Here is a 269,795-nt window from a genome sequence, read left to right on the forward strand (position 1 = left end):
CGCGTGCTCAAAATGCTGTTTGTTTCTCACCGAGACGAAGATGTAATTTAGAGCGTTAATCTGCTTTTCCTGCCTGTAATAATGCCCGTGTTAATAATTCATGGATTAATCAACACGTGTGAATGTGGAAGAGAGAAACGAGAGAAACGGAGCTCCAGTTTGTCAAGCAAAGACAACACTTTGAGTGAGAAAAATAGAAAAAAAAGATTGAGACATCCCAATCCGTTTGTGACACGATTTCATTTTATGTTACATAAGTAAAGGAAAAAGTACATTAGCAGACAACACAAAACCACATTTCCACCAAACAAAGAGAAACGGCAGCTTCAGGAACATCTAGACAATGCAAAGACTGTGAAATCTCTTTACATGTCCCACAGAACAGGGTGAAATGTCCCTTTCTTTAATGGCTTTCATAACAGTCCCAGCGCTCGTGACGGGGGGGGGGGGGGGGGGGGGGGGGGGGGGGGGCAGAGTGTAAATAAAGGCATGGAGTTGCTCAAGAAATCTTTAAAAACCAAAATATCAGGCATGGAAATGGGCTCGTGAAAAATACTCGCCCGCTTTTTTGACCAAATTATTGTTTGTGAAGGGAAAAAAAGAGAATAATCCTGCAACAGTCGCTATACACTTAAGCTGACAAAATACGACCCATTTACAAAAAAAAACACCAAATAGTTTCTGAAATCGCCAACAAAGAACACTGTGCTTTTCCGGAATGTTCCTGAATTACTCCTCCGATGAAGAAAGAACGTCATTTAGTTATCTAACAAAGACACATCAACACAAGCAAAAAAGCTTGACCTATTTATGAGGATTTATTTGTTTTTTTTAAATATATATATTTGTTTTTGTAATTGAATTAAATGGGGCAGAGTGAACGCGATTTCGTGTCTTCCTCTCCGCGGTTCTTCGGAAATCGGTAAAGTGCAATCGTGCTTATTTCCATGTATGCTGCCAACAAGCTAATAGCAACCAAATAGACATGCTAATTCTTGGCTCGTAGCGAACACATTCCCCCGGAGATGTGGCACGCTGCACATTCATTAACAAAATCCTCCAAAAATATACACATCTGAAGTAAAGGGTTTAATTCCGAAAGCACTTCATTTCGGATCCAAACGCATCAGCCCCGCGTCTCCAAATTAGCATTTCTTAAGCAGTACAGAAACATTTATTAAACGCTTTTATGGAAATTATAGCTGCTGAAAATGATGCACACCAACAAACACTTGCAACGTCTGCTTCCAAACACACTACAGTGAGATTTAGTAAATGTTTACATACTGCTAATAACTGCTAAATAATAAATAGGAGGTTAAAGAGTTACCATTGCATCCTCTTGAAATGTACTTTTCGTCCCCACAAACATGTTTTTGCGAGCAGAGCGTACCTTCCAGCATGAGTAATCACTTGGTGAAAGTATGCATCAGTTGTTTTTTTTGGATTTTTTTTCCAAAAGAACAGGCATCCCGATTGTTTCATAATCAGCCTCTCCACACTGGCACTGCGTGGGCCTGGCTCTGACCCGACAGTTCTGATCTGATCCACAAAATCAACTCAAAATTAACCGCCCTGCTGCTGTGTGAAAGAAACAAACGGATGCAGGTTTGCTGGGAGTGAATCTGGGATGAATCCCTCCAGGCCCTTTTTGCAAAACTGTCGAGGTAAGTGAGCTTTGAATGCAACGTTTGTGCTCCTGCGCACGACAGTTGAGTTATGGCGGGTAGATCCTAATGGCAGACAAAGGGTGGGACCTCAAAACAAAGCACAAGGTGTAGCCCTAATCTTCATATCTTCCTTCTGCTTTGTACACAGAGCCTCCGGTAAGCAGGATGAGACATTTTTTTGTGTGTGTGTGTTCCTGTTTGTCGATCTCGCGCAGCAACGATAACCTGCTCTGGGATTACAACGTCCCAGCTTGTATTTAAGACTCCCGCTGAGCTCACTTTGCGTGCGCTCTTTTCTGCTATTAAGAGGATTTGTTTCTTAATTGTAGACCTGCGCCCCAGCTCCTTCTCTTCCCGGCTCCCGTTGTTTCTCTTTATTCCCTGTAGTGAGCCACAAGAATCAGTTTGGGTTTGGGGCTGACAGCGGCGGGAGCTTGGGAGGCGCCGCTGTCTCGGTTCGTCACCGATGGGACCACGTGGTTGGTTCCATGTGAGGACTCGTGGGCGGAGTTGGGCGTGGGCACGACGGAGGATGGAGCCGGGGCCGAAACGTGGCGCTCCTTCTCCTGGCGGACGGTGCGGAGGGTCTTGGTCACCCGAGAAAATGTCTTTAAGCTGGAGACTTGTTCGGGGGTGGAGCAGCTGAAGAACGCCATGAAACACCTGTAAAACTGCACAAACACACCGAATTACTGTCATTATAGCAGTGTGGTAACAGCAGCAGCTAGAAATCTACAAAAAGTTACATTTCTATACAACTAAACTGCATTTTCAATTACATTTTGAAAGAAATGAACCCAAATTCCACATTAGGAGGTTGGAGGATTGGTCCAGAGCAAAACTTTCACCCTGGAAACTGAACTTAAGTTTCATTTTTACACCATTTTACAGCATATTTAACCCTTACAAGGCCATGTTTCTGGAGAAGTACATATACTAAAACATATACTAAAACCACCTAATCCATAAAAATATCGATCAAGTCTTGCGAGGTTGCATTGTCGTAGACGTTCGCCATAGTGAATTTCGGCCGTGTTATTACGGTACGCGGCCCGATAAAAGCTTCGTAATTGCGGCTCTGTTATAACGGCTCATATGGCTTTATCATTTGAAATAAGCAAATTTGGGGCCAATGTTTGTATCTTACCATTGGTCGACTTAAACATACGGGTGTGTGCATATTTTATGTTAATTAGCGAGCTGAGAATGTTCGGTTTCGGCTGTGTGTACGAGTAAGCGTGAACCGAGTCCCGGCTTTTTAAGGGTTAAGCTTCTCCTTCATTTTCCGGGTTGCCAAGGTAATAAGTTTGCCCTACTCTTTAAAAGAAATAGAACTTCGAGGAACCTTTTGGGGTTCCTTTTGTATTTTCTTTGAGGAAAACCTGCAGCCGAGATTACCCCCCCATAAAAACCTCGAAAAGGTTCTTGAAGAATTGTTTTGTGAGGTTTGAGGTTCCAATTTAACTCTTTATTACCACTATTATTGTTTGCAGTATTACTATAGTGGAACTGTTTACCTCCAATTGTATGAAAAGTTTTTTCCCCTCTTACACTAAGACAAATATGACGAACAAATACATCAGCAAAAAGTCAGAAAAGATTCCAAATTGCACCAAATGTATAAAACCAGGCTCTAAAACTCGGGTTATTATCTACTACATTGTTCAGCAGAGCTTCATCATGTACTGCTAAAATACACGTAACCTCAGGTAACTGTTTGGAGATGTCAGGCGTTCCTTACTGAACCTCTTTCAGAAACCAGAGCTCTGCAGACACTTTGGGGCAGTCTCAAAAATATGTGGAAGAATAGGAAGTGTTGCCTGCTCTTGCTCATGTTGGGGTTTTCGTTGGCCCTTTTGCCATTGAGTCATTCTAGAGAGTTTGTACCGGCAGGTTTGTTGCATCAGGAGTCACAAATGATGTTTTAAAATGCACGTATTGTTCATCACACTGAAAGGAGACTCTCCGGTCCAAGCCAGCCTTTCAACCAATCAGCATTTCACCAATGAACGGCATCATTGCTGAACCGTGAGGCCTGCTTTTAAAAGGACTGCATCCAAACGTATCTCCGTTTCCCATAATCCTTCACTCTGCACGCACAAAGAGGTACCAGAACCATAAATCCACCTTTAAATGCTTGTTGGTTGAACAGTAAATGGATAGTAGTTGACAAGCAGAGACACAAAGACGAGTCAATTAAAACTGTCTTCCTAAAAGGTATTCTTGCAGCAATAATAAACATATAGTGGCAGAAGAAGTACAGTAATTGTAGAAAAATATTCAAAAGCCTTAGTAGGAGCTGTATTCTGAGAGTGGTTAATTAAACAGTAATAAATGTAAAAAATACATCTTTTGAACCCCTCTGCAGTCTTTCCATTTGTAAACAACAGGACTGAAACTTTGAGCAACAAGTCTGAAAAAACCATCGGATTGTTTTGGCAAAAAATATTAGAAATGCTCCAGCAGCACACATGTTCAAACAACCCAGGACGTGTTGATAAAAAGGATTTCTTATAAACGGAGATGGAAAGCACACGTAGTATCATTTTCTTCTACTTTATACTTCTACTGCACCACATTTCAGAGGCGAATATTGCACTTTTAACTAAAGTTATTAAGGCCGGTTTCACTCAATATTAACAAAATATGATCTATAAATATATTATGAAGTCATATAACAGACAGATTAAATTTTACAGATCCCAGAAGGGAAATTCACAAATTATCCAGCCGATAAACTACATAAAAAGCTAAATGACCTTTAACAACAGCATTACTTTAATCCAGTCATATGTAGTACTTTATTCTGAACTTAAATGCATGATTTTTTACGTGTAACAGGCCAATTCTGCAGTTTAGTACTGGTACTTTTACTTTTTTGAATACTTCTACCACCTCTGTTTATAGAGTAGGTTCACTATTACAGAGATAGTGATGATAGTAGTAGTAGAAATGGAACATTTGGTGGATGAAGTAGCAGAAACTGCAAGAGTAAATGTGTTGTAATAGCAGAAAATATTGTCTGGAGCAACATAACAGTGCATGCAGTACAGTTAGGAGGACTTCTGTTGTTGAAAATAAAGCACAGCTGGACTCAAACAGCTTTGGATCCGGTTTTCTTGAGGTCTTTCCGGCGTCCAGCAGGCTTCCCCTGGATAAACGTAGTGTACTTAGTATACTCTCCAGTTCCACACGTATACTTAAAGTCTACTACATTTCCCCAGGGAGCCGCGGATCAAACAGGAGTGCTGCGTAAAACACAACACCTCTCCACGTCTTATTACATCATCAAAGTGCGCAGCCTCCTTCCTCCAGCGTGTTCCCACCCTTTGAGGAGCAGAATAAGACATCCACCGACTGATATGACAAACGAGAACAGTTTGTGGCGCTTTATAACGGAGACACTTCAGCAGCCAATTCATCTAATATGAGCCAATTAATTTCTGTCACCCGGAGGAAATTATGCAGCTTTCAAAATTAGCTCTCCGTCTTAAATCTTCTAGCGTCTCAAATCCCAGTTTATTAATCTACTGGAGTGCTGCGCCTGAGGGGAAGGAGGAGGAAGGAAAAAAAAATAGAGAAAGAGAAAAAAGAAAGAAGATGCTGGTTTGAAAGCGAAACCCCGGAGGAAACAAAGAGGGCAGATGTGCAAAGTGGGGGTGAGAAGTGAGAAGGAGAAAATGGAGAGGAAGAGCAGGAAGAGGAGGACGAGCTGACATCAGGAAGGATTAGAGCCGAGATCAGATTGAGATCTTCAGACGGAGCAGCGACCAAATCCTCACCTGCCACCACAAACCAAACACTAAATGTGTTGGTCGGGTTTCAGGATTGTTGATGGTTTTGTCTTAAGTCACAACATAACTGGGCCTGAGTTACTGTCTGCAGGCATTCCTTTTTTGTTGATGTTGTTGATATATGCAGTGGATTAACTTCACAAATAAAATCCAGGCTGGTCAGTCAAACAGGTCACACGGTACACTGTAACATAAAGAAATAAAATCTATCGAAAAAAGTCTGGGAGTAAAGGTGCAAGAAAAAAATCAGCAAACAAGCAGAACATTAAGAAAAAACAAACAAATAAATACATTTCTGTTTGTAGACTCAACAAAAATATAAACGCAACACTTTTGTTTTTGCTCCCATTTTTTATGAGATGAACTCAAAGATCTAAAACTTTTTCCACATACACAATATCACCATTTCTCTCCAATATTGCTCACAAATCTGTCTAAATCTGTGACAGTGAGCACTTCTCCTTTGCTGAGATAATCATCCCACCTCACAGGTGTTCCATATCAAGATGCTGATTAGACGCCATGATTAGTGCACAGGTGTGCCTGAGACTGCCCACAATAAAAGGACACTCTGAAAGGTGTAGTTCTGTTTTATTGGGGGCCTCATGCAGTGCAACACATCTCCTTCGCATAGAGTTGATCAGGTTGTCGATTGTGGCCTGTGGAACGTTTGTCCACTCCTCTTCAATGGCTGTGCAAAGTTGCTGGATATTGGTGGGAACTGGTACTGGTTAAGTTTTTCCAGTATATCAAGATCATAATCTCTCTTTAGCCTAAAATTGAAGTCCTCTGGATGCCTAAAAAGTAAGAAATAAATCTAGAAATGATGCTCTATTAGCTACAGTTGCATATTGTCTATTATATAGAGAAAAGTAATGCAAAAACTTCCTTTGTATGAATTTGCTTAGAATATTTTAGCAGTTTATGACATAAATGTGATTCTAAGTAAAACAATCAAAATATCCCAAAAGAAAGTTTTTATGCTCAACTGTGTTTGTCATTTTTTTCTATATTGCTAAAGATTCTGTATCTTCCCAATAACGCATGCTTCTCCTCTGACAGACAGACGAAAATATTGAGATCAACAACAGAATGCGTTGATGTAAACCGTCAGGATGAGGGAACAGCATCGCTCCACTCTTGTTGCATGTCTCACTTCTCTACTGCAGCTGATAAAAAGACTTCGGGGTGCTGGATGAATCCCAGAAGACAAACTCCTTCACGAGGAAACAAAAGTGACATTTCAGCTGTGAAGAAGCAACAAAATGCTGCAGAGGTTAAAGAGCTGGTTTATGATCAGAGATTAAGTTAAACCTGGGAGGATTACTCGATAAAAAGTGAATATCTTTTAAAGTCAGTGCTTTTAGATTTTGACCTTTTTTCAGATGTTCTCAGGCAGCGTGGTGAAATCTCATAAAAAAAACTGCTGGCTCCTAAATGAGAAAACAATGTTCTGCCACACAAATTTGTGCAAACCTTATACATTATTCACTCATTTTTGCTGCTTCACAATGAACATTTTTACATCTTTAGGCCTCTAAAAAGGAATTATTACACTACCCTTCAAAAGTTTGGGGTCATCCAGACAATTCCATGTTTTCCATGTAAACTCACACTTTTATCCATGTGCTAACATAACTGCACAAGGGTTTTCTAATCATCAGTGAGTCTTTCAACACCATTAGCTAACACAATGTAGCATTAGAACACAGGAGTGATGGTTGCTGGAAATGTTCCTCTGCACCCCTATGGAGATATTCCATTAAAAATCAGCTGTTTCCAGCTCGAACAGTCATTTACCACATTAATAATGACTTGCAAGGTAAAAAAAACATCATTAACAGCATGGTTTTGCAAATATAAAGGGAAACCTAAAAGCAATTTTAAAGCAAAAATAATGTAAAAGGTTAAAATTATTTATTGAACATGAAATCAAAACATCCAGACTAATTTAGAAATTGCTAGCATTTTACATAATGGGTTTTTATTTTACCTTTTTGACCTCCGTGTTTGTATAATCCTGCCTACAGCCCTAAGTTTAACTAAGTCATTTTATTAGTTATGCAAGCAGCATTCAGACCATTTCCTTCAATAAACATACATGTGGGGTGAACTGAGGACGCTCTTTATTCGATTAGTGAGTTGAAAAATCCATATTCTGTGTGAATGACTTGTTTTTTAGTTTCCAAATTCAGTTACGGCGCAGCATAGATGATGCAAATTGCAGCTGATGTACATAATCAGAAGGTCTGCTGATGTTTGGTGCAAACGTAAATTAAGAACACAACGTCCAGTTGAAATTGCACTTACATTTCTTTACTCAAGTACAGTAAGCATTAAAATACTCGTCATGCAGAATGACATACTGTATCTTCTTAACTAAACAACAACCAACAACAACAGCACAACCATGGCTAGACGTCAAGAAAACAAACAAAAAAAAGGCTTTTGTGCAGTACGACGCAGATGAAATGCCATAAAATATGAAAATGATTGATTGCGTTGATTATTTAATGTATGAAAAGTAAATAAACAAATCTTGAAATTAAAAAAAAAAAATCATGGCTACTTACATTTTTACACCCTTTACAATTTAGGTATTTTTTACAAATAAAATAAAAAACATATCAACTCTTGAAACATATTTCACCATGCTGAATTTACCTTCCAAACAACTTGCTCCTCTTTTTACAGTTTTTGAGCCACGCCGTTTCAGAAATATTTTATTTTCCTCTCAAACTCTACCGTCACCTTCACTACACTGCCTGCAATTCAACCGAAAACTCAAATTGCTGTTGAATTGTTTATCTTTTCTTTAAAAGAATTTGGTGCGAAAAGTTTCTTTGTGGCGACTTATTAGATGTGACGTATAAAATAAAGTAATTTTGAAGGATTATTACGATTTTAAGCTAAATCTGGTCAGAGTTAATCTTTCTGTTTTTACAATTTCTTAATCTAATAAAAGGTGGAATTGCTATTTTTTTTAGTTTTTTTTTTAGTTTTTTGTTAAGGGTGACATCCTTTTTAACCTTTAGATGCATAAGTGGGTCAAAAATGACCCGGTGAGGTTGTTTTCTTGCAACATTTTTATAATTAAAAGTTTTTTTAGATTCCTGCTATTTGTCAACAACACATTTTCAATATCGAAACATGTCAATTTTTAAGTCACCTTTTATACTTTTAAAGAAACTGCAATAGTTGCATTACTACCCCAAGCTATTTATCACTGATAAAATCATACAAGAGGTGATGAACAAGCTTTGAGGGACAGAGAGCAGCTGGAGGAAAAGAATGGAAAAATGACATTCTTCTGTTACTGTTCTGTGTAATTCTTTTCTTTTTCAATCATCAAAATCTGTTAAATAAATACACTCCAAACATGAAATCATTCTTGTGTGGACAAAAAATGTATACAAACAATACCACAAATGATTATTCTTAACCAAAATGACATAAAAACACATTTTTGACCCACTTATGGAAGAGTGTAGGGTTCCATCACTTGTGCTTCTAAGGATTAAACTCTTTCTGGGGTTTTGGTTGTCCACAGAGTGAACAGCGTGTTGCAGTAACATCAAACCAACATTATACTAATCAGACAGCGGAAATAGAAAATAAGGGCCTACTTCAGATAAAGACCCCCAGCCACCGTTTGAGGAAACACGGCGGTCGACACGACCAATTGGAAATCTATAAGCAGTGAATAAATAGATTCCCAGACTGACATCGGGAATGACACCTTGTGCAGAAACATGCCAGCGGCCGGTGCAAGGCTGCAATCTGTTGGCTGACAGCCGAGGTCCGGGGCGTGAATCTGCGCAGCGCTTGAAGTCTTCAACTCGCCTCAACACACTGCTGCCATAGTTATGGGCTGGGAGGAACTGAAGACTGAAAGCGCCACACAGTGCGGCCTCCTGAGCGTTTCTACCTGCAGCCACCGGAAAGTTCACGTTAGCGGCGTAATCATCCCGCAGGAGCGAGAAAAAGAAGCAAACTTTACTCCGCCGTCACAACAAGTCGGCCATCAAAGGAAGTTAAATGTCTCACAAGCTCAGAAGTGACAACCTGGAAACGCTGAGCGACAGACGGAGGTGGCGGCAGATAAAAAGAGACACGGGCAGATAAAAGAGTGTTGTGGAGGGGGGAAGAAAGGTCACCGCCGCAGTGTGTCGCTCACTGATAGTAACATGTTAATCAGAATCAAAGCGGCGCTACCTTTTGGAGATTAAAAAGAACTTTTGTGCTTACACCTCCTCCCTGTCGCCTTCCCCTCCCGCCTTTCATCCCCACGTCTCGCATTCATTTCCAACTTCGGCCAGATTTCTTTCACTGCCGGTTCCTTCCAAATTCCTATTTGCATCCCGTCTTTACCTTCTTTCATCAGACGTTCTTCCTTGCTTTCAGTTTTCTTCGCTCCTTTTAAAGTCCATCTTCTGGCTGTTACTTTGCATCCAAACCCTCCCACGAGCTCCACTGCCTATTTGCATGTTTTGTCTTTCTTTTTTCTTTCTTTTCACCCCTTTCATGGTCTTCGCCTGCTTCTTTTAACCGTTCAGGCTTGATTTTGCCTTCTTATTTTCATTCCTGGGCTGCAGGATAATCTTTTCTTTTTTTGATTTTGCACCCTTCTTATCGGTAAATATCAACAACTTGCACCTTTACTGTGAATATCGGCAATATCAACACCTTATTTCTTCAACCAGCATGATTTGCACATTTATTACATGCTCTTTTCTTTCTATCCATTTATTCATCCTCTAAATGTAAGTTCTGTTAGTTAAACAAGAAAAGCCAGACTTGGACCATGTCAGGTTCTAATTCCCGGCAACCAAGATCAAAAACTCAGCAGGACAACTGAAGATGCAAAAATGTAGCCAGGTCTCATGAATCTTGAGTTCTGCAGGATCAACCTGCACTGGTCAACAGTCCATTCTGCTGCTGATGGCATAAAGCTGCATGCATCCCTTTACAGACACAGTTCACCATCTTCTAATGGCTACTTCCAACTGGATTATGTCCCAAAGCAAAAGCCACAATGGTTTCATGAATAATGCGAGCTCAGTGGCCTTCTCAGTCGCCTCATTTGATTCCAGTAACACCTTTCGATGCGGTAGATCGGGAAACTCGCAGCATGAATTACTATTTGATGTCAACACAGAGCAGAAGATCAAAGCAATGTTTCCTACATTTCAGGGAATTGAGGCCGTTTGAGAGCAAAGAGGAGCTCACTACTGGTTTGGTGTTCGTGGTGAAGTGCTCTATGAATGCATTTTCTCCTGATGTGAATCACCGTATGATTTCCTTGAGCTCCAGGGAACAGTTAATAGTAGAAACAATCATGACTGATACTAGCTGGTGGTGAGACGCTGGGGAGAAAAACGGAAGAAAGAGTTTTGTATTGTTAAGGAAATTGCGTGTCTAATGTAATTTAATTTACTTATTTGTGCCGGAACAAAACAAACCAAGATGTGTTCATGAATCGTGACTCTTTTGTTAGTGTTGAGTTGTCTTTTTCTGTTTGATCCCTCTGAACCCAGGCAGTTTCTGGATGTTTTTAACTCCCTTTGGGTTTACTTTTCATTGCAATACAAAATCCTGCACCTCTGTGGAAACAGCCCAACCATGGATTGTGCAGTATAACTAAATTCTAATGCCATAAATCATAAAAATAGAATAAAAAGTCAGTTGTGATTGTTTGATATTTAGTTTACAGAAAGCGGGGAAAAAAAAGAGAAGAGAACCAACATGTAAAATGTTTTTCCAAGTGGCCACAGGTGTTACGATCACTAGAAACAAAAGTAGTAACTCTACACACTGTGGATATTTTACTGCTCACGTTTCATTTGTTTCCATACTTTTCTCCTCTCTGCTTTGTCAACACCGCCTGCAGTTCAGCCTAGTTCCACAGAAAAGTCTGTGAATTTTTGTCATGTTACCGTTAACCGTGGGAGAGTCAGTCATGGCTCCAAAGTTGTGTCAAGGAGAGCAAAATTTTGTGTTTTCTACAGAATTTGGCCAGAGGAAAGAGTTGATTGCTGGAGGATATTTAAACACAACTTACTCACAACCCTGACTGGAAATACAGAGAACCTAAACATGTTTTTTGTGCAGTATATCACAAGCTATTACTAATTATCTTCCATAGTTATTTCCGATCTGTTCTGTATAAACACTGCCTGCAGTTCAGCCCAGTTCAACTGAAAAGTCACAGAATTTTTTGTCACATGACTGCTGGTTGTAGCAGACTCTCTCAAAGCATCACAGTTGCACAAATTTTTGTCTTTTAGAAAATCTGGTTAAGGCAAAGAGTTGATTTTGTCAAATTTTTTGAATGAGACCTATAGAATAAAGCGATTTGAATGAAATATCATAATTTTGAGTTTAGATTTGGTTTATTTTTCCTGATGGGACCACGATATGCTAAAAATTCATTAAAACACTGAATATTAAGCTCCAGATGCAACACCACCTGACAAAAATTTGATGATTTTTTTCAGTTTGTACACTTTCTAGCTCTGATGATTTTGTTGTTTTTTTTTGTTCATTTTATAAAGATGACATGTATTTCAAACCCGCTATGGTTCTGAGGGTCAAAGAGCGACAACAGGAGCTGATAATCAGAATGCTGATAATATGAGGAGGGGAAAACTGAGCAGGTACAGCATGAAAAGGTCCTGCGTGTCAAAATGTCAACAGCAGTGTGACGCCGTCCTCCCTGCGCTGCTCATATTTGTTTTCAGTTATTATTCTAATCTACTAATGACTCCTTTAATGGTTTATTGATGGTGAAATGCTGCACAAAGCACTTTGAAGTTTGATCTGCTGTCAATTACGAGCAGCAGCAGCCACATTACTTTGCCTTTTCTTAATCATTACTTTTTTTCCAGCGCAGTGTCCTTGAATGTCAGTGATGTGTATCGCAGCTGCACGGGGGGCGGCGGAGCGCTGACGACTTTGACACCATCATAATAATAATGTCACAGCTCCGTCTTTTATCTGTGCGTCTGTGTGCGCCCTCCCCTGGGAGTCGGGTCTTTTGTCTAAATAAAGACGAGCAGATAATTAGACACAGAACGCGTGATTTCTGATTTACACCGAGTTTAATTAAATTTTTTTCCTCTTTAACCCAAAAACCTTCTACTTAACTTTAACGCCTCCCCATTGAGCATTTCCAAACACTACGCAGATGTAAAGGTTTGAGGTTTAGTTGTAGTTAGTTCCTCCTCTGAGTATCTTAAACTGATTTCTCCAGTTTTTCTTGTGTTTCTGTTGCCTGTCTGTTTATACAACCTAAAATTCTGCGTGTAGAGCTCATATTTTTGTACTTTAAACCAACTTCTTGTCTCTTAAATTTACCCATCTGAACTGAAACACAATAAATAATTCCTTTTCAACATATTGTAATGAAGCCTTAAGCAAATTAATCAACAGTATTTGTCATTAATTGTAAAATCCTGTATTACAAAGACATATTTTTTATTACTTGTAATAGATTGCTTATAATTACTTTGTCAGGAACCCGTGGGATCACATTTGAGCTTATTTTTAAACATAAATAGCCATCTGATAGATCTATATAATACTGTAGACCTCAGAAATAGACACCAAATTTCCACACTTGTTCACGTCACTACTCAACAAGTTTTCCTTGTAACACGAGGTTAATCTTGTGAATTAGTATATTTTACACCGAGTTTGGCCATTTTGGTGCCTTAACTGAACCCAACAGTGTTTTGAAATGCTAAATAAGGTGGTTACTGTGAAGCATCACCCCCCAAATAGCCTGAAAGTATGACAACAAATAACAGTTTCTGGCCTGGGAAATGCAGGCATGTAATAGCATTTCATCCAATTTGAGACCAATATCATATCATCCATCCTTTATTGAATTCATCCAAGCATGCCTGTAGAGACACTGGATTCCATTCAGCACATGAACGAGACCATCTTCATCTGTAATTCTGGTTTTGGACTGTGGCGATAGCCAAAGACACAAGAATAGTATATTGTATTGAATGTAGTGAGGATGTGTGATTCACCTGACCTCCATGCCCGATCAGCCCATCTGCATTCCAGCCAGTAAAATGGTTGTTTTTTTTTCGTGCGTTGGGAGAGCCGGCCCTGGGACGTCCCCATATCAGCCAGCCTCTAAGACAATATGGCGGCAAGTCAGTGACGGCTGGTAAAAGGTGTTGGACTTCCCCACGCAAATCGGAACGAATTGGCCCCGTTTGGTGACTACCGACCGTCGGCGCAAGCCGGACTTTGCCCTGAAGGACGTCAGCTGCAGCACGAGCACCTCCGCCGCTCATGTAAGACGGCACGGTCCTGTGAGTCTGGTTTATTTCCCTTTACCCTTGTTTGTGGCTCATCCTCCGTTCCTGAACCGAACGGCAGCGCTTTCCTTTATTTGAACAAGTGCAGATCTATGTCTGCCTGTCTCTTCAACCAACCCCAAAATAGAAGGCCCAGTTTTTACCTCAATAGTCAGAGACCACAGGTAAATAGAGTAGGTGACATGCAAAGTTCTATTAATGTATTCTTGCCCAAACAAATGTTGCATTGTTCCTTTGCTATCATGGAACAAAATCTGTAGTCCTGACAACATCCTCTGAATGTTGAGTCTTATTTACGTTTCATCTTATAGGATCATTATTTGAAGTACAAAATTCTTTGAACATTCGATGAACGCTTTAAAGATCAGTACAACTTGTAGGCAATGTTAGCTGATGTGGGGATGCTTCCTGCTAACTGGGATGGTCTTGTGGTCCAAACTTGCTAAGGTAGGATACACTGCAGAACTGATGATACTATAAAAAGATGATGTCCAGAACTGTTTAAGACCAAGATTTTTCTTGTAGGAATAGGATGCAGATGATTTATTACTACATCTGTGACAAGTCTATTGTATAATATGGGCAGAAGGCGTTACTTCGTCCAACATACATTCAGATTCTTGTCAAATGCTCCAAAGAACAAAGCACAAATTAAAGGAAAGGGAACAACTGGGCTGCAAGGTGAGGACAGGAGGGTTTGAAACTGATTGAATGTATCTCACACAAGACATATCACAACTGAATCGTCTGTGCATGTTGTTAGCTTTTCACCGACACTAAATCAGAATGCCCACCTGATGTCCCCTGTGATGTTCCGCTGCTTTTCTTTGACCACTCCAGTCCCACTGTAACATCATTTATTTCTGTAGCGGTACAACTAAAATGCACTATTGCACCCTACACAGGTCTGATGTTGGAACATAAACCTTGGTACTAAATTAAATATTTCGACCTTACACAACAGCTAAGGCAGAAAATATAATAGTTCAAAAATCAACACAAATCATATATTCTTAAATAGTCCAGTCCGGGTTTTCTTTAACCTCTTTTACTGCAGTCCAACCCATTCAACATAAATAATCCACTCCGGGTTTTCCAACCAATCCAACAGAAAATCCAAACAAGGAAGCGGGTTTCGGCTGTTCTTTCAGTTCCAACAAAACGAAAAAGTAAACAAGTACTCCAAAGGAAAGCGCTGCCGTTCGGTTCAGGAATGGAGGATGAGCCACAAACAAGGGTAAAGGGAAATAAGCCAGACTCACAGGACCGTGCCGTCTTACATGAGCGGCGGAGGTGCTCGTGCTGCAGCTGACGTCCTTCAGGGCAAAGTCCGGCTTGCGCCGACGGTCGGTAGTCACCAAACGGGGCCAATTCGTTCCGATTTGCGTGGGGAAGTCCAACACCTTTTACCAGCCGTCACTGACTTGCCGCCATATTGTCTTAGAGGCTGGCTGATATGGGGACGTCCCAGGGCCGGCTCTCCCAACGCACGAAAAAAAAACAACCATTTTACTGACTGGAATGCAGATGGGCTGATCGGGCATGGAGGTCAGGTGAATCACACATCCTCACTACATTCAATACAATATACTATTCTTGTGTCTTTGGCTATCGCCACAGGACCAATGGCGTATGGAATTAAGGTTAATCAGCGACTTCTGATTTCATTAACTGCTGGAAATGTTTTCCAATCGGCAACACTCAAGATAGAAGTTTGACAAGAAATTGTTTAGCCTTGTTGTGCTCATTTGAAACCACTAATAAGTCTCCATTCTACAGCAGACAGGAAACAATTCAAAGACCAGTTTCTTAGTGGAAGCTTCAAAGAGGAACTTTGTGAAAATACGAATGACAATGGACTTGACAACAGTCAAACAAATAAGATTATGCAGATAAAAACAAACAGATAACCTTGAAAAAAGCAGTAATTTATGCCATATTTCCAAGCAAAATGATAAAATGTTTGGCTGTCAGAGTGGATAGAGGCACGATTATGAGAAGGACTTTTGGTAAAATTTGGTCCAGATCAGCAGGATTTTACCGTTTTCTCATTGACAGCACACCTTGCTTTTAGTTTCCATGTTTGTGCTTTTGCAGCGTTCTCAATTTGAGCTTTTAAAAAAGTTTTTAGGAACTACTACCAGGGTTTGTTAACATTTTATTTTTTAATCTATTGTGAAAACCCTGCTTTGGGAGCTTGCTAATGACGCAAAAAGCTGCAGAACTGAGTTTATTCCAACGAGAATCACTGTTCAGTTCTACTTTACAGGACATGAAAGCAGCCCCGAGCCTTCGATAAACAAACACTCTGCACATGTTCTGATAAACCAGGTGTTACTGACGAGCGCAGAGCTGCAGAGAAGCTCGGAGAAGGTCAGTCTCCTGTGCTAGACACGTTCCCAGTCTCATGCCGCTACCTTCAGCGATAATTAACTGTTTCTGAATCCACATGCATGAATCCTCGTGATGTTTTTCAAATATACAGTACAGTTCTTTCCTGTTTATTGCTAAGTGGTGGCACACGCACTGTTTTCACTTTTATGCTGTTCAGCTGAACACAATGTACAAAGTGGCTCCTCTAATTACTGTCAGGAGGTTGCCATCATGTTTTCTGGTCAAGTATGCAACATGTCTGCCGTTGACCGTCATACGTACAAAAGCGCATGCAAGTCTGCGGTTTTCTGTTTGATTCTGCGGATTCTGAGAGTTTGACCTCGACTTTAATGACAATGAAAGACTCAAGTAGATATTAATTAGATATGCATAATTAAATGATTTTGATCAAATATCACAATGGTAAGTTCAGATTTGGTTAATTTTCCTGAAGAAACATCACATGATGCATTCAGGGACTGCCAAAAAGTTGAAAATCCAACAATTTTTTCGTTTTTTACAGTTTCTGGATCCGATATATGACATAACAGAACAGTAATGCTAGAAGCTGCATCGCGGACAAACCTTCCTTCTTCTTCTTCATCACTTTACTGAAACCTGTCATTATTTGAGTCCTTACTACCAGCTACTTTTCGACTGGTAAAGCCTTTAGCAATGACTAAATGTCTTATTAAGCAACATCTGTGGCAGCATTTAGAAAGCATTTAAGAGTGTAAACAAAGGCGTAAACTTCAGCATCACCATGTTCAATACATGAATATGTTGTTTGTTTTCAGTTAGCTCACCCTGGAGCTATAAAGGCATCATATATTTGGATTTCTGGAGAAGACAAATTGCCTAGTTCAGTTACAATACCCGTCCAAAAAAAAAAGTCGAACACTAATATTTCATTGGACCACCTTTAGCTCTGAGAACGGCATGCATTCACCGTGGCATCGCTTCAATAAGCTTCTGCAGTGTCACAGCATTTATTTCTGTCCAAAGTCGCATTCATTTTCTACCAACATCTTGTATTGATGATGGGAGAGTCAGACTGCTGCACAAAGTCTTCTTCAGAACATCCCGAAGATTCTCAGTGGGGCTGAGGTCTGGACTCTGTGGAGGCTGATCCATGTGTGAAAATGACGTCTCATGCTCCCTGATCCACTCATTCTAAATGTGAGCCCCATGAATCCAGGCATCGTCATCTTAGAACATGTCCATGAACATCAGGGAAGAAACCTCCACTGATGTAAAGACCTGCTCATTCAGTGTCTTCAGGTAATCAGCTGATCTCATTCTTGGGAACATAACGTTGTTGAACCTGACCAACCCCAGATCATAACCCTAACCCCCACAGGCTGGTAGACACTAGACATGATGAGTTCATCACTTCATCTGCCTCTCTTCTTACCCTGATGCCTCCATCACTTTGGAACAGGGTAAATCTGGACTCATCAGACCACATGACCTTCCATTGATCCAGAGTCCAATCTTTACGCTACCGAGAAACCTGAAGCCTTTTTTTCTGATTAGCCTCAATAATCAGTGGTTTTCTTAGAGCTACAGCTGTTTAGTCCCAATCCTTTGTGTTCCCTTGCATTGTGTGTGTGGAATTGCTCTTAGTTTCACTATTAATCACAGTTGTAAGTTCTAGTATTGATTTCCTACGATCATCTAAGAGTTTGTTCAGACTAGATTTGTTCCTCAAAGATGATGGATCACCACTATCCTTCAGGTTTTAATAATGCATTGAACAGTTCTTGACCTGATTTTAGTAGTTTCAGAAATCTCTGTAGTTGTTTGCTTGATGCAGGTCAATAATTTGACCCTTCTGAAACAGATTAGCATCCTTTCCATGATGACAGGATATGTCTTCCAACATGGTTGTTTAAGAAATGAGAAGCTCCTCACTGCATCAGCTAGGGTTAAATAAGTTGTTGCAGCTGAAACGTATTCATCACTGTTGTAATTATCCAATGGAAGGCTCTTAACCTTTCGCTTAGCTAAATCTAAGTGACGACTTTGTCTTTGAACAGGCAGTATATAATAATGAGTAGAAAGTAAGATCAATATAAGAACCAGTTTATGTAACGCAACCCACTTCTGTTTAGTTATGCATAATTAGACACCACACACTGTATGATTAAATCTCCCAGCTGTCAACACTAACAGGTCCAGACTTTGACGAGCTAAGCTGGAATGTTCGGTTGTCTGCAGCGTAATTAGATAACAAGCACCATATGAGAGACTACAACGGGTTTATATTAACATACAAAGACGCTGCTTCACCCAAAGCGGGCAGAAGACACGCAGCGACGGCCAGCACTCACCTGCTTGTTCATGAATATATAGATAAAAGGGTTGATGACGGTGGAGAACTTGGCCAGCAGCGACGGCGTGATGCTCGCCTCCGGGGTCAAAAGGTCGCGAGGGCCGAAGGTGGAGAGCAAAGCCGCCACGCCGTACGGCAACCAGCAGACCAGGTAGCACAGCACCATGGTGACGACCATCACCAGCACCCGGTGCTCTCTGCGACGGCTCACCACCGAGCTCACGCTGCGAACCTGAGAGGAGGAAAAACTTCCAGTGAGTTGAAGCGAAAACAACCAGCTTGAACAACTTTTACCAGAAATTATGACTTTATGGCTATTTCTCATTATGTTCCCTCGAAGTGTTTGACTTTTCCCCAACTGTAGCTTTAATCTTGCTACTGGATCAAAGCGTTTTTAATAATTAACAATGATAATAAACAGCAGCTGTAAATCCAGACATTTAAATGGTTCAAAGATCAATTTATATAAAAAAACAAAAGGCCTCTTTGTCTCTCCTGCACCAACAAGCAGAGTAGTTATTAGTGAAACTATATTACCGATATTTACACCCAGACCTGAGACCCGTGACAGTAAAATGAGACCCTGTCCAACCCGATTAGACTGAGAAGAGTTTGAGTTGAGACCTGTTGAGACCTCTAACCCGAATCTGATGGAGAGCGCAGGCAGGGGGTTTGCACTGCTGGAAACAAGCTTACACAACTCAGCCTCTCCGTGCGGAGAATCAGCATCAAAACCATCCTGAAAAGGTTGATGCTGCCAGACTTATTTTGCGCTTCTCTGGCCTCATTTGATCTCACCCGACACTCCTCTGGCCTCAAACGGAAGCTCAGACGCCTAAAAATGGACAAAACGTCACAAAAATGCACCCATTGCTTAATTAACTTCATGCTGCCGGGCTTGATATCAAAACTGGCATCGAAGATAAGCAAAGACAGTCTCTTCTCCTTCAGTTAATTTCATCTCTGCTTCCAAACCGATAAACAACAACACATGGATGTCACATGTTTTTGAAAGCTCTGAATTTACAGACAAACCAAACAAACTGCAGGAGCAGTGGTGTCAAGAGGTAATTGGGAGGTTTGCTGAGGGGATGAAACAAATTCTATTTCGGTCCAGCCACATGTTAGCATCCTGGTATTCCACTTGTTCTTCAATTTTACCGACTAGCGGGGGGTAAGCCTAAGTTCAGACACTGAGAGCAGCTTTCAGGCATGAAACCACCACCTGTTTGAATCCCTGCTGCTGCTTCTTGTTACTGACATGATCCCTGCTCCAGTCCCTCTTTCTCCTTCCTTCTCCCTCTTGTCTTGATCTGCCCGTCTTCCTCTCTTTCTCCCTCGCTTATCCGTCTTCTCTCACTCATCCTCTCTCTCCCCTTCATTGCTCCTCTCATCTTTTCTATCTCTCCTGCCATTTCCTGTGTGCAGTCGGTTGATTGCAGTGATTGGAGACAGCTGCGGGGATCGGCTCGCCTGCCTGTAATCGCCTCAGTCAATGAAAGTTGAGTTCAGTCATCCACTTGTCATCCAGACCATGGTGGACCTTGGTGGACCTGCATCAGCGACACGCTTGCCATTTCCTACCCTGTCCTGCCTGCTGTTGGTCCCGCTCCACCATTGGAACGTTCTCGCCGGACTCCGGATTGCCCCGAGCCTGCCCCTATAGTTTTTTTTTTTTACTTTTTTTGCCTTTGTTATATTGGACGGTGGGCAGAGAGACAGGAAATCTGGGTAGAAGAGTAGGGGAATGGGATGCAGCAAATGGCCATTAGCTGGATTCCAACCTATGACGGCTGCATGGGTGCTGTTTTTTGGTCTTTTGTAATTTTACCTGTTTTCTGTACGAAGTCTGGTTAGCCTCCTTCCACCTCCATCAATTATTACATCGACGAACTAAAGCGTTCTGTCAGAAATTCTAACTCAGAGAAATACGTCTTGGGGATGTAATGTCATGGTGACAGCTGCTCATTTGTCATTCTGACAGGTTGCCAAAGAGTCAGAAGGCAGAACGAGAAGAACAAAAATCCCCAAACTCAATCGGTAACAACTATAAAGCTAAACTTAATCACACAATGAATAATAGAAACCAGGGAGGATTCTGAAATACAACAAAGCCTCCTTATCACCACTCCAGAGTAAAATATGAAGAATTCAGCAGAAAAAAAAAAATCACATTTTTACTTTTGACTAATCAAAAATGAGAGTAAATAAGAGATTTATAACACTGAGATGGTGACACTGATGAACCCGATCTATAAAGTTTTAACTCCACTAAATGTGATGCAACAGAAATGAAACACAGCAAGCGGCTCGTCACTGAATATGCCAGGCTTCACAACCTACGAAAAAGGAAGAAGGCTGCATTTTGATTCTCTATACTTTCCTAAACACTTTTCTTTGACTTCAATGAAAAATGCCAAGAGGTCAAGGACGGATGTGAAGGAGGACAGAAAAGACGTCTACAGTGCTAATAGAATCTGACTGCACTCACACAAAGCTTTACAACTATGTAAAGGAGGATGCTGCTGATACTCATATGAAGTGTGACACTCCTTTTCTTTGTGTATCCCATGCAAAGGGATATAAGGGAAGCAACCGGTTCTTATCATAGCTGCCACTGAGATTCTTCCGCATCCATTTAGGAACATTCCAAGGATTCAAGGTTCTTTATTGTCACACCAGCACACGTATTCCCATGAGATGGCACAAAATTATGGTAGTAAGCAATAGAAGTCGATAAAGAATGTCTGAGTTTCTTAAAAGAAGGGCTCACAGCGGTCTCAGAACCAAGGTCTATTTTAGAGAGGACTGTGAGGTCCCATACAGAACAACAGCCTTCGAATAAAAAGGCCAGTAAGATGTGGAGCAGAATTCCACTCTACATAAGGGAGTGTCCCACGTTACCAACCTTCAAAACTCACCTTAAACAAAGTGAACCATGGACCCATAACCTCTTTGTCTACTTTTTGTAATGAGCTTTAATTAACCACGCCCGACGGGTATGTCGGCGGGGTTATTGCATTCGGTGCGGTATCTGGCTGGGTAAGTATGTGGCTATGTCCGGTCCGATATCTCTGCAACCGCTGAAGTCAGGATAATCAAACTTGGCACTGATGATCAGTTTAAGGTCCCCTGCTCAGTTGTGGAGTTACAGGTCAGCAGATCAAGTAGGGAGGGAGATACGTACGATGATCAAAATTGATACATATTGCATCAGTTGTATAGGGAGGACAGGGTTTTCGCCAGCAGAGGGCGTGGTTCTGCCCTCTACTGAGGACTCATCTAGTTGTGATCTGTTCCTGTGTTTCACTGTTACGTTTTCTATCTGTACTATACTAATTACTGGTATAGTAAATAAAGAGAAACATATTTTTGACTGAAGGGCAACTTTTATTCATTTAGTTTCACTTCTGGTAGTGTTTATTGTTAGACTAAATGAACCAAAACAAACATGTGGTGACCTTACGGGGGAACAGATGAAAAGTTTAGAGGTGATTATAGAGCCCATAAAAAAATTCACATCCCTTGGACGTTTTCAACTATTATTGCTTTTCAACATTGAATTCTCCTTAAAAATTCCTTCAGAGGAATCATAGGTGTCTTGGTGGCCATCCTTAAGAGTCTCTGTTGACAGGATGACCTGCTCCAGACAGATTTGTTCCATTTTCCTTCCATTGCTTAATGCTGGAATTAACTGCCCTCTCAGGGATATTCAGTGACTTGGAAATGTTCTTGTATCCATCCCCTGATTTGTGTTTTTCAACGTCTTTTTCGTGGCACTGCTTGGAGTTTTATTTGGTTGTCATGGTGTAGTAGTGATTCACCTTCCAGATACAGGTGTCTTTAAACTACAATCACTTGAGTCTCATTTGCTGCAATCAGATGATCTCCATTCCGCTAACTATGTGACTTCTAGCACCAATTTTCTGCACTTGTGTTAAATTAGGTGAGTCATTTTCAAGGGGGCGAATCCTGATGCAATCACTTATTGTATATTTCTAATTAACAGGCATTACTTTGTAGAAATCTGGTTTAACTTTGACATGGAATCACGTTTTCTGTAAATTATTTTTAAAAAGGCCAATTAAACTGATCACGATCCAATGCTTAACAGCAAAAAAAGAACAAAACTTCAAAGAGGCGTGAATTCTTCTTAAAGCAATTATATTTAACCGTTTTAGTTAGATGTTTATCAGAGTATTTTACATTCTACAGAGCATTGGTTCACATAAAATGATGTTTTTTCAGGGGCGGTGAATACATATGCAGTCATTTTTTAAATATTTTAAATTATCTGGTTTTACTTTGCAGAAATCTGGTTCCATTTTGACACAAGAGTCTTTTTTTTTGTAAATTATTGTAGAAAAAAACCCAAATCTAATTGAAAAGCGATAAAAAAAGTAATAAAAGGACAAAAACTTTGAAGGTAGGGCGAACACTTTTTATAGGCACTAACTCCCATGGAAGATTCATTTTGTGGTATCATATCTGCTATGAAATCTCAAGGAACACAGGGAGAGTAAAAATAGCCGCACACAAGCCTTAGACATCGGAATATCCTTGAAAGCAACTGCAAGGAGCAAAGCTGTCTCTGTTTCTTTATTATGATGAGATATTACTTTAACAGACAATAAAGAAAAGTTTTAAAGGCTTTGAAAATTACTTTTCTAAGCAGTACAACATAAATTAAAACCTGGAAAGTTAAGTATTTATAGCATGCATTGTTAATGTACTTATAAGGAGAGTCAATTTTATAGTATTTGCAGAGCAGCCAAAAAGTCTTGACATTAATTTATCAGTGTGACTGTCTTTAAAAAGCACAGAGGAGCCACAGAGAGCATTGTTACCATCATGTGTCAATCTTTGAACAATTATTTGCCAAAATAAATCACTGCGTCCGTGCTACACTGAACAAACCGTAGCCTCTCAATCCAGGTGACAGCTGCTGTGTCAGCTGAATGTCGAGGATGTTTAAAGAGTGTTCTGGGCCTCTTACTGCAGCATGTGCAGGAGAAACTGTAGTATGTTACGACATGTGACAGTGTGAGGTCAGTAATGGAGCAAACGCAGATCAAGGACATGATCCATCATGGTGCAGAGCCGCCAAACCTCAGAGATGCTGCACATGTGACCTCCAGGGTACAAAGAATATTGTAAATTAGAGAAAAAGCTACAATCTGTTGCACCAATGGCACATTTTCAATTCAATCCTCCTGTGCATTCGTCCTAAACAAAACTAATTAGGCTGGCAGGCCATGCATCATCGGTAAGACCTGAATTGGTGGGAAAGTTTGCGATCAGGTTGTCCATTATACTGAAGGACGAATGCAACTAAATTTGTACAAATGTGTGCATAATAGAAGTCTGAGAGTGCGTGCTGAATCTTAAGTCCGCACCTGAGCAGAGGGAGGAAACAAGTTGTTGAGGTGCAGGAGGGCAAATTCATACACCTGTTCGTTTTCCTTTTCTCATTCCACAAAGACACATGGCTGAGCTCACCTGAGAGATGACGGGATGGGAAAACAGTAACAGTCAGCAGTAACCAAGATTGGTGTAAATCACAGAGAGAGGACTGGAGGTCCCAGGATGACGCAAGGTGTGAGTCGCAAAAGGCGGCGAGATTGCCAGAAAAGTAACAGTTCTCAGTTGTAGCCGCATCCAAACCCCAAATGAATGATGTGTCCTGATGTGACTGTTCAGCCCACATGTTGGAGCGGTGTGCATGAAAGTGGCTTTACAAGGATCTGAAAAGCAATCAGCTTGTACTAATGAGCAATTTTCTGCGACTGTTTTGGTTGTTTCACTTAAAAGTTTTCCGATTTTCTTCCTTCTGTGCTTGTTGTCACTGGTTTAAAGGGGGATTTTCAATCAGGATGTCACAATATTTTGATTACAGATGAGCTTATGGTGACAGTAGTGCAGCAGTGACCTTATTCAGAGAGCGTGTGAAATGAAATAGCTAAAAAATAAAGCCTTGGAACAGGTTTTTTTCAACCCCAGTCTCACACGAAAATGTGCAACAGCTATGTTGCTTCACAGAAAAGCACTTTATTTTCTCAAAAGTTGTAAAATTGTGAGATGATGTTGCTGTTGTTGTGGTAGATCTTGTCGTCCAACAACTGGAGCCTTGTGGCAAGTGTTTGCTAGCAAAAGAAGACTAACACAGAACAAGAAAAGGAGTTTTAAGCATATGTGATGCGTTATAGGGCTGTACAGACAGTGGAAAAATGGGCAACAGAGTGCAAGAGTGCAAATTTCAGGATCCATGATGGACTCACTGCAGATGTCTGCAGATGTAGAACATTTTTCTACCTGTACAGCCCTTTATTGTGTGAAACATTTACAATCCAGAATTGAACCTGAGCTCCCTTTTTCTTTTTTGTTTCGTGAGCGATTACTCCTTTGCTGCACTGTAACTTTCCCTGACAGAAGCGCCAGAGAAGAATTCAAACAAGCCATGATCTTTTCCTAAATCTAGCCAAGTAGTTTTGTACTGTGAACCAAAGGAAACAGATTGCAAAAGACCGAAAACAGCGACATAAAACACAACAAAGTACAAAAATCATTCAAAAAGAATGGGTAATTGGCCTCAAAGTTCTGCTATTAATGCTTAAAGCACTCCTCCAACCGCCTCATGTGGACTTTATGGCTGTTTTTTGTGCAAAGCAAAAAACAAAACTCACAAATGACTTACAGTGAAACTTGCAAGTCGCATTATATGATCAAAAAAAATTAGGGTTTCACACAATTTTACAGTCTTTATTGTGAAACTAAAGCTTGTTGCATTCTGCACCCACGGAGTTGTTTCACATTTTGGTATTTATTCAATATTTATGTGTTTTGTTTGCCTATGAAGCGTTATGTCACATAAGCCGGGGATGTTTATGGTCTAAACGTCACAACTCAACTTGAATGAGTCAAGGAGCTGCAGCTGGTTCAGACGTAAATAACAGCAGGACAGAGGAGCAAACGCTGTGGAAGCTGTCAGATTTCAGCAGTTAAGATTTTAAAGATGTAAATATTGCTTTAGAGGAGAACACAGGTGAGTTTTATGCATTTGACTGTTCTTCACCAGTCAAAGCTTTATGGGAGAGTGACAAAGAGAATGCTGCTGCAGGAAAAAAGCTCACATCAAACAAGTTCATCAGAAGGCATGGAGGAGACTTTGGAGTCTACTGGAAGATTATTTGGTCCGATGAAGCCGGAATTTAATGCTTTGGCCACCACATCATTACAAACACACTATTCCCACTGTCAAGCATGGTGGGGGCAGCATCATGATTTAAAGCACGATGGTGGCAGCATCATGATTCAAAGCATGGTGGTGGCAGCATCATGATTTAAAGCATGGTGGTGGCAGCATCATGATTTAAAGCATGGTGGTGGCAGCATCATGATTCAAAGCACGGTGGTGGCAGCATCATTGTGTGAAGCACGGTGGTGGCAGCATCATTGTGAGAAGCACGGTGGTGGCAGCATCATGATTTAAAGCACGGTGGTGGCAGCATCATGATTTAAAGCACGGTGGTGGCAGCATCATGATTTAAAGCACGGTGGTGGCAGCATCATTGTGTGAAGCACGGTGGTGGCAGCATCATGATTCAAAGCATGGTGGTGGCAGCATCATGATTCAAAGCATGGTGGTGGCAGCATCATTGTGTGAAGCACGGTGGTGGCAGCATCATGATTTAAAGCACGGTGGTGGCGGCATCATCATGATTTAAAGCACGGTGGTGGCAGCATCATTGTGTGAAGCACGGTGGTGGCAGCATCATGATTTAAAGCACGGTGGTGGCGGCATCATGATTTAAAGCATGGTGGTGGCAGCATCATGATTTAAAGCACGGTGGTGGCAGCATCATTGTGTGAAGCACGGTGGTGGCAGCATCATGATTTAAAGCATGGTGGTGGCAGCATCATGATTTAAAGCATGGTGGTGGCAGCATCATGATTTAAAGCATGGTGGTGGCAGCATCATGATTTAAAGAATGGTGGTGGCAGCATCATGATTTAAAGAATGGTGGTGGCAGCATCATGATTTAAAGCACGGTGGTGGCAGCATCATGATTTAAAGAATGGTGGTGGCAGCATCATGACGTGAAGCATGGTGGTACATACAGCCAAAGAAAGACAAAAACGCTTTAAAGCCAACCAAATAAATGTTCTTTCCTGGCTGAATCAGAGCCTGGATTTCAATCCAAGTGTAAATTTGTGGTTGGACAAGACAAAAAAAGATCACTTGCGGTCCTCCAGCAACCTGACAGAACTTAAGTTTTGTAAGAGGGTGAATGCAATCGCTAATTTTACATTTATATTTAGAATTGTTACCATTACTTTGTAGAAACCTGTTTTCACTTTGATATGAAAGTTTTTTTTGGTAAATTCTCGCCAAAACAACCAAAATTTATTGACAATTAAGTAGTGTTGAAAAGTAATTAAAGGGGGAAACTTTTAAATGGGGGTAAGTACTTTGGATATGCGCCTCACAAACAAAACAGCTAAATATTTAATAAAAAGTGAAGTGTTTGAGTAAATATACTGAGGTACCTTCCACAAAAAGGAGCCAGTTGTTTCCAAAATTAATACAAAGCTTTACTGACATGAGTGGTAAATCTGTCACCATCATTGTTTTTGTCATTTTTGAAGCGTTACGTACGTTAAATCACCATAGAAAAGCTATTTTAGATCAAATTCAAATGCACAATGATGTGCATTTTCCCTCAAATAATTCAAATAAAGTGCTACAAGGTTTGTAAGGAAAATAAAACCGATTATAAACAGAGAATAGAATCAAATAAAGCTCACACCGAGAGGAAATACTGCGAAGGGCTGATACACGCTCATGAGATTTAATCACATTCCCCAAAACTCTGCGAATGACTTCATGTTTGTGTTTGCCCTGCGAGTGCGAAAAACGCATGCTGTGTAAGCAACGGATTATCTTCCCCTCAGGTAACCTTCCACCTCGGCAGCCGCGAGACGACACCAAACACATGCACATTCACACACCAGCAGAGCAAAATTAAACACACCCCACGCCTGATGCCAGTCGTCATCACCTTGAGCAGTTTCCTCTTGTCTTTCTCCACATGAAGTTAGACTTTTGTTGTGGTTAATTAGCAAATTTGCCAGAGATCTTCACAGAACATTAGATTGTGAAGTCATCGCATCATAACAAAGCTGTATAAATGATTAGGATCACTATCAGTCCATTAACTAAAGCAGCTATCTGTACAATTTTTGTTTTCTCAGTCCGGCAACATGTTTGTTTTATTAAATCACTTATCGTTTGGTAATTTAGATGATAGTTTAATAACTCAAAGTGGATCGCCAGCAGGTACGAATTAAAGATTTGCAAGTTGCAAAACTAATAGATGAGACAAAGACTGTTATCTCGACGCCTTCGGGGCTCACTCACAAAAATTGGACTTTATTAATCGACAAAATTACAAGTAGGCTCTCTCAATCTCTCCTCGGTGTCATTATGTGGTACCAAAACTGCACGCTGTTTTAATTTGTTTATTTTGTTCAGCAGATCTATGTAATGTGGCCAAAAGAAATTACAAAAGTGTGCTTGGATGGGTTTGATGAGACCATTCTGCTCAAATAAAACAAAAACAATGATTGCAGCTATTTTATTCCTCAATAACAGAGAATATAAGTGATCCAACAGCGCACAAAATAGTTTCTTAAATCCTGAATTAGTGGAATATTTTGTCCACCTGGGGGCAGTGCAACAAGTGTAAACACAGCATCATTTAAATCCTTTATACAACCACTGTAGCTAATTAGCTAGCACTGAAGCTGTGTCTGCTCTGGATGAATAGAACTCTTTGTCAACACTAACACAAATTTGCTCTCAACTGGCATTTTTTCCCCTTGATTTGTACAGTAAATAGAAATTTATACATTATAGAAAATATTGCTCAAACAAGCATGCTAAGCCCGAGTCAAATACCAGCCAGACTGTTTTGCTGGCTGTGAAACAAAAATGGTGGTGAGGTGGTGCAGCAATACTAGCTTAAATTGTGCTAGTGCTAACCAAGGTTAAGAAACAACAACAGGTATATATCTGCCAGTGTTGCTACTGTTTATTACATAAAGCAGCTGTGGGCATTCTTAAATGTAGACCTCAGTGCTTCTCAACACTTTGGATTTTACAAAAATCTGCATTTTATGAATTGCTGAGTTCTATAAAATGATGTTTGCATGTGGATAAGAGGCCCAAATAGAAGAGCGTATTAGTGTGGAGAATTCCCAGCTGTGCAGCAGGCCCTGAGGGAAATCTGTAGCTTCTGAGCTGCTAAATGCTTAGCTATGTTCACCAGCAGAAAATTGTCCAATGCCGATTCGTTAAACTCTGAGAAGACAACAATTACCATTTTTTCTGTCCTGTCAATGTTCTCGTCAAGTAGCAATGTTCTCCTCTCAAACTTTGCCAACCTTAATGCAAAATATACCACATAACCCATCATGACAAGCCTTCCACTGTTGCATTTCATGGAGTTAACTTCCTGGAGTTCAACATGGTTGAACTATTGGGTTCCACAACGCAATGGAAACAAAAATACTCTACCAATTCCTGGTCAATTCCTGTAAACATCGACGCCGTCATGTGCCTGCCACAAGTTCCTGGACGGGAAAGTCACCTCTTGTCAACTGATGGTGCTGGGCAAATTGCTTCCTTTCTATGCAAAGACTTCCTCTCTACCAGGAAACAGCAAAACCTGAAAAAGATTCAGCTGACAGTTCTCTACTAGAACAATGCAATTATAGGGGATATCTTGTTACAAACACTGAATTTCCAGCTTATCAAGGTCATCCAGCTAAAATGTTGGACAATAAATGCTACTTCCATGAAGGTTATATTGCTTCTGTCGATTCTTCTTGTATATTTATTAAAGACCTTACACCAGATTTAATTTGAATCTGTGTTTAAGTGAACAAAATGTGAGAACTCATTTCCTGAATTCTACATCTAGTGGTTTTAGTAACTTCTCCACCTTCATTGTAGAGATTTCAGGAAACAAAACATCGTATGTCAAAGCAAAAACTGCACTTTTCCTTCAGCTTTCACCCCAAAAAACAGCAGATTTTACAGGAATAGTGCTCAGTCTGAACAGAAATTAGCCATCTGGAGTAGACGTTCGATAACAGCATCTGTTCTGACGTTTAATTTCTGTGTTCTTTAAATCCAATACACTTGAGTGTTCAGGATAAATGCTAAAAGACAAAACTCAGCTGTCAGATTACTGAGACTTGATGATAAAGTTCATCTTAATGTCTCCTAAACTGGGTTTGAAGGTGAAGCTGTAAGAAACTGCAGCTCTGTCGTCACCTGGAGTCTCCACCGGCATCCTGGAGAAGTAAACCCCAGATTTAATTTCAATCTGGTGTAAAGTAGATTTTAAATTAAACTGAGACCCTTTGGACCGACAGCAACAAGAGACTCTTCCTCCACGCCCTCAACTATCATCTGAACCTCGTCGTCTTCCTCCTTTCGACCAATCTTCTTACATCTGATCCACCCTCGCCTTAGTGAATGAATTAACCGGATGCCACCAGATGCCAACAATGACAAACTCTGCAACTGGTGCGCTCTCTCTCTCGCACATGCTCATACAAAACACGTAAATGCCGAGAAGTGTGAAGTTCATCTGCTGCTTACACGACACATAGTGGGCGCAAACTGTAGGCTTCTTGATCGATGATTTCATCTTATTTGTGAGGATTTTAATGCACGATTGACGGACTAATTGGTCTGGTGCAACATCCAAGGCTGCAACCCCAATTATCCAGGTCCAAATACATCAACTACAGTTAGCAGAATCAGGAACCTGCAACATTTTCCGTCCGAGATGGTGCAATTGCTCCACCATTTCTGCCGCCAACAAGCCTCAATCTAGTGGCTTGATCGAGCACTACAGCAAATCTACAATAGGTTTTCTCACAGCTACATCATTTGTATGTATTCCCTAAGAAAAACTTGTATACCAAGCCAATTACTGAACAACTGGTGATTTGTAGGCATCGAATTGTCAGTGAACAAAGTCCAGCAAGGTAGTACCTGAAAGTGTTTCTCAAGATCTTCAAAAAGACTGAACTTGTCTTTATTTCAGAACATATCACACTCATAAATGTGGCTAGATGTCAATGTTGTCTAGTTGTCAAAGAACTTAATTAACATTCTTGGTTTCCTGGATTCCAGCTAATAAGTTACTAATATAGGTTTTCAGTCAGGAATCGTCTTAAATTAATGAGTCAGCTGCAAATATAAGTGTGAATACGTGACTGAAAATGTGTATAAAAATGTAATTTTAAAAAAAAAAATCTAATCAAGATATCAGGCAGAGAGATTTTCTACAACCTTCCAACCCAAAAGCTGTTTCATTACTGGTACTGAACTCATCTTTAAAAGATCTTTAGGTCTTTTCTCAATACTTCATTGTCAAGTTATTTCCTGAGGAACTGAGAATAAAACCAAACAAGTCTTAAAGAAAATGTTTCTGTTGAAAGTATGCATTTCTGCAAAGGATCAAGAGCCTTTGGTGTCGACCCCATCAAGCTCTGAAGTACATTCAAAAACTGAGGGATGAAACTGAAAAGCTGCCAGCCTGACAAACTAGAAAAATCACAGCCGTCACTCTTCCATCACCGACCTCTTTCTCAACTAACCTTTCTCTGTTCACTTCTCCTCTCTACACCTACGAGGATCCATCAACCACCTGCCATCGCTGACGGGAAGCAGAAAGCTGAGACACTTCTCACTACATCTGGTTCTGTTTTCTTCAGTTTAATTAATTCTGGTGGCGTCATCGGCAAAAAAAAAAAACTGCAGCATCCCTTTCTTCCTCTGTCCCAACTCCCCCACTCCTCCTCTTCCCGGTGTTCTAAGGCATTTAGCGACAACAGATGTGAATTCAACTGCTCCAAATGAGGAAACGCAGCCATCTCACATCGGTCTAAAACGTCCAATTAAGGCTGTGAGTGAAAAGAGTATCCCATCCCTGCTGAGGGCGGATTGTAAGTCGGTTTCAGGGGCCTGGCATGGTTACTGATTGGAAGTTATTTTGTTCATAGCTAGAGGAAACAACTGTTGTGTTTCCGAGAAAACACAATCCACCACCTGCGGTCGAACCTGCTGTAGAAGAGCCGTGTTATCGTGAATATGTTTGCGTGTTCTTTGGGTTCTCTTTCTCGCTTTCCCAACAGATGTTTTCCTTGAGGTGATTTCTATTTTGGGGATTCTCTCACATGATGCTTAAACATGAAAATGGCAACTATTCATAACTAAATAAGACATAAAGAAACATCCGCTGGTGATCGGGAAAGAATTTAAAAGGCTATAATGCTAACAGTGTTTACATGACCACAGTGACAACGCTAAAAATCTGGTGTTTTACAGATATGAATTGGTTTTTAGATGAAAGTAGTACACTATTTAATGTTTTTGCAACCATAAAAGGTGCATTAGTCAGATGATAACAGCATTTCATGTAACCTTCTTCACTGTAAAAGATAACTGAAGGGATCAATTCACACCACTCAATTAAATTTAACGCATGGTTATACAATTAATTTGCAGATTTTGAGGTTGCAAACATTATTTTGATGGGTTGTGTTGACATAATAATGTTAGTATTTGCATTAACTCAATATTGTGTGTAATTTAAACTCAACTTTTTCTGAAATTGACTTGAATGCAATAGGCGGAACATGCACTACAAAGGACATTTAAAGTTTTATTTCTTTTCCAAATAAGTGACACTAAAGCAGTTAATCTGGGATTATTTTCAGTTGTGATATGACCAATAATGGACTCGTGTACAAACTTTAGCTACGCCTGCTAATACAGTTTGTGGAATACGCTGTACTACTGCGTGCAGCTAATGCTATTCAGTCATATTTAGTGGTGAAATGTGCACATCCTACTCTTCTTCTTGGTATACTCATGGGCAACACTGATAAGGTTTGAATTTACAAACCTGTCTAGTTACAGAGGGATGATTATTTGTGTCATGGAGAGGAAAACTTGACTTTTTTTCATATTTAAGTAACCATCAACAACCAAGATTGTACTTAAGTGTTCTTAACTGACTTATTGTATTGACTAGTCTTTTGGTTCCATTAGATCTCAATGGAAATGGACTATAATCAAGTGTAGAATGCTTTAAAATTCCTGACTGACAAAATTTGGTTTAAGTGACAAATCATTGACAGGAAATCAAGAATGCCTTTGATTCTAGAGGAAAATGTAGTTCCCTTAAATCAATATAGTTTATCGGTTGAACCCAAACTGTTATTTTTTCCTGTTGAGCCGAACCATCGTGTTCAAACCTTGCAGTACAAAGGGGAAATTTTAACCAATCATCTGTTTCCACACATTTGTTCATTTACACTTTAATCGAGACCCCAAGGCTCCAAAAGTCAACTTCAAAAAAGTTCCATGTTCTCGGAGGCATGGCAGAAAGCCGGAGGAGCACGGCACGTGAACCAGCAAATGATGTGGCAAATTAAATTCTTGTGCAAACGGCATCAACACAACAACACCCAGGACTCATACAGATGAACAGCGTGGTTCGCAGCCACGAATCAATTAAACCCTCCCACACAGTTAGTGTGAAGACATATGACGCACCACCAAACACTGAAGCGAGCCTAATTCTTAGACACACTCTGTCTTCAACAGATGAGCATTAAAGTAATAATTTATCAACAGAACAACGATAAAAACAAGGAGTCATTCACAGGCACACAAACAACGCAGGTGAACAGCAGGGATTTTGGAAATCCTGTTCATGGCACGTTGGTTTTTCACATTTATTAAATATTTCCCCGGATCAGTAACGCCTTTTGTAACTTTTATCATCCAACATGTGTTTAATGTAATTTGAAACCCTTGAAGAAACATTGTTTTGCTTAAAAATTGTTAGGTATTGAACCTCAAGCAAGACCATTATCATGTCCTTGACATTTCCTGTTTCTCTCCAAGAGTCTGAATGAGCGTCCAAATCAGATTGACTGAACTCTTTCTGCAGCAGCTGCTTTCTTCCATTTAATGCTTCATAACTTCTCAGGTAGACATCACAGAGACAATTCTCTCACCTTGAAGAAGATACTTAAACTTTAAAGCATTAATTACTTATTTATTGGTCTCTTTGAGAATGGAGGACAGTGAATACGCTGTTTTCTTTGAAAATAATACATTTTTTGTAGAGGTAATCATACAACTCTATAAATTTCACATTTTCTCACCCACACATCTTATTGGAAAGTCTACTAAATATCTGGTTGATGTATAGATGTCAAGTTACTTTCTCTACAGCCTGCTCTTCCTAACTTGAAAAGGAAGCTTTGTTTTAAAGGTACGGGGTCATGCAGGAATTCACTCAGGCCAGGCAGTCTTTTTCCATTTTTTTCTTCTTTTTATTAGAATTAAAAAGGTTTCATTTCATGTAGTTATGGCTGCATATCGGCCGCTCAGGTGAAAAACCTTAAGAAACACAAAGTACATGTGTACACAACAAGCCAACAGAATAAAACATGCAAATAACATAACATTTCACCGTGTTAAATGCACTAATTTCATTTTAAATGAAGACAATCATCTTGGCAAAAATATTATAAATCCTACCATCCAAACACACGACTTCCACACAGTAATCAATTAACATTTAAATTTACATCTGCGCATAAACTCCGTCAATCTGACTCAATCCATCCACTGCACATAACAAGAACTACGGGACAAAATCACAAATCCTTTCATTCATTCAAAGACAGACGCCGCGCGCCACACAAACATTTAAGACCTTGATAGACACATGGTGCGCTCCAAGTACAAAACACTAGTGGCACCAGTAAGCCTCTAATTTCACATATTTGTAGCTTAAAAACTGCTAAACAGTTTTGAGAGCAGCGTTTGTCTCACACAGATCTCGGTTTGGCTTAATCAGCAACTTATTTTACATATAAAGTCACAGCAGGCGCCCATACACCAGGCCTGAGCAGTAAACTTAACTGCTGTACAGCTGTAGTGCTTCAGGGTTTGCAAGATCTTAAAAGCAACTGAACGTCACATATTGCTTGGAAACAATGTATTGCCATTGAAACAGAAATCTGGATTTGTGGTAGCTTGACAAATTTCCAAACGTTTATCAAAAGAAAAAGAGAGCAGATGTTTGACGAAAAACACAAACAACCGTACAAACATGGAATGAACCACAACAGCAGTGAGTAGCCAGATGCTGCCACTCACACAATAAACTTCCAAGCAAACTTTGTCACGACATCAGCCCCCTGCTGGGTCCCAATGTGACCACATGCCCCTTAAATTTTATACAGTTTTACCTATCGAGGGCTATTTTCCAGATAAAAAATTCTCGTATTTGCTGGCTGTTTTGCTAACTATACATCATCTACTTAATTCTCATAAACTGGCTGTGTTGTCTGTTTCAAATCTCACCAGTACAGAATGGCAGCACCTATTTCCAACATGTTTTGGCTTCACTTATGGGAAATGGATGCTGTTCATCGCATTACAGAATCTAAATTATAAGCCAGTTTAGAATTGCTTGTTGGAGCCCAATCAATGCCACCTGTTATTGAAGATTTATGTAATATTTCAGAATTTGCATCAGGGATGTCTTGATCAAGTTCTTTGTCTTTATCTTCAATCCCATTCGATTCATTTAATATTTAGGGTCTGCCAATACCATTTTCCTACATAATACACACTAAGTATTGTAGATTAGCCGTAGTACTTACTTAATGCCTTTCACAGTTTATTGCTGTATCAACCAGAGATGAGGGCAGTTCCCCGTCAGCAAGGAGCGAGTGCTCTGGGAGTTTAGCTAGTAAAGGGGCACCATGACAAAGAATTTTCCAAGGCTTAACTTCTAACCAGCGCATGCATATGAAGTAAAGTCATGTTCAATTAGATCCCAGTGGCCTGCAACCTGTGTCTGTGGTTTTGCCAGCAATATCAGAATAAGATTCACAAAAAGTGTGCTGAAAACATGTGACCAATATGTCAAATATTTACTGATATTTCTGTGCATTTTGAGGAAATTATCTAAATTGACAACATGCGTGACAGCAAAAATAAAAAGGTGTTGGATGTATGTTCCCGCTAATGTCAGTCAGTTAAAAATTGCCTTGATCGGGCTCAGGACATCCCATATTCTCATCTGTGCCCCTAATTTTGCCACATAGATCTCTATTTTCTCCATTTTCAGTCACAAACCCGTTACTAAAAAATTAAAAGGCCTTTACAGTGCACAGTTTAAAGTTTTCCTGTTGAAAATCAGCCGACGAGCTTAGCAGTGTCAGTATCGGCAACAGTTACAAAGGATTAATATAAGCCAAATGGTATCAAAGACAAAATTCTGCATGCAAGAAAACCCTTGAATCACTTGAACGTGCCACATTAGAACAAATCTGCCGGTACAAGTGGTTTTTGCATGAGGCCTATTGAGTCTAAAAATACCATAATTGACTTTCAATACTTACTGAAGAGCCCCCACACTGCCAGAGACAATATGAATGCATGCTCTCTGTGTCATCACAGTTCCGGTCCTCCACACACACTGAGCTATATGAAGAGTTTTTTTTGTCTCCTGTGATTAGCTGACAGTGGGTGCGAAGGTCTGCAGCCTTGAGGCTTAATGAAGCGCCTCAGCAGTGTATAATGAAGACAGTTGTCTGTAATCCTGTCATTAACACCAGCCTGCAGACTCAACGTCTGTGCTGCTCTCTGCTCCCCTTCACAACTACTATTTTCAGCTTCCGAACTCGACTCTTTAAAAATCTCTCAGCTGCCACTTGAAACTGCTTCACTGTAACTTCAGACTAATAAATGATTATTTCAGCCACATGTGTATATTGCACCTGGCAGAACCCAGCATTGAGAAACAGAACTGAGAGATAAATGATCAACCAACTAATTTAGAAGGAAAAATCATTTGATAACCAACTGTTTGATCATCAGATTATCTGTAGATAATCAGCAGTTTTTTGTGCAAAAATCGAAAAACAAGCTATGAATTGCAGAAACTTTGTAGCCCTGATTGTAATTTTGATGATTTTGTGCTTTTTTCCATGGTTTCTGCTCACTTTTACTCTTTTCTGCACCTAAAGATGCAAGCAAACACTTCAATGACACTGCAGTCTGGAGAGAAGAGCAAAATAAAGATTAGTTCTGAACCAAAACATGCATTATTTCTGAGCAAACATCTTGAAATGAGATACACATCTTCAGGTCTCGCCCCAAACTTTCACCCTCGATCATCTCTGCTCGTATCGCGCAAAGCAGGCATTAAAGTTTAAAGAGGAAAGCCTGAGCTTCAGCGAGCACAGATCTCACTTTCACGTTGTTCGGAAAACACGATGGGAGCAGATACAAACACCTCACTGGTTCAGCAGCGGTATCAGGGCGCAAATTATGGATTATAATCATCCACAATTCAGGTCATGCCTTCACATCTCCCCTGTCCGCTGCTATTCGTGCGTCAAGGTGTAAATTACGCCTCTGCAAACACAGCGAGGCATCAGAAATATCTCACAGCGGCTGTTTGGCCAAAGCATGCCCGACACTCAGTCAGAGATGGTGTAACACTGGAGACAAGAGAAGAAATTGATGTTGGCAGCTGTAATACGCGACGTTGTTGAGATGTCAAACCTGATTGGAGATTGAAATTTCCCAGCTTTCAAGCTCAGCTCTTTGAAACATTTGAACCCGTACTCCTTGCGCTCTTGTCAGCTCCGCAGCCTCATGCTGAACACGCAAACTGGACAGAGACTTTTGATACAGTCAAGGATCGGTCACAGATAAGTGAGCACACTGCTGCCCTGCATTTCAATCACATATAGATCAACTTTTTTATCCTGCCGTGTTATCTCAAATCTATCTTGGAGTGATTTTACTGGCTCATTTCCAGACAGCTGGAGCACCCAGGCGTAAATTAACCGTGACGTCACCCGTTGGTTTCAACGCCGAGAAAATGAAGCCTGGATTTTGCTACTTCCTGGTCGCCGTTTTGGATTTTTTGGAGCCAGTGACGTAAAAAGCGTCATCAAACAGACTGGACCGGAGAGCAACTAGGGGCAGGATTGGCTGAGGACTCTTATCCCGCCCACGTTTTATCGCAGAGGCTTCTGTTGCTGTCAATCAAGTATAGCCACGCCCCCTGGCTCCGCCAACTTTAACGATTTATTTAAAATTCAGTATTGATTTATTTTAAGATCGGCCACCTGATCTCTCATTTTGACCATGAAAACTAACGGGAAAAAAATCCGGAGCTGTAGAAAATCAGTCTATCAAATTTTATTTTTTCCAAAAATGAGTTGGGGTCTATGGAGAAAAAGCTTTTTGGAGCCAACCCTAGCGGACGGTGTGATATTGCAAATTTTTGACACTTCCGGGTTGGCTTCAATTCTGGAGCCAGATGCTACGTCCATCTTTATATACAGTCTATGGGAGCACCCAAAAAAAAAAAAAAAGAGATTCACAACTCATCACAGACTCAGCATGTGTGTTTTCCTAAAGGCCGATTTTCTCACTTTGGAACAAACTCCCTCATTTAACATCTAGATTTTTGCAGGATCCCACCTGTCTGATGGCGTGCAGCAGCTTGCCGTAGGAGTACAGGATGACGCCGAACGGCAGCACCAGGCAGAAGGTGAACAGACAGACGATGTAGGAGACATTGTTCGCCGTCTGGGTCTTCCAGTCGACTGAGCAGGTGGTGCCGGGACCCTCGGGCCCGTATCTGCTCCAGCCCAGCAGCGGAGGCACAGTCCAGGCCACGGAGTAGAGCCAGGAGAAGCAGATGCCTCCCAGCGCCGAGCCGTAATCTCCGCCGTTGGCCACAGTGGGAGTCATCATGGTGGAGTAACGCTCGTAGGACAGAACAGCCAGAGAAATCAGGGAGACGATACCTGAGGGAGGAGAGGGGGTCAGTGGGTGTGGAGCAAAATGCAGGAATGTGGCAAGACCCGAGAGAGCGGATCAAGATATCAGCAGAAATCTTATCAACACTTATGCTTGTGGAGCAGATTTTCTCCAAACTGGAGCATCTTGTGTTCCGTTTCCCTCCCAGATAATCACTGAGATACAAAGCAAAGTCGATTTTACGCTGGCTTTGATCATCTTAATGGCTTAATTTTTTTGCATCTTTAGGGCATAACAGAGAAAAAGTGACAAGTTCATCAGCTGACATGTTCTGCAGATAAGACGTGACGACGACAGTGAGCGCAGCAGCTCCACGGACTAATTACCAAACATGCATTTATGGAGTCATGCGAGTAAAGTTGAGACATTTTCAACTCCTGCAGATGTGTGTTTGCAGCTTATCAACCAAAACTCTTCTGTTTTCCTCTGTATTCACTCACTTTCCTTTTTAATTGTAGTCTTTCCTCTAACTACAGTTTGGACATCTAATCGTGTTCCTTTCAATTATGCAGTGTAATTTTATGATTTTGTTGTTATTTTCATCACGTTGTTCCAAACCAGGCTGCAGCTAGACCTATTTTCATCATTGATTAACCTGTTCATTATTTTTCCTATTTTCTATTACTGGAAAACAATTTTTAAAAGCTCATCGCACTTTCTTAGGCGCCAAAAGATCTCTATAAATGATTTGTTTTGTCTGAACAACTCTCCAAAATCCAAAGAGAATCCATTTGCTACCTCGTAAGAAAAGGAGAAGCAGCAAATTCATTGATCATTTTACTATATAAAACGGCTTCAAAAGTTAATTATCTACTGCTTCTTATTATTATCATTATTATTGTCTGCTGCCAGTCAGTTCTTAGTAAATTAACTGATCGATTAGCCAACTAATTAAGTGGCTCCTATGAATTCTGAAGCAAAACAAATCAGGAATTCTTTGTTTCTTCTGGTTTATTTTCAGTCAAACTTTGTTCAAAAGCAAAGCGAGCAAGTCCAACCATTCTCTTAGATCAGTTATCATTAAAAACAGCAAACAGTGAAACAGTCACAGATTCAGACAGGAGCGCCGCTGCGTGAACTCTCTCCCTCCGTGTTAACTGCTAATTGAGGAACGTACAACACTACAGTAAACAGTTGCTGAAGCGACCTCAGTCTTAAATCAGAGCTAATCAGCACATGCAGACTAAAGTGCTGGTGCAGAGGCACTTTACCTCCATTACGCCGAGTCTACCAGGGACAGAGACTTTGATTACAGACAATCACGGCACCTCCGTGCATAATGGAGCTCTCTGATTGGCGGAAACCGTGCCATGTTTGGTGTGGACAGAAGGCTGGGGCCGTGGGCGCTCGATGTGTCGAGAGGAACAGCAAAGAGTGAGAGTCTTGAGAATAATGGAAATGATTTTATGCTTATGTGTCTGTGCAAGCTGGATATTAGTGTGAAAACTGTGTGTGCGCGTGTGACAACATCCAGCTGCTGGTTGTGAGTACAGCTGCAGCTGCTCTGCCTGGCCGTGAAGGTGAAGCTGTTGCTGGATATGTGGTGATTTTTTCGGACCTCGGCTGCAGCTGCGGTGCTGTGGTTTTATTCAGCTGTTACTATTTGAACCTGCAGCGCTTCTTTGTCCAATATGTTACCAACACGCCACAGGAGTTCAGGAATACGACGCTCGGCCTGACCGAACATCACTGCGCATGCAAACTCAGCATGGAGGGAACTAAACAACTAATAAAAAGTGAAGCATGACAGACAGAATCACAATCGCGCCGATACCTACGTAATCCAATGTCTGCAGTCATTTTCACAACTACAATCTGCTACTCTAGTTATCTTTTGAACCACTTTGGCGCAGACCTGTGCCTGACAGACCCAGCTGAGGGTTCAATTACCCGATTTAAGAATATGCTATACAGTATAACATAGATCATTGGAAGGGAATGCAAAATGACTAAAAAGAGAAAAAAAATGAGTGAGAAAAAAAATCTTCAGAGGATAAGACAAACATTTGCACTTTGTTCTGTAGGATATCTCAGGCATCACCAGATATTTCATTTATTAGTTTCCCTGTGTTTATTTTCCCAAAATACATCTTTGTTATTTCTAGTTTATGAGTATTCTTATTATTACTTTTGACTATTTTTTATTTATTGTGTAAATCAGTATCTACTTTTTTGCTGGTTATTTGCTTGAAGAAGCCATAGATGTCCTTATTTTAAAGCTGTTGGATATACGATCACCTTATAAAGCTGGCAAACTATTGCATAGTTACACATTTAGCAGAGTTTTGTTTCCAACACTGCCTCTACTTTTATCTCCTGATGGAAATATCTGACTTTTCAGCTCCTTTATATGAGGTGTGATCAGAAAGTTCCGAGTCCTTTTAAAAGCAAAAATCATCCCCGATTTAAATTTGGTGGCCATCTCCTTCGAAGGGGTTTCCTTGTGCATTGATTCACTGCTCCCAGTGCTCCTGCCACACTTGGAAAAGTCCTCATGCAGCATCTGTAAAATGTGCTGGATCTCCTCCACTTTGTCAAAAAACTGACTCTTCAATTTGAATTTCATTTTGGGGAAAAGGAAGAAATCTGAGGGAACCAAATCAGATGAGAATCAGGTGAGGAGTTGTGTTTGTGCGACCAAAACCCTCTTCAGCGTGTTCTGAGCGAGTGCATCATCATGAAGCACCTGATGTAGTCACACTGCAGTTCACGTCTGCAGTGTTGTTGGATGCGATAGAAACTGGCATTTGAAATCTGACCCTGGGGGACGAATTCAGTTTACAACTCTGTGAAAATCAAAGAAAGTGACGATAATGCTCTCTGTGGGCCCCTGACATGACTTCATTTGATCTTGGAGACTGTAGCCTGCCGTTGGGTCTCTGGGGTGTAATCGTAGAGGCAACTCAGTCATAATCCTCAACATGAAGTTTGACTCATAGTGGGAGATCCTCACAGACTTTGACACAGTGTTGCTTCTGCAGTTCCATAGTTAAAATCTCACATGCGGACCTGTTGCTCAGACGTTTTGATCACATCTCGTTTCCACTAGAAAGAAGCTAACTTTGACTACCTTCAATCTGGTGCTGGCAGGTAGTTAATAGAGGACTTTTTGTGTTGAAAACAGCTTTTGTTTTGATAAAAGCACCAGATGTGGGTCAGAAAACCAAAGCAAAAAGGGCTAAAAGAGGCAAAAAAGCATCTTCAACAATAACTCCCCCGCACCAATCGATGTTTGTCATTTTGAACACAGTTATAGTTTGATCCGTTTCTAAAATGAAAAACATCGATTGGTGCAGCTGTAATGTTTTGATCATAAGAATCTTCTTGAAAACTCTTTGTCCCCTGCCAGATTATCATAGACGTGGAAAAGAAAACCAAAAGGTGACAAAACAATTCTAAAATCGTGTGTCAATAAAGCCTAAAAATAACATGACGAGGGCCTCTGCAGCCTCCTACAGTGGATTCTTTTAATAGAAATGGTAAATGGTCTGTATTTATATAGCGCTTTACTATACCTGCAAGGTACCCAAAGCGCTTTACATGATACGTCACATTCACCCATTCACACACACATTCACACACTGATGGCGGAAGCTGCCATGCAAGGCGCTAACCACGACCCCATCAGGAGCAATTCGGGGTTAGGTGTCTTGCTCAGGGACACCTCGAACACGACGGGGCGAGGATCGAACCGGCAACCCTTCGGTTGCAAGACGGCCACTCTACCCACTGAGCCATGCCGCCCCAAATGGTCTGCTGCCTCTGCAAACTGGGCAACCTCTAACAGCGACCAGTTTTCCATTCATTTACTGTAATGATTGCAGTCTGTACTCTGAGCCTGGTGGGAATATCAGTCCCCAATGTCGGCTTTGATTCAAACATGGCCCACTTTGATTCTCCAGCATGCATTTTAATGGGTTTTTCACCTGAGGCCTGATTCTTCTTCACACAACTCCAGGGTGGTGCGGAATAGATTTACGGCAAAATGAATGACCTAATGTCCCAGGTCTGAGTCAACACAGGAACTAATCATCTTTCATTGTCTCTCACTTTTCCATGCTTTTTACCTCCACCTATTTTTCTTCTCTTTTTCCTTTGTCTCTCTCTTACGACTTTTTTGTTGTTGCTGCCTCTGCGTTTCCCTCCTGCTGTGTCTCTTTGCATGCGTCTCCCTTTGTTAGTTCAGCCTCTTTCATTTCTTGCTTCAGATTCCGGCGCTGAAGGGAAAGCTAAAGCCCAATCGCTGCCCTCTCAGCTCAACCTCCATCACTGTGCTTACGTGCACTTACTGTAAGCAACTGGGAACCTAATTCCTCCAGTGTCATGTAAATGACAAACCTGGTTTCTGAAATCAGGTTAGGGGATTAGCGAAACCTGATTTCTGGATTTTCTTGGAGGAGAATCTGGGACGTGTCATTAGAATAATCAACCTTGTGATTGACTTTTCATTTGCGTGCGTGTCATGAACTAAAAATGGAAAGCATCATTGGTACAGCAGTATGATGAGATGTTTTTTTAACTTCTGATTAACATGCTAATTATTTTTCTCATTTTGTTAATGAAATACCCTGAATTTTATAATTATTTTCTGCAGCCTAATGGAAAATTCATCATTCCAAAATTTTAATAAAACCCCAAAATAACACAGATAAGCAGCAAATGTTCACTTTGAAGTACAAACATGAACATTTTTGCTTCAAAATTAGTTTCCAATTGGAGAATTTAGTTGAGTAATTGTTTCAATGATCACAGAAAACTGTTCAAGTCAAAAATGATTTTCCTCCCGGAAGGTAAAACTTTGCACTGAAGTACATGGATGCCAGAAAAAGCAATACTTTAGTGGTAATTCAATGCTGAAATACTGAAAATGTGGCAGTCTGTGTTTTTCCTCCTGTACCATGTAGGTACAGAAGGTACTGGAGATGTCAGACAGGAACAATATCCTGTAGAATAATGGTACTGTTCAGCGCAGAGACTTGTGAAGAGTTGTGCATGTGTTAGTCTGACTCACTGGATGTCACCAAATTTGGACATTATCATACCATTCGAAAGGCGATATCAGAACATATAATTCCCACACGTCATTCCCAGTTAGTAAGAACATCCTCTTACTCATATCCTGCAATTTTGCACATACAAAGAATGAAAAAAGTGTACATCTGGAGGCTGGATTGGATGGCAGAGGTGTAAATCAACAGACTTTTACCCACGAAACATGAGTATGACTGCCGTCTCAGAGCAAGTTTATGCATTAGTTTTGTTTAAAGTCTAGTTTTGCTTTCACTTGATGGCTTTAACATGACATTTGGTTACGTATAGGCGCCAAAAACTACTTGGTTGGGTCCAGAAAAGGATCAGGTTCGGGTTAAACGCCATGCCACTACCATGTTACAAAGCTCTGTGTTGTCCAGCACAATTGCAAGAAGTCGTCAATGTTATTAGGGGTTGCTTACTGTTTCATCAATAAGCTGAACAGATAACAGTTCTAGACTGGCTGATATGTATGGGACCGTGCTGATAACGGTCCATTTTAATGGCCTGATAACATCCGAATTCAGTGCCGGACATAAAATGTTGGTTTAAGCCTGCTGCTGGCCACATATTTCATTCTCTTCCACTTCTGCTATCTGCATGCTACTGTTTTTAAAACCCCTTTCACTGCGGGAAATAACAACCTTCAGTACTGAATCAGATTTTATTGCAGTTTGAGGACCTGAACAGCTTGTGAAAGCACTTTGGAAAAGCCCAGACTCCAGCTCACAGCACTTGTTGATCTGTTTTCTAACACATCCGTCCTCACAGTGGATTTACCCATTAACTCTGGCAGCAGCTTGTGCTTTGGCCGGTGTTCTGATTTGATCCACTTCACACGAGCTTCTGTTATCAGTCTGATAAACTTCTACAAGAGCAATATACAGCTACAAACTTATCTGTGGCTTTAATGAGTCCAATGATGCCTCTATGGAATCAATTGCTGGATTATGTTTGTCTTTACAGTATGTGTCTGTTGCTAGTGTGGAAAGCAGTGACCAAAGCAAAGTGAAGAATCTCGAATATAAAAAATGTTTTGACTTATTTCACACTTTTTTGTTTACTACATGATTCCATATGAGTTCATTCATAGTTTTGATGCCTTCAATGAGACTCTACAGTCATGAAAATAAAGGAAAAACATTAAATGAGAACCTGGGTCCAAACTTTTGACTGATACTATACATGTAAGGGTTTCCTGCTTCTCTTTATTCTCATTGTGTGTCCATCATGCCAGTTTAAAGAGCACACAAATGTCCAATAAACTTACAGCTAACGTTTGTCTTTACCGTGCCCATTAATAAATGTCTCCCTCCATAAATTATCCATCCACTACACTGTTGGAGCGTTTACAGAGAAGCAGGCCAAGAAAGAGAGAATGTGAGAAACACAGGGAATATGAAAATCTGTCCTCTGTGACTTCATGAAGATGATTTTGCCCCAGCGATCGTGATCTGATGAGGCTTGATTACAAGCTTGCTAACTGTCCCTGACTGCATGCTACAGTAGCTCTCATGTTGTCTGGGTAATTGCAGTGGGATGAACAGTGTCTCATTAGTGAATTAACAGACAACAAGATTCCACATCAGCTCTTGTAGGCGGAGGGCAAAACAAGGGGTTTCAGTTCTATTTTCACTTTGACCCCGCCAAAATAAATAGATTACTCGCTGTCTAATCTTCCTGAAAGGGATACAGTGTCCAGTTTGATGTAAATGTCTGGTAACGTATTGATAAATGACAGATTAAAGTAGTCAATTACATGAACTTCTATTACTTGATTAGGTTTATGTACGCTTCTTTGGTTTTTACAGTTGGAATCACTGCTTATCCGGGGCTTTGCATGAATATAATTTCGAACCAACAGACTGAACAATAGATATCCAGCTTTTCTTTGAGCCCTTAAGCATCGACTGAACTCTGAGAAGCCACTTCCATGCATAGAAATGACTCTGCTGCACCAATGTAATGCACTTAACATATAGAAATGACATCTAAATGTCCATTCTGATGATGCAACAAAAATCTTCTCTTCAAGCTGCAATTTATGCCACTTAAAACACAGTCTAGGTTGATGTCTCACTCCACTTCAAGTTGCAGGGATCAAATCTGACAGCATTTTATTAATAATACCTCACTCAATATGAATAGAAGTGATTTCACTCTATAGGATATTTCGGTGCTGCAGATCTCCTCCTTCTTCCGTGATGTGATCAGTTCTACCCAAACTGTCATCAATCCCTCACTACTCATAAATCTTTGATGCCAGGTTGCCCATCTCCCCACTCCAGTAGCTTCACGGCACCAATGACTTCTCCAGCTCTGAAGTGGAGAATCTCTAAAGCATCTATTTCAGGTCTTATTCAACAGTTTGTCTTTAATCTCGTTGGTTATTGTTTGTTTATAGCTCCTGATCGTGCACCACAGAGGAAGGTTGTGCAAAATTAATAATGCACGTTCTCTGGCTATGAAGAAACTGCAAATTAGATTTTTGCGCGTCTCATTAAACAAGAAAACCAGGATGCTGTTGGAAAACTGTTGGCCCAGCCAGTAGCTGCAAAGTGGTGGAATTGAATTTGGTTTCTTCAGTTTAATGATAAAATGATGAGAAAACGGAATCAAGGTAGAAACTGTCAACTGCAGGTCCAGACTGCAAAGAGGAAACACCGAATTCAAGAGTGATAACTCCTTAAAAGAAGTGCAGACTCCGCAGAGAAAACAACAGATTCAAGAGCAACATCTTAAAGCACTTTATCTCAAGTTCAGACTCCAAAGAAGACGCACTTGATTAAAAAAAAAAAAACGAAAAAAAACAAAAAAGAAGATATTCTTTTACTGCAGGTGCAGACTGGAAAACAAAGAACTAATTTAGGAGCAAAATGTTCCTACACCTTACAACAAGTTCAGTTCCTAAACAGAAAACAACTGATTTAAGAGAAATATCTCAATGCCAGTCCAGACTTCAAACAGGAACAGCTGCTTTAAGAGCAACAACAACATGGTATCTTAGCGTAATTGAAGCCCAGACGACTCAGGAAAGAACAGATTTAAGAGCCAAAAAAAACCATGACTGCATGTTCTCGCAATTCAAGACTCCTCAGAGAAAACAACTGATTTGAGAAAAAAACACCTCAAAGCACCTCAAGTCTAGAGTCCAGGGTTAGCAACAGCTGCATTCACCTGCATTTTTACATTTACGAAACACCAGTCTCCTCAAAAAAACAAAAAAACCCAGCAGATATAAGAGCAAGAACACCTTACGGCATGTTCCCGCAAATCCAGACTCCAAAGAGGAAAGATCAGATTTAGGAGCAACATCTCAAAGCACCTTGCTCCATGTGCACACTCCGAAAATAAAATCAGATTCGATCTGAATACACCTTACTTTAGTGTAGCTCTTAAACAGACAACTGATTTAAGAACAGCACCTCAGTTCACCATGTTGCAAATCCAGACTCCAGAGACGAAACAACAGATTTTAAGAGCAATAGCAACATACTACCTTACAGTAATGAAGTGCAGATTCCTCAAGAAAGAACAGATTTAAGAGCAACAACACCTGTGTGCATGTTCCTGCAATTCCAGAGTCCAAAGAGGAAATAGCAGATTTAAGAACAGCACCTCAATGCACCGTATTGCAAATCCAGACTCCAGAGACAAAACAACAGATTCAAGAGCAACAACAACATAGTACTTTACAGTAATTAAACTCCAGAGTTTCAAAAAATAACAGCAGATTTAATAGCAACAACACCTTATTGTATGTTCCTGCTTGTGTAGACTCTAGGGAGAAAACAAGAACAAGAACTCTGCTGAACCTTACAGTAATTCAGCTTTAGATTGTTCAAGAAATAACAGCAGATTTAAGAGCATTAACACCTTTGTGCATGTCCCTGCAATTCCAGACTCCAAAGAGAAAACTTCAGATTTAAGAACAACACCTCAATGCAAATTACTGCAAGTCCAGACTCCAGAGAGAAAACAACAGATTTAAGAGCAACAATCTCCTGCACCTTAAAGTAATTCAACTCTATAACGGCATATTTATGGGCAACAACAGCTTACTGCATGCTCCTAAGAGAAGCAACAGGTTGCTGTAGTTGGAGATTCCAAAGAGAGAGGAAAAAACACATTTAAGGGCAAAACTACCCAACTGAACTTTACTGCAAGTCCAAATTTCACAGTCATAATGAAAGATTGAATAGCAGCGACTCTCAGTACACTGTAAGTCAAGTCCAGACTCCTGAGAGGAAACACCTGATTTAAGAACTAAGATAACTTCACTGCAAGTCCAGACTCAAAAATAAAAGACGATTGATTAAAGAGCTACGCTTTAGCTGCCAAAAAAGCCAAACTCCAAAGTGGAAAGAAAGGCGATTCAATCACACCGACTTCAAACTCAACTGATTTAAGAGAAACACTCAAGTCCAGACTCCACAGAGATAAAACAAAGGATGTATAGTGATTTGGTGAGTACAGGTTAGAGAGAGGTCTGTGCTGAAGTCCATCAGCGGATTGATTGTTCACTTAAAACTGAGAGTCCCTCTAGGGAAAAACGAGAACATCGAAATTCAGAATGAAAAACGCTGACTGCAGCACGATCACCCCCAATCATCATCTCTCTGCGCTGCGTCTCATCGCTCCAGTGGTTAGAAAATTAGGATGCTTTGGTTTGTGAGCAGAGGGGCGACATCAATCAACCCCGGGCAGTTATTAGAGTGATTGTCCTTTCACTGAAAGGTCACAGGTTTGAGCCCGGCAACGGTGGAGAGCTCTGTCAACAGTCCTGTGTGCACGAATCTGAGCAGGAGACTCGAAGTCTGCAGAGTCTGACAGGGGCAGATTTATTATGTAATACGATCAGAAATGCTTTTTCCATGTTTTATGTTTATTTTAGTGTCTTTGTCCCAAACACTGATGCCCCTGAGACTGAGCAGATCATGTATTTTATTTCCATTTAAAGGGAATTCTGACTTTATGAGCACAGAGGAGCAGATTTCAACTTCAAAACTTAACAGGATTGAAGAAAAAAGGGAAATTAAGTCGATAATTGAATGAGTTTAAAGGATTTTAATGATGTTGAGTTGCATGTTGCTCACTGCTGCAGGTAAGAAATGCAGATTTTCTCTATTCCCTTGCAAGCTGCTACCAAAAAAAGGAAGGATTTTGTTCAAAAAGAGGAAGAAATGTGAATTTTGGAGCCTTGGATAAATGAGCATTAAGCGTCAGAGTGGCCAAACTGCAAAAAAAAATAATAATAAAAAAATCACAATATTGGAACACTTTCTGGAGAGCAACTTGCAGCAAAAGTAGTACCAAAAATCAATAATTCACCCTGATTTCAGTTTTTGAATGAGAAATGAGGAGGGAGAATGAGATTGGATTCAGGTGTTCTCATGCCAAAACATAATGAAGGCAGCTGCTTACCCAAACACGCGTTAACGAAGCCATACCACACGCACCCAGCGCGTCCGATCAGCCAGCGCCCCTGGGTGCTGGCCGCGAAGCTGAACGGGGTGCCCAGCACGCTGACCAGCAGGTCGCTGGCCGAGATGCTCACCAGAAGGAGGTTCATGGGCGTGCGCAGAGCCCGGTACCGGCAGAACAGCGTGATCACCAGGAAGTTACTGAGGAACCCGATGGCACCGATGAAGCCGAGGCACACCGCCACCACCAGGTGCCCCGTCGGGCTCAGGGAGAGAACCGGAGGCGGGAGAGAACCGGAAACCTCCTCGTACGCGTCCGTCGCCGCGGTGCCGCCGGCTGCTCCCCCGGGACAGTGCGCACAGCTCAGGCTCACGTTGGAAATGATCATGCCGGGCTGTTTGGATCTGTCGGAAGTTTGCACCGCGGGACGGAACCATCCGGTCTCGGTGCTTTTCTCACTCGGTCAACTCATCTGGAGAAGCGGAGGCGCACGGAGGAATCTCGTTCCGCGACTTGCGCGCATGTGGCACCTCAAAGCAAGAAATTTGTAAGCTCTCCAGTCCGAGACTTGGCGAATGAATGAGGACTCGGGCAGCAAATGCCGGTGTCCTGTTAGATCCGCCCCTCCGCCGTGCGCTCCGGAGAGAGGTGCGTTCCTTTCTGTTTGCGCGGCCACCGCTCAGCGATAAGTGCGCCTGAGCTTTTATCACCCGCAGCGCCTTTAAAACGCGCCGGGGGGCAAAAAAACTCAACAGCAGGCGGTGGGGTGGCGTGTGTGCGTAATAGTCTGAAAGCGCCGTCAGACCTTCACCACGAGGCTACCTGCATCAAAACAACAGTCAGACTACAGAATTCATGGAAACAGACTGAAACACTGTGAGGCAGGTGCTGCTTCAGAGCCACACACCTTCCAACTGTACATGTGTTGAAATAAGAGAAAATCACTGATTTCTCGTGTCAGGAGGAGATAAGGATCCTGGGGATCAGTGGAGTAGCATCCAGAGGGGGAAGGATGCTTCCATGTGAAACAGTCTGATCTGTAAGCTGAGCAGATGTAAAGATAGAACTGTATGGACTTATGGGGTCAGAAGCTAATTAAGTGATAAATCACTAGAATTGATGGTACATTGTGGAGCTTCCAGCCTGCTTTCTGTTGCTTGAGGCTCTTTTTTTCTGCTGCTGCTCTTATTTCATCAGCACAAGTCTTCCTCTCAGTGTTTGACAGGAACACAAAGGCACATTTCATCATGTCAAAGGGAGTTCTTGGAGGCTTTTTATGTGTGTGTGGGGGGGGGAGAAAAGTGTGGTGTATTAACATTTTTGCTCTACATCTCATGGCCGCCTCGACTCCTCAGCGTGGAAGCATTCCTTTCAGCTCCATTCTGACAACATTTCATGACATAAATGTGAATCTCCCAGTCTTACAAAATCCTAAAAGTGCTCTCCTGGATCCAGATCTGGTGACTTGGACGCCATTGAGCTCTTCTCTGGTTGGAAGCAGCCATTAGTCGATGGTGAACTGCGGTCATGACTGGATGCACATTGGCACCAACAATCCTCACAAGGCTGTGGCATCCAAACCATGATCGATCGGGGGCCTAAAGTGTGCCAAGAAGACACCATCACACCCCCCCTAAGAAGCAGCCTGGACTGTTGACACAGGACAGCCTGGGTTCGTGGCTCCTTGCTGCTAAAATCCCACAACCATCTGCGTGCCCCCAGACCAGGCTACTCGTCTGGTTTGGGTGAGTCTGTGTCCACTGCGACCTACGGTTTTATGTTCTCGGCTGACAGGAGGGGTCTGAGCTGTTTATTTTCTGCTCGGCATTGAAGAAAAAAAGAGTTATCTGAGGTAACCTTTGTGTCAAATCCAGTCAGTCCCTTCTAACATCTCTCAGCAACAAGGCGTTTCCATGTGACTGGACGTTTATCTGCAGCATCCTGAGGAAAAATTAAACACAGCTGAAGTTCAGTAAGATTCAGACGATACCATCTGGCGCCAACGGTCATTCTGATGTCTGATTGTGAGCAGAAGTGAAGCACCTGACTTGCATCTGCAGGATTTTTTGGACGGCACATGATTGGTTAAATGCATAATTGTATGAAGTCGGTGCTGCTAATAAAGTGGATGAGGATGAGCAGTTGAAACAAGGAGGAAAAAAATACCAGTGAAATCAGTCATTTGTGGTCAATTTCACATTAAATTTAGAATCTAGACGTGATTCAAGCAGCACTTTAGCCCTCGTGTTGTCCTGCAGGTCAAAATAGTCCAGTTTTAAAATTTGAAAATGTGGAAAAAATACATATATTTTTACAGTTTTTACTTCTGATTTCCACATTTTCAACATTTATGGGAAATGTTTTAACATTTTTTTGGTGGAAAAACAGAAATGTTTTTAAAAATGTTTCTTTATAAACATTAAAAAAAAATCAATCAAAATCCAGTGAAAATCGCTGAATTTTGATTGATATTTTTTCTGAATGTTCTTAAAGAAAATATTAGAAGTTTTAATGATATATATGGAATCGCTTTAGATATTTTTAGGATTTTGTGGGGGAAAAATTTTGTTCATTTTTTGAAAATATTTACAATTTTTATTTTCGAATTTTTTATTTCTTGCCAATTTTTTAAAATAAAACTTTTAAGAGAAACTTTGAAGGAATTATTGGAATTTTAATCCTGAAGATTTTGCAAATTTTTTAGAAATTTCGGGATTTTTTTTTTTCCTGAACTTTTGGATTTTTTTCCACACGAGGGAACAGTATTTTTTACTGCCTGTAAATGAAGACAACATGAGGGTGAAACTTACAAATGAGCCGCAGATGCACCAGGGTGACCCATTTCCCCATCTGCACATGCTAACTGCACCTAGTCAGTGGTGCCGATTCAATTCAATGCACTTTTTTTGTGAAAATTAACCGAATATTTCCTCACAGTCATCTGAAAATCATTTGTTCAGGCCTTGTGTTCATGGGAAGCAAAAAGTGGCTCATTCTCGGTATCTCCACTCAATTTTTTTTCTTTTCCACCACAGATGCAAAAGCAAGAGGCATGAGGAGAGGGGATTTAAGGACACGGGTATTTAACAAAATAAAACGCTCTGACCTCGGAGCTGTTGTTTCAAAGCGATGTCAATTAAATATGACATTTGGCACAGCTGCATCATCCTTCCACTGTTTTCTTCCAACCGATCACTGAGCAATATCTCTGTCAGATGAGCAGAGAGCAGCGTTCATGACAGCTTACAGTCTGTATTTATGTCAAATTCAATTCACAGCAGGGTTTTTCCATCTCAGGTCATCGGCGGAACTCTGCTCAACTATCTCAACCTGAAAATCAGAAGTTAAGGATGCTTTATTGGTATCTGAGAATTTTTTTTGCTTCATGTATCTAATACTTTCCAAGATTTTCTTATTCGCACATTGAAATTTGAGGCTGTGTGGATGACAAATCCCTGAAATTTTCACAGTGATTCCTCATCATTTCTTTGGTTCAGAATGCTTTTCAGATCAAACTTCTGTTCTTGTTTTAGTGACACAACTTTATGGCAGCTCAACAGAAACGATTTCTTTAAGTTTTTCTGAGTGAGAATTTAATATTTTTTAAATATTCTACATGTTTTAATTTGTATTCTTGTGCCATGCAGCTACAAATGCTTCAGATAACATCACTAGTGGACGAAATTTTTTGCCAACTGTGTTTAAAAATGGGATTTTTTTTATGACAGTTTCGATTTTTTTTTTTCACATTCCAACTCCCCGATAATCAGAGTAGTTGTTCAGTGTTGATTTATTCTTACATCAGTGGCATAATGACAAATAAGAGAGAAAAATGATGACATTTCAGGCTTCTTTGACTGTTCATCATCATGTTCATCTTAACAGTTTCAATTTGTGAAAAAAAAGGTGCTGAAAGTGACAGTTTTCAAAAGAGCTCACAAATCAAAATAACATCTCACACATATCTTTACAAATATCCATATTTTATGCATCAAAAAATGTTGGTAAATCAGAAATAGTCCAGCAGCGATTGTTCGCACATTTTAGTTATTCTTTTTAGATTTAAGTATAAGAGGCGAGAGACAAATAAGTCACTTCAGCGTGTTATTTTCTTTTTTGTTTTGACCCTCTGTCTGGACTAAATTAGCTTTATTTTGGTTCAAAAACAGGCTGCAGAGGTTCTCCGTCTAAAAAAAAAAAGCCCAACTCTGGTCAGCACTCATCTACATACTGTTTGAATTTTACTACCAGCTATAAATGTTGTATATTTAATGTCAGAGCCGTACATCATAACAGTAAACTATGAATCAGTTTCAATGTTAGCTTCTACTTTGTGTGTATCATTCAGCTTATCATGCATGTATCAAACTGTGTGTTAAATGTCACTTTCTCCCTCCCTCTTCCTCTACCTCCCTCTTCCTCACCACCTTAACCTCTTCTGTCCCTCTCAACCTGCCGGCCAGCAGCAGATGGGTCCCTCCACATAAAGAGCCGGGTTCTACTCGAGGTTTCTGCCCGTTAAAAGGGTGTTTTTCTTGCCACTGTCGCCTTAGGGCTTGCTCTGAGGGTTTCAGGCATACGGGTTCTGTAAAGCGTCTTGAGACAATTTGAACTGTAATTGGCGCTGTATAAATAACATTGAATTAAATAGATGACTGAAAAATCAATCTAGAAGCTCGCTCGTGTTAAAGAGCATCCAGTGTTGAAACTTGTCGAAAAACATCCAAAAAAGCAAACAGCTTCCATGCAATGCTCCTTTTTCTCCACGATAGCGAAAACAACATGATGGCAGGGGATGTATTGAACTCATCAAGTGAGGATACTGAGCTGAATTATTTGCGCAAACACTTTTTAGGAAGCATTAACACAAGTCTTTTATGCTTTTAAATAAAGGACCGATAATGTCATTTTCTGCCGAGAGCTCTGGGATGAAACGATGAGGACTCTGCACACTTATTATGCAGGAAATGCACGTTTTTTTCCCTGATCCCGCGCTCTCTCACGCCCGAGTCTGTTTCGCTCTACCTTTGATTTTGAATGTAACCTTGCCAACAGGTGCACTCCGGTGGGAAATTAATTATTAATTAAACAAAATGAGTTAATTTAATGAAATTTGCCTCATAAAAGATGTAGCAGCGCTCATGAAAATCTTAAATGTAGGACACGTTCCCCAACACGTCTGTCTCCCGAGAGGCACCGCTGTCAGGAATGTGTAATTTTCTTAATCTTTGGTGGTTTAATACCTATAGCTGTGCAATCAGGGGTTTCTTTACGGCTCCGCATTAATATTAATGCAATTTTTAATGCATTTATAATCACAGGTTTTCCTACTTTTCTCCATCATGACAAGTCAAATTAGAATGACTTGAAAAATGAATAAAATAATATAAAGTTTGAGTGTGACATAAATATTTCACACTTTTCTGAAGTTTGGGACAATTTATTAACCGTCAAAAAACCGGAGAACTTATTGTACTATTTCACAATATGACCAATATTAAGGAACTTAAGCATAGCACACTGTAAAAAAACAAAAAAGAATATATTTGTAACAATTTTTAATCGTAATCATTTGAACAATTTTATTTTACAGATTTTAAAATATATATATTATATATATATATATATATATATATATATTACTGTAAAAAAGGGCAAAAATTGTAAATAATAAAACTATGCATTTTTATAAACTTCAATTCATTCTTTTACAATGTTTGACTGTAAAACTATGCAAAAGTTATTGCATTTAAATCAGCCAAAAATATATTTATTTTACAGATATTTGTTATTTGAAGAACAATTATGTATATTTTTGGTTGAAAATGATAAGAATAATAAAAACAATAACATTTTAGAATAAGAATAATACTTCAACCTCATGTTTCTGTATTTTCTTTTAGAAATTGTCTTTTTTTAAAGTGTTCGACTGTAAAATAACTTAATTTTTACAGAAATGAAATTCAGAGGTAATTTTTATTTTATAGATGTTTTCTTTAATTTTAAATGTTTTTTATTTGTTATTTTTAATGGTTTACATTATAGTATACCACAGTTTTAATGTATTTTTTCTGACATCCTTGCTTCCAGAATATTACAGCTTTATTATTTTTCACAGAATTTATTTACTATTTTTACAGTGCAAGGTCAAAACCCTACAACATTCTATCACATTATATCAGAGGGGGAGCTCCAGTGATTCCCTGTGAGCAGTGATTGGCAACAGTGGGAGGCAAAAAGACTCTGTTGAAACCTCCAAGAGAACCAGACTCTGGGAGGGTGAGGGCCAAGTGGAGAAAGAAAAGATGAGATAAGCGGTGAGACACAACAAAACAAGATTACAATAGAAACTAAGCTGGCTGGTGGAGCCAAATAATCGCAGATCAGAAACTCTGGAGCCAGAGATACCTGCAGAGAGAAGCAGGATGAGAGAGAAAACTCGAGGTAATAACAAACATTAGAAAGAGAGGAGAGGAGCTCAGTGCATCATGGGAAATCAGCCAGCGGTCCGGACATATAGCAGCATAACTAAGTGATGGTTCTGGGTCACCTGAGCAGACGATACTATGACAAAAAGTAAAGTATAAAGCTGATCTTTGGGTTCAGCAGGCAGACACCTTCAATACTTCAAACTGGAAGCTGATTTCACAGTAGAAGAGCCTGATAGCTGAAGATCTGCCTCCTGTTCTGCTTTCCGAAACTCAAGGAGCCACAAGTAAGTCTCCACTCTGGGATAATGTGGTAATACGAGGTATTTAAGACACACTGGAGCTCGGTCATTAAAGCCGTGCGTCCACTGAAGCGTTTTCCGTCAGCTGAAAACACCAGGCGCTCCTCTGAAGACGCCCAGCTGGGAGCACTTGAGAGCGCTTTGAAAGAGATGTTCTTCCAAGCATTATTTTTCATAGTCCGGCGGATATGATCGGTGCAGATGTGGATAATCACAGAGCAGCAGAAGTACCGTCTGCTTTGTTGTTCTTCAGCACCTGTAGAAGTAGAGTGGGATGTAAGGCCAGTGGGGAGTTTGTTCCATCCTTCATGCACTGCATTTGGATGGCTGGATAAAAAGTTACACTGATGAACGTTTTACCCAAAGCTGAGCATTTTTAAACTCTCAGTGACTGCAGTCAGTGCAGAGTAGATGCTCAGTTCTTCGTCATGCTGCCGGTACATTGACCGTGATCCAGTGAAAATGCTGGTGGCCTTAGGAAAAAACACTTTGGTAAGCACACCTCTTACCAGCTTTGTATTTGAGGAGAAGGATTTTAAATGCTATTCTGGATTTTGACATGATTTTACATTTACAAAATATGGGACGACATGATCCGTTTTGCTAATTTCCATTCTTGCTGCAGCGTTTTGGATCAAATTAAGGCTTTTCAGAGAGCAGCCTAGAACTATTGTTCCTTCTGTACATGAACTTCAGCAACACTAAGACCAGATGTGAAAGATGTGCTATCTATCTATCTATCTATCTATCTATCATCCATCCATCATTTCTGACCAAAAATGTTTAAGACTGATTCTTTAGGAGAAATACTTTAAAAAACACATTTAATTTCTGTGCAAAAGGCTTGTAGTTGTGTACATTTGTGTTTGTTTGTGTGATGAAATCAGTCAGCATGAGGTTTGTTGACATTCAAAGGAAATCATCAAAGCTTCAACCTGCAAGTGAGAATCAAAGGAATCACGGCATACCAATGAAACCTTTTCCACCTCCCAACCTCATGTTTTAGAAAACCGTTTGATTTACTAACAAACTGAACTGGTGCTGAAAACAGAGTACCCGACACTAGACAAGTAACGTGACGTGGATGTTCAAGTAAAGTAAAAGAAGGGGGAAAAAATGGGTGGAAATGGTAACCGAAAGGGGTCTTTGTCCTTGAGGTGCATTGACAGTTTGACAGATTAGATAACAGACTGATTAAAGGATCAATGAAGGTGCCAAGTGGTTAGTTGATCAATTGCCCGATTGTCTAACTACTCAGAATGGTTCAGGCAGCATTTAAAAATAGCAACAAATGGTTAAAGGGGGATTGAGACCATCTACAAAGACCGTAGACCTCTATAAAAAGAATTTAGATTGTCTTTAAAATACTCATGTACACAAGGGGAAGTAAAAGGATGTTTTTATTGGTATCTGGATTAAACTTGAGTAAAATGCGGAAGAACTTTCTTTTATTTCAAGCATAAATCAAATTACATGAATTCCTTTTGTGTGTAGTTTAGTAAAAGACACTATGGATGAAAGTTTAAAGAAAGTTACCGATACCATCTCTTCTGAAAATATCAAAGCTGCTCTGTGCAGATTCTGGCCTCTATCAGCGCTACCGAGCAACTTTACACATCCATCCATGCATGCATATGATAGCAGTCCTGCTAATGGCTATCACAGTAATACACTAAAACTAAGACGTCAGAGGCTGGAGGTGCCCACAACAACTCTAAGTCAGTGACCGATTTATCTACATAAAATCTGATTTATCTACCCATTCTACAAAGGAAATACCCACCTGACAAGCTCATCTACTCATGCAGCAAGCCAAGTAATTCCCAAACCAACCGTCAGGACACAGAACTGACTCAATGACATCAGCCTCGGACTGCTAATCACCAGCTGAGGGATGGTAGTGAAGACAGTTCTACATTCAGTGAGCTGTGGGGTGGCCACGTCAACAATGTACAAAGTCTGAATCTATTGATATTTCCATGAGATGTCGCATCTCATTTTCGTTACCAAACATGATTATACAACAAACACTATAGATCGCCAACCTGACCACACCTATTGAAGGAAAAATCACTTAAAGAGACCCAGAATACAACAGTTCCATCACTCTGAAGCCGTTTGATTTCCAATTGTTTTGGAACCCCGATGAGCTAAAAATCGAAAGAACACTCAAATTAAATGCATGTGCAGGTTTAGTTAAGATGAGAAAATAATGAGAAACTGAAGAGGAGCTGAAGCAGCGAAAAAGAAGCGATAGACCTTTGAGACAGAGGAAGATTATTCCAATCAGAAGCAGCTTCTGGAATAATCAGGGATAGTGCAGATGTCTGAGTGGATTTGAAGATCATGGGACCAGAAACTATTTTAAGGGGAAAGAACAGAAAAAAATTTGCACATCTAAAAATCAACTGAAGCCATTGCAACCGCCTTCTGGATTTAGGATGTGACAAATTAAGCGATTCATGTAAGACACAGTGGTGAGTTCTGTCTGGATATCTCAGGTGAATACAACATTAAGTTGTTTAAGAGGAGGTCTGAGAAACAAATGTCCAAATGAGGCTGGGAACTTTTAAAGTACCCTCCACCTTTGATACCTACATATACATTACTGCAGACCACATTCATGGCCCCAGACAATGCACCCTACAAACTCCAGATACTCCTCAACAGCATGCACGACCTCATCATCAATCTGAAAATGGCGATTATGCAAATGAGATTTCAGTTTAAGAAACAGATCAAAGTCAAATGGTGCAGGTCGTGTGAGTAAGAACTTCATGCAGAAGCAACAGCTAAAGTCACATCTGGCTGCTTCTGCCACCAACAATGGCAGCCAACTCCAAGCCTTGAAGCTTTGAAGTTTTGTAGACAGCCAGGATTCAAATTGAACAGTTAAGCCCCAAAATGAGAGACCAAGAACTTTATTGAAGTACCTTCTCATGTTGATGGACATGCAATTAGTTCTTCTTCAAGGCCTCAAGTCCAAACAGAGTGTGTGTTGGTGAGCAACAGTGATCCTAAAAGTACGACCTGCACCCTCAGTACAGACGAATAACCGCCTGGAAGAACCCTATTTTTGAAATTATAGCTGATTAGGTGCACCTCCTCATTATGTGGAAGATCAGACCCAGATCATAACCTATACATGAATACTGTTAGAACTTAAATCTGTTAGTAAATCCTCCTGAATCCACCACACTATGCATCAACCACCAGCATAAAAAAGCAGATTTTGTTGATGCATCGCTACAAATTGCCAATTAAGGGACAATATAATTTTTAATGCATGAAATTCAGGTTAGAATGGATAATATTTTGATGACATGAAACATTTGTGTGACCATTAATGTGATTTTTTACACCTTGTTAGTCAGTGTCCCCAAAAACAGAGTAAATACGTGTATACTGTTTTCTTCAAAAATTCTATTTGTGGAAGAGGATTTCATGTTTGATTTGCGATCTTCCACTGGCTTCAAACACAGATGAAGCAAGCAAATCTTTTTAGCCATTATCACTCATGCAAGTCTAAAGCCAGACATGGACTCGGCCTGTTTTACAGGATCATGAAGTTGCCCCAAAGTGCATGAAATCAAATGCAAACAGATGGAAATGGAGGGTAAACCATGTCTGCAGTTGCTGGAGGCACACTCGTGGCATTTCTAGGTCAAGTGGGCACACGGAAGTGCTGCGAATACATTAAATCTGATCTTCTGAATCACTTAACAAATACTACTTCAACATGCAAGCAGCTCTGACAGGTGAAGGTTAAGAGATTTAGTGAAAACTTTCCTGACAAATTTACATTAACGTCGAGTGAATGGCATTTATTCCATTATCTGCGCTGCACAAAATGGGAGGGAGAGCGAGCATTACGGTTTTATTTAGCCATTTAGCGAGGAATATATTAATGCGACCGGTTAATGTCCTGATTAATTTCCAGCAGCACATGGATGTTTTGCCGATAGAGCTCATTAACGGTTTCATTAAGGAGTATTGACTGGAGTTGGGAACGGAGACTGCCAGGATGCAGGAGGGTAATAAGCAGCGATTGTGGAGTGAATAGAGGTGAACTAGGCAACGCATGAAGCAACCCACCGTTAATTAGTGTCTATTGTAAAAGCCTGAAGTAAAAACATTGAAGAGGAGGTTTTGTTGGGGATGTAATCGGCCAGTCGGGTTTCTACGGCTATTTGAGAAAACATTCGCTTGAAGGAAGTTAAAGAGGCGAGAGAAAGCTGCTGTTCCTGGATAGAAAAGAGAGAGAGAAATGTGGGAGTCAGGCTTTGTTTTCATTGTTTGCTATCTGGCGTTGGAGCTGCTTTACTCCATTTAAAGGCGATGGGACTCACAAAGAGGCAGCATGAGAAAACAATGTGTTAATTCTCAAATCAAAGCAAGAATATCCAAGTTTTTTTGCATTAATAATATATAAGCGGTTTTTATGTGGACAAATGAACTCAGATTTAAAGCAGCTTTGATGTTCTAGGCATTAAGAGATGCACATAAATATGCATGGGAGATGTTTAATGGCCGACAGCGGGAAGAAAAAAAACAAAAAGATAGAAATTACATCTAAATAAGCCACATATAAGACCCAATTAAACTCTCAAAGCTGTGCTGCAGATGTTGAAATTCCACCATCTGCTTTTTCGTCAGTGTTTGCGGCGGCTGATCACCTCGGCCTGCGGCGAGATGTCGTCTTAACACCATCAACGTGAGTGGCAGGTGTCGAGGCAGGAAGGCGGGATTAACAGCGTTTCCTGCCTCAAGGCTAGAAGGTTCCTTTGATCAATTAAGAGGACAAGGACGGGAAATACGGTCGGCTATATCCAGTCTTTCCACTTTTTTCCTCCTCCTTTGTTCATTTTTTCTTACGCAAAGGTGATTACAGGGAGATTTGGGCCCGTCTCCTGGCACACAATTAAGATTTTCTGTAAGGTCGTTGACTGTAAAAACACGGTTTTATCAATTAATTTATGTCAGAAAGATTCACGGCTTCGGTTGAGCTTTTGCTTTTCTTACACTGTGTTACAAAGAACTGTAAAACAGAGCTTGGGTTCTTAAAAAAATACAGTATAATAACAGAAATTAACCATTTTGTAAAAATATAGTTAATTTACATCATAAAATGCATTTAATAGCCTTAATTTTACAGGAGATTGTGTGTATTTTGTTTTTTTATTGCTTGATGAAATATATTTATATATGTCAAACTACAAAATAAGCTATGATATAAAATAACAGACATGTAAATAAAAGCATTTTGACAGATAAGCGATGTTTACAAATGTTATTTAGTGATGTGATATACTCAACCTCTAATTTACAAAACAAACAAATAAATAATATTTAAGTAAGCCAAACCTTCTTTGTTAATGTCACCAATTGTATCTAATTTCAAAATATATATTTGCAGTATTAAGCTTTACTCGAGCATATTTTTATATTTGTTAAATATAAATTTATGTTCACAGTCGTTTCATGTCAAAAAGATTTATTTTAGTCTCTAAAAAAGTTGGATTTTTATGGTTATTCAGTTGTAAATTTGAATGTTTTGTTAACATTATACTAAATTCACAGGACACTTCTGTAGTTTGATTGATTTATGTTTACGAAGGTCGAAGATCACCAAGGTTGAAAAGAGTTGGGTCTACGACTACCACCCAGAGACCAAACAGCAGTTTAAAAGACCAAAGAAGGTGCATCAGGTCAGGATCTTTGCGCTCTGTGAATTCATCCCTGCTGTTCACTGCTAATTTCAACTTCTACTGCAGCATATTTAGGTGTCAGAGGGAGAACATTCAGCACAAATGAGCTGAGCGGCAGCACGGTAACGTTTGACGGCTCCATCATGACGACACGGACGCTCACGGCGAGCGCAGGTTTCTTGGCTGCACCGACACAATCGTCACTTTCCAGCTGCCCCGCTCAGCAGATTTGGCTCCCTGCAACTTCTTCCTCTTCTTCAAAATGCAATACAGGTTCGAGGGGTTACCGTTTTAACACAGTGGAGGAGATCCAGCGTGTGTCGCAGATGGTGCTCGATGCACTTACAGAACAAGATTTCCAGCGAGCGCTTCCAAGCTTGGCAGGTGTGCAGGGAGTTGTGTACAGCTGCACAAGGTGACTGCTTAGAACGGGACAGCAGCCAAATTTGAATCAAGCGTGGATTCCGCTCTTCTCTATGACAGTCACTTTATGTTAAAGACGAGCACCTGAAACCCCCAGAAGCTGCAACGAAAGCTGTCATTTCCACTGTTCAGAATGGTCCACTGACATTATTATCTTGATCAATCGACAAAAAATAGAAGCTTATGCTCCAAGTCCAGCCTTCCATCTACATCTATGCTAACAATCTCCACGATGAGAGCTAATGTTTTAAAATTTGCAGCGAAACTTTGACAAAATGTCTCATAACGATGCAAATGAGGCGGACGAAAAATCCCAATAAATATAACCTTGCAAGATACAATCATAGTCCACGAGTTTCATCTCAGCCACAACAAACTGGTGGCAACAGAGGTATAGGCTGCTGTGACTGGCAAATGAAAAATTACATCTGCATTCTAATGCAATTTAATGCTTGAAAACACACACAGGAAGTTGTATTTTTCTGAAACCCTCATCAACCCATTCTTTTCATGTTGAACTCTTATCTAATTTTCATGCACCGATTTGTTGATTTTTCAGATTTCACCACCAAATTAGTTGTTTCGTCCCATCTAAAGAGGTCTACATCAATACAGCGGTATGTTTATATGCTTTAATTAGCTTTCAATTGATGCATGTTTTAAAGCATTCAGGATATCATGTATTTATGCTCTTGCTTTTACCCGCTTTCTCCCAATATTCTCGTCTCCAGTGCACGTAGATGTCGTCCGCTGCTTTTTATGATCAGGATTTTTGTTAGATCATGATGCCAAGTCATCTGAAAGTCCCAGAAGACAGGCATCATTTTCAGTTTGTGGCTAAACAAACAAATGGGAGGCCGTTCCTTTGGGTTTTTACAGCGTCGCCTCACATGCCGCTTTAAGGCGCTGTCACACTCTAGCATATAGAGCCAGCGTATGAGGAACGTATGGACTTTTTGGGGATACGCTGACATACGCTGAAACACACTAGGGGTACGCTGGAATACGTTTCGACTACGCCGGGGTACATCCGTGTACGCTGATGGCCAAAACATTTTTTGAACATGCACAAAAAATTTTCAGCGTATGCCGACGTATGAATTTTACGCTCCTCATACGCTGAACACGCTAGAGGTATGCTGAAGGTACGTTACTCATGCGTCGAGTACGCTTCTCATATGTTGAAATTGAGTGGGTCAGGAAACCTAGCGTTAAAGGCCCTGTCACACTCTAGCGTATAGAGCCAGCGTATGAGGAACGTATCGAATATTTCGAAAAAATTGTTTATACGCACAACTTTTCAACGTATGGGGTCGATTTTCGGTTAATAACCATTAGAGTAACCTGAGCCTAGCGTACCGTCAGCATATGAGTAGCGTACACATAGCGTATGTCAGCGTATGTGAATGTATGTGATGTGATGTGTGTAACAATAGGAACTATTGTTTAGTTCCGTGTTGATACACGGACTTGTTTTTGTGCGACACCGCCCGAGTTAGCAGACCGAGCTGAATGTATGTACCTTACACGCCGAAGTTTTATTAAAGTCTATAACCTGGTTGGATTGAAACAGTACTGTGTCTGCTTCTTGAGAAGATAGAACAGACTATAACAATGTGTATTTGAGTTGGACGTATACCGACGTATGAGTAACGTACCTTCAGCGTACCTCTAGCGTGTTCAGCGTATGAGGAACGTGCATGTTCAAAAAACGTTTTGGCTGTCAGCGTACACGGACGTACCCCGGCGTAGTCGAAACATATTCCAGCGTACCCCTAGCGTGTTTCAGCGTATGTCAGCGTATTCCCAAAAAGTCCATACGTTCTCCATACGCTGGCTCTATACGCTACAGTGTGACAGAGATGGAGGTTGCTGTGCTGCAACATCACCAAGATTTGTTACAGTTGGCAGTAGAGTATGCTAGACACAGAAGAAGGCGGCGTAGAATGAGACGTTAGGCTGACGTTCCGCATACGTTTCTCATACGTCGGAGGTACGCTGATATACTTTACTCATATGTCGGTATACGTCCAACTCAAATACACATCACATCACATACGCTACTCATACACCAACGGTACGCGAGGCTCACGTTACTCTAATGGTCATTAACCGAAAATCGACCGCATACGCTGAAAAGTCGTGCGTATAAACAATTTTTTGAAAAATTTGATACGTTCCTCAGACGCTGGCTCTATACACTAGAGTGTGACAGGGCCCTAAAACAGCGAGTGACCAAAGACTTTTCATCAAGATCAAAAAGAAATGCTGTTGGCGTTCCACGTGGAAGATTTTTATTTTTTTCCTGCTGTCAACCAACTGATTGAACAGGAGAGCAAAGAAAAGGCAACGAAGGGGGATTAAAAAGAGCAGCAATGCACGAAGGTGAGCTACATATCCGTCAATCAGGGGTTTTTAATTTAATTCTCATTGAAGAAGATGAGGGAGCTGTTTGCTTGTGCCCTCCCGTCCTTTCTTCCTTTCTTTCCTCCGTCCTCCTCAGGTTCTTTCCTTCGCTCTGCCAGGGGATTCATTTGGCTGTGAATGAGTGAGCGGCCGAGTTGGGAAAAGCATCAGTATCCATTTATCCACATCATTACCCTCATCCAGACACACACTGTTCGCTCGCTAATCTCGTGTCCACAAGACGACACTCTGACCTCCGGGAAGTGCTGCCATGTGATTACAGGAGAGCAGAGGACGAGGCAGACCGAGACACAGAGCGTGGTTGCCGGGGGAACTCACTCAGACTTTTAGGAAAGACAGTGTATCCTTGAAATGAGTCATTAAAGACATGTCGAATTTACTTTTCTCTCCGTTATTGTATAAATGAGTACTGACCGCTGAAGGTATTGAATTATGGCCCAACTTTTAATGAGTAACATGCTGCTTAGATCTCCACAACACAAATGAAGCTGAATTTATAACCAACCGTGTCGCTTTATTTCCCTCCTCAGGAACAGAACTATTGATGTGTTGATTGACGGCGAGAGGCAACAAGCAGTTTGGCACGAGTCTCGGTCAAACAGTGGGCAGGACACCAGCATCCCACCGGGCTTTTCGGTGTTTCTCTGTGCTTCTGTGACAGCTCAAATGTAGGAAGAGATTAGTCATTGCTTACTTTCCTCTGTGTTCCTTGAGTCAGTCGCACCAAATGCTCACTTCTGTAGAACGTGTTCAACTTTTTCCAGCACAAATCTGCAGGCTCTTCATCTCACATCCAATTAAATTTTAGTAAAGGTTAACGTCCAGGTCAGAAATTAATAAGAGCCCGGGGCGCTTTTTTTTGCCCCAGGCCCCGAAATTAATAATGAGTCTGGGATGCGCTTTTCTTTTTTCTCCAATTTCACCCTGTTCTCAGCTTTTGAGGACTCGTCACATATTAAAGCGTAAATGTGACTTCTGTTTCCCTGTGGGCCGAGAGAGAGGCAATTCGGTGGGAGTTTATGAGCAGGTGGAAGTCCGTTTTGGATCGAAGCATGCTGGGATTGCATTGCAAACAAAGGTAAAACTACAGAAATAAACTTTATTTCAAATCAGCTTTTTTGTCCGGGGAATTCACGTTTTTTTTTTCCTCTTCTATACGTTCTTTGCTTTGCAGTCCGCTCAGCAGGTGAATTGTGCTTCCTTCCTTTCACTCACTTTGTGGAATAAGCAGGAATTAGAGCAGAATGGACTCAAGGCTATAGAGCGACCAGCGGCTTGATACCGCATGGTGTCAAAAGCCACAAGGTTAATTTTTCTATTCATTATTGTCCATCGCACACAACAGCATCATACTTACAACCCACTGCTGCACTCTTGTCAACACCTGTAGACCCTATATGTCGGCTTTGGTGCTGACATTTGCATAATAATTGAGCATTTAGACGGTGAATGCACTGCAGTGGTACACCTCCACATATCAATTACTAGCCCTGCTCCAACATATCATACAATACACCAGACAATATATCCCATTTGCAGACAGATCTGGTTATAAAACACCCGACATCTAAGTCAGTCCAGTCTTCCTGAAATCCCTCAATGGCAAATTTCTTTCCTGAAAAAGAAATGTTTTTTAGCCACCACTAATTCAATTAAATTTTATCTACGCTACCATAGTTTGGGATCACTTAGAAATGTCCTTATTTTTTGAAAGAAAAGCATTTTTTTCCAATGACGATAACGTTAAATTAATCAGAAATCCAGTGTAGACATTGTTAATGTGGAAAATGACTATTTTTGCTGAAATTTCTAGTGGAATATCTCCATAGGGGTACAGAGGAACATTTCCAGCAACCATCACTCCTGTGTTCTAATGCTACATTGTGTTAGCTAATGGTGTTGAAAGGCTCATTGATGATTAGAAAACCGTTGTGCAGTTATGTTAGCACATCAATAAAAGTAAGTTTTCATGGACAACATGAAACCGTGTGGGTGACCCCAAACCTTTGAACGGTAGTGTAAGTTCTGAAATTTGATCATGGCTTTGTTGTAAATATGTCGTCATGTAACTTCTAAAAGCCATTTTTAAGAGTTTCAGAGTTGTAAAATCTGCCTTTATTGGGAGTTAATGGATTGGATTAGATTTATATAGCGCTTCTCTAGGCACTCAAAGCGCTTCACAATGGATCCATTATTCATTCACTCACACATTCTCACTCTGGTGGTGGTAAGCTATATTTGTAGCCACAGCTGCCCGGGGGCAGACTGACGGAAGCGTGGCTGCCAATCCGCGTCTACGGCCCCTCCGACCACCACCAACATTCACACACATTCATACACCAGTGTGAGAGCAGCACTGGAGGCAAGGTGGGTAAAGTGTCTTGCCCAAGGACACAACAGCACATGACTAGGACAGAGCGGGAATCGAACCGCCGACTCTTCAATCATTGGACGACCCGCTCTACCACCTGATCCACAGCCGCCCCGAGTTCTTCAGGTTTAGCAACCCCTCAAATTTTGAGGTTTAATAAATGAGTTGGATTGTTTGCTTTTCCAAAGGCCAATAAAATGAACCATTCTGTAACCACAGACACTTGCAAAAATGAATTAAAGTGTGAGTTTTCATGGAAAACATGAAATTGCCTGGGTGACCCCAAACTTTTGGATGGTAACGTACCAATTCACAACACGTCGTCTCATAGCACTTCACATAGTAAGGTAAAGAGCTTACAACATTTTAAACAGTAAAATCCAACAAATCCAAAGTTTCCCTTGAGCAAGAACTTGGCAACAGTGAGAAGAAACCAAAGCCTCTCTTTTTTAAGGAAGGGCAAATTAAAAACCTCGACAGAACCAGGCTAAGGGAGGGCAGCCATCAGCCTCGACCAGTCGGGGTGAGGGTGGGGACAGTTTATCTAGCTAACGTAAGCATCTTACAGGTGATCCGCTTTAAGACAACTATTCTGACTCACCTTATGTAGACTGTGGGTAAAAACCTGTCATTTTGCTGCACACTTCCCATGGCATTCTCCTCCCTCATTTTTCATCCTTTTCAAACTCGCCTTTGCTGCTGGAAACATCCACCGCTGAGCATCAATGTCAGGACTTAACAAGGCTTATTTTTAGCTTGTCTGGGTATCAAATCTGATTTATGTACAGTCGCAGGACCAAAACAACATCTCACTGGACTCTGTTTACTCTGGCAGCAACATATGACACAAATTTACTGATCCGTTCCACTTCATCCAAGCCTGTGTCATATTGGTTGAAAAAAATCCTGCCATTTTACAAATAACTAATCATCTGTGATTTGAGTCACAACAATATTGAATCCGGTGTTCTCTTCCAGAGCAACAGTGTAGGCTGGCTTCGCCTCAGGGGCACAGATTATCAAATTCTGCTTGTCTTCTTTCATCAGGAAAACACAGAGCCAACGAACAGATGGGTGAAAAATTAAAGGGAAACCCTGAATGGTATTTGCTGCAATATTTGGGTCCACTTGTCCCCTTAGAACGGAGGGTCAATGCACATCAATACAAAGTTGTCAGTAGCCAGTAGTCCCCTCCTGGATGACAATGTCTCCATCCACAGGGCACCAGGGGTCACTGAATGGTTTGATGTGGATGAAAATAACATGAATCATATTCTATGGCCTCTGCAGGCACCAGATCTCACCCCAGCTAAACACTTTGTGGGACAATTTGAACCAACATGTTAGACGGCGCTCTCCACAAACATCATCAAAACACTAAATGACTTTGTGAAAAATGGGTTTGATCGCCTGTAAAATTTCAGAGACTTGAAGCAGCAATAGCAAAGTTCAGTGTAGCTGTTCTGGTGGCACCCAACACTTTACTAGGACTATGTTGATTTGTCATTAAATGTGTCACCTGTCTGTATGCCTTTTACTGTTTATTGTGGTAAATAACCGTTTTAATGACAGTGTTTCAAACGTTACACCAAAATAATTCGTCTCCGAACACTATTTGGGGCACCGTTACTGCATGCTGGGCTTAGTGTTGCTCAAGACAACTGTGATTGTTTTTAAAAAAAAGTGAAAAACAAGCTAAGGTGTTTTTTTCTCCTGTATAAGAAAGATAGTGAACTGCTGTGCAACCATGTTTCAGTGCTGTGCAGATAGGTCTGGCTATGTAAGCGTATAAGGTAATCGGCATCGCAGCTGTACAACAATCAATGAGCATCCAGCACTGGAACAAAGAAGACTCACTGATACATAAATCAGCCTCACATATATGTGCATTCTGCAATACATGAATGTCCTCATGAGAATATACAGACACAACTTTTTCTTTTCTGGAGCTTTATGCGAAAGTTTCTTAACCCTGTAAGACCCAAATATAGAAAATAAATGAGCAAAAAAAAATATAAATAAACAAACAAATTATATATAAATATATAAAACCAAATATAGAGGAAAATGAGCAAAAAAAAGAAAACATCTAAAAAATAAAAACATCTAAATGTTTTATAAAACATTAATAATATATAAAATAATAATAAGGAAAAATATATTTACCCAAATATAGAAGGAAATGAGCAAAGAATCAAATATATATACAAATCAAATATAGAAAAAAGTTCCACAAATTATATATATATATATATATACATATATATATATATATATATAATAGAAAACAAAACTGATGTTGTATTTCTGCAACAATGGCCTTTACATTGCACTTCAGTTTACCGCTGGCGGTACACCTACTAATTTGCATAGGAATTTCAAGAATGTCCGAAGGCTGCAAACGCGATTATACAAACACTATACGCCGATGGAAAGCTTAGATTCTCATGAATCCGCCGGTATAAACCACTTTCAGATGTGATTACCACAGCAGGTGAGAAAAACACATTTGTCCAACAAAACACGAATATCCATCCATCCGTTCTCTGTACACGGCTTCAACGCACACAGCGCGACTCACATTTCCGGGTTCATTATTACACACAGATGAAAATATTCCACAAAAAACGGCCATAATTCAACCTTTTACATCCAGACGACACAGGCCAGTAAACTATTTTGTCCAAAACATGTACTGAAGTCGTATAAAATCCACGAATAGGTCGTTTTCAAGGAAATGCACCTCGCGATGCGCGTCCAATATTCCCTGTATTTCTCGTCATATTTTTTATTTACAAATAGAATATTAGCGATTTTTTGTACTGAAAATGGCTGGAATTGATTGCAGCTTAAAGGGTTAATGTGGCATCTGAGTATGTCGGACGTAAAACCATAGGTGGACTATTGTGTGGGTCAAAATACCACTGGAGGTTAGCTTATTAAAATCAGGGTCACCAACTTTAAAAAATTCAAGGGTTTTGCTGCAGGTGGTGACACATTCATCAGCAAGGTGATGCGCTGGGAGTGCACTACAAGTAAACGAACAAAATTAAATGCAAAATAAACACAGTAAACCTTGAATCACATCTCCACAAATCAGCAGGTGAACTCCCACTTGAGCCACTCCAGGAACCAGAGGCCAACACCAGCCTGCAGCACTGAAAACAACTACAACTAAGAAAATAACACAAAGCAAATGGCAATCAGCACTTTGCCTAAGGATTGGACACGGTTTAAATCCCTACATTGCCCTACCAGTTACAAAAAATAGTGATCAAAACACAGAGTCTGCTTGGCTTACCAGAGAAATAAGCAGTCAGGATGGGCCACAGGAGCCAGAATGAAAGAACAGATGCAGGTTGCAGAGAACACAGCAGGTAACAGGTAAACAGACCATGATTGACAGGACAATCTAGCAGGAAGCTAATGAACAAACTTTAACCACATGTGAGAGTGGGTCAGCTGACTGGGATTAGATGGGAAGTCTGGGGGCTCCTAGTGGCCGGATGGAGAATGGCAAGTAAGAATTCACATGGAAGTAATAAACAGAGACGTGAAGTGTGGCAGTCAAAGTGACCAAAGTGCATTTAGTAGTAAAAAAGAACATGTGTAACTGATGTACATCGGCAGCCTCTATTCCACTGTCGATTTTACCTAAAGAGGAATAGCAGTAAACTGGGAGAGTTTGCATTAATTAAGTGGTTGGAGAGACAAAAGTTTGCATTAATTTCTATTAATTGAAAATCAAGATTACTAATTAACGCACACAAACAACCACTGCATTTTGGAATTACTCCTGTGCCACCTTTCATTCAACACATATTAAGATCAACCCACATGTCCTTTGATTTACAGCATGCTTACATTGATTTTCTTCAGGTTATTAACTGAAACCACTAAAAAGATTTTCGATGCACCTCATGTTAAATGCAAGAATACTTCCTGAAACATCAGCCCACACAGCTCCAGACGTTAACTAAGATCACTGCCGGTGCAGAGGGCAAAAACTCCAGCTTTAAATGAGATTTCCCACTTGACCTTTCTTGCATATTACTTACTGGAGGATCATTATTATTAAAGGCATTCCCTTTCCCTATCAGTGTGTTTAAGCTGTGGACGAGCAATACTGGCAGCCCCTTCCTCATCACGGACTGGTTTCACAGGGATCCTCATGTGGGTAAGCAAGCAGAGAGGAGAAAGAATCAGATAAAGCTTTAACAGGGGATAAATAAAGCCTGAGACATCCCTGAGGATGCGGAGTAGGCAGGCAATTTCACTCTCCTCTTCCACCTGAAGGAAAGAACAGAACCCAGCAAAGAGCTTCAGCCAGATGCTCGCGCTGCCAATCAATAACAGCAGTCCCAGCATTACTACTCTTTATACCTCCACCACTGCACTCTGAAGTTATTGAAGCAGGAAGTGGTGTCAGGAGACAAACTTCCGTAAGTGAAAGGTCACCGGTGTGACCTCAGCCAGGCCCAAAGTGTTTAAGCTTCACCTGAAGTCAACAAGGCATGTTTTCAGTCCTTGAAACCGAAGTAAAATGCATCTTCTCTGCAGGAGCAAACAGTAGCGATCAATCTGTGGCCACAACAAAGAATAACAATGGTTTTAAAACTGGCTGAGGAAGCTGGACTCAAATGCAGATGAGGAGACAAAGGTAGCGCGGTAAAGCAATGTGGAGATAGATAAGAGCAGCAAAGCTAAAGGGCTAACTTCAAAAGGCAGGCAGCATCAGAGCAGGCTGGAAAAACATGAAGAAGTCTGGAAGGCTGAAGCCACACAGGCGTACTGACTGCCCATGTGCCAGACAAGCGGTGCACACATTTCTCATTTCTGTCATGATGTTTGCACTGCATTCAACATCCTTGGCTCTGTGTCTCTTCAGCAGTTTCACATGCTGTGTTCTTCTTTTGACTTGCACAATGAACAAAGCAAACCTTCTTCTTGCAGTTAGCTTTCAGGTTTGCTTGTGGGGAACTAGTTCGTAAGCGCATAACCCAGATTGTAATATGTGCAGAAGCGTGCAGATCTGAGTTTAAGCCTGCAACAGTCTGGAGACGTGAATGTAGAAACCAAGTATAGATCGTAGTTAACCACGCCTGACGAACGTCAGCGGGGTTACTGCATTTGGTGCGGTATCTGGCTGGGTAAGTATGTATGTATGTATGTATGTATGTATGTATGTATGTATGTATGTATGTGGCTATGTCCATTCCAATATCTCTGCAAGTACTGAAGTCAGGATAATCAAACTTGGCACTGAAGATCAGTCTAAGGTCCCCTGCTCAGTTGTGGAGTTACAGGTCAGCAGATCAAGTAGGAAGGGAGATACGTACGATGATCAAAATTGATACATATTGCATCATTTGTATAGGGAGGACAGGGTTTTCGCCAGTAGAGGGCGTGGTTCTGCCCTCTACCGAGGGCTCGTCTAGTTTGTTTCTGTGACTGAAAACTGAATCTATTTGAATTTTAGGCGGCTTCTCATACAAATATATCACCTTTGTCTCTGGAAGAGACATTAAAGCTGCTGTCCGGAGTTTGAATCGCAGCGTCTCCCAAAACACTGTTGGTCCCACCCTCCCTCCCTCTGATTTCGCCCCTTTATTTGTGCACGCGCGCAGTACATGAGAGAAGTGCCCGGAGTGCTGCAGCATCTTGCCTGTTTTGCTGTTTTCCCCTCTTCAGCATTTAGTACATTTAGTAAATAATAAAGGAATTATGTTAGAATGCTGTATTGAGTCTAACTTGTCCTAATACCAAAATAACATGAATCTGCTAGGACGAACGAGTAAAGTTTCAATATGTGATTACACTCGTGTATCCCTCTCGATGACGTTGTTTATCAAACTTAGTGCATTTACGCGTGTATATGTGTTACATTGTTTATTTATTTCTATCTAGAGTTCAGAATTGCATGACTCCTCTGACAAAGAGTATGTCCCAGACGCCCCAACATCTTCCTCCAGAGGTCGGGCATCTAAACGAAGCCGTCAGGCGGGCTATGGAGGCCGTGGTTGGGGAGCGACGCAAGCACCCCGAGCCAAAAAACGTCCTGCAGTCTCTTGGCCTGACAAGCCGTGGGATTGGTAACTTTTCTGGAAGTTGCTGATCCCTGATGCTCTCTCCTCCACAAGCAAAACAAATGTGCGCGCGGTTGCGTAGTGCGTAGCTCGCCCACCTCTGCATGGGCTTGCTTGCTGTGCGCGTAACCGTTGATTGACAGCATGACAAAGCTGAAGCTCGAACTTGATTGGTCGGCAGCAACCGGCGCTTTTTGGAATAACATGGGGGTCTATGAGAGGAAGGCGGAGCTCAGGAATAAATTTTCATATCGCGTTATACTAACTTTATATTATAGTATCGAACTAGACTAACACATTTAAGCTTTGTTAAAAAATGATACATAAATTGAAAACAAACGGAAACTCCGGACAGCAGCTTTAAACAATAATGAAATGGAGTTATTGTGTTAGATTATTGACAGCCCTTCTACATTTTAATGACATAAAAGGGCATGTCACATATGCCAACTTAAGCTGATGGCTCTGCGCCACAGAACTGTGGCTTTGGCTGACTCCAAATGGGGAAAGAGCTGCACTCTTTACGCTTAAAAGCTGAAGTTTAAAGCAACAGTATCTTCACCACCTGCTGCTGTTGGACTATTAACGGCACCAAGCATGGCCAAATGAAGAACAGCTCAGCAAGCATTGCTGTTTTTATGTCCAGTTAGACCATAGTCAGGCATGTTATTTTAAGTCTACAACATCTTGGGCAACCCTGTAGCTCAGCAGGTTGAACAGGCGATCCATAAACAGAGGCTGTAGTCCCCAATCATGGTCATGGGTTTGAGTCCAACCCATGGCTATTCCCTGCATGTCTTCCCCACACAAGGCACAAAGACCCAAAACAAAATAGTACAATATACAACATCTGATTGAGAATTTATTTGATTGTGAGATGATGCCTGGTATTACATGGCATCCAATTTCTTTAACATATAAAACACGCACATGGTATTTAAACATGCTTACATGTAAATTATATCCTTGCTTCCTGTCTTAGCTCCTGTCTGGACTGTCATAGTGACAAACTGTGTAATGGCTAGTTTGGGTTAGCACACAGGCATGATCTCTACTCTGATCCTCATTTGGGTTTTTGCTCATTCATGCTAGATTTTTAAGAATCATTTCCTTTATTTTACACTTTTTAATTTGCAAAAGGGTATGCTTTTGTAGAAGTAAAATGATAAACTCTTGATTAGCATTGAAGGAGGTTTGGAGTAGAGTAGCTGCTCCTTTGCCTTTAGGTGTTTTCCAGCCAATTGGGAGGAGATTCCAGGGTTGACCCAAAACTCAATGGAAGGTTTCACTTTTTCTTCTGGTCTGGAGACACCCTGAGATTCTTCAAGAGTAACCAGAAAAAGCTGCTGGTTAGAAGATGTGCTTGACATGCAGCCAACTCAACCGCAACCCCAGATAAGCAAGATGGAAATGGAGAAAAATGCTTACAAAAGGATAATATTTAAAAAACCAGGCAACCAAGCTCCACTTTTCTACAACATCCAGGAAGGACATTCAGGCCACATCCACAACTTTAATTTCAAAACTGATTTTCAGTCCCAACAAGACCCCCTTTACTGGACGATGGAACAACAGTCAATGTAAAAATGTCTGCTGGGAGCCTTTTTGTTCCCTGCATCTAACAATTAGCAGTGAACAGTTTTACAGGCAAGTGATTGGTCAGGTGGTGCTTAGACAAAACAAACTCATCTGCAGCATCTACAAGTAAGGTCAGAAACCTTCGAACAAAAGTTTAGATTTGAAGCATAAATGGCAAAAACACTCAACATGAGAAGCAGACAGTAAAGTGAAAACCACTCTGGGCCCAATTCCATTAGCGACTAGAGTGGAAAGATGGGCAAAATAAATCATATTTGGATTATTTTGACAGATATTGTGATTGGTGTATATTGGGATATATAATATTTGCTTTCTAATACATTTTTACTGAAACAAATCTAAAAAAATGTATTTTTTCTGCAGTTTGTGCCCAACAAGCATGTTTCCTCACATCTGCAGAATATGATTTCCGGTCTGAGGCATCTCTGTAGCACCACAATCCTTCATTTCTAATGGTATATTGTGACACACTTTACCTTTATCAAAAAAAATGCAGCTCCTGCAATTTGTTCAGCTGCTGTTATCTACCCTTAACAAGTCCACGTTGGAAACCGGCTCTCTCCACAGCTTCCTCGATGTCAGATTAAGGAAAAGCTGAGTAAAAACCATTTATGTAACCTTCTGAAACGACTTCTCATGACAACAGGCTTTTATCTGCCCTTTTGAGTTTTTGGCCGTTTAGATCTTTTGACTTCCTAAGTGGTCGGACGGCGTGTCATACAAAACAGCACTTAGCCTGAGCTTGAAATCCTCTCAGCCTTTAACTGATATCACCTGTGTGATCAGCATGAGTGGCTCTAATGCTGTATGAGGAATGGGGGAGCACTTTGTGAAATCACCTGTTGCCTCGACTGATGCGTTTTCTGCATCCTGTAAAGTGCAAAGCTTACATGTCAGAGGTGGTTTGATAAAACTGAGCCCAAAATTGCTGCATTGTCACCAGAATATAAATGATGTTAGAGAGTTTAATAGAAAGATAACTACAGTAGATGCTACTCGTGGTACTTTTTGCTACGTAAACTTGCTTTTTGAAGACTTAAAGCTTCCTTTTTGATTCCTATTTTAGCAATAGCAACTCATAGTTCCCTCAGGCAAAAATTTCTTAATAAGGTTTTAAAAGCCTAACTGATTCCTCCTTTTTTTCTGTCTAGTATGGTGTGCCACAGAGATTAGTTTTGGGATCTATTTCGTTTCCATTATACGTGCTTCCACCTGAACAGATTATTGTCAAACATATTCTATGCTGACGATACACAGATTTATCCATCTATTTGATCCTCTCAGCCTGATATGCCTAGATATCTAACTAACACTAACACTGGATGTCAAATAGTTTTTCTTGTTTTGTTTCACAGTGCTTGGCTAAATATATTCTAACATCAGGTCTTTCATATTATGTCAGCCCTGTAATAAATAAAAAAACAACAAACTTGGCAATCATGTTTTCACTATCTGAGAAATATGTCTAGAGTACATTCTGTTTTAATTTTTAAAGACACTGGGACCATTAAACATGCTTTTACCTCTTTGCTTTATACCTGCCTAAATATAAAAAATCTGTGGATTATTATCAGATAGTTCAGTCTTAAAAAAAACAAGAAAAGCAAACACATCATTCGTTTTGTACCAACTCCCAGAGTGTTTAAGGATATCTATCCTTAAACACTCCACGAATAGGAGTGTTTCTTGAAGATTTGCTGATGACCATTGAAGCCCTTTGTGGCTTTTGTGGCTTCTGTCCTACTTCTATTTTGTCTGTTCTTTGGGCCTGGACAATCTGCCCGAGGAGATCAAGTCGGCCGAGTCAAAAAACTCTTTCAAGTCTTTTCTGCTTTTATTGGAGAGCTCTTCCTGATTTTATTTGAGTTTTATTCCCTTTGAACTGTCTTATTTTATTCAATAATGTTCCTGCCTTTTTAACAGTGTGTTCTTTTTATAAACTATGCTTTGCTTTTAAATTCTGTTTGTCCTATTTTGTTGCCTTGTGAAGGACTTTTGAACTTGGATTTTGCTCAGTAAAGAACAAACTATCATGGTGATGACAATATCTGGTAGCATTACACACAAAAGGAGAAACTTCAAAAATAGTCTTCGATATTCTCAGACATGCAGACCTTACAGGGTTGGAAAATAACAGCTCATTTCACAGTACAGGGTATTATTAAGATTACTGTGCCAGAGGGAGCAGTCAGCGAGCAAAACAGCACTTCATGTGATCTCATGGGGAAACAGACGTAAACTAAATGGAGAGTGTGCTGCAAAAACTTGCTATAGCACTAATAATGCATTGCTGTGAGAGAAAAAATATTGGAAAGACGAGGTCAGCGCAGTTTGTGTCTTCTAATGTGCAAACTAGAGGTGAGATTTTAACAGTCGGTTTTAATATCGGTAGCTATTCTCAGCAGCAAAGGTGGATCTTGGAAATATGAAACACATTTGATGTTACTGGGGCGGCGCCGATGAGTTTGCAAGCAGTTCAAGAAGGTTTCACACTGAATCCGTAAACTCCTCCCATTACCAAATAATCCGGACCAAACATCGGTTCAGATCAAGATCCAGGACAGATTTCTCCTCGGATGAAAAGTGGAAAAGGGATAAATTCTCGTAGTCTCAGCCCAGCTTAACAGAAACTGTGCAGAAAACACCCGGAAGCACTTGTAGATTTCACAGTGGGACATCCTGAAGCCTTCCTTCAAGGTCAGACATGCAAAGAAGACAACGAGATTGCGCTTCAGCTTATAGCCTGCAGGAGGAAAACATTTGCCAGATTGTCTTCAGGCAGGTCTTAGAAGTACAGGGACAAAAAGGTCCTAATAGAAAGCGCACATAAAACACAGAAATGCAGCTGAAGGAAAGAATGATGACTTTTTGTTGTTCCCTAAAAGCCAAATGTGTCAGCTTTTTGCGCTCTATGTGCCATGAGGCAGGAGTGGTATTTTATTGCTGTCATTAAATCCACACACAGTTGTACACTACGACAAGCATGTCCGTTTGAAGTGGTGCATTCGTGAGCACTCCAGAGCAATTTTTGCTTTGCTTTGTTTATTGGGAGAACCCTTTTACCTTCTTCTTGCACCTCCTGCCTCCAGCCTCCTCTCCGTCCTTTTACCTCTCCGCGGGGAGAACACATTTTCCTCTTGGTTTGACACAATCGATTTCAACCCAGTTCAAGGATGAGTCATTTTCACTCTTTCTCTCTCTCTCTCTACCTCTGTCTGCCTCTCCCTCCGTCTCTTTGTTTCTCTGTATATACTTATATAATTATCCAATTACATCCTTCCCTCAATCAATCCAATCACATCAAATTAAATCAGATTCCCGTACTCCGTGCTTCTCCAGAGAACACAGTCGGGGTTTGGCACAGCAGAAAAGGAGACGTCCATGTGGCAAATTTAAATGACAGGGTTGAAGCTGTTAACATCGTGTCGCTAATAACACTGAGTGAAGCGGGGCAGGTGGCAGAAAAGGAGGAGAAAGTCTTTGTCAGGTTAGGAGATAAACACACTGCGCCTCCAACTATTTGTCTCTGTTTTTCTAACACTGATATAACAACATCTTCTGTTTTGAAATCCTTCCTCCCCCAAAATGCGTCTCGGAGGGATTTATGACTCCCTCGATCCTTCGACCTCAGCTTGTGCTCTTCTAGACAAATCAATAGTGTTTAATATTTGTTATGCTGCAAACAAAAGTGGCCCTTTTCCCGCCCACCCCTGTGACCAGACACCATCATCACCCTGTGTGCACTTGAAGATCTGCTGCAAACATTTAAACCGTGCTTCTTTTCAAGTCTGAAACTCAACAGTCGATGATGGTGGACTTAAAGGTTTCACAGTGGAAAAAAGACGCTGTTGAAGTTTTTGCATTTTGAAGTTGATACTGAGATGGTACCGCAGCGAAAAGCTAAAACATCAGAAGGCATGACAATCCAGCCACCAATCCACCTTCACATGTCACACTACTGCTTATAAAAGGTTAGATCCTTGTGGTGATAAGTGCAGCAGAACTTTAGTGCACATTTTAATGTCCCAACTTTTATTCTTATCTCATCTCATCTCTATGTTCTCTTCTCTTCTTTTATCTTATCTTGTCTTATTGTCTTGTCTCATCTCATCTCATCTCATTGTCTTGTCTTATCTTGTCTTCTCTTGTCAAATCGTATTGTCTTGTTTTATCTTGCCTAATCTGATCTTATCTTGTCTTATTTTCTTGTCTCGTGTCATCTTATCTTATTGTCTTGTCTTACCTTATCTAATCCTATCTTGTCTTATCTTATCTTTAAAAGACAAAGTCAAGTTAAGAACGTATTATTGCCTTTAATTGCTTTGTCAAACTCTGATGGTGGAAAAAGTTTTCTGTCACAACATCAATCACTCATTTGACTTATATTTGAAGCGATGATGTGATTAAGAACATCTAGATGTTATCTTTCTCAGTCACTTGAGAAGTGACTAGCTCTCAGCCAAGAGAAGATGTCGTGAGGTGTCATCTAACTGTCATCAGGCGTTTCGACCCTGAACTCCAGTTTCTGAGCCCTCCTCGTAACAAGTCTTTGGGTGAGATGCTCCGTCAAGTTCGAAAAGTTGGCTCCCTTGGTTGGTGTAAAGAGGAGTAAAAGGGGAACTATTGAAAAAAGCAAGAAGAAAACAACCCGTATGTTTCTAATACACCGACGCTGTGACAGTTTGAACATTCCTGTTGGGTTTCTCCTGCATTCGTCTTCTCCAGCAGCCTCCCTGTGAGCATACTCAGACTGTCGTGCTGGAGCTCAAAGTAAGTGTTGCATTACATTTGATATGAGTTGTGCTACCACACATTTCGTCAAGATGAACACAGGCGAATGAAAGTTTGATCAGGTGGTATTGATTCCTCAGATTCTTTGCTTTCATCGTCAACAATCTGTAAACTGCAGACGAACACCAAATCCTGGAACAAGCAGCTCCAGGCTGCCCATCAGCAAGAGGCTCATTCGGAGACATTTCCGTGGCTGTTTTTGGATGTAATACGTATATTTTTCTTTTTCTTTTCAAACCAGACTGTCTGGCAGCTTTATTGACACACGGGTCCGTTTAAAATTATTTATTAGGACTGAGAAGGTGAATACAAATTGCCTCTTGCTGTTTTTTTTTAGCTCCTGTCATGTTTTTTCTCACTGTGAGCTCAATTTTCACTGTAATATTAAATTCTGCACCTCTATGGAAACAGCACAACCATGACTAGACGTAGAGAGAGCTTAAAAATAGATTTTGAGCAGTATGGTACATTTAGATTGCCGTGAATTATTGGTAAAAAAAAAAAAGAAAAATAAATATGCTTTTTTTACTCTTTTATTTAGAAATAAAATTTTAAAAATGGAAGAAAAAAAATGGAATCAACATGTAGATTTTTTCAAGTGTCCCAGGTATTACTAATACTGGAAAACATGGTGACTGTACATACTCTAGATATTTAACTATTTAAATGTATAATCTGTATCCATACTTGTCTCATACCAACTGTGTAAACACTGCCTGCAGTTCAACCCAGTAAATTCACAGAATTTTTGTCCCATGACCGTTGATCGCAGCTGAGTCACTCACAGTGCTACAGTTGCATCAAGGAGTGCAGAATTATTCATTTTTTAAAGAATATGGTTAGTTTGAAAGGTTTATTTTTTGCAAATTTTTAAATGAGACACTCTTTGATGAAATGTCACAATTTTAACCTGCGTTTTGTTTTGATTTTCCGACAGAGCAGGTGGATAGTTCAAGGGCACAAAAAGAAATCATACGATTTTTAACTTTACACTTTTTCCTTCTCACAGATTCTGCCTGTGATAAATTATGCAATTTTGGCGGTTTTTGTTTCTTGAGAGATAGCAAGCCTTCCAAACCTGCTGGAAAGTTCCGCGGTTCAGCGGATAAAGAAGCTTCTGTGTTGAAGTCTGTTTTCCCAGCGATGGAGAAAACAAAAGCACCTTTCTGCCCCACAGAGTTTATCTCATCCTCTGATTTTGGGTATCATTTGATGGTGTGTGTACCCTTTGATGTGGTCTGGCTCCCAAAAATGTGCAATTATTCAAGCTTCTAATTGAGAGAGTGTGCAGTTTGCATCTGGCTCGCTCTCCCTCTTGATGTTGACCCTCTCAAGTGCACTCATTAGAGCCCTAGTCAGGCATGGTTGCCAGATTGTGTTTGGTCAGCTTTGGCAGGAGCACAAATAGACCGGCAGTGCTGTTTGTCTCCAAGTTGTCTGCCCTCTAAGTCACGGTTCAAAAACAACAACAACAAACAGCCCAAAAAACAATGCGAGGAGGACACAGTGCCGGTTCTCATCTGCACTGTTAAAGCTTGTGATTTTACATCAAACACACTTTATTTTCCCTTCCGGTGAATGAAATTTTGTTTTCGGCTTAGATGTGCAGCTGCATTTTACGACATTCACACAGTCATGACATTCGTATTAGAGCCAAACAGTTTCATACGCAAAGAAACAAAAGAGTTGTTGTGGCGTTGTGTCTAAACTGCGAAAAGCAGAAACGTCGCGGCAGATGGGAATAGTTCAAATTCTGGATAAAACATGTGAGATGGGGTCGGCATAATGCCTCGGTTTGTCTCGTCCTCCAACTCTAGCACTTGTGCGATTGATTGGATTAGACCCATGAGCAAATAACAGATGGCAGAGAGAGGGAGCAGGATGTCAGCTCAGATTTTCACATGCGAACAGATGAACAATGGATTAAACAAAGCAATCAAAATGTACTTTATTGATGTATCTTTTGCTTCTTGACTGTTTCAGGCGTATTATATGTGAGTATCCAGGGCAGAGGGGTTCAAACCCAGAATCGACCTGCTGTGAAGTAACCGGATTAACCGCTGGTGACAATCTAGAGAGGTGTAAATTGAGGTTAAAGTGGTCTCCTAATGGAACTGCTGAGTTAGTTTTTTCACAACATGCCTCGTGTTGGTGGAGGTTTCACGCTGAAAATGGATCCGGCTAATAGGACTCATAACGTGGCTGACTTTCTCGGGTCTCCTTAAAAACCCCAAACTGACCAAGATGTGGGCTCCACCATAGGTAACATCCATGCTAACAGGTTTCTGTTTTGCTACGTTTATACCTGCTACAGTGTTTTAGGACGCCTTCAAGTTCTGGAAACGCTGCTCACTCTGAAAACTCTACGTTTGAGTCTGCTGTTCGTGAGTGGTTAGCAGATCATTACTTTCAGTGGAATGCTCAAAAAACTGAAACGTTGATTATTGCCCCCGATGACACACGACAAAAGAGTGAGAATGCAAAAATCAACTAGTGATATATTCTGAACCACACTGTCACAATAATACAAAACAAAACACATATAATATTTATTTTATCATGAAATACTTGGCCACAAATCCATGCTTTAAAACCTTCAAGGAAATCGAAGACTGTCACGCAGAAATTGTTGTGAAAATCAGATGTTTTGACACGAAATGACCCTAAAGAGGCGGTGATATGATCAGCATCCTGAAGATCAGATTGAGAAAGAAAGGCAGAGAAACATAACAACTGTGGAGACAGATGATTTGAGCGGAACGATCGATCAGACTGAGCTGGACTGAGTCTGTTCCGCTCTGAGCTGAGTGGTCTGGATGGTAAATTTTAATTTATTTCAACAGAGAGAACGGCAGGATCTGTCCACAATCTTTCTCTCAAAGAGATATTGTGTCTGTATTTATGTAATTAAGAGTGGCAGCTCATACAGTACAGCAGTGAACACAAAACTCTTTCATTGGTTTGATCTGAATCAATTCCTCATGAGAGGCGGCGGTCTCTATTTTTGACCTGACTCGACTTAACATTGTTAAACGCAGTAGTCAGCTGGACCTAAAAATACCTTTTGTTTCTCTAAAAAGGAGTAATAATGAATAGAAATGAAATCATATGTTATGCAATATGTAAAAATGTAATTCTTATATCTCCAGTTGTTCTCATAAACACTTTATAATCCTCTAAACTGCAAAACCCTACAGCAGGAGTTAAAAACGTGCTGCCTTTTTAAGTTACTAAGACTTTTAAATTCAACAAAATTACACTATTTATCAGAACAACTGCATTTTGAAACTTCCTGACAGCTGTTGGATGCATCATGTGTGACAATTCTGTTGCTAAAATCAGTCAAATCAAGCTTAAAAATACTAATATTTCATTAAAATCTATTTGTTTTGCACATCTTATTTAAAATCCTGCAAAAACGTAAGTTCTTTGCACCAGACCCAGACCCAACTCTGAGACTTTTCAGGTGAACTGCAGACAGTGTTTACACCGAGCAGAAGGACATGTGAGATTGAAAATGAAATGAAATGTAATTAATCCTTAAAATACATACAACAAAGCTCAGAAATAGTACAAAGAAAAACAAGTTGTCAGCGACTTGTCGGCTTATCGGGACTTATCTGTTAGAAATTATACAACGACTGAGCAGTCTTGGCGGATTACCGCCCTGTCTGAGTGCTTTTCTGGTGTATTTTAGCATTAGTCTGTTGTTAGTTATGATGCTGTAACGTGATAGTTTTCCTTGCAGGGTCAATAAAGTCAACCTATCCATCTATCTATCTTTCTGTTCCATCTATCAAACCAAGGACAGTCAGCCCTTCACAATTCAAATAAGCCACAGTGAAAAAGCACACAGTGACATTTTAAATTATGCACTGATTTGGTTCAAATGACAGTATTTTAGATGTGTACACCAACTTTAAGTATTTCTTCAATGACTGTATTTAAGTGGGAGGCAGGTCCAGCTGTAACTGCATGTTGAAATCTATGAAACTGATGTAAAAAACAGTAACTTTAACCTTGATAGCAGCCCATCTTTTGGCCATGAGCCATAGTCGCTCACAAAAATGTGCAGGAAGGATGTTTAAGTGCAGACAGAGAGGTTGAATAATGGAAAGCTGTCATTTCTCTTCTGTAATTTCACCCTTTTTTGTCTCACCACTGAAAGCCTGTTAGCTAATAGGCACCTGTGTGCATGCAATCAGAGGTCGAAAAATACGAGCTGTCAGGTGCAGCAGGAGCAGAGACGTCATTCACAATAAATGATTCTCCTCTTGTTCGGTTTTTCTGTCTTTCTCGCGCACCAGCAGATCATTTTAGTCCAATGTATTCTTTAGAAATGAAAAGCTGAAAGGTAATTTCCCCTATGTGCTCTCCAACGGCTGAGGAAATGAGTGCATCTTCTCTGAAAGACTTTTCAATAATGTAAAGGTCTTTTGCATCACTCAAGGTCACATCTGAAGCAATCACAGCGCCGAGGAGAGAGGAAGCCGTTCAGCGGCGGCTTCGGCTGATGTAAAGACTCAATTTTTTTGTGTCATGAGTGTTTGTGCCAGGCGTAAACTAACCGTGACGTCACCCGTTGGTTTCAACGCCGAGAAAATGAAGCCCGGATTTTGCTACTTCCTGGTCGCCATTTTGGATTTTTTGGAGCCAGTGACGTAAAAAGCGTCATCAAACAGACTGGACCGGAGAGCAACTAGGGGCAGGACCAGTCAATGGGACTGTCAATCAAGTATAGCCACGCCCCCTGGCTCCGCCAACTTTAACGATTTATTTAAAATTCAGTATTGATTTATTTTAAGATCGGCCACCTGATCTCTCATTTTGACCATGAAAACTAACGGGAAAAAAATCCTGAGCTGTAGAACATCAGTCTATCAAATTTTATTTTTTCCAAAAATGAATTGGGGTCTATGGAGCAAAAGCTTTTTGGAGCCAACCCTAGCGGACGGTGTGATATTGCAAGTTTTTGACACTTTCGGGTGGGCTTCATTTTTGGAGCCAGATGCTACGTCCAGCTTTATATACAGTCTATGGTTTGTGCAGAGCCTCAGCAGACTGGGGCAGTAGGGGGAGTTATCAGTGGGTCAACTGTCCAGTTAGTCAGTTCATACGATCGACTGGCGAATCGACCCGCCATCCTTTTGATCCCTGTGTCAGGTGGAGCAGAGGCAGGTGAGTCCCGAGCGATCGATCTCCAGGTTCGGCCTCCAGCTGGCTGTCGATCGCAGCGAGAGCGTGTTGTTGAGCCGAGCGCCAGAAGGGCCTTGGGAAATCAATGCACACTCCACCGTCAACACAGAGATTCTTCTAGATACACTTCATGTTTCTGCGCCGACCAGCTTCTAGATGTTTGAAAAGTAATTACAGTTTCATTTAGAAACAAGTCAAACCGTTGTGAATTGCATGCTGAGGATTTTCAGCTTTCAGGAGAGAAAATAAATTGCGTCGACCGGCCGAGTGAATTCACTGTTCTACTAATCGATGCTTTGCTTAGTTGCTCTCACCTCTGACACTTAAATTTAGGATACGGTTTCGGAAAAGAACATCAGTCGAGCTAACGGTCAAAATTCTGGCTGGACAGAGGTCATGAGGGTGATCGTTGATTTCGCCGGCTGCTGCTTGCATGTTTTATCAGTCTGGGTAGTAAAGCATGAACCGTTTTCCTGTCAAGTAACAAAAACAAAACAAAGCTATAGGCCCATTTTTCCGATGTCCAAATAACACTGAAAATTAAATGTAACAAAGCGGAAAGCTTTTTCTGACTTGTTTTGTTCCCTGGTTTAATTTCCATTTTCCTTTGCAAAGTGAAGAACATAAATCAATTAAAGGGTGAACTGAGTTTGACATTAACTCCTCAAAATAGAGGAAATGCATGAGAACTTTATTGTGAAGAGACTGCAGCTTCAGATTGAGCTAATTTTATTGTGTTTGTGTGATGTAATGATGTTATTTTAGTTGAGGGGCTTTGAGTTCTGTTGCCATATCCCCAAACAAAGCAGAACATATGCTGTCATTCACAGCTGCTGCTTTTTACATGAGGTTTGTGCAAAATAAGCCAGTTGAGCTTTACAGTATTTGATTTTGACTGTGAGTAATCTGCTATAAAATGAGAGGAAAAAAAACAGAGTTTCTGGTGTGTCCGGTCACAGCAGCTATTTTCACATGAATGAGCAGATAGAAGAAGGTGTTGCTTATCACATTAGTTACCGAAATAGAATGGTCCTTCATTAACATCATTAGTAACCCCTCTGGACACCGATTATTTCATGCCAAAATGGCTGAAGTGAAAAAAGGTCTTTTCCTACCGAGCGAAACTGTATCTGTAGCGACTGGCGCTAAATAAATATCCTTGGGAAGATAAAAGAAACGAGAAATTTACTGCAAAAGGCTGAATTTAACCTTAACAGGACACCGACGAGTTGAAATAGCTACAGAAAAGTTCTGGTCTGTTTTCTCTTTGCCAATAATTACAGACACATAGAGTCTTCTTCCTGAAGGGGGCGTGGCCTGCAACGGCTCAACTTCATTTATAGTTCCATACATTCATTTAAAACAGGGCTAAAACCATCTTTGCAGCATTGTGAGCTGAAAAAATCAAAGTTAAGTAACTTCTGGGGACATGTGAGACCTTAAAGCCATAATAAATATATATATTTAATGTGTTAAAGTTAGCCCGTCTTTTCCGGGTAATTAGACATTAACCAGCCTCCAGTGGCAAACTTGCCTTAGCTACAATGACCTTTTGTTGTGAATAAACAGCATTCAAACTTGTGTTAAATGACAAAAACTGACATTATTTTCCATCTAAACACACCTTGAGGCTTCAAACAAAACTGAATACCAGTATGGCCAGAAAATAAACTGGAAAGACAGATTACAACCTTTGTTAAGGCCACACAACCTTCTAAATATGCTATAATCAAATTATAATATTCATTCTATTTATTCATGTATTTGAATCAGTAAAAAAAGTGAAAATCGTAGCTTGTTTTTTGTTGCACAAACTGGCCAATACAGTAAGAGTTGTTCACATTAAGACCTAATTTTACTAAAATACACACAAATGCCTATGCTCACACATTAAAACTACACAAACACTCATTAAATGCAGCGATTTTTTTTTTTAGTGACATGAAGCAGGAATGTGGTGACACCTCGTGGCTATAAGAGCTGGCTTCCTAAATGAATCTTTGTGTGTGTTCGAGACACAAAAAGCAGACGTATGTGTGCGTGTGTGTACATCTCATGCATCATCAGTGAAAGTGACAGAGTGCTTACTGCTGTAGCGGGGAAGTGCAGCCGTGAGTGTCCGGTACCGTCCAGGGATCACACCGAGCAATCAGAACACAATGCGCCGCGGCTGCAATCAATTTAAGGGGCGAGCGAGCATGAGATGACTGGGCGACAGAGCGAGGGAGTGGGCGGGTGTGTCGCTCCCATAATGGAAAGGTCACAGGTTCGATCTCCGAGGAAGCAGAGACAAGACTTCCATTAGAGACAGCAGTCCTGATGATGTTCGGAGCGGAGTGAACTCTGGGGCTCACTTCTTGTTGGAAATGTTAAATGCCTCGCTTGTGATTGCGATATTTTGTTGACAACTCCAAACTGAACTCCTCCGATCATTATTAAAGACTTAAACGCTCACACTATAGCGCAGTTGATGATAAAAAAAGCGTCTTTGTCAAAGTAAGTGAAGCAAAAATGATTAATTTTCAAAATAAAAGCATGAATTTGTTTAGTTTAAGAGTAAAAATCACTGTGCATTATTAAAATCTTATTATTTTACCATATTATGTCATATTTAACTGCAGTGTATGTCTTCTCGTCTTTCTTGCATTTTTTTTCGAGTTTAAAAAGATCCCCTTTACCACAATGTAATCTCAGAGGTATTTTCCACACACATACTTTGGAATATACTTTTTTCATTTCTTTCAAAACTGTAAAAACTCACGTCAGGCTTGAAAAACAAGTAGCTGCTTTTCACACCCCTGATAATATGTGAAGATGCCATTAGAAGTAGACTAACAGAGTATGCTTTTCATTTACTTTAACCCATTACTGTCACCTTTTGACCTTCAACATCAGTGTCCTGTCCATATTAGCTCATTTACAAACACTTTCAAGATTAAAGATTAAAAGATTTATAATGAAATTCTGTCGGCCATCTCTTACAGTAGCTGCATGAGTCGTAGTGGACATTAGGTGTGTCCAGCTAATAAAATAAACAGAGAAAAATACCGGTGGTTCTGAAAAGAGCATTTTAATTTATTATAAAACAACAAAGGCCATATTTGCATTTCACATTTTGAAGCTACTCTAAAACGCATAATGCAGTCAGCGTCACAAAAAAAACAATTTACGCATAAGAGCTTACAGCTGAGCGTAAGCGATGCCTCACACACACACACAAATATAACAGCTTTAAATTTATTCACTCACCTGCCACCATGAGAAATTTAGCTTCTTAATCTTACTGTCTAAACCTTTATTTTGGAAAAGAAACAACTTGGGACTGAGGGTCCGTCAAAAGCTAAAGTTTCCACAACAATCCACGATTTGTTATTGATCTTGCTTTCTGTGTATTTGCTGATGATTTCCTACAATACGTCACATCCGAGATCAATATCTGCACCACCAAGAGCTTCAGCAGAAGGCAACTGGACATTCTTTTGGTTTTTGAAGGTGTTTCACTGCCAACCAAGAGGCTTCCTCTGTTCTTGGTGCATATTATCACCACCAGCTCACAACCAGAGCCACTAGGATTACAGCAGAACCATAAAAAGTCCACTTCTACGGATTCTTTTCGTGTTACATTGACCTGGATGACCGAGAATCCACACAGACATCGATAATTGCACACACACGCTATAAAGTCGGACGTCAGCCGCCCACCTGCAGCGCTAAGCTTGCACACACACAGCAGCAGCCTGCCTAATCAACTGAATGACAGGAAAGCTCTTCAGCATGGGTCCGTGATTATCATACAGCAGTTTCATATGAAGAAATACTAACCAAGAGCTGCATTAAATATCTAATTTGCAGGTTTAACTAATACCCTGTATTCATGAGGAGATGCCGGATGTCTTTATGCAACTGAAGGAAATTATACTAAAGACCTCAATCCATCAATCTCTCAAGACGTCCCGCTGTTATAAAGCCTCGTTTAAAGGTAACCTGTGGAGATTGTGAGCTCGAATGGCCCCGCGGAGTCGTGTGTCTGTGATTCACCGTCCAACAGGTGGTTTAAATGTGCCAGGAAGGAAGAAGACAGCCTGCTAGTGGATTCAGGTTGTGCTGACATGTACATGGTGATGTTTTAACCCCTGACGCCCGAATTTATTTACAATTAAATAAAAAACGTTTTTGTGTGTTTTTGCTTTCCAGCTGATATGAAAATAAATGGAGATGGCCAATTTATCTATTAGGCATAGAACACAGACATATAATAATTAGGTCCCACTCCGACTGGTCCTACCAGAAACCAGTGCTTGCTAAAGGTTCCGAGGTGCGTATTGAATATGCACAAACCGGCATTGGGGGAATGGAGCTCGGCTGCAGTCTGATGAAAGTGGTATGACGCAAATTCGTGACAATGGGCGTCAAGGGGTTAAAATGGAAGATTATTTGATACATTTTGGCCTTTTGTCCAAATTTTAGGTTGCTGAAAATAGACTTTTAGGTAAAAAGGGGAGGTATTCTGAAAAGTGTTTGTCTTTACATTGGTTAGATGCTAATTTTGTGCAATGGCTGATGTGGACAAAAATACTGCCAGTGCAAACCTTTATAAGGAGTATTATTTTTCATATTTACTCATAAATGCACATCAGCTTTTGCACGAGACTGAGGAAAAAATGCATCAGAATCAGTTCATCACACATGGTTTCCCTCATTTCTCTGTTTGTTTGTGGTCTTCATGAACTTTTTTTAGCCTTTTTCCATGATTCTATTGGCCAATATTGGCATTTTCCCGTGGATGGAGAGGTTTTCATTTCATTCATTTTTATCAATAAATACACCCACTTTAAAAAAAAAAAAAAACTATCTGCTTACATGTGGACCAGATTCTTACACTTTCGAATGTTTGCAAAAAAAAAAAACTCCACAGGGAACCTTTAAAACACAAATGATACATTAATAATATCTGATATGCCATCAATCAGATCAGTATTACTTTCACTTCACTACCTAGATAAATCTTCTGACCAGCAGTTAGCACGTGTGTCGACACGCTCAGTAAACTGTTATATATACAACATTATCTGTACATTTTCACAATAAGTACAACTGTATGTTAGCTGGCACTTCCCTGATTTATATCACTTCATTAACAGCAACAAAAGGCATGGGCATTTACAGTTTGGACGCATTTACAGTTTGAACATGCACGTGTTCACAACAAAGTCGGTAAACGTCTGCAGCAGCGACCAGCGGAATTCATCTAATGACATAAAATAAAAAACATAAATAGCAACTGTTCAAGTAAATACTGTGACTCATCCAGCAAGCTGCTCTGTTAGCCAATAATGAGCATGCATGCGTGTGACACAGGTTGTAGCAGTTATTCACAGTACAGGAAGTGAGGCACGTATACTGCCTGATGTTCCTCCATTCATTAAAAAGCGTCGTCGAAGCGATGAGTCATTCGGGTGACGCAAGAAGCCGATCAGTAGCTAACCGGCCGCTCACTGCGTCCTCCTGCTGTCACTTCCTGTTGATGCAGAAAGACAACGGTGCAAGTTTTTATTCCACCCAGCTAAACCCAGCCCCTTTTAGCTTTGCTTCGATTCTTTTTAGCTTTTTGTTTTTGTCTTTCTGTTTGTTTTTAGCCAAAAGCTCAGAAAAATATTAGCATTTAAAAGGACCTAAGCTGATATTTTTGTCAGGGGTTGGTGGAGACCAAAACAAAGCTAAAAGGTGGCGGAATATTTTACTTACATTCATGTTCTCTAGCATAATAGTTATAATGGCTTTCGAAGTAACCAAAAAATCAGCTTTTGTAATAGATATGTTCATTTTTATGAGGCATTTTCTAAAAAATCCTATAACAAAAAGCTGTATTTAAGTGCATATAAGAGCCAGGAGGTGATGTGATTAGCTTAGCTTAGCTTAGCATAAAGACTGGAAGCAGAGACAAACATCTAGCTAGGTTTTCTTCAAAGGTATAAGCCTACCAGCATCTCTAAAGCTCACTAATAAACAAGGCAGTCAGCTGCAGAGGTTTGGAAACAGTCAAACAGACTGTTTCCTTTGTGTCAAGTCTTCATGCTAAGCTAAGCTAAGCTAACCGCTTCATGGCTATAGCAAAATATTAGGACCCAGAGTTGGTATTGGCATCAACTTTTGTGAGAGAAAACCCAGCAAACTAAAAGAATTTTAGAACATTAGAAACTTAGATTAAACAAAAAATAAAAAAGGAACATGGAAGGATAGAGAATGCCAAGATAAGTGCACAACAACAGAATTAAAGCTGCTTCCAAAATCGATCTCTCAGCCACACCGGAGATGACGAGACAAACTGAAGACAGGAACTTACTTCAGGGATTATTTTGGCTTAACTGTTGCGTTAAAGATCCATTCGTCTTGTGACAACTAGCACTGACAAAGGAATCTAAGGGGAAAACTGATAGATTTGGTAACTGCTGCAACATAGTGGTCCAGAATTACCCTCTTTTTGTCGTCTTTCCTTTTGTTTCTCCTGTGTTTTTGCAGTTTATCACTGATTACCTCTTGAGATGCGGTCCGTACGTGTCCAGCATGAGCGTGCTGGCCTGTTCCAGGTTCCACTGGCAGCGCTGCAGAAGCTCCTCACACTCTGCTCTTGAACGCAGCCCCAACCGAAACAGCTGCTCCACCTACGATGCAGATGGTGAGAGGAGGACTTTAGGTATGCATTGTGGTTCAGTGCGCCTTGTGGTGTCGCACGTTCCTGCTGTCCTGACGACCATTTTTGCGCATTTTCACTCTGTTTCGGCGTTCTCCGTCACTTCAGGTAACACTTTATCACTCACACTGCAATTGGACTGAGGCTCTTTTCTATTCTGACTGTAATAATTAGAATTGTCTGTTTGTCTTGTGTTTGCATTGGTTAGCAGCAGATCGAAACTTCACAGCTTTGTCTTTCCACCAGTTTATTCAATAACATTAAGTTTGTGGTTATATGTACTGTATATGGGTTAAAAGAGCAGTCTGCAATTCTTCAAAAAGTGTTGTGTGGTTTAGTCTGAGCCATACACTGGATTTTCTTTCAGTGGACGCAACAATATTGTAGGAAAAAAAACTGGTGTTAACATCTACAAACTTGTGACTTGGTTATTTCAGCCTTCTCTGTCTCATTTATCCACTTTCTGTAGACCAGTGGGTACTTCCTGTGTGGCAAATCTGAATAAATGAGTAAATATGCAGACAAATGATTGTACTTTCAAATGGTTTATGGCCTGTGGGATGCTCCAGCTGTGACTTCGCAGAGCGGCCTGACACTCGTCCATGGTGACACCGTGCACTGCTCCTTGGACCTGCAAAGTTAAAAGAAGCATGTCTGAACCCATGGACTGTTTGCATGTTAAACAATGACGACAGGGAGAAAAGTCTACCAAGTACGCGATGTGCTCAGCATTCACACAGTGGGCTCATGCCATCAACATTTCTGACAGATGAGTCATGATTTGTTAGCATCAGAACAAAAAGTCTATTCTAAGTATTTTTGTGCATAGAAGGAGAATAACCAAGAAGCCTGTTTCCATTTTTATTTTTAAACTTGCTCAGTCACTTGCACAATGAGTCAAACTGCACAAGATTTCAAATTAGCCAGAAGTATTTTAAGTTTTCATAGTCACACACATTTTATAATGAAATCAATACAGGGATGGGATCAGCAAGTTCTGATTCCAGCGGAAAGTTTTTGCCGGGGGTGGGGCCTTGGTGGCGCAGCGACTTCCAATCGCTGGGCCATTTACAATCGTCGTTAACAAGCTATCGTTAACGTCGTTACCATCTCGCGGGAGTATCAGCGACATTAAAGTGTTCAAACTTGAAATGAAATCCGCGGATCCGCGGAAAATTCCCATCCCTGTCAATAACACAGTTAAGGATTTTCTTGATTAATTCTCCATTAATGTTACAACAACCCTCAATCCAGACAGTGGAAAAGCAAGTAATAAAAGTCTGACTAGCTTTCAAATCGGCTTCTTTGTGCACACACAGTTCTGCCAATTAAAAGTTTTGTTGAAAAAAAGAATGTAGATTTAATAAGAGGCCAGTCAGCAGCTTTTAAATGTTATTGAGAAATTACAGTCTCTAATTTGTCTGCCTGCAGCATATAACGACATTCTGAATACGCAGGAAAGGAGGAAAATGCAGCATCTCTTTCTGCCCTGCCTCACCTGTGTGACGCTCTGCTCCTGTTGCATGCTGGGAGTTGCAGCTCCTCCATTGTTGTTGTTGTAGGAGGTGTTTGGTTTGACTCCACCGGGGTGCTGCTGCTGCATCATGGGCTTCACTGCTGCCATGTTGGCTGCTCCGTATCTGATTAAAAAAAACAAAATACAACAAACAAATAATTATACTGAACAGATGATGACGACGATGTGATGTGACTGAAAGCTGCACCTCACACTGAATAAAAACTATGACATTATAACAAGTTGCATTTACACACATTTCTTATCCATATACTATAATTTTATGTATCTCTATTAACTGACAGGATCAGAAGCTCAAAAACAGCCACTAAATCCACCTTAAAGTGAATCTGTTTAGTCAACTGTTATTTTAAATATCAAAAATAACCTCTGAAACCCAATTGAAAAGTTGAAAAGAAGCCGCAAAGCTTTACAAATTACTTTAAAAATGGCTATTTAAGACAGTAGTTAAGGTCTATTACTGATTTTAATTTAGACTCAGATGATATTAATGCTCAAGTTTAATTTCACAGTTCATGCAAACTCTCCAAAACAGTAAGTCAAACTCTGATTTTGCATCATAGCTACAAAAGAAGACTTTAAATTTTTATATAGTTATGATTTTGTTTCTTCTGATTTGTTTTATTACAGTGTTTCATTCAGGTGCATTTAATAATTTGCCGTCGATGGTATAAAGATGAGAAAAAACTAAATGTATTATCCATGCAGACTGAAAAGAAACACCGAAAATATCTCAGAGGCAACGCCAGACTGTCACAAAACCAACAAAACAACGGCGGTGGATTAAATGTGTGTGTACAGCACGCCACTTCACAAGGAGACGAATCCGGGCCGTCAGTCAAATAGCACTTTCTCACTCTGTATTGAGCGAAGCCTGCTGCTCTGCGGGTGTTACATGAGCTTTTGTAGTGAAACTGCCAGAATACGTCAGGATCTTTTAGTGTTTCTAGTATTTCAGGAGCAGCAAGCTGGCAAAACTGTCTCACTGAAAAACATGCAGGATTTTCACAGGGAGTCAGCACGCTGTCGGCACAACAGCGCTGCCACATTTTTACTGGAAATGTTATGGAATTATAGAATAGAGAAATATTTTAGGACTCGCTTTGGCCCAAGAAATCCAGTTCTGGCCTTTAAGGCAAGGTCAGGCTTTAAAGTAAGATGTGAAGGAAAATTCTTGGGTTTTTCAACCTGGATTTTATTCTTGTAATTGTGGATATTTTAACTAATAGGGCGTGCTATCTTTGTACTCGTCATTTCTACTGTAGAGATTTGGGAAATGCGACACCAGGAAGGCTCCAAAACGTTTTATGAATAGGCTTAAAGTTTACAAATAAGTCTGTGTCTAAATTACCCCCTAGATTAGTCACTTTTGCTAATTCAATTGGAGTTTGTGTGTTCCTGGCTAACGAAGCTGTGTGTTTGGTTTAGTTTGTTTGATTGTCCAACCAGAAAACTACCTATTCTTTTGTAATATCTAGATATTATTTTTTCTTTCACATAGTGTAGAATCCTATTTGCCACAGATGTAACAGATACAGCAGGGACACCAAGGGCAACGCTAGCATAGCATAGTAACCAGAAAAGCCAAAACTGAAAAGAAAAGTACCAAAGTTTTCTCCAAAGTCAAACAGTAAAAGTATTAAAAACTTATGCCAGAGAACAGGCTCACAATTTGGAAAAGTTACTTATTCTGTTCTGCCAAAAATGAGATGAGACTCTTGGAAAAACTCTCACGCTACCACCAGTACCTTGTTAGCATAGCTTAGAGCAAAAGCCTGGGAATGGCAAACAGCTAACCTAGCTGTGTTTAAATGTAGAAAATCCACCGAGAAACTATATCTTTCTCATGTGTACAACTACTTCTATCCAGCACTAGAATCTTCTTCAGTAGACGTAAGGGCTAAGCTAAGCTAAGCTAACAGGCTGCTGGAAGTAGGTCAAAATTTACTGTGCAGAGAGGAAAGAATTTTCTGAATTTCAAACTGTAGTTTTAAAAAATAAGTCTGGCAATTTTCTATATTTTTCTTATCCAAAATCCAGTGATTCACCTAAAAAGCATTGGCTATATGTACAATGTTTGATATATCCTCTTCCTCTGTGACATATAACTCTAATTTTTTGCAAAAACTATTAAAACACAGCAGCAAGTCACCCTGCTGCAGCAGTTCATGTTTCCTTTTTTTTAATTAAAAAAAAGTACTGGAGTTTATTTAGAACTGTTTAGTTTATTTACTTGTTGGTAAATAAAGACAATACAAATACAACCAGCTGGACTGAAGTTCTTTGAGAAATTTACATTTTCTTACACAGTCCAATCAATACAAGCAGTCGGACAATTAAGAAGAAAGTTTTTGCCAGTTTGGATCTTACAGGTATCATGCTCTGGAAACGGTGAAACTCTTCACATTTTTTAGGCTGCGGAGATTTTTCTATGTGAATATTGTTTGTGAGTAAGATACATGTTACCCAGTATAGCAGTGTGGAAGTTAATGCTCCAAACTGCAGAAGAATAAGCTAAATTAGACTTTGGGCACAGAAATAATACTTGTTAGTTTGATCAGTTCATGGTTGCTTTTGCTACTTTGTGTTATACATACAATAACCAAAGGTAAACTTTAAGTTAAATCCTTCAGTGAATAGAGATTGTTGAATCACTGACAGAAACTATAAAATGTTTGTTTTATACGTTGATAGAGTGTGTTTGATATGAGAGACTCACCTCTCCAGAAAAGCTGGCCTCTCTGGCAGGGGGGCGGGAGCAGAGCTTTGAGGGCTGTCAATCAAGGAGGAGAGGCCACGCCCCTCACGAAATGCCAAAGGATCCAGTAAGGAGCTGGAGGAGTAGGAGGAGCCTGGAGGTGCCAGCCGTGAAGAATAGGAAGCAGCTTGAGGCGGGGATGATGAAGAGGACAGGGAGCTGGAAGACAGGAGGGGACCCAGGAGTCCGGACGCCCGACGTGGGGAGACAGAGATGGGAGGAGGGGGCAGGACCACGGGTGAGGAGGAGAGCGGTGGCACTAGTGGGAGGGGAGAGGAGGAGCGGGAGCCCGGCTGAGAGAAGGCGTGGTCTCTGGGTGGGATCTGAGGAGGCGTGTCGTCCTCGTCGCCCAGTGAAATGGAGCTGGACCGGGCCTGTGGGTTGATGGTGCGGGTGGAGATGTTGTGTTTGGAGGGACGCAGGGGAGGGACGGGGCTGCGAGGGGGCAACACCGGCCGGTCCTCGAAAGAGGAGGTGAAGGAGGAGATGGAGGACGGGGAGGGGGGAGGCAGGCAGATCTGACGGTGGGGGCCCAAAGGAGCCAGAGGCATCGGGAGAGGGGAGGAGGGGAGCGAGCGGCCTGTTGCCATGGGAACCTGCAGCTTCACCATCACCTACGTCAGCGGAGAAATGTTAGCACAGAATGAAATATGTGTTGTGTTAATTATTCAACAGCAAAAACAAAAATCAATCTGGACAGAAGAAAACATGCCCACCAGCTATGAAATACAAGCCTAAGTATCTGTGAGCGCCGCTTTTTCCTACCTCTCTCTGCAGCTCCTGGAACAGGTCGGCTGATTGAGACTCGCTCCTGCCCGACATGCCGGTGCCAGGGGTCGCAGAGGCCTCTTCGGCGAACCCTTTGTTGATCGATCGCACCTCCTGGTCCTCAGACTGGTCCTCGAGGTCTGTAGTAACTTCGTCGTAAGCTGGCTGAGGAAGGGGCCAGTCCAGGATGGAGGGAGTGTCCTGAGGAGGAGGACGAATTATTCATCAGGAACAGTTTTAGAGATGATAGAAGATATGAAGAACAACCCGTCATGTAGGATCAAAACAGGAATGAAAATAATTTATGTGCTCATGCTGTGATGCCATGATGTTTTTAGTGTCTGTCCAGCAGAGAAATGATCACAGAAAGCTACAAAAAAGTCCAAAAATAGTCACATTTTAGACACTGGAAACACATTTTTGAGCCATTTCGGTTTAAAATAATTGTTTTCACAACTGAATAATCAATTAAGTGATTTAAATGATTGATCAATTATTTAATTATTACACATTAATTGACTTAAATATTTCATCTCAACTGTAATTACAAACCAAAACTATTGTTTTCAGGTTCTTTAGAGTAGTTTGTTCTAGTTTTGTGTAAAGTAACAGTGCTAGTCTGCTGTGGTTCTGCTGTATTATGTTCTACCAGATGCTCCATGCTTTTCTCATATTTATCATTCAATAATAAATATTAATAGTGTGTTTTGTCATTTTCCTTATTTTCTGTGAGCCTCTGCTTCGGCTGTTGTGCTTTAAGGAAACGCTGATTTGTTTTCATTTACAATAAAGAAACAAAACTGCCATATGAATACATGCATGAACAAGTTTCATGTTAATCTTTAGAATATTACCAATCCTACTTTAATAGTTTGCATGCTTCACAATAAACGTAGTTCCTTGAACAAAAATTGTAAGTCCTTCTGCAACAGATTGTTGAAGCTAATCTGTCTTTTGACGCTCAGTTGAAGACTGTTATCCAGTCATGCTTCTTACAGTGAAAACAAATCACATCATTCCTGTCTGCCACTGACATGCATAGGACTATATGTGCATTCCTATTTTTTCTGCAACACACCTTTGACCAGCATCGGTCAGAGCTCCCTTCACCACCTGGTTTAAAATGCTGCTGTCTGAATCTTAACTGATGATCACATAACCCCGGTACTTTCCAATTTACACTGGCTACCTGTAAAGCTCTGTATTGATTTTAAAATTCTATTAGTCACCTTTAAAGCGTTACATGGCCTTGCTCCAAATTACATTAAAGGCCTTTTAACTGCTTATGGCCCAGAGTGCTCTCTTAGATTGGTAAAAGGAGCTTGGCCGGTAACCAGGCTTTTACCCGTGGAGTAAATAAACTATTGAAGAGTGTTTCAAATGAGATCTGATGGGCCAGGCAGCATCTTTAGTGTCTTTTAAATCTCTCTTTAAAACATGCTTTTACTGAAGGCCCTTTGTGAATTTGTGATATATGGCTGTGTTTTATGATCCTGTTTTGTTTCCTTTCTGTTTTATGGCCTGTTGTTTTTTTGGATCTTTGGTTGGTGATCTCTGTTCTGATGCTCTCTGGCTAATTTTATGATCCTTGTTTTATTTTATTGATGTTTTTAGTCTTTCATTTTATTTTTTGATTTCTCTTAAACACCCCATAACTTTGTTAGGAACAATGCTGCCTAATAAAGTTCATTATTATCACGGTTATTACAATGATTAAAGGCTAAATCAATTCATCCTCAGAGGTCCATGAATGTCTAAACTCAAGGATGGACATCTGTTATTTAGAACAGAGCATTGTGACACCACGCCCAAGTTTTAAAGCTTCTACCCACAGCTTGATCGGGATGATCGAAGACAGACAGAAGCTCCAGGGTGGAATCACTGTGAAACCCCACAGAAGCCCACTAAAGCATGAATGCCTACATGATCAATCAATGACCACCAATCATCCATCATAGGCCACCTGTCTCGGGTGCATCCAAGAGGAAAAAGGTTATTTATGACATTTCCAGGCCAAAGGCTGAACCACTGTCTTTGGAGACTGTTTGAGAGTAGTGGCGCAGATTTATTTCATGCTCTTTCTACACCTTTTGCATTGCGGCCATCCAATTTCTCTCATGTCTTTAAAACCTATAAACTGCCGCACAATCCCTTTTTCGGGGCAAAATTAAAACATCAGGAGCTTAAATCTTTAGATCACCTGGGGAAATGTGAATATAGCGTAAATCATCTCTCCTATGGTTGCTGGGTAGTTTAACTGGGGGGGTTGGAAAAACAAATCGCTCTTCCTCTAAACGTCAGCTCAACAGACTGCTGAACAAAATTAAAAACCGGTTGTCCTTCATAAATTCTCCTCCCAGCCCAAAGATGTACTCAGTGAGCTTCAACACTTAATTAAAACACAAATTTCAAGCACTATGAACGGTGGAACAAGCAAGCTAATTTGCTAGCATGTTTGTGAGCTCTTACTGCTAATTTATTTTAGACAGATCACACTGACTGTAAGGTTGACAGTGTTGACAATTTTTGTATTGCAAGGGATACATTTAAAAAGGAATATATTTGTAAAAATGATGAATTTTCTGTCATTTTACGACAATAGCATTTAGCTGAACCCTTTGCATTAATTACAGTTAACTGCTAAGTAGGTGATCTTAGCTTAGTTAATGCTATAAAGCTATTTACCCGGATGGTATCTGTAAATAAAAATGTAATTGTTAAACATGTATACTAGGGATGTGCGCGACTAGTCGTTTAATCGTTTAACCGCCTACTCATTTATTAAACGTTTAGTATTTTACTAGTCGATAGCTCGAGCTATCGCGCGATTTCGGAACGAGATTTGCTTTCTAGTGTCCTGAGCTTTGGATACAGACCACAACAAATAGCGATCGCCAGGTAATGTGGAGGTTTTCGTTCACTTCTCATCTCTAGTATGTTGTGGGACACTCGTTGAGACTATCCGAGCCGGTCAGTGTGGGTTAAAAAGCACGTTAAGGCCGACTTTGACGCGGGGGGGCAAGTTGCCCCATACTTTTTGCTAGCTGAGCTGCTAGCTGAGCTGCCTGCCTGGCTAAATACTGGAGCTATGTTGAAAATTCATTTCTCCATCACTCACATGTATGAAATGACATGAAAACAGACCCCGGTTGAAAAAAAACGAAGTTCCCCTTTAAAGGTCTATAAAAAGAAAAAAAAATCGACAGAGAGCACTTCAGGCTCCGACTAGTCAACAGAATAGAATAGAATAGAATCATATGACGTGAGAGAAGTCAGAGAAATCCTATTCTTGTTGCTCACAACGGGTTCACTATAATATACTAACAGGACAAAACTATTCATTATTGGGCATGAACTAAAATTCTAGCAACCAATCCAATACTTGTTAATAAGTTTTTACTTTAAAAGCACAAATGCAAATTTCACCACAGCACAAAGGAAAAAATCAGAAACAAAATGATTGAGATGTATCCTTTCGGAATTTATGAGATTGAATGCTGCCTATCAACACCTGATATTTGCTGATATTTACTGATATTTTGAGGAGGCCCTTTTAGGTCAGGTTGATCTAACATCTACAGTAGTGTATTGCTTCCACACCAGTAAGAGAAATCGAATCAGTATCACGTCATCGCTTGGAAATTTGTCAAAGACATTTTCAAGTCATTATGACCTATCCAGTGATAACAAGGAAGTTTTCTTAAACATGCAACATTTCACATCACAACATGTTAACACATTCTGATGTAGTGTGAAATTCATGTTAGAATGAGGAAACAGTGTGTGAAGAATGGATAAACTGATATGACATATGGTATGTTATCAAGTAGGGATAATGTGATAAGTCTACATACACAGAGAAGGATATTAAAATGGACAGGGCTCTAAGGAAGAAAGAATGAGTCTGGTCCCCTGGAGATTGTTGTCATCGATCAGCAGGAGGGGTAGTTCAGTCTCCATCTATACGTGACTTATCGGAATATCATTCATTGTGTTTATTAACAGCAGAATCAATGTCTCAATCTCTGAAGCCAAGAACGAAGTACAACTAACCTAATGTGTAAATGATCAGTTTTATCCCATTATAGTGAATTGAAAGTTGTATAACAAGACACTTAGTATTGTCATAACAAGCAAGAAAAGTTTCTTGTTTTGACTTAAAAGTTTGTATGTTATGTCAATGTGAAAGCATCTCGCTCTGACATGAAAACCATCTAAACTTTCCACGTTATATCATGAAATTGATACGTTTTTCTTTTCATGCTGTGTCATTCGTGTGTTTTTGCCATTAAAGGGTGGATCGTGTGTCTGAACCAGCCACAGTGCTACCTTCAGCGTGTCCTCATCCGGCTGCCGTGTCTCGGTGAGCGGTGACGGCGTGGTCGAGCTGAAGCTGTCATCGGTGAAATCGATGAGCGACACTTCGCTTTTGGCCGAGCGCACGCCGGACCCCTCCCACGGTCGCAGCTTCAGACCCAGGGACACTCCCAGCCTCTTCAGCCCCGACGAAGCGCTGGTGTCGTCCTCGTCGTCGTAGTCGTCCATCACCGAGTCGTAGAACGGCTCTGGACACACGCAAACATCAGAGTCAGGGCAGAGCAGCGGCAGCGTTGAGTTTGAAGGTCAGATTTTGGAGCACAAACAACACAAAGAGCAAGGACGAAAACTCACTCTTGAGCAGAACGGCAGGCTGGGGTGGACGAGGAGGAGGCTGCTCTGATAAAAGACAGATTTAGACCTTTAGACTGTGAACGATGAGGTCACTTTTCCACATGATCAAATAGAAGCAGAAAAATAGTGTCAGAAAAACAAAGAAAAGTGTCATTGGATGGATGGATTTACTTTTTGCACGGTTGGGGAGTTTGGTTGGTCTTGCAACACCTGAATCCATTCCAAGGACATCAGGAGGGTCCATGGGGTTTCCCAAATACAGACTGCAAAAAGATAGAAATTCACTGATACTGCCAAAAAAAAAAACATTTGATTTTGTGCACACTCTGCTACTGTAACAAATGTTTGTGAAAAATGTCCTGCAGCCACTGTGGAAAGTTCTAGATGTGAGTTTCTTCTAAAAAGCAGAACATCTGTTGAAGTACATGTGGTTTACTGCTGCCCTCCAGTGGAGAGCTACAGTTCATACAGAGGTGCATGACAACACGGTTCCAGCTAAAAGACACAGGATTTACTGGAACATCCAGGTGTTGTCAGTTTCTACCAGATGTTTTAGACTATCATTCTCACATTTGGATCTCCAAATCCTGCTTGTGACCCTGCTTAGTTTTAGAGATACTGGAACTATTAAACATATTTTTCAGGCTGTCCAAGAATGGCTGCCTGCATGACTTAACATTTTACTGATACTTTATGTTGGCCTGAAGCTACAATAAAGACCAGCTATTTTTTGTGTGTCCTCGTACGCCCTGAGATCCTCAGACTAAAGACAAGAGGCGATTATATCTCTAATGGAGAATAAGATTCAGCTTTTACTAGCGTCCTGGCCAAGAGAGACAGCAGCACAAGTGTAGAGTATGCAAAACTACAGAAGTGTACCTCACAAGTCACCACTGTCATTGATCATTCAGTGGCAATGGGAATCAGTCACGACATGTACATCCAAATGTGTCTCAGTCACATAAAGTCACTCTGAATTTGTTCAGTGAGATGAGCGCTTTAAGATTCAGGCAACTCAGTAATTACTCTGTAAACACAAAGCAGGGAAAAGTCCTGGGAGCAAAACAACAGCTATTAGTACTTTTTAAATGGATATAGTAGATCTGTAGATATGAAGGAAGCAGATCAAGAACATACCGATAACGAAGTCTCTGGCTGGACAAATGTTCTCTAAAAATATATGTTTATCATTTTACATTTCCTGCTTTTAGCTGGCTTCCATACCGTGATTCTTCTGTTTCTGATTGTACTGCGTTCCTATTTTATTTTACAAACTGTAGTGTTCAAGAGACGTCTTATTGTTAAAGGACTTTGAAATCTCGTGTGGTTAATTACTAACACAAAGACAGTGGTTAGGGCACTGATGATCTGTAAAAAGGGATAGAGACACCACACGCATACAAATGTCCTGAAAACAGAGTTTCTGGTTTGATTCCTGGTTAGTGGGAGTTCATGCTGCATGTTATTCCCTTATTCTCTTTCTCCACATTCCCCCTCTCTGTCTCCATTGTTATTATAGAAACAAAATGCCCCAAAAAGCCTTTCAAAGAAATAAATAAATCAGAGGAGTTCACAGGATTCAGATTTTTCACTGAAATTGAGCATTTTTCTTAAAAATATTAGATTGTTCCTCATTTCAGATCTTCAAACAAAACTACTTTAAAGGGACTTTGGCTGAAAACCTCATGCGTACAACCAAAGAGCCTGTTACCAGCAGATAGCTTCAATTTAAGAGACTTTTCAGGGAAATCAAAGCTAAAAAAAAAAAAAGTGTATTTGTGGAATGTTTATAATCATGTGCTTCTTTTAAACTACTTATGAGGTCAGCTGAGTTTATGAACACAGCATTTGGAATTTACAGAAAAATGACAGGAAAAACTGCATTTTCCTCCCTCAAGAAGCAGAATACATTCAGCCCTTGAACATAAACCTAAAAACAAAACCCTCTGTTTGCTTTATTTCACATTGTATGATATTAGGAGGGAGTATGAACCTGTCTATGCGGTCTGCGTGTCCCCAGCTCCTGTGAGGGTCTGTGTCTCCATGTCCAGTGTGGATAAAGGAGTGTTTTAGCGGTCGGCTGATGTCGTGGGCGGACAGACCGGCGACCGACGTCACCACATGACGAGGAAACTGGCCGACACGCAGCGTCCGCCGGTTCTGACCTCGCCACCAGTAGTGCTCTGCCCTAAAGGTGCACAAACACAGAACAAAACAGGTATGAAAACAAAACAATAGGTAGTAAATCCCTACAGCAGTTTGTACTTCACTAGCAGATAACACAACAACAAAATGTTCACTTCTCGGTTTGTATTTGGGGTTTAGATGCACTTACAGACACAGACTAAACAAGGAGAGCAACAGGACAGTAATTACAGGAATTTTCCACAATGCAGAGAATTCAGTTACAACAAAACATGCGTTTGTTGTCCTGTGGGAATCACATAAGCATGACTTTCTAACCCAGTAATTAGGTTTAAACACTGGTTTCTGTACCAGAGAGAGCCTGAAACAATGACTTACAGGGCTGCTGAGGCGTGTACTGGCTAACAAACACACTGACCTTCCCTCTATGATGGTGATGACATCGTTCATTTTAATCTGGAGCTTGTCTTCCTCCTCAAAGTCCTGCAGGGCTCTCATGTCTGTGGGCATAGTCTGCAGAATGCACAGTAATACAATACAAGGAGCATATTCCAAACACACTTTCTGTTCCTCTGAAATGCTTGTTTTTTAATATCCAACAGGGGAAACGCATTAAATAACAGCTATCATTCCTATTTCCTCACATGTTGTATGTGTAGGTGTTTCTGCTGGTATGAATGGACATCAGATCTACACTAAAACAAAGTCTGATTATTATTGCAAGGGTTTTTTTTTAGGATCTTTTTTCTACTGCATGGGGGAAATTGGTTTTATAGACTGATCCGAGCAAAATCTTTTGGATGCTTTAAATTTCACATATTTCATAGTTTATCAAACTGATTCAGTGCAGATTTATTGCATGTTTCACCTGCTTGCTGATGCCGTGTTGATATTAATTGGGCAGCATTCTGTTCAGACTTGTTCTGCAGTCAAAGGGCCACAGAAATGTTACTATGCCTTCAAAGTAAAACTCCTGCTGCGACTTACAGATAAGTGATGTGGGTGATTGGTCAGACATAGGATTAACATTAATTTGCGGTCAGATTAATTGAAAGGGGTAACTGTGTGTCAGGGGCTACAGACATGCATTAACCAGAGTCTTGGAATTAAAACTGTTTACAGGTAATTGATTTTTTTAATGTAATTATAGGACTAGGTTGAATCCACGTCTGGCAAATTAGCAGCGAATGTAATTTTCGATAACAACGATGTATTTGTTTCTACTTGCTTTTCCAATATTGTCTTATGGGCCAGTTTAAACACAGTGTGACAAATTGCTTTTGGAGCTACGACAAAACAGAGAATTGTGGTGTCTCATTTCTTCTGAAATACCATAAGCTTGTCATCTGCAGAAATCAACTCTTTGTCATTAGCTAAACCAGAAACAACACGCTAACTGCAGCAAATTCTAAATTGCTGAAACATTTGCTGAAGTATTCTGGGAAACTGAGCTTTTCAAGCTGCAACTGAAAACAAGCCATTGGAAGAGTTGATGTTTTTCACCTGAGTTTTTTTTAAAAGAATTCTGGTTATATTTTGATCATGCTAACACTTTATTCACTACCTCTGTTGTAGAGATTCAGACATTAAGTCATGTTACAAAGTGTTTATTAGGGAAACCTTCCAATAGCTTTCCAGATAAACTTTGAGGTATATACGTCACTTCAAATGCCCCTCTGAGTGTGACCAAAAGTAGACAAAGAAGTTAGCCCTCTACTTTAGCCATTTTAGCTCATTAGCTACTATTTCTTGGTTATTATTTATGTAAAACTGACTTTATTTGGAATGATTTATTAGGCCTATGCTAAACAAAACTGGTGACGGTAAAATTAGCAGAAATGGCCACACTTAGTAGCAAAAACTCTTTTCTAAAATACCAGTGTCTTGCAAATATAAGCATATGTCTACATGAATGTAATCAGATTATGTTAACTTTGAAAGTAACTGTAGTCCACTGACACCAACATGACAATCACATATATGCTGCCCATGTCTTCTGGAGCAGCTGTATGAACCCCTATCATGGACTAATATTGGTGAGATTTGTGAGGGAACTACAGGCCTTGGTTCACTTTAGATTTAGTAAAAACTAGTGTGCTACCTCTAGCAGGAAGTCTCTGAGGGCGATGAAGGTCGGTCTGTCTTCAGGTTTGGGGCTCCAGCACTGCAGCATGACGTTGTAAATGTCCTGAGGACAGTCGTCTGGTTTGCACAGCCTCTCAGCCTCCACGTCCACCTTGTGGAGGATCTGCCCACACATTCATACAATTAACTGATACATTTGTTTCTATATGATGCTGTGTTAAGTACCTTACATGCAACAATAGGTTTTCATTCCTCCCTAAAGTTTAGTGGTAAAGTTAACAATTAAAAAAAGCACCTGGCTCCCATTTAAGCCCATCCACGGCTCCTGTCCGTGGGTGAACATCTCCCATAGAGTGACCCCAAACATCCAGGTGTCAGAGGCATGGGAGAAAGTACGAGACTTGAGAGACTCTGGGGCACACCTGAAGAGACAAAAGGACAAAGACAGAGATTCAGAGAACACTGGAGGAGAAAAACAGAAGGAACATTTTAAAATAACAGTCACCAAAACACAACATCATTTCACGCTCTCCCCACCATGGGAAAGGGATTTTGTGGCCCTCCTCCATGATGTACTGGTCGGTGTGTGTAGGCAGCGCCCTCATCAGGCCAAAGTCTCCGATCTTCACTGTTTCATTGGTGGACAGCAGAACGTTGCGGGCGGCCAGATCCCTGTGGAGGAAGCGCTTCTGCTCCAGGTAGGCCATCCCACACGCCACCTGCACAGAAACAGGACGGATGCAGTAGAGCTCATGTAAAGAAAGTGGTGGTTCTTGATTGAAAGGAAATGCTGCAAATCCTCCCAAGCAACACACCTTTCACTGTTAGTGTGGCAGCTGTTCATGGCATAAATCTGCACAAAAAAACGCTCTAATGCACAGACATTAAACAGGCAGCGCTGGTGTTTTCTTCACCAGCAGAAAATTGAAGAAGGAAACCAACCACAGATCTCTGGGAACTGGATTAAGGATGTAATAAACCTAAACAAAACCACAGGAACTTGTGGGTTTAAACTGCAAATTCCTCTCGTGTGTCTTTTCCTGTCGGCGTTGACTGACCTGCACGGCGTAGTTACACAGCGAGGAGATGAGGATGTGACCCTGACGCTTTCTGAGACGATCCAGCAGGGAGCCCAGAGGAGCCAGCTCAGCCACCTGCATTCAAACACAAGAAGAAAAAAGCAAAGTTTTGAGCTTTGTGTAGTGATTTGTGAGCTGTAAATGAAATGTTTGCCTGACTATTGTGTGAATTTTAGACAACACTAATAACTGTCTTTCCAGTTAGCATCTTTTAGGCCGTGTTTTGACTACTGCAGCTCTAAAGACATTGGCAGAGCATATGAACTTGTTGTTATTTTGTTTCATTTACTTGTTCCATGGCAGAAAAACACAAGCCATGAGAAAGATGAGAAAAGCTTTGGAAGACTCACTTCAAACACTCTGAAAACATCAGCCAGCTTAGCAACAATTTCCAACATTTGGAATGTGCAATTTTGCTCGAATCAATTCTGATGTAAAGAAAAGAATATCGTCTCATAATTGGACTAGTGTAGCACTAAAGTCGATAAAGTGTGAGTGTAGATTACCATCTTCATGGGCTGTGTGAGGACGATACCATACAGGCGGATGAGGTTCTGGTGGCTCAGTGAATGCATGGCGTTCACCTCTCTGATGAAATCGTCCAGACCGTCTGAGTCCAGCACACCCGCCTTCAGACACTTTATTGCCACTGACAGCTAGAGAGACAGAAAAGCAGGTATCAGCTTAACAACCAACAGCATAAACTATCCCTCAGAGTACAAATGGGACCGTTTGTAATTCAAGAAACTATTTCACTCCCAAAAAACAGGATGTTATGCTTTCATGCTATCCTCTGCTGCTTTCCTTCTTCTCACCACTCTGCCGTTGGGTCCGGTCCACTCTCCTCGCCGCACCACCCCGAATGTTCCGTCTCCGAGCCGCTCAAACAGCTGCAGCTCCGACTCTCTGATCAGGCAGGTGAGGGAAGCCGCCGACTCGCTGCTGGCTGGGACCGTGCCGGACGATGCGCCTTGGGGAAGGGGCTGCTGGGGGTCGCTGTCTGGCCGTTTCACTGGAAACACCTGCAGGATCAGAGGCAGAAATCATTTTTCCTCATTATGCCCATTAATAGATCTGGTTGAATTAATGTGGAAATCTACAAAAAACATCGGTACAAGGCAGAATTCTTAAAGACAGTCGTGTGGATGTTAAAATGTAAAGACAGACACAAAACATTTGACATAAGATTAAATAAGATCAAATTTAAATCAAACCACAGTAATACAAACTGAAAACACCCCACAGTTAATTTCACACTTAATAATTTGAGCTGTTTCTGCAACAAGCCCTGGTGTCTGTATCATACAAATACAGATCTCAAAATTATTGGCAACTTTAAAACAACAAATATGTGAAATCAGAAGTTTATCATGGCTACTGTTGTTTTGTAAATAATAAGAGCATCTTCCAAAACAAGTTTTATGTTCTTTACAGCCGAGTGCATCGTGTGGACATTAAAAGACATTAACCTGGAATTCAGTTCACTTGTGAGCAAGAAATGAGAGACCCAACAATGTAAGATTTACTATTCAGATTTCAGCAGCAAAACACAAACAAAAAGAGTGTGAGATAACCTTTACCTCAGAAAATAGTGTTTTCAATGTAAGAGAGCATTTCAGTTAGACAAACACAGTATGGAAGTAATGAGTGCTGATAATTAGAACAGTGCAAGAGTATTCTGTAGTTTATGCCACTTTTGAAGTTAAATATCAATGAGCAACCTTTAAATTATTCAGTAAAAAGTGCATCAATTAACTAGAGCGAGGCTTATATTGTGACAGGCTTTTAAACACAAAAACCCTATGAATCTTCCTGTGTGTTACTCTGAATAAGAGCGATATCAACACATTGCAGAGAACTCTGCAGGGCTGCAGATGCATGAAAATGTAGTTTTCTTTTCAAATACAACTACAACATTACATACTTGACTGAAAACGAGGTGCATACTTTAAATAATACATAGATGTCTGAATAAGACACCAGCCAAGGTATGAAATAGGTGTCATTTAAGCAGTAATGTCGGATTGTGTGACGGGCTCTTCTTGCAGAACCCTGTGTGTTGTGTAAAATATCTGCAGGACAGGAGCGGTACTGCACCTTGCTCATCCAGGACTTGCGTTTATAAAGAGCTCTTCTCCTCTTGACTGCCTCCCAAAGCCTCCTCTGACCTGAAGCAAAACAAATAAACACTGAAAAGCGTGCACAATCACATTTCAGTGAATCCACTTGCAAAAACTTACAAAAGGCGAAAATAAAAATGACTTTCTCCATTTATATTTACATATTTCCAAAAGCATCCCGCAAGACTCCGAAACAAAGAAATTCTGAGACTACAAATACGTACCGGGGCGTCCCATGCCGATCTTCTCCAGGTCTTCATTCTTGACGTAGTCGAAGTGGGAGAGTCGCGTGACGTTGAGTTCGTCACGGATGCGCAGGAAATACTGCTGCAGCTGCACATCTGTCAGCAGCTCCAGCAGCCACTCCGTGCCCTCCTCACACTGCATCTGGACACAAGCATTAACGTATGAGCACGTCAGGAGGCTTTCACTGGCTAATTACTGAGGTCCAGATCTTTACAGCATACAGTTCTAACCCACTTTTGAGTATGCAGTGCGCTTGAATTGTTCAGTTATTGAGTGGGATGTTAATGGACACCGTTAATGGACACACTGTAATGTGCGGTGAAAATGGAGGAGCTACTCTGAGCTACAAAAAAGACAAAAATATCGATTAAAGTGTGAGTGGCTCCTGCATTAACTCCCATTGTAAAAGTCCTGGAAAAACATTTTTACTTAGCTTTGCATCTAAAGTCAAATTCAGCACCTTGCAGAATAAGTTCAGGGCTGAGATTATCAAGTATTCTCCAATAATTGACTGGTTCATTGGTCATCAAATGCTGAAAAAAATTAATTAGGTCCAACTTTAATATCTTCACATTTCTGGAACCAAATAACTGGGAGCAATTTTGCTTTAAAAAATTACTTGAAAGATGACTAAAATAAAATTTCTACCCACTGACTGACCAGGTTTGCATCATTTCATGGTGAATAAATGATAATTTCCTGTAAAATACCAGCCCAAATGGTCCATTATACAGCAAGTACTTCAGTCATAGTGTAAAGGACAGAACTGGGATGCATTAGCTTGTTTTGTTTTTTTGCCTGAATTCAGTGGTACTCTTCAAGGGGAAGTTCACTCACTGATCTCGAAGCTGCAGCCACCAATGGGTTAGCTTAGCGTAGCATAAAGACTGGACACAGTGGGAAACAGCTAGCCCTGGACTGTCTGAACAAAAACTAGTCGTTTCCTCCTCTCTGCAATCTCGATGCTAAGCTAGATTAACCAGCTGCTAGCTACAAAGCGGTCTCAGTATTTTGAGCTTAACTCTCAGCAAAATAATTAATGTAAATCTTTAGTTTCAAAATGACATATCATCTTCATTATGCTGCAGAATTTTTGTGCATCAGCAAACAAAAAAGTGCCCAGAAATTCACATGATTTAAAACTGTATTATATTAATGTGGATTTATATTTGTGCCTTAATACTCACAGAGAATATTTAAGAAGTAATCTTCTGCCTTTTAAGGTTTCTGTTCCTTTCTGTTGCTAAGAATATTTGAGAAGTTTCAAAAATCTATTAGAATTACATTGGCTAATGCTCCAACATGATACCTCTGTTTTAGTTTTTTATTAATTTTTTTTTTTATTTGCACATGAGACAAAGACTTGTAGCGAGGGGAACATTTTACAACTGAAAAAATAATATTAATTCAAACAAACATTTTCTCTACTGCAACTGCTCTTTACTTGTCAGTTGCCTTATATGCCGATGACAGTCTGATTTATTCGCCACATTAGGTGTGGCTTTCCCACTACAAGCAGAGGACTGAACTGTAAAATGGTGCTGAAACCATGTGTCGTCAGAGCACTGAGGTATTCTGCAGACAATGAAACATCAATTATGAAAACCTTCCAATTATTTGACTAATACATTGAACAAAAATGCATGAAAAACAGTGATTTTTTAAGGTTTATATCACTGTAAATGTAACCAATATGAATGTTGCAGTGCAGTTATTCTGTCTTTATACACTGTAGAGACTAAAGCAGCAGTTTCAACCACTTTCAGGACCCAAACATGGATTTGCAAGTTAATTTTCCATTAGATCATCATCATCATCAGATTTGCCTTTAATTAACCGATTCACATGTAGAGCATTTCAAATGATTCAGTTAGTGTTTGGTTGAACCTGCAACGGGTGGCACTGGTTTATAAAAATCACATTACACAATGAATGATCATGCAATTACACACACTTGCAGCCTCTCTCTCTCTCTCGCTCTCACACACACACACATACAGGTATAATGTCAGAAACACACTCCTGCAGCATCCTTCATCCCACCATCAGACACCACACGAGACATGATCTCACACACATAACCGCACAATTGCGATCAGAGCAGAAGAAACGTCGCACAACTTCACACTTTACCATTTGTCCCCCGACACTCCTGTCTCTCTCTTCTTCGTCCTCCCCCTCCCCCTCTCCTCTGGCGTAGGGGAGTCGCTGGTACATATAGCTCTCCCCCATACTGTAACGGCTCCTCTCGTCCCTTTTTTGTCTGTTGCCTCTCCTGTTTCTGCGCTATTCAGGGGGAGAGGCGCTCGCTCGGCTCGCCGTGCTCCGAGTCTAGCTTGCTAATCTCCTCTCAGCTCCATGACCTTCTCTGCTCGATCGATGAGCGCATGCACACACACACACGAACCGCGGGAGGCATTTGACGCCGCTCTCTCCTGCCGTATCACCTAAAGCTATCTATAAACTCTCTCCGTCTTCCCTCCCACCGCTCATTTCTCTCCCTGCTGACTCACGGCTTCCTGCAGCGTCGGACACCTCCATGCTTCCCCTTCCCTCTCAGGCTTTTCCTCCTACCCTCTCCATCCTCCTCCTGGCTCGGCGGCCGAGCCCACTGTCTGATGTTAAATAATTCAGCAGCAGGATGAGAGGGAGATCTTGGAGGAAGGGAGGGAGGGGAGAGAATGTAGGAGCAAATAGGTGGACAGATGGATGGGTGAATGGATGGATGGCATCTGATAGATGTGGACATGCAGATGGCGAAGCAGCCAAGCTCAGCCCAAACAAGCAGAACATTTCTGAAGGATGGGAGCATGATGCTGTAGATGTCAGGGCGGTTTTTCAGGAAATTAATGGATTCGAGCATCAAAGCAGCATTATTGATAGGAAATGAATTAATCAAGCCATCTTTTAAGCCAAATTGTAAAATATTTGCTACTTCCAGCTTCTGAGATTTTAGAATTTGTTGATTTCTCTATTTTGATATCTCTGTAAAAGGAATATCTTTCTGTTAAAGACATGAAAATTAGCCTAACCGCGCTAGACAACCCACAGCGACGAATTTAATTCTCTGCCAGGGTGGGTCTAGTTACCCTCCATAAGGCTCGAGGCTGGATTCTCCTAAAACTGGCCAGACGAATCACCATGAAGTGTAGAGTCAGAAGGCGGCGTAACTAAGTGACGACAAAGGCGCGACGATTCTGACAGAAACAACCGGCGCACAATAAACAGTTATCTTTCGACTCAGCTTTGGCCACAGCCCTTAAAGATTTGAAGCTAAAATTCAACTTGAAAGATAAACAAAGGACGGCACTGAAGTGTTTCATTGAGAAGAAAGACGTATTTGGACTTATGCCGACGGGATATGGCAAATCCTTAATATACCAGTTGGCTCCGCTGGTTGGGAAGCTAATGGGACTGAGCCACAATCCGGCGCTCCAGGAACTCCGTCAGCCTATTCGTTGCGCTGATTGGTTGTATACCTACCCAATTGCTGCAGAGTGATTTGAAAGACAACCTTTTAGCCCGCCTCCCTCCCTGTCGAGCGGCCCTAGACCCTTGTGCCTTCAGAACATGGGTCTAGCGCGGCTAGGCTACATGAAAATAGCTCTGAGAACCATTTTACCAGTTTATGATCATTCCAGCCTTTTTTTTTTTAGCCATCTTTGCATTGTGGTTCTCGGGGTGGTGATCATGTTCACTGTCTAAATCCAGACTCTCTCAACAACAATCAAGGGTGTTTTGGTTTTTTAACAGCTACGTAACATACATAAATAATCATGATACAGAACCATTAGACTGAATAGTATCATTAAATGGTACGATCGAAGGCTTGCCTATTTTCACCACCGGTGGCCAAGGCAAAAATGATAAAACTGGTTGACTCAAGATCTTGGCATTCCTAAATCCTGGCCATGAAGACGTTGAACACACAGTTCTACTAGTAGAGACAAATACGGATGTGGCCTTTAATGGAAGGGTGAGATATGACTGATTTCTTTCCCATTATTCTGATCTCAAAGGTCTAAAAGCTTAACGTGATAGATATTCACAGCTAAAGGGTTTTGTGGCCTTCTACTCTGACTCATCCCCCCCCCCCCCTCCCCCTCCACAATCCCTCCTGGCTTTAGTGCTCAAGTGCAAAATGGTCATAAGACAGATTTGTTAGATATGAGAAGTTTGTCGGGGAGCAAATTCCAGATGAAATAGGGTCTATAAACGTCATCAGTCTGTTCTGTTTAAGCCTATTCATCTTCATTGGTACAAAGCGGAGGTCTACGACACATGACTTCTCAACTATCAGATGTGTATGAAATTATGTAGCTTCTGGAATTTTATCTCAGCATTTACTGGAAAATTTGACGTGCAGAACAAAATTAAGAGTTTATCTGACTAGACATATAGCTGATGTGGTATCTATTTTACTTGTTTCTTATCAGAAGGTTGATAAGTTTGTCTATTTTGTTTATTTTCTATACAAGTTTTGATATGATATGTGTTGTGCACTGCAATCTTTGTTCATTAATAAAATATATTGATAAAAAAAAGCTCTCCGTAGCACTGCAGTGTACTTGCTGCTCTAGATTCAGCTGCAGATTGAGAAGGAGAATGACGACAATGACGAGAGTAAGAAACTGGACCGTTACCATTAGCAACATGTGACAGCACAGACAGGCTAACTGGTGCATGAACTGCAGCGTCAGTGCATGTAGCGCATGATCCTTTGTGTGTGTGTGTGTGTGTGTGCCACTGCGGCCTAAATGAGAACAAAATCAGAGCTTTCATCTTGTGCAGCATGTGTTTTATCGAGGCCGATGCACTAAAAATAGTGTTGCTAAATTTAGCTTCCATTCACTGGCATGCAGAGTAAAGTGGTGTGAAAGAAGCTGCTTCACTTTCATCTCAGCATCAGATACCTGAGATTTCGTCAACAGATGTGGAAGAACACTTATTCTGAATCTCGTTCGCTCTGATCTGCTCTGCCCTGAGCGCTGGCTGAATGAATTTACAGCTGAATCAGAGGGAACATCCAACAGAATGGGAAGGTGAGCGGCAAAGGAAGAATTTGTCAGATATCACCCCCACAGTGTCATAGTTTAACAATTATTACGTACATTCAGTACAATGTTCCCTCAAACAATACGCTGAGGGAAAATATGCTGCTCAAAAAGAAGCTGATTTGGCTCTTATTTTGATAGGAAAACAATCATTTCCTTCTGCAATCCATTCATTCATTGCCAAATTCAATGAATCTAAAACTCTTTCATTAATGACTTCTGTAGCTCAGTCAGTTCCTCAGTTTAAAAGGCTTTCAGACAACCACCTGTACAGACAAGCATTTATATAACTTTTATTCCTACTCTGACGCTTGGTTGTTGCACTGTTTTTATTGTTTTTTAATGATGTTTTATGTCTGATCGGTTACACTAAAATAATAATATAAGGATTTATTTTTATCATTCATGAACAATTGTGCTCCCAGTTTTTACAGTACATATTTTAATGTTATAATGTGGATGTGAGGCAGCAGGACTCGCGACAATCAGCTGCAAATTAGCGACCTGAAGGCAGCAAACCATAAATGTGTCAGTCAGGGATCACCGTTTATTCTCAGAATAACCTGACCTGCCACAGTCAACACTCAAACACACCACAGGGGATTATGTAGGGTTAAAGTTCCACACATCAACTGATTGTTGTTCAAAGAGCTAAAGGCTGTCTTTTTTTTACATTAATAGTATTATCAAATTAACTGTAATGCATGTTGAAGACAACCGCTAGTCTCCTTTTCATGCAGGAGGTCATTTAAGTTACTACTTCTCAAAAAAAAAAAGATCACATTGAACAACTCTCAGCTCTTTTTCACATTATGTCTTCTTATTTCAATCACTTGTACCTGCAGGAAGCCGTCAATTTTGCTGTTTTGAAGAGACGATGTAAACCAGCGGGCCATAACATTAATACAGTACTGTTGATTCTTTGCAGCACATCTAAGTCCTGGAAGTACTGAGTTGGAGCTGCTGCAGATCAGACTCGTATGCATGTATGTATGCACATGCAGAGGTCAGTTCTTACCCTGCAGAGGTCAGATCAGCTGCAGCCAAGAGCCACTGAGGTCACCTGGACGCAGCCATGGATGGACGGACTTCACATCTACACACATTCACACAAAGAGAGTCAGAATCATTTCCAACTTTTTAACAAGAGCATAAAGTTCCATCTGTTGCTGTAAGGAGGGCAGATGAATAACTCATAGCTGTGACGGCAGGCCAAGCCTGGAACATATTGTCAGCACGGGGAGGCTCAGACAGACCTGCTGCCTCGTCGCTTAGAAAGAACCCAAGTTAAGTCGATAAGAACGAATTCCATCTTCAGGGACTTTAGTCTAAATTCTGAAAATTCTCTGAGCTCAAAGAAAAAGAGAATTAGTGAGAGAGAATTCATGTCCTTATTTTAAGTCTGTCAAAAAAATGACCCTACTTCTCAATAATCATTTTCTTCGTGACTTTTTGCTCTCGATCACCAGTTTCAAGTCTCTTTCAATCCAGAATGATGTTCATTTTGTGAACTACAGTCCCCATTTAGAGCACAATAGAAGTAATAGTGTAGCAGTTAAAACTCATTTTGGGGAAAAGTCACCAAAATGTTTAAGCAACGTTTTTCTTTGTCTGAGCAAACACTGAAACTGCAGTTCTGACGACTCTTGTGATTCATTTACATAGTGAGCTGGTCTTGTTTGTTTGCAATAACTTTAGCATAAACTATAAAAAAAAATAACAATTTTATATGTAATTTAAAAAAAAACAAATTACTGCTATTTTAGAGATTTCCATTCTTTTGAAAACATTAAGGTAATATTTAGCGAAATCACAGAAAAGAAGCATTAGTTCACAACAAATATCAAAACAAATAATGTTCACATTAAAAATCTGTATTTTTTTTACAAATATGTATTTTGTTCTTTTAAGATATTTTGACCTTGACATTTGTGTAAATAATTCAAAAAAATTCAAAAGAAAAATTACGTGTACAAAGAAGTGAAGAACGGTACATAAATTTAGAATTATAAAAATTATTAATTTACATATTAACTGCAAAATAGGAAAACAAACAGGGCAAAACTTTACATAATGTCCACAACAATAAACTGCATTGCAATTTGTTCATGTGGCTGTGAAATTACAGCTTTCTGTACTTGAAACAGCTAAAAATAAAATTACATTACAAATGTTTGATGGTATTTTCCCCATTCTATTAACGTGACAGAATTCCACTGTTTTTAGCATCCTTCATAGTCAGCTTTATTGTCAATTCTTCAATACATACATGACATACAAAGGATCGAAATGACCTTACTCTCTCCTCATGCAACAGTAGACATTTAAAAAAACACTGCACGCCACAGATTCGGAAATAAATAATAAAACATAAATTTAGAAATATAAGATTTAAACAGGCAAGTGAATTAAGAACTCGAAAGCAAAAGTCAGGGAAACTAACAACAAAGGGAGCAAACCTACAACTAAGCAACAACTGATATCTAAGAAAAGCAGAACTGACTGAAATGTAAACATGTCCATGAGATAAAAGTCGCAGACATAATCCTTGCCGCCAGATTTCTACTATTTTATTACGGATTTTTGATATTTGTTCCTCATGGATTCCTTTTTTTTTTTTTTTTGCCAGATTTCCTGCATTGCAGTACAGACACACAGCTGGATAAATGCACGAGTAAACAGGCGTGCAGGTGTTCCTAATAAAGTGTCTGTGGGTTAACAGAAGTCCTACACTTTTCCATCATGCACCTTGATAGCGTAACCTTACTATAAAAATGTGGTCGTTTGTCAGTAGCCATGACAGGACTGTTTACTAATTAGTGGCATGTAAATATGGAGGGGCAGCTCTTCATTACTGCTTCAAGTCTACAGCTTCGTTTAATTCTGAAATAAGAGGATTTTGTAATGTGTTGGTGATAAAAGCTGAACGGAAATGAAGTCAAATATGTCAAAACCGGCAGGTGTCGGTAAACAGAGATGATTATAGAGCAGATTTAATTGATCTTCAGAGTCGGTGTAAAGCTGCTTAGCCCCCCCCCATCATGTTAGCCGGACACCTGCCCGTGTCTCCCACGACCACTTTTAACTTTCCCTCCGTTATTTAGCTTCTTTTGTGATTTAAAGTGCTGTTTCTTTTTGGCGCAACACGTCGCATATGCAACACACAGAGTGACCAAACAAACTGACCGACCTGGAGGAGACGGGCTCTGCGGGGGTAACGGTCGCTCGTCCCTCCAGTCGGTCCGTCCTCCGATCAGCCGCCGCCACCTCCCCTCCCGCCGCTCTCTGCCGTCGGCAGCCCCGGTGGGAAGCCCCTCTGCTTTCAGTCGTGAGTCGGTTAAATCACCACCGGATCCGTTATCCCCGTCTCTGTGCTCCGGTAAACTCCCAAATGTGCGTGCCGGGATTTCTGAGCGTCACGGTGCGTAATGCTGCTGACGTAGTCGTCAAAATAAAAGCGCCGCATGTTGTGGAGATGCGGGCCTTCAAAATAAAAGCCCGTACCATTGTTAATTTTTAGTAGCATTGAAGTCGAATTACTGGTATGCAGAAATCAAGAGGTGGCTTACAGTTATGCTTATGTAACATTTTTGCAGTACAAAATTAGCATCCGTGTTGTTTTATAACAATGCACACATGCCCCCTATTTATTTATTTTACTGGTAGCATTATTCATGGGAAGGATTGGCAATCAAACTAAAATAAATAAAAATACACACAATACACATTATGATCTTCAGCTAAGGACATGAACCTTTTCCTCAGCTGATATTTTTTTAAGCTTTTATTTGCTCCTTCACTGAAAGAATCACTGTTCTGTTTAGCTTGGATTTGCAAAAGTTCTATTTGACATTTTTCGACAACCACACTTAGGTTTTTGGTCCTGAGACTGTTCTGAAATATTGGATTTAGTGCAGGAGGTGAGTGAGGGCAGTCTGTGTGCAAAGATACAATCCACCCAGTGGAGAGAAGTGCTGGCAAACGTGGGAATACTGGCACAATTCTGCTACCTGTTCAAGCGACAGAGATAGAAGCTCACAGGTGAATCGCTTTCTCACATCCTCTGATATCCAGTACAATTTTCACAAAGGGAGGATAAAAGCACTCGATTTTGACCTCGAAGTTTGCTGTAATGCATCACAAAAAGACAAGAGCGATGAAAAATACCCAAACACTCCATGTGCGCTAACCTGGCAATAGCCAGATTAATAATTGTGTAGTACTTGATAGTACTCCACAATATCTTTTGTTTCTTGAGAGATTTGTGAACTCACAAATATCACGAGAAATCAACTTGCTGGCAAGGTTACATGTGCGCCTCTTCCAATTAGTGTTTGCTTTGATAAAAACTACGAGCAGAGACGTGCTGGATGCTAAGCCAAAGGTTTAATACAGTTTTCTGCTGAACATTGAAATCACAAACAGAATCTCATAACTTCTGAAGAGTAGAATTCATATTGAACAGGTTTTTCAAAGCAACACAGTGAATAGAAATGCATTTCCTGGCAACCCCATTTCTAGTGTAGGATTCAGAGAAATTTCTTGCGACATGATGAACAAAAATAAACATAATTTGGAATCGTAACACAAGCTGAACCGATACGAGCAAACATAATCTGAATTATCTAAATGAAACATTGCTAGCTATTGAGTAACATGTTCTTGCTACCAATTACAACTGAAGCCGCAAAAATCTTTATCTTTCAATATCAATTATTGAGATTTCTACTGAATTTTTAACTTTGGATTCTCTTCCACACATTTGATAACACAATTCTGGGAAAAACACCAACTTTTCTGGGAGGAAATAGACAAAATATCACCAAATGAAGCTGATTTAAATGTGAAACATTTATAATATGGTCCGAGTCTGAACTACACTTCGGTAACATGCAGTGGGGAAGGAATGCATGCAAAGGGTTGAGGCTTGTGGGGTGAATTCACGTGTCGTACAGCATGTGTGGCGTTTATATAGTCAGTAACACACAGAGAAGTATGGAAATGAAGCAGACAGCCCAGGTTTGGTGCTAACTACATTGAATTCAGTGCATTTAAAGATCCTTCAGCGTGTGTGTTCACTCATTTGAGCTGCATTCAGACCGGATTTAAAGTCACTGACCTACAAGGAGAATTCGAGGTATCGAGGTGAATGAATTTGTCGCTGGCTGTCATGAATTCAGTGCATTGAAACATCCTTCAGTGTGTCTGAGTGGATTTAAAGCCACAGAGAGCTGGAGGTATCAAGAAGACGCTGAGATCAGTGCATTTAAATTTCCTTCAGTAAGTTGATCAGATGTAAACAAAGCTGAAATCTACTGCCACATGGATTTATCTGAGGGTGGTGGTCAGTGATTTTAAATCCTGTAATCATAGCAGCAGTCTCCTCCTGTTGGTCAGTAACTGGTCCTGTAAACTAAATCCAGTCTGAAGGTGCGTCTGTGTTTTTTAAGCTGACTTTTTCCCCCCTCTCGCTGTAAGAGCTGCTTGTTCTTCTGCCAATTTGTTGAAAATCAGCTCAGTGCGAAGCCAAAAAGTCTTCAATAATCTCATGGAAACGAATAAATCGCTAAAAAATAAACAGGAACTCGCTGTAGCGGCTCATCCGGTGGGCTGCTCTAAGGTAGATAACACTTAAAGACAGTGGAGTGGGTAGAGAGGGCGACATTTAGGAAAAAACGAACTTATGAAGCTTGAAATCAAAAGCAGCAACAGTTGAAACATCAGCATATACTTTGGCTACGTGGCCATTAAAAGTATGCTGAATTAGCCATTAGCATGTCCTGATTATATTGTACTCACAAATGTAAAGGCAGCAATCACTGGAGTCATTTTAGAATGCAGAAAATGTTTAAAAGTGATCATTCTCAGGCAACCTCTGACATTTTTCTAAGCTGATTTATGGCGGGTTATTCATGATGGCCACAATGTCATAACAAAGTGAAAAGGATCTCAATTCACTCATGGTCAAATCAGGACATTTTTGGTTGTTACCGACCTCATACTGTGATTCCTGATGATTAAAATGCTGCCTGAATTGATTTCTGTAATTTCAATCTTGTCTAGATGAGGTTTATTAGATTAGATTATGGTATAGATCACACACACAGAAAAAATTAAAGAAACTGGATCTGGAAACACTGTGGAGGTCTAGAGGACTCTGCCTACACACACACACACACACACACACACACATAATCCAAAAATATAACAAATAAATTCGTCAAGTATAAAACTCTGGGAAACACTGTTCCCGATAAGTTGTTCCACCTTGCAAGTGAAATATGAGAGACACTGCTCTCGATAAATACACATGTACAAAAAACACACACAATGGTAGGCAAAAATCTACCGTCACTGTTCATTATGGAAGGCACTGCTCCCGATAATGGGTTTTTAATTATGGAAGGCACTGCTCCCGATAACATAGTATAAACTTCTCCAAAGTAGACTGTGCAACAGAAATGGCTTTCTTGCAAGTTATGCAACCAATCAGCCGAGTTTACTGGGCCACAAAGGGGGGGATTAGTGATATTATATTATTAAATTCTGCATGGTTTTTTTATGCTTTTTAAATGCTTTTAATTTAGCATTCACCTTGTCATCAAAAGCAGAAATAAAATTCAGTAATTTATCTCCTGGCTTGTTATAAATAAACTCAATTTTCTGCAGCAATCGGAGGAGTTTCAGTGTTTTTGTTTCCGGCAAATCAGTTGAAACACTGACTGACTATACCGGGCTTTGCAAAAGTTCTGTTACACGGTTTCATGATCTTTAGAGACGTTTACATGTCGGAGTGAAAAATTCCATGAAATAAACTGAAAGTTCTACCTTATAGGCAGGTGTCCTTAATACAAATTTGTTCTCTGGTGAAGTTGTATCAAGATGGAAGTCAAAAGAGTTGAGATATCTGCTCTCCTTCATGCTGGCCACAACAAGTGTGACAGAGCCAAGCAGCTGAACATCAGCCGGATGACCGTCCACAGAGTCGCGGAGAGGCTCAAGAATGGTGAAGATCTTTCAGTGATCTATCAAGAATGGTGAAGACCTGAAAGATCTTCACCATTCTTTAGCCTCTCCGCAACTCTGTGGACGGTCATCCGGCTGATGTTCAGCACAAAGGAGAGCAGATATCTCAACTCTTTTCACTTCCATCTTGACACAACTTCACCGGAGAAAAAAATTGTATTAAGGACACCTGCCTATAAGGTAGAACTTTCAGTTTATTTAATGGAATTTTTCACTCCGACATGTAAACGTCTCTAAAGATCATGAAACCGAGTGTAACAGAACTTTTGCAAATTAAGTTTTCATCCCTTTATTTCTGCCTTTTGATGTCAAAGTTTCAATACAGCCCCACACAAAAGGAAGAAATAAAGGCCAGGAGGTCACAAATCTAACTTTATCTGAGGCTCCATTTTGTCAGCAACAGTTGAGGAGTCTTTCCGTAGCAGATGCTGCCGCCGTAGGTTTCGACGGTATAACCGTCATAATTATGGAAGGCACTGCTTCCGATAACGTCGTATAAAAAGACAAACTATAACTTTATAGTGGGCACTGCCACTGATAAAAAAAACTGAAGTATAAATAAGGTTTCTCAGTGCTTCGATGGCAGCGGGTCGCAGCAGCAAAGGCTTCGCCTGCTTCGAGGTGTAGCAGTAGGAGAAGAAAAGGCGGATTTGTCGGTAGCGTTTTAAACCTTCAAGTATTTGACGCTTTTGTTTCACAGTTATTAATGTTAAATTTCAATACTTTATCTCCTCCTTGATCTTTAAGAGCAGCAGCGTTCCCCCCTGACAGCTGAATGTATTTAAAGGATGGGACCTCTGACTGACAGCTTGTGCTTAAGTGCTGATGTTGGAGCTCTACACTTTACCTCAGATTCATTTTCAAACACTCACACTCTCACACACACACCATCGCACCACTCCCACGCTCACATCGCTGCTTTAGATTTGGTTGTCCAGGTCCCAGATGTTTCCCACCATGGCGTTGGCACATCCCTGCAGGTTCCAGGTGGCCAAGGCCAGCTGGGTGTGGAGCTCCGTCACGTTGGCGGTCTCGGCGATGGACGCCAAAGTGTGGGGACCTCGGCCGAACAGGAGGTGACGGAAGGGAGTCTTAACGGGCGACACGTATGGAGAGAGGAGGGTGTGCTCAATCTGAAATACAAAGACAAAAACATGTTTTAAGCCTCGCGTCGTCCTGCGGGTCAAAATCGACCCGTTTTAAAGTTTGAAAATGTGGGGAAAAATATATATTTTCACAGTGAAACTTCTGATGTCCACATTTTTCCACATTTTAGGGAAATCTTTGAACATTTTTTGGTGGAGAAAAAAAATGTTAAAAATGTTTCTTAAGAACATTCACAAAAAAATCAACCAAAATCCAGCGAATTTCGCTGGATTTTGGTTGATTTTTTTGTGAATGTTTTTAAGAAAATATTCAAAGTTTTACTGATATATATATGTAATCATTTTAGATATTTTTAGGATTTTTGGGGAAGATTTTTACTAATTTTTTGAAAATATTTACAAGACTTTTCTTGCCAAATTTTGGGGATTTTTTTTTTGCTGAATTTGTGGCGTTTTTTTCAGACAAGGAAGCAATATTTTTTGGTGCCCGTAAATGAGGACATCAGGAGGGTTAAACACCGCCACAGGGATGCGCTGCTATAAAACCTGATTTTAAGAGGTGAACGTAATGAAGCAAAGCTGAAAACTCGTGTGACTGCACAGCACAGGTGCAGCAGTATGTTTGTTACCCTCATGATCCTGCTGTTGAGGATCCGACAGGCCTCGTCGTCGCTTAAGTCAGTGTTCTTAATGGCGTTTGCGATGCTGTCGGCAGCTCGCACGAAGGACCCTCGTGCGCTGAACAGCCATGTGGCACTCACATCCTTCTACAAAACAAAAGACAGAAAAACCATCAAAATAAACACATTTCTAATTCATGTACTGAATTCATAAATGAACCAAACCAAAGCAGGAAAGTCAGGAGAAAGAACCGGACCTGGGAGAGCTGTTTAACCTGGTTGCTGACTCCCTTTACAGTCTTGGTGAGGAGCCTCTTGTAGGAGCTCACGTCCAGACTCAGCAGGTGGTCGTGGACCAGCCGCAGAGCCATCTGCCCGGCAAACTGCGCCGCCGCCGCCACCATCTCACCGGAGCGGTGGTTGGTTTGGTAGCTGAAGTTGTCCCGGTTGTCCAGGTTGGTGCCGTAGTACATGTACAATTCAGACTGTAAAGCACCAAAACACGTGAAGATATTTCAGTGGACAGATCTGCACAACAACAAGCACCAAAGAAACAAAAGCAACAGATGCCATCATTATTATGGTCTGTCAAATGTGAGGTTATTTTGGATTTTAAGTTCTGATTGTTACATTAAGTTGGCCAAAAATTATAATTAAACATTATTACTTTTATTTGATTATTTTTAATTTTACATTTTTAATAAATATTTTTATTATTTGCTATTATTATTATTATTATATTGGCTTTTACTTGAATTACCTTTCAGTGTTTTTATTCTTTTTACAGCTCCCAATTTATAATTATCACTATTATTATCTTTATTATTATTTTATTTTATCTATCTTTTATTCTGTTTTTTATATGACATATTTAATTGAATTTATTTACTTATTTATCTGTTTATTTTACTGATCCACTTATGGATTTATTTTATGGTATTCATTTATTTTACACTTTAAACTAACCTCCAGTGTTTACCCATTTCAAACCTTTAAGATGGTGTTTCCTCAGTACGTACTGGGTATAACAATGTCCCTGACTTATTTTTGTCTTTTATTTATGTTGCTTTTAACATTACAGTGTATGGATTGTGTGGTGGGTGGATTTGGGACTCAATTTCTTTCATTTTATTTTAATTATTTGTCTGTTTGTAAAGCACTTTGTGCTACAAATGATGGATGAAAAGTGCTATATAAATAAAGATTATTATTATTATTATTATATGTCTGTTTTTTTCTTTTCTTTTTTTAATTTCTTGACTAATCAAGATGCCTGGTCGAAGCTTTAAAATCTAAAGTTACTGTTATAACACCATTATCTTTCTAATAAGCAGAGTTCACAGATGGTAAAAGATGCTGATCAGGGTTCACAACATGCTGCCTTTTCACAATAAAATGCGCTTGTATAAAACATGCATTATGTAGAATTACAGCGGGACATAGTACTCGGCAAAAGCTGCATTGGTGAACTCAAATTTTCTTTTGAAATTTTTTTCGTTGGAACTTTAGCTAAAAATTATTATTATTAATTTGGATTATGTTTTTCTATTTTTGGTTTTAATTAAGGTTATTTTAATACATTGTTATTATTATCCAAGCTTTAAAATTTAATGTTACTGCTGCAGGAACATTATCTTTATAATAACTGGTCCTAAAAACTACAAACTAATTCATTTACTTTACTGGATAGGCGTTGGCATACATATTATATAAAATAGTTGATTTTTTTAAAAAAATGTTCCAACAACTGTCATCTTGAGCTGAATGTTTCTGCACACAGAAGGCTTGTGTGCATGTTAACATATTCCTTGTGGGTACATTTATAGAATATGGGAAATAATCAAGGGATTCCCTTTAGCTTCTGTCAGTGTCACCATAAAAAACACATGAGTACATCTACAAAACATCTTTATCAACAGGAACAGAAGGTAACACTAAAATAAGTAATTTTGGGCACGATAAATGTCCATAAACGAAGCTGCTTTAAGTATATTCAGGTATATAGCTGAGAAAAGATGCTTTCTGTATGACTTTCACAAAACTTCAACAAAGTTGCAGATTAATTTTTAATAGTTTGCATGAAGACTCACGTTGGAAGAGATGAAGTGGAAGGAAACGGAGGGAATTCCGGCAAAAGCCAGGAATGGATACGCAGGGTCGTCCATCATCATCGGCCTCATTCTGCACGCAGGAAAAATGTGACATTAGAGCAAACTGTAATTAGCAACAAAAGCTCACAAAGACCTTCCTACGGGAAAAAAGATGACTAGAAGGCAAATCTCAGTAATTATTGGTAGCAGCTGAAATGCATATAGTACTATAGTATTTTTTCTGTACTATAGTACAGAAAAAAACTAAAGCCGACAATAAATGGTTTCTTTGATATAAAAAACAAAGTTCTTAAAAATCCTTATTTTGCAAGTTTGAGATCATTTTATGACAGCAAAGTTCTTGTTAGGAACTTTGTATCTGGATGTTTAACTTTTAGAACTTTCTCAATGTAAAGTAGCAGCACTGAAACTTCTTTTTCGTATCTTTAGATTTACTGTTAGTTACTGCAAAGGCTACTAAACATAAAAAAGAAAAGCTTCAAAAAATTACTGAAACACTGGTGTTCTCTGCCAGACATATTTTAAGACTTGTAACTATACAGTGCAAAACATTTGGAAGATGTTCTGTCTGATACAGTTTTAAGGTTTGATTTCCTGTTGAAAAGATCGTCTTTCTCTCTCTAAAAAGCTGTAGGAATCTATAATTTTGCCATTATTTTCTCCTTTCTGTTTGACAGAAGAGGTCTCCCACACTTTTCTGAGTTTCATACTGGACCATCATTAGCTTCATTTATACATACTTATCTTGGTTGTAAATAATGGTTTCCTACTTACACTTTGGTCTCCCATGGGTCATTTCCGGTCATATTGTACATCATCACTCTAGAATTCACAGGATTCTTCACCTGTAAATACGAGGCAAATTACAGTCAGTACGAACTCAGCTGGTCTGTACAAGAACTGGATCATTATGAAGTGTTTTTTTTACCTCCTTCATCGTCCTCTCAAGGAGGCTGTAGAGCAGTGGACTCGCTGAGGCTATGAAACTCCCACGACCTTGTGAAAAAAGTAAACACATTCAATCACAGAACCGTTTCAGTCAATTAGTTGTATATTTGTGCGTGTGAACTGAACATACCCATGACCACTCCATCCAGGCTTATGTAGGTAAAAACATTTTTGTCAATAGAGGACATGTGGGCCTAAAAACAAAATCAAACCACATTAGAGCACATTTGTGACACAGTTGGCATTTTCTTTTCAAAATAATATTTTGCAGAATCTTACCTCCAGCCACTCAGTCGCGCCAACACTTCCATATTCTCCGGCACTCCAGCTAGCAAACACGATGCTTCTCCTCGGCCTGAACCCATCTAAAGGAAGACACACACACAATTAACACCATGGTACTAAGAGCCACTCGCTTGCTACTAACCGAGAAAATTAGGATCTTCTGATGAAGCATTTTTTTATCGACCCAAGTCCTTTAATATCTGGTATCTCTGAATCACGAGTTAGTCATGGAGTTCCACAAGGTTCGTTGCTAGAGCCGGTATTTTTTACCTTATACATGCTTCAATTAGGCACTATTTTTTGAAAACACTGCATATATTTCATCAAACGCTACGGAGATGGCACCTTGCTATGCTTAACCAAAAAATAAAATAGACCCTTAATTGTCATTGCATATAAAAATACAATAAAACCATGTTTGGCAGCTTTTTGTTAACACCATGCAAAGTCCAAGCAGCATAAGATACAGAAATAGTTAAACAGAAATAATATAAAATACTAAATAACTTAAAGGTGCAACTGTACAGCGGAGCAGCATGATATTAAGGCGTCTCAGTGCATTGTGGCATAAAGAATGTTTGCACTGGAACTATGAAGCCAGACGAAACAAACCAGTCAATCTTCAAGTGCGTCTTAAACACGTGACGCTAATAGTTAAAGGTATATATTTAGGGCTGGCTTAGTCATCCTGAACCATCTTTTAGCTAAGCTGCTTTAGACTCAGGCTGCTGGGGCGACTTCCCATAATGCACTAAGCCGTACATCTCCATACCTTTACATACCACTACTGAAGGTCATCTCTATCTTGTCGTTTATGTTTTGGCTTATCTGCCTCTGTAGTTTTATATTTTAGATATACATTCACTGGCCCTACCGACCTGCTGCTGATATCTCTTACCTTCCTCGATCATCTTGTGGACAGCCCTGGCCAGCTCCATCAGTATGGAGGTGCCCACAGTAGCTTTAGCGTAACCTTCACCCCAGGCGTCCCTCTGAGCTCCCAGTACAATGTAGCGATCTGCAGTTTCATGCACAAACATTTCTTAACACCACGTGTTACAGATGATGAAAAAAACATCCCATTGTAAGAAAAAAAGTTACCATCCTACCAGGATCGATGAATCCTTTGATCACTCCGAACACATTATGGATCTCCCTGTCGACCAGCATGTTGTTCACCTCAACGGTGATGTCCTCGATGCCTCCCAGGTTGTAAGACACATCGAGTTTGCCTTTAAAACCGCTGCTTGCGTCTGGCGCAGGACCCCCGATTTTCCTAAAGGAGGACAGATCTAGAATTTGACCTTTCCTTTTTAAAACTGATGCAGAAACTGAAAACAAACGAAGGTAATAAATAATATCCCAAAGTTATATGTAAAGATTTGAATCTCTGGTAGAAAAACGTGGCAATAATGAACCAGATTATACGGCGCAGCAAATACCAGCCTAGCTTTGGTTCTGTGCATTTCCAGCAAATTCTGTGATTTATGCTAGCTGCAAAGAGAAATACAAACTCTCTTTAGATATTACTCGTGCATCCCAACCACAGCAACACTGTGGGTAAAGCTTTTGGTGACATTTTAATATTTATCTGTAAAAGGCTGTTTTTGTGTGCTGGTGGTCTTACTTTAGAAGCGCTGCGGCATTGTTGGCGGTGATGGTCTGGGCGGGAATTTTGGGAAGGCCGGATGACTGAGTTGGAGGGAATTGGGTATGATTGAAAGAGGGGAATCCAGGGGTGTAAGGATCACCTGAGCCCAGATGTACCTGAAGGGGACATGAAAACAGAAACAAAAAAATTAAATATAAAAGAAGTGGATACAAAACAAGAGCTCACTGGCTGCTCGGTTTACTTCCATACTTACATGTCCATAGAGCACGGTGTCGGCCACATAACTGTAGTCTTGAGGGTCGGGGTAGATTAGAACAGCAGCAACCCCCTTCTTTGCAGCATTAGCCACCTGAAGAAACATCAAAACCCAAAAACAAGTTTCAAGCTTTTGAAACTAAACCTGGATCTGCTCCTGCTCCTACTGCATGCTCAGCCCTTTTGTTCAGAAAGACACATTAATAACGTGCAGTTTGTTTTCTTTATTTAAATTAAAACGCCAATATCAACTGACAGAAACACCATTTGCTCATTCAAGCGCCTGGTACGTGCACCGAATGTTGATCCGTCATCTGTTGTTCTGAGCAAATTCGGAATTTGTTGTTACCCTGCCACCTCACTGCAAAACAACTGAACACTTCCCCTGCATGCCTGGCTACATTCTTCCTGTCAGGGTAATGATTTACGGTCCTCCACGCTTACTTTGCACCTTGTGTCATAACTGTTGTGGAATTTCAGTGATGTTGAGAGAGTATGAGGAGCAGAGACACTCTAGAGACTCAGTTTGAGAATAAGGTTTACTGATATCAGGAGAAATGATACAACAAAGCAGCACATTCCAGTGAGCACTGCCAGCATCATTTCTCAGGATTCTCTTCGATCTTTGGGGATATATTGGATTGCGAGGAATGTCATATTTAGACTACAGTCTAGCATGGGGACAACTTATCTGATCAGGCAAGTCAAAGTAGACAATACCTAACCATGACCATGTATTGTCTTCTGCAGTATCTGTCTTTCTCAGGGCCATATTAGAGGAAGAGAAGGCCTGAACAGTTTGGGAGAAGTAAAGAGATACAAGGTTCAAAGGTGACAACCTGTAGGATAATTTCAGGTGATCTACAAGATCCACAGGATGATTTAACCCTCGTATTGTCCTGTGTGTCAAAACTGACCTGTTTTAAAGTTTGAAAATGTGGGAAAAAATATATATTATCACAGTGAAACTTTTGATGTCCACATTGTCAACATTTTTGGGAAATCTTTGAACATTTTTCGGTGGAAAAAAGAAATGTTAAAAATTTGTCTTAAGAACATTCACAAAAGAAAGAAAATCAACCAAAATCCAGCAAAATTCACTGGATTTTGGTTGATTTTTTTATGAATGTTCTTGGAGAAAATATTAGAAGCTTTACTGATATATATGCAATCACTTAAGATATTTTTAGGATTTTTTTGGAAGATTTTTACTCATTTTTTGAAAATATTTTCTCGCCAAATTTGGGGTATTTTTTTTTTTAAATAAAACGTTTGAGGGAAACTTTTAAGAAATTATTGGAATTTTCTTCCTGAAAGTTTTGCAAATTTTTAGAAATTTGTGGAATTTTTTTTGCTGAATTTTTGTATTTTTTTCAGACGAGGAAACAGTATTTTTTGGTGCCTGTAAATGAGGACAACAGGAGGGTTAAGGTGACTGCAGTTGATTCTGAGACGTCTTCAGCTCACGGCTGCAAGGAAATGCCTTAGTGAGAGGAAAGAGAGTCATTTTTCCTTCACTATAACAGCGTGACACATACCTGCTCTGCAAAGCTGATCTTTCCAGCACGTAGTAGCAGGACAGAGCTGTTCAGCTCTATGTTCTTCTTCACAACCTCCAGATCCTCTGGACGGCCGTAGTTTCCGTACACCAGCTTGCCCTGTGAACACAAACATGAGCAGGAGCCACGATGTTAAACCAATCCTTCAAGAAAAAGGAGGTAATGGCTCTTAAAGTCTGGAGCCGTCTCCACAAAGTACCTCATCTTACCACTAGGAGTCACCATAAACAGCGAGTATTCCTAATTAAAGGCACCTTTATATGACTGAATGATTCTACTGCATGAAACATTTGGTTAGACTGAAGGAATTACAGATTAAAGTATGCTGATCCTAACATCCAAGATCAGTTTCTGAATAAAGCTGTGCAGTTCCAATGACATAACCTGTAAATTCATTAGTTTATTTCTAATTTTATCAGCGATTTTTCAAACAGTAACATTAATTTCATTGTAATAATCAAAAAGCTAAAGTGATTTCGATCTTTCATTTCAGGACAGAGTCAGTCCTAAATGCACTTCTCGAGTATTTTGCTTAAATTTACGACGTTCTGGAGCTCTAATCTGCAGCCATAAATGTGAAATGTAGAATATATACCAATATTACCTCACACAACTTCAGTTTTTAACCAGCAGTCCTTTCTTGCCCTATTTCTAGTGAACTGATTTTGATTTCTAACGACGTTTGTCTTGGTTGAAGGAGGCGACATGCAATCAGAATCAACTGACGCACCGAACGCCCCTTTTATAGGAGCATATAGAAGCTTATAGGCTTTTATCAAGCCAGGAAGCAAAAGGAAAGTCTGGCTATGTCAAAGTTGCCGCATGCAACACCCCTCTAGTCTCATAAAATCCTGTAAATGTATATAGAAGAAAGCATGAGAGCATAGGCCCCTCATCAGCATCACTTTGATGCTTTAAAAATGCACCTCTGTGCATGTTTTTCTATTTTATAGTCACAGAATGTTTATTTCTAACTTTAGTCACATGTACGATTTTTTCATGACCTTCATCAAAAAAAATACAGAGATTGAAAAGGTACAGATAACATGATTCTAGTTTCATGTCATGTTCTGCTTATTGTATCTGCATCATAAACTTCTGACACGGTCGGAATTTTGTCGTGAAATCATCCGTTAGTGAACGTTTCTCAGCGTGATCGATGACGGCCAAATGTTTCACCACATTTCTGACTTGAATGTCGTCTTACACCTCAAACAACCCAAAAGAGACTCAACTGAGCCAAGACAAACCTTTACCATTTACTGATTTCAAGTGTCTGGTACCATTTACACCAAAATCAGCTTAACCTATATCCATTTATTGTAGTTAATGTGCTAATACTCACACTCTGTAGAAAGCTCTGAAGAAAGCCGTTTCTGTCATACAGTCAAAATATTTCAGCTTCATCACAGCATCAAACTGTATTTTTCCAATAAGAACAGAAAATCTCTGCAGTTACTGAAGCATTAACAGGTAAACGTGTAAGAAACAGTGACAACATGTCATTATTGCTATTTAAGTTTCCCTAATCACTGATATGATACAAAATCTGCCACACTTTACAGACTGTCAGCAGGTGTTTGCTGCCTGAGAGTCCTCTGAACCTCAAACCTTCCTCTGGAGTTAGCTTACTTAGCTGTCAGACCACAAAACTCAGGAGGAAAATAAAACTAGGAGAGACACGCCTCATCTTTCTCTTCCAGTACTTCTTGGGATATTTTGTGATTACAGCTCCTGGTAATTAAAATTAAATGTATTTTTAATCTTCAGACTCACCTGAACTTTGCCAGTAGCGCTGTAGGCCAGATAGCCTGCAGTATTAAACTCAACTGAACCACACACAACATGGTTTGGGGCCTTGCTGCAAAGGAAAGGATAAAAATGAGTGAAAATATCATTTTGTTATCTTGGACAGGCTTTGTTTGTTGTTTTTAACGACTTCCTCAAGTGTTTCCAAGAAAATTTTACGGTGTAATTTGCTACTTATTATAGAGAAATTGATTCCTTTGAAAGAAATGCTCCACCAACACCAAAGCAAATACTGGATTTTACATTTTGAGGAAATTTCCTCCTGGTTTAATATCAGTCTCATTTGCTATTTTTACCTATTTCTAAGTCTATTCTTTTATCTATAACTTTTAATTGGAATAAAATGTCAGATATTTAAAAAGTCAAAGGATGCAGCAGCTGGACAAAAATAACGAGCCTCCTTTTTACTTTAAATTGCTGCAAAAAAGCTCATCTCAGTACTAGAATTTTATCACCATCCTAACATCAAAGTGTGACATCTTAAAGAAATGTGACTGGAGTGCTGTAAAAACTTGCTGCACTGACCTGTCTGGTGTCTGCAGTTTAACGTAGTGAACATCATTCCAGGGCTCCATCTCCAGTTTCTTGAATTCGTCAAAGATGTGGTCTGCTTGATTCATGTCGTCCTTACTTCCTGCTGAGCGACTGGGCAGAGCAAACTCCCTGCAGAGATATGGAACACATTATTTTTCTACTCACTTTGTCTCAGTTTAGTCTTAAAATGAATGCGCACCCTTTCATGTGAAGATGAACCACTCTGGGAAAAAACAATCCAGACGGCTTACAAGCTCTATGAAGACCACAGAAGGTGCTCTGCTTCAAATGTCACTTGTGGGGTTTCAAGAAGAACCAAGAAATGTTCTTGCAAAATGGCAAAGTGAGATTCAGAATGAACGTTTTCACAAAGACCGACGTAACTTCATGGCGATTTGAACGAACACAGCTGTCCTACTTTTGGGGGTTGTTCATCCTACAGCATCATGACCAGATAGAACAGAACAACCAACACTAAAAATCACACCATAAAGCCGATTAGACACAACTGAGCCATCATCACTTGGTTCTGATTGGCTCATTTTGCATCACCGTAAACAGAATAACAGCAGTGCAGGGGGCGAACTCATACAATCTTGTTGGGAAAGTGAAAAAGAGCTGCATGCTAATTTAGTTTTTCTTCTAATGTGTGCAAGGAGCCAAAAGAAGTCGGTTTTTTTTGTTCCACAGAGCCATAACCACGTGAATGAGGAAGCGTCTAAAAATACACAGTGGATGTTTTCTGGAATATGTGAGCACCTTTGACGGGAAGGAATGGTGCTCACATCTCATTCCTGTGGTGCACTGGAGGTGATGCTACTTAAGACACGTTTTTATTAGTCTGCCAAGGCACGCGACGGAGTTATGTGACGATCAGCGTCTGTCTGTCTGTCTGTCTGTCTGTTAGCAACATTACTCAAACACGGATAAACGGATTTGGATGAAATTTTCAGGGAAGGTCAGAAATGACACAAGGACCAAGTGATTCGATTTCGGCAGTGATGCGGCTTATAGTCTGGATCCTCACATTTTTGGTGAAATATCACAATTTAGTGTCAAGAACAGTGTTAGTGTTTTCCAACTGAACATCACAGATCAGTATTCAAGGGCTGTTGCAAAGTTTATAATCATATAATTTCTGGCTCTGATAAATGTTGTAATTTTGGTATTTTTTGAAAAAAATAAGATGCCTTTCAAATGGTAGTAATGGGTAGTATTTTTATAACTGTGTTTATATTTTCAGGACATATTTTCCACTTATGTTTAGATTTTTAAGAAATATTTTTCTACTTGTGCTTAAATTATTAGGATATATTTTTCTATTTATGTATATATTTCTGGGTCGTATCTTTCTATTTATGCTTAGATTTTTAGAACATATTTTTCAACTTGTGTTTGCATTTTTAGGATGACTCATTCTACTTGTGTTTAAGGACATATTTTTCTGCTTATGTTTAGATTTACAGGACTTTTTTTTTTTTACATATGTTTATATTTTCAGGACATATTTTTTTTTTTTACATATGTTTATATTTTCAGTACATATTTTTTACATGCGTTTATATTTTAGGACATATTTTTTACATGTGTTTATATTTTCAGGACTTTTTTTTTACATGTGTTTATATATTCAGGACATATTTTTTACATGTGTTTATATTTTCAGGACATTTTTTACATGTGTTTATATTTTCAGGACATATTTTTTACACGTATTTATATTTTAGGACATATTTTTTACATGTGTTTATATTTTCAGGACATATTTTTTACACGTATTTATATTTTAGGACATATTTTTTACATGTGTTTATATTTTCAGGACATATTTTCCTACTTGTGTTTAGATTTTTTTGAACTTTTTATATTTCTTAGACCTTGAACCTTAGCTTAAACAATCTCCCCTCAGGAATCAATTAAGTATTTCTGATTCTGAGGGAACGCAAACAGCATTAGAACATCAATTAGCAAAGCAGCTTTTCAGCTACATCTAGGATAAAACTTTTAAACTGGATGTCTGTGCTTGATTTAGTTAAAAGATCTGATCATGGCAACATGTGTTTCTTTTTAATATGCATAGTAACAACAACTTTGCATACGGTCTTTTCTTACTCTTGCTCCAGTGTTTTGTACTGGAAGACCTGCTATTGTTGCTCATTTTCACCTCAAGTGGAAATACAAACACGAGAAATAGAATAAAAGGTCTGGACTCAAACTGTACATGTTGACTTAGATTACCCTTAACTTGGAGAGATTTTCCTTTTTGGCCACATTTCACAGGCCTGGATTACATCCTGAATTATTGTCTGGAACCAAAAAATAAAATAAAATAGCTGCTGAGAGACAAACACACAAATTTGGTTTTCTTTGCTGCCTCAGTGAATGTGGATGGTGGCAGCTGGAGATCTTGAGGAACCTTTAAACCGTGATGTCTGGTTCTTCCAGTGCACTCGTGAAACCTGCTGGGTATTATTTCTTACATAACCACTTACTGTAACCTTGCTGTCAGCGGTTTAACACTATAAATAAAAAGCTCTTTGATCCCTCTCATGCATTTAATTCATATTTTTAGCTCTTTCCCACCTTTGCAGGAAAGAAAACTGAACCTGCTGCTGCAGTGATCTGGTAGTTTGTTCTCCCAGCTTTATTGTGTGTATAATGACATCAAGCTTGAGTGGTTTGATGGTGAACAACGTACGTCAGAGTCTTCTCAAAGGTCTGGCTGGTGAGCTTCATTGTGAGGAGTTGGGTGATGTCGTTCCAGTCCAGCTGAACCTTTTGAGCTGGAGCGGCTGGAGGCGGCGTTTCCTTCTTTGGAGTCGTCATCCCAGTCGTCGGAGTCGTCATCCCAGTCGTTGTGCCACAGTTAACCGGCTCCACCTGGCTTGGACGGTGGCTGGCGAAGCCGATCAGAAATCCTGGAACACAGAAAGACACCAGACTGATTAAAAACGTATTAAAGAGGCACACCTGCTGTCTGCCTCCAGTGTACAAACACAGATGCCACTTGAAATAAATGAATAAGGCACGTTTTAATGCTTGGTCCTGGCTTCCAGATTGGAAAACTGGCTAAATTGCTCGTATTTACTGCGTAATATTTAATTAATAACATTCGTTTCGCTTCAATTTGTCCAAAACAGGAGTGACCTTATGAACCTTATGTGCTTAAATTAACTTACATGACTAACCATTTTCTACCAGAACATTAATAGTATTTTCCAATAGCATCCAGTTATTTACAAATTACAGCTTAGGATGGACCCAAAACATTCACCCCCTTTTTTTCCAATTAGTACTATATTTTATTTTAGTTATTTTTGGGGTAAAAATAAATATTATTTTATATTTTTTGGACAAATCAAGACATGCAAGACTTTGGAGTAAGCACTGGTCACTTTTTATAGTTTTATTTCCAGAACAATCTGTCTGATTAATTTTTTAATGAAGATATTTGTTCCTTACAGCACTAATATGTTTTTAAAAAGTCCGATATAGCGTGATTGATAAATCAGACGTAAAGTTAACATAAAAAAAGACGACAAATAACAGGAGGGCACTCCTTACTTTAATAAATATAAATAAATATTTGCTTGCACTGGCTTCTCAAATGTGAAAGATTGAAGGTTTTCTAGAATTAAAGATGAAATATTTTACAGTTTTGGACTGTTGTTTAGATAAAGCAAGATATCTAAGCAGCTAATGGTCATTGAGGCTTTTCTGACATTTTATAGAATTTTATTTCCAGGAAAAAAACCTTCCAGGTTAATATTTAGTTAAAAGTATTTCTTACTTGCCGCTATAATATGTTTGCAAATGTCTAATACTTTGTAATTTAGAAAACAGACATTCATATAAAAAAAGAAGACTTAAACTATAACCAACCACGAATAACAGAAGGCTACCCTTATTTTTTTGATTTTACAGTCATTATTGGGGGAAAAAATGCCAAAACTGCAGCAGCACTGGTTTTTGCAACAAATAAATAAAATACAGATTTTCTACAATGAACATCCAATTCATTTTGTTACTTAGATATAGACATATATCTGACAAATTCTTTCTGGCATTTTACAGTTTTCAAACAAGGAGACTTGCACATTTTATTTAGAATGAAACAATTTGCTACTTGCGGCACCAAAACTGTTCATTTCAGAATACAGAAAGGTGACATAATAGGAGCAACCTACCAAAGACGAACACCAGCACGGTCACCAAGGCAATGTAGAAAAGAGTCCAGCGGTTCCTCTGCAGGGGTGCCGGCCTGAAGGTCGGAGATCCTCCCGCCTCCATGTCTGTGGCGTCATCGGTGGCATCGTCTGACAGTTTGACCTCGGCGTGTCTTCCTCCGTCCTCCGTCGGCTGCAGAGTGAACCTGCTGTAGCGCTCACTTTTAACCTGGAGGAGATTAGAGGGAAAAATATGAGAGCAATGCGCTCCTGATTAGACAGCTGCAGGAGTTGAAGAGCGGCCAAGCGGCTACAAAAGGTCCGATTATTTCAGCATCCGCGCTAAAAACAAATAAAAGTCTGTGATTTTTTTTTAATATTTAAAGATATTGAACATTGTGCAATATAATGTTAGTCAGCCACAACTTTTATGTACAAATCCATCAATTATTTCTAGATGTTGACAATATTATATGATTCAGTTCCAGATGCCTGCAACTAAAGGCTTTGAGTAGAAACACTGATCTGTAAGTTGTAAATGATAAACTGAGGCATAATATTGTTGAAATTGTGCCCTTGTTCTTCATGTTCTTCATAACGTTTTGTACAAAAGACAGTTCATTAAACGTGAACATTCTCAGAATAAGCTTTTTTGCTCTAAAACAAATGAGAATATATTTGGAGTTGTTGTTATTTACAGGTTATTATGGTATGATTTTACTGGGCCGGCCCACTTCAGATCAAATTGGGCTGAATGTGATCCAACATGAGTTTGACACCCCTGGTTTAATCAACTGTCTCCAGACACCAAAAACGTGATAAATGTGTAAAATATGAACCGTGAATGCACTGTAGTGAATACTCACCACGCCGTTGAACATCAACCTCATTCGATCCATCATCCGCTGCTGCTGTTGTTCTGAAGACAGAATATGGGACAAAGATAGCGATGAGGGTCGAGAGCGGGAAATTAACAAAGCACATGGAGGAGCAGAAACGAAAGCAGGGCAGGAAAACGGGTGAGGAGGGGGAGGGCTTGAGGTGAGTCAGGAGTGTAACAGAGCTGCTATTCAGATGACTGTCTGGGGAATTTTTTCAGGGGGGAGAGAGTTTTCTGTGTCAACAGGCTCAGATGTACTGAAAAACAAACTGAACTAGCCGTGTTAAAAACCTCATCATACGTACAGCTCAGGGTTCTCGCCAGCGCATTTCAGCGTAACGGCCCATTACGCTGTCGGTTTAAAAGATTACGCTGTGATTAGGGCCGCTACGCTGTTATTTTGACAGATAACGCCATGTGCGTTTGTTTTTATCGACTGGGTGCCCATCTAGGTTAATTTATGTCTCCCCACCTCAGCCGTACTTTCCTGTCGATTGACCCGTTCCTGTCTAAAATTAAGAGTCGCTTAATAATAGATTATGTCTATTTTCAAGGGGGGAAAAAAAATCACTGAAAGCAGCTCAGTTGTTAAAGCTTGTGGCTTCTTTTTTTTTAAAATTAAAGTAAAATGAATGTTTTTGACCGCTGGGCAGATTTTTAGTGTGATTCATTTTGTATTTGACATGATAGACAAAGAGCAGCTGCAACAAGCACTTGATAAATTGATCAGCTGCTCAACAGGAAGTTAAGCTGCTACTATCTTTTTTCCGTTGGCTAATCAAATGACTGTGTTCTGAGCTTTATAGACTACATGACTAGATTTTAAAAGGGACATTTTATGAACGACAAATGCTTTATTTCCATCGCTACTAAGGGCTCCTGTCTCAGACGACATCCAGAAACTGGTCTGCCCTTCGCTTTATGCCAGCGTGCTTACAAAACACGTTAATACCAGTAAATCTTGACCTTCAGCTACTGTTTCCTCATAACAAAACAACACTTTTGACCTTTGTTGCATGTAAATACATGTCAGTGATGCATTAATATCAGTCTTAGTCTACTTCCTCGGTACACGTTGGTGCAACATGTGCGGAAGAAGAAACCACTACTACTCTTCCTGAAAGATTACAGTACACGTGTGGTTCTGTCAGCGATGCGTTTCCCCTGTCTGACTGAAACCCACCCGGAAAACAGCGAACAGCATCACACAAGAGCCTCAAATGTCATGGCACTGTTCTGAAGAGACTCTTCACACAACAACGTCTGCAGAGGATCAAAATACTCCATCGTGCTCTGGCTGATAACAGCATGACAGGTTCACACCATCCTGGCTGAGTCCTCCAATAAACCCTCCTTTCATGAAGGCTACAGCGATAAAACTTTCATTTAAACAATGATAGAGAGATCCTGGCTTCAACTTCACCTCATGTCACCTTGTGAACATTAACTCGGCAATACACAGAGGTGTTACTATTATTTGGTCTGCTCTCATTGTTTTAAATAGGGAAGAAACATCAGGAAGAGACTGTTTTAAGTGTTGGCTAAAGGCAAACTGTTTTAATTTCACTATTTCAGATTGAATGTTACAGATCTGCAACAAACAGTTTCATTACAGAATATTTCTTATTATTTTTCAGTAAAATATTTTGTTGATAAAATGATGCAAAACAGCAAAAACGTCATCACAATTCGCTTCTTCAAAACTAAAAATATTTATTTCAAAATTTCATATAACTGACATGCTAAAAATTAGAATAGACGAGCTAAACGCCCCAGTATTATAAAGTAATATGATTTTTTTTAATTTAGCTAATCAGTATTTTTTTTATTTTTCAGCTTGAAAATGTCCTTTAAAAGTAGGGCTGCACTTCTTTTTTTCCATTACCAATCAACCATTCTCATTGCATATTTCAGTTAATTTGTTTAGAAAAAAAAATCAATCAATCATTCATCAATCAAATCATTTTATTCTGAATGAAAAACTGAATATTTTCAGGTACTGCATTGCAGGTACTGAGGTACAAACAAATATAAGCAATAAAAGAAATCCTTTTTTTTTTCTCACAGAGTTATTATTGTTTACTTAGCTGTAAAATTTCCCGCTTGGCAACAACTGCAAACATAATACAGGCTGTAAATGATTAAATAAAAATCACACCGTTGTAGGTGAATGGGACACGCTGGGGAGCGGCCACATGTGGTTAATCTCTTCCTGGATGAAGATATGTCTGAACAGCTATTAAGGCTTAATTTTTTATTTCCGAGGGGGGATTTTGGGACATAATTGGACGTAAACAGTAGATTAGTATTAAAATAAACAGCTACACCTTTTCTCAATCGCAGTTTTAACTGAAGCGTGATGGAAATGTCACAGAAGGATGCCAGGTGATAGTGCAGCATTATACTGAATAAGCTAGTTAGCTAAACGTTTCTCCTGAGCTGTGTCGGGGCTTTATGGAAGACAGAAGTTACGGCAAACACACTGCAGCTAAATAAATAACCAACTTATAACTGTACTAATGATTGAATTATGGAATAAATAGATGTTAGGCTGATGGAAGACATCTCACCTTCACGAAGCTCTGCAGCCTCCCTCTCCGGTCAGGAAATCTCATTCCTTATAAGGCGTGCAATACTTCCGCATCACGTCATGTCGTAATCGGTTGAGTAGCGTCAGCCTCTTTGACGCGCCCATAGACGCGCCTAAAAAGCAGGAAGTCTTTAAATAACAATAAATAAAAGTAAAGCAGAACAAAAAATAAATTAATGAAGGGAGTGGGGAAAAAAAGTTAATGCAAAAAAAAAATTCACATAAATGATTAAATTAATTTAGATCGATAAAGTCTGAAAAGTCTTCTTGTTTGTTGTTCATTAAATCGTTTTATCAGCAGAAATATATGAAATCAAGTCACTGTTCTTTGTAATACACATGTAACACAACAGCTAATCAATCAAAGTGCTTTCTTGTATAAAAATAACACTGACAATATGAATTAGGATCCTATAGTATTATATTTTTTAATTTACCTGAGTAATTCAACTATTAAGGATTAAACCAGCAAAAAATTACGAATACAATTTTATTTAACTATCATAAATATTCAGCATAAGACACTAAAGTATTATTAATTATGGAATTGAACTACTTTAGATATACAATTACGATCCTACAAAATTATACATGAAACCCATCAAATAATCCCCCATTAGCCAGCATGTTTGTTTGTTTTTTGTTTGTTTGTTATTTGTTTTTAAATTTATATTTATTATTTTGTGCTTGTTTGTTTTATTTGAAATATTTTTTATTAATTCTACTTTTACTTTTTAAATTTATTTTTCATATTTTCAAAATTTGTGCCACTGGCACAACCAAATTTTAATCAAGTAATTTGATTTGCATTGCTCAATTTGAATATTTGCCTTAAAATATTGAATAAGAAAATTAATTTGAATTTTGAAAAATAAATGCCTAATTGACTTATTTTTCAGTCTAACTGATTTAACTGCAAATGATGCTAGTCAAATGAAATATTTTTATTGCAATTATTTTAGGGAAAACTATTCAAACTTCTAGTTTGTCATACGAAACAGTTTGAGCTTTGAAATATTTGATTAAAGAAGACAAACAAAACTGGCTGTTATTATGATCAACTACAAATTCAAAAAACAAAAGACATCTGAAAAAGATTATGCAAATGTTACATACACAGCACTGTGGCTCTGCACAGAAATGCAGCTTGTTCAGTGGGTGTTGATGCCTCTGACATTCTTCTGGCTCTAATCCTTCAAGATAAGAATGGTTGGCACGCACAGTCCCATCCATTTCTTCCTTGTTTTCTTTCCCTTGAAGTCCACAGGAGAAATAAACTGCTACACTGTCATATGTTTTGTGTTAAATCACCTTTTCTGCTCTATATCACCCACAGACGGGAAATCACCACATCCTACGGAGGGAGACGTTTATGGGAATATGATCTCATTCTGCAGCTGCATCACAGATGGTTTCTCACTAATTGTCTACGCAAATGGTTACAGAAGACTTTGCTGTGTCACTTTAAATGTGGGAAATGTTGTCATGCCGAGATGTTTGAGTCAGTAAATAAGGGACTGTGTGGGAACTACTGGCCTGGATTTCAATTTGATAAAAGGTTTCGTGCAAGATTTACTGTAAAAAAAAAAAAAAAAAAAAGCTTTGCCAGAAAACTATATTTAATCCTCATCGATTGATGTCTATTTGTTAAAAATCTCTGAGCAAAGCTAATAAAAAGAACATCACAAATGAAAGAAAGAGATACGGACATCATGGATACAGGTCCTGTTTGCCATATGAGGGGAGCAAAAGTCTTGTTCCTGTTTCTGGGCTTATTTTCTGGAGAATATTCGTGTCAAAATGTCAGTTTTAGCAAATGCATATGTGAATTTTATCCAGCTCACTTGCAGATGCTAAAGGCGTATTAAAGCAATGATCTTAGAAGGTAATAAGATGTCTTTAATAAGTCAATAACTGAATCCCAGTGTCAGTTTCATTTCCAAAGTCCACACATTTAAACCCTTGCAGTCTTAATTAATGTTACAACTGTATAAAAAAGGAAAGGACATACTACTGTGACAGCATACATTGTTTTTTAACAAACCAACACCATTAAAAATTGAGATTTTGGACACATTTTTTTATTTGCACTTTGACTGGCTGCTCAGATAACCACTTCCTGTTTCTGACATAACCGTGTTTCTATATTTTGGCAAACTACCTCATGTCAGGAAAGCTATGAACATCTGTGAATCCTATTTTGGGCTGAAAATACAAATAGCTGTACAAATGTGTAGTAAGTTCCTACAATGGTTGGTGTTAATCAAATACAAATCACCTTTTTTCCATCACCAACTTTTGCTCTGAACTGTGGGCAAGTGCCTCAGGAAAGTCTGCAGATATGCAAACTCACAGAGAGGCTGCATAATAGCATCGAAAAGACCACATCATGCACAGCATAGTGGGACTGCTCTGTGCCCTCACACACTTGGGATGAATGTGCATCAAAGTCTGTCACTCTATAAATGATGAATGTGGGACTGGGCCTCAGTGTGGTGGAAAATGTTCACTTTTGTGAAGACCAAAGCAGTGTGTAACATTTGTTGAACGCAGCCCCATTTCTGACTCCTCCCTTGAGTCATTTCAATCAGTCAGGGCCTGACTATGTAGGACACCTGTTGCTCTTTGCTCAGGTTTTTCTGTGGCCAGGTGGCTTGCTGCTTCTGATGTGGCTGTTTGTGTTTGTCACAGGTATGTACTGTAGCTCAAGTGATCACTTAACATACATAAGTTGGTATTATACATCCAAAGTTGACTGACTTTAGTCTAACCTGACATGTTGGCTGTACACATTCGGTGCTTGAACCCACCCTTTTTGAGCTTATGTGTATATTAAAACCTCACAGAGGCTCTAGATGACCAACCACAATCATGGGTGTGTTTCAAGTTGCACATTTCTCAGAACAAACTGCAATCCTAAACCAGTATGACGAGTTTAAAACTGAAGCACAGGCTTAAACAGACACACCTGCTGGTTGTGTTACCACAGCCTGAACCAGGAACAAAAGCTGGCAAAAACAGTGACCAATTGTGAGTTTGTAGGCTTATCAGGATCACTGCAAATGTGAGGCACAATCTGAGTAAAGCTGTAATTATGTGAAGGTTTCTAATGCAATATTCAGTTAAAATGTAAGATTGTGCATTTAAATTACAGATCTAGTCCCTTTTTGCTACTTGTGAAAATGTTAAGTTGTTAGAGAACTGTAGAGTGCTAAAAATGCAACTATTTCTATGGATAAATTCAGCAATCTTACATTTAATGTGATATTCTTATGGTGTCATAGACTGTTCAGCTAATTGTTGGGAGGTGTTAAATGGTTTTGGGAGCAAGTAAAGAACATAATCCGAACAAAAAGTCGATTTACCGCAAATGCTGTGCAGTCAAGAAGCAGCAAACAAGGCCTGAGTGCTTTATTTATCTCTTTTTTTAAGGAATGTATCGATTTACAAATGGAAATGGAGGAATGTAAAAGCTTTGAAGCGGCAGCTCTGAAAACTCTTGCCCTCCTCAGAGACTCTCTCTCTGTCTTCCAGAATGGTGATGCTACTTTCCGAGGGAACTTATTAGTCAGTAGGGAGTGTTACAAAAGCATTGATCTGTCATCTTGGATATATACTGCTTCAGAGCAAGTTAAGTGTTTGGTTACATTGGTGAGAAGTGAACACCAGTTGTAGTCCTGAAAACCCAACATTAAACCTGAAGCTTCAGTGTTAATTTCAGATCCCGCTCTGTAGTGCAGGCCTCAGAGGTGGCGAGTTGGGCAGCCACAACTGAAATATATTATTTTTGTACGCAGGATGTCTGACTACTTCCCGTTCTCCTTTTGTAGTTTCACCTGCTGCTACTTTTCTTCCTGTTTTTCTAGGTTTTCTGGTTTCTTTGCACACACTGTGATTGTTGTCTGTATTGTCAAACCAACTGGACTGTTTATCATTTTTCTTACTGGCTTCCTCTTTCAGGGAGGCAGGGCACCATTTTACTGGGGCTGTTAGGAGGAGACAGCCTGTCTGAGATTACTGCACTTTATGAATGTGAGTAAATACACCGGGCAATTTGAGGTGCTTTTGTACGTGTGGACTGTACACAAAAGATAGATGTGGCCTCAGTGCTTTAGGGCTGCCTTCCTTCTAATGACCAGCAGGGGGCGACTTCTAGCCACAAAAAAGTCTGATTGCAGAGAAGACTGAGAATTCCTCTACTTCTCATTGGATTTGCCACCTCAGGAAACGTTTTCCTGAACAGTTTAGAGTCTCAGTTGCTAGTTGTAAGACTTTTTGAATACAACATGACGTGCATTTTGTAAATTGTTTTCCCATTTCTAACTAGAAAAGCACTCGGAGAGCATAGTACTCTCAAAGCTGTTCATTCCCTTGTCAGGCATTATCAGAAATGCTACTTTTTCTTTTTTATGAGAAATGCAGCATTTGTTTATTAGTTATTGACAGAGGTTGGTAGAGTAGCCAAAAAAATTACTGTCACTCAAGTAGAAGTAAAAAGTTTTCATACAAAAAATTACTCAAGAATAAAAAAGTATTCTGTGAAAAGACTATTCAAGTACTGAGTAACTGTTTGGTTGTAATGTCTGATTTATTTTTTTTAGAAATGATGTGATCAGACAGACAAAAATGTAAAAATAAACAGCCTCTTTACAAAATAACAAGTTAAGCACAAGAAACACAAATGAACTAAAATTAACAGTAAAGCAGGTTGTGTGTTGGAATGAGGCTACTGTGTGATTGACAGGCCACTATTATATCACTATATTACATATGCTGGTTTAAACGAACCAAAATGATACTAATTGTAAAGATGTCACAATAATATTCTACAAACCTACAGGTTACACCACAGTGACTCCATCTATCTTTCATATCGCACTCTTTTGTAGCTATAACTGTAATAAAATCCATTTTTCCATTTAATTAATTTCAGTAGTTTGGTAATTTTTTTTTTTTTACTATCCACAGTTCCACTTCCTGTCTGTCAAATTAATTAGAATACTTCTATGAAACTGTTGGTTTATTGTGAAAACATGTCCCCGTCTTTGTGCTTTATCATCACTTCTGCACACATTCAAAGTTTTTATGATGGTACTCCGGGATGCGATCCCCCAGATGGGATTGTTGGTTTTCTTAATCCCCTTTATGCTCATTCTACCTCAAGTAAATTACAGACTGTCTTTGTTGCAAGATGTTACTCACCTCTAAATGAAAATGGGATTGCGGTGACGGTCTAGTTGTCTGCAGGAGGCTGTTCAATCCGTTAGTCATAACTATCAGACGTGCTGCAAATATTGTTAGCATGACTAGTTGTAGTCGTAGCAATAGGAAAGTAAATGACTCATGATGACCAAGTGTGAACTGTGGGCAAAAGTTTAGAATTATTAATGTATTATCAAGCCAAGATGGACTTTTACGGTTCTTTTGGGACATTAGTCTTGGGTTGCTCGAATATATTGGAGCATTCTTGCAAAATTAAAGTGTCAAAGTTCTCAAATGTAATCATTGCACACCTGCAACAAATCCATAAAATACCATTACAACTTAAAATTCAAAGTGTAGTGGGAAAGCTTAAATGTAAATATAAATAGTCATGGAAACAGTTTCCCCAGCCAAATCATTCTCATCTGCTCATCTCATCTAATCACTTAATTTAATTAGTCTTAAATGCAACATAACTGGCACCATCAAACACATGCTTTCAGAGGACGGATGATGCTGGAAATGCTGTCTGCACTACAGAGACTCCTCACCATGTTTCTACTGTACAGAAGGTGGGAAAATGTAATTGGGGTTGAGCACATTGTGCAATAGCAACTCTGTCCCAGATGGTGTCACCTCAGCGCTTTGTGTTAAAATTACTTGTCCTCTCTGGAGAAAACTAACCTCCATGGCTGGATGATAAAACCATTTCTTAAAGCAGCAGCACAGATTGCATCTTCTGAGAGTGAGAGAAGGCGTGTTAGTGATCTTTTATCACAATATGAGCGCCTGAGAACAGCTCCATGTGTTACTCAATAGCTGTAGTGTTAAATAAACTTGTAGGCTGTTGTGGGATCAAACGTGTGATATTTATTTGCCACTGCAGCTGTGGTGCACCAAAGAGATCAACTGAATTCAAGTTAAGTGTTTAAATAAAAGCCTTATGAGGCTTAATCACAATAGAAATACAGGTGCTAGACTAAAGTAGTCTTTCAAGTAAAAAAAAAAACATAGCAATGAATTCCACATAGAATTTTCACAGACTAAAGTCCTCATGCAGAATGGCTCTGCTCAGTGATATATGATTAGGTTTTGCTCATATGTATGCAGTTAAACTAAATCTACTTTAAAAAGCACAATAAGTGCACCTAGGGCTGGGCGATATGGCCAAAGAATAAAATCTCGATTTTTTTTTTAAAGTCATCTTAGACGATTACGATTTTAATCGATTTTTGTCGTTTCTTTGCGGTCTGTTTGCTATGGCTAGTGCTAGCCATGCCGCACTCCTGTAGCTGCAGCACTCTTCCCATTCTTTAGGATGCCTCTGCCGGAGGTGCTGAACGAGGTTAGTTATGCTGCTACTTTTCGTTTTCACGGTACTTTTGCAAACCTTGCACATGACTGTAGTTTGCTCTGTGTCAGTCTTGTCAAAGCCGAACCACTTCCATATAATAGATGTAACATGACGCCCTTTTCTCGCGACCAACTCTTCGTCTGCTGTTCTGTCCGCCATGACGGCGGTGTGAGTGTTTTGGCGGAAGGAGATCAGAGGCGGAAGCAAACGCCAGTGCACAAGTCGTGAAAGGCAGAAGAAGAATCTGTATTGTTATATATTTAAGCCAGGCGTAAACTAACCGTGACGTCACCCGTTGGTTTCAACGCCGAGAAAATGAAGCCCGGATTTTGCTACTTCCTGGTCGCCGTTTTGGATTTTTGGAGCCAGTGACGTAAAAAGCGTCATCAAACAGATTGGACCGGAGAGCAACTAGGGGCAGGATTGGCTGAGGACTCTCTTATCCCGCTCACATTTTACCGCAGAGGCTTCTGTTGCTGTCTATCAAGTATAGCCACGCCCCCTGGCTCCGCCAACTTTAACGATTTATTTAAAATTCGGTATTGATTTATTTTAAGATCGGCCACCTGATCTCTCATTTTGACCATGAAAACTAACGGGAAAAAAATCCTGAGCTGTAGAAAATCAGTCTATCAAATTTTATTTTTTCCAAAAATGAATTGGGGTCTATGGAGCAAAAGCTTTTTGGAGCCAACCCTAGCAGACGGCGGGATATTGCAAGTTTTTGACACTTCCGGGTTGGCTTCAATTCTGGAGCCAGATGCTACGTCCACTATATATACAGTCTATGATTTAAGCTCGCCTCGATGTTACGATTTGGCAAATTTTCAAATCGTCAGGTTTTAAAAACGCAAATTAATCGAATTAATTTGATTTATCGCCCAGCCCTAAGTGCACCTGAAATATGATCAAATAGAAGTGAGTTAAGAAAGTAGCCACACATTATGCATCAGTGTTTGCAAGTTTTGATGAAACAAAGTGCAACTTCGTATAATTTGTTACATTTTAGCAATACCTAATTTGATCAGTTTTTGAAGTGTGTTAGGATGTACAATACAGCACTGTGGAGAGCTAAACTAAGTTTTTTTTAATTCTACCTTTGCATTTCCTGGTACACAGTGCAGCCTCTCAGAAATCCACAGCAGATTTTTTTTTCTGTTGTTTGTCTGCAATTTCAGGACTGGGATAAGCAAACAAAGATCAGCGGTTCCCATAGGAATGATAGACGTGTACATATGCCTGACTTGCATATGTACACACAGATAATGTGGAAACATGGTCTGAAAAGTGACACGAATGTGAAAGTGTGTTCAACTTGCATTCTTTCTAATGGCCAGCAGGGGGCGACTCCTGCAGTGACTTAAAGAAGTCCAGTTGTATACAAGCCTGAGAGAATGATGCAACGCCTCCCTTGATTTGATACCTCGGTCAGCCTTTTCTAATGAGTTTATTGTGTCAGTTGCAAGTTTCCAACCTTCTTCAATACAGCATAATGTTCATTTTGTACATTTTGGCCCCGCTTGGAGTAAAATAGACAATGAAGTATGGTGTTATGTGACTTCATGGCTGTATTCCATCTAAATCTTGACTTAAAATACCGAATATGAGGGGTAATTTTAAGGCTTTTACACACAGTTGAGCTATTTTCTGCACTTTTGAACCATATTATTACATAATGTGAACTCTCCTGGTGCCTCTCTGCTGTAGATATCAGCTTGCAGCACTTTTCACAAAATCATTTACACATTCAAGCCAAGGTCAGACGAGTATCTCCTGCGTCACAGATACCTGAGATGCATTTACAAGTATAGCCTATCTCCGGTCATCTGAATGCCATTTCTGGGCTGTGCTGCACTTTATCATATCAGATTTTCTTTGTGTGCGCAGCAGCTTGTTCTGTCACTGTACTGCAGCCAAGTGACAGCTGATTGTGGAAGGGGGAGGAGAGAAAAAAAAATCTAAATTCCTCATCTCTTGCTCTCTGCTATCGCTGCATCATTTCATTGGCCTCTTTCTGCTGCCGCCAGCACATTCTCCTCTGCATGTGGTTTGATCCAGAGGGCAACAGCACTGCATCAGCAAGGGGGGAGACTGAGCGTTTCTGCATTTCAGTCTTCATTTTGGAAATCATTTAAATTAAAAATAACTTTTCAATGAAAAACAATTACACAGAATTACACTGACAATCCAGTAAAACATATCAATTACCCCGTTTAAGATCATATCAGTATAAGCTGCTCTAATTCCCTCACAGTAATGTTGGGGTGGCTTCACATTCATTACAGTTGCTTATCGCGAGATTTGGTCGACACAGGTGCGAGGCTTTGAGCTCAGACATATGCTGCCTTCAAAGGCTGTTGGAAATACTGGTATTTTTACTGTAGCTCACATAAAATACCCTGCATAAAAGTGATAGCATCTGCCGATCTGGAGTTTACAGAATTATTTTCTTCGAGAAAAGACATTTTCAGGCCAAAAATGCAAATGAAACTGTTAAGGAGAATCAAATTCACACACTTAGGGTGATTGAGTAGGATGCATGCTGGATTTATAGTGCATATTGATGGACCAGTTAACATGGCTTACAAGCAAAAGCTGCCATAATACAATGGAAATATTATATTCACCGTTGTACTACAATAAAAGTAGAAAAAATATTATCACTGAAATGTAAATAAAATATCAAAAGTACCTTTTATGGAGAAAAAGTAACCTCTAAGTGTTATTTTGACTCCATATATGATATTAATTGATGGTTACACAAAATTTTGGTAGTGTAACTAGTGGAAAAAGAGCAATAATTACAAATTTCTATACATTTTCATACAGTTTAACCTAAAAAAAAAAAGCTAGCAACAGGTGTGAATGTATAACCTCAATCTGAATAAAAATGGAGAAAAAGGTGCAATATTTCAATGCAAGATGGAGGCTGATGGAGTAAAGAAAGTACAAGTGTGTTGCATCTGTATTCAAGCCTCAGCACTGGTATAGTGCATCATTAAATATGAATTAAGGTGACTATAATTTATTGAATCATTATTATTCATGTGACGTTGAACCAACATGCTTTCCAGTTGAGAGATAAGAGTGACATTAGGTGTTTATCTAACAAGCTAATACATCAAAATTATGACCCTACAATATTTATTATATACATTTCCCTTACTAATTAAAATATGGCTAAGAATTGGTGATGATATATGAAATGCAAAGTTAATTTACCCTTTTTAAAGTAAAGATTAAGATTCTACAGTATATTTTGCAGAAATGTACCTAATTCAGATATCAACGTTCATATAATAAGACAAAAACTAAACTTTGACATCCAAATGGCATCATATTATGTTGATATTATAAAGAAAGTAGACCAAGAAGAGAATAGATTGTGAGCAGTGGCAGAAGTGACAATTTTATGAACATTTACAAGAAAATATCTATTTTCTGATTAACTAAAATGACCGTGTCAAACTTTGGGACAGCTCATATGGAGCGGTGAGATTTCCTGTCCCAGAACACCGTGTTTGTGTCACCGCCATCTGTTCGCAGCGCATCACGCGTGGTGCCACACATTGCGTCACGACGCGCGCAACTGTGCCTCTGAAACTGGAAATGGAGAAGCCGGAGTTTACGTGGCGCACTTGAAGGCAACAAAAGGGAGAGAGACACAGAGAAGGGGGGAGAGAGACCGAGAGAGAGAGATTTGATCATCAGCGCTTTTCCGTTTTCTGGCCACTCGCTCTGCCTCCTCTGTCGTGTCACCAGAGAGAGAGAGAGAGGAAAAAAGAGGAAGGAATATGGTTTCGTCTGACGCTCCTCCCGCTTCAGCGGATCTGTAGTACGGAGCAGGAGGCTGGGGCTCAGTCCGGCGCTAAACCCCCCTCTGTACCTGAGACAAACTCCCTTCCCTGTGACCGACCAGCCTCCAGGAGCACTGCCAGCACACCGGGACACATAAATGGGTGAGATGCGACGCCCATTTTTTGGTGCGTTTTTCCTGTTTCGCTTTGTTTGCGTCCAATTTAGAGGAAAAAAGACCCAAAATAGCCTCCGGCGCCGCTGCGCATCTGGATGAATCAACGCCCGGTCCAGATGCGCGCAGCCTCTCTTCTCTCCTTCCACCCCTCCCCTCCCCTCCCCTCCCCTCGCCTCCCCTCTCCGCGCTCCTCACCTCACCTCCCCTTCACGCATAGCAGAGCTGTTTGGAAGGAGACACCGCAGGCTTCTGTCGCGCATTTCCGATGCCTCATTTCATGGTTTAGAGGGAGAAAAAAAGAAGCCACGCGTGGGTGTGCAGCTCGGCCGCGCAGGGCTTTTTCTTTTTTTGTGCGCGATTTCAGGAAAAGCTGCGGGTCACATTGATGAGTTGCAGATGTTGACACGTTTACATTCAGTGTGTGTGTGTGTCTGTGGTGTGTGTGTGTGTGTGTGTGTGTGCCCCATTGTGTTGCACAGTGTTTGGCTCTCCAGCTCTCCGCCTCTGTGGACGAAACAGGCCTGACTGTTCTCATCTTCGCCATCATTTCCCACGACACTGCGCCGCTGCTGCTGCTGCCCCACATAATGCTTGATTATTAATTGTTTGCGTATTCGCTGCTCGGCTGATCAATCAGTTCTAAGGCGCTGAATGCATGCAAAGCTGGAGGTTTTGACTTCCCTTTCCCCCCCTCTCTGCATGATACTTTACTGTCTGCTGATCTTATGAGACATTCCATTTCTCTGCAGAGGAGTTCCACTAATGAGGATATTCATTAGTTGCAGCACGTCTCCACATGTATTATTTGGGTTCGTGTGCATGCTTTCTACTGGATGTGTGTAAACAAACAATGCATGGCTGCCCTCAGGGGGAAACTTGGCACCCAGACATCATAAAGCGACTCAACACCTAAATCTTCTCATTTCCTGTGTCTAGACACTGTTTTAGTGTTTTAGTTCATTGCTCATTTGTTTCTGAATATGCACCGCTTTCCAAAATGGCCTTTAACCCTCCTGTTGTCCTCATTTATGGGCACCAATAATATTGTTTCCTTGTCTGATAAAAATCCAAAAATTCAGCAAAAAAAATCCCCAAATTTCTGAAAATTTGCCCAAAAAAATTCAGCAAGTAAATTCCAATAATTTGTTAAAAGTTTTCCTTAAAAGGCTTTTTTTTTTTTTTTTTAAAAAAATCCCCCAAATTTGACAAAAAATTCTTGTAAATATTTTCAAAATGAATAAAAATCTTCCAAAAATCCTAAAAATATCTAAAGTGCTAACATATATATCAGTAAAAATCAACCAAAATCCAAAATATCCTGGATTTTGGTAGATTTTTTTTGTGAATGTTCTTAAGGAATATTTTTAACATTTCTTTTTTTCCACCAAAAAATGTTGAAAAATTTCCCGAAAATGTGGACATCAGAAGTTTCACTCTGAAAATATATATTTAACTTTGAACCGAGTCAAATTTGACCCACAGGACGACACGAGGGTTAAACACACCTTATAGATCACTTTCCATGAACCTCTACTGAAAAAGCTGGCCTCGACAGATTGTTTTGTGTCCTTGCTTCTTTCTATATCCTCAAAATGAAGACACTTCAGGTTAATAGGTTTCTGCAGTTCTTCAGCCGCTGCTGTTCTCAAGGAGCACAAATCTATCGGACATTTAACAGTGACCTTCAGTCGCTCAAACTTGAAGGCGATGCTTTCAAACCGTTCCATTCAGCACATATTCAACAGTTACACAAGTGTAAAAATAGCAGTTCCTTTATTGTGCAGCCAAACAATGTTTCACTTTTCTCGTCTGAAACTGAAAACCCTTCGCTCTCCTCCTTGCTTTCTCTGCCAGCATCGCGTTCTCCACCTACACTCAAAGCTCCAAACATGATGGATGCATCGAGCTCTTCTCTTGTCGCCAGGAGTTGTGGGAACGATGAGAATTCGAAATAGATAACGCGAGTTGAGTGAATACAGTGGACTTTGTCTCAAGATGTGCTCAGCTGCACAGCGATGAGCGAAAGAATGGTTGGAATCCTCCTTTAATGTGGGAGCGTTTGCTGAAGCCTGAGATGTGATCCACAGTTGGAGTGGGTGGCTTTGACTCCCAGTGGGCTGCGGTCCAGCGCTGAATGTTTTACAGACAGAAACACACAGCTGCTCTTGACATCATCAGCGACAGCAGCAATGAAACTCACCCACAACTAAACACAGGTCCACTGTAAACCGGCGAAATGTCAGCGAGGCTTTGCAGAGCTCTGCGCGTCAGAATGTGTGCAGCTTCCCCAAATCTAAACTTGATGCAGCTGTTTAGAGGACGCTCACGGGCCCATCTCAGTTCCTGTTCGAGTGGGAGTTTTTGTTTTGTCTGCAGGCTTCGACATATTCGCTCTCTTGTCTTTTCAAGGCCTTATGTCTGTCTTTTTTTTAGCCTGGTGGAAGCACCGTATTACCACAGATATGAGCGTACAAGTATAAGCAAGAGGTGCTGCAAATACTGATTAACCATTCAGTAGCGAAGAGAACTTCCCAAAGCTCAAACTGATGCTTTTATGTCATTTGCTGCCATTTATGATACCAGTGACCTGCAAATTCTGATAGTCAAGAAGCTGAATCCAACCTTTCTTCTTCTTTTCTTAAATTTGCTGACCAGTTTTCTTTCAGTTGACTAACCGGTGTAGCTCTTTAACTTGCAAGTAAGCTGCATGTTGCTCTATTTCTCAGTGAATTGCGTTAGTATTGCAGTAGTGGACTGAATTCTTGAAAAGCTAGCTAGTCAGTCGTGCTGCATGATTATCGGCAAACGATAATCGCAATTATTTTGTTCGATGCTGAAATTATTTGCAGTCATTTGTCTCAATTATTCACCGATATTTTTTTAAAAAAGTGTTTTTTATTGGGCTTTCACATTTGAATAAACAGTTGCTTTCACTTTCATGTTCCACAAACCCGCCCATTCATGTGCTAATGTACACATTTTTGCATCAAAATAACACTTAAAACAATATTTCTTCTTCACATCAAATTCACTGCATCTTCTAGAGCTGAAATATAAATAAAATTGTACTTAAAAGAAGTACTTGGTGAACATCTACGTATTGATAGATACCACACTTTACTGATGTTCCATAAATGGTTCACATGGCGGTTGTGCACAGACAAGCCTCTAGTCTCCCCACTTAGTTATTGCAGTGCATCCATTGAGACAAGTGTGAAACCAAAAAATTCTCATAAATGTTAAATAATGCCACATGTACACTTGTTTTGCATAGCCGTACATGTTTCCACAAAGTTGCAGAATAATCTGACTGCACCTCATTATCATTCTGCTCAAGGAAGAAAAAAAAAAAGCCCCACTCACACATTTTAAACCAAGCCCGGGACACAGCGATGGTGCCCCAGTAAAATAGTAACAATGGAACTGTTTTGGTGAAACGCTTGCATGCATAGAGGCAAATGCAGTCATTAAAAATATAAGCTGGGCTGACTTCTTGCATGATCTAAATCTTCTGCAAAACTTGACATTTTCAGTGTGCAGGATGCTGCTTGAGGATGTTGTTTTTGTAAGTTCATATGTGGTCAGTTAGATTTGATTTGAAATTCAAACCAAATGATTTTATCTACATGAGCTTGTTAAATGTCTGCATGGGAGTTGCATGTAATTGTGGGGGGCCAAATCATTAGTGGTTAATATCTGATCAACTGTGCAGCTCTGCTAAAAACTATTAAGTTAAGATCTAAGCTAAACTTGTTTTATAATTCTAATGCTTTGTTTCAGTGCAAAATATACAGTATTGGCTTTAATGCTAATGTTTGAGCCAAACTTGTGTGAGAAAGACAGTTGAGCTATATGTGCCTTACCAAGCAAAGATTAAGCTAATTATTTTGACTATCAAAGGTAAAAATATAAGATTATTTTTTTCATTTAGAACAAAAAAAAGTTGTCACTTTATTCCACATAGATCGATCCAAACTTGTTAGCAGGCAGTTGTAGTGTGTTAGCATACAGTACTATGCTCAATGTTTTAGCGGGAAAGTGCATAACCAAGCTAATTATCTGTTGTGTCAAAGCTACATCTGCATAATTTGCTGATGGAGAATTTTAATGTTTAGTTATGGTCTTTCACATTTTCATGTTTGAGCCAAACTTTCTAGCAGACCGTTGTTGTATGTTAGCACATGAAGCTATGTTGAATGTATTGGTGCAAAAGTGCCCAACATTAAGCTAACTGTTTTTCCCATGAAAGCTAAAAAACAAAGCTACAACTGTCAGTATCTAGTTTAGATATAAAAAAACTACATTTGCTTTCTTCCTCACATCTTTTCTGAACTTCTTAGCAAGCAGTTGTTAGCATGTTTGCAAACAAGTGCATACCTGGGCAGTAGCATTCAAGGAGTTAACATTAATTTGGAGTTTCGTTTGTGTCTACCTGATTATTATAAGTACATTATTAATTTTTCTTTATCTCTATATCTCTTCACCAACTTCTGAGAAAAATATTTTGGTCTTAAACTGCTAAATGTTTGAATTGTTTAGCTGCATAGCTACAGAAATATGAGCCAAGACGGGCTAATAATCATAAGAGTTAGATGTAATCTCTGTGCATGTGGTATTCACACGTGATCTGTATCTTAATATGTTATTGCACAAGTCAGTGATAGCATTTTTAACATTTTCTTGTAATCTTGATGAAGTCTGAATATACGATGAAGTTCTGGTACATTCCAGGTCTAAGCAGATGACACTGTATGTGTGTGGATTTTATTATTGTCGGCAAATCCTATTAAAAACCAAAATAATCACGTTTCACTGAGCGAAGAGTAAATAACAGATTTCTTGGTGACTATTTTCTGCTGCGGATTTTGTGCGCAAGTGTTTGTAGCAGCCGGACGGAGTATGAGGGACTTAGAGAAAATAAACTTCAGTGTGTGTTCATGGTGCTGGAGCATCATGTCATCCTGTGCAACACTGTGGCTCAGTGATATGTTTTTTACTGTGTTTGGATAGTAATGAAGGTTATAAACTAGCAATAGTTGGACAATTCGGGTGTTTTTAGTGGGATTAGCTGACAAGTGGAAAAATGAAGAATATCAACGCACTCGCTCTTCAAAATAAAAGCAGGGAAACATGTTTCGTGATTTGATCAGTGGATTAAAGCAACTTTAAGAACTGAACTTTGGTGCGACTGTTGCAGAGCGTTACATATCTGTTGGATTTTCTTGCTGTATAACGTCTACTTATTATGCAGAATGGAGCCTTTCAGAGTGCTAAGCTATACAGCCTCCAAGGTTAAAAAAAAAGTGCATTTCTATATGACATCGGAGTGCATGTGCACAAGTTATTTTGTGCAACACATACAAAATAACATTTTGAAGAGGATTTCTGTTGCAAAAGGTTTATTTGAATCTTTCTTATTAGTTCGTCTTTAAATCCCAGCATATGCCCTGCACTGGAGAGGCTATTCAGGGATGTCAGTATGTGCTGTACAGCTGCATACTAAATCCTGTGCAAGTACCTCAGATTGCACTTGAGCAAATGCACTTTTCCACCTCCGATGCTGTCATGCTGTGTTGTACATCACACAGGCAATAAATTGAAGCTTGTAAACTCCTAACCCGGGGTCTCAGCACTTTCTGCATTGCTTCACACGAGACAGAACTCCTCTTTGGCATTAACATTATGTCACTTTTAACTTGCACCCGTCTTTGCACTCGGTGATGTTGCGGAGCCACAAGCTGTCGTGCTCTTCAGTGGTGCATGTGTCGCTGACGGATGCGGGTGGGCGGGCGGACTGCAGTGTGTCGTCCCGTTCTGCCACTCAGATGTACTGTAATAGAGTTTGCGAGACAACTGCCACAAGCGATCAGTTCACCGGGTGCACTTCTCTTTGTTGCACAACCTTCCCCTTTTTGCTCTCAGGGTGTTAGCCGCTTTTCCCACAGGCAGCACAACCGAGAGCAAGAAGAGAAAAATGGCATTTGTGCCACGACGCTGTCTCGACTGTGACTAATCTCTGTCGTTATCTGATGCCAGAATCATATCCTCCCCATCTGAGCAGCAGGCCAACTTGGACTAGAGTTATCTGCTTTGTCTGTTTGATGTCTTGTGCGAGGCTTCTTCCCCCCATGATGTAAACTCCCAGCGATGCCCTGACCTTTCACTTAGTCGCACAAGAAGTGGTTGCTTCTGCTTAGTGTCACCATGTTGTGCGTTCAATAATATATACATGTGTGAAGGATTTTAGGGGAAGGAGGCCAGTGTGTCTGAGTCATACCTACCCCTTTATGCAGTTGTTCCCATGGTTACCCAATCCCGAAACTCCCCCCACTGCATCCCCACCGTCAGCTGCCCACACAGTTTAGACAAGGATCAGGCCTCGTATGTGCGGCCGGTACGTGTGTCCATGTGTGAGGGTTAGGAAAGCTATATGTGATATGACACATTCAGTACGTTTTTACAAGTATTAGCAGCTGCACAAGCAGTCACAAGATGTATGTGTGAAAGTGTGATTTAGTGTAGACGAAAGCAGCAGTAAATGTGTTTGCTTGTGTTGCTGTGTGCAGTCACAAGGCTTTTATTTTAATGCTAATTACCGATTTCTCGTGCTACTATCAGGCGTGTATTAATCACATTAAATCTATAGTCTTGAAAAAATTCAACATTCAACACACCTCCACAGCATTAATTCTGTCTATCTGCTGATTTGACTCAGTCGGTTAATTCCCTTCTCATCTACTTTGCCATATTTCAATTGGTGTTTAACAACAATTCCTGTATCACACACTAAATCTCTTCCAGCGACTCAGAGGGAATAATCCGTCTCTGTTGAGTCATCTGCAGGAACATTCATCGAAGGTATTTAAAGGCATGCAAATAGAACTGATTGGATGTAACGGGAGCGGAGTGTTTTAACCACTAGTATGACAGGAGGATGCTCTTGCGAACAAAACTGAATGTGTAAATGCACTGAAAAGATAATTCTGGTTTATTTTGACCAAGCAGAAACCATGAAAATTGAAGCTGAAGTGCCAAAAACTGCAGTTCCTTGAATGGCCACTTGGCAGTGGCACAAAAATGAGTGAATCCCCATAGACCCCCATGTTAAAATTGCCGACTTTACAGCAGAAATAAACACATTTACAGCCTGTTGCAAAAACATGTTTGGTCTCTATAGCTAATTTCCCTGTTCCAAAAACTATACATATTTATATAACTTACCCATTTAAATTGTATTAAGGCTCAGAAATATGCATAATTAAGGGTAAGGCTGCATTATGTAAAAGTGGGGTGTTATCATAGACATGACCTGAATATTTCCATAGCCAACCTCAACTGCATGTTTGCTTCACCCTTTTGCTCATTTTTGGATTAGCCATGAGTTAGAAAGAGTCAAGTACTGCTAAGATGGGTATGGCCAGAGCCACAACACTGAGCTTCAAACTTATGGGTGACGTCCCACATCCATGATTCCAATCTGATATATTTCCTCTTATTTAATTATTATGGCTGTTTGCGTCATGCTAGCTTTGCATTGTCCACCACTATTGTAGAGAATCATAGCAAAGAATCCTACAAAACAATATATATATAATGACCTAAAACCTCCTTGAAACTATCTGATCTGATTTTTACGTGTATTACTCTAAACTATGTTTATTGAGTCCGACTGAAACTGAACAGAAAAATTAACAACTTAGACATTTTGTTAAGGAGCAGCTTGCCAGGTGGCTGTATGAACGATTTATTCATCTGCACACTCCGTTGTTTACATGTAAGACTGTGTATAGCTTTCAGTTCAGTGTGTTCTAACTGGAGAGGTCACAGCAGATGAGATATCTGGGACACAAAATGACTTGTTACTTCCTGAAATAACTCGAGAGCTGAATGGTCCGGCCAGTATTCAGCAATGTTTATCAAACTACAGATTCATTACGCTCATCCGTGGGCTACAGGGTCGAATAAGTGGTTGCCATCAAATCAAAAAATAAATAAGCAAATCACAAAGGCCGCAATTCAGGATATATCCGATATGGCTGTCAAATAATGAGACTGACGCAGTTTTGTTTAATACCACCAGATTGAAACTTACAGGGGTTATTTATGGGCCCATTGATTGATGTATACTATGTGTTTCAGGCATGAACACTCCGGTCTGAGGTCTGACCCACTGTGTAGCACAGACTGTCCAAAAGGTCAAAGAAGACTCAGCAGACTTCTTGATTGCGAATATGTGAAGTATTTATCTATAGTGCTCTTCATTCATGTGAGGAAAATAACCCCAAAATTAGCCAATACTCAATCAAATAAGCAACACGTCTTACCAGTACAGCATAACTTCTGTCTTTGGTGAGCAAAAACCCCAACTACTCATATCAGGTGATCAGTTCATACTTTGTTAGTTCCAGCCCTACCTTAGAAAGTATGGCGACCTTTTCCATAACTAATGCCAAACAACATCATAGCACTCATCTGCCATTCTAGATGTCTCTGTAGAAGCCAAGTGTCGGAAACCTTTACTTAGCTTGCTTGAGAAAATTCCTAAAAAGAGAAAAAACACCCCACTCCAGCCTAGTGATGTCAATATGATACGAAGTAAGTCGATTTTCGCCCTAAGTCGGACCAAAGCAGCTATGTGCATCATGATATCGATCAGTTCCTCGGAAAAGTCATGAATAGCAGTGACTTTCATGCATGTATGAGTCATTTTACAAATTAGCGAATGTGGCACAGTTCAAGGTGGCGTACAACCGGTGAATGTAAACAAGGATATCCTTTAGCGGTGCATGACAACGTGTTCCTCCGCTCCGCTTGACAACTAGTTCCACGTAACCAGTTTCGACGTAACGACAAAACGTCATAAACTGAGGACCCGCCTGTAACTGGTTCTGATGTAATGATGAAACGCTGTAGGTCGAGGACGTCGTAAACCGAGGACCCTCCGTAATCAGGAAATGCCGGGCGAACTATTTCTAGACATTAATCCTGCATGGTGAGCCTGAACAAGTGAACTTAAAAGGTGCGAATGAACAAGAAAAGCCACATTTGACCAGCGAACATATTGCTAACACATGTAAAAAATAATATTCTGTCACTTGCAAAATGAACATGTAGAGGACAAGTGGTGAAGAAAGTTCTCACAGGGTTTAAAGGTTTCAGCAGTTTTGCAAATTCATGCTGATAGTCATGCTTTTGATCGTGTCTCATGTTAAAACTCCATCACGCTTTAAGTCTTTTACATGTTGAATATTAATCTGAAGCTTGACTTCAAAAGATTGGATCACAAAATTAAATACCCTCCTCAGGAACACCACCAGTTCGCCAAAGTGCATCATCCTTTATGACGTCCTGTTGTATTTCTGTTCTAATAAATGTCAAATTGGAAAGACCTGCAACTGTCCTCATAATGGCCCACAAAGGAATCAGTGTTTGTGTTGACTTTCCATACAATCAGCCTCACATGAGAGAAGGCAAGCTGATCTTGATTGAGATCCAACATGGCTAAAGTTTCCGTTTCCTTTCTGTCACCTTCAAAACAAACATTAAAATGATCCTGTTTGCTAATTTCTCTGAATCTCTACAATGGAGGTGGAGAAGGTAGTATTAGTATGACCAACAGAGCCACATTAGACACACCAATGGGAGACGTCAGGCTGAAATGTCCTGGAACTGTTTGCATTCAGTGCATATTCCAGGAAAAAAACAAAAGCCACCACTTTCAGCTGCATTTACTCAGAACCGGTGCTCCTTTTTCAGCTTGTGGCTTTAAAGAGTGTCACCTTGGCATGTGGTAAGCCACTTCTTTACAGTATATCAGTGAACATTTCATGGGTGAGTCATTTTTTCCCCTGCAACCTCCAGCATCGATTATCATCTCATAACTTGATGCATGAATATGTGAAAAGAAACCTGCTTTATAGTAAACAACTTTTTTTGTGAGGTATTTGAGGCAAGGGCGGGTAGAGGAGAGGGAAGTAGCAGTTGGCGAACAAAGGCAAAGAATACGAGTCAGCAGACGTGGGTACAAACAATGCAGGTTTTTTAAAAGGTTTAAAATCGACTCGGATTGGCAGCCGGTGTTTGTTGGAGCTCCAGCGAATCACACACACACCGTGGTTTGTTTACAAGGACACCTTTAATTAGCAAGCGTTTCTCTGCCAGAGTGTGCAACAGTGTTCTGATGTAAAATTCAATGGGTCGCGTTTGTTCCTCTTTCGTTTCCAGTCCAATCAATAAATAAAACCTGCGCCGTCATCAGAAGGAGAAAGCAATGTGCCAGAGAGGAAAAAGCACAACAGTGTGCCACATCTGCAGCGTTTGACCTTTCTGCTCTTTCTCTCCGTCGCCCTCAGTGGAGGCCGTGGTGGAGTTCGACTATGAGGCTCAGCAGGACGATGAGTTGAGCCTGACAGTGGGCGACATCATCGTGAACATACGGCGCGACGATGGAGGATGGTGGGAGGGCGAGCTGGGCGGACGCAGGGGGCTGTTCCCGGATAACTTTGTCAGGGTGAGTAATTACAAACACGCCGACCAAACATCACTATCTTACAGACTTCACAAACCCACAAGAGGCGCTCCACAAATAGCAGCAGAGTCGTTGCGGTTTGTGTGTTTCCTTTGCTATTTTCATAGAGGAAAACACTTCTCACTCGCAGGTACAAGCTTGCAAACTCTGAACAAACTCTTGTGTTGTCACATGAGGTAAACCAAAATTAGAATTAGGAGTACAGTTCAGTTAAAGCTGAAATCGTGATTGGGGATCTTCTTCGATTAAGATTTATGGAGCCTCCAGGAAACCAAAAGTATTTCACGCCCTCCTCTGATGACTTGGTTGCGTTTTTAACCACCGTAAAACATTTGCTCACTTTGGAACAGCACACTTAGCATGTTGCTAACATTCTCATGCAGTTTTCATGTCGGCGGTGGAGAGCAGATCTGTGCAGCATATGATTTACATAATTCTCCTGCTCATCAACCCTTCATTCCCATGCTGGAAGCAGATGCATTTGTTATGTTTGTGGACTCATTTTAATTTGTTCCCCACATTTAATGTTAAAGTAGGTGGAAAACAGCAAGCAGAGAATGTCTGTTTTACCACAGAGCTTCCACGTCCTGTTTATGATTGTGGTGTCATCTATTTAAACCTGTGAGTGATTTTTCAGGGTCATTTACGACTTTTACTTTTAAGCTCTTAGCCATGCATGCTGTGGCTTGTTTTTGACAGAACAGTCTAGACCGGGGGTGGCAAATATTCGACCCACGGGTAAAAATCGGCCTGCCAAAGGGTCCAGTGTGGCCCGCAGGATGGCTTTGCAAAGTGTAAAAACAACAGTTGAAAATGAATCCTGAATGTGAAAATATTTAAAAACATTAAAAATTGTGCTATATAATGTCAAACAGTTAGCTAGCTTCAGTACAAAAGAGTGTGGTTTTGTGGAACCCTTTTGTTGATGCACTGACGCAACTTTTTTGTGTTTTTTTTATGTATAAATTTAAGGCAGGGGAACAACTTAACCTTCTTCTGTAGTAGTTCTTACTTTAGTTTGTATGATGTTAGTTTAGGTGGTCAGGATTACCACACAAGTGTGGAAATGAAAGTTGTTTTGTTCATAAAGCAAAAGTAAAATACTATATCGTTCAGTTCTGGATACCTAGTTTTGTGCCTTTGTCGATGCACTGTGATCTGTGAGTTGTAATGCACAAATGATAAACTGAGATATAATATATTGTTGAAATTGCACTTATTTTTCTTGAGAAATTTACAGTTATTCATAATGTTTTGTAAAAAGATAGTTCATTCAATGTGAACATTTTCAGAATGCAGCGCTCGATTTAGACGGTCGCCGCGAACGCCGGGAATGATAGGAGGTTGATGACATCATACAAAGCGGCTGCCTCCATGAAGAAAACATGATACGCGGTTCAGCTCGATCGAGCGGATTTGGACGGTCGCCGGGTCGCCATTTGCGACGTTTTTAGTCGCAAATGGCGACCCGGCGACCGTCCAAATCCATGCTTTCTTCATGGAGGCAGCCACTTTGTATGATGTCATCAACCTCCTATCATTCCCGGTGCTCGCGGCGACCTGGCAACCGTCTAAATCGAGCGCTGGAATGTACTTTTTTGCACTAAAACAAAGGGGAATATTTGGAATTCTTGTTATTTATTATTGATTATTATGCTATGATTTTACTGGTGCAACCCACTTCAGATCAAACTGGGCTGTATGTGATCCCTGAACTAAGATGAGTTTGGCACCTCTGGTCTAGACTGTCCAGATCTTTCATCATTTGATAAGGTTATACTCCCAGATTTTTCATATTAGCCTGTACATCAAGGAAAAAACACATTTCGTATTGTGAAAGTGTTGTGTTTTTGCACATATGTCACCATAAAATGCTGCTGAAAAGATATACTTTCATATTTGTGTTGGGGAAAATATGTGGAATCTGATGTCAGAACTATGATGGTGCAATGTATGAAAGTAGAAGTAGAGAAAAATACGTGCATGGTGCCTAATGGAGTTGAATGTCATTTCATTCAGCGACCCGTTGACAGACTTGCAGAGGTGGAAAATGGAACGCATATTTCAAAAATAATTTCTCTCACCTACACTTTGTCACGCACATAAGCGACTTAAGTCGTTGCAAAGGTCAAACTGTGCGGTTTCTATTGATACATGCAACACCTCGCTGCAACAAACGCTTTGAGGGCAAATTAACCGAGAAGAGGGGAAGTGAATCTGGACATAAAGTGTGTCTGTCACGCTTTAATGATCAATGCAAAATCAAGACAGATGACTATTCAAATTTGTGTCATTTCTCAGAATATGTCGTCATATCTGCCACTTTTACGGTAATTTTAAAGTGTCACTGTCACAAACGCACATTTGGATTCGAAGCTGTTTGTCGAAGCGCCTCTACGGTCACAGTCTTCATTGGTTAGCTGTTTTTCTGTAGCTCGCAGCGAGTCTCACAACACTGATAAGGATTTGAAAAAAAGAAAAAAAAATTGTGGTAGACATCTTATGATTTCCTCTTACATAAGTTTGATTGTGTTTTGCTGAAACTGTGAATGCACCACCCACAGTTACAAGTTGAGGATGCAAAAACGACAAAAAAGCTGCAAACGCTGGCGTAAACATGAGTATGTTCTATTCCTGCTCAGCTGCCAAATCGCTGCATATATTATCAGAAAACAAATGAGTGTTTTATGTATTTATTCATGTAAGAGCCGAAGTTAGTCGATTAACCCTTTAAGCCCCACATCCAGTCACTAACAGATCCACAACTCTGAGGCCAAAAGTGTTAAAACCGGCTTCTCTTATTTTGAAAGACGGTAAGTCTCTGCGTTTTAATCCCCACTGCAGCATGAAACGACCATTTTTTCTGTCTGCTCTAATCAAAACAGTAATTATAGAATATGTAACGGCCTTAAAACAGTGAGTCAGTGACGCTAATGTTACTGAACCTGTTCTAATAATGCTCTGCTGCAGCTTTACCCAGTTTGGTCCAAGGAAATGAAGCGACATCCGTTTTTTTATTTTAATAGCATTGCAAGGCAGCCACGTCACTGAAAGAGCCAAACCCTCTCACAGTGGGAGTTTTACTAAGAGTTCCGACCGTGTCGTTCTGATTTAGCACTGCTCTCTAACAACATTGTTAGACAGTATTTTTAAAAAGAGGATTAAAGTCATTGCAGCAGAGCCAGAAATAGGCTCTTATTCATTCGTTCATCACAACATGGTGGCTACAGGACAACCCGATAGTCAAGTGGTTTGGGCGGAAACCAAATGGTCGATTCCTGGGTGTTTGGACTTCAACTGCACGTTGCTCCACCGCTGTATTTAACCCCATTTTCTGTCTGTCTCTGCTGCTCGTATCGACTGAAAGCAAACGACCAAAAGATGCGACGCTCAACCACCAGCATTTAGCTCAGAGATTATAGCCTGGAGCTGCCAGCCTCAAGCAGTCATGAGAAGTGGCTGCAGAGGTGTGGTAATCTCACTTTTCCCCCAACCTATTTGTAGTCTGCAGACGCGACCGGCGTTGACTCAAGTGAGGCAGTTTATCGGATTTCATGCAGCTCCCTCCGGAGCCACAAAGGGCTTAATACAACATATGTAGTAGCGCTGCAGGCGCAGGTTCCCCGTCAGGTCATCATTTAAACGAGTAAATCCGTGGTGCCAGAGCCTCAAATGTGATTACTAGCTGGTTTTCATTACTTTCTATCTCCCCGTTGTAGACATGCACTCCTTTCCAGTTATCTGACAGCGATGTGAAAGTGTCTGCTTCATGTCTAAATATGCACCCTTTACTTAAGAATTGCAATCTGACAAGGTTGGACCGAGTAACATTCCTGTTAACACGGCATGAGTCTGAACTGCATAAATAGATGGATAGTGACACACAAGCATCACGTACCTCCAACTATTTGCAGGAGTTGTTCTTCAGAGTTTCACACAGACAACAGAAGGATCCATATGAGCGTCTCTAAAGTGGCAAAGTTGGATTTTTGCCCATGAAACTGCAGAAGTAACTTAATTAATTACTAAAAAATGTAAATTATCCATGACATGGATACAGGATTGATCAGCTTTGGTTTATTATTGTGCTTTTATGCTTAAAGAGTTTTTTGGAGCACCATTTATGGTGTTTGTCAGTAGGTAACAGCATTGACTGAAGAGGCACCTATGAAACACCAGGAGACGGTGAGAAATGCCCATCACATATTCCCAAATCCCAAGCTGACGTCTTACCAACGATCTAGAAGCCATATTAAAAGTGTTATAAAGGATGACCTTGAAATGCTGCAGGTTCTTATGTTTGACTTTATTGCTTGAATATTACCGAAATAGTTCTCAAGTCCACAAGGAACCTTGAAAATGTGTCCTTAAAGAGCTTATTCTTGCAAAATCCCATTTATGGTGTATAAAGAGACCATTTTTTAATGGTTAAACAGGCACTTGTAGCGGTTCTTTAAGGAACTGCTTGAAGAACTGCTCACATATAGAAAGCTGGATGGGTTAGACTATGTTAAGACTTATGTTTTCTGCACAGTTCTTCCTGTACTGATGTAAACCTGCTCAAACTGGAGCCAAGACTTGACATTCTAGTGTTGTAAATAGTATTTTATCTTGAACTGAATGTCCAGACTGTATGTAGTAGATTATGTAGATGATTCGATGAGTTCGACAGCGCTAAGAGTTGTATTTTTCACATGATTCTTCCTGTACTAATGTAAACCTGCTCAAATTAGAGCTGAGACTTTACATTCTGTAGTTGTACCTAGTATTTTATCTTGAACTGAATGTCTAGAGTTGTAATTTCCACATAGTTCTTCCTGTACTGATGTAAATCTGTAAACTGGAGCTGAAACTTGAGAACTCCCCCTAAAGAGGCTTTTGATATATCGAGCGTACATGTTTGCGGTGGTATGTAAAGGGAAGTCTCTTGTTCACTGTCGAAAAAGAGGAAGTAGAGAAGTGCCGCAGGCCATGGGCACAACAGGACACATTTTTACAACAGTATAAAAGTCCATCCATTGTGAGGCTGTTCAGGCTGTGCGACTAGGCTTGATTTGTGCTGACCGACCGCCACCGCTCTCATTCACCATCAGAGCGCCGGACAATGGGCCTCACGAAGCCTTTTGCCTGGATGTTGTGGTGTGTGAGAGAGACAGAGGGAGGCTGTGAGTAATGCAGTAATACCAGACTGCCCTGTCACAAGACTGCAGTTATGGGAATCAGTGACATTAAGCCTGGCAATGCCGATGAGTGTGTTTGCGTAGGAAGTGGGGGATGTGGACATGCAGGTTGAAGAGGTGACGGGAAGCGATGGTATGCAGGCAGCCCCCCTCCAGCACCGTCACCGCTGGCGACAACCGGGACAGATAAAGGCCTCAGGTTGTCACTCGTCACTGCAGATGTGTTTGCTAGGGGTCAGCTCAGGCTCAAACACTGCGAATTCCATCCTGACACTGTTAATGCCGTCAGTTGAGTAATTTGGCAAAGCAACGGCACCGTTAGATTTTATGAGCCACTAATGCTGGTTTAAGTGACAGGCTATATCCGTAATTAGCTGCTCAACCGTCAAGTTATACGTGATCTATCTGGAAACCACAGCACTGACAAGCGAAACACTGAGTTATTTCAGAAACCGCATATTTTACATATTTTTTCCGTATATGTCGAATTCTGTTGAGCTCATTTCCACTGTTATTCAAAAGAAATGGCTGCTAAGATTATTTGATTATTTTCATGACCTTTTAACCCACTGAATGTTGTCTTGGCTGCTTTTTTGGGCCAAAGATGGTCAGAAGCTGCAAATAGATTCAAAAAATGCTTAAGGAATGGCTCAATTGTGGAATTGTGTTGCTAATTGTATTTTCTATCCACTGATTAGTCTGCTAATTAGCGCCGCTCGCTTTCCTTCCAAGAAAAGGAGCCTGAAGTGACTGGTTTCCTCATGAGCGTCCATGCAGAGGTGGAGGATATCCTGTTTGTGGGAAGTGTTGCAACCATGTGACTGCTGCTCATTAGACAAGCAGATATTGCAAATCGGAGTCACATGTGCTGATCTGACAGGACATTCTTTAGGAGTGAAGGTTGACGTCTTGTGCCTTAGAAAGCTCAGTCACTGGGTGTGTCTGAGAGAGCCGAGACCGAGCTGGAGTCGACAGTTTTTCAGTGTTTTTATTAAGAAAATGACCATAAATGTACATTTAAAATGGGGAAACACTGATTACTAATTAATCCAGTGTTTTGAGCGTATTTTACAGAGCTCATTTAACATCTTCAGATATCTAGTTGTGTCTGAGTAACACTTGAAAATCTTAGTATATGCTGCTGTTCATACAATTCTAGTATATTTTGTTATGGAAAATGTTTGCCGTTTTTGTTTAGGAACATGGCTTAAATTACGAAAGTGTTTGTAGATTCATTTCCTGGTAATTTTTTTCTCATTTTCTGCTCAGACTTTAGTCAAGCTGCCTTTTAAATCTCCAACAAAAATGTCTATAGCACACCAACAACTTGTGTAAATATTGCAGATTATTTTTTAAAGGTGCCATATTGCTCTTCTTTTTCATCAAATAATGAAAGACCCACATCCCCAGAATGTATTAAAATACTACAAACATGATTAATTTCACCATGACTGCATAATTCGTGATTTCAGTCTTGGTCTAAATGGTCAGTTGGAGTATCTGTAGCTTTAAATGCTGCTGTCCACGCCCCCTTCAGTAAGAAAACTCTCTCTGCATCTGCGATTGATTGTGTGACATTAGGACTTTCTATCGCTTTTAACTTTCTCTCCCAGTGATCTTTTGGCATGAAATATGGCAGAATTTACAGTACAGCTCTTGTTTTTAACTGATGCGTTTGGTGAGTTTGTCAGGCAAAGTTGCGGTTAAAAAAATCAGCAGTCGCTCTGAAGTGTAGTCCTAATGGTCTTTGTTTTACTCTCAATTTCATGCTTGGTAAGTTATGTGAAATTAGGAATGGGAAAAATGTGTAAATGAAAGCAGCTTTACTGGGAATCTTGTTGTTAAAATACAGTACAGTAGGTCCTTGGTTTACGGCGTTTCTTGGTTACGTCGCCATCTCCCATAAATTTATTACAGCCTGGTTCCATCATTCCAACGTACGGCGTTTGCGACGTTTATGCAAATTTCACACAGAAACGAGTTGGTGAGTGGAGTGGCTGTACAGTGTTTTTATGTGCTAGATTATGATTTTACCACTGTGTTAGCATAGGTGAGTGACATAGGTACTTATGTGAGTTCCGACTTCTAGTGAAAATCGCATTGCGTCGCGCTGCAGGAACAGAAATCCAATGAAAGTCAAGACCCGTTTGTGTACACTTCCGTTTAAAAGTTTGGATCCACCTAGAAATGTTCTTATTTTCGAAAGAAAAGCAGTATTTCAATGACGATAACATTAAATTCATTAGAGATGCAGTCTAGACATTGTTAATGTGGTAAATGACTATTCTAGCTGGAAACGGCTGATTTTTAATGGAATATCTCCATAGGGGTACAGAGGAATATTTCCAGCAACCATCACTCCTGTGTTCTAATGCTACATTGTGTTAGCTAATGCTGTTGAAAGGCTCATTGATGGTTAGAAAACCCTTGTTCAGTTATGTTAGCACATGAATAAATGTATGAATTTTCATGGAAAACTTGGAATTGTCCGGGTGACCCCAAACTTTTGAAAGAGTGTTTGTGAGCACAGAGAGCAGGAGAGAAGCTAACAGACTGACTTTAGGCTGCAATGAGACACAACAGGCAAAATGAAAATACAGTAACACACAAAGTCCTTGTTTATTGGTCTCAATGTGATATTAGCATTAAAAAAAACAAATAATCCACTGGATCTTTAGTTCCTCCGATGCTGGGAGTGCATGAAGACTCCTGTGTTCACTCTTGCAGCCAACGGCACCACATTTGGTAAACTTTGCTCAAGCATTTCAGCAGAAGCAGCTTTAGCAAGTAAATAAACCTGGCAAAGTGTACACCAGCTGCTCATGCTGAATGAGCGGCTCACTTGGAAGCAGCAGCAGCAAATTTTTTGGCCGGACGACTGTTGGTTTCCCAGTTTCTAATTGGAAACAGAGTAAAATTCCGGCCATCTGGTCGAGGAGGAGTGGAGGAGTGGCAGTAGTAAGCATCTTAATATTCTCACAGCTTTTATTTTACACCTCCGAGGCTTCAAGACATAGAAAACGCAATAAAAATGGAATATGGGACCTTTAAATTGATAAAGAGGGAAAAGGGGACACACACCCAAAACCAGGTGTGAGAGGACATTAAGGTTAATCAAATCTGCAAAGTAAATAACTAAGGATCTGAATGCTTTAGTAAAGGAAAGGTTTTCATTTTGGTTGAAGGAAGATTGTGGGAAAAAAACATGTTATTGAGTGTAAAATGATGTGGAAGAAGTTGCAGTTTTATTCATTTAAAATGAAATCTTCAACACGAGCGAAAAAAAGGTGAAGGTTAGTGTGAATACTTTCTGTAGTGACTGTATGTGAGTGTAAGCAGAGTTGTGCAATGAGGATGGAGCGTATGAAAAGAGGGGAAATAATACTTTGCGTCACTGTTCCGCTCTGCATTTCACAATGATTTTTTGTTTTTTACAAGCATCGGCTCGGCTTCTCCGTTCCTTGTTTTCTCTCCGCAGTGCATCGCAGTGTTTCGAGGGCTAACATGCCTGATTCAGTGCGCGTTATTAGCTGCTTCACTGCATTGTTCTGCACTGTCTGTGAGGAGAAAAGGTCGCGTGGACTGTTGATAGGGCAGAGCAATATTTAGCGTTAAAGCAGCGCTGGGTAAACCACATAGCTGCTTGTCAGGCTGCTTTTTTGCCCGTTACAGACCTACAAACCCACCGAGGCAGTGTACATAATGCAGGTGTTTCCTGTTCAGATATGATGAATCACGTCGTCTTCCTCTTCTCTTTCTGCTGGGTTTCCTTTAACTCTGGGTTACCTCCAACATCCCCACAGGAGGAACTGCAGTCGAGCGTGAACGCAGTCCAAGTAGGAACAAAGGCCTCGAACAACAGGAGCTTTTTGCTTCATTTCCAGATTTATTCATGATTTCGTTTTTTAAAAAGCATGTATTTTTATCTCGTGAGAGCAATCTGTCTGAACCAGTTCGAAGACATAAAGATTTTCGTCTCCACATTTCTGTTGAGCTCATTCTACAGAAAGTCCCATAGCTCCCATAATGTCAGGCCTGGAGGTTTGAAATTTCATTCAATTTTGGCTCATAATATGCAGAAGGTATGCAGTGATTTGCATAGACTAACTTTTTGTTATTCAAATATGGCTTTTTGCAGAGACACACACACAAAAAAGCTTTGCTGAGGCGCATTTGAACTGATGTGTTTGAGGTAAAACAATCACATTTTCAGAAACTACAACATATCTTTCAAATGAAGCCTCATACATGCATTTTGGCTGTAAAGTCCTTCTGTCACAGGCGTTTCCATTTGCCAACTAGGTGAAAATCTCATAAAATGTGGGTGTTAAGAGGTCAAGAATTTATGTTCCATGCAGCCAAACAGCTGTAAATGCTGCGTTCCTCCTTCACTACTCATAAAAAGAAAGAAAAGAGGAAACTGTAGGCTAACAAATGGCCACTGTGGGTTTGTGCGTAGGTTGGTTTGTGCAGTGTCTCCGACTTAAAAGTGTTCAACAATCAGTCTGTGGGTCTAGGGTTTTGAAACGGTGTTTTTGCAGAGCTGAAGCCGACTCTCTGCCTGCAGAATCAATATCTGCTTCTGTGGGTTGCATTAACGCTGCATTAGCCTATTTAACAGCAAATGTGAGGCAAAGTTGGCAGTTTGATCTGACCCCAGCAACCAGGAGTCACGTAAGGCGATGACCGCAAAGAAATAAGCACAAAACACGTCATATTCTTGAGGAAAAATAAATCAATTTCTAAGTTGTTTTTTTTTTAAATCTTGTATGAAGAAAAGCCACATGTCGGATTTTAACTCTCCTGTTGTCATCATTGACAGGAAACCACAAAAATGTTGTTTCTTTGTCTGGAAAAATCCAAAATTAATCAAAAAAATTCCCCAAACTTCTGAAAAATTGCAGAACCTTCAGGAAGAAAATTCCAATAATTCCTTAAAAGTTTCACTTAAAAGTTTTATTTGAAAAAAAAACAACAAATCCCCCCAAAATTGGCAAGAAAATCCTTATAAATATTTTTTGAAAATTAGGAAAAATCTTCCAAAAAATCCTAAAAATATCTAAAATGATTACTTATATATCAGTAAATTTTCTAATATTTTCTTCAGAACATTCACCAAAAAAATCAACCAAAATCCAGCAAAATTCACTGGATTTTGGTTGATTTTTTTTTTTTTTTTTTTTGGTGAATGTTTTTAAGAAACATTTCTAACATTTCCTTTTTTCCACCAAAAAATGTTCACAAATTTCCCATAAATGTTGAAAATGTGGACATCATAAGTTTCACTGTGAAAATAGATTTTTTTTCCCACATTTTCAAACTTTAAAATGGGTCAATTTGACCTGCAGGATGACATGAGGGTTAATTGGCCTCTTGGCTGTGAGGAGGTTGAATCTTTTCACGGCTCAGTGCCAGATATGTGGTTCATTCTGAGAAGGAAGGTGTGTTTTTACTTAAAAAGAAATCAATCTGACCTCGGTTTTATTACAGAGTCGGAGACCTTTGCAGCTCCCAAAATGGCCTCAAATGAGCTGTCGTCAAGGAAACGTCTCCTCTTGTTGATATTTTTGGATCTGGGAGGCTCATTAAGGCTTTCACGCCACAACCCGAGCGAGTACGAGGGCTCGGACTCTGAGTCAGCGTGGCCGGGTCCGTCTGCCTCGCTGGGCTGCGTTCGCCACAGGCCACGGCTTACGAAACAGTGTCATGATGAATGTGGTGGGGAGATGTGAAGCGTCACGTCTAGTTTTTTTTTTTCCCCCTGGATCTCTGTGCACGGAGGTTCTTGCGTCTCCCCCGGTTGTCGTGCCTGCTTGTTGGCTCTTCTGTCGCGCTGTTTGCGTCTCCATCGGTTTCGCAGGCCGTCTTGTGATTCCTCATGAGCGTGAAAGTCACAGGGACACAGAGACGGGCTGAAGGAGGGAGGTTTTCTGTTTGTGTTTGTCCGAGCCTTACGAGCTTCAGCCGGTGCTCTGCTGGTAAACAGTCGGGGTCACCGGGGTTAGTGCTGATACTACTGCTGCTCCACAGCTGCAGCAGAGCCACAAATAGAGTTTGACGTAGATGATTTGCATTCGAATACATAATCGAGCTTGCTGCATAGCACAAAATGTCACATATTTGATTGCTTTCCTTCATTTTGCAGAAATTATTCATATTTAGACATATTTTATTCATGGTTTGCATCTAAAAATGATTTCCCGCTCAATTAACCCTTAGTCAAGTCAAGTCAACAACCAAGGTTGACCAAAGGGCTTCACAGTTCAAAATGGAAACAAGACATAATCTGTGAGGAAATACACTGAGCAAGATAAACAATGGCATTGGTCAGTGTCAGTGCTCAGCTAAAAGTAAAAACCAGAGACTACATATATGTCTTCAGTAGGCACTTGAAGGTTTCAAGAGACTGAGCGGTTCCCATTGGAACAGTTCGATTCCACAGACTGGGTGCAGCCACAGAAAAGGCTCCAGTTCCGACGTAACGACGAAACGAAGGTCGTAAACCGAGGACGCCCTGTAGTTAAATAGTGCAAATCCACAACATATGTCATCTCACAGCACTTCTGAGTTGTTTTTGTTTGGGTTTATTTTGAACATTTCAACCCAAAAAAGAAAACAACAACAAAAGACAATGACGAACTCAAAAAGGAGCGGAAAGAAGTCGAAACTTCTCATCCCACCCCTTGTCCTTACACAAATGATTGTCAATCTATTCTTCCTGCTTCTTCAAAATACTACCATTTGTAAACAGTAATAGCAATAGTGAGCATGATTTATAATGACTTTACACCAATATCTGCATTTGTACAGAAGCACAAAGACAAAAGAATCTCACAGTAGCAAAACACAACAGAAAGAAAAGACCCAACTAAACATAAGCACAGAAAAATACAGAAAATAAATCTTTAAGTCACTGCAGTTCAAAAAATGAAGGGCAAGACTTTACAAATTTTATACAAAGAGCAGAGAGCCCAACGATCCAAAGCTGCCTCTGGATTCCCTATGATTAGCAAGCAGTCAATGAAGGTAGAAGGAACCAAAAACAAGCCAGAAAAAACCTTTTTACAGGGAGGAAAATAAAATAAAAATGACAGAACCAGGCTCAGGGAGGGCAGCCGTCTGCCTCGACCAGCTGGGGTGAGGAGGGTTTGTGATAGGTCAATTTTAATTAGAATATATGGATTCTCTCATTATTTTCCAATAGAAAAATACTCATTACTAATGTTTTGGTTCACGTTTAAAGCTGCAGTGTGCTCCTTTCCCATATAAATGAACATCTGTTACATCTGAGCCTTTACAGTTCACACCATGCTCATTTAGCTGATCGGCTCCGTCATAAATCTGTTTCACGGTATACCAGGGTTTGAAATCTGTTGTCTGTGGTGACCTTCCCACGCTGTTGCACAGGTGGCGATGTGTTTTATGTGAATCAGCAGTGATCGGTTAGCCAGGAGCTGGAAGAATGCTCCACAAAGCAGGTTTAAGCACAAAATGTCATTTTACAGATAAATGCAGGTGTTGAGTTTCCCTTAGGTAAAAATAGATGCAGCTTTGAAGAAAATTGGGGTTTTTTGACGTGAACGTGGGAAATGCTGGTTTGAAAGAAAAGGGGGGAAACCCTCATCAATGTTCTTTGTTTCAAAATGTGTCGGGTTCACATGAATGCCTCATTACCGTTGTTTGGATGTAAGATGGTGAGAATTTACAGTGACGAATCAAAGAATATATTCACATTACATTAAAAAATAAGTGTCCAGATCATGGGATAAAAATGTAAAATTCAGAGATAAAAACTCAGGAAAAACAATTCTTTAATCTTCTATTTATTTTTGATTAAAAATTCAAAATTACTTTTTGACGAAAGTAAACATTTGGATTATCCCATATTTTTTTTACCTTATATAATAAGACAAAAATATTTTAATAGATCTTTTTTACTTGTATATTCAGTTGTATAAATCTACAGAGTAAAAGGTTTATCATGTAGTTGCTGTGTTTAAATGAATGTAACGTTACTGTTGTGGAGAGAATGAAAATTGAAAATTCAAAGATTTTATCTTCATCAAAAAATCAAAATGATTGTTTGATCAAAAAGTAAATATTTGAACTTCCTCATGTTTTACCTGATGAGAGAAAAACGGCATTATAGTCAGAGATGTTTTTCTCTTTTATATTTAATTAGTTTTGTCCAGGGAACAAATATTATTAAATAAAATTCTGTTTCAAAGTGTGTCCAACTGTACAGGTAGAATTTGTTGTATTTTTTCCAATTTTCTGACTTCTCTTTTGTTGTCATTAATGCTAAACTATTCTTGTGGTGATGTTGACCTATTTAAGTAATATTTTCTGTGTAAAACTGATTATTTCTGTTGGTTGAGCATTACAGCATCATTATTAGCTTGTATCATTTTGTTTGAGTTGAGCAGCGCTCTAAAAGATGAATTCTTCTAAAAATAAATGTGACATTTAGACATTATAAGGTGGATCTTTTTCAGCTAAACTGCTGACAAATCGGATTAACCTTTAATTTGTTTTTTTATGCAGCAATGGAACCCATTTTTCATTAACACTGAATAAACCAGACATTTACAGAGAGCTCTTTTCTTCCTGCCTCCGCTTATCCTCACCTCATTTGTTTCTGTAACTGACGTCTTCTCACCTGAACCTTCCAGTTTTCTCCCGGTTCCTCCTGCACTAATGACTTCCTCTGCCTCTCTCTGTAGGAGATAAAGAAAGAGGGGAAGAGGGATGGAGGACAGGCCAGCATGATCAGATCTGACCTCGCTAACGGCAGAGCCAGCCCCGTGTCCGACCCCGGCGTACGACCAGGAAGGAAAGGTACTCGGCTCCGTCACAGTCTCTTCGGGTAGCTTTAAGTCTTCAGGTTGAAACAATGATCCTATTAGTGTGAGGAAGGATTTGGGTCAAGCACCATTCAGCTGTGAAGATGCATGCACGTACAATACATTCACTGTAGACACATGATCAGAGGTGTGGCCTGGAGCCTCCAAACCAGAGGCAGAAGATGAGACGGCTGATCTATTAGTATTACAGATGGGCTATTTAACAGTCCTTAATGAGCTCAACCTTTGCACTAAGTGACAGAAAACACTTCTTTTTTTGGCAGTTAATCAAATGATCTTAAAGAGATGTGAAATGACCAGAAAGAAAAGCAAAATGATTGCAAAGAAATTGCAAAACAGCCACAAAAATCTGTAAAAAGACCACAAAGAGACCAAAAGCAAATGCAAGAAAATGCAGAACAAACACTTACAAAGAGACGTAAAGCAGCAACGGAGAGACACAGCATGATTGCAAAGACCCATAAAACAGACACAAAGACTTGCAAAATGACAACAGACAGAAAATGACCACAAAGAGATGCAAAACTACCACAAAGACAAGAAAACAAACTACAAAGAGGCATAAAATAACAACAAACAAGTGCAAAATAACCAAAGAGATGCAAAACAAACATAAAGAGATGACAAATGACTACAAAAGGCATAAAATAACCACAAAGAGATGCAAAACAGCTGCAAAATAACCATAAAGAAATAAAAATGACTACAAAGAGACATAAAGCAACCACAAGGAGATGCAAAAGAAGCACAGTGAATTCAAAATGAACACAGAAGTAAATAGTGGCTACATAGAGACATAAAAGAAATTCAAAGAGTTGTAAAGCAACCACAAAGAGATGAAGAGCGACAAGAGGCATAAAACAACCACAGAGATTCAAAAGTGATCACGGAGGCATAAAACATCCACAAAGAAAACAGAAACATGACAAAATGACTAAAAACAGACCACAAAGAGATACTAAATGATTGCAAAGATGCTTAAAACAACCACAAAAAGATGCAAAGCGAAGACAAATACACAAAAACGACTGCAGTGAATTAAAACTACAAAGAAATCGAAGCACAAAGAGGCACGAAACAAGCGCAAAATGGCAGAAGAATTCTAAGAAAATGACCACGAAGCAGTGCAAACTGACTACAGAGTGACCACATTTATTAGAAGAAGAGCTTTGAACTTTATACATTTCATCCATCTCTGCACAAGGCTGCATATGTGATGAAAGATGAAGAGCAGTGCCAGCTTGTGGAGCAAAGAGGAACTGCAGGGTCATGTCTTGATGCCCCAGCTGGTGTGGAGTGAGTCAGGAGTAATGAGGAAGCTAATGGGTGGAGGACAAACAACTGCAAGGCTAGTTTGGTGTCAGAGCTGGTTAGATGTCATCAGAGGTCAACGTGTCGGGCTTCAGCCTTTTTATTAAATGATTACAGAACACCTTGTGGGGCCTGGATATGCAGGAGTCTGTGTGACCTCAGTGTGTCACATGTTGTGTTGATGATTGTGTGCGCTGCAGGAGAGCAGATCCGCAAACGGAGATGTAAGGCCGCGTTCAGCTACGTTCCTCAGCATGAAGACGAGCTGGAGCTGAAAATAGGCGACGTCATCGAGGTCGTAGCAGAGGTAAGGAGGCAGATCTCTGCAGAAAAAAACACCAACGCGTCTTTTCACATTTACCAGCTGCTTCATGACGACCTGTTGGTGAGGGTTCACGCCGTACTTCGACGTCACTTATTTGTGTTGTCTTGGTTTCATTTTTGCCGCTGAATGATCCTCAGGGGCTCAGACACCATGAAATAAAAATCCGTCAAAAATATTCACATTAAGCGTTTTTTTTTTTTTTTGGCTGAGTAAGTGAAGGTTTTGAGATAAAGAACTGGATTTCTTTTAATGAAAAGGAAACATTATTTTTATAAAAAGTCGAGATTATGGTATAAAAGCTCATTTTTTAAAAAAAAATCATGAAATATTTGAACTTTGTCATACATTTTTTTTTAAAAATCTCATGAGATAAAAACGCGCAGATATATAATTTTTCAAAAGATTCAAGACCTTAATTAATTGTCATTTACGCTGCAGAAACACACTGGTTACCCTGAGTGATGGAATTCTTATTTTCAGAATTCTCTTCATACAACTGAAATGTAAAATAGAATTAAATGAAACTATATAGAATTGAAGAAAAATAAAATAAATTAAAATAAAAATAGTACAAAAAAATGTTAACATCTTGTGCTGTACTGTTGTATGTAAACATATGTGAGAATTTGTTCTAGTTTCGGTTAACATAAGTAAATATGAAAAAACATACTCATTGTTTGGATTAAACGTGAACATTATGGGATAAGTTGACGTTCTGATATTTTTTTATTTAATGAGATCAAAAATCTCAATTATGACAGAAAGTGTTTTGAGAAAAAAAATTATTGGATAAAAAAAACGTAGATTGAAGTGTTACAAAGTCAACATTATGACATGAAGTTAAATATTTTGTATTGGTTCGATTAAAAAAAAAATGTATTGCTTTATTTTAACCACAACTAAAAAAAATGTTTTAACACATAAGGTGAAACATAAAAACTCGGATATATATTGACAAAAATATATTTTTTTGCGAGACATGTTGGCTTTATCATATTTTTATTATTCAACATTATGAAAAAATCTAAATAATCAAAGAAAAACCTAAAAACCACAACTAATTCTGAGTTTTTATGTCATAATTTTGACTTAATGCCCTGGCTAATGTGTTTATTTTTTCTTTCACTTTTTAAATTTTTCCTAATGGTGATGTGCTTCCATGCTGATGTGACCTTCTGGCAAAATAAACACTAGGAAACAGCAGCAGTAAATCCTGAGTATTGGTGTATTTATCTTGGAGCACCTGTGTAAATCTATCGTTGTGTTACAGTGTGTTGTCTGCGTCGTGTGTCTGTGCGTGTTCAGGTGGAGGAGGGCTGGTGGGAGGGAGTTCTTAACGGGAAGACTGGAATGTTTCCCTCCAACTTCACCAAAGAGATCCTGATCGACTCGGAGACGCCGTCTTTGGACACGTCGCAGGAGGAGCTCCGCAGCAGCCGCAACAGTGAGTCTCAGCAATCACATGGCGGGAAAAAATCGGAAACGTCTCGCTTTCTTTACAATCTTTACTGATTTCTACAAGTTTTGAGACATTGTGCTAAATCTACTTTTGCAGCAAGCTAACATTTGTCTTTTGTGTCTGTGTGTAGATAAGGAAAGTCCAGGCAGTGAAAGCGATGGAACGGACACTCGGTCAGAAACAGGGTCTGAAATCCAGCCAAAGAAGGTAATTAATCAAATGTGCTTATTCGGTGCTGAATGTATTGTGTAGGTGCGGCCCTCTAAATCATAAATCTGTCATCCTTCACATTCCTTGACACTCTGGGCCAAATGAACCTCCAAACTGTCATCGGACCCATATTAGCATCAACTGTAGATGACAGTTTATTTCCTCAGAAACCACAAAGCACTCCAGAGCTGAAATGTTTACTTGATTAGAAAATTAATCCTTATCTTTGTAATAAGTGATTACATAATTCTTAATCTGATACCAGCTTGTCAAATGTGAGTTAATTTTCCCCGTTATTTTACGATGGAAAAGCCAAATTTTATTTTTTTTACAGGTGGTCGACAAACTTTTTTTTTTACACATTTTATTCAGGAAGTCCCTTCAAAAGTGTGTTGTATTGCTGTCTGGCAATGACAATGAAGCTTTGAATTTCAAAAAATGAATCAAATTAAGGACTTCAGGCAGTAATGATTAGACATTTTTAAGCCATCTAAACAATATTTGGCTCTGTTTGGTACGCAGCATTTGATTTCCGCATTAAACCTCCTCAGGTTGGTACACCCTGTAAGCCCAACAATTAAAGCTGGGGTGATACTGAGGATCTTATCAAACATGTAGAATATTTAAACTCTCTACACTCTGAGTTTGAGTTCAACTTGGCCTTTCTGCTGCTAAATCTGCATTTTCTCTGCTGACGCCAAGTTTAAACTGTTAACTTACAGGGTGGAACTTTCTGTATGGTAAATGGTCTGTATTTATATAGCGCTTTTACTATACCTGCAACTTACCCAAAGCGCTTTACACGATACATCATGTTCACCCATTCACACACACATTCACACACTGATGGCGGGAGCTGCCATGCAAGGCGCTAACCACGACCCATCAGGAGCAATTAGGGTGTCTTGCTCGAGCACAACGGGTCGAGGATCGAACCGGCAACCCTCCGGTTGCAAGACGGCCACTCTAGCCACTGAGCCATGCCGCCCCCAGAATTACTATTGCAACAGCACATCATCAGTAGGGTAAAACTAACCTGTCTCACGACGGTCTAAACCCAGCTCACGTTCCCTATTAATGGGTGAACAATCCAACGCTTGGTGAATTCTGCTTCACAATGATAGGAAGAGCCGACATCGAAGGATCAAAACGCGACGTCGCTATGAACGCTTGGCCGCCACAAGCCAGTTATCCTGGGGTAACTTTTCTTACACCTCCTGCTTAAAACCCCAAAAAGTCAGAAGGATCGTGAGGCCCCGCTTTCACGGTCTGTATTCATACTGAAAATCAAGATCAAGCGAGCTTTTGCCCTTCTGCTCCACGGGAGGTTTCTGTCCTCCCTGAGCTCGCCTTAGGACACCTGCGTTACCGTTTGACAGGTGTACCAGCCCAGTCAAACTCCCCACCTGCCACTGTATCATTATATCGGTAGGCTTTATCAAGTGTAATTGTCACATATGACAGTAATTGCTGGCTGCTGTAGTCACAGCATGCCTGTGGTTTATGTGCAGTAATTACTTGACACACAGATGAAATATTCAATCAATTTAATCAACTTCAATTTTATTTATAGAGCGGTAATTCACACCATATGTCACCTCAAAGAAAAGACCTGACAACACTTAGGCAGAGAAATCCGACAAAATCAAAGTTTCTTTCGGATTCATTTTGCGCAAGCTTCTCTTTTGTCCGGAAGGAAAAACCTCCAGCAGAACCAGGGTCAGTGAGGGTGGACATCTGCCTCCACTGGTCAGGGTGAGAGAGAACAGGAGAGCAAATGGAAAAGAAAACAAACAGTTTGATGCTTGCTGAAGCCAGTAACTGCCGTTTAGAGATGTCTAGATCCAGATCCAGAGACAGACTGTTCAGAAGCTTAGGGTCACTTAAAAATGTCCTTATTTTTGAAAGAAAAGCAGTTTTTTCAATGAAGATAACATTAAATTAATCAGAAATCCAGTCTGGACATTGTTAATGTGGTAAATGACTATTCTAGGTGGAATTTTTAATGGAATATCTCCATAGTGGTACAGAGGAACATTTCCAGCAACCATCACTCCTGTGTTCTAATGCTACGTTGTGTTAGCTAATGGTGTTGAAAGGATCACTGATGATTAGAAAGTGCTAGTGGAAAAGCACCAATATAATGGTGGCTCTGAAATGCATGGAAATGGAAAGAAGAGAGGTGCTTGGTGCATCATGGAAAGTCTAACCTTTATCAAAAAGGAAAGTCTTCAGCCTGATCTTGAAAGTAGCGTCCGCCTCCTCAAACCAAACTAGGAGTTGGTTCAACAGAAGTGGAACCTGATAGCTGAAGGTTCTGCCTCCCGCTCTGACACAACTTTTACAACAAATGAGCTCAACACTGAAACAATTAAAGCCTCTTGTCTGTACAAGACAAGGGCCTCAAGACAGAGGAGCTACGATCTGTGATTAATCAGATTATGTGGACAGAAATAGAGTAGAGTAAAGCTGGAACTGTTTCTTTACATGCAACATTTCAGGCAATCTTCAGACAACGATTCCAAAAGTTTTTGTATTAGAAACATTAGTTATTCCCTGGAGTTTACACTGTGAGCCAGGTGCAGTATCAGATTCAGTGCTTCCAGATTTGACTGACAGAACGTAGACGAAACAGTGCGACTAGTGTTTTATGTTGGCGAAGGTCACCCCGGGGACAAATGTAATCTGTGTGTTTAGCCTTATTTTGACAACAATATGAGGAGAAGACGATTATTGTGCAGCAGCAGTGACTCATCTTATATGAAATGAAGCTACAAACTTTACAGGGTTGTGTTTTAAGCCTGTTTGAGTGGATTTTTCCCTTTAGAAATCGTCCTAAATGCCACTTTGCCTCTTTGATCCACCCCTTAGGTTCGAGGTTTTGGCTTTGGTGACATCTTCAAAGACCAGCCCATCAAGCTCAGACCTCGCTCCATGGACGTGGACTCGGAAGGGGACAAAGTGAGTCAAACACACCAAGAAGACTTTGCATTGACTTGCATTAACTCCCTGGAGACATAAACCAACCAGTCAACAACAAAATGTAATGATTTCCGAAAGGGGGATTTAGGTTTTGCCCTCAAACGACACTTAAGTCTCCCTAAATGTCCCCCACAACATGAATAATTCACACACACACTCTTCCTTCATGCATTTTTTGATACTGTGATCATTGTATTGTAAGCAGTGAGGGAAGGAAGCCCCCTGCGGTGGCTCCTCCTCTTCCTCTGTTTCAGTTTTACCATACAGGAAGTGGTTTTATGTTAGCACTTACACAGAGACACACATCCTGCAGGGATCTGACAAGCAAAGCAGAAGTGAGAGAGAGAGAGAGAGGGAGGGAGGGAGGGAGGGAAGGGAGAGGAGGGGAGGTAAAACAGCTTTTCATTGACGTCCGCACACTCACATATTCTGCTGCTGCCTCGCTGATGCAGCAAAGCTTCGTCTGACTTTAGCTGGAAACACAGGAGAGGACGGTAGGGTCGACTTTTCTCTGCTTCTTTCTCCTCCTTTTGCACTTTCTTTACTCTTTTCTTTTCTTCCCGGCTTGAAATGAAGCAGCGTTACAAGTGCACGAGAGCTTGAGGAGTGGTGGTGGTTGTGATTTTGGGTAGCAGGTTGCTTCTTTTTGACAGAAATTTCTGATTTAAAATCCAAACATTTTTCAGGGGAAGTGCTTCTCGATGTTTTGGCAAGTTTAGATTTAAGAGTATTTAAAAGGAGGCTACTAAAACAGGCTTTTGTAAACGCTTTCCTCTCCTCTATGTAGTGATTTAAATGAGTAATGTGACTATTAAGTGTCTGTTGATGGTTAAAATATCATTTCAGGTGCTGTTTTATACCACAAAGAATCTTTTTTCTAATAACGAATACTAAAGTTGTATAGTTTAAAGATACATTTATCAAAAATAAGACAAAACAAACCAATTTTCTTAATTCTTGTGGTCATTTTTTGATAGATTCTATTGTTTTTAACCCTAAAAAGTTATCTAAATACAACCAATTGTATTTTCACGGGCAAAAATCACCAGAAATTTGATCACAAACTATTTGGTGTATCCCCTACCATGGTAAAACAGCTTCTAAAAGCACATTTTGACCATAAAGAAACATGGTAGTCTTTATGAAAACTCATATTTTCTTATTTTTGTCCTACATTTTCTTGTGCAAATAAGAAATCTGGACAAAACCCAGCTTTCTCCATGAAACATCAGTGATCTGAATGCTTGAACTCCCCAACTGATTCAAAGTGAAAACTCTCCATGTCTCCTTCTGAGTTGTCAAACAGTCCCAAAGTGAAACCGCAACGCTTTAAATCGCTGCTAAATGTCATAAGCAGCAGTGCGCAACAAGTAGCAGAAAATAAAGTAAGTAGATGAGGATAAAAAGAGGCATAAACCTGCAGTTAAAGGGAGTGTTTTAAAGCCCATCCTGGTTGTCAAAAGCCTCCTGGAGCTCCTGAGTGCGTCTGAAGGATGTTTGTCCGCCTGTCCTGCTGAGTGGGAGGCCGTTATGTTGCTTTATGGTGAGACAGGAGAACTTCTACCATCCGGCTGAGTCACACGGAGCCACGTCTGCTTTAGAACCCAAGTGGAGGGTTCAGCTGCTTGCAAATGACGAGCTGAAGGCTGACGGTTTGAAAGTGTTCAGCTTTTATTTCAGCAAAAAGAGAAGTGTTTTCCTTCTTACGGTAATTTTTTTTTTCTGTGCGGTGACTCAGAGTCGCGCAGGCTTGAGGTCAGCTGAGAAGTACAGTTAGAAAGAAGGGATTTCATGTGGAGTCATTATCCGCCTGCACGACTCATGATGGAGACCTCAGGAAAACAAACTGAATAAATTCATAAAAATATGAAGGTTTTGCTAAAGTTTTCGCTACTTTTGAAGTGTTTGTTGGCAGAAAATAAGCGCTGGACATGGAAAATATGGATAAATATCTGAAAAACAGGGTAGCTAAAGAGTGCATAGTGGTGTTTTTATACTTTACGTTCTGAGCGCATTGAATTTAAGATAAAACAATGATAGGGAAGTCTCAGCTTTAATTTGAGTGACTTCACATCAATATAGAAAGAACTGTGTGGGAGATATGAGTTGTAATTGTGAGTTAAGATGAGGTGTGAGTCATTTGTAGTTATTATTTACAAGCATCAGTTGATATCTGGTGGTTAAAACTTTTCAGTCCTTAACTGCAAAGAATTTTTCATAAAATATTAAATATGATGACTGTTCGGCTTCATGTTTATCTGACCTCCTAAAGTTTGGACTCTATATGGTAAAAGGGTTGTTTCTAGCACAGAGTTCTTCCTGTAATGATTCATAGCGGCTTTAAATTAGAGCTGACACTTGACTTACTTCATGCTAAATTTAATGTTCCACTTGTCTGACCTGGACCTTTTATTCTGTGCTTCGTGGCTTAAAAATACAATTTGAGTTGTGAGAAAACAGAAGCTTGGTGACTGACTGCTGAGTAGCGTGTTGTAGTATTTTCATGTCTTACTGTACAAACAAGAAAAGGGTGGGAAACTTCCCTGATGTTGTTAGAAACATTCTTATGGACATTTTTCAGAGAATGAAGGCAAAGTTAAGCGTCTGTTGAGATGCACTTTCATGTTTCTGCAATCGAAGGAAGTCAGAAGTGAGGTCTAAACAGACGCTGTTGGACTACTTTCCATGTTAAAGTGTGTAATATTGTTGCTCCTTCTCATTGTCCTCTCATCCTGTACATTTATGAAGATAAATTTTGTGTTCCAGTTAGTTTTTAGCAGTATTTTATACTTTTTTTTTTTTTTCAAATAAAGTGCCACATTAGGGAACTAAAGAGTAGGGCTGACCCGAATAGTGGTTTCTGGCCTCTGAATATTCGGGCCCTATTAAAGACGAATATCGGAATATTCGTTCCGCGCTTGTGGCGGAGACGGCCCGAATATTCGGATCTGTTCGTCTGGTCTCGGGTCCAAATTTTGCCTTCGTTTTGTCTTCAGTTAAACTGAAGAATTCCCAAACAGCGGAGGTCTTCAGCATCTTGTCTTGTGTTTATGCAACGAAGTGAAGCGTGACGTTAGAGTCGGCAGCCACCCGGCCATTCGGGTGGTGGTAAGAAACACGAAGGGATGAGCCGAAGTGGGCAGAAGGCGAAGGGAAGAGACGAGCCCTGAATATTTTCGTCTGGGGGGAGGAAGGACTGATCCCATAGACATATGCGTATATGTTTATGTGATCACACGACGAGATGAGCCGATGTGGGCCGAAGGAGAAGGGAAAACAGTAACACTGCATATTCTTTGTGCCCGGTAACGTCCGACCGGGGGGGTATTCGGATACCAAAATTAATATCCGGATACCACCGTAGCGAACGAATATTCGGATATTCAGGATATTCGGGTCCAGCCCTACTAAAGAGTCACAGGAGCTGGTGGTGGGCCTTTAAAACTCTCACACCACTGCACAGTTCTTCCTGTACTGATGTAAACCTGCTCAAATTGTAGCAGAGACTTGACATTCTATTGTTTTATCTGGTATTTTGTCTTGAACTGAATGTCCAGATTATACGTAGTACAGTGTGTTCGAAGGTCTGATGAGTTAGACTGTGTTAAGAGTTGTGTTTTCCACACAGTTCTTCCTACACCAATGTAAACCTGCACAAATTAGAGGCCAAACTTGATATTCTGTTGTTGTACCTAGTATTTTGTTGTTAATGTCCAGATTGTATGTCGTACAGTATTTACAAGATTGGACAGCTTGGACATAGAAAGAGTTGCTTTTTCTGCACAGTTCTTCCTGTACTGATGTAAACCTGCTCAAATTAGAGCAGGTTTAGAGCAAACTTGGCATTCTATTGTTGTACTTCGCATTTTATCTTAAATTTAATGTTTAGATTGTATGTATGAAGAAGGTTGGATAGGTTTGCATGTGTGTAAACTTGCATTTCTGCACTACAAAACCATACGTGACATGGATTCTTAAAGTGTTGACAGCATTCAAAATCCAGGTTGTTTGGGGTTTTTCTAACATTTAAGCTGTTTTATTTTGAAAACCATCACATCCATGTCACTACAGGGCTTTAGAAACTGTTGCTGCTCATTCCATGCTAGCTCCAGTTAGCATGCCCTAGCTGGACATGCAGACTTTCCTGCGATGCTGTAATGATGCCTCCATGCTTGTGGCTCCACGTGGGTCTCATTAGGGAGGGAGTGGGGAGAAAACGGGGGAGGCAGGGGTGTGGTTTCTCCCGGCCGAACAGAACAGAGCTTGTGTGTGTGTTTTCGGACAAACTGGAGAGTGTGTGAATGTGTGAGAGTCTGTTTTCCTGTGGAAGAGCCACCCTGGTTCCACAAACACTGCCGAGGGATCCACTCCAGCCGGGAAACAACGGCTGCTTTAACAGCTCACCCACACACTGTAACACACACCCACCTCACCGGCAACTTGTTTTTGTGCTAAATCTGATCTCATCCTCTCCTATCAACATTATTCACAGGAGACAAGAGAGAGTTTCAATTTAATCCCCATTTTGTTTTTTCAGCATTTTAGCTTTTCTGAATTTTGTTCATATTCCCACTATTTTGTTTGCCTTGTTCTCTTTTAATTTGATTCATTTTTAATATGCAGTTTATTATTGAGTCACATTATCAAGCACCAGTTTGATCAAGTAGGAAATATCTCAACTGTGACAAAATTAATTCCACAGCAGGGACATTTAAAATGTTACAGCGACAAAGCCAATGGTGCAAAAATATAAGCCTGTTATCTAGCTTTCTCCTCTCCTTCCGCTGTATACATCTTACTGTTTCAAACATCGAGTGCTTTAGGGAAGCAACAGCAACTTCTTCGTCTAAGCAGCCACCTACCGCGCTGAAAATGTCAAGTTTCGCAGAGAATTTGCATCGTATGAAGTTTGTTCATGCAGTTGTTCCACCACAACAACTCCACCCAAACTAGACAGACAGACGGACAGACAGACATTTCCAGCAGCCATCACTCCTGTGTTCTAATGCTACATTGTGTTAGCTAATGGTGTTGAAAGGCTAACTGGTGTTTAGAAAACCTTTATGTTAGCACATGAATGAAAGTGTGAAATTGTCTGGGTGACCCCAAACTTTTGAATGGTAGTGTAGGTGCTGTGGATATTGGATGGATTGTTTAAAATGTAGAACTTCAGTTATTGCAGAGACTCAATATTATTCTGTATTTAGGATTATACCGATATAGCGCAGGTTCTTGCTTGAGTAGGAAATACTGATATTACACATATTGTTGTATGCGTTGAGGAAGAACGGACATTCTACAGAGATTTATTAAATGTAAATTAATGTTTATAAAACTGTATACAAAGTACTTCAAACTAGCTTCAGCAGCTACAACAGTAACTGACGCTGTAGCATTAACGCTCTAAAATCATCAGAGGAACCTGCTTCGACATTTTTCTCCTAATACTTTTATTTAAGCAGGATTTTTCACTCATGCAGTGTTTTTTCATTACTGCATTGGTACTGTATTACTTCTTCTGCAGCTCCAGAACTGTAGCTTCTTTCATTTCCTGTTTGCTGTAGAAGTCCAAACCACACATCATTTATAGTCAGACAAACAAAATGCTCCCAAGATTTCATCTTTTCAATTAAAAAAAAGCGCGATTCTTCATGTTGAACGCCACCATGTTCATGAAAAAGCCTCACAAAGACACTAGTATGACTACAGATGTTTATCATTAGTAATTTTATCATTAGGATTTTGTTTGTTGTTCCACAGAACAGACAAAAGCTACTTTGTTCGATCTAATATGGATCCAAATGAAGACTAAATAAAGAATAATAATAAAAAATTCAGTTTGTAGAGTAGCAATAACATTTAATGAGCATGCACATTTATTTATATTTGTATGAACAACTAAATAGGAGGAGGAAGATGCAGAAATTACTGGTATTCATCATTATAAAAGACATTGCAAGTTGGGCACATGTGTGATTGTAGGACATACTATATAGCTTATTGACTGTCTTCTAATTGTAGCTGAATACACACCAAACATAAACAAAAATGTTGGACTAAAACGTTTAAACATCCAAATTAAATAGAAGATTTTATTTTAACATACACATTATACCACAGACATATTTACAAGCAGATAAAATGGCAGAAAGTGCAGAAATCTGAACTTAATTTGTATATAAATCACACTCAAAGCAGGTATTTTGCAAAGATTTGACAACTATGACATAAATAAATTGATCAAATACACAATAAAGCACAGATAACAAGTAGAAATGACTGAAAACATGTCAGTTGGTGCACTGTTCACCAGCTGCAGCTAAATGAAATCAGGTCACTGTATTCTCTGGGGAGGCTGATGGTACAGTAAGCACAGGAAGTCCCAAACCAAGTCAGCTTAGCAGAAACGCCCCCCAAAAAGTGTTTTGTGTTGCATTGGTGTGTGGGTAGACGTCTGAAGCTGGAGGTTTTGTCCTTCACTCAGGCCAACGAGGGGAAATCTGCAAGCGCTGCAGCTGAAAGCATGAAGACGGAACCCGACAGCAAAACCAAAGGTGAGAACTCACACACACACAAACAAGAGAACGAGCAGCTCTGCCGGCATCAGATTCTATTAACTGTACACCTTTTTCTTTGTAATTTCCTTCCTTTCTGATTCAGTTTCCTTTCATTCTAATGCAGTATTGTTTCTTATCACGGCATCAGAACATTCCTGCACAGGTTTTAATAGGTTTTCTTACTGGTGCATTCAGGTGCACGTGGAAAGATCCGACAAATGGATGCGAACCGGGATGTTTTTCTGAATTTTATTGGTTCTTTTCGCATTTAGCTACCACACAACCACTGTCTTGATTGTGTCACAAGGGAGTGATTTAAAGAACTTTTATGTTTATTTCTAATTATATCAACATTTATTATGTTTATTATTACAATTAAACCTGTGCAACATTACATTATATATACAGTGCTACATACACTTACAGTGCCTTATCTGTTTTCTAGTGTTTATATTACTAGTTTTTATTTTTATCTTATTGTTTGATAATAGAATTTATTGTATTTTATGTTTTCATATTTTATAACTGTGCGCAGAACTTAGTTACAATAAAAGCTCCCTCAGTTCTGGTTTCTGATAACTATAATAATTAGAAGTGCTGCTTGTCATCATGTCCCTTCAGACACCACCACTGGGCATCAATATTTTTGTTTTATTTTTTACTTTTGTGACATTTATCATTTCATTTCTGAGGATAAATCCATGTGTTCAGCAGCTTTTATTGTGAAAAATCACATACAAATCTGATTAAAAGGGAAAAATGTAAACAAAGGTTTTGCAAATTATAAATTCATTTGCAATTGATTTAATGTTTTCCTTAAAAATTATATATTTCTTCTTGCATCTTAGGGGTTTTCTCCTGCTTTTTCTCCACTTTTTACTGGAATGTTTTCAGATTTTATCACAAGAGGCTTGTGGTTCCACTGGTGTGATGGAGTTCAGCTTTTTGCTCATCTTCTTTTTTGGCAAATCTGCTCACAGATCTCTTTGAACTTTGATTTTGTGCCTCTGCTTTCTTGTCTAAACCCTCTGCAGTCTCTTGTTTCTCATTTTTGTGCTGCAGTTTTTGCTCATCGGGGTTTATCCATAGACTGTATATATAGTGGACGTAGCATCTGGCTCCAGAATTGAAGTCCACCCGGAAGTGTCAAAAACTTGCAATATCCCGCCGTCCGCTAGGGTTGGCTCCAAAAAGCTTTTGCTCCATAGACCCCAATTCATTTTTGGAAAAAATAAAACTTGATAGACTGATGTTCTACAGCTCAGGATTTTTTCCCCGTTAGTTTTCATGGTCAAAATGAGAGATCAGGTGGCCGATCTTAAAATAAATCAATACTGAATTTTAAATAAATCGTTAAAGTTGGCGGAGCCAGGGGGCGTGGCTATACTTGATAGACAGCAACAGAAGCCTCTGCGGTAAAACGTGGGCGGGATAAGAGAGTCCTCAGCCAATCCTGCCCCTAGTTGCTCTCCAGTCCAGCCTGTTCGATGACGCTTTTTACGTCACTGGCTCCAAAAAATCCAAAACGGCGACCAGGAAGTAGCAAAATCCGGGCTTCATTTTCTCGCCGTTGAAACCAACGGGTGACGTCACGGTTAGTTTACGCCTGGGTTTATCTGACCGTCTTTGGTTTGTTTGACTGTCAGGGCGGGAGCAGTGCAAAGTCCTCTTTCCATACGAAGCACAAAATGAAGACGAGCTGTCGATCAAAGAGGGGGAAATCATCAACATCATCACCAAGGTGAGTCCGTCTCACCTGTGGATGCATCCTCTTTGTCTAATTCATCTTTTGCAGGCGCACCCTAAATCCGCTTATCAAACTTGTCTTGTTTCTCCAGGAGTGTGCCGATGCAGGCTGGTGGATGGGGGAGATCGGAGGGAGGCAGGGTGTCTTCCCAGATAACTTTGTCAAGCTGCTAGAAGTCGAGAAAGAGGTGACTGCTGCATCTCTATCGTCTGTTTACGGCGATGTTTGGAGACTTTCTCAAAGTGGTTTCAGTGACGTTTGTGCATCTGTGTGTTTACAGAGACCAAAGAAACCACCTCCGCCCAGCGCACCGTCGGCTAAGCACACCACAGGTAAGAAAATCACGTCTCCTCTTCTAGTCTGAGAGAGAAAAACAGACGCTAGTGAATCAGAAATCAGAAACTCTGTGAACTCTGACCTGTAGACAGAAAGCCAGAGCTCAAGAAGGTTCCTCCTGAGCGGCCCGAACACCTTCCCCAGAGAGACCAGGATCGAGGTAAAAGTCTGCTTTGGTCAGCCTCGGCATCTCGCGACTTTCTAACTGATCTGTTCGGCTGGCAGAGGACAGATCGCCGACTAACACGCTTAATTATAATACATCCAGCTTTTAATCTGCTCTGTTGCTGCACAGCACAAAGAAAGGCTTTGATTTTCAGTGCAAAGCAGCAGGTTTCTGTCGTGGGCAGATGATCGAAAACATCACTCACAAGATCTTTCCTCTCCTTTGTTGGGCGACAAAACAGAGCTTTGATTGAAGTGCATCAACATCAGTGGTGCAGCAGGGAGCTGCAGTCGCTGTGGTTTTAATCTCGACAGACACTGGCACCAACATTGCAGCTGGTGAAAGGCAGACGCTCACATCGCCTCCACAATAGCCTCGTTGTATCACAAAGCAATAAGCTGTTTTTTTTCTTGTGGTTTTCACTGAAAAAAATTAAAAAGTAGAAAAGGTTTAGAAGAGAAGCGATGCCATGCACAAATGAGAAAAGCAAATATAGGGATTAAAAATGAAGACAGAAACTGGAAATACAGGTTGTTTTAGGTAAGAATGAGTTTAAATAAACACGCTGCGTCATGGAATGGAAATAAGGCAGTAAATTGAATGCACAGCAGTTATCTTAAAACACTGCACACATCCCCTCTAATCTCAGTGAGTCAGGAACTAATTATGGTAATTAGAGCTTTAAACATTTAATCCACTTTTCTGCAGTGTTTTTTGAGCCGCAGTTTTATTTTTTAAAAAGCCAAATTAGCAAAAAAGTATGATTCAATTAGTAAAATCGACTTTCACGTACGTAACTCTCATCACTGTAAAATAAGTGTACTTTTTCTTTCAAAGTTTATGAAGGACACAGCTCATGGTTGGTCTGTGGCATTATAACAGAGAAATGTGTGAAAAAAAATGTAAGTTTGACACTAGAAAGCTGTTTGTGTAATCACCTACTAAAGGAGGAAAGTTTCACATTCAAGTTGATTTCAAAATGGATTTGTTGGGATGATGGTAAAACTTCTAAATTCTGTCTCCTGAATCTGTGTTTTTTTCCTGTCATTTGCACCTCAAAAGTAAGCAGTTTTAAAGATGATACATATTGGAACAGAACGCGAAAAAGTCAAATCAGGCGTTCTTTAAGATAAAGATACAAGTCAAAGACCAGATAAAACGTAAAGCAGGACAGTGGAAGTGTGCTCTTGCAACTTAAATGTCAGCCTCCAAGACACTGGTGACTGGAATTCCTTTCTGGAGACAACCTTCTGTCAGTTATCAGCATGTGGTGCTCGAGCTAAGCTATCGACCTCCAGCCGTGTTGAAAAAAAAAAAATACTGCGTTTGTTAACTTGAACATGACCTTACACCCTGCTGAAGTCTCAACAGCAGGTTCCTCCTTGTCAGTTAACAGACAGGTTCACACGGTCTGATGTCTCCAGTGGCAGCCATTTTTCATTTTACCCTGCAGAGCCCAGCGTAGCGCCGTGCTACGATTTGCATATTCGTTGATCGGCGGTAGATATGAAACTCGATAAAATAGATCCATCATTCTTTTGCAAAAATAATTATTATTTATGCTAAAAAATCTACAGTTTTTGCTGATTTTAAAGGCCCCTTTGTAAATTCTTGTATCCCCTTCAGCTTTTCTGAGACTTTCACCGGAAACTTTTGATTTTCTTTCTGACCAGACGAGCTATTTTAGTCGTGGTCTGACATTTTGGATGGTTTCAGTTCACAATAGTGGGGAAGTGAGAAAGATGTGAGGATTTACGCTTGAAAAGGCAAAACGTTTGGAGGATCTGGATTGTTTTCAACAAGAGAAAAGACTAATGTTGCTTTGAGAATTTTTAGCTAATTATATAAACCTTTTTAGTTGAAAAACCACTAGAGACAAAACTTTGAGAAGCAATAAATGCCTAAATGTAGACTGTAAGGGACCTTTAAGTTTTGTATATTCGTGTACATTTATTGTTTTGTTTGAAAAATATTGAAAGATCATGAGTTTTTCAGTTCCAGGAAAAATGGTGATATTGCTTTAAAGATTTTTTTATGAATTCTATGAACTTTTTTAGTGGAAAAGACACAATTTTGAGAAGCATTCAGTGTAGACTGTAGGGAACCTTCAGCTTTTGCATATTTGTGTACATTTATCAGTCAAATTGAAAAAAATTAAAAGATCTTGCAATTTTCAATTACAGGAAAAGAATTGATGTTGCTTTGAAAAAATTCTGTCAAATTATATTAACCTTTTTGTAGGAGAACCACAGACAGAGTTTCGAGAGCATTAAATGTCTTAATACTGACTGTAAGGGACCTTTAATTTTTGTATGTTCATGTACATAGTGTTCTATTGAAAAGCATGAAAAGATCACCAATTTTTCAGTTACAGGAAAAAAGGTGATGTTGCTTTAAAGAATTAGATTAATCACAGGAGACAGAATTTCGAGAAACATTAAATGTCTAAATGCAGCCCTGAGGGGACCTTTAATCTTTAAAAATAAGTAGAAATCCACCTTTGGGATGAGATCACACCTTGCTTAATGAAACATGAAGCAGCATTCAGGATTTTCTTGCCTTTGATGTTTAAAGCAGACAAACTGGCAGGCTGTATTACTCGGCTCGTATTTCAATAGAAAAACAAATCTCTCATAAACACTCCTGCCACCACCTTGACTCCTGATCTTTTTAATCCTCTTCGTAATCCGTGGCTCACTTTTTTCTTTTTTTCCCCTGCAGCCGTCAGCATCTTTAGACCTTTCCTCTTCATCTCTTTACTCTTTAAAGGTCAAATTTAGTTGAGTTTTGCTGCTGCAGCTCTGCTTCCGTTCTTTCTCTCGGCCTCGCGTTGCATGTTTGAGTGTTTGGGTTGCCGCTCTGCATGTGGATTCAGTCCGTTTTTGTGTTTGTTTTTGGTTGTATGATTTTGGTGTGTATATACCTGTGTGTAGGCGAAGAGGTGAAGGTCGGAGACATCCCCAAGCCCTCCCTCCCAACTCTCCTCCCCAAGAAACCCCTCCCTCCAAAGTCAAGCTCCTCCTCTTCCTCCCAACCCCCGCGGCGTCCCGAGAGACCGCCCACACTAGCGTTAGTAAACACGCATAAACACACACGTATACTCCCAAAAACACCTACGTGTCTCTGAGCGCATCGAGCCTAATGTTGTTGTATGGTTTACCTGCTCAGGTGTGAAAGCCCCAAGTCTGAGGGCGGGGCTTCGACACCAGATTCTGCCCCTGACAGGTCGCATGACGCCGGTGAGTCTGATAGACAGGAGCATCGACCAATCAGATGAGGATGCAGTGTCACAGCGCTGTCTCTCGTTTTTGCACGAGTGTGAAATGTGTGTGTTTTTGTGTTTCCGTGCAGATATGGACCTAGACGCAGTCGTCTCATCGACAGAGAAGCTGAGTCACCCGACGGTGTCACGGCCGAGAGTCACAGACCGCCGACCTCGCTCACAGATTATCACACCGGTGAGGGCGTTTGCAGTAAATCTGTCTGCAAGGTCCATAAAAGTGTGCATCACCTCAGAAGTGAAGCCAAAATATCTCTATCGCCCCCTGGTGGCTGGTTTTGGTATAGATCATAAACCCCCACCCCTCTCTGCTCTTCATGCCAACATTTTAGGGTCAAAGCAACAGTTTTTTTAATGTGCTTTATTTCACTCCCTTAGCAGTCTGATTGAAAGATCAATACCACCTTAATATCAGTCCATTGAATATGCAGGAAACTAGTTATTTACAGGTTAAATAAGCAGGATATGTCTTGAACAGCAAGTTTGAAGAAGCGGAACATACACACAGAATTGCTTCAGTGCTGAAAAGTAAATACAAAAATATAAATTCACTTTCTGTTTCACCATTTAACATCACATGGAATTATAACGCTTGTATCTTGTGCTTGTATCTTACAGTAATTAATTTGTATTTGTTATATATGGCTGGCAGGAGAAAAATGAAACTAATGACCGCAGTGATTAAATATACTTTCTCGAGTATTTTACTTACTGTCCCAATGTGCTTTTCATGCTACTTTGGCTGTTATCATGTACTTTTTACTGTACTACGTTCATCTGACTGCTTTAGTTACTGAAAAAAACAAGATTTTGCAAACAAATGTGTAAAATGTTTGTAAAAGTTAATGCTTAGACTGTTCAATGATGTATGCAAGTAGAGCTTAAAGAAACAGTTAATAGCTTTGCTTTTGAGGTGCTGGTAGGCAAGTTTTTTATTTCTGGAGAGATTTAGGTTAGCTGTTTCCGCTTGTTTCTAGCCTTTACGCTAAGCTAACAGTTTCAGCTGCAACTTAATATTCAAGAACAAATTTAGAAGTGCTATCAATCTTCACATCTGACTTTTGGCAAATAGGATAATTGGCCATGTTTTTTGTTGGACTGTTGGAGCTGCTTATATGCTTTAAATTTTGAAATAAATATACTATATATCGTCTTTTATTTTATCTCCTTCTAGTCTCTCATATTGGTCTTAATCTGTTATCACAGTTAAATCTTCATGGCTGACAAAATTCATGATTTCTTCATAGTTTTTGTTGTTATTATTGCTTTGTTTTTGTTGTGGATTGTCGTTCATAAGTAAAAACCCTAACTAACCACATTTCTCCATCCTGCAGTCTTCTCTGTCCAGCACCGACCTGGACTCGCCCACAGTGGAGGAAAGGAAAGAGAAGGACCGAGGGAAGGACGACCACGAGTCCGCCTCCACCAGATCTGTCGAAGTTTCCCTGAGGAAAGGAATCCCCACCATCTCTGTACGACTGCTGCACCCACACGCACTATTTATTTCATCCAGCAGAGAGCGCCAAACTACACATTTTCCTGTTTCTGATCCAAGTTAAAACACAGACCTGCTGGCCAATGTTAGATGTTAAAGTATGTTAACAGATAACAAATTGTTTACATTTCTATGAATAAGTTTATATTTCAGGCTGAAAGCAAGGATAAACCTTACAGCCTGTAGGGTTGCCAAACACTCCATGTCCATCATTTTTGAGTGTTTTCATCGTATCTCACCATTTTACTAAACACATTGAGTTTGGCCAGATGTAGAGTTTTGCCCTCTCAGCAGTAGATTGCTTAAAAATAACACAAAAAGTTCATTCATGAGCTTGCTTGCCAAAACTTTGCAACACCGTTGTATACTGCCTGGCCAAAAACAAAGTCAGCATCTGGATTTAACTAAGCAAATAGGTAAAAGCCTTCCATTGGATAATTACTGCAGTGATGAGTATGTTTCAGCTGCAACAACTTCTTTAACCCTAGCTAACACAGTGAGGAGCTTCTCATTTCTTAAACAACCGTGTTGGAAGACATATGCTGTTGTCATGGAAAGGATGTTAATCTGTCTCAGAAGGGTCAAATTATGGGCCTGCATCAAGCAAAGAAAACAAGAACTGTCTAGAACTACTGTACTAAAATCAGGTTAAGAACTGTCCAACGCATTTTTAAAACCTGAAGGATAGTGGAGAACCATCGTCTTTGAGGAACAAATGTGGTTAGTTATGTGGTCTGATGAGTCCAGATTTATTCCACAGTGATGGGGGCATCAGGGTAAGAAGAGAGGTGGATGAAGTGATGAACTAATCATGTCTAGTTCCTACCAGCCTGTGGGGGTTAGGGTTATGATCTGGGGTTGGTCAGGTTCAACAACGTTATGTTCCCAAAGAATGAGATCAGCTGACTACCTGAATATACTGAATGAACAGGACTTTACATCAGTGGAGGTTTTCTTCCCTGATGAAATGGACATGTTCCAAGATGACAATGCCTGGATTCATGGGGCTCACATTGTGAATGAGTGGATCAGGGAGCATGAGACGTCATTATCACACATGGACAGACCTCAGCCTCGTTGAGAATCTTCGTGATGTGCTAAAGAAGACTTTGTGCAGCGGTCCAACTCTCCCATCATCAATATAAGATCTTGGTAAAAAATTAATGTAACTCTGGACAGAAATAAATGCTGTGACATTACAGAAGCTTATCAAAATGATGCCACAGCGAATGAGTGCCATACTCAAAGCTAAAGGCGGTCCAATGAAATATTAGAGACTTTTTGCGACTTTGTTTTTGGCCGGGCAGTGTATATTCTCACTGTTTTTGTGTCATTTTGCACCAGATAAATTTCTGAATGTGATGGGAAAACCTACTAATAAATGCTTGAAATGTGTTTGTGTCAGGCACATGACGGTAAAGCACCACTGCCCGCCAAGCCCTCTGTCCTGGCACCACCGAACGCCAGCCACCGCCCCGCCTCCCCGTCTTCCTCTTCGGGTCTGAGCCCCTCCCCTGAGCTCCGACACTCGCCGCTGACCCCCCCAACGCTGGAGGAACTCAGGAACCAGCTGAGAGACCTGAGGGCCTCCATAGACCTGCTGAAGAGCCAGCACAAGTAAGAGGGTGCTTCATAAGCCTGCACAGGTGGAGGACTGCATAGCATGCGTACTGAGCTGTTTGTGTTGATTTATTTCAGGCTGGAAATGAAGCACCTGGCCAACGCGCTGGATGAGGAGAAGAAGATTCGTCTTAGTTTACAGGTGGGAACGTAAAGGAGTGAAGAGAGCAGATGTGTTTATGGAATAAGTAAATCAATGCAGGTCTACAAATGAACAGCAACATGAGAAAACCCAGATTTTAAAAAGGAAACTCCTAATTAAAGTATATTTAGTATACTTCCAAATGCATGCTTGACTAATGCACAACCCTACATTATTAGTGCAGGAATACTAATACTGAATGCAATATAATTTTGTGTACATATAGCTGAATTTGAGCAGTATCAGTATTTTATGCTCACGAAATCATCTATGCAATATTGTTTTGTAATATATTTTTCTACTCAACCAATTTTTCTACACATAAAGGGATTATTTTCTACATTCACATAATTGTCCATTTTCAGAATTTCTACAGATTCATGCACAAATCTACACACTATCAATACTGCTTATGTAAATTTCTTGTTTTTTATAAAAAAATTTTTACATCCCCACATTTTCACACTATATCACCGTAACACTGGTAATGTCTTAGCTTAGCATGCTATATGAAGACACTATCAAGTTGCACTTAAGTACATAACCCTTACTAGCACTGTTCACTTAAAATATATTTGATTCCAGTTCTAGAGGATACATTAATATTTAGATATTTGTATTTTTTGTACAGTTATTCAGCTAACAATGTATCTGTGTTGCTTCACAGATGGAGGTAGAGCACATAAAGAAGAGCCTGTCCAAATGAAGCATCCTTACTGTCATACTCTGATCACCACATCGGAGGCCATCATTTTAAAAACATTCTTACTGTTGGCCGAGACACTTCAGCCAAAACAAAAGTTTGTGCCAAATGATCGTCACGATCAGCAACAGTTCAGCACCATGGAGTCAGCCACCTCCCCCCCCCCCCCCCCCCCCCCCCCGACGCCGCCTTATCCTGTGTTTACGTCTTTATTTTTTCTTCTAAAGAAGCTTCTCTCTTCAGTTTACTGCTTTCTTTTTCGGAGCTTGCTATGCCACTGGTACTGACTGACCGCGGCCCGTCGCTGTGTGTTGCCACGGTTTCAGAACGATGACACGGAGCCAAGGCTGCAGCGGGCGACCTCATCACTGGTACTTTATGTTTCTGAGTGTGAAGGAAACTTTGACTTCCGTAGCCCGGTCGGTTCAGACGACCTCTGTGCTGTTCTGCGTCCACTCTGCGGCCTTCACCTCTTATCTGTGTGTGTGTGTGTGTGTGTGTGTGTGTGTGTGTGTGCTTGTTTGTTTTCCATCCATGTGGGGACTGTAGGTGTAGATGTTGAAAATAGGGACATTTTAACATATTAGCTGCATTAACGCTGCAGGAACTTTCCCAGGAACTAATGCTTTGTTCAGACAGCAAATCAGAGGCATCAGCAACTACGTAGCTGCGCTGGTGATGCATTAGGTTCCTTCCAGCAGGAAGTGTTGCCAGCAGACCTTTTTTTGGTGTCTGTCTACAGACTTTTGTCCACAGCAGTCAGCTAGTAGCAGCACTGATTCTGCTCAACATATTCATCACTTTTGATGTGAGTTTCATGTTTCAAGACATAAAGTGGCCAAACATCCGTACTTAGACACATCTGTAGAAATCGGATTGGAATCAAATTTGAAGTCACCTCAAAGTGTAAATAACTTGGATCTGGTACAGGATGTCAGGTTTTTTTTTTACGTTGCTTTGACTTTCTAAAATCAGCTTGCTGAAAAACGAGATGCGAGAACCTGGTTTCCACTGTAGGAATCAGTGTCTCAACAAAGATCCCAAGAGATAGTTTTTCTCACCAAAAAGTCCATACTTCAACGGGTAGTCATCTCAACAGTATTTGGGAACTTTCAGGTCAGAATTTTATTTTCCACAATTTTTAAATAGCCACTGTTAAAAACCTGCAACTGCAAACAAGTCAATCCTAGTATTTGTTCTCTATGCTTCAACACATTGTGGAGCTGTGGATAAAAATTCTGACAGCAGGACAAATGTCAGAGTCCAGGCTTTAAGCACTTTTTTGTGTTGTCATGCTCAAAAAATTACATAGGAAACATTTTGTGCTTTTTTTAATTTGTCCAGTCTTTATGGAACTGTAGTGGAAACAAAAGAGGTGAAGGAAACTTTAGTTTCTTGGAAAGTTCTTGGACATTGCGGTATAAATGCGGCTGTAGTTGTTGTATTAGCTGGATCCTGGCTTCTTCAGCAGGATTAGAGGGGACATATCATGCACATTTCTGGGTCTATATTAATATTATGGGCTCTACTTGCACAACTGTGTTATTTATCTGAGATTTGCCCTTTCAGCTCCTGTCATCAAGAGCCTCTTCCCAATGAGCACACTCGGTTCTGACAAAAACAGTAACAGTCTGATTGCAATTCTTTTCTTTGTTTTTTTTTTTTTTTTTTAGTTTTTGCTGAAGATGTCAACGTCTTAACTACATTTTTACGTGTTGAAGCTTGAAAAGTTAGTTGACGACACTAACAACCCACTAAGCAACAAATGCTACAGAATCTGTGGCTGTTTGTGGGCTTTTGTGAAAAATCTGATGTCACTTTTATGAGGAAATGGACATAACATTGCAAATGAACTGTTGCAGGGAGAATTTTCGTACACATTCCCTTCAAGTTTTGTAAATTTTATCATGTATAATGAAGTAACAGTATACATATGACGGTAAATCACAAACAGCATGATATGTCTCCTTCAAAATTAGGATTCGGTCTTAGGGTAAAGATTACAATCGAAACTCCAACTGTGCTCAATGTTTCTAAGGTACACTGCAGGCGGGTGATTCTGAAGCATCAGCCATTTTCAGAAGCACTAGTACTGGAATGTACAGTTTTTCGCTAACCTTAAACATGGCTTTTTATTGTTTGAATCTACAGTCAGATATCACACCTCTGGGAGGGTTAAACTGGCAAGCACATAGGAATTTTCTGTAACAGCATAATGAAAAAACATTGTTGACATGATGAGTACTGACACTTAAGGTGCTACTTAAAGAAGTGGACGTACATCTGGGGAAAAACATGTCTGCAGGTGCTTAGCTTAGCTTAACATAAAGACTGCTGCTGTGTGCAATAGCAACAAATTCACAGGATACCTTGTTTGTTTCTCTATAAGGTGTAAAATTTACAATTTGGGGTTTTGCAACAATACTTTAGCACATAACCCCTGTGCAGATTATACAAATAAGGTATACTGTGAGGTCTGAAAGTTATGTAAACACAGAGAAAGCACAGAAAATCTGATAAACATGACCGATTATCAGATAATTATGAGATCTGTGCCTGTTTTGAATCATATGATGATTCATAGGCAAGTTCTAAAGGGTTCTAATTCTTGCCCTATTTGCATATTGGACATTTTATAATATTTGCTAGGTCTCTTATCTTTTATCAAAAATGATGAAATAGATTATATTTTTCTTTTGTGAATGACAGTCGCTTGTTACTTTTGGACACAGCCAGGCTACCTGTTTCCCTCAGTTTCCAGTCTTTATGCTAAGCTAAGCTAACTATCTCCAGGCTCCCAGCTTCACTTTTCCTGTTCAAACATGAGATCTTCTCACGTAATTCTCATCATGGATGCAAAAATAGCACATTTCCATAAATGGCAAGTTATTTCTTTAACAAAACAGAAAACTACCCAGTGATATGTGACTGAAGAAAAGTATTCGCCATTGCACAGACACACTTGTATGATGTTTATCAAGTCAATGCCTTCTGTACAACAACCTCATTATTCTTTGTTTGCTTTTGCACTTTTGCTCCATGACTCCGTAAAGCTAACCAAGCTGTTGTGCTGGCCGCATCACAACCCTAAAACTCAAACCATCGTCCACGTACAGGTGATTACGGACAGGGCTCGAGGAATGTAGTCAATGAAAGGTCCTCACAGGTAAAAAGAAAGATTAAAATGTGTGTGTGCATGTGAGTGTATGTGTGGCAGCATGTACGGCTGTTTGCCTCCCTTCCTTATATGTGCACAGAATCTATGGCAACCCGTCACTGTGGCCTTCCTGTTTTTGATTCCAGATCTTTGTTTTCGTTTCTTTTCTTTTCTTGCTGTCTTTCGTATGACAACGAGGAAACTGCTACAACTGAGGCTACAAGTTGTTTTCTTGACTTGGTCCTTTCTCTCCAGGATAGTGATAAATATATATACTTTTATATTTCAGTGTAATAAAGATGCTATTATGTACTGTATGTGTATGCTCCTGTGTGATTGAGATCGCTCAAAATCTTAGTGAACAAGAAGAAAAGTTCTAATCTGCCCATATAATTTGATAAACTTCAAATCTGTTCAGAATTTGCACCCACCATGGTATAATATAACGTATGATTGGTCCTGAATATGACTTTGAAAAGGACCTTAATTGATTTTGACTCCTGTTTTGAAAATTGCTTAAGTATTTTCTGTGCTAAGTAATTATCATCACACTTTATTTGCCTTTGTTCCCCCACTTCAGTTAGACCAAACGCATATTTAAGCAGATTCATGTCCATCAACCAAGTTAAAACCACTAATTTAAAAACAGAAGCTGGAGAGTCAACCATAATTAAGGTGACAAGATTTTGACATCAAATTATATATATATATATATATATTTTTTTTTTTTATTTATTTATTTTTTTTTAAAGTTAATGTTTTCAAACTTCTTGTTCTACTGCAACTTTGATGATGCTAACTAGCTAACATTAGCTAGCCAATGCTGCTAACGGCTACCTGCCGGCAAGTTCGCGAACGTCAGCTCCTATATTATGCAGGCTAACTGGGCAAACGATGGTAGAGTATCAAGTTTATTCACTTTTTAACTGACTATGTTCATGTCCATTCATTTTAGTGATATTTCTCTTTAAAGGTTGTCCTAGCTAATTACCATAAGGTAAGTTAAGCACTTTTACACACCTTAACTTAAAGTGGGTTTGGTGTAGGGCTGAGCGATAAAGCAGGAAGATTTATCGCAACAAAATGTGTCAATTCAGTTATTATTGCTAATCATTACTTTTAATAATCTGTTTTTTATACAGTCGGGGGAAAATATTTTGAAATTGCCCACCTTCCCTTGAAGTGTAGCACTTTAGCCTATTTTTCAATGCAGTAATGAAAAGTAAATCCCATGTATACACAAATATGATAAAGAAATGATCTCTACTTAATAAACTTTATTTAAAGAAAGAAAGTAAAACCCAGAGATGATGCACTGGACTGAGGTTGAGGATTTCAGGTGGACTGGGGACCACACACTGGCTTGTCTGTACCCTAATGATAATTATTAACCACGCCTGACGGGTGCGTCGGCAGGCGGTATCTGGCTGGGTAAGTATGTATGTATGTGGCTATGTCCGGTCTGATATCTCTGCAACTGCTGAAGTCAGGATAATCAAACTTGGCACTGAAGATCAGTCTAAGGTCCCCTGCTCAGTTGTGGAGTTACAGGTCAGCAGATCAAGTAGGAAGGGAGATGCATACGATGATCAAAATTGATACATATTGCACCATTTGTATAGGGAGGACAGGGTTTTCGCCAGTAGAGGGCGTGGTTCTGCCCTCTACTGAGGGCTCCTTGAGTTGTCTTTATTTTCAGGAGTAAACAAACACACCACTGATAATGAACAGGTTTTAAGAAGAATGTGACCTAATTGAGTGAGTATAATGAATAACAAATACACAAAAATGTTTAAATCTGATTTGTGGCTTTCCCTTAAAATCATGTCAGCCAGTAAAGGGTAACTTTGGCTTGTCTGTACTTGTCAGAAACGCTGCATACAAGGGGGATCATTTGGATTTGGCATCTGTGCGCACAGAAGTCCCCATGTCTTTTCTGATTCCTAAGGTTGAATGGATGTGAAAGAAACATGAAGTCACCAAACAGGTTCTGGGAAGACAACATTTAAATGGAGATTAGTGGAGAGAGAATTCCACCCTTGTTTACTACAGTTGAGATTAATGGCCGACAAGAGGAGTAGTCTTTATTATAAAAGATGTGCACTGGCCTGTACAAAAGTAAGATTGTCTTGTCTAAAACATGACAGGAAACCACCAACTTTGCCACAAAGCAATCATGGAGTTTATATGTATTAACGGAGAAGTTGTGTAGTAGTTTTAGTCTTATATCTTAAACTTCATGAGCTTGTGCTACATCAAGATGTTCAAAAACAGGGACGCTGTGTGGCAAGTATTTACCATGGAATGCAAAAACATGATTATCTTCCACAGTCAGCTTTCAAGCAGATATTCAACAGATATTTCAACAACATATTAATGAAACTAGCTGCAGAAAAGTGAATAAAAATAAGCTACAATGTCCAGAGTACCAATCTGCCAGGGGACTTTTGTGTTTTTGTCCTCCCTGTCATTATCTAAACGATGCGCTATCTGATAAAGGTAAAACGGAGCTAAAAGAGAGTGAATATTGGGTACAAACTTCAAATAAGTGATATGGTTGCTGCATAATTTCTGGCATATAAACAAGCAACTGACAACTTCATCGTATCACGTTGCACATTTTGTTTTCTGCGGCCAAAATTCAGTTAAGACAGGATTAAACGGACATTATTATGAGAAATGCGAAGATTATTTGCGGCCTATAGCTTTTGTGGTGCACCTTGAATGAAGTCTGAATCGTTTTTTTTTTTTGCAGTTTTACCTCATTTGCTTGAGAGAAGCTGCAATGATGAACAGTCTAGTCCTGCTACTGCTCTATCTGTGAGATTTGGAATATATTTGGAATATAAAAGTAGATAAATTAAGATGAATAACATGACACAATTACTGTAGTATTCCACTTGTTGAGTGTTACATAAACATCACAATAAAGGCAAAGTGGTTCTTCCCTGTTGGTACTCCAGGAAGGACCACTGAGTGTCTGATGAGCCTCAGTCCCTCAGTCTGGGTGTGAAAGATGACCTCTGGCAGTCACTGCAGTCCAGTTTTAACACGTGGAACCAGTGCGTAATGGAGCATTCTCATCCATAACGCCGAGAACTTCATTCTCTGCGAGATCAGTGTGCAAACTGCGAAATGTCCCTTTTACTGGGGCTTTATTTTAAATCTGAAAGCTTTATATTTCGAAATAAGTGACGACTTCTGCTTTTAGAGCGATAAAATCTTGGTTTTGGACAATTACGCATGAGGAAGAGAATAAATCACACCAGCCCTCTGTTTCTTATCTTGCTGTAGACAACATAACTGAGAATAACTTGGCTGTTGCGCGCAGAGAGTAGGGAAGGGGGCCACAAGGACAGTCAGTTATATATTTAGACATCTGCAGACATGGAGATAACATTTCAGACTTGGAGCAGGACCTGAGCTGATCGGCCAGAATTCGCGCTGAGAGACTTTGGAGCCCTAAAACGTGTTAATTTAACTTCTGGATGCACCAACATGACCTCCTCTCTCTCGGTGATCTAGTCGGATCCAGTCTGGGTGAAGCGGGCTTCGTGGTGCGAGATAATCGGCAGATGATGGGAGTTAATGAGGCGGAGATGCGGGAGGACAAACCCAGACGCGCTGCTCTCCAGCGACGACAGGTGCGCCACGAGTGAGCGAGAGGAGGACGAGACGGAGGAGCAGCCAGAATAAAGAGGGTGGAGAGGCGGACAGCGAGCGGAGAGGGAAGGAGATAAATACAGCAGAGACGCTTCCCAGGTTTGCGCTATGGAAACGGGGCAGAGCGCGCAGGTCGCCGACATGGGAGGAGAGCACTCGGCCGGGGTGTGCTTACTGGAGCGGGACCGAGAGAGGGGCGACGTGTCCAGCCCCAGTCCTCCGGCCAAGCAGCGCTCCCTGCGGGTCGTATATGTCCTGAACGACGGGCTGAAGTCTGTGATGGCGAGCAGCCCGGAGTCCGGAGCTCTGCAGTGTCTGCAGAGAGCCTGCGACTCGGAGAGCGCCCTGCTCACCACCGTCACGTTTGGGAGACTGGACTTTGGAGAGACGTCGGTGCTGGACAGTTTCTACGACGCAGGTGAGTTTGAGTTGAGCTGAAAGGTCACAAAATAGTCAATGTTGGGAAGTTTAGCTGCACACAAAGTTGCTTCAACGTGTTGAAACAGCCACAGTCACATGGCGTTGAAACAGAACTGTCTCCTGAGCAAAGCAGCTTGAATGTCTCCATGCCAGGTTTTATGAGCAGCCATGGCGTTTTTTATGGAGAGCAGTTACCTTATCCCAGAGCATTGTCATAAAAAGTTTAATCATCATGCATATTTACTTGCAACATAGATCTGCTAGTGTATTCCTTCTCCAACTTAAAGAAATCTATTACAAATCAGAGACAGCCTAAAATATCACCTGATAAACACTGCATTTATTAGCAAAATCTGATTAATGAAGTGTTTCCAGGTGAAATGCAGGTTATCTAGACCACACAGTTAATTATTTATGATAGCATATGTCTGTAAGCAACGTTTCAATTTGAGATAAACTGTGATCTCTTGGGATCATACAATGTACTGCAGCTGGATAGAGACAATAAATAGAAACGATACAATGAAAAAAGATATAATAAAGACTGTGTCCACCTTTTAAATGTAAAGATATGTGCAACACAAAGTATGCATTCAGGGAATAAAGCCATGATGACAAACATAAGTGAGTAATTTAAAAGACCATGATTCAAAGGATTAACAAAGTACACACCAAACAAACTACAACAACAAACATGCATTCTGATTAAAAGATTGGAAAAAGTTTAAGGGAAGTAAAGAAATTTAAAGCATACAGTGTTTATCTGTTAACTCTTTTGTTGGACTTTTTGCCGTGCTGTAATATTGTCATTATTTTCTTTACAAATACACGAGCGTAGCTGCTAGTAACAGCAAAAGACAACAAACTAACACTCAGGTTGACTTCTCTGTGGGTGACCTGTTGTTGCTAAATTGACTTTAAATGGGGAAATTTTGAAGCTCTTTGTTAAAAACGGATGTATTCAGGTCAAAGTGTTTTCATAGTGTGAGCTGAGATGTGGTTTTTCCACTGCGGTTTACAAACACAGACTATATTCAGGTTAACAGCACAGTTAGCAAAGATTTTCAGGAAATTGCTGCTAAATGCTGCCGTTACCATGGTTACTGCACAACTCTCCAACAGGAAGGAAGCAAGAAGCCTGAAACGCAGAGGTCAGCCCAGCAGTTAGACTCACATATAAACATTTAAACCTACAGAAAAACATGTTTGCTCTCAAATATTTATTATTAAAGCTAACTAATCACTGAATGTCCCTTTTGTCTTGATAGAAACGTGTATATCTCTATCTGTTATTGTAATTCCAGCTGTGGTGACACCATGTAAGTGCACATGTGTGTTTACAGGATGCAGTTTACTGGATGATGGAAGAAGAATTAGGACCCTTATGTAGAAATACTAATAAAAAAAGAGTAAAAATACTCCATGTCCAGTAAATATCCCCACTCAGAATCTTCCCCAGCACAGAAGCAGTATCAGAAAATGGACTTAAGGTAACAAAAATATGAGTAAAAGTGTGTAAAAATGCATCAGTACAGAGAATATTTTTGTTAATTCTAATGTAGCACAGTTTAGGGAACATTTTACCCTTATAGGTGGATGATAACACAACTTTTAACTACTTTATATTCAGTACAGTTTATACTTTAGTTCCAAACCTGAAAATATATATACTATGGTTCAAAGGTTTGGGCTCACCCAGACAATTTCATGTTTTTCATGTAAACTGACGCTTTCATTCATGTGCTAACATAACTGCTACAAGGGTTTTCTAATCATCAATTAGCCTTTCCACACTGTTAGCTAACAAAATGTAGCATTAGAACACAGGAGTGATGGTTGATGGAAATGTTCCTCTGTACCCCTATGGAGATATTCCATTAAAAATCAGCTGTTTCCAGCTAGAATAGTCATTTACCACATTAGCAAGGTCTACACTGTATTTCTGATTCATTTAATGTTGTCTTCATGAAAGAAAACTGCTTTTCTTTCAAAAATAAGGACATTTCTAAGTGACCCCAAACCTTTGAACAGTAGTGTATCAAAAGACTATTTTCTGTTATTTTGCCTTTTTCAAAACCACTTAATTTTGTCCTTTCTTTAAAATATTTGTTTGTAAATCCACAGTCAAGTAGTTAGGCCCCTACTAGTTGTATAACTTGAACAGCAAATCACCCTTTTTACAGTAAATTCACAGTAATTTGTTATGAAATTGCAGCTGTTTATTGTGATTTGACAGTCAGCGATGCCATCAAATTATAATAAAATAGCACTATTGTGTTGTAGATTACTGTTAATATTTCCCTCTGTGCTTGAGTGAGATTGAGCTGCTTCACAAAGAGTTGTGACACCGTTTCCTTTTATTTATTCAGAGGACACAGTGTGAGGGTGTTGGATTAAAGAGAAAGAGCAGACAGCTTAAATTCTCATTTCGTTGTTGGCTCACAGCCTTGTTGCTGAAAAACATGAAGCCTTTACTGGTCCAGTGTCACTGCTGGGAATGCTGAACAATGTCTGGCCGCAGGAAGTGATTTCTATCAGCACATGGCATGTTTAGGACTGTTTACATTCCTTGTGTGCTGTTTGGTTTTCATCCCTATTGTTCAGTGTGAGCAGAGATTTAACATTCTAGCATGCGCTGTAAAAAGGGAAATGTTTGACAAATCAAAGAATTATACTACCGGTCAAAAGTTTGTGGATGCCCAAATTTCTTCAACAGTGCAAAGGATAAAATATAAAGCTTTACTGGCTCAGTTTAAAATTTTACTGCTAATAAATGACCTTAATAAAGCCTATAGAGACCATTGCTATTTATGTTTCAGTCTTTACACTGCATTATCCATTAAAATAATCTCTTATTTTTCTCTTTTCTATGATTTTATCCATACATTATGTGGCTCTGGATAGAAACTGTGTAAAATTAACTAATTAATTGCAATCCAGTAGAGCCCTAAAAGGTTTAGTGATGACCTCTGCCTTCTTCAGTGCTCTGTACTATGTATAATTTCAATTATTTGAAATTCTAATCTATATTTATTTCCTCACTGCTGTTATTAATGACATAATGACTTCCAGTAATACTACCTAGAACAGTGTGACCCTATGTAACCCCACAGTCTTTATTTGCTTAGAATTAAATGGTTTCCTCTGTTTCTTTGCTAGTTTTCTAGTCACGGGTTTCACCATTCTGTATTCATCATGTAAAGCTGACAGGTTTTTACTGTAGTGAAAGCAGAGCTGCTCTTTAAAGCCTTGAATCTTCAGCTATTAATACCGGACCGTGACGTTGTCCACACCTCTGCTGCAGACGATATGGATTCAGTTACACAAACGCACTGGCCAGTAGGCAGAATGCAGTAAATGAAGCCAAGAAACACGACAAAATCTGAGAGCTAAACCTTATCTGGCCTCAGTCTGGTCGCATTCAAGGTTTGTAGTAAACAGTGACAGAAACACGCTGATGTTTTCATGCTAATGCGTGATGGTGAAATAATTCCCTTATGGATATTCATTTCTAGGGTTTTGTTGCTGCACAGTGAGCAGAACTCCACCAGAGATGTTTGATTCATGCGCTGTGCAACGCAAAAGTATGGTTCTTCTTGTCTGGATCTTTGCCCGTTCTTGTTCTGGTTACACAGGTTCACAGCGTTGCATGTTTGCTGTGCTGGGGGCATTTACGCTAAGCACTGCTGGTTGAAACATGCAATTCATAAAAAAAAGCACTGTCAGCTCAGAGGAAGAAGGCTCTACCCATTCTTTAGGAAAACTGTTGAGTCACTGTTTTCTGCTTCTTCTACCAGCTATAAAGGTTATGCTAACAGTGCTGCTGTGGTCCACATGCATAATAATTATTATTTACAATATTATTTGGTATTTTTAAAAATATTTTCAAACCTTCTTTTCTCCTAGTTTTTTTAGATTTGGTCTCAGGACAAGTAAATTTACACAACAACTGCATGTTTTAGTATTTTGTAGATGGATTATTTGAAATTTGATGGGCGGGACGTAAAAAGTCCTCCAATTCTGGATTGAAGATTCTTGCACATCGTGATGTTTTGGTATCTCGCAAGTGAGGAGCTTGAAAAGGCGCATTTATCAGCACAACATTTTGGTACTAAACCATTTATCAGGCCACAAAAATGGGGGGAAAAAGCAAGTGAGGTGTTCCATCAGTATTTTTCTTGTTTTAACCTCTCTTAACAACTTTCACTTCCCCATATTTAGTAGAATTTGGTCATAGTGACGCTCATAAGCAGATGGATTTCAACATGAACTTGAATCTTATCCGAATTTCACTTCTGCAAACAGTTTTTTCTTTCTGTTAAAATTTGTGCTTCGAGGCACATTTCTACGTTGTCATCACCATCACTTCCTCCCTCCAGACATCGCGGTTGTGGACATGAGCGACGTGTTTCGCCAGCCCTCCCTGTTTTACCACCTGGGCGTGAGGGAGAGCTTCGACATGGCCAACAACGTCATCCTGTACCACGACACCGACCCCGACACCGCCCAGTCCCTGAAGGTAGCACCACTCTCCCTGCAGTGTAACCCAGAGTTCATGGTTACCATTCCCCCATGCCTCCATCGAACAAAGTGATCCACAAAGTTATTTCTAGACTTGTGTGTGTGTGTGCGTGCGTGTGTTCAGCACTGTGAGGCCTGCCAGCTGTTTAATCCTGTAAAACCCACTGTTGCAAAAATACTTCAGTTATATTTTATTAAATTATTATTTTCTAGTATTTATGTGTATATATATGTGTGTGTGTGTGTGTGTGTGTGTACAAATATAGAAAAAAATTAGCAAAATACATAAAACTAAATAATATATATTACATTTTATATATTTTTAGATATATTTGCAGAAACATATATATCATTTAAAATGAGAAAAATAATAATGTATAATATATAATTTATTTGGTAAAATACTTAAAAATAATGTGTGTATATATAACTAAATATAGAAAATAAAATGCTAAATGTACTATTTTTATTTATATTTTATATATATATTTTACAGAAAAATATATAATTATGAGCAAAAACAAATACATATAATTTATTTACTAAACAATAATTTATACATAACAAAAAATAATACATATTATATTTTATATCTGTTTGTATATATTTCACTAAATAAATTACGTATGTATGTATATATACATATATATATATATATATATAGTTTATTTCTTCAATTTTATTTATTTATTGTACTAAACAAAATTAATTACATACATACTTAAATTAATTTTTTAAATTTTCTTTATTTTTTTGCTCATTTTTTTCCATATTTAGGTCTTATAGGGTTAAAGCAGGTGAGGATACACTTTGTCGTTCTGCCATGCTGCCTTCAAACACATTCTCTTTGTTTTCTCTCCGTGCAGGACATGGTGGCGCAGAAAAACACAGTAAGTTTCCACGTGTGTGTTTGTGTGTGCACTTCACAGTGATTTATGCGTGCACACTACCTCCTTCTATTCCTGGAATAATATTCGTGGCATCTCATGCAGAAAAGCATGCAGGAATGCACATAGACATGCTCTCTCTCTCTCTCTCTCTCTCTCTCTATATATATATATATATATATATATCATATACATAGCCTCACATGTGCTCAAACATGCACGGCAGGCTCCTGAAATACAAACCTGGCTTTTAAGCAGCTACTTTTCATAGAAACTTGAGTTTAATATCCAGTTTGTGTGCTTTCCGTTTGTGTACATGTGTGTTTGTGGAGTAGGCCGCTCGTCCTCCAGCGGTAGGCTTTCCCTGGGTTCAGTTGCCTCCAGAGTACAGAGGCTCTGGATTGCGCAATAAAGTAGGTACCAGGCTTGCACCAAAGCATGCTGGGAGATTTCCTGCTCATACTAAAACAAAAAAAAACATGGAGGTGAGGCTGGAAAACAAAGACCTTCCCATGGGTTGCTGGTTGTGTGATTAACACATTACATCCTCTAACAACTTGCAGTGCCAAAGAGGGAAAAAATGAGCTGCAGACTGGGCAAACGTACTGTAACTCACAGTTTGATCATGTTTAGCTACATTCTGCAATAATTTACAGCTAAAATAGAGCATATATCATATATTGGCAGCTTTGTAACCACAGGAGTAGGTATTGTCAGCCACGTGATGTTGATGAAAGAGTTCGTTAGAGTAGCATTGGTTTTTTTAAAGTGTGGTAATGTGAAAACAATGTAAAAAGGAGCTTAATAGTAAGTTTCAGCTCACTGTTTGGCTCTCTGGCTGCAACTTCATCAGTCATGGTGTCATTTTTGTATTTTGTTTTATGTGTAACAACATTTGTTACATGTTAGAGAGGAAGTGAACAAGTAGCATTTATCTGTTTATCTTCATCATCATGCACCTAGTATGAGTGATAGATGGCAGAAAGGAGTGAAAGCAAAGAATAAGCTGCAGAACGCCTGAAAACACAGAGGTGGAATGAGTGATAGAAGCTACAGAGTGTATTTGTGTGCATAAATTCCTGCTGTTCTGGATGTTTAACAGCCACGTGAGGTTTATTATTCCTGCTAACCTTTGCTGATGTTGTCATGATGCTGCCAGAGAATCTCTGGTGTACTGATCCTCCTCATTAATCACTCTCTAATCCCCTCTCTCTTCATCTCTCTTCCTTCTTGTCCTTCTGGTCTCCTTTAACACCTGGCGTCAGTATCCGGCTTGTGTGTTTATCTGATGTATAACGGCAGCAGATGTTTAAAATCTCCTGCAAACAGAGTCCTGCTTTCTTTAAACACTAATCTGCGTCCTCTCCCTCCGTCCTTCCAGGCATCCAGTGGTAACTACTACTTCATCCCCTACATAGTGACTCCTAACCATGAGTACATGTGCTGTGAGAGCGATGCCCAGCGGAGGGCCAGCGAGTACATGCAGCCCAGCTGGGACAACCTGCTGGGGCCGCTGTGCGTCCCGCTGACCGACCGATTCACCAGCCTGCTGAAGGACATCCACGTTACATCCTGGTAGGATGTACACTAAAACACAGACACACACAAGTACAGAAGAAAATGTTGCCTCTGTTTTATCTTTCAAGATACTGCAGTAGAGATAGAATAGAATAAAAACTTCCTCAGGGAAAGTTACAGTAGCAAGCAGAAAGAGTAATGTGAACACCAGCACAGTAGAAAAATATACAATATAGGATCATTTATGATTATAAAGATTCAAAAAGCACAATAAAGTGTTACATATACTTTGAATACATGCATCTTGTATTGCTATTTAATGGTAGCCCTTTAGCCTCACGAGGTGGATTTTTGCTTTGATTATTGATTTCTGAGAGGAAAATCAGCTTCCCTGAAATCCAAACTGCCATCATACCCTTATTCTTTCATCACCTTCCGCACATTTATGTAACCCCTTACCTCTTATCATCATCAAAATTATCTCAATCTTGCTCCTTCTCCCACGAATTTTCTTGATTTTCTTCCATGCAGTGCTTCCTTTAAGGACACCCTGCTCAACGACATCAGGAAGGCCCGAGAGAAGTACCAGGGGGAGGAGCTAGCCAAGGAGCTTTCCCGGATCAAACTCCGAATCGACAACACGGAAGTTCTAACGCAGGACATCGTCATGAACCTGCTGTTTTCCTACAGAGACATTCAGGTACAAACACTGAAAACATGGTCGTGATTTCAAGAAGCATCAGCTAAATGAAAGGAAAAATGTCAGACGGTGCAGTGTTTTTATCTGACCACCAGGATTATGATGCTATGGTGAAGCTGGTTCAGACTCTGGAGATGCTGCCAACTTGCGATCTGGCGACCCAACCTATGATCCAGTTCCACTACGCCTTCGCCCTCAACAGGTGTGAAGCAGTTGGAGGCTTTCAAACCCGTAGCCAAAACAGATTGAACATCCTTCATGGGCGAAGGAATTAGGGGACCTGTGAGATGCTCTGTTGACTTTCTTTATTCCTTTTTCTAACTCAAAAAACTTCTTGACATCATGTTTTCATTCCATTTTTTATTTACTCATTGGCTTTATTTTAAGGACAGCCTTTGTGCATTAAAGAGAGGATCTGGTAAACTTCAGAGATACTATGAGGAGCTTACAAAGAGCTATTTATGTATGAGTTTTCTACATTATTCCACCACAGAATTAGCCTAGCCGCGCTAGACCCATGCTCTGAAGGCACAAGGGTCTAGGGCCGCTCGACAGGGAGGGAGGCGGGCTAAAAGGTTGTCTTTCAAATCATTCTGCAGCGATTGGGTAGGTATACAACCAATCAGCGCAACGAATAGGCTGACGGAGTTCCTAGAGCGACGGCGGATTGTGGCTAAGTCTCATTAGCTTCCCAGCCAGCGGAACCAACTGGTATATTATGGATTTGCCATATCCCGTCGGCATAAGTCCCAATGCGTCTTTCTTCTCAATGAAACACTTCAGTGCTGTCCTTTGTTTATCTTTCAAGTTGAATTTAACTTCAAATCTTTAAGGGCTGTGGCCAAAGCCGAGTCGAAAGATAACTGTTTATTGTGCGCCGGTTGTTTCTGTCAGAATCGTCGCGCCTCTGTCGTCACTTAGTTACGCCGCCTTCTGACTCTACACTTCATGGTGATTGGTCCGGCCAGTTTTAGGAGAATCCAACCTTGAGCCTTATGGAGGGTAACTAGACCCACCCTGGCAGAGAATTAAATTTGTTGCCGTGGGTTGTCTAGCACGGTTAGGCTACCACAGAATGCCAGCAAACGGTGACTAGCAGTTACATATTTGGTCAAAGTCTACATCAAAATGTTTTTTTTGGTATACCGTGACCATTAACAGTAGCTAAACCAATGCACTCACAGACCAGAAATATACTAAATAGTGAACTATGGACTGTAACTACACAGTTTACTCAACTTTGTCACGTTTATAGAGCAGCATATGTATCTGTATGTCCAGCTATAACTACAGCAATGTAATGCTGCCAGTCACAACTCCACCAAGCAGTTAAACACCCCAGTCAATATTTCATCCTGAATCTGTACATGTGCAGGAGGAACAGTCCTGGAGACAGGGAACAGGCTCTTGGAGTGATGCTTCAGGTGTTGCAGTCCTGTGAACATCCTGCACCGGACATGTTCTGCCTCTGTGGACGAATCTACAAGGACATTTTCCTCGACTCGGACTGCAAAGACACCAAAAACAGAGACAATGCCATTCAGTGGTGAGAGCGCAGTCAAGAATAAATGGGTCTTTTCTAAATAAAATTGTTTCGTCTTGTGTATTCATCTGTTTCCCCCTCCTATCTGCAGGTACAGGAAGGGCTTTGAGCTGCAGCCAACCCTCTACTCTGGCATCAACCTGGCTGTCCTCCTCATAGTTGCTGGTCAGCAGTTTGAGAGCTCCATGGAGCTGAGAAAAATAGGTAACCTCACCCCCACACCATTTTAATGGACTCAAAAACCAGTAAAGAAGCTAAAAAAGATCAGATTTGCGCATTTTCAACATGCAACTTGCTTTTAAATGCTGCACGATGCTCACTGCATCTGCTTTATTAGTTTGTGCACAAGTTTCATCTGTTTCAGAAAATCCAAAACGTGTAAAATAAGCTCATTTTTCAGGCCAGAGAGTTTACAAAACCCTCAAACTTTTGGAGGTATTGGCAGTCCTGCACACACAAAAACATTAAGAATCTTTGGAAACAATGTTCACATTCCCTCTCCTGATCTTGTCTTTATAGGTGTGAGATTGAACAGCCTGCTGGGGCGCAAAGGTTCTCTGGAGAAAATGAATAACTACTGGGACATCGGCCAGTTCTTCACCGTCAGCATGCTGGCGAGCGACATCCCCAAAGCTACTCAGGCTGCTGAGAAACTCTTCAAACTGAAGCCGCCACTATGGTAAAGATCCCACACGACGAGAAAGTTTATTTTCTGTATTGGCAGTGCTGGTTTGTACAGAAGTGCATTACATTCAGGAGGAATAAGAGGATTTTGGAAACTTTGTCTTTGTTTTTTAACATGTCATAATTAGGAGAAAAGATTACAAGAAAACAGAAATCCCAAATCCCCATTCTTTTTATTATAATTACTTTTTTTCTTAATTTAATGTGCTTCCTTGGTTAACTACACATGAAATCAACACAATTAAAGTATCTGTGGTCCCAAAAAAATAGTTTTTTAATGTTTGAAGCTTTTTAAGTTCTACAGAATAATGCCTGCCAATAAATCATCTAGTAGTGATCAAAATATCTGTAAATTACCTGGTTAGATTTTGCATTTTCAAATACTAGTGACAAGTTTACTACTGCAGAAGTAAGAGGAGGTTCTGGTGGTAGTTAGCGATTCAAACCCCTTTCAAAAAGTCCATAATTTGTACTTTTTCCCCTCATTTATCACAGTAATCCTAAACAAAAATCCAAATAATAACCAACATTTTTAGTAGATTAGGGCATTTATTATCCCCGCCTCCACGAAGTGGAAAAGGGGGATAAAGGTTTGGCGTCCGTCCGTCCGTCCGTCCGTCCGTCCGTCCGTCCGTCCGTCCGTGCTTCCGTCTGTCTGTCCGTCCGACATGAAGGGGACAGCTTTTTTCGGAAACTATTACAGCTACGATTACGAATTTTAGTGTGTAGCTTCACACCATGGACACCTTGATCAAGTTCGAAAATGAGACCTGTGCGATAATATTTAACAGAGTTATGGCCCTTGATCACTATTTTGGATATAGACTCATAGACATCACATGTGGCGGGGGATATTGATGACCATGTCATCTTGTTGGGTCTGTTGTGATGCTTATTGATGTCATTAGTTTATATGCAATTCCTTCCAGGTATTTGCGGTCAGTGGTTCAGAACCTGCAGCTCATCCAACGGTTTAAGAAGCAGATGGTGGAACATTCTCCCCAGAGAGAGAGACTCGACTTCTGGATGGACATCATCGTAGAGGCCACTCAGGGAACCACCAACAGACTGCGGTTTCCAGTACAAACACATATATACATAGAAACATGCATTTTGTGATTTTAACACACATGTATGCTGGGGTGACTTTTTATTTTGGTGTTTTATTCACAGGTTTTAATTCTGGAGCCGACCAAAGTTTACCAGCCGTCCTATGTGTCGATTAACAACGAGGCTGAAGAGAAGAACGTCTCGATCTGGCATGTTTCTCCTGCTGAAACGGTCAGAGTGTCACCTTCTTCTCCCCTTAACCCTCTTCATGTTCATTGATCACTGCCGTTAAATGCATTTCCAGCCACCAAGAGTTGCTATATTGATTGAACAGTCAAGTGTAATGCAAACAGAATGAACATAAATGTGAAATTTCATCATTTTTTTGCACGTTTCTTCAGTGTTTGAGGTTCGACTGGCACTTACATGACTCTGGTTTGCCCTCTTCTGCAATAGCCGAAGGGCAGCCAACTTGGATGGATAGATAGATAGATAGATAGATAGATAGATAGATAGATAGATAGATAGATACTTTATTAAGCCAAAATACATTGATTACCTCCTTCTGGTGCTTTATGATTTTAAAGAGAGGCTTTGAGTAAGTCCCAATATTTTGATTGATTGTATGATGGAATGTGAATAAAGTAGAAAATGAAATGATTTGCTTTTGTTACAGAAAGGAATCCATGAGTGGAACTTCACTGCAATGTCCATCAAAGGCATCAGGTATCAATAAACAGTTTGAACAGACATGTTGGACATTGAGCAGCAAAAAAAACCCAAACAAATACAATCAATCAGAAAGCACAATTTTTGGCTGTTAAAGTACAAATTCCAGTTCATCTCAACCTTTGCTCAACTTTTGATAATAAATTAAAAACATTTTTGCACAAAAACATGGTAACTAGTTTTTCAGACTTCTGTTATAGGATGTGCTAAAACACATCCAGCCGTGTAAATAACGGTAAAATAGGATTTAGTCTATGATTTCTGTCATCCTGTCTGCAGTATCAGTAAGTTCGACGAGCGCTGCTGCTTCCTCTACGTCCACGACAACTCAGACGACTTCCAGATCTACTTCTCCACTGAGGAGCAGTGTGGTCGGTGAGGACACACACCTCTAGATGTGTCTGTGTAGGTGTGTGTGTGTGTGTGTTTGTCTGCGACTGTGTTTGTACAGTACGCATGTGCGATTGTGACCTGGTGGCCGTGAACTGGAAATAACTGCAACCGGTGGTGGGTTTCAGGTTCTGCTCCATGGTGAAAGAGATGATATCTGATGGGACGGGGCATGCTGTGGAGCTGGAGGGGGAAGGTGATGGAGATACGCTGGAGGTCGGTGCTTTAGGCTTGTTTCAGGGCTGTAGACTTGTAGGTCTAACTTATTCAAACAAAATAATGAAAATACACACACAATCGCCCAACCAATGACAATTTTAACTGACCAGATTCTACCAACTAATCAATCAACTGGACTCTACAGCCCCAGCTTGTTTGCAAGTCCATTATTTTGCATTAAAAACCTTTAAATACCTGTGTTTGATTTGATCTTTCTGTATGTATTTGTGGGCTGCAGTACGAATACGACACCAATGAGACGGGGGACAGAGTGGTGCTGGGTCGGGGCACTTATGGAGTGGTGTATGCTGGGAGAGACCTCAGCAACCAGGTCCGAATCGCCATCAAAGAGATCCCTGAAAGAGACAGCAGGTAGGTTTGTTATGTCTGTTGGTTTTCAGTAGCTGAGAATACAAAGAAATCTGAAAAATATAAACATTGTAAAGCATATCATTGGCCACAGTGTCACTGTAAATAACTTCCCAGTGCCTCCCATCCACTGGTTTGTGCTCAGGCCACAGACTTTTCTTTACTTTGTTACAAACAAAATACTCACTTTTCTGGACTTTTCACGGTGATGAAAATGTGAAATCTTCATCAGTTAAAAATCACTAATGGAAAGAGAAAACTGAGTGATGGAACCCATGTGAGATTATACAATTATGAATTCTTCACTGATTGAAAATTTGTGTTGGAAGGAAAAACCCAACCTTGTTTGCAGCCGAAGGTGTCACGTCAACAGCTTTATAGGCATCTCTTGACCTAAAGTGATCTCGTGACAAATGCTTTTTGGGCCGCAAGGGATTTTTGTTGCAATGCTTTGAATGACAACTGAGAGAAATTGGCAGCAAGGCTCAGTAGTGGCAACAGATCCAGGTCTCTTAATAAATGCATTGCTGATAGTCAACAACTTATCCACTGCCAAAGTGTTCTGAGTTGACCTCGTGCTCTACATAGACTTTCTGTTCTGGGAGCATGTCGCCGTTAATAGTGTTCTGACTGTTGGATCACAGCGTACACCAATGTTTGCCTCGTGTTTCCCCTGAAGTAACCCTACAATTGTTCAGGTCATCTGTTTTCACTCTGACTGACTGTATCAGCATGTTCCAGCTTTTCATTGACTCCTTATGGTGACTGCCCTCAAAAAGGACTAAATGTACAGCATACAGTGCCCCATAAAAAGTATTCAGACCCTCTTGGAAGATTTACGCTTTTATTTCTTTTCAACACAACAAAAGCAAAAGGATGTTCCAAACAATTCCTTTAAAATGTTATTATAAAGGATAAATCAGGATTAATACAATTCACTGAATTTCCCTTGGAGTTCATTTAAATCCATCATTAAGAAATTATGGAAGGAATACGGCACATGTAGAAATCTGACCACTGAAACCTATGACTCAACTTTCACATTAAGAGAGATACAAAAATGTATTTTACGTTTTCACTACTTTAACCTCTGCTGGAGAAACATGAATAAAATGAATATAAGTAAACTTAAGCATTGTTGTAATGTTTTAACCTGTATTTTGTTGGTTTTGCAGCAAAGTAGTTAGGGCGACATGCTGCTGTTATGTCCTGTTTCAGTGACTGTAAAATTACATAAATGTGAAGCAGGAGCTTCTAATACAAAGCATGCATTATTAGCACACCAAGCCAAATTTGTTTGTCTTTCTTTGTGTCTGTTTTTCATCCTGTGAATCAGGTACTCCCAGCCCCTTCATGAAGAGATCGCCCTACACAAGTACCTAAAGCACAGGAACATTGTCCAGTATTTGGGTTCTGTTTCTGAGAACGGATACATCAAGATTTTCATGGAGCAAGTTCCTGGAGGTGTGTTTGTACGAAACAGAGAAAGAGATCCTATTTATCCTTCAGTCAAGGTTAATTAGAGATGCAGAAAATGACTAACATCATCAGAATGAGTCAGATATTCTATCTGAAGCCCTAAAAGTAGGCTGATGTTCTCATCTAAGTGAAACTTAAGTCTCAAGATGGACTAATAGTCTATTTCAGAGATCGATTCTTGTGGCCTCTCGGTTGCCGGGCGGTCTCTCTAACTGCTTGGTCGTCTTCCCATTTCATGATAGGTTTTGGACACTCCTTGTCTCCTTTCTCCAGGAAGCCTGTCTGCGTTGCTGCGGTCGAAATGGGGTCCTCTGAAGGAGGCGACGATCGTCTTCTACACCAGACAGATCCTGGAGGGGCTGCGATACCTGCACGAGAACCAGATCGTCCACCGAGACATTAAGGCACGAGGAACCACACTGAGCATGATGAACCTGTATACAACAGATACCATCTAAACTTTTATTGGCGGGATTGAAAGAGTCACAATTAGGGGCGGAAAAAGTACTTTTGGGATTCAAAGCTAGTCTCTGGTGATATATTAAGTGGTGTCGTCTGCAAAAAAATTGACATGAAAACACTGAGCTGGAAGGATGATCATTTATAGTGTAAATAGTAAAGGACCAAGAACAGAGCCCTGTGGTACTCAATTCCTGATGGGAAACTACATATTACTGTTTTCAAAAAGCCATCATTGTGTATCATTTCCATGCAACACCAGTTGGTATGAGGGTATAAGAGAGGGTTAATCACATCTGCATTGCTGTATTTAAATCATCCTTCTCTATTTTTCTCCATTTCTTTATCAGGGTGATAATGTGTTGGTGAATACATACAGCGGCGTCTTGAAGATCTCAGACTTCGGAACCTCGAAACGGCTGGCGGGAGTCAATCCCTGTACAGAAACATTCACAGGTAACTATGAGCTGTTCTGAAAAGACTGTATTTTTATTGAGTTTCAGCAGGATTTACAATATACTTACACATTATTACCTGAATTATCAGCTCAAATAAAGAAAACTGCATAAATTGCGTTTTACATTGCATCTCGGATCACAGATTGTACCTCGTGATATAATCAGATGGACACATCTACATATATGTGCTTTAGCTTCATAGTAAGACTTGAAGTTGTGGGGGGAGATTTTCTGAGGGCAAAAATGTGTATAAGTTCAGTCAATGTGTATTGATTCATTGTTGCGAGGCTTTCCCCCCCCACTGTTTCAAAATGTGACTCTGGCCTGCTAATGGAGACACTGAGACTGAGGAATTCCCCAAATATCTTTTATCCATAGAGCCTTGACTATTTATTTCTTTTTTTCACTTCACGCTTAATGAGCTTAATTGGGCAGGGTTTTGTGTTTGTTTTTGCCTAGATTATGAACTTAAACCTATAGTGCTGAACTTTTGTCTCCACCTTCTGGCTTTCTTCCCCACTTTCTTTTTCAGACTGTAATTCTTTCTATGAACGCCAAGTTCTCCTTTTCATCTGAAGCTTCAGAAACTCTTCTTGCACACCTCCTCAGTTTTTTGTCTGCAATACTCCTAGCTGCTCTAGCTGTTAGACATAAAAAACATTAATGTTGGTGTACCAATGCAGGAATGTCACTGCAGAAACCAGATAAAAACTTCAACATACTTCAAAATATAGCGAGGTTTACCTCTGTGAACTTGTTTGGCTTGAATGTAGAGGCGCATTTGAAGGTAGAAGTCCCTCATTCTGACTTTAAGAGGTTAGCAGATGAAGTCTGTGAGTTTGTACAAACAGTTCTCCTATGAAGATATGAACAACTTTTCTCCTGAGGAGCTTCAAAGATAAAACGCAGCGCTTAGTAAATGAAAGGCATTGCTAACTAAATCCTCTAAAACTAAATAAACGTCTCCTGTAATGGCTCACAGAGAAAGAAACAAACAGTAATTCAGTCTGAGCTGCACAAATGGAGCCACTGAAATGCTGCCGTCTCAGTCTATAAGTGTAAATATCAAATGACCCTCAAAATGTCAAGAGCCACTATCAGCCTCTATGGAAACACTCAGACACGCGAGCACGCTCCGGTGTTCGGACATACACATTCATCGGCCATCTGGCTTCTCCAGCGGCCAGCGAGGTGTGTAATTAGATTAGCTAATCAGGCAGAGGCAGAAGGGTGTTTACCTTTCATTAGCAGGTGTGTGTGTCTCCTTATCGGTTTCTCCTCTGCTGCTTCGCTCGCTCGCCTCCGACTTTTACTTTTTATAGCTCCCGCTGTCTCTCTGTTTACATCAGCATTTGGAGTCCAATCTGCTCTGAATTTCTGACTGCAGATTAAATACTTGGAGACAAAATTAAACTCAGTTCTTCTGGTTTAACTCGCTGCGACTAAAGCTAAAGTCTTAATTGTAACGCTGCCTTTTTTTAAACACAGTTTACTTCAGTTAGCGACTCGAGTGTAAAGCTGTGTAATAAAACATCCAGTCAAATTAGATGTGGGTTTATGATTAACTTTTAGAGAATATGAGCCATCATTTGTTTAATCTGGTGTTCCAGTTTCTGACTAAAACAATGTGTATTGTAAATTCTGCCTGTCTGATTGTAGGTACTCTGCAGTACATGGCTCCAGAGATCATTGATAAGGGCCCTCGAGGCTATGGGGCCCCGGCTGACATCTGGTCACTGGGATGTACCATCATAGAAATGGCCACTGGGAAACCTCCGTTTCATGAGCTGGGGGAACCACAGGCAGCCATGTTTAAGGTTGATAGTGACTGCAGGTGTTGAAAAGGCCAATGAGATACATTTGAAGCTTTAAATCTTCCTTTAAAACTTTATCTTTTTGCAGGTCGGCATGTTCAAGATCCACCCGGAGATCCCCGAGTCTTTGTCTCTGGAGGCCAAATCGTTCATCCTGCGCTGCTTTGAGCCCGACCCCCACAAGAGAGCCATCGCCTCAGACCTGCTCAGAGACACTTTTGTCAGACACCACACCAAGGGCAAGAAGAGCAAGATCGCCTTCAAGCCGTCAGGTTACAAACTCATACAAATACACTGTCAGCTGCAAGAACTAGAACAAAAATCCAACTTGTGAATCTCGTAAATTTTGTGGATTTTTTGCTCGTCACCGAGACAGTATTGATGTGATGTTGAATTAAGCAATCATGGCACATGACAAACACCTTAATCTTGGGTCTTTTTCAGTCAGCAACTGCTATTTATTCATTTAAATTCTGGTACTAAAGACGTTTAGAGAACAAACAGCTGTGAATGTGTCCTCTCTTTGCTGCACAAGTATTGAAAATGGATCTGATTCTGATATATAGATAGATATGTTTTGGATCCAGAGGGAAATTCAAGCATCAAGTAGCTTTAAAGTAAAGGGAAAAAAAAGGCATGCAAAAAAATATGGCTAAATAATGAAAAATGTCAAATGTGGTGGTACATATCCAGCATAGAGCTACCATTGTAATTACAATTTACGAAGACTGAGAGACTGAATATAATTTTTGTGCAAAAAGTCCAATATTCATTACCCTGAATGTTCACTTCTTTTTCAAACATAAAACAAAAATTTCCGAGGCAAATTATTATCAGTGGAATTTCTTTCCACCTTTTTCTTGCAGTAAAACGGTACATGTCCCTGAACTAAAATAAAAATCACCGTCCTCTGACATTAGACGAAATTATTGCACCTTTAAGATGTATTTTAAGCTTCAAGGAAATCAAATAGTCACATTTTTAAGGAGTGATCTTCCCTGTTTTGGACGTCGTCTAATAACTAAAGTCTGTTTTTAACAGTTAAAGGGTCCTCTGCTGTTTGAGAAAACTGTTGTGGTCAATATTCATGGTGCAAACAAAGTTGATTTTAGCAGTTTTAGTTTATATTTCACCAAATTTGAGCAGTTCCTTCATTCTATTTACTTTAGTTTTGATGTAATGTGTCACTGTCTGATAAACACTGACTGCACAAAATGGATCAGTTTTTTTGGTCAGCTCAGTAATTCTGTAACTCCAAATTAATTTGGAATTGATTAAAGTTTGGGTGTCATCACTCCTGCTCAGAAGAGATCCACTTTTGTGGGTCAGATGTCGCTAATTGGAATCATTTATTCTCCCTAATTCACAGCTTGGTAGCAGAGCGAAGGTTTTTGTGTACCACACGTTCAGACAAAGGAAGACAAATCTCTGCGGAGACAAACAAAATCAGGAAAAACTCAAAATGGATGATTCATTCAGAGTAGTTTATCAGACTTTGTTTCATTTTCACAAAATGTAGTCAGGATTTATTGGCACATCAGCTCACAGAGACATTGCCTTTGATTTATTGTGTTAATTTGTCATACTTGTGTGTTTTTCAGACTACATCCATAGCGTGTCGTTGCCGGTACAGCTGCAGTGCGAAGCCGCCGGCAGCAGCAGCAGCGAACACGGCTCTGTGAGTCCGGACCTCGACTCCAAACATGACGTTTTCTTCCAGAAAAAGAAAAGCTCCGGCTCCGAGAACCTGCTCAAACCGCCCAACTCCAACTACCTGAGGTGTGTTCGAGAGCAGATGGAGATCCAGACTAGTAAAAAAGGATCTTCACTGACTCTGAATGCTGTATTAGAAACCAGTACAGCATTAAAACCATGTGTGACTGGGGTCAAGTAGTGCAGAATGAGTGCAGATCATGTGAAAAGATTTGAATGAGTGTGTGTTTGGGTGGCAGGTGGCCTTATTGGACTCCCAGTGCGCTCTGCTGAATTTTACAACACTGATATAACGAGCTCTGATCATTTTATGAGCTTCAGCTGGCGGCTGTGCGCACACAAACTGTCGCTCGTGCACGGCCACACGTGCATGTGTGTGTGTCCGTGCACAACCTTGCACGCTGACTCATGCTGCCTCTGCACTTTCCTGTTTACACAGAGTAGCCAGGAGAGGCTTGTATCTGTAAATAAATGAAACAGCGCGTCACGATGCTGTAAATCATTGGTGTGCTTCACCACTTGCTTTATACTGCTGTGAGGTCACTCTTTGTGTGTTTGTGTGTGTGATTGTGTGTGTGTTGCAGTGTTCCCGATGAGGGTTCGGTGTCGGAGGACCGCAGTGCTCCCCCCTCGCCTGAGGACAGGGACGGCGGCCTGTTCCTGCTGAAGAAGGACAGCGAAAGACGGGCGATTCTGTACAAAGTCCTCAATGACGACCAGGCTAAGGTCATCTCCAACCTCAAGGAAAACCACATCCAGGTCTGTGTGTGCTGGAAGTACTCATAGTATCTGACACGGAGCCAAACTGTGGGGAGTGAAGTTCATTTTAGTGACAAAAAAATGATAAATTCAACCTTAAATTGTACATAAATGCATTATTTTACCTAAGTCTTAGGGAAGCGGTGGTTTTGATGTCCAGGAAATTATTGTAATTTAACACAATGTCCTGGAAAGTGATGGAAACACAACATGGATTCCTGTATGAACTGGATAGCAGACTTTTCTCTGTGCACTGTAGAATAGAATAGCTTTATTGTCATTGTAGATATCTATACCATGAAATGTGCTGTGCAGTGCCAGCCAGCGCTGAATTTGACACACAATCATGAACATAACTTGACTGAAGTTTGCTGCTGATCACATGCTTAAAACAAAAGGCCTTCTGGAGGAAAGTTCTATGATCAGATGAAAGCAAACATGAGCTATTTAGCCTAAATGATCAGAAATACAAGTCTGGAGGGGAGAAGTTGAGGCGTTAAACTCCAAGAACACCAAACGTACTGTCAAGCATGGTGGTGGCAGCATCATGCTCGGTGGAATACTTCGACATTCTTCAGGAAAACCTAAAACCATCAGACATAAGTTTGAGTCTTGGATGCAGGTCAATGTTCCAACAGGACAATGAACCAAAACACACTTCAGTGGTGGTAAAGAAATGCGCTAAATCAGATGTTATGCAGCAGAACTGCAAAGTAAAAGCAATGTTTCTGTGAGTTTCCACTCATTCAGGAACAAGGCAGCAGTAAAATGCATCTGCATGGGAGAACAGAAGCCTGCATTGCTGTCTGCCACACTGTGTTTTCTGATTGTGCCAGCAGGGGGTGCAGAAGCTCTTTCAAACTATCCTATTCTCATGCTCTGACAGTGTAGCACATAACCCTAAAGTGGTGGTGAGTCTTGCAGTTTGGTCTCAGTAAGCTTGGATTAAATAATTAAGTATTTGTGTATATAAATGTAAGCATGTGTTTTTACAGGGCAGCGAGGAGCTCCAACTGTCTGTGGAGCACATCAAGCAGATCATCTGCATCCTCCGAGACTTCATCCATTCCCCGGAGAGGCGCGTCATGGCGGCCACCATCTCCAAACTCAAGCTGGACCTCGACTTCGACTCCACATCCATCAACCAGATCCAGCTGGTGCTGTTCGGCTTCCAGGACTCGGTCAGCACGGATACACTCGCACAGGCTGAAATCCACATATACACGCAAACATAGAATATAAAACAGAACTTGTTACAGTTGTACTTGACCATCCCCAGCTGAGGAAGAACTCCAGTACAGCTGCTCAACAACAATCTGGAAATCTAAAGCCAACTGTAGTGATTCTTATATTTTATCCAAGTATAAAAAATGTCTGTTCTGATGTCTTCAGGTGAACAAAGTCCTGAGGAATCATCACATTAAACCCCACTGGATGTTCGCTATGGATAACATCATCCGTCGAGCTGTGCAGGCGGCGATCACCATCCTCATACCGGGTCGGTTTTCTACAACTCTACAACTCTGCAGTTTCATTTAGCAGATGCTTTTATCTAAAGCAACGCACATCTGAGAGTAGATGCAACACAAGCAAGGATCTAGTCAGGAGAAAACAACCTGGATAAGTGCCATAAAATTCTGCTCTGCTGGAAGAACCAATCTCCTCCCAGTTTTACACGGTAGATAAGGGATACGAAACTAGAGAAAATTAAACATACACCCAGGAAAACAAAGACCTGGGCACCTTTCTTGAAGGACTATCAAGACTTAATGGACCAGGATGAAGAGGATAGCAATGATTTGAGGGCAGCCCCCTAATGTAACCGCCCTTTTCTTTTTTAAATTTATTTGTTCTTAAGTATTATTATAGTTACTATTAATCATAGGTTTCTTCCATTTTTTGTGTATTTTTTCTTAGTCTGCTCATACCTCAGTATATTTTGCTTTGTCAGTTCTTTCTATTATGCTTATGCTATAATACAGAATATATATCTCTTACAATGATACCAGCCAATATTCACTACATTTGTTACAATGCCAATGCAGGTGCAGCAGGCGAGCTGATTGTTTAAAGTAATAAAAGCTAATAAACATGGATCTACATTTTTGTCTTCAAACAGCGTATTCATACACACTTATCATGGTTAAAGCAGTCAGTAAAAGCAGAGAAACGGTATGATATTCTGGTGTTTTCCCCTCCAGAGCTGCAGACCCACTTCGGCCCGGCGTCGGAGTGTGAAGGAGCAGAGAAGGAGGACGAGGTGGACGAGGAGGAAGCAGAATTCGGTCCAGTTTTAGCTCATCACGCCGACGACCCCGGGACAGCCGCCGACCACGGACACCCCGCTGTCATCACGCTAAGCTCCGCCCACTGCCAGGAGCATCAGCGCTCGCATCATCAGCTGGGAGCTCAGCTGGGGCGACTCAAACAGGAGACCAACAGGTACGAACGCTCAACAACTGAAGTGGCAAAGTGCAGGTTTTTCTTTTCAATACTTTTAAACATTTAATCCATTCCTTAGCTTTGGTTAACCGTTTAAATCATTACTTGCTGGAAAGTGTTAGCCATTCAATGGATTGTACCTAATGGATCCCCTAAGGAAAACTGCAATGTTGAAGCAGAAATAAACTTCATCCATCCATCCATTCTCTATACACCGCTTTATCCTCACTAGGGCCGCAGGGGGTGCTGGAGCCTATCCCAGCTGACTTGGGGGAAGGCAGGGGACACCCTGGACAGGTCACCAGTCTGTCACAGGGCTACATATACAGACAAACAATCACACTCACATTCACACCTACGGACAATTTAGAGTAACCAATTAACCTCAGCATATTTTTGGACTGTGGGAGGAAGCCGGAGTGCCCGGAGAAAACCCACGCATGCACAGGGAGAACATTCAAACTCCATGCAGAAAGATCCCAGCAGCCGGTAGCAAATCACTGATCTAGGAGAGTCTGTAAACCCAAAGCACAGGCTTTGGCAGACAACACAAGTTAATGGTAAAGCTTAAAAGTGAAGGGGTGTGTGTCGGCTCATCTTCTTTATCTGTAGTATTTGATAACTTTCTTTCTTTCCATGGTGGCGTTTCTTTTTCTGCAATCGGCTCTAAAAGTCGTGTCTTTTGCCTCAGACTGCTGGAGGAGCTGCTGCAGAAGGAGAAGGAGTATCAGCAGGTGTTGAAGGCGACGCTGCAGCAGAGAACTCATGACCTGGAGCTGGTCAGAGTCAGACACAGACCTCCAGGTAGTCACACCGAAACACAGACTCCTTAATTATTAAACCAGCTCAATTCCAAATAGATGTGTCCTCTGTTCATCCTCTGTAACTCTGGAAATTCCCCGTCGATATGTGTTTCCCCGCACTCTAACCTGAACACAACCTCATTCCTAACCTTAAGCAGTAATTTATTAGAGATGTGCAGAAAAAAACACAACATTTCCCAGCAGAGACAACCTCCCCAGTTATCGGGAATTATCTTAATAGGAGGGACTTCAGCCTGCCTCACATGCGCCTCCGTCACTTTTTACAAGACATAGTTGGAGTGAGATTCAGGCAGGGAAGATAAGTCAAGTCAATGAGTGTTATTTTTCAACCAAAATTACACCAAAAGACCATTAAGAAACCAATGCAGACAATGTGTATGCAATCTCTAAAACATGCATTTGAATGTTGTTCTTTTTTGGGGGTTTCTGTTAAGTGAATGTTGAGTTGCACAAATGAATATGGCTTACATAAAAAAAATGTGTTACTATTTTACTTTTTAATGAAAAGATCATTTTTTAAATCTATTAAGACAAAAAAATCGTATTGTGATTATTTTTGCAGATTATAATTGTAGTATTATTAATCATTCAAGCAAGAATGGCCATTTTTTTCTTTACATGACACGTGAATCAAATCTAAAAATGAAGACGTGATAACAGGCATGTTACCTGCACCGCCGGGCTTTATTAATAATGGTGTATATATATATATATATATGGTACATTTTACCTTTAAACCTTCATGGTTTTACACTACCGCTCAAACATTTTAGAACGCAACAATTTTTCATTTTTTAAAAAATAAAATTCAAGTAGTTAATTTCCAGTGAATAGCAGGTTACCTAAAACTGAAAAATAATTTATATTTCAGAATTATATAAAAAAAAAAGGTAGCCTAGCCGCGCTAGACCCAGCTCTTGAGACCCAGCTCTTGAGACCCAGCTCTTGTCGAGCGTTCCTAGACAAGGGTCTAGGAACGCTCGACAGGGAGGGAGACGGGCTAAAAGGTTGTCTTTCAAATCACTCTGCAGCAATTGGGTAGGTATACAACCAATCAACGCAACGAATAGGCTGACGTAGTTCCTAGAGCGCTGGCGGATTGTGGCTAAGTCCCATTAGCTTCCCAACCAGCGGAGCCAACTGGTATATTAAGGATTTTCCATATCCCGTCGGCATAAGTCCAAATACGTCTTTCTTCTCAATGAAACACTTCAGTGCCGTCCTTTGTTTATCTTTCAAGTTGAATTTTAGCTTCAAATCTTTAAGTGCTGTGGCCAAAGCCGAGTCGAAAGATAACTGTTTATTGTGCGCCGGTTGTTTCTGTCAGAATCGTCACGCCTCTGTCGTCACTTAGTTACGCCCGCCTTCTGACTCTACACTTCATGGTGATTGGTCCGGCCAGTTTTAGGAGAATCCAGCCTTGAGCCTTATGGAGGGTAACTAGACCCACCCTGGCAGAGAATTAAATTCGTTGCCGTGGGTTGTCTAGCGGGGCTAGGCTATAAAAAAGGCTTTTTTCAGGGAACAAGAAATGGGTTATGAACTTGAAGCTGTTCTACAGTAAAGGAGGCTGATGAAGTCTTGAAAGTTGGTGCTACTAATTCCTACAGGTGTCCCAACTCTTCTTGATTATTTACAACCCACTCTGTCTGCATGAAAGTAGTGTTGGAACACACCCTGCACCATACCCTCCAGAGCATTATTTGAACAGTATTGTACTGCAGAAAGTAGTGTGTTGCTATAAAAAGGCAATCAACAACAGAAGAGAGAGAGACCACCATAACACTTAAAAATGTAGGCCTATCCTACAGAGGAACTGTGAAGAAAGTCAAAGTGTCAGTGAGTACAGTTTGCTTCACCATCAAAAGGCTCAGAAACTGGAGGAAACAAGAAGAGGTCTGGAAGACCCAAAGCCACAACAGAATCAGAAGACTAGCTTCTTGGTGATAGGAGCTCACAGGACAACAGTTTAATAGCGGTCGCAGTAAGAAGTCTCAGTTTCAACTGTGAAGAGAAGACTTGGAGGTGCAGGTTTGACGGGTTGAGTTGCAGCAAGAAAGCCATTACTAAGATGTCAGAATATGAAAAAGAGGTTTGTCTGGGCCATAAAACACCACCAATGGACTACTGAGGAGTGGAAGAAGGTCTTATGGACTAATGGATCAAAATTTTAAATCTTGGGTTCGTAACACGGGGTTTTTGTGTCTGTCTAGTAGGAGAAAGGACGGTTCCTCAGTGTGTGACATCAACTGTCAAACATGGAGGAGGAAGTGTGATGGTCTGGGGCTGTTTTTCCAGAACTTCTGTGACAGAGTTGGGAAGAACTTTCTGAAGAATATTTGATTTACATCATGGAGGGAATGCCACGAGCGTGTCCAGCTGTTATATCTGCCCACGGTGGCTACTGTGATGAGTGAAACGTTTAGAATGCAGTTTGGTTTCTAAATTGATATTTTTTAAACTTAATTTATTTTTTCTAGGCTTTTATTTCAGAGCACAATGAGACGTCAACATGCATAATTTCCAATTAAAAAATGGAAAAACTGAGGTGTTTTAAAACCTTTGACTGGTAGTGTACATATATTGTTCAGCCCTGTCCAAGACTAAAAGCTGGACTCAAAACACTGTATTGTGCGATAACTGTGGTACTTTTTGTGATTTTCAGTGTGCTTATAAAGTGAATAGACATTTCACAAAAATGTCTTTAATTGCCATTATGTCCATTTACATAATTTCATGCAAAAAGAACATAAAACACAGCAAAATGCATTGAACACTTTGAGAAATCAAACATTTTCAGCCACAAGCATTGCAAAAGAATGCCCGTACAGTTTGATTCGGAAGTATTAATCTTTTCCTCGTTGAGTGGTATTTCTGTCTGAAGTCTTGCTGATGTTTGAGGAGAGAAGATGTGCCAGAGTGAGGACTGATTACCCAGAAACTGCTCTAACTCCTGTTGCCACGATAAACCTTTTCCTAATTATGATGAGCTAATAAGCTTGATTAACGTTGACACATGTTTCTCGTCAACATGATAACTCTGGATTATACACAGAAGACATTTAAACCACAGGTTCCCACATGGAAGCGATGATCTGATTAGATTTAGACATGCTGTGCTGCATAAATTTGCACTAAATTTGCAACTTTAATGAGGTAGAACTGACAAACTACTGTGAGCAAAGTGTTTCTTTGGTTATGGAGGGCGGACCGGGTGCGTCTTGTTTCAGACATTTCACCTCCCTCCATATTCCACATCCCAGCGGACCACGAGCCGGACAAGCAGCTCACTGATTGGCTGAAAGAGCAGGGGGCAGATCCGGATACTATAGACAAGGTTTGTCGACTGTATAGCATCGATCTGCAGCTTCTTTGACTTTCTTTTAAGTTTAGTTTGTAGACTAACAGTGTTTCTGTTCTGTATTCCAGTTTGTGGTTGAGGAATACACGCTGACCGACATTCTCAGTGACGTTACCAAAGACGACCTCCGCTGCCTACGTCTACGGTACCTACAAATCTTTATGTCTTGTAATAATAATAATAATAATAATACATTTTATTTGGCAGCGCCTTTCCTAACACCCAAGGTCACTTTACAGAGGATAAAAACACAGTAAAATAAATAAAAAAACAGACACAAGTTACACAACAGTTAAAAAAACAATAAACGAATTACAATGAATATGCAGATTTAAACAGATGAGTTTTGAGTCATGACTTAAACTGGGTTAAGGAGAGAATGTTTCAGATGTCTGGTGGGAGAGAATTAAAGTGTTGGGGAGCAGAGCGGCTGAAAGCTCTGCTCCCCATGGTGCTGAGGTGGGCAGAAGGTACAGAGAGGTGTAGGGAGGAGGAGGACCTGAGGGAACGAGACGGAGTGGCAATGTGGAGGAGATCAGACAGATAGGGGGGGCGAGGTTGTGGATGGCTTTAAATGTATACAGAAGGATTTTGAACATGATGCGGAATTGGACCGGGAGCCAGTGAAGCTGCTAGAGGACGGGGGTGATGTGGTGAAAGGAGTGAGTACTGTGAACTATGTTTAGACAGAATTTTCAGCTGTGATACTTCATTGTTGCGTCCTTGACATTTGCATTGATAGGTCACTGGTTTTCTCATTGCTTCGACTCCGCTGAGGTTCCACAAATCATTTAACAACCATTTTGGAAAGGTTAAAGCAAACTACAAGGCTTCAGGCTCTCTTACTGCAAAATCAGCATGTATTAAAGGGATCTGATGTGATTTTTTTTTTTTTCTGTAAAGCAAAACTTGTTGAACTGCTGAAGTCTCTTAACCCTCAGAACGCCAAGCAGTTTCTTGGAATTTTTAGCTCTCGTCACGTTTTTACTCACTGTGGGCTCATTTTTCACTGCAATATAAAGTCCTGCACCTCTATGGAAACACAACAGCCATGACTAGAAGTAAAGATATAAAAAATGTATTTTTGACTCTGTTTCCATACTTGTCTCCTAATTGGTAAAAACACAGCCTGCAGTTCAACTGAAAAATCTCTGAATGTTTGTCATGTGACTGTTGGTTTCACCAACGGCTTCATGGTTGTGTTAAGGAGAGCATCATTTTTCATTTTTTACAGAATTAGTTGCTGCAATTCATTTATTTTTGGCAGTTTTCAAATGAAACTTGTAGAATTAAGTAGTTTTGATCACAATTTAAAGCTCAGATTTGGTAGTTTTCCGACAGAACAGCACATCACAGATGAGTAGTTCAAGGACCGTCGAAGGTTTCCTGCTTTGATAAATGGTATTGCTTTGGTGACATTTTTGAAAGATACCATGAATGTCAAACTTACCAATGAGTTTTAAGGCTGAGAGTGAAAGAAACTGTCTAGAAATTATAGAATCTGTGGCGTCAAGAGATGAAACTGCAAAATATTAACATTATGACCTCTGACAGGTGAAGTGAATAAGATTGATTATATTGGTACTATGTCGTGTTCTGCTGGAAAACCTTGGATTCTGGTGTCTGTGTTGATGAAACTCTCTGATCTGACATCCTCCATCTCTTCAGGGGTGGAGTCCTCTGCCGGATCTGGCGTGCCATCCAGCGGCACCGAGAGCGAGAGAGGCAGACGAGCAGCAAACGCTCAGAAGATGATGCATGACGGGGGCTGTTGGACTACGACTCTGTTTTGCAGAAAACACGCACACATCCACACATTACCAGCCCTGCATGGCCGTCTTTCTTTTCTCTCTCTGTCTCCACGGTGCGTTCTCATGTTCTAGTCTGTGTGTTGTATGAACAGGACTGACTGAATCCATACAGAGTCCGACTTATCCAGACCAAAGCGCTTCAGTGCAGGCACTACTGTATGTATCTTCATGTGCATTTTAGTGTTTACGTGTGCCTCAGTGTATTCGTGCCTGACAATTTCTAAAGAGAAACTTGTCCAATCAAATATGGAAACGTTTTGAAGTCGTCTCCCACTGTTTCGTCGTGCTGTTAAACGATGCTGCACAACTGAAAAGTGACTCTATGGTTTGATCCTCACATACAGTTTAGGTTTTTACATTGGGAAAAAGTATCTATAAGTCTATAAAACACACTCCTGCTGGTCTAATCTTGGTGTTTGCTGTATAATCAAATGCTTGTCAAAACAGATTCCTGCATGACTGGAAAGTTGGTGATCCCCGTGATATAAAGACTTATCTATTGTACCTGTTAGTCTTTATTATTTTAAGCTGACTTTCCTTTGAAGACAGGAAACCCCATGAGTCACAGATTTCCTGATTAAAATGTTTTAGGTATTAATATTCCAGCACGTAGACACATGCCATTGACCCATCATCCCCGCCTTTATATTTGTACTCATGTAATTTATTGGTTGTATCTTTTCTCTTCTGTGTATCTGTATTTATTAGTTGTTGTTTTTTTAATTCCAACTATCATAAATTGTTTAATGTGCTTTACAGCTGCAATAAAACTGGAAATAATTCAACTGTTGACCAGTTTGCTTTGACCTCTTAGTTTCTGATATTTGCATCCATTGTGCAGGCTGTTGGAAGATGAGATATAAGTTTTTCACACTGCACAATCTTTTTTCTGTTTTCTACCTCATGTATAGTTGCACCCATAAGAACCCACGGTGACACCAGTGTCACAAACACTTTGAGTGCCAAAGTCTCTTCCTGTAAAGTTTTATGTCTGACCTTAACTCATTAAGTCATTTAAGGCAAAATGGGTCTGGGTTCTTATGGGTTAAATAGACACTTCTGCTTTTTGCGATTTTCGTTTTTCAGCTTTTTTAAACCAATCTGTAGACCAGTGAAAAGACAGATTGCATTGCACTGACGGTACACACAAACCCTTATTTAATGCTCTTCTTTGGCAGTCTCCGTAACGGCTGCCTACGTGCTTTAGGACCCACTCTGCATTCCTTTCTTATTTGCCGTAAGCACTACGCAGAGATGAAACCTGATTACCTGCCTACGTCTGGGATTAACGATGCTCTGTTAGCTTTTCCGACCACAGCTTTTGATTTAATGACTTTCTTTACATCATACTAGGTGCAGGCTGTGGGCACATCTGACTTTCGGTGGAAATAAACTGAGTTCAAACAGTTAGCCTAAAAATAGTACATTCCAGTACTGCAACAATAAAACTGGGGCATAGGTCTTTGCAATGTCTTTGAAAGAAAGCATATGAGCTGCTGAGGTGAGTTTTTTTTTTTCTTCCCCTCTGATATAATTTTTGATTAAAAGGCCAATCCATGGTTTCCTGGTCAGAAAATAATATATGCAAATTGTCAGTAAACTCTAAATTTAGAAGTCCTTAGAGGCTCAGTCTGCAACCATCTATGGATCTAGAAGCCATTACCATGCCTCGCTAGCTCTGTGAGGCTGCGTGCTTTTAGCTAACTGAGGTTTAAGCTAACTCTAACACACCACTTACAATGTTTTGCAAGCACATTTGTGCCTTCTTCAAACTTTTAGCATGTTTGCATGCTAACATTTGCCATATGTCAGCCAAGTCCAAGTGACGCTGATAGGAACGTTGTGTTTTGTATTATATCGTAAAACAGGCTCTGGGTTGGCGTTAAACAAGGAGAAAATCCTCAGGGCATGTAGCTGTCATGAGACCGCAGATGGAAAAATGGAAGGCAAAGTGCCAATAACAGTCTTGTAGCTTCAGTTTAATCCAAACACAAGTTGGTCAAGGTTGGCCATGAGTGGCAAACTTCCAGAAGCACTTGGGTAATAATGAGAAATTTGACACTACTGGCAGACATGTTCACCAGTGGGTTACATCACAGTTTTCCAGAAGTGCTTGACTTCTAGTAGCCTTCTGGTGACAAGTTTGACCCTACAAGCAAAAATGTCACTTTCTCTTTGGCTTAGAAAACATTTCTTGTTTTCCAGGTTTCAAGCAGACTGTTGGAGTTAAACTTTGTCATTGTCATATTTTTATATGCAAATGGGTCACATCTAGAGGGTCATGGGTTTGAATCTCATGGTGGTTGGTATTCCCTACACCTGGGTTGGTTTCTCCTGATCGCTAAAGACATTAATTGTAGGTTAATTGGTGATTCCAAATTGACCAGAGGTGTGATTGTGAGCATGAATGGTTGCTTGTCTCTCTGGGATAGGCTCCAACCCCCTGTGGGACTCTAGGATAAAGTACTTTTGGCAAGTGGATGAAGTTTTCCACAAAGTTAGACAGACGTCCTTTGCAAGTTTGCTACAGATCTAACATGAAAACAAAATCTTGTGCAGTTTTAGTAATGGAGAACCTGTTGTCAACATAGAGAAGAAGTTGCCTACCAGGTTCCAAACCAAAAACATGGCTGACCGAAGAGGTTTTGGGCCTTTTCACATGTGGCTCATGTCACTGTTGTTAAGGTATCATTCAGAGGCTTTTAGTGACTTCAGGGAGAACACAAGAGAAGACAATGACTTCACCAACTGTTACTCTGAGTTTGTGTATCACCTGCTTGTGGATTCGACTATGTGGGTGGACAAGGAGGTGCGAAAGAGCAACCGATCATCCTTAAGTGATGAATGAGGAAACATAATTTTTTACCTTTTGTGGTGATTGTGTGGTTGGTTTCATTTCATGCTGCTGTTGCTGTGTTCCGAGTGGGTGTTCCAGTGAGAGATAACTCCCTACATGCAATGCCAATAAACTAGACTGCCCTGCCACGGAATTCTTTCGGAGGATCGTTTGTGCACCTCCTGTCTGACTGGTAATAGGCATCTGTGCTCCTTTCTGATGGATTACCTGGGCAGGTATCCAAAACCCCACTTTTCTCAGCTCAGGAGGCACAAGCTGCTATCTTTTGAAGAGTTGAGCAATATAATAAAGACATTTTAGTCCAAGCAGTGCCTTTGTTTGGACATGATGTCTCTTTTCTTTTCTCTACTGATGTTTTCAATATTAAAGAAATAGCCTCTCTGATTATGGATTGATGTGTACTGCTTGGACCAACTGAGAAAATCAGTCTTTTATTGAAAATCCAAGTGAAGTTTTCTGTTTTTGCATGAGTTAAGAACATTTTCCGACCCATGAATGGCCCCTTATCAAAGCTCAGTGCATCTAATTATGAATTCATTATCAAGTGAAGCATGTTCTTCTGGAAATTTCTGACAAAGTTACGCCCTATACTTACAATGCCTTTTTTTGAGAGTGATTTGGGAACTTGGCGTCTTTACTTACTGGTTGGCATTGGAAAGCATAAGTTGGTTGATTACCTCAAGTGACTTCATGCAACATTGCCTCCATTTACTAATCCAACAGGTTTACTTTAGATACCAAAGGAACATGGAAGCCAGAAGGAAATGTCAGAGCTTTTGTTGTCCTGTTTGTTGGTTTTCTTTCTATGCCTGCTGTCATTACAAAAAATATTTGGAGACACTAGTCCATTGAAGGAAATTAAGTGACCTGTGAATGCTTGGAAAGAACCTCAGTTACCTCTGTGCATGTTTTTTTAGTTTTCACTTGGCTGAATTCTCCAGAAGCGTTCTTCCGTGTTTGTATGTGCATGGTGGCACAGCATGGGAATGTGTGGTTTAAAAGTTAATGGTAAACCCCCTTAATGAAGAAAACAGTACAAAACACCTTAATCAGCACACAAGGAAACTTCTCATACAATTAATAACAGAAAGTAACAGAAATAATGTGAATTTTTACAACATTGTTTTTTTCATTTGAACACAAGAAATAAGATACTAGAAATGCAAATGTAAACCAATTCATTTTTCAACAAACCACAAGTTTCAGATATATACCTCAGACTTTGTACCAAAAGGTACAGCAAAACGAGGAGAACTGATAAACAGTTAAACTGTGTGCAACAGTAACACGATCCATCTGTTGGTGCTGCTAAAGCTCACTGATAATGCCTTGTTAGTTAAATTGTCCACATATAAACTGTGTGAAAATGCATGAATAAGAAAAAAGTTGTTGCTTTGTCTTGACCACGAGCACAAAATAGTCCTCTACCACTATTTTTGCATTGTGCTTTGCGTATATCTTAAACCAATTATATGGACATTAGAGACTTCCCAATGAAGTTTTTTTCTTTCTCTTGGTCCATTCCTAGTGCTTTATTATTTAGTATCTGCTAAAACCATTTGCATTGTACTGTAGTGACTAGGCTAGACGTACAGTAGCAGAGAGCGTTGAGTTTAATTAGTAGGGAAGCACCATGACGGTCTTCCACGAGGCTTAATGACATCCGTCCAGCCCAACTGTATTAAATTAAACTGGAATAAATTTGGCCAGTGTTCCTGCATTCCAGTGGCAAATGAAATAATTGTCTAAGTGGCTTATTTCATGTGCCAGTGTGATAATAGATGTTGGACCTAGCTTCCTATCATTACCTGTCTTTTTAAAACAGTAATCACTTCTGATTATTAGGGTAGAGCTTGAGTTAATTGATGAACCAAAGAGGTACTGAGGTAGATTTTATGACCTTTGGAGAGAGCCTGGCTAGCTGTTTATCCATTCATCCTGGTAGTCCTCTAGTTTGTTATTGTGCTAAGCTACGCTAGCCAACTGTCAGTCAAAGCCTTAAATTTATCATGCAGATATGACAACATCATTGATTCTTATATAACTCTTAGCAAGCAGGCCAGCAAAGCTTTCTCCAAGCACATTATGCATCTGCATTGTTTTCCCCAGCTTAGTCTTTCTTTTGTTGCCTCTCTTTTGCTAGTTCTTCTGCTGCACTGTTAACTCGCCGACTTCCCCAGTTGGCAGAAATATGTGTCATCGTCAGGCCTGTGGCGTGCGTGAAGCACAATAGGGATCAACTGACTGAAATTCTGCTTGACGGTTCCAGTTTCATCCTGATGGCAGAGATGCTTCTCTGTCTTCAGAGATATCTTTCAGTTTGCTAGTGAGACTATAATGATATCCTCAACACCATGCCATACCGCCTGCAGACATGTAAATGTTGAATGATGAATGGTTTTGTGAAGGCCTATTGTGTTTCTGTTTATGTCTCTTTGTCCAGCACCAGTGATACGCAGTCGAGCTGAAGTGGTTGCAGCGAAAGTAAATGACCGTGTCAAAGTTCTGCTCTGGAGACATGTAGATGTACACGCATTTTACTGACTAAACTGTAGTTTAAAAGTAAATATGGAGATTAAAGGACTCATGATGACAGCTTCTCATCTGTTTGGAACATTTTGAGCTTTTGATAAAAAACTGATTCTGTCCAGACCTTTAAAATTCTTATCATAGTTTCCCGTAGAGGTTGACTCCTCAGTAAAAGAAGACGGTCGGTTGGGTGAGTATGTTCAGATAGTGGGTTTGTTTCCGTGTAGGTGACTCTTCCCTTCTGAATTTTTCTGTTGCTGTTGGACAGAAAGAAAGTGTTTTATGATTACATGTCTGTGTGTCAGCTTTCTCCATCCAAACAACAGACACTGAACTTTGTTCATGTAAGCACGTTGCCCATTTTAGAACATCTTGGCTTTATCTGTGAGAAGAAAAATCCCATTAATATATAATTATCGTTCCTCGGAAGAGTGACTCAAAGAATTGGAATTGACTCGACATGTGTTTGTGTCTTAATTACCACATGATTGGAAGGAGTTTCCGTGTGTTGCGATGGTTTGGATCCACACATATTTACCGGTATTTCCACTTGAGTACACTTGAGGAGAAACAGAAACAAAAGAAAGTTGCTAACTAGATACCATTTTGGGCTAACATTGACAGCTGAGTTTGACTATCTGGAATTAAATGACATAATCTGTAATTATGCTGTGACCTGTCAGAGTTTCTAAGATATCTATAACATCATTCTGTTTAGTCAGTGTGACCGGAAATTGGTCATTTGCTTTTGACTTGTCAAAATATGAGTTGCAGATATCTCAAATGTCATTATGACTAGTCCAAACTGACTTCCGACTGGATGTTGGCCCAGCAGAGCATTTGAACAATGTCATCAGAGGTAATGGTGGGTGCTGTGATGGATAAAATTGATAGAAAATGCTTTAAATTTGGACGAGCTTATCAGCAAAGAGTTTGGAGAGATAAAGAACTTCATTTATTAGAGATCTGTGGTAGGAATTTACCAGAACTTTGGCTTCATGGTGGTGGTCAGATGGCTTCTTGTGTATCTATGGATATCATCACTGTCATTTTGCCCAAGTAAAGATGTCTGTAATTACAGGTCAGGATGTCTACATCATTCTCAGTAGTTACAACTTAAGTTAAGGTATCTACTGAGGACATCGATGTCTTTATCAAGGGGAATTAGAAGACATCTAGGACTACATCTATGACTAGTCCGAATTAAACTGCAGATATCTGAAACTGAAATTACAACTGGTCATATTTCAGATAATAGATAATTCTTTATGACTAGGAAGAACGGAATTAGGGATATATGCAATTTTTCCAGTCAAGCCATCAAATGTTACAACAGCTTATCAAATGATTCAGCCTTAGTACCCATTATGTGATTTTTTTTTCAAACAAATTCCGCAAAATACTCGGGAATGTGGGAGGTGATGACAGGAAATTGAAATCCAGGAAGTAGGTCTACCTGAAATGAAGTAGGGGCCATGAAGGGAAAAACACAAAGAAAATCATCATATTTCAGTCATACTGAGACACACACGAGACAGGAGAGGACAAAACAAGAAGTATATTCTTACACTGCATTAATGTTACAGAGTTCTGTGATCTCCTGCTTCTGGCACTGCACAGCCCCTCCTCTTCTTAGGATGGAGTTCACAGCATGAACTTTGGAGTAAGACGTACAGCAGCCTCGATGTCCTGCACAAACACAAGCAGGCACTGTCTGATTCAAACCAAACATTTTTTACCAGTCTATGTTCCGATATTTCAGATAACATTGTGGTAATAGTTGACACATGTAACTTCTGTATTGTCGTGGAGGTCGTTGTTCCAGCATGCATCACTTTGCTTGTTTTGGCTGTACAAAATAGCAATAAATTCCAAGAATATGAAGTGTGGTGTGACTTCTGGCAATTATTACCAGGCTCCAGACGCTGATTACAATATGCATTCTCCAAAAAGAACTCAGCTTGAAGGCTGAGTCAGACCAAGCTGAAAGCCCCAATCAATAATCCGAGCATTCTTTGCTCTATAATTTGCACAAAAACCTACACTAGCATTCAAAGTTTGGGGTCACCCACAGAATTTCATGTTTTCCATGAAAACTCACACTTTCATTAATGTGCTAACACAACTGCACAAGGGTTTTCTAATCATCAATGAGCCTTTCAACACCATTAGCTAACACAATGTAGCATTAGAACACAGGAGTGATGGTTGCTGGAAATGTTCCTCTGTACCCCTATGGAGATATTCATTAAAAATCAGCTGTTTCCAGCTAAAATAGTCATTTACCACATTAACAATGCCGAGACTGGATTTCTGATTCATTTAATGTTCATTGAAACAAAGTTTTTCTTTCACAAATAAGGACATTTCTAAGTGATCCCAAACTTTAAAATTATTTTATGACTTGTGTTCATTCTTTAATAATATTGAGTTTTAATGTATTTAAATCAGCTAAAAAATATCAATATTTTACAAATATTTGCAGTTTTTTTTTACAGCTTTTACAATTTTCTGACATTACAGCATTCCACCATTTTTAATATGTTTTTCTTCCTTATTCTTTATTGTTTTTGCAGTTTTTTTTAATGCAACTGTTTTTTTTATAGTGCAGTGAACTGTGGATTTATTCAAGCTTGTTTACCAAAATCAGCTATCAGCAACGAAAGTGACCCAAAACAGTGGATTTCCACTATAACCCCACTAGTGGGCTGATTAAGAGAAGTCTGCTGTACATATGTCAGATGTCTCCCTCAATTCATGCAGTAAAAGCAACTTATACACTTACTTTGACCATGTGTTGCAGACAAACACAGCATTGGTCCAACAACGATGCAATGTTGGACTGGTGAATAAATTGGTAAATACTATAAAAACACTTAATATACACCAGGTATCATTTGCATCATTTCCTTGCCATTAATCACCAATTTTTGCTGGTTTGCGCCACAGCGCTAGAAAAAGGAGTTCGTCCAGTAATGTTTTAAACCAAAAACAGACTTGAATAGTAACTCCTTGTGTGGTGATCACCATGAGCAACATCTGACACATCCATCTTTTAGTGCAGCTTTAAACAAAGAAACAGACAGTCGAATTTATGGTAAACTGAGCTTTTAATGGCATCCAAGTGATAAATGAGCAAACTATGCATTGGCTAAAAAGTTGAAAATATGTCTCCAAACTTTTACAAGTCTTCTTTGTTTCTTGGGATCATCTTGCCCAATACTAAAGCCTCCTGCAGATCTATTACAATCATTTTGTAAATAAATGCAGGAGCAGATATTTGTACAAGACAGCACAAACAAAAGAATTTACACAGCATACCTCAGTCTTTCAGTCTCAGCTGATTTGTAAACAACAGCTTACCTCCTGCCTGAGCGTGTTTTCTTGTGGCCATGATTGACAACCAGAGAAGAGCCAGCATAAGGTTAACAAGCAGCCTCATTTCACCTGAGCTGAGGACTCCAGGGAATGGGTGTAAAGGTGAAGTTGCCAGTAATGTTTTACAGGAGACCCAGGGGATACAGAGGGAGGGTCTAATGCTGCTTTTCTCTCTGCTTGTTATTTAGTTACCATGTTGCATAAACTCACAGCTTTAATACTGCAGAAATGTGGTCTATTCTGTGTGGCCCAAGCAGATAAAAAACTTTTATTTTAATAACATCACAGCTTCAAGTGGCCAAGTAAATCCTTTTATCTTCCGCTTCCTCCGCATTATCGCTGAGCTGACCTCAATTTTCTGTCCAAGGAAACATGGTTGAGATCGAAGGTCATTCTTCCTCTCTTGGCACTTTGTGTGATTTGCAGATAAGTAACATTACAACTCCAGATTACAGGTCTTACGTCAAGGCCTCTTGTTATTTGTCACAAACTGCTGAAGTTTCCTGTTTTTGAACAGCTTTGACTCGTATAACTTGTTCGTTGTTCAGTCTACTCTAAAATACTGTACCGTTCAAAAGTTTGGGGCCCACTTAGAAATGTCCTAATTTATGAAAGAGAGGCAGTTTTTTTCAATGAAGACAACAGTAAATGAATCAGAAATCCAGTCTAGATATTGTTAATGTGGTAAATGACTATTATTTTTACTGGAATATCTCCATAGGGGTACAGAGGAACATTTCCAGCAACCATCACTCCTGTACTCTAATGCTACATTGTGCTAGCTAATGGTGATGATTAGAAAACCCTTATGCAGTTATGTTAGCACATGAATAAAAGTGTGAGTTTTCATGGAAAACATGAAATTGTCTGAGTGACCCCAAACCTTTGAACGGTAATGTATATTATCATGACAGATGACAAACACCTGAATCTTGAGTCTTTTTCATGAGATTAGCAACCTAGATTTCTTAATTTACCTGATATTTAAGGTCTTAAGGGAGCAAACAATAATGATTTAGTCTTGTTGTCGTTGCTTGAGTATTGCAATTGATCTGATTCAGACAAATGAATGGATACTTTATCGATCCAGAGGGAAATTCAAGCACCAAGTAGCTTCAAAATAAAGATGATTAACAAACTAGGTGCACAGAAAATAAATTATGTTAGCAGCTGAATAAAAGTGTGAGTTTTCATGGAAAACATGAAATTGTCTGAGTGACCCCAAACTTTTGAACAGCAGTGTTTATGTTTTTTTTATGGCTGCCACATTCGAGCAACTTAAAATGTTCTTGCCATGTTGTGCACCTTGTTATGAATGGTTGGTATCTTTAGAAGGTTTGGGACCTCCACATGAAGTTTATGATAAAGATCAGCAGGTTGGGAAGCACATATGAGTGAGTCAGTGAGGTTTAAAGCTGTTAGCTAAGTTGTAATTTTGACCACTTTGAATCGAAACAACTTTAGCATTTTTTTTGTGTCATTTTTACTCTATTTTTGGTCTCCACCACCAAAAAAAAATATTAAAATGGATGACAAAAAAGCTCCTCAGAACAAAATGCCACTCCATCAATGCTTTTCACAAACAGTATAATTAAGTATAGCTTGTAGTCACTTTTTCACTGCTTCTGTCAAAAATAGGGCCAGTAAGTAAAAATAAAGAGTTGAAAAAAACAAAAAAATAAATCAAAAATGGTACGCCAGAGACTGCATTGCTGTTTTAGCTTTCTGTAATGTCATTTTTGGAACAGATTCAAATGTTTTCTTTCACTAAAACCTGCACATTAGCTACGAACAGGTTCTGTGAATCAATGAACTATATGCCATGATTGTAAAATTGACAAAAATCTGTGCACTTTTTAAACAAAAAAAACAAATGAGCACAAAACCTAGTTGTGCAAGGAAATTATTGAACAAACTCATGCTTAACAAACAAAGTTAATAGAACTGTGTATATCTTGTAGTTTTTGGGATATGCTCATTTTTGACAGTTCAGAGGTGTTTTTTAGGGTCTGAAATGATTACTGCAACAATGTGAATGACTTTAGCTTTGTTTTATCTGTAGAGGGAGTGGTATTAGAAGCTATTTGATCCATTGTTAATGGAACAATATAGATTAGTGCAGGTTTTCAAGTTTAAGTGAAACATTAAGTGAGTGCAGTTTGATGTGGCCCACAGTGTGAAACATTCCTTCCTAGATAAGATAATGAATGCTTGTCCACAGAAGATAAAAGCACTGCCACTGATTACAAAAACGGATTAGTTTCAGGCTGCACAGTGGATGGTGGTTAGCACTTACAGCTAGAAGAACCGTGATTCTCTGGCTGTGAAAATGACATAGTGTCATTGCTACTTAGCTTTATGAGGATTAAGCAGTGTATAGACAATGGATGACTTTCTCTAAATGACTTCAACCTGCATAATCATCACGAAACCTGAAGATGAAAGGTTTTTCACCCGCATGATACTACGCTCTAATCTCTCTTCTGTTCTTCCTCCTAGAGTTGCATCACCAACGAGGAAGTGGCACACCTTGCCGCTGTAAACAAAAGTGCGCATGCATGACCGCCGCCTTTCACAATCTGCTGCTATTTTTAGCACCTCCAGGATGTCTTATATATTGGGGTTGAAGCTCAGAGCGGCATCGTTTAGATAAGAGCGTCGAGTTTTCTTCTCATTCGCTGCGTACAAGTCTGTAGCAAACATGAAGAGTTTTGTTTTATTCACGTTTTCAGCTCCACACACTGAAGTTTAATGATACAGAACACGTCCAAAATGCCAACTATTGTGACTTCAATGATGAAATACCTTTAAAGCCCACCTTTTCAGCCTTTAAGTGAAGCTTTGAAGTTCGAATCCGGCTTCTTCTAACTGCAAATTCAACTCTCTGCAAGAAAGCACTTCTTTAGATTTCAAATTTGTGGCCAGTTAATCAACATAACAATTTATGGCAAACAGCTGTATCTTTTCTTTTTCTACCTTCTGCTCATTCTGTTTATGGATTTTTACGTCAGAATCACTGGTGGTTTTCCAAAGAGTCTGCCAAGCTGTGACAGCTCTTCCCAGGCCGACTTGTTCCGTCTGTCTGTTGATTTTTGTGGTTCTGTGGTCATTTGTTTTTCCTTGTAGCCATTCTGCAACTCTGTGGTTCTTTTGTGAGTCTTTGTAGTTGTTTTGTGTGTCTTTGTGGTCATTCTATGTCTCCTTTTGGGGCATTTTATCTGTCTCTTTATGCTTGCATTTTTCTTTCTCGCTGTTTTGTGTCGTTTGGTGATCGTTTTGTGCCTGTGTAGTTGTTTTGCATGTAATTGCAGTCATTTTGTGTTTCTTTGTGATCATATTGTGTCTCTTTGTGGTCATTTTGTGTCTCTGTAGTTGAGATGTGTGGCTTTGCAATTGTACTATGTCTCTTTTTGGGGTATTTTGTGTGTCATTGTGGTTATTTTGTGTCCCTTTATGAGCATTGTGTGTCCCTTTATGGTCATTTTGTGTCTCTTTGGGGTCATTTTGTTTTTGTGTATTTGTTTTGTGTCTCTTTCTGGTTGTTTTGTGTGTCATTGTGCTCATGTTGTGTCATTTTATGAACATCATGTGACTTTTTGTGGTTTTTGTGTCTCTGTAGTTGAGATATGTGTCTCTTCAGTTGTTTTGTGTCTCTTTCTGGCTGTTTTGTGTGTCACTGTGATCACTTAGTGTCACTTTATGAACATCATGTGTCTCTGTAACCGTTTTGGTTTGTCTCTGTGGTTTTTTGTATGTTGTTGTGGCCATTCTGTGTCTTTTTGTGGTCCTTTTCTCATGTCCCTCTTCAACTTTATTTGCTGTTTTGTGTCTCTTTGTGCTCATTTTGTGTCTCTGTAGCAGACTTGTGTTTCTTTGCAGTTATTTTGTGTGCCAGTGTCGAGTTTAAGGTCATTTTGTGTGTCACTATGATCATTTTCTCGCTGCACTCTTCGTAGTTTTGTGTCTCTTCGTAGTTGTTAAGCACATCTTTGTGTTTCTCTTTTTGTTTCTCTGTGGTTGATGTGTGAGTCTCTGGAGCTGTTTTGTGTCTTTGCTGCTTTCCATTCAGTCGTTTTGTGTATCGTTATTGTCATTTTGCATCTGCGTCGTTGCTTTGTGTCTCTTTTGCCGTCTACAGTGTTCTTTGCTATCATTTTGAGTCTCCGTGTTTCATTTCTGTGTCTTCATAGTTGTGTTTATGTCTCTTTGCCATAGGCGTCAGTTTAGGGGGGATGGTGGGGATGTGTCCCCCCCACTTTTAAAAACAAACTGACGCCCTTGCTCTTTGCAGTTATTTTGCGTGTCTTTGTGGTTATTTTGATTCTTTTAAATCTGAGCTTGTCTTTCATGTTGAATCTTTTGCTTTTGAGGTCTGAAAAAACAAAACATGCTTCGTACTGACCACCTGAACAAACATTCTGGGGAAAGAAAAGTTGTAGGAAAAACTTTTTATTTGATTATAGCTTTCGATTTTGTCCAAGCAAACACTCCTTGGTGACTCGTTATTGCATTCCAACACATGTGTGGAACATGATGAACAATGCTGAAGTGACTTCAAAAGGAAGGAAGGAATGTTTCATCAGCGGCTGAAGGCCATGAAGAATGTCTCCTATTGGAATTCCTTCGGCCAACATGATTAAAGTCTGTAGATTATCTTCTTATCCTGATTGATTGTGAACCAAACTAATCTACTGTGTTTCAATAAAAACTTGTCATGCTGCAATAAAACCATTGAGTGCTTTTATTTAGCTTTGGTTTTATCTTAAAGTTCAGAATAGTGCGTCACAGGTCTTTCATAAAAATGCAGCTGACATGTAATAGTGTGATAACGAACCTCACCTCAAGACTGGGATTTTAATTGCTTCTGTAATCGGAGTTGCTTCCGTCGAGCATTTGTTCTGCAAACAATAGATGTAGTCCACTGGAAGCCTTCACGGCCTTCGAATTGTTGCCTCATTTCATGAACTGTGTGCCAAAACTTACAAATTTAGAAAAAAGTGAACACATTTTTGGGCAAATAAGTTCCTTACACAATAATTTTCTAGAATTTAGCATGATTAGCTTGTCTATAACAACAAAAGTAACAGAAAATATGCCACCTCTTTTAAGTTATTTATTCATGGTTGTTTTGTGTCTCTTTGCAGACATTCTGTGTCTCTGTAGTAGACTTGTGTGTTTTTGAATTTGATTTGTGTCATTGTGTGTCTCCTTGTACCCATTTTGTGTCTGTGGTTCAATATGTGAGTCTTTTGAGTTGTTTTGTGATCTTTCTCTCTGGATCCTTCATAGTTTTGTGTCTTTGTAGTTGTTATGCATGTTTTTGTGGTTATTTTGTAACTCTTTGACTTGACCCTGTGTGTTTTTGCAGTTGTTTTGTGTCTGTGAATTTAATTTTTTGTGGTTTTGTGTCTCTTTATAATCATTTTTGTTGTTTATTTTAGTTATGTGTCTCTGTAGTTGGTTTTTAAGTCTCTTTGTGGTTGTCTTGTGTGTCACTGCGGCAGTTTTGGTTCTCTTGTGGTCATTTTGTTTCAGTGGTTGACTTGTGTCTCTTTGTGGCCATTTTGTGTGTTTTCTTGGTCCTTTCCTCCCCATGAAACATTGCAGGGGGTTTTCTTGTAGTTATTTTGTGTCTCTTGTTTTTTTATTCTCTTTGTGGTTGCTTTGTGTTTCATTGCGGTTTAAATGGATAAGCTTGACATTTTACCAATAATTACAATCCATAATCACAAAGTGAAAACATAGTTTTAGAATTTTTTCCAAATTTGTTAAAAATCAACAACCCAAATCTGTCATTTGCAAATGTAATCAAAGTGTCTGAATCCTGTTTATGTTGGTTGCCTTCCTCTTCTTCTTTCAACAAACTGATTTAGTAGCAAAGTGACACCAGTTTATTTCACCAGTTTCGTTGGGAATTCCTGTTCATCATCGTTTAGTTAGAAAAGTGACATCAGGCTGACATTTGGGCTTTTCTAAAATGTCTGTGTTTGCAGAAAAAAGTGAAAAAATGATTGTTTTTGTCCTTATCACCAGCTTTGCAACCTTCAAAAAATGGTTTCGGTTGCATTTTTAAACGTATCAAACAGAGTTGAACAGCCTGTTCAAGGACATTCAGGGTGGCAGGAGATTAAAAAAAAAGAAAGAAAAATAAACTCCCAAGAAATTCCTAAAGGAATGAAATGGAAATCCAGTTCACATAGCAGCAACAATGAATTATTCACATGGAGAACTGAGCTGATGACTGAGCCGAGGGACTTTCTGCAGAACACCTCTGTTGTCTTTTCCTATCATTACTCACACATTGTTATCTAAACTGCATCACTAAGATAAACACAAATGGTTTTTAACCAATTCTAGGTGCTTTTCACACATGCTGTATGGGAGGTTTTTCCAGATTTAGCGTCACGTCTCATGCTGCAGAAGAGTCACGTTAAGTTTCTCTCACCCTCGTATCCTCAGATATCACTTTATCCCTTATATGTGGAGTACATTTCTACATCAAAAAACCCCCACAGAAAAAAAGTCCACTGCTGCAAGGGAGACAGCTTTTTAATACTTGTTCATGAACATAAAAAGAAAAATGCGTTCCAGCTGGGTGTCTTATTCTTGTCATGGTTCAAGTGACATTTAATGGTATGCTCTTAAATTTGATCATTTACAGAAGAAGCCAGTCCTTTTTTTTCCTTCTAAAATTAGAAATGTTTATTTCCTTCACTCGAATCTTTCTTCAGAATCCAGCAAACAAGACGTGACATTAGCAATGAGTCATGGTTTTGGCTGCAAAAGTCCAACTTTTATTGTCCTTTAAGCTCCATTTTGGTCTCCACCGGTTAATCAGAAGAGTAGCTTGGGTTTTTAGCCAACTAGATGCTAATATTCACCAGCTAGCCAGTCGTATGGCTGCTGGTGTTGCTGAACAGCAGGTGTATGTTGGATTTATCATCATTGTTGTACAGAATGGCTGCAGATGGGGTCAAAACGATGAGCTAAAAGAGGCGAAGAGCTAAAAGAGGCGAAGTTTAATTATTCTCTGTACAGCCGTTGTAAAGAGTGGAATTGAGGTTAAGGATGTAATATTGCTTTATAAAACAGCAAACATTGTAAATTTTCAGACAATTTTCCATCAAGACACTTGCTGTATGTATGTTTGCATGTTATCGCCATATCAGTTTGAAGTAAACTTTTGAAATTTTGCAAATCAGGCTTGTTTTCATGCTTTGCATTAAACTACGCTGCAGAGTATCATCAGAGGGTAGTCATACAGGCTACGTTATACATAGCTGTAAAAAAAAACAGAAGAATGGGGGAACTACAATCCAATTGGTCGCAGCCACCAAATACTTTCAAAGAAGAAGAAGAAACCAAATTTAGCCCATGTGCAAGAGAATAATGGACGGAAGTCTTCAGGAATCATTTTTGATCGGGGAAAGTTGGAATTATCCTTCCATTTAAGCTTGTTTTGACCATGTTTCGAGCTTTTGGATGCGAAGTCGCCTAAAGAAGCGAAAACAGCCAATCAGTCGTGTCAGTTAAATGTCTACTACGTCAGAACTTATTCAGAAACTGGCCTTTTCATCTCCCAAGAAGAAAACTGACTCCTTTTCGAATAAGTCAAAAGGAACTTCAAGAGCACTTACAAGCTTTTTTGCAAGAATTAGAATGCTTTGGGGTTTTTTTTAACTAGTGTGATACTTCCAAATTTTGGGCGATAGATAGTATTTGGTTGTACGCATGAAAGATTCTGCATATAACTGACTAAGAATTGAAGAAAAAGAGCTGGAATAACATGTATGCAGGCTATCCAACATTCATTTCCAAAGAAATCCAACTCCTTCAGTCTTAAAGTGCTTTCACATTATTGCAGAAAACAAAGCTGGCATTTTGTTTTTTGTCGTTGCCTTATTTTAGCTTCTCTAAATTTCTGAACTACTTCTCTTCAAACATCATCATCTGGTTTATACTATTGTTTTATTTGTGTACTTGATTCTTTCCTATCCTGTACAAAAGTTGGTTAAAAAAAAAAATCAGTTCGCAGTGGATCACTGTGTTGTGTTTTTTTTTTGCGAGAAATCTGGTAGCTGCAGGAGACCAGGTTGATCATTTCTCCACTGGCCAAAGATTAGCAGATTAAAGTGGTTAAAGTTCAAGAAAAGTCCCTTTCAGGTCAAGTCATGGCCAAGTTTTCTTCAAGCTGACCATTACAACGGCAGATTATAAAGATTAAATACTAATAGTGGTCACCCTGCTTGAGCCTTTCATGTTTTTATCATGAAATCTGAACTCAGCTAAGTTTACAGCTCCTCTAGTTGTATTAATTTCTGCTTTACTTCCTTCCACCTGGAGGCTGGAAGTCAGCAGGTGTACCTTGTCTCCTTTCCTGGCTCGTTTCCTTGTTTCAACAATACCACATGGCATTGCACAATCCTGCCTGACAGGGGAAAATCCCACAAGCGTCCTACTTAAGGAACAAGCGCCGTGTGGTGTCAGTTACACTCTCACTGAACGCCTTCAGCCACTCTACACCTCTTCAGCCTCACACTGACTGAGACCTGCAGAGCGACAGCAGCGACCGACCGACCGAGCATGGCAGGCAGGAAAGTGTTTCTGATCGCAGCTCTGTGCTCACTCCTCATCCTCACCACCTTCACTGGCACCACAGAGTCTGGTGAGTCCACCGCTTTCTGAGAGCATTGTCAGAGTTTTAGTGCACTGAGGGAAGGAGAATTTTTTTCTGCAAACAGTGTTATATTCATAGAGGCGGTGTTAAAATCAAAAATGTTGTTTGCAGCGGATTCTTTACGTTTACTGTCTGTGTTTGCAGCCAGCTGTTGCCTGAGGTACACCAAGCGTAAGCTGCATTGTAAACGAGTTCTTGGCTACACCATCCAGAACATCGGCACCGCCTGTGACATCAACGCTGTCATGTGAGTAAAACATCAGAAAAACATCATGGGCGTCGTTTAAAAGCTCACAGTAAATCCTTTCATTATGTTTTGCAATCAGTTTGTTTCCTCTAAAGTTCACGTTTCAGTCATCCAGACCGTTGTCCAGTCTGATCTTGGTTAAAAATTGCAAAATATATCATAATATGTTCCATTACTGTCTTGTAAGATCAAGAAAAATCTCAGTTTCTCACATGGATTCAGCAAATGTTGAGCATTTTTGCTTCAATATGCAAGTATTGTGGTGTTGATCGGTGACATTCAGCTGCCTCCACATCAGACTCTTGTCCCACCATTGGGCTCCAATTCCATCATCCTAGACTGCAGCTTGTAAAGACAGTAGTTCTGATGTTCAAATGATCTGCTGCAAGCTGGAGCGCCAACTGGAACCTGCAGCAGCTGGAAAATTGCTTCACGAGCCGCTACAATGGCAGTGAGTCAGTTGGTGATGCAATAGCCAGCTCGCTGCTGGCTGCAGTCCAAAATGATGGAGCTGAAAGTCCAAGTAATGCAATGCAGCTGAATGACAGAAAAACCTGATCAGGCTACAGGTTGGTAAAGAAAGGATCGGACAGGTTGGGGCTAGCTGGTTAGCAGTGGCTGAACTTTAAAGAAACTTTTAAATACCAAAAAAATAAGTTATCGAAATATTTAGCGAATGAATTGCCCTTATGAACGCTAAAAAAAGTCAAAATTGCAGCATTTATCAGAACCAGAAACTGCAGAAAACAATAGTCAGTGAACTACTCATCTGGGAGAAGCAGCTTCATTGGGGGTAATTCATGAAATCTAAGCTTAAAATCGGGATATTTCGCCAAAAGCGTCCTATTTCACATATCTTATTTAAAAATGTGTTATATCGAAACTCTTGGGAGTAGCCAGATACTGCAAAACAAACAACGAAACAGTCACGCGACAAAAATTCAAGGACTTATCAGCTGAACTGCAGGCATGCAGAGCAGATAAGATACAAGTACACAAAGAAATGAAACTTGTGAACAGTTGGATATCTATAATTTGCAGAGCCAGCTTTGTTTTTCAGTATTTTCAACAGCTGGGGGCACTTGGAAAATGCTGTGTGTCTTCATTCCAAGTTTGAGGTTCTCTCTAAACATGGTTGTTTCCATAGCGATGCAGGACTTTATATTGCCGTCAAAATGAGTAAAGAAAAAATTTGACGGGAGTGAAATAAACGCCAAGAAACTGATAAATAAATGCAGAAGAAAACAGGATGCAAACACAATCTAACCACTCATTAAATACACTTGAAATGCAACTAGGGCTGAAATAAGATATTCAGTGACTGAGTTTAAAGGATTTGAGTGACGCCACAAAAAAGAAAAGAAACTTAAAATTATTGAGTTTCCCCGGAAGTTAATATTTGACCTAAAATCAATAACGACAAGCTGGTTTGGACGAGTTTGTTGTAAATGTGTGTCAAAGAAAGTCCACAGTTAATCTTCAATCTGACGCCCAGGCATCAGAAATATGTGACTTTAATGAAGTGCATTCATTCATGAGATCATTTCTCATTCCTGCTGCAGATTCCATGTTCCTGGCAGGTTCCTGTGTGCCAACCCTGGCAAGGAGTGGGCTCAGACGGCGATGAAGTGTGTGGAGTGAGTACAAAAAGCGCACTTTTCTGTACATTTGGTTCATTTTTATTCCTCTCTGCCGCTCACTGAACCAAATTCATGTTTGTTTTGCAGTGAAAGGAGGAGGCCACTCAGAAGCGTTACAAAAGGGAGAACTTCTGCATCACCATGAACTGAGAAGATGAACAACCAAAGTTCATAGTATTTCCTCACATTCTGCGCTCTGATCTTCAAATTACTGTACTGGGGCTGTCTAGTGATTATTGTTTGTGGTCTTTTCTTATATTTGTTCTGTTTTATAAACAGGGAAGTGTAGTATTCTTAATACAGAATAAGCTGTGCTTGTAGATATTGTGCCGAAAAGAACAAAAAAGAAGGAAACAACGTTTTTGGAAAGTATTTTAAATGTAATTTTTAATTTTTTTGTTGTTGTTTGAGGTCTGACTTTTTATTTTCTTAGAGATGAAGTCAGAAACAGAGTTCTCATTAAGTGAGTTTTTACTTGTAATTGATTTTTGTCAATGAATTTATTAGAACATTTTTTGAGAATACAAATGTTGGACAAACAGTCACATATTTTGCCATTTAAACGTCATTTTACTTCATCGTGATAAATCAGTATTAGTTACAAGAAATACAAAATGTCAATGTGAACTTGTTGCATAAAGAAGGTAAAGCTTCCCTTTTATTCCACCTCAAATAGCTTATTTATTCCACTCCGTCTTCTTCAGATCTCTTGCTTCATTCAGTGCAAACATTGTACTTATTTTGCATCAAATATTTCCCCCAAATGTAACTGAACAAATTAAGCATCTTTGCAAATTTTTGGAGTTTAAAATAAAGTTTTGTGGGTTTGAACAGAGCTTGGCTGCACCGTGTTTGAATACTCTGACTCAGAAAGGATCAAAGACCAAATAAAACATTAAGACCTTGTTTGCTTTTGGTTTTAAAATGCATTTTAGAGATCCAAACACAAATGGACAGCTGAGATGTATCACTGTTCACACCTTTGTTTATCATGCGTCTCCGGTTTGTGCACACTATTCCAGCTGTTGAGGCTGCTAGGATGGACCTTGTGTTTAGTGCTGCCCTCTTATGTTCAGATCGCTCAAGATGCACTTGAAAAAGAACCGAGTGTGAAAAATGAAAATATATGTACATTAAAAATGATTAATGATAATATATATTTTAAAATATACAAATTCAGTGCAAATATTTTCCTTTTTTGTACATGGGTATCCAAGTAGGAGCTGAAAACACACCAGCATGAGTTCATGTGAGAGGGATTGTGCCGTAAAGGTTCATTCTGATTCATTTCAACCATTAAATTGGTTACTTTGGCTCTCTGGGTGATGCTAGCTTCACACTCAACACCTCCACTGTGGAGATTCAGGGAAGAGCTGCACAAAAGAGTTCATAGTTTGAGCAACGACAACCCAGAATGGATGCAATTATCAAAAAGATTATTGTTAGCGCTCAAAAACATACATTTTGACATGGTACATGCAGAAAAAAAAACGGCTAAATTTAAAATACAATGGAGGTGGAAGCTAATACTACTTATAATCATGCTAGTGGGATACACACCAGGCTGAAATAGACCAGAAGTGTCCTTTAAACTGTACAAATTGCAAAAGTAATTAATGGAAAATGCCCCATATGTCAAGAAGTGAGCACTCTGAGATTTAAGCCATCTATTAGCATGTAGGAATCTCATCAGTTTTTAATAAGACGGGAAAGTTTTGCAAAGAAACAGGTGAGTGAGACATCTTTTTGATGCTCCTTTAACTCCTGTTGTCTTTATTTACTGGCACCAAAACAAGTTGTTCCTTCGTTTGAAAAAACCCAAAAACTAAGTAAAAAAAAAAAAAAAAAACTCCCCGAATTTCTAAAAATTTACAAAATCTTCAGGAAAAAAAAACTCCAAAACTTCCTCTAAAGTTTCCTTGAAAGTTTTTTTTTTTTAAATCCCCAAATTTGACAAGAAATATAGAATTTAAAGAATAAAAAAATGTAAATATTTTCAAAAAATGAACAAAAATCTTCAAAAAAAAATCCTAAAAATATCTAAAGTGATTACATATATATCAGTAAAAGCTGTAATTTTTTCTTTAAGAACATTCAGAAAAAATTCAACCAAAATCCAGGAAAATTCGTTGGATTTTAGTTGATTTTTTTTTTCACATTTTCAAACTTTAAAACGGGTCAATTTGAGCAGCAGGACGACGGGAGGGTTAAGCTGACTTTTGAAAAAAAATATTCATGTCAGTCCTTCTTTTTTCTCAGACATATTAAATGTTCATCCCTCAGTGCTTCACCATAACTAGGCCTTCTAGTTTATGGTTGAATGTCCATGTAAAGACTGCTCAGTTCAGTAGCTGACATCCTTCAGATAAACTTCTCAAGCCACTGAGGACAAAGATGAAAAAGCTTGTATTTCTTATTTCCATCATGGTGCTTCCAGCAGATTGAGGTGGAATCTGTCCTCATCCGGATCTTCTTTGTTCTTCAGAGCCTTTCGGAGCTTCTCCCAGAACACCTCGGTGTGTTCTCCAGCTTGCGGCCAGCTCAGGTAGGTTTGCCTCTTCAACAGTTTCCTCATGCGGTGGTACGGAGACAGCAGATATGTGGGAATCTCCTCCAGGAACACCAGGATCAGAACGTCCTTCTGCTCGTCGAACAGTCGGAAACTGTGAGTTGGGAAGGAGACAGAGCAGCATTAGAGGCTTTATGGAGGAATGAGTCAAGATAGGAGTCAATGGGCTTTTAAAAGCAAAATAAAGAAACTAGCTAATGTGTCTGATTAAAGAGGAGAATACAGGGAAGTTAGAAGTAAGTGAATCCCCAAAGTTCCTCAAAAAACTGAATTAAAACACTTTTTTACCGATTAAAAGATCTGGACATCCATAGAAATCATTTCGGCATTAGATTTATGCAAAAACTACATTTTTCAAAAGTCCCTTGCACCCTTATGTCTTTAACATTACAGCAGGCAGTTTAATGTGTAATTAAGCATCCTGTCATTGGCAGAAAAACACCAGACTTGCTGAAGTTTGGATTCCTTCACTTTTAACACAATTTGTGCATTAAAACTTTGTTGTTGTTTTTTTTAAAAAAGGCTTTACATCGAGCTGAGATGTCAAATTTGCTGATTTAATGAAAAGAAACTGCAATAACTATTACATTTTTCTCACACAATTACAATACAATAATTTTACGATCTAGTTTCATTCTCCTTTTCTATTTATATTTAATAATTAAAAAAAGAGAGAAAGATTTAGCGTCACCAGCTTTATATCTTAAGGTAATAATGGTAATCAGCGGAAGCATGCTTTTCTGTTTTGTCATTTTTCAGAAACTTGTACTTAATTTTGCCTCATAATTGGCTGAGAAAGTGGCTTTATTGGGTTGCATTTGTGTCTAAATAGTGTAAATCAGACTGGGACGGCCTTGTTTTTCCAATGGCATTGCATTGAAAGATAAGTCTGTGTCTTGGTTTCATGTACATTAAAAACATTGATATCAGCTGTAAGTATAAGAAGCCAAGCATAGCTGGGAAACTATTAACCTCAGCTCAGTGTTTCTCACTTTTGTGCTTCATACAGATGATGCAAAGTGTTTCACTGCGCTACCTGGCCGCCTGGATCTCTCTGGAGCACCACTCGCTGTCCAGGTATCTGCGGCTGATCACACAGATGGTCTTCCTGCTCCCGTAGATGCCGTCGGTGATGTTGTCTATGATGGGTTTCCCTGAGGAAGACCAGAAGATAAAGAACAGAGGGAGTATTTCCACCGTGACCTCCTCAACAGTTGAGTAAAGTGCTGCGGTGACTCCATCTGGAGTGCAGATGAAAGTCCAAAATGGAGAAATCTGTTGTGGTGGTTCACATATGTGCACCCATACTGTGTTTACTTGTAGTGATTACACGTCTTCTGTACATGTGCGAAGAAAAGAGTTGCTTTGTTTTTATGACTGGACCAAATAAAAGTCCAGATAAGAGCAGTTGGGTATTCTAATTTGCATCTAGAACCAAGAACAGGAGGTAGTGATGTTTAAAAGCATTTTGGGAAACGTATTTTCCCGTGTAAAGCAAGATTAAAGACAGGTTATGTGATTTTATGATGGCTTGACATACAAAAATAACAAAGTGAGAGCAAGACTTTGATTTTCTACATCAGGACATTAAAGCTGCTCTGGTCACTTTCTAGAAAGCATCACATATTGATCATATTTAGCATTTTCTCTAAGAAAGACTATCTTTAGTTTGTTATTGTCTGATTAAATCCACAATCACTGCATTTAAACCTACATTGTTCTGTATTGCTTGTCAGGTTTAATGTGTGGCAGCAGCACCCTCTCGTGGTCAAACAAAAATATAGTTTTCAAGAGCTTTTTATTGTTGAAAACTTGGCTTCAGTTAGCATCATCGAAACTTAAATTCTGACCTCAGTAACTGTTGTGTGTTTTGAACCTTCTTGGCAAAGAAAATATAGAAAATGTGGAACCTGCAGATGCACTTCCAAGCTTTTGAAAAGTACATTGCTGTTTAGCCTGAAGCTTCTGTGTGCTGCAAACAAAAGTCAGATTTATGCTTTTATTGGAAGACTTTTCAAACAATGTCTTGGAAAATTAGAAGGAAAAAAAAGATGATAAGAACAAGGAGTAACTGGTTGGTTTGACAAATATTCACCTGCTAAACCAGAACATATCTACTGAAGGCATATCTGTGAGGGCATCTAAAAGATCCCCAAAATAATTAGGAATGTCCCAAGTTTCATGGCCACCCATCTAGTCATTGAAATGTGCTCATCTGGACAGCCACCCTTCTAAAAACCTAATCTAGAAATGTCATTTTGAATTCAACCGAGCCTGGTAATTTAGGTGTAAAGTCAGTCTTACCTGGCTCAAAGTCTCGATGGTGCAGACACAGCTTCCAGCCCTGTTCTCCTTCCAGCTTTGGTAAGAGCTCTCTGATGACCCAGGGCTCATCGTGGGTGTTGTAGGAGATGAAGGCGTCATACTGATGAGGCGCTTGCTTGTTTTTGTGCTTTGTGTCAAGAAGCCAAGCCATGAAGAGGTAATAGGCATAGACCAGCTGCCATCTCATGAAGTCGTAGGTAAAGGTCGCTATCATAAAACAGAGGACTGTGCATGTGGTGGAGACGAAACAGATAAAGCCGGTGTCGACTGAGCAGTCCCGGACGTCCAGGTCCAACAGCTTCGTACCTTCAACGACTGGCGGATAGTTGCACGTATAGTTATAAGCGTCAAAAACTTGAGTGTAGTTGTCTTTTTTACCCACTGGAGGAACCAGGCGTTATCACAGTCACAGGTGAAGCTGTTAGATTGAAGATCCAAATAAACCAGAGCTGGCAGGGACTTTATTGCCTCCTTCCTGATAACTGAGAATAAATTAACTCTCGCCTGCAGGAACTCCAGGTTGGTCAGGTTGGCACCTATGAAGATATCTAGAGAGTGGAGGCTTGCTCTAGATATATATAGGCTCTTCAGGTTTTGAATCGGGAAGAACAGTTCTGGAGGGAGATCGGGGAGGTCGTTTGAGCTGATGTCAAGTGTTTGCAGCTTAGGCGTGTACTGAAACGTGTCCTTGTGCAGGAAAACAAGCTGATTGTTCCTGACCTTGAAAAGCAAAAGGTTCGTCAAACCTTGCAGGAAGTTTCGAGGCAGCAAATGCTTCATTCTGAAGTGTTGTGCATTGATAGACAACTCCTCCAAACGGGATAGTTTAGAAAACGGTGGATTAGACAAAGCAAGAGTGGATTCATATTTAATGTTATTGTTCTCCAAATCCAGTCTTCTTAAGTTAATCAAAGTATTGAAAACATCTTTGTCTAACTGCTTTTTAGTAATTTTGTTTGATTGCAACTGAATACGCGTAAGATTTGTCAAGCCAACGAAACTTTCCTTTTCGAGACTCTCTATCTTATTTTCATGTAACGACAAGTTCTGGAGGGACCGCAGGCCTTTAAATTGACCCCCTTTGATAGCAGTGAGTTCGTTTCCATACAGATTTAGCTGTGTGAGGTTTGGCAAGTATTTTTTGAAAGCGCCGTTCAGTTTACGTATGTGGCTGGACTGTAGTTTCAGAACCTGCAACCGTGTTAAATCCTTAAATAGGCAATCTTTCAGATCTGGGATTGAATTCAGGTAAAGGTTGAGCTGCCGAAGCTTCGTCTGATTGGTGAAATCGTGACATTGGAGCGAGGTGATGTTATTGTTGCTGAGGTCCAGCTCCAATAAAGCTGGAAGATTCCTTGTGGCAGCCGGGACAGACATAAGCTTGTTGGAACTCAGGGTCAAGATCTTTAAGCTCCGAAGGGATCTGAAGGCGTTGTCGTCGATAACTTTTATGTTACTCTTCGTTAACTCTAACTCGGTGACATTAACGCACAGCTTAAACAAATCTGAGCCAACAGTTTTAAGCTTGTTATATTTAAGCTGCAGAGAGGACAGAGTTGGGATGGTGCAGGACATGTTGATGAGCTTGGCGAGGTTATATTTCATTGCGTTCATTCTCAGAGAAGTTAGAGACGAGTTCACTCTCTGCAGCAGTGTTTTCATGTCTCCAAGAGCCATTTGAAGCCCGCTGATATCAAGTACAGACACTCGACTCAGGAAAGTGCTGCTACGTACGTCCCAGATCATCTGTTGCTTTCTGGAAGAGCCGCCGATGTTAAACCGAGTGAGATTTGGAAAAATATCCTTGGTGATATTAAAAACTGTGATGGGATTTTGAGACAAGTCAATGACACGGAGGTCCAATGAGCTGTTTGTCAGTTCCCATGACCTAAAAGTGAATAAATTGTTGTTTTTCATGATCAGCTCCTGCAGATGTGGCAAATGCTGCAATATTAAATGGATTTTTTCTAAGCTGCCTAGTTTGTTGTGGGAAATATCCAAAATCTGCAAGCTTGTCAAGGGCTTAAAAGAGGTGGATGCCACTTCTTTTATGTGGTTACTGAGAAGTCTGAGTTCAGTAAGGCGACTCAAACCGTTAAAAACATTCTCGCCCAGTTTGACAAGTTTGTTGTTATTGAGATTTAACTTCTGGAGGGAAACCAGATTAGCAAAAGCGCCGCTATCTATCTGCGAAATGTTGTTGCGGTTTAGATCTAACCGAATCAAAACCGGGAAATCGCTGAAATCCAACGCTTGTATTCTTGAAATTCTGTTCTCAGATAAATCAAAGAACGTCACTGTTGAGGGAATATCGCGAGGAACACCTTTCAGTTTGCTCTTGACACATAGGGCGCTATTTTGGTTGATTCGGCAAGTCTTCAGTGCAAATCCACTCACAGGTCCGACGAAACTGACGATCGTCAGCAAGAGGAAAATGGTTCTGAATTTGCAACATTTCGATCCTACGGTTGGTTTCATTTTGTCCTCTTCCCATCTGTGGCCCATTTTTAAAACTTTAAAGCAAAATCCAGCTGATAATTTTCCAACGTACAGCCCACCTAGTGAATAAAACAGTAAAAGATATCCCTGAAAATCCAACAAAACAGGCAAATAAAGAGAACAAGCAAATGGAAAATAACTGAAAATAGAACATTCAAATAAAATGGCTTTGCATTTTGAGGAAAAATAAATACATCTCAACTCAAACACCCTTTTTGACTTTACTGTGCACAGATAGATAGACACTTCATCAATAACGATCGGAATTAAGGCATTCAATAGGTTGGCAGATACAAAACCCAATAAACCCAAGAATATATGAACAAAAAAGGAAGAATATATATTCAATAAAGGCAAATATACTTCAAAAATTGCTGGGTTTAAAGCTGGAAAACAACATACACACGGCACAGGAAGAAGAGACAGCACACACTCAGTTTTTACTTGCAAGGGGAGCCAGACAGACCGTACCGCTGTAGCAATGATTCGTAAAGAATAGCAGTTAGAAATAAAGGTTTTTGATACTTACTGCATCACAGAGAGAAGAGCCAGTGATAATGTTCAGAGTTTTTTTGAAGTAAAATTCTCTTTGTTTCTTAGAATGAGATCTTCCTCTTTCACGAAAAGATAGAAAATAACTTCTCTGGGTGCATTCTAGTGTTGCTGTATATGCTTTTGGTCTTCCTGTCGCCTCGATCATCTTTTTGTGGATGGAGAGAGGAAGTGAGAGTAGAGACAGTAGGGGAGAGTCATAGGTCTGAACTGTATCATTAACACTCACAGTGTTCACTATATGAGGATATGTCTTCTTTTAATGGTGACCAGTTCACTATTTTTATGGGCAAGTTCATATTCATGTCAAAATTTCTGGAAACAATACAAAAGATTTTTTACGTTCGATGTGCTGGACATTAATGTTAATTCCCTTCAGTTTCATTTTACTTCATCATACTAGGTGCTGTGGTTTCCCTCACTTCCTCTAAAAAAAAAAACTGTCTAGAATTGACAAAGACAAGTCAAGCCTACATACAAACAACATCACTTCTGCTTCTTCGCTGAGTTAAACTAGAGGGCAAGAGACACATTTCACTGCTCCAATTAGTTTAACCTCTGGGGTCAGTCTATTCACTGGTGGATTTAGAAATTCCAACATTCATTCAAACACAAAGACATCGGGGTCCAAGAGTCTGAGACCACATATTCTCATGTAAGCCTGCAAGTAAGCAGAAAGTGTGAAGATTCAGAGACAGTTAAATGTATGTTCTGTACAAAAGGTTGGATTCCCTCAAGCCGTATCCTTCCATTGAAGCAGCGATTAGACGGCACCCAAGTGGATTTGATCGACTCATCAGAGGCTTGTCTTGTTCAAGGCCTCTTCATCTGTTAGAAATATAGCAATAGTTCAGATTTTCAGCAGAAAATCATGAACTGTTGCCCCCTAATTGAGTAAACAGTCCATGTACCAAACCCAAAGCAGCCTGGCTTGAGTTCCAGCCTCCTTGAATAAAACTCCCCAAAAATAACCTTAAACAGGAGAATTCTTAAAGCTAATCATGGCTCGTCGGAAGGTTTCTAAGAGGACAGAGTATGGAGCTGTAAAGCTCTTTGTAGAGACTGAATGAGTTTTATCCAGGGGTTGAATTCATTTACAGATCTTGAAGTCCCCTTCTTTTCTTGATCTTGTGCCTTCTTTTCTTTCACTTCTTGTCAAAATTGTTGTGAAAAGCTGTTTGCAGTGTGGCAGTTATGAGTCATTTCCATCTTATGACACATGATTATGAAAGTATTATTATTAACCTAAACATTTCTCTACAAGCTACTGCACAGACTCACTGCTAACACCTTTCTGTTTTCAGCATTTATAGCTTCTTCTGGACAGTATTTTCAAGATTATGAAGTGGCTTATCGTGGAATGTTTTTAGCTTTGTTGCTTACATGCAGGTATACTTGCAATAGTAAAATTACTGCAAAAATGAACTGATTTAATCACTGAAGTAAATGACAAAAAGACAACTGACGGCCAGTCAACACAGCTTATTATACTCAGCCTATCATTACTGGAGGGAGTTTTAGTTGTTTTTACGTACAACAGTAATGTCACTGTTTCCTGAAACTTAAATTCAAAGAAAAATAAATCAGATTGTCTAGTTTCTAACTGTAGATGGTTGGATTTACTTTGACATGTCTGACTCTGTGATTTCACCAACACAGTGGAAGGGAATGGCATTTAGTTTCAGTTTCAACATTATGCTGCAACATTAAGAAAATGCATCTGTGTCCACATTTTTCATCAACAGAACCCAGTGTGTGCAGTACGTTCATGTAAAGTTTTTCTGTTTCTACTTTCTGCAGTCCGCTGTGTGACTTTCGATCTCACATTCACAGTTTTGGTTGCATCCAAAGCAGGATCAGGCAGTGAACGCACCATCAGAAGGTCGACAGGCAATGCTTTGTTCACTAAGAGACACAAAATGGCTACATCACTGATACAGAATTTACTACATAAAGAAAACAAGACTCCCAAAGTGGTTTGAGAGGATGAGGAGCATCTGTAAACTACTTCTCAGGAGGCCAAAGACAGGGTGGAATTAAGTATAGAAACATTTTGCACCAAATGATGGGGAAAAAAAGTTGTATTTACTGACAAAATCTAGAGATTACAATCGAAGAAATGTGTGTGAGGAGGCCAATAGGAGAGAGAATAATACTGCAGTGTATCAAACTCACAATGAAACACAGTGCTGGAAATAGAAAGACAAGTTTCAAAGATTTTGGGACAGATTTTGAGTAATTTTGGGCAAATTTTGAGTCATTTCAAACAGCTTTTGGGTCATTTTGGTCATGTTTTGTCATTTTAAGCAACTTTTGAAGCCCTTGCGGACACATGTTCATTCATTTTGGGCATATATGACTTATTTCAGACAAGTTTTTGAGACAAATTCTTCATTTCATGGCAACTTTTGGCCAGGTTTAAGTCATTATAAGCAACTTCTGAAGCACTTGGGACACATTTTGGGTCATTTTGGGCATATTTGAGTTATTTCAAACAACTTTTGAGTCATTTTGGGAAAATTTGGAATCATTTCACACAATTTTTGAATCATTTTTGATCAGATGTTTGTCATTTTAAACAATTTTTGAAGCACTTGGGACAGATTTTGAGCCATTCTGGACATGTATGAGTTATTTCAGACAAATTTTGACCCATTTAGGGCAAATTCGTAATCATTTCACACAACTTTTGACTCATTTTAGTCCAGTTTTAGTCATTTCGACAACTTTCGAAGCTTTTGGGACAAAGTTTGAGTCATGGACAAATTCTGAATCATTTCACACAACTTTTTGGTCATTTTCATCAGGTTTTAGTCATTTAGGGAACTTTTAAAACTTTGGGGACAGTTTTGGGTCATTTTGGGCAACTTTAGAGTAATTTCGGTTCGATTTTAGTCATTTTAGAGTCTTTATAAGAGTCTTTATGGAGAAAGATGCATACTGAAGCAGGATAATCAATCATAGCATTTTTCAAGCACATTATATGCAGTTTCAAGTGCTTTGCAAGCAACTGACTAAACATAGGTTGTTAAAAGTAGATTTAGAAACTAATGCACAGTGAAATAAATCAACATATTTTCTGAGTAATGAAAATAATCAAATACGAATAAATAGTAGAGCAATCACTTTAAAAAATGAAATTATAAAATAATTACAGGACATAAATTGATTATATTACAGTATAATAATATATAAGGGTTAATTATGATAAGAAATAAGTATAAATACCAAAATTATAAAACACAGACAGAATAGAAACAGATTTTTTAAAAATTTTTACATCGTCTTGAAACAGAAATAGAAGAAGCGACACACCAAAGGTTTTTGTTCTGCTTCGTGAAGCGGCTGAAACAGAAGAAGTGAAAAGTCTGAGGCCACACTTCATAAATTTTCAGAACAGGAAGTGTGATGTTAGGCAACAGGGAGACACAGGGTGGGCTGCAGCACATGCTTCATCTTTTAAGCCTGTATATGTTCACATCTTTAAAATAAAGTATGCTGAATTACCAGTTCTTCTTTTGGGTTGTTCCCTGCTTATGCTTTAGTGGCAACACCCTGTGAATGACCTTAAAATGAAAGAAATGTTAAAAATTTAATTGATTCTCAGGCAACTTCTGAAGTGTTCCCGTTCCTGACTCCTTAATCTATTGTGCATTGTCTGATTGCAGTTAATGCAATAGAGATCTTTAGGTGAATACATCAAACATGTTTTATTCATAGAAGCTTTAGCATTCATATTTATTCATTTTTTCTAGTGATTTACAAGCCCACAGAGGAATCCAATCAACAACCCTTTACATTTTACTGCTGTGACGTCTTCTTTAGTAATATGTTTAACCTTCTTAAAGCATGGGAGAAAACTGACCAAAATGAGTCCAAATTTGTCCCAAATGCTAAAAAGTGACCAAAATCTGACCAGAATTACTCAAAAAAATGTCTAAAATGACTAAAATGTAACCAAAATGACTCTAAAATTGCCCAGAATGACTCAAAACTATCCCAAAAGATTTAAAAATTGCCTGAATTACTAAAACCGGATTAAAATGACTCAAAAGTCGTGTGAAATTATTCAGAATTTGTCCAAAATTGCTCAAAATTGTTGTCTAAATGACTAAAACCTGATCAAAATGACTCAAAATGTGTTTAGAGTGACTCAAATCTGCCCAAAGTGATTCCAAATTTGTGTAAAAAGCTTCAAAACTGTCTACAATGACTGAAATCTGCACATATTGACTTGAATTTTGTCAAATAGCTTGAAATGTTGTCTAAAATGTCTAAATCCTGATTGAAAAAAATGACTCAAGTCGACATGTTTTTCTTGTGTGTTGAGCTGCTGGCAGATATGTACTCCGTTACATCGACAAAATGGTAAATCCAAACTATAGCTGAGCAGGAAAATGAGTAGACTAGCTGTCAAAACTAAACCAAAATAAACCTGGACTCAACCTGAGGAAGTTAAAGTGGAAAAGCTGATGGTAAATATATCATAAATGAGGTCATTTCTGAAACGAACACTGATGTATTTTCTTCTTTATACAGTTAAAGTCACTCAAGAATGACTCGCCTGCAGTGTGGTTCAGAAAAACGTGATGAAAAATGTCCACTTTTGCACAATCAGTGACGTGTTTAGCTGCTAAGATCAGATAGAGGAAGCGCGGCTGGGTTTTGTTTTTCACTGAAGTGTAATTTATTGACTTTCCTCGCTTTTATTTATAGGGTTTGAGGTCATTTTATGCACTCAGGATTATATAAGTCATTAATTTACCAATATAAATGTGGTTTATTGAGGGGAAATAACTTGCACACAGCTTGGGAACATGATTTATGAATGTCCAGGCATTCTTTAATTCCCTTTTTCACTTCCGTAACCGCACGTTATGAATCAATAGTTCCTTTTATGTAATGGCAGTAAACGATATGTGGACCAGTTCTCCTAATAGACAAATCAAGATAGCTCCTGCAGCTTTTTTTTGTCAGTTGTCAGAAGTTGAAACAAATCAGGAGGCTTGTGCACATCCAGCGTAGTTGAGTCTGAGAGGATCTGACTTTAGCGCTCGATAAAATCCACACGCCGTCTCGCTAAGCAGCTGCTGGATGAAGCTTCATATTTAACAGGCAGATATGAGGCTGGTATTGATGTTCTCAGATAATTCCACATCACCAGCCTTAAACAGAGCCGCTCCCCAAGACAGAGCGCTCAGTTTTTATCGATGCTAAATGGTCAAATCAAATCACAGCTGAATATATTTGTTGATGCTGGTCTTGGATGGATTTTGGCCCAATGGATCTCTGGACAAAGACCTCCAACCTCTCCCTATAAATAACAATAAAACATCTCGTTTAGGCCTTTTGTTGTTTCTTATAGTCATATAGTCTCCATTTGTGGTCATCTTTTCTCTCTTTTTCATCTTCTTTTTGTGATTTTATGTCTCTTTGACAGAATCACAAACTACCAAGTTTGTGATTCTATCTAGTCTTTTACAGTCATATTATATGTCTTCTTTGTAATTTGCCATCATTATGCATGTCTTTGTCATTTCTTTAGTTGTCTTTTACAGTCATATTAGAGCTCCTTTTGTTGGTTTTGTATCTGTTTTTGGTCCTTTTTGTTTCTTGTAGTCATTCTGCGTCCCTTTGTTGTAATTTTGTGTCTCTTTTAGGGCTTTTATTGCTTCTTACAGTAAAATTGCACGCCGTTGATGTCAGTTTTTTATCTTTATTTTTCTTTTTTTTTAAGTCATTGTGTGCCTCTTTGCAGACATTTTGTGTTTTATTTTGGTCTTTTGCAGTCAGTTTACATCTCATTTCTATGATTTTGTTTGTTTTTTGTTGTTACAGATTCTCTTTGTGGTCATTTTGAGTGTCTTTGTGGCTTTATTGTTTTTTACTGTCATTTTGTGTCTCTCTGTGTATGGAGTCATAGGAGTGCCAAATCAAAATATAAATAAATAAATAAATATATAAATGTGGAAATATAAAGAGAAATAAGTAAATAAATAAATGTGGAAATATAAAGAGAAATAAATAAATAAATAAATAAAAGGGAAAACAGAAAAGGTAAAAGCAAGACAAAATTTTCCTTTTTATTTATTTATTTCTCTTTATATCACCACATTTATTTATTTATTTATTTCTCTTTATATTTCCACATTTATATATTTATTTATTTATCCATTTATATTTTGATTTGGCACTCCTATGACTCCATATCTGTGGTCATGTTGCATCTCTGTTTAGTTATTTTGTGTCTCATTTGAGTGTTTTATTGTTTCTTTTAGCTATTTTGCAACACTTGCTGATCATTTTAACCGCCTTTGTGGAATTATCATGTCTTTTACGGTAATTATGTGTCTCTTTTTGGTCATGTTACAGCTCTTAGGTGTTTTATATCCCTTATAGTCGTTTTGATTCTTTTTGTGCTCATGTTGTGTGTCTAATTGTCGGTTTTATTTCCATTTAGGGTCTTACAGTGTTGATTATAATCATTTTGCATCTCTGTAGCCACGTTGAACCCCTTTTCTGTCATTTCATGTCTCTTTTAGGTCTTTTGTTGTCTCTGATACTACATATTCTGCCTTTTGGTTGTAGTTTACTGTGATTATGAACACCTCTTGAGGTCATTTACACTTGTGGGACTGACTTACAGTCAAGGAATGTTACTCATCTTAAGAGAATGCTAACAAGCTGACAGCAAAAAAACCCAACATGCTAACATTTGACAAGTAAATTCCTTAACATTTTTACATTTAGTAGGTTAGCATGCTAATTATTGCTAATTGGCCAAAAAAAAAAAAAAAAACACATGCCGCAGAATCCATTTTTCAAGTATTTGACCATAAATGACTTTAAATTTTGATTTGATGATGTAAAGTTTGATGTCACATTGTGAAATTCTCTCAGTGTCCACATGTTGTTGGATTAAGTTATAAAATCAAAAAGTAGTGATGAGTTTTTTGCTCTCCTCTGCAAATCTCTAAACAACACACCAACAGAGACATGCTTTGTATTACCTCATAGCTTCCCAGTAACACTTGTGACCAGCAGAGGTCTCTGCAGGGAAAGAAAACTGTGACTGTCCGCTCACTGGGTCACATCCTTCTACTGTATGCACATACATCCACCTACAGAGGAGATGACGCAGCAGTGAAGCAAACCAAAAGAAACAGGAGCTGATTGTACCTCCAGGACTGAACTGTTTGTGCTTGTAAAAGACTGCAGAGATGAGAACGTAGCTCAACACAACACGAGTCTTCTGATTAAACTGGATGCCACTGTAGTCGTTGCATGACTCCAGTTGCTGCCCAACTCAGAAGTCATTCCTGTAGTTTCCAGTGTAGCAGAGATCTGCAGTGCGCGATTACCGCAGCAGCTTGTTAAAGTCAACAGAGCTGTGATTTTGTAGAATCGAGGGAGGGAAATTAAACTGAAGATGGAGTCAGTGAGAGCCCTTTTTTTTGTTACAGAGAATATTTCAGAGGAAGCAAAAGCAAACGGATACTGAGATATTTGTCTCTCAGATGCTTGTGGAAAAGGTTGTGCAACTGTAGCAGACAGCTTCATTCAAAAGTATGATGACAGCAGAGTGAATGCTACTTTAGGCATTTGAATTTGAGAAAAACACAACAATGAGGCTAAAGTAGAAGCTTTTGTTTTATGCTAAAAATGTGCAATTTGTATATTTTTAGATAGATATCCAAAAGTATAACAGTAGAGAGAGATTTCAGTGTAAACTGGAAAAGCACTCAGAGAGTGCAGACCTCCGCCAAGTATCGAGAGGAAAACAGCAAACCCATGCAGTAAAGGATCATGAGCTGGAATCAAACCTGCCTCTCTGACACAGTTCTGTTAATGAATCACCTTCTTAACCAGTTGAGCTATCTGGACACCTTGTTCCAATTTGTTGGACGACATACAAACCTATGATGTTTTTGTCATATTTTGGACCACATACTAAAACATACTAAAAAATTCAAAGTGATCCAGAATCCAGGATCCTTTCCGGATTGCCACCAAAATTAAATCAGCTCTTCCTCTTACCATAGTCTACATCCCCTCAAAATGTCATGTGAATCTGCCCAGGCATTTTTGAGTTATCTTGCTGACAGACAGACAGACGGACACACAAACGCTGGGTGTCACATAACCTCTTTGGCGGAGGTAAACATCTTAAATATTCACTGTTTTTATTTGCTCCTCCGACCACTGAGTGGCGCTTCCTCATTTTGAGAGTTAGGCTGAATCCCAAACTGCCCCCTACACGCTCCCCCTACACTACCGAGTGTCACTCCAAAAGAAGTCACACTTGCAGCTGTGAAGGGCACTTTAATTGAAGGGGGAGGGTATAAATACGATCGTCAGGAATGGGACGCCCTGTCGCCTCACCGGAAAACGGAAGACGTCATCGCCATGGTAACACAAAGACGCCTACTGTGCATGGCTGTAGCGCTGTGGCACAGGTTGCAGGCAATGATGTAGGGGCTACATTCTGCTTCAAATAATTTGAAGTCATCCCACATGTGTTCCAATCCTATTATCTGGCATTTCAAATCCAACAAATGAATAAATGAATCCTGTCAGTTGTGTTCAAATTTTAAGGTGTCAGGGGGTGCACAATTAAATCAAACATCAGCAGAGAAGGAGATTTGTTTCTTTTGTTTTATCTTTTTTCACCACTCTTTTTGTGATGTTCTGTCAGTGTGAAAAAGGCGTGAGAGAAATAAAGGACGCATGTGGAACTCACATCGATATGTTGTTTCCTCCTCCATTTCGACATTGCACTTCCTGAAAAAGTTGTCCAGAGTGAGCATCGATGCAGACTCGCTATTCAAGGGCTGAACAGTCCACTCTCCCTCCGCACTACGTGGTTTGGGACGGCCCTTAATATGGAGGACCCTCTGCGGGAACGCGCAAACGGAGGGGTAGTGTGTAGGGATAGTGTGTAGGGGGCGGTTTGGGATTCAGCCTTAATATCAGGAGGTAGCTCAGGTGTTGCTTATTTGACAGGAATCATGTAGAGACTGTTGAAGACCAGCAGAAGAATTTTTCTTCATGGTAAATATGAGCTTTTATCATGAACAAATTGATTGTTTTTGATTGGAAGAAGTTCCTCAACAGCAGCAGGTAGTCACTATAGCAAATGAACCTGCAGTTTTTCAATGGAAATGTTCCTGTTACTGGACCCGGGTGCCAGATTTGTGAACAAATCCACCGATTTAAGGCAGAATCACCAGAGTTTTTTACTTTGCTGCAGATGTAAGTCAAGGAAAACAAGCAAGATGGCCGATAATGTAAGTTTTTATCACTTTGCTGCAATTTCTTAGTGAAAACAGAGTCACATGAGCCAAATCCTGATATTTACCCACACTTAGATGAATATGTAAACAACAAATGGGATGTAATATGTGTTTTTCTATAGACCTTCCCTATGTGTTAAGGCTCATGCGTCAAGAGTCTCCAATAGTACCTTCTTTTTGTGGAAAAGGCTCAAATTGAGGCACTGCATCAGTAGAAATGCCCCTAAAGAAAACGCAGTTCCACTGTAATTGGCTGCAGGCAGAGAATTGGATGTCTGAGAGTCTGGACGAAATGGAAACCAGCAGAAGCCAGTGATCCAAATGGAAGCTGAGGAGGTTTCAACCTCACCTGTGCGCTCCTTCAGGACTCCACTTCCCTGTCACATTCTGTCACAAATTTGTCTCACATTGCATGCAAACTGAGTATGACAAAAAACAACTAAACAAACAACTTTGTGATAAAAATATTTAAAACTGTGATAGAAAATGTTAATGAATGCAGCCTGAATGTCCCAGTTTAACATCTGCGTCGGCCTGCGTTTCTCTGCTTTAGTCATTAAAGACAAAAACGCCCTCCAAATTTTAATTGTTTTAATTTACGCTATATAATATGCAGCATTGAAAAGTAGATTTTTTTGAGGGGGAGGGATGAATAACTTGACTACCTACACTCTAATTAAGTGAATTCCCCAAAGGCACCACACACTGTAAAAAACAACCCCGTAAAAAAACTGGTTAAGACATAATACATTTTTTTCTGGGGTGGGGTTTAATTAGATATTATCTGTAACTTAAAACAAAAAAAAAAATACAGAAAAAATTTAAGATTTTTTTTTACAGTGTACAGGATTGTGTACAAATCTGCAAATGTTCAAAAAGTTTATCGTGAACAAGGTTGTGAATTTCTAAACATTGAGGTCTTTTACAGTCGTGCATCGATTTATAGTCATTTTGTGTTTGTTTTTTGTGTGTTTGGCCTTTTACAGTCATGTTACATCTCTTTTTGTTCTCTTCTTATTATCATTTTACATTTCCTTGTGGACATTTTGAGTATTTGGAGTCTTTTGGTGTGTTGCTGTTGTCCCTTTGCATCTATTTGTGATCATTTTGCGTCTTTTGGTGGTCATGGTATGGTTGTTATCTGTGTTTGTTTAATTTTTTTTCTCTCTTTAGGGTATTTTGATTTTTTTTTATACTACTCAGTTTGAGTGTCTGTGGTCTTGGTTTGTCTTTTACAGTCATTTTGCATCTGCCGGTGGTCGTGGTTCATCGTTTTTGTTGTCATTTTGGATCTTGTTACGACCATTTTGTTTGTCTATTTAGTGATTTTATGTCTCTTTGGGGCCTTTTGTTATTTTTTATTGTATTTTTCATGTGTTTGCGGTCATTTTGTGATTGTTTCTCCTATTTTGATGGTCTTTTGCAGTCTTTTTTGGTGATTTTGTGTCTCTGTTGGCTCTTTTGGTGTTTTTAAAATCTTTTGTGGACATTTTGAGTGTCTCTGGTAGTTGTTTTGTGTGTCTGGGGATTTCATGTCTCATTGTTGAGTGTCTTTAAGGGCCATTTTGCCTTTTACAGTAATTCAAAATCTCTATGCTGCATCTCTTTTCTGTAATTTTGGGTCGCTTTGGAATCTTTTGCTCCTTGTCAAAGTCATTTTTTACCTCTTTGTGGTCATTTCGATTGTCTGTGGTCTTGGTTTGTCTTTTTTGGTTGTTTTTGTGTGTCATTTTGGATCTCTAATTGTTTCATGAAGCAATTATGGATCTTTTTGTGAGTATTGTTCTTGTCTATTTGGTGATTTTATGTCTCTTTTGAGCATTTTGGTCGTCGTTATAGTATTTTCATCTGTTTACTGTCATTTTGTGGTTGTTTTTCTTGTTTTGGTGATATTTTGCAGTCATATACCATCTCACGTTGGTGGT

General features: G+C 39.9%; 7 protein-coding genes across 11 annotated transcripts; 3 read left to right on the forward strand and 4 right to left on the reverse strand.

Annotated features, from left to right (window-relative positions):
* Positions 1–221: 221 nt before the first annotated feature.
* Positions 222–49,941, reverse strand: tmtopsb (teleost multiple tissue opsin b). Its single transcript, XM_022193916.2, has 4 exons — positions 48,915–49,941; positions 38,118–38,446; positions 18,507–18,740; positions 222–2,341 (listed from the first exon to the last, which is right to left on the reverse strand). Exons 1-4 carry the CDS (start codon positions 49,300–49,302, stop codon positions 2,045–2,047), a joined length of 1,248 nt encoding a protein of 415 aa, XP_022049608.2. The 5' UTR covers positions 49,303–49,941; the 3' UTR covers positions 222–2,044.
* Positions 49,942–87,299: 37,358 nt separating this feature from the next.
* Positions 87,300–116,824, reverse strand: tnk2a (tyrosine kinase, non-receptor, 2a). Of its 2 annotated transcripts, XM_051940653.1 has the most exons (21): positions 116,590–116,824; positions 114,418–114,495; positions 108,324–108,486; positions 108,077–108,147; positions 106,795–107,001; positions 106,486–106,635; positions 105,959–106,054; positions 105,438–105,619; positions 105,196–105,322; positions 104,917–105,063; positions 103,234–103,328; positions 102,664–102,858; positions 100,842–100,933; positions 100,671–100,715; positions 100,329–100,564; positions 95,997–96,200; positions 95,193–95,845; positions 92,435–92,576; positions 91,472–91,567; positions 90,780–90,907; positions 87,300–89,763 (listed from the first exon to the last, which is right to left on the reverse strand). In XM_051940653.1, the coding sequence occupies exons 3-21, from the start codon at positions 108,484–108,486 to the stop codon at positions 89,757–89,759; spliced, it is 3,036 nt and encodes a 1,011-aa protein (XP_051796613.1). In that variant the 5' UTR covers positions 114,418–114,495; positions 116,590–116,824; the 3' UTR covers positions 87,300–89,756. The 2 variants fall into 2 exon arrangements, with proteins under 2 accessions (XP_051796613.1, XP_022049610.1); XM_022193918.2 differs by lacking the exons at positions 114,418–114,495; positions 116,590–116,824 and adding an exon at positions 110,479–111,120.
* Positions 116,825–120,609: 3,785 nt separating this feature from the next.
* tfr1b (transferrin receptor 1b) lies at positions 120,610–138,970 on the reverse strand. Its single transcript, XM_022193920.2, has 19 exons — positions 138,881–138,970; positions 136,297–136,349; positions 135,452–135,659; positions 133,963–134,182; positions 131,256–131,393; positions 130,698–130,782; positions 128,901–129,020; positions 127,361–127,456; positions 127,123–127,262; positions 126,605–126,771; positions 126,394–126,513; positions 125,490–125,575; positions 125,341–125,404; positions 125,191–125,258; positions 125,037–125,107; positions 124,242–124,332; positions 122,409–122,636; positions 122,161–122,298; positions 120,610–121,558 (listed from the first exon to the last, which is right to left on the reverse strand). Exons 2-19 carry the CDS (start codon positions 136,330–136,332, stop codon positions 121,346–121,348), a joined length of 2,289 nt encoding a protein of 762 aa, XP_022049612.2. The 5' UTR covers positions 136,333–136,349; positions 138,881–138,970; the 3' UTR covers positions 120,610–121,345.
* Positions 138,971–149,062: 10,092 nt separating this feature from the next.
* On the forward strand, positions 149,063–199,808 carry sh3kbp1 (SH3-domain kinase binding protein 1). 4 transcript variants are annotated; one of them, XM_022193922.2, is made up of 19 exons: positions 149,063–149,415; positions 159,782–159,939; positions 173,861–173,975; positions 175,513–175,619; positions 176,943–177,081; positions 177,227–177,303; positions 180,178–180,267; positions 186,773–186,842; positions 188,492–188,586; positions 188,684–188,779; positions 188,873–188,924; positions 189,017–189,088; positions 192,028–192,163; positions 192,263–192,333; positions 192,446–192,552; positions 193,709–193,846; positions 195,275–195,486; positions 195,568–195,631; positions 196,299–199,808. In XM_022193922.2, the coding sequence occupies exons 1-19, from the start codon at positions 149,412–149,414 to the stop codon at positions 196,335–196,337; spliced, it is 1,842 nt and encodes a 613-aa protein (XP_022049614.1). In that variant the 5' UTR covers positions 149,063–149,411; the 3' UTR covers positions 196,338–199,808. The 4 variants fall into 4 exon arrangements, with proteins under 4 accessions (XP_022049614.1, XP_051796614.1, XP_051796615.1 ...); XM_051940654.1 differs by lacking the exon at positions 149,063–149,415 and adding an exon at positions 149,522–149,738; XM_051940655.1 differs by lacking the exons at positions 149,063–149,415; positions 189,017–189,088 and adding an exon at positions 149,522–149,738.
* A 2,478-nt stretch (positions 199,809–202,286) lies between these two features.
* Positions 202,287–232,094, forward strand: map3k15 (mitogen-activated protein kinase kinase kinase 15). The gene is made up of 29 exons (XM_051940652.1): positions 202,287–203,572; positions 207,954–208,093; positions 208,962–208,985; positions 210,364–210,557; positions 211,032–211,200; positions 211,296–211,402; positions 212,576–212,746; positions 212,835–212,947; positions 213,263–213,422; positions 214,357–214,507; positions 214,601–214,708; positions 215,154–215,203; positions 215,486–215,581; positions 215,725–215,812; positions 216,054–216,187; positions 217,521–217,648; positions 217,937–218,067; positions 218,473–218,578; positions 220,240–220,397; positions 220,483–220,666; positions 221,996–222,173; positions 222,692–222,866; positions 223,862–224,047; positions 224,259–224,364; positions 225,068–225,308; positions 226,000–226,112; positions 229,396–229,469; positions 229,562–229,638; positions 231,162–232,094. The coding sequence occupies exons 1-29, from the start codon at positions 203,263–203,265 to the stop codon at positions 231,253–231,255; spliced, it is 3,966 nt and encodes a 1,321-aa protein (XP_051796612.1). The 5' UTR covers positions 202,287–203,262; the 3' UTR covers positions 231,256–232,094.
* A 16,429-nt stretch (positions 232,095–248,523) lies between these two features.
* On the forward strand, positions 248,524–251,467 carry ccl20b (chemokine (C-C motif) ligand 20b). The gene is made up of 4 exons (XM_022193927.2): positions 248,524–248,733; positions 248,890–248,992; positions 250,555–250,629; positions 250,720–251,467. The coding sequence occupies exons 1-4, from the start codon at positions 248,652–248,654 to the stop codon at positions 250,775–250,777; spliced, it is 318 nt and encodes a 105-aa protein (XP_022049619.1). The 5' UTR covers positions 248,524–248,651; the 3' UTR covers positions 250,778–251,467.
* Positions 251,468–251,770: 303 nt separating this feature from the next.
* LOC110951024 (toll-like receptor 13) lies at positions 251,771–257,188 on the reverse strand. Its single transcript, XM_051940464.1, has 5 exons — positions 256,690–257,188; positions 256,031–256,140; positions 255,506–255,923; positions 254,238–254,355; positions 251,771–253,295 (listed from the first exon to the last, which is right to left on the reverse strand). The coding sequence occupies exons 1-5, from the start codon at positions 257,186–257,188 to the stop codon at positions 253,055–253,057; spliced, it is 1,386 nt and encodes a 461-aa protein (XP_051796424.1). The 3' UTR covers positions 251,771–253,054.
* Positions 257,189–269,795: the final 12,607 nt, after the last annotated feature.

This window comes from Acanthochromis polyacanthus, chromosome 20 (genome assembly GCF_021347895.1).
Source record: "Acanthochromis polyacanthus isolate Apoly-LR-REF ecotype Palm Island chromosome 20, KAUST_Apoly_ChrSc, whole genome shotgun sequence".
In the NCBI taxonomy this organism is placed as follows: domain Eukaryota; kingdom Metazoa; phylum Chordata; class Actinopteri; family Pomacentridae; genus Acanthochromis; species Acanthochromis polyacanthus.

Bases quoted from the DNA above. Each gene is read 5' to 3' on its own strand.
- tmtopsb (XM_022193916.2), bottom strand. From the start codon at position 49,302: ATGATCATTTCCAACGTGAGCCTGAGCTGTGCGCACTGTCCCGGGGGA. The intron at 18,741-38,117 runs GTGGGATCCTGC...TCCTCCTCTCAG, and splicing joins TGCTGCACGCCATCAGACAG to GTTCGCAGCGTGAGCTCGGT. The intron at 2,342-18,506 runs GTGAGTGCTGGC...GTGTTTGTGCAG, and splicing joins ATATATTCATGAACAAGCAG to TTTTACAGGTGTTTCATGGC.
- tnk2a (XM_022193918.2), bottom strand. From the start codon at position 110,577: ATGGGGGAGAGCTATATGTACCAGCGACTCCCCTACGCCAGAGGAGAG. The intron at 108,148-108,323 runs GTACGTATTTGT...GTTTTGCTTCAG, and splicing joins GATCGGCATGGGACGCCCCG to GTCAGAGGAGGCTTTGGGAG. The intron at 106,636-106,794 runs GTGAGAAGAAGG...CTGTCTCTCTAG, and splicing joins CCGGACCCAACGGCAGAGTG to CTGTCAGTGGCAATAAAGTG.
- tfr1b (XM_022193920.2), bottom strand. From the start codon at position 136,332: ATGATGGATCGAATGAGGTTGATGTTCAACGGCGTG. The intron at 126,772-127,122 runs GTAAGACCACCA...GTCCTCCTTTAG, and splicing joins AATGCCGCAGCGCTTCTAAA to GAAAATCGGGGGTCCTGCGC. The intron at 125,259-125,340 runs GTATGTTCAGTT...TTTTTTCACAAG, and splicing joins CCTGGATGGAGTGGTCATGG to GTCGTGGGAGTTTCATAGCC.
- sh3kbp1 (XM_051940654.1), top strand. From the start codon at position 149,525: ATGAATCAACGCCCGGTCCAGATGCGCGCAGCCTCTCTTCTCTCCTTC. The intron at 177,082-177,226 runs GTGAGTCTCAGC...GTCTGTGTGTAG, and splicing joins GCTCCGCAGCAGCCGCAACA to ATAAGGAAAGTCCAGGCAGT. The intron at 188,925-189,016 runs GTAAGAAAATCA...TCTGACCTGTAG, and splicing joins GTCGGCTAAGCACACCACAG to ACAGAAAGCCAGAGCTCAAG.
- map3k15 (XM_051940652.1), top strand. From the start codon at position 203,263: ATGGAAACGGGGCAGAGCGCGCAGGTCGCCGACATGGGAGGAGAGCAC. The intron at 217,649-217,936 runs GTGTGTTTGTAC...TCCTTTCTCCAG, and splicing joins CATGGAGCAAGTTCCTGGAG to GAAGCCTGTCTGCGTTGCTG. The intron at 222,174-222,691 runs GTGTGTTCGAGA...TGTGTGTTGCAG, and splicing joins CCCAACTCCAACTACCTGAG to TGTTCCCGATGAGGGTTCGG.
- ccl20b (XM_022193927.2), top strand. From the start codon at position 248,652: ATGGCAGGCAGGAAAGTGTTTCTGATCGCAGCTCTGTGCTCACTCCTC. The intron at 248,993-250,554 runs GTGAGTAAAACA...TTCCTGCTGCAG, and splicing joins TGTGACATCAACGCTGTCAT to ATTCCATGTTCCTGGCAGGT. The intron at 250,630-250,719 runs GTGAGTACAAAA...TTTGTTTTGCAG, and splicing joins ACGGCGATGAAGTGTGTGGA to TGAAAGGAGGAGGCCACTCA.
- LOC110951024 (XM_051940464.1), bottom strand. From the start codon at position 257,188: ATGAAAACACTGCTGCAGAGAGTGAACTCGTCTCTAACTTCTCTGAGA. The intron at 256,141-256,689 runs GTAAACTGAACG...ATCTCCCTCCAG, and splicing joins ACTACAGTCCAGCCACATAC to AACTGTTCTTCCCGATTCAA. The intron at 254,356-255,505 runs GTAAGACTGACT...GGTCTTCCTCAG, and splicing joins CCATCGAGACTTTGAGCCAG to GGAAACCCATCATAGACAAC.